This window comes from Mytilus edulis, chromosome 1 (genome assembly GCF_963676685.1).
Source record: "Mytilus edulis chromosome 1, xbMytEdul2.2, whole genome shotgun sequence".
NCBI classification, from domain to species: domain Eukaryota; kingdom Metazoa; phylum Mollusca; class Bivalvia; order Mytilida; family Mytilidae; genus Mytilus; species Mytilus edulis.
In genome coordinates this window covers 9,419,481-9,707,838 of record NC_092344.1, presented here as the reverse complement: position 1 = coordinate 9,707,838, position 288,358 = coordinate 9,419,481, and the positions used below count along the sequence as shown (strand labels likewise).

Sequence of the window (288,358 nt, the reverse complement as noted above, 5' to 3'; positions counted from 1 at the left end):
ACGTGAGTTTCATTTATAAGCTCATTTGAGGTGAATCTCATGTGAAAATCACGTGAGCACATTTTGCTTGATGTGTAATTAAGAAAATTGTCACGCACAATTCTATAAGCAACTGATTTGAAGGCAATAATTATGAATTGAATCCTGCGATTTAAAAATAAAAGGCATTTAGCATGCCTTCATATTTATATATTATATAGTTATACTAAGTATTCATATCTTTTGCTGCTAAATTCAAAACAAGGAGCGTTGTCTTTCTTTTTTGTTTTTCCTAACATTTTTTGCCATTCACTCACATTAACCTCAAACTGAACATTGCAGGTTCCGTTATACTTGATGATAGAATACTCCTAAAACAAAGGAAATGAATATTAATTTTCGATATGAGTAATTCTTTTTAAAATTATTTTTAAAGATATAAATGGAAGAAGACCAATAGCCATACAATTGACCAGACGCAGTTTTGCTGACAAATAAACAAACATTATACGTATATGTAACTACAATGTTCGCATATGTTTATTCGTGAAATTGAAATGATGAGTGATTATCAAGCATATTATAGTATGCATTTGAACCCTTTCGAACAATTCAAAATTAGATTTGTTTTTAATTATTTCGATACCATTTGTAGCTATACCGATCCAGTGATATCAAACTCAAACGTATAAGAATGCAATAACTCTGTATCAAACAAAACAATCGGACTACAGTTTTAACCAAAAGTATAAAAAAAAATTGGTTGAGAGACCTCAATATTGTACGTGTTGAGTTGCAGTGGTGATATGCAACGATCAAATTCACAGGTTAAAATGTATAAGACATTAATATAAAGGTAATTTTTCTATTATTAGGTTTTAGCGTTATACCATGTACAGTTTTTTTTCCAAAGAAAAGAATGAAAACTAATAAAATAAGAGAAGCTAGATTTTATAAAATATATTGCCTTAGCTGGATGTCTTAAGATTATATCTGCAGCCTAATATAGTTACCCTCATTTTTCCGTGTTGTAGTACCAGCCAATCAGATCCTTCTGGCTTTCATATTTTAAAAAAAATGCTGCAATGAATTTTTGTTCCTGATCAAATACTTAGAAAAAACTCAATACATTTCATATTTTCTTTACTTCAAAAATTATTAAATGGAGAAAAAAAAATGAAATATGGTTTAGATAAATCCAGGTTAAACGTAAACTCATTACTATACAGCATTTTGCAATAAAATTACATAGTCAATTACATAATAGTTATGCTCGACAAGTGACCATATAAATACATCACACACAAGAACGTTAACGCCTCTAATCTCTAAAAGATATGTATAAAGTTAAATAAAATAATTATCCAATTCAACGCTTCATTTGAGAGTTTAATTATGTTTGAAAATAGATTTGCATCAACATTTTTAAGAACATACGTTTATTTCTTCTATTTCTTCTATTTCTTATTATGTTGCCCTTCTTTCGACCAGTTGGACTATTATTTCAGAATGAAAAATGTAAACAAATTAGCAGCTTCATTTAACTCTCTTTTCCGGTATGTAGATGACATATCTATAAAAAAAACCAGTCAAATTTAACTATTATTCGATGTTCATCTTTTTTAAGCAAAAATTCCGCGGAATGATGTGCTCGTCTTTGACAACAATATAAAGGGACGTCAAACGGTACGGTATGTATTCGACAATGAGAAATTCAAAACTGCTTAGTCAGCTATAAAAGGCCCAAAATGAACAAGGAATCACAGGAATACTTATATATGTGCATTCGGTGTATAATGCAAACACCGGCCGATATCAATCTTCTTGTTCGACTCAGAATGTGATAACATTGGATAAAAAGAACATTTTTGGGGTAAAAGAGTGTGATTTTATTTTAAAATTATTATTGAATTAGATAGTATCTTAAAATATCTCACGTTTTTATTAAAACGAAACAGCTAAATGGCATCGTACGTACTGATTAAATTGCTGTACTTTTCCTACAATAATCAAAAATAACCCATGGCAGCCGTAGATTTGTTTTCATTTAGCAATGAATTAGACATTTATTATCGTATTTTAACCTTCGCTATCCCTTGTGATAAAAATGCCCAACCTATGGTTCAATGAATAAATGAATTGTTACAAGAACACCCTACAATACAAATGTACTTAGATCGAAAGGCCAGTTTTGATTTACGATATCTTCTACGTCATGGCATAAACATATGAAAGCTAGGTTAGAAATAAGGATAAAAATGAATTGCTTCATAATAAAAGTATTGGCATACAAATTGATAACAAATGTTCATTCTAAAATAATAGTCCAACTGGTCGAAAGAAGGGCATCATTAAAAGAGATAGAAGAAATAAACGGATGTTCTTAAAAATGTTGTTGCAAATCTATTTTCAAACATCATTTAACTCTCAAATGAAGCGTTGCATTGGATAATCATTTGATCTATACTTTTATATATATCTTTTAGAGATTAGAGGCGTTAACGTTCTTGTGTGTGATGTATTTACATGGTCACTTGTCGAGCATAACTATTATGTAATTGATTATGTAATTTATTGCTAAATACTGCATATTAATGAGTTTACGTTAAACCTGGATTTTATCTAAACCATATTTCATTTTTTTCCTCTCCATTTAATGATTTTTGTAGTACAGAAAATATGAAATGTATTAAATTTTTTCTAAGTATTGAATCAGGAACAAAACTTTATGGCAGCATGTCTTTAAAATATGAAAGCCAGAAGGATCTGATTGGCTGGTACTACAACACGGAAAAATGAGGGTAACTATTTTAGGCTGCAGATATAATCTTCAGATATCCAGCAAAGGCAATATATTTTATAAAATCTAGCTTCTCTTATTATATTAGTTTTCGTTCTTTTCTTTGGAAAAAACTGTACATGGTAACGCTCAAACCTAACAATAGAAAAATTACCTTTTTTTAATGACTTATACATTTTAACCTGTGAATTTGATCGTTGCATATCACCACTGCAACTCAACACGTACAATATTGAGGTCTCTTAAACAATTTATTTTATACTTTTGGTTAAAAGTAGTCCGATTTTTCTGTTTGTTACAGAGTTAATGCATTCTTATACGTTTGAATTCATGATTAATTTGTCATTACTTCATAAATTCCGTAGGGTAACATTATAAAGTCAAGTTTTCGTTTGCATTAGGAGGGTAAGCAAATGACCCTGAAAGGGTTTCAACGAAATTGTATCGGCTCAAAATTAAGCATTTTTAAGAGTTATTTTAGAATGTATTATTAAATATGATAATATTTTGAAATATCTAACGATAATTTTCTAAAACAGAACAGCAAAATAGCATTGTGCGTACAGTTGACTAAGTTGCTGTATTTTCTCCTATAATAATAATAAAAAAAAAAACCATGGCAGCCGTTTTTAACCTTCGCTATCCCTAAGGATACAAATGCCCAGCCTATGGTTCAATGAATGAATGAATGAATTGTTACAAGAACACCCTAAAATATAAATGTACTTACATCGAAAGACCAGTTTTGATATACGATTTCTTCTACGTCATGGCATAAGCATATGAAAGTTAGATTAGAAATAAGGATTTGCTTCATAATTAAAGTATCGGTATACAAATTGATAAACATGTTCATTTTTAAACCATAGTTCAACTGGTCGAGAGAAGGGCAAAACAAAAAGAAATAGAAGAAATAAACGTATGTTCTTAAAAATATTGACACAAATCTATTTTCAAACATAATTAAACAATCAAATAAAGCGTTGAATTAGAAAATCGTTTGATTTATAATCTTATAGATATCGTTAGAGACGAGAGGCGTTATCGTCTTTGTGTGTGATGTATTTACATGGTCCCTTGTCGAGCATTACTATTATGTAATTGACTATGAAATTTTATTGCAAAATACTGCATATTAATGAGTTGACGTTTTATCTGATTATTTATCTAAACCATGTTTCATTTTTTTCTCTCCCTTTAATGATTTCTGCAGTAAAGAAAAATATGGCATGCATTATTATTAATAAAATCTTTTCTAAGTATTGAATGAGGAACAAATTATGTTTGCGACATGTCTTCAAAATATAAAAGCCAGATAGATCTGATTGGCAGGTACTACAACAAGGAACATTTGCAGGTGACTATATTAGACTGCAGATATAATATTCAGAAATCCAGCAAAGACAAGAAGAGGTGTAATATATTAATATCAAATAGACTAATAATCTAAAAAAAATAGTCTTTTGTTCAGCGGTGTTTAAGTTCGATAATCATTATGATATTAAGATATGAAATACTCATTCTACTACTTACAACTAACAGTAAATTTGTATCGAGTTATATAATTGATATAACACAATTTAGAGAACAATTAATTTGAATTTGAATTTATAGAACTGAGAAATTACGTTAAATATATATTTTTTTATTTTTTTTAATCTTTTTTGCATTTGTATCTATTGTGTTAGAGTTTAATAGCAGTGCATCATAAGTCTTTGAAGGCTGGCTAATATGCAAATAATGTACTTAAAAATATGTTGAATTATTATGTAATATCAGGTTGCACTATAAAATAAAACACACATATATATATATATATATATATAACTGTACAGAAATTACGTTAAATATATAAATACATATATATATTTTTTAATCTTTTTTGCATTTGTATCTATTGTGTTAGAGTTTAATAACAGTGCATCATAAGTCTTTGAAGGCTGGCTGATATGTATCCAGTCTCCCATAAAACCAAGCAAAACAGTCCACAAGAGGGGTCATCAGATACGATTGAAACTTTGTGTGCTTGAACAACATTATGAAAGAAGTTCATATCAATAATATTTCATCTGGTTCCCATGTCTTTCAGCTTGGAGATGCTGTAATGTACCGGGAACCAGTTTTCCCCAGGTTTAAGGCAGCATTTTGCTATGAAATTGACCAATTTCAACACCCTGAAACTTATAAAAGCGAAAAATAACGCGTTAGAGAATGATGATTTATTGAATAAGCAAGTGTTAAAGCTTTAGAAACTCATCAGTACATACATTTTTCAAGAAACAGTTTGTTGATTATTACAAGGGAGATAATCCAGTAAAAAATATTTTCAGAAATCAAAAAAGTACATATTTTAAAAGCTATCCAGCCTTTGGTCCATTTAAAATATTAAGATAACTCACTTTGTTTTATCAATTGGAATACTTAATTAGACATTTTAGCTAATTAACTTGCTGGGGTCTCTTTCAAGTACATTGTAGAATTCTTCTAAAAAAATGCCTAAATTACATTTTCTCTCTATAAATCAATGAATTTAAACTAGTACTTTATGGATAATTTTGGGAATGTAAGTGTTTCCTTTTCAAAAGCAGTATAATAATTGACAAATTGATTCAAAGTAACAATGACCATAGTTCAATTACAATCTATGGTGCCATATATATTGAATTTATATGGTACAAAGGGAGATACTCCAGTAAAAATGATTTAAAAAAACCGTAAAATACCTTTTTTCAAACTTACCAATTCTCGGTACATTAAACATAAAAGTATATATCTATTTGGATATATTAGGAGACATAGTTGATAACGCATTTAAGCATATAAGATGGTGGGCTCTTGTTTAAGTACTTTCTAAAATTCTCCTTGAATAATATTCAAATTTGCCTTTTTCTGAAATCAACGAAATTAATATATCAATCCGTAGACAATTTTGTGAATGTATTTTTTTTTCTTTTCTTAACCATTATTATATCTAACAATGTTTTAAACCAACAATGGAGACAAAACAATCAAAATAAATAATGCCATAAATATTGATTATCTATCGTACAAAGGGAGGTAATTCTGAGAAAAAAATGCATTTTCAAAAATCTGAAGAAAAAAATCGATTTTTCTTCAAATTCAGTGTTTTGCTCTTGATAAATGTTAAGCGTTTCAATACTTCCGTTTTTTTCATAAAGATAAATATAAAACAAAGCCTACAAAGGTGTAATAAGAGAATGTTTAGACTAAAACAATCAGGATTTCTTGTACGATTCTGTTTAGAAATGTAAAAATTTACAGTTGTTAAATGATAACAAAAATTTATAGAATAACAATCTGTATATCCATATAGTTTCAAAGACTATTTTGTGAAGAAAAGAAAAATAATTTAACAAGGTGTAAATACTTAAAAAAAATAATCAAATTAACATTGATTTTTATATGACGAATTGGGTAATACAAAGAAATCCAAAATTATAAAAACAGACTTCTGAACTAATGGGTGCTGTCATATTTTTACTAGAGTTAACTCATCATTATAAAACCATCTCATGTATTTAAATGTTTTTTTTTATGAAATATTATAACTATAAAACACATTTTTCTTACTTTTTAAAGTTGACATCTTTAGATTGAAGTTTTCAAGATACTAGGCAAAAATTAAAAAAAAAGGTTAAAAATCTTCATTATAAGGCTATAAGTCGTCTGACGATTTGAGCCATGCAGACTTTTTTGTAGTCCTTTGATTTTTATCCCTATAGTTTCTATACACCTATATTTAAACAATGTTAAACTATCACAGTTTATCCCATTTCAAAATAATACGCAAACACGCAAATAAATGTTTAAAATCATCATTGAAGGACAATAACACCAATAGGAAGTAAACTGGCAAGTTTAACCATTGAATTGTTTTTACATCTTGTCATGCTGATAATTGATATTGATACCGTACTATTTATGTTGCAAACGTGAGACATAGCGATCCTATATTCTTTTGTTGGTTGCAGCGGCGTCAACATCTAGTTTTTAGACACCAATAAATTTGTCAAAACTAAGATTTTATGAAATTTGGACAGAGCTTGTTAATATTAATTTTTTTTATGGTTAAGAGTTTATGTCTGAAGCAAACTTTAGAAAATACTTTATAGATTTTTTATGTCAAAATTACACTTTTACACTGACACGGACAATCAAAGCCTTCATAACAAGGTCTTTTTCAGTTTTTTTCCCACTTTGTTAATTATAAAATGCTTCACTGAGCACAGCCTGATACGATCGCTGATGTCGAACATTGAACAGTTGGGGCAATTTGGACACAACACTCAAGCTTGATACTGTCTGAATTCGGATTGAAATCAAATTTTTGACATAATATAGGTTTCTGACACAAAATAAATGTGGTCAAAGATCTTACAATTCTATTGCACAATACTGTGAATTTACCTTTTTGAAACCCCAAAACACAATCCCAGCCTCTCCTTTGAATAAGATAATCGTGTAGTACTTTCCAGAGAGATCCATACACTTTAACAGAAGTTCTGTCTAGAAACCAGAAAAATGCTTGTTTTTTTGCTCTTTTAGCACCTAATTCCTCCATGTTTGGGTTATTAACCCCAATCTCAATCCTAGCCTTCCCTATGTTATACGGATCCTTGTGGTACAATTTCAGAGAGATATATACACTAACACACAAGTTATTGTCTGGCAACTAGAAAAATGCTTGTTTTTTGGTCCCTTTTTGGCCATTTATTCCTAAACTGTTGGCCCTATAACCCCTAAAATGAATCCCAACCTTCTTCTTGTGATATTCAACATTGTGGTACTGTACAATAGAAATACTACTACACAAGTAATTATCCTGAAACTAGAAACATGCTTGTTTTTGGACCCTTTGTGGCCCCTTATTCCTAAACCGTTGTGATCATCATCCCTAAAATACCTACCTTCCTTTTGTGGTATTGAACCTTTTTTTTTTAATTATAGAGATCCATTCACTCAAACCAATGTGTGTTCGGACGATGACACAGACGCAGACGACGACATCATACCATCATACGATCCCAAAAATTGTTTGCAGTCGTAAAACAAGCATACAATATAAAAGTAAGAAGATATGGTATTATAATAAGTTCTTTTTCATTTTTTCAAGAAATTTTACATTTTTCTTGGGTCTTTTAAAACACAGCCTTTATTTATTAAATCTTCATTGTTTTCTTAGTTTATATTTGGGAAATCTAACAAACTGACTATAGAGACCTTCTATAAATTCAAAAATAATTGCCATATGAATAAAACAACCGATTTTCAATGTTCGCCCAACTTCTAATTGTTTGAACTGGGCTCATCTTCAGCCATGACCATTTATCTTTAGAAAACAATGGCATAAATTTTATCAAAATTAGATAATTTTTTATACTAGATATTTTACAATACGAACCGACGGACAGACGAACGAACATCATTTATATATCCCCAGCTGCAATGTCATGCTGAGGTGGACAACAAGAATAAATATTGGGTATATGTCAAGGATACAACATTTCATCTGATCAGAAGTTAACCAGCCAAAAAAAAAAGTACACCCATAGGTCGCTACACGATCTGAAACAAACTGGGAAACCCGACACCATGTAGTTAGCTCTATATGGCCAAGGATGTAACATATAAAAAAGAAGATGTGGAATGATTGCCAATGAGACACAGACATTACCAGCTATAGGTCACCGTACGGCCTTCAACAATGAGCAAAGTCCATATCGCATAGTCAGCTATAAAAGGCAATGTAAAACAATTCAAACGAGAAAACTAACCGCCTTATTTATATAAACAAAATGAACGAAAAACAAATATGTAACACATAAACAAACGACAACCACTGAATTACAGGGTCCTGACTTGGGACAGACACATACTTAAATAATGTGGCGGGGTTAAACATGTTAGCGGGATCCCAACCTCCCCCTAACCTGGGACAGTGGTATAACAGTACAACATAAGAACGAACTATAAAAATCATTTGAATTTTTTTTTTTATATAGATTAGACCGTTGGTTTTCCCGTTTGAATGGTTTTACACTAGTAATTTGGGGGTCCTTTATAGCTTTTTGTTCGGTGTGAGCCAAGGCTCCGTGTTGAAGGCCGTACATTGACCTATAATGGTTTACTTTTATAAATTGTTATTTGGCTGGAGAGTTGTCTCATTGGCACTCACACCACATCTTCCTATATCTATTAACTCATCAGATGGACAAAAATACAAGTGGACGTGACCGGGTACTTGTACATCCTGACAACAAAAAGACACTAGAAACAGATCTGAGAGTACTCCCAGTTATCTGACAGCTAGTTGAAAGCCACTAACAACTAATAAGAAAACAATCATGCATCTAAGACTAAACTATCAATCCGTACACATCCAACCTCCAATTGATTTAGTGTAAAGACGTCATAAGCAGCCAGAGTACTTGTGCAATGTCAAGTTACAGGTATCGACAGATTGTAGATCCATAAATGTGTATATGTATAACATACTAGTAATATTCACTTTGCCTTTAATTTGCTAATAACAAAATCAATATTTATACCAATAAAACAATATTCAATGATCTTATTACAGTGTTGAATTGGTAACCTTTTAGAATAAATTTATTTAAAGGAGCGATAAGTTTACATGGATTATTTCTAAAATTTCGGGCACGGTTAACAACATTTCCTTTAAATAAGGATGTGCTATCCCGTTTGAAATAAGTTTTCTACAGATACAACCAAACTTCAAAACCAAATCTTTATATCTATGGAAAAATTTAGTAAAGGTTTTAAGTAATTTATGGTAACGATACATAACCAAAGTTGCATTTTCATTTTTGTACACTATTCTGTTACAGTATGATTTTTGATTGCTTTGATTAATCTCACATTTTTGACGGTCATCATGAATATGCAATTATAATATTATTACAAACATTAAGTTCTGAATTTGCAGTATTTCAAGTTTCTGCATTAAGCTAAAATTCTACGATTTAAAAAAAAAAATAACTTCAACTCGTTAAAACTGTTTTAGTGAATCAAAACTAATGTCTCCTCTATAGAAGCCACTCTTGTCAAAAAAAAGACTACAATTGCAATAAAAATATATGGTGGGTGAGTGGATATATGCACTGTTTCCAATAAATTTAACAATTTATGAATCGAGGGGTTAGGACATGAGGAACATAATTTATGGTACACTTAATTGGTCTAGTCATGATATATTCATTAACGTATATAGTTTATATGTAGGTATCTGAACAGTGTTTATAAGGGGCGCAAACTCCAGCAAAAACATCAATGGTGTACTCAAAGGTCTGATTAAATATATATATAATATATATAGCAAAAGTAAATAAACACGGTGTACAGAATGTATATAATAATATTTTTAAATTTGCAAACTACATTTCACTGATTTATCTCCCCTTACCGTTATTGTAACGTAATAAACGTAACCAACGACAGTGTCGTCAAGGACATTGTTAAAACGTCGCCTGAAGATTGCCAGAAGGCATGAAAGCGCTAGTGACAATATTTTAACGAACTGTTATTATTTGATGTGAAATGTAGTTTGCAAATTTAAAAATATTATTATATATATATATGATTTAAGGTAGGACTATGAACATATTTAACCATCAATGTATGTAGGGGCAGGGCATGACCCCCATGATGAAATAGAAAGGCAATTAAGATTAAATATGGGTTACGGATGGGTTTCTGAACGTTTTTCAAAACATGAATCTAAATAGCAACATCATTATATGAGGGAGTGGGACATGATCACAGGTAAAAACCATTAGCTGTACTGCAAAAGTCTTGGCCGTTCTGTGGCCTATGAAATAATATTGCTTACTACCCCTCCATTTTAACTGTGATGGAATGTTTTGTTTTAGGCTGACATATAGAATTACCTATTTGACCTTGAAGGTCCATGGTTCACAACATATCATATTTAAATGCTGACATTGTGTGTCAAGTATTTAAAAAATCTTCTAGGAAGAGAAAAATGTGTGCTCAAGTAAAAAAAACGGAAAACAAATCAAATATTTTGACCTTGAGGTCAAAGGTCAAGGTCAATTGGCAGATTTCATTTTATGGGATATACTGTATTATTGTAATACACCTTCATGCCAAATATCATGAGATAGTGTCAAAAGATAAATAAGTTTTCATTATTGAATACACATTTTTTGGGAAAAATTTATGAAAATAACCCAGTTTTATTCCGTTGCTATGGTAACGGTATAAGACACCCCAGCTCAAAAATCATAAAACTTGTAGTACACATATAAACCTTTTTAGAAATATTTAAACCATTTAAAAAATCAAAGTACTTTAAGAGATTTCATGTCCTTTTGTTGATCTTATAACCAAGTATCAAAAATATGCCCAAAATGCCCTTTTTGGACCCCTCAGCCCCAAAATTTAGCTATACTCAAGCTCTAACATTTTGTCAAGTTTAGAAGGACGAATGATGCTTGTTATAAAAGTTAGTTCAAATATCAGTTAAACATAACCTTAGCTACCATATTCAGAAAACAAAATTGTGATATTTTTGTAGATTTTTTTGGAAATTCAGGCATTATTAGTAGATGGCGCTGTAAAATCTAAAAATAGCTTAAAATTAAATTCTCTTGACTATCTTAACATGTGTGCACAATTTCGTTTGGTTGACATGTCATGTAGACCTACTTATAGGCATTTTGCATGGTTTTATCAAAGACTGGGTGTTAAATATGTTGAATTATTATGTAATATCAGGTTGCACTATAAATTAAAACATATATATATATATATATATATATAAAGAAAAGGAAATCTAATTCAAAAGTGTTTTACAAAATCAATCCTGGGTATCATAATGTATTTAGCTTTTGCTTTATATAAGTTATAAAAATACCATACAAAGATATATGCTTTTTGTTCCAAAGATTTCAATTAATACGTTAAAAGAGAAGAGAGGCGAGAGATATAAAGGGATATTCGAACTCATCAGTCGAAAAAAATCTGACATCGCCTTGGCTACAAAAGAAAAAGACCAACAGACTCACAGACAGATAACAGTGAACGCTCACATTTGATATTTAGCAGTATTTTTTTTTATCAATAAAAGTATTAGTATACAAATTTAAAAAAAGTAACACAATTAAATCATTAAAAAAATTAGAAGTCCCATTTATAATAAAGTAAAATGGAATCTATAAAGTGTTTACTGGAAAGTGTGATCGGTAACATGAAAAGTTCATTCGACTAAAAATCTAGGATCTTCTTTCGCTTGATCTTTTATCTTCGTCAAGGTGATACATGTTGTCTGGAAATAAAAGTTAAAAAGATGATGTAATTAAAAGCCATACCTCGCTGGAAAAAAACCCAAAGAACTCCACGAACGGATGACGTAAAAGAAAACTTCAACAACAACAACTGTAAAACTGAAAGCGGATAAAAAAAAATCGGGTCGTACCTGGTTAGAGATCTTAGTTCCAACGCAAAATCATATTTTTGGCGTGTTGTTCATTTTCTTAGGTTTCTACTAAGTATTTCAGTGGACTGTTTTTGTCTGTCCGTCTTTTGTCATTTTTGCAAGCGATTGCCAGGTTATCTTCGACATAATATTTTTGTCTTCTTACTCACTCCCCCTTGGTTATTACTACTCTCCCCTTTTTAACACCAATACTTATAACAATAACAAAACGGAGAACTTAATGAAAGAAAAATATTCAACGGGTGACAAAACAAAACATCAATTCACGAATGCAAACTTACCAATGATGTCTGTCTGTTTTATTAACACGCCTTTGTAAACATTATGAAAGTGGAAGCTACTGTCATACAAGTGAGAGGTTTAGTTACCTATTAAACCAGTTTTAATTCCCCTGTGTGCTACATAAGAAAATACCCGTACTAAGTCAGGAATATGACAGTTGTAACCCATACGTTTAATGTGTTCGAGCTTTTGCTATTTGGTTGGGAATTTTCGTAAAGTTGACCTGTTTGTTTTAGCTATTCATGTTTTGTCTCTTAGGATTTATCTTTCTTCCTGTATAGACATAAGTGACTTTAAAATGTTTGGTTTCCGGCGCTTTTCCAGTAGGGATAAACAAGAAAGAATTTTGACTTCACCTATCTGAACATAACATCCCTTAATGCATTGAAATATGAGAAATGCATATTTCAATTTCAATTCTTTCCATACATTGTTAACTCTTTGGGATTTTAATTAATAACAACCTTTTAAGGGAATGATTAATCCATATGCTTAAAATCACATTCACTGACCATTACTTGGTCATTTGACTGGACCCATATATAGAAAACCACATAATCAAAACTAAGCCTGACAAAATGCAAATAATCAAAATGAAGATCAAGATAATATTTTGGTTTTGTTTATTTTTTTATATTTATCTTTAAAAAAAGTGCGACTAACTTGACCTCTAGCTTTACTTTTTTAAAAACTTGAAGAAGAGCAAGGTTACATCTGTAAACAAATCATTATGTGTTTTATTAAATGGTTAGCACATTATTTTTTGGATTAATATTCTTTCAAGTTTCTTTCAAATGAATATATTTTTATAGAACATTCATCTGCAAAGTATGTTGTCACATCCAAACAAATGAATTATAACCCAAAAAGAGATACAAAAGAAGACGTGCATTTGCGATAAGTTTTTTTTAATAGCTGGAATCTTGAGAAACATGTGTTAATAAAATACATGATTTTTTTCATCTTTCACCCCTAGAAATGATATGATATTTACAAGAATGAATTAAGTGTATAATTTTTTATTGCTAACTCTTGGTTTAAATTTAAACGTATCTCATCAATTTACGAGGTTGACAATAATCGGTCCCATTAGGTCATTAGGACGACTTACGAACGTATGCCATTTTATAAGAGATGTCTTCTTAATATTTAACAATATCCAATATCCACAATCTTTGTAAAATAAAGACATGAGGTACTATTGGCATTGTGACAACTATTTATCAGAGATCTAATGGCTTAAATGTTAGCCTCCAAAATTCGCCATACAGCTTTTTTAAGGAAGTAAAACCAACCATTACATAAGCCTAGCAAATGAGAAAAAAAAATCAAAGAAAAAAATCAAAGAATACAAACATGAAAAAAATCTGATAAAAACCAGTGAATGACATGCTTAACAAGAATGATTTTTCTGAATTTCATGTTAAATAAAGTCTTAATAATAATCTAAAAATTAGTAAATCAGTGTTGAATGGAGATCAGGATCTCAAAATCTTATCAATTTTGATTTTACCAAAAAAAAACCTTCATTGACAAACATATTTTCAAAACATAAGGGCAGACAATATAAGTTCCATTGAAAGTTTGACTGTGCAAGTCTGCAATATATTAGAAGTAAAATATAACAAAAATACTGAACTCCGAGGAAAATTTAAAACGGAAAGGCCCTAATCAAATGGCAAAAACAAAAGCTCAAAGTCTTCAAACAAATGGATAACAACTGTCATATTCTTGGGACAGTCATTTTCTGATGAGATTGATTTATTCTTTATTTCAAATGAATAAATGTAAGATACAACTAAAGTTGAGGGATTTATTTAAAAATCATAGCAGCAATGATAACTCTTCTTGCAGTATAAGCTACATAGACAAACTGATGTATTAAAATTTTTCGTTTTTAAATGTAATCTTAAGCTATATCTTTAGCTAGTTTTATTATTATTATTTTAATTTTTTTTTGTCATTATCATAGTTTTTACATTTAAAAAACATATATATTTTACCCGAAAAATATCATTCATATTCATATGCATGTACATTTACAATGTACTTGAAACATTTCACCTGTTAGCTGTTTAATTTAATCATTTTTAAAAATGCAATGATGATTTCCATTTACCCTTGACTTATAATGAGTTATACCTTGTGTAGTAACCAAGACACATGGGCTTTAATGATTGAAATACAGGGTTATCATGGTGAACAAAGTTTGTATGGCCACTATTAAGCAGAACAGGTTTTACTGTACATGTGACATGTAATTCCCAAAATTCTACATCTTATCATTATACGTACGGCTTTTCACAAATATATGAATAACTTCTTGAACATTCAGTGTCGTCCCATCTATAACCATAGTGTGATGCCATACACGTACAATCCTGTTCGGGATCTCTACCATTGTTATTATTAGGTTCTCCCGGATACCAGTCAGGACTACTAATTGAGGTCTGGCTACTGGTCCATTTAAATGAACCTTCACTAAGGGTATCCGTGCCTCCAACCCAAAAATCTATTAATAACGAATTGAATAAGTACATAGATATTTAATTTCAGAAGCAAAAATTATGCAATAGCAAAATAACATGATACTTATAGTGGCAACAATGACAGTAAAAAGAACAATTATGATAAGATAAGTGATTTTTTATGTTCATGCCGCATTTAGAAATGTATACAATTTGGATAAAATTCTTTGAGCTATCTTACAAGCTTGCATTTAATTGGCCATTAACAATGATATTAAGGAAAACCTGCAGCTTACAAGTTTCAAAAGCAAGACGTACCAAAACAAAATTAAAGGAATGTTCAATAATAAAATGTAAAAATACGATGTATCATGAAAAATAGTAAAATCACAAAAATACTGAACTCTGAGAGGATAATTCAAAACGAAAAGTCCCTAATCAAATTGCAAAATCAGAGGATAGACACATCAAACGAATGGACAACAACTTTTATATTCCTGACTTGGTACAGGCATTTTCAAATGTAAAAAATTGTGGATTAAACCTGGTTTTATAGCGCTAAACCTCTCACTTGTACGACAGTCAAATCAAATTTGATAATATTGATAATAATGCATGAACAAAACAAACAGACATAATCGGTAAAAATGTCACAAATAAAGGTAAAAAGTCTAATTCGGTAGGTCAATTCGTGAGAAGGAATCGGGATTGTAGTTACGACATACAAAAGGGGGGGGGGAGTTTACTGTTTTCCAAATAAAATGTCGTGAAAAGAAAAGATTAAACAGTAACTTTCCGTTCAAAATTGTACCGATCAAAAATTTAAAGTCAATCTTAACCTTGCTCTTAAAAGACAGTCGTAAGATATCAGAGAGACATTTAAACTCATAGATCGTAACTAAACTGACAACGCCATGGCTCAAAAAGAAAAACACAATCAGACAAATATTAGTAAACAAGACACAACATACATAACTTCCTGACCGAGTACCAGGATGTCATACCAAAGAGTAGATAACTTGTAGACAAAAATTAAAACACCGAATGAAAAGTCGTTCATACGAAAAAAAATCTTTTCAAAAGAGGGATTTCCACAAATACTGATAAAAACGATAAAAAAAATTGAAAAACTTTAAAGCTAGTGCACATTTCCCATAACTCAAAAACTTCAAAAGAACTTGTTGTTTGTTGGAATTGTATAATCATACATATTTCGATGACAGTTTTCAATATTGTCATTGTAACACCTTGATTTATGTCATTTCTTTATTTGAAAAATAAAGAAAACAGTAGTACACCGATCATAAATCGATTAAGAAAAAAAAACAAATCCTGGCTACAAACTAAAACTGAGGGAAACACATCAGATATAAGAGGAGAACTACGACACAACAGAAACACAACACTAAGATTTAACACGCACAAAAATGAACTATACTATAACAATGGACATTTTCCTGACTTGGCAAAGGATTTTTTACGAAAAAATGTTGGGTTTAACATTGTTTTGTGGCTAGCTTAACCTCACACTTTTATGACAATGTTTAATATAACATTAAAATGACAACATTACATGACAGGGCTACAATACAAATGAAAGGGTCCTTCCAATTAGAATCTCCTTTATAGTTCGGTATTTTTTTGTTATTTTGCTTTATACATCGATTCTAAAGCCCCTTAAACAAATTAAAATTTGAAAATTTTAACTGAACGGATTGAAAGTTATTTTTCCGACTATATTTAATTGCTATTGTAATTCTATATAAACAGACATAATCATGACTAACATGCAGAAATTTACAGAATTATTTTGACAATAGGAAATAAGAATGACATAACAATAATAATCATGAACGACTTTTCTGCTGTTTCCAAGAAATATACGCAGTTGTTATAATATCCATTTTCTGTACGTTAGCTCAATAAGATAAAGAGAAAAAATTACTTACTACGCCCGAACCCAGTTGCCTTGTTTCTCAAAAACGATACATCAACACTAGTGTCGGGTTCAGCCAGCTTACCAAACCTATTGGTACAGTCAGTCAGAAAATAATAAATCAGTCAAATAAGTTTCATGATACTAGTATGAAATTTTTTCCCCAGCTTAGTATATTTCTAGGATTGTGATTGGTTAACGCACGTCGTTACAAAACCCATAGCCCCTGAGTGTTGCTAACCCATATCCCCGGACGTTGCTACCCATTACCTCGGGGGAATTCACGCGTGTCTTCCTTAGTTCCATGGTTGTTCCTTATGAAATATCGAATTCTGTAGATAATCCATGATGTCTGTATAATTAGATACTTAATCCACTAACGATTTTATCTTATTATGTCGATTATTTGCACTCATTTTAGTAAATGCATCACTATTCTGCCACATTGTCAATGAATGGGACTACTGACCTAGCTATGCAAATAACTAACGTTGAAGTCACACTGTCTGTGCTGTAACTCTCACAACTTTGAGCGCCAAATTCAACCCATTCCACTTTTTTTATGTCGTAGATTATGACCCCTACCGATGAAGAATCTACCGTTGCTTCATAAAATTAGACCCTATTATTCGAACGGCGGTGAGCCCCATTAAAATTATGTTTTAAAGCGAGAAGTTTAGCTAGCCACAATACTAGATCCAATCCACCATCTTTTTTTTAAATGTCCTGTACCAAATAAGGAATATGGCAGTTGTTATCTTAAAGTTGATACCTATGTATATTGCATTGTTTTGTTTGTACTTCTGTTTTCTGTTATTCCGTTGTTTTTCTCTTATTGTTGTATTTCTAAGTTTTAATTTATACATGTAACCAAGATTTGTTTAATCTCAATCGTTTTAACTTTTCAAAAACGGTTTACAAATGTTGCTTTTATTTTAATGCATGCTTTTATTGTAATTTAAATTTTAAAAAATCGCAATTCGCGAATGGATAAATATTGTACTACCCTTGATTTGGTGGTAGAATCTGTTTCTCGTAAGATTTTTACACGATATACAGACAATTTTAATTCTTCTTTACGAATGATTTGCAAAAAGATGTGTTCTTGCAATGTGACGTCAACAGGCATAGTCTAAATGCCTTTTAAAATCATGTACCGTGTTACAACTCTCGATATCCCAATAGCACGAGTTATTTATATATTAAAAAGATACAACGTAAAAGATTCTCCTACGAAAATGATATGGTATACTCTGACAACATTGAGGTATTATATCGATGTAAGACAAAATCATTAATGATTGATCGGTATTTGTTAAAAGAAAATTACTGAAAAAAGTAAATCTCAATATGCTGGAAATGGGTACAAATCTAAAAATGAGACCTTCAGATATTTTTTAAAAGGTTCTTTTACGTTCATTTAACTTGGCCCTATGCATACATAGATCTTGGGTTAATCATCTCAATTTCGAGATAAAAACCAAAAGAACGTTTTCATTCAAGCGTAAAGCTAAACGCAACCCTCTTACAATTAAATTGTCCTACAATATTTAAGCTATTTATGTAACAATGTAAAGATTTTTTCACGTTCCGTTTGATTTTTTCACCTTTTTATATATGGACTTTCCTTTTTGAATTTACATTACAGTTTTATAGCTTATTTTGCTAATGAAATGTTGATATATTTCGTTTTAAATAAATTCGATTATTAAATTTTGCAAACGATTGAACAATCGTGCATGCACATAACTTATAAGCAATATAAAAATGGTTTTCAGATTTCATTTTTAAAATAATTTTTATGAAGATAAATGAATTAACAATGCCTTTGATCAGTAACATGGAGATAAAAAGTATTAAAGTTCTGTTTTTTACACCCTTCGGTAAGATTTTTCAATGTCATAAATTTGTCAAATTGCTTATAAATAAAGGCAACAGTAGTATACCGCTGTTCAAAACTCATAAATCCATGGACAAAAAACAAAATTGGGGTAACAAACTAAAACCGAGGGAAACGCATTAAATATAAGAGGAGAACAACGACATAACACCGAAACGTAACACACACAGAAACGGACCAAGCATCAGACAAAACATCACGAGAATAACAAATATAGCATGAAAACCAAATACATGAATTTGGGATAGACAAGTACCGTGCCACGTCTTATCTCAATATCTAAAAAATAAGAGAAAACACAAACGACTCAACGTTAAAATGCAACACACACAGAAACGAACAATAATATAACAATGGCCATCTTCCTGACTTGGTACAGGACACTTTTAAAGGGGAATAAAAGTGGTGGGTTGAACCTGGTTTTGTGGCATACCAAACCTCGTACTTTAATGGCAAAGTTAAATATAACATTGAAATGACAACATAATATTACAGGACTACAATACAAATAAATAGGAGAACATATTAGACAGAGAAAAACATGATTAATAGATAACAAAAAGCATCAGGTTTAAAATACAATACGCCAAAAACGCGCCTTGTCCACACAGGACGCCCAGATATAAAAGATCGAAAGTGAAAAAAGTACAAAGTTGTACAGCACTGGAGATCAAAAGTTGAAAAGGTTTCGCCAAATACGGCATTGTTTTTATGCCCGGGATAAGAACATTCTTATTATATAGAATAATTCATGCTATTGCAAACAGTAAATTTTATCAAATGAATATGAAAGAGATATACATAAAGAAACTGAAGTATTAACTAATTACAGAAAACTAAATCCGAATACATAACGCCCAGATATAACCGTATCGAGTTTTATATATATCAAAGTCAATCTTGAATAGTTCTAACTCACTTCCCAATTCCCTTCCTCGATCCATCGAAACTAACCCGAAAATAAAACAAAGCAAAACAATATGCAGAATAGCTTATAGATGTGTTATAGTTTTTTTAGTGACCATGTTTAACTTTGTGGATTGATAGCGTACTTACATGTAAGAATCTAGCAGAAAAAGTAAATGCATTTTTTGTTCGAATAGATATCGATATTACCCGTGCATTTTGCCAATAAGCTGTGCCATCGCTGAACCAATAACACGTTCTCCCTTGGAGTATCCATCCAGATCCAGTACAAGAATATAAATATAGGATAAAAAATGTCATTTTTTGATAAAATTAATTTAGGAAAATTGGATTGGCCATAGATGTATTCTGAACATCAATAAAACCATTAACACATTGGAAAAGAACAATATTCCTTTACGTCTTGTCGTTGTTTTGTTTCATTCCTGTATTGACCTTTAGATACTAAATCATACTGAAACACCTACAAACCTCATTGCAAAAATGTTTTTGAGACCATCAAGTATGACATATACGGCGATGATACCAGAGGGTACATTCAAATTCATTAATCCAAAATAAACTGACAACGCCATGACTATGAAATAAAATGACATGCAAACAAACAATAGCACATAAAACATAACTAAAAAATAAAGACTTCGCAACACAAACTGGGGTTGATCGCAGGTGCTCCGGAAGTCTAAGCAGATCTACCTCCACTTGTGGTATCCGTCGTGTTGCTCATGTTAGTACAAACCCTTTAAAAAGTCTATTTCGATAGGTAACGGGATTGTTTGATTTAAAATCCTCCTTGTGAGCAGCAACCCTCTATCAAGGAAATGATGATCGGAAATACAGCCCAATGGAATATCGTATCAATTGGGGGTTATATACTCCAAAAGCAGGCGCCGCTAGAAGTGGCTGCATAGAAATGGAAAGTTCACAATTGGGAGCTGAAATCATCTCTTTTGTCATAATTTTTGTTTTCAAGTGACCCTTATTGTCGATTACAAGATAGAAGTGAAAATAAGTGGCAGACTTAACTGTATATCTTTTATATCCTTTATCTCTAGTTCGATGGCATAGATGCGTTCAATATTGTCACCATTTTTTTATTTATTTAGTGAGAGAACATCATCTTTATAGCGGAAAGTAAAGAAAAAGGATACTGCTAACTTCTGTTCTTTATTTTTTAATATTAAGTCAGCCTAATAAGAAGAAAGGAAAAAATATTTTCTATTCCTTTCGTTTTTTTTATATACATCCTCACGTTCAATTTTGTTAGGTTTTATGGACGGCATCAATTGTGAATTTACCTCGTTATAAAGTAAGTCAATATAAACAATATGTAGTACTGATACGTGGGATTCGTTTGGCTTATACACAATGCCTATTTACAAAATGAAAATAAATCAGAAGAGATTATTAATAATTTCAATTAAAATAGTATATGAATTCGCATAGTAAGTCAGGTAATTCCACGGATTGCAGACTAAAATCGTATCGTAAGAATATTGTTCTGAAGATAAATTTGGTAAGATGTTCGTATTTTCAATCATATATTGATTTGATGTTAATAATTACAAAAATGACAAAGTAAATTTCTCCTTTGCCCTTTTTTTCATCGGTTTGATGAATTTACAGTAACAACTGTTTATCCATTTCAATTCCTGGTTTTGTTTTGAATTATTATGGCAAAATGATTTATTCAGGGTTGAATGCATACCCTTTATGTTAGATTGTTCTGTATAATAACACATACTAAAGATGATCAAAGAATAAAATTTTTCAAAGACAAAGGTTGCTAAAAATTAGAAAATCTCGTTTTACCATATAGGAAGATAAGGTAAAACAATATTATCTTGGTAAAGAAGACGTTAAATATATTTACTTACATTGACAATTAACACCATAGTATCCTGTATCACATGTACATGTATAACCAATATCAGTTATAGTACAATATCCATACCTACAAGGATTAGGTGAACATGGTGTGACTGGAAATAAAACATACAAAATATGCAAATAATAATTTGATTCAAGAACAAAATAAATCATTACAAAGAAAGAAAGTGCTATAAAGATTATTATGGAACGAAACTACTACATGAGTGATGATGCAATATGTCTGTTATTACTGAACTAGTAAACATGTTTGTTTAGGGGCCAGCTGAAACACGGCTCCGGGTGCGGGATTTTTCTCGCTGTCTTGAAGACCCATTGGTGGCTATTGGCTGATTTTCTTCTTTGGTCGGGTTGTTGTCTCTTTGACACACTCCCCATTTCCATTTTCGATTTTATCATTTTTGTAAAGTGGGGATTTGTTCATCCAATTATATGAGCTTTAGAAAGCATATATTTATATAAACATATCGATGCAGTAGTTTTTATCGCCTCTGAAAAGAGTATAGACAGATACAAAAAAAAACGTAATGTTTAAAAAAAAAACAGCTTTCAATGAAAAGTAAAGTGATGCATATGTCATAATAAAAGACTCATTTTTAAAAGAAATGATAAAAATCATGAACATTTCTGACGAAAGACTATGTACAAATTTCAATGCAGATTTTAAATATATACATTGATGACAAAGAAAAAAAGAAATGTGGTATGAATACCAATGCGAGAGCCACCAATAAAGATCAAATCAAAAATGCGAACTAATAGTAATCATCTTCAACAATAAAAAAAATCTCATGACTTATAAAACACTTTAAAAAACAATAAACCCAATATCCTCATGTGTGCTGAAATATATATGATAGACATTAATCAGACTGAAATCATCAGATCGATATAACACATAAAAAAGACACAACTATTTTAATCTTTGATTGTTTGCAGGTAGTTAATTGCTAAAGGACCCATTTCAAGTGTGTAATGAACCAATAAGTGGCCCGACAAAATATTTTCCCATGTGAAAGTTCTAAATATAAATGAAATTTGTTGTAGGAAAAAACAAATACTACCACATATTGAGGCATTGTCTAACTATTTCAAAAATATCAATTTTACGAAAAATGGTTTAAGTTAGAAGAGAGTAATCTACCAATGTCAAGGTCTCTTTAATCGTTTAAGATATAAAATATCAAGGTAACAAAAATAACTCTAATATACCAAAAACGGTGTGCGTACAATTCCCCCTAAAAAAAGAGTGAGACCGGATTTGTTTGGTAGCATCCTTTTAATTTAGTTCCCTTGGGTATATGACATGAGTGTGAAACGGTCGTAAAAACTTAAAAAAAGAATCTTTTCTCGGCTGCATATCGTTCTTTTAAAGACATTTTTTGGAAGTTCTTGTATGATAGTGATACTGAAAAAAAACATGGACGGATTATCGATTTTTGTAAATCTCCTCTTTTTATGTAGGGTGTATATATGGGTATCATTGTGAATTGCTAATTCTTTGTTAGGAATTTCAAAATAATCATTTTGGTATATGAAAGTACACCACCTATCCATGGTCTTATTGGCTTTTATGTTAAATTTCTCAATTTCTAGGCAACACAGCTGTTTTGTTATAATGTTCAAATGAAGTGACAATTATTGAATGCCAAAGCAACACTTTATGGTGTCTTCTACTATAAAAATCAACATACCTTTAATGGCATTTAAGAAAGAACTGGTTCCCGGAACTTCGGATGTACCAAAAAAGGTACTTCAGATCTGTCAAACAGGCAAAAGGTACCTCCTTTTTAAATTTGTTGCAGTTTTGTTTTTATTTAAAATTATCAGGCAAAATGTGTTCTACAATGATCACCAGTCATGCATCTTTCATTTGATACCAAAAAAACAAAATGTTCTGCATATTTTGAAAGTAACACTCATGCGTTGGTACTATATTGTGTTAAATATGTAGTAATTTCTGGTATGTGCTTTCTGGCCTAGCCCCAATGAGTGTTGTTACACCAAATACATAATCACTGTTTGAGGCTTTGTCTGCTGACACTACAACATATTTATCACAAGACATTCACAGCCTTAGGACTTTTGAACAGGTCAGGAACACATGTGTTCATTGTAAGTTTACTACGTTGTTTTTATCTTTAAGACAGTATTTTAAGATAATACTATAGATACAGCTTTTAATGAAAAGTAAAATCATGCATATGTCATTTTTAAAAGAAATGACAAAAAGCATCATATTTTTCACGACAGACTATGCACAAATATCAATGCAGATTTTAAATATATACATTGATGACAAAGAAAAAAAGAAATGTGGTATGAATACCAATGCGACAGCCACCAATAAAGATCAAAGACAAAAATGCGAACTAATAGTAATCATCTTCAACAACAACAAAATCTCATGACGTATAAAACACTTTAAAAAACAATAAACCCAATATCCTCATGTGTGCTGAAATATATATGATAGACATCAATCAGACTGAAATCATCAGATCGATATAACACATAAAAAAGACACAACTATTTTAATCGTTGAGTGTTTGCAAGTAGTTAATTGCTTAAGGACCCATTTCAAGTGTGTAATGAATAAATAAGTGGCCCGACAAAATATTTTCCCATGTGAAAGTTCTAAATATAAATAAAATTTGTTGTAGGAAAAAAAAAAATAATACATGGATTGTAATACGTATTGAGGCATTGTTTAACTATTTCAAAAATATCAATTTTACGAAAAATGGTTTAATTTAGAAGAGAGTAATATACCAATGTCAAGGTCTCTTTAATCGTTTAAGATATAAAATATCAAGGTAACAAAAATAACTCTAATATACCAAGAAACGGTGTGCGTACAATTCCCCCTAAAAAAAGAGTGAGACAGAATTTGTTTGGTAGCATCCTTTTAATTTAGTTCCCTTGGGTATATGACATGTGTGTAAAACGGTCGTAAAAACTTAAAAAAGAATCTTTTCTCGGCTGCATATCGTTCTTTTAAAGGATTTATTTGGAAGTTCTTGTATGATAGTGATACTGAAAAAAACATGGACGGATTATCGATTTTTGTAAATCTTCTCTTTTTGTGTAGGGTGTATATATGGGTATCATTGTGAATTGCAAATTCTTTGTGTACACCACCTTTCCATGGTCCTATTGGATTTTATGTTAAATTTCTCAATTTCAAGGCGACACAGCTCTTTTGTTTTAATGTTAAAATGAAGTGACAATTATTGAATGCCAAAGCAACACTTTATGGTGTCTTTTACTATAAAAATCAACAAACCTTTAATGGCATTTAAGAAAGAACTGGTTCCCGGAACTTCGGATGTACCAAAAAAAGGTACTTCAGATCTGTCAAACAGGCAAAAGGTACCTCCTTTCTACAATGTGTTGCAGTTTTGTTTTATATTCAAAATTATCAGGCAAAAAGTGCTCTACAATGATCACCAGTCATGCAGCTTTCATTTGATACAAAAAAAAATGTTCTGCATATTTTGAAAGTAACACTCATGCGTTGGTACTATATTGTGTTAAATATGTAGTAATTTCTGGTATGTGCTTTCTGGCCTAGCCCCAATGAGTGTTGTTACACCAAATACATAATCACTGTTTGAGGTTTTGTCTGTTGACACTACATGTACAACATATTTATCACAAGACATTCACAGCCTTAGGACTTTGGAACTTATTGACCAAGTGAGGGATTTAGCTGGCTATTTAAATCACCATTTTCACAAAAGGAAATGCATGTACCAAGTCAGAATTATAGTAGTTGTCTTCCATTCGTTTGAAGTGTTTGAGTTTTTGATTTTGCCATTTGATAAAGGACTTTCCGCTTTGAATTTTCCTTCGAGTTCTGTATCTTTGTTATTTCACTCTTTTCCATACCACTGTTGGTGGACTATCAGTTTATTTACTTTATATTAGATTTTCCATTATCATTGTTTATGCTATTATGTTCGTTAATGTCATTTGATTTATCATGTGACTCGGAATCTATGAATCCAGTTATAGGACTTTGCATGTTTGTCCTGAGCTTCGATTCGGAAGCAATAGGCTACTACAGTGTTTAATTTTTCATCTGGTTTACCCTGTATTCATACCTTACTGAAATTGGACCTCGTCGAGGAATTGTTTACTTAATTTTGTATATACTATCAACTACAAAAACTTTATGCGGCGTCTTTGTTAAATCTAATATTAATTATAAAAACTGTTTTGTAGGCGTCTTGATCAAATTAACTTTCAACTAAAACTATTAACTTGTTTTGTTTTGGTTTTTGCGATGTGTAATTGTTTAAATGTCTTTGTCGGTAATGTTGTTTGTATTTGGTGAATGTTTAAACGTTTTCAATTTATTTCAATATAACAAAACTATGACACAAGTGAGCGGTTAGACTACCATTAAAACCAACTTAAACACTATTGTTTTCGGAACATGTCTGTACTACTATAAATATAAGGAGATGTGGTATGATTGCCAATTAGTCAACTGCCTACCAAATTTAAAAAGAAGTAAATATAAGCAATTATATGCAACCACACGATCATTATCAATGAGAAAAACCCATACTGTAAAGTAGGCCATAAAAGGCCGCGAAGTTCAAAATATGAATCAATAGACCACTTTCGAGTTTGTCCTTCACCGGCAAAAACTCGTCAACTATGCGCATCTTTTTGGCGCCATTTACTGGATAGAGGTCAAGTGTCTTAGTGATCGTCATTATGCAGGATAAACTAGAAACAATTTTTGTTCTGTAGGTACGTAATAGTCCGAGATTACTCTGACGTCCAACGGCTGTTTTGCCAGACAAGCTGGGGCCGTGAGACGTCAGAGCTCGTCCCATATCAAAAAGTGGATATTTGCCCACCCAAAATAGATGCGCTGCTTCGTCGCTTCTGGTGCTTCTGGAATTGTATAAATTGGGCATCAATCTGTTCATTTTTCATTTATCTCTTCATTTATGTAAGTTTCACCTACCTGTCAACCTTTATTTTTCCATATTTTAACAGTTTTCACAGAGACCCATCGATTTCTGCATTTTGACTTTCACTTTCAAATGGACGTCAAGTTACGAGAGAGTTCGTGGCATCGAGACTCAAATATGTAAATACTTATATTTTTTCACCTCCTTTATAGGAGATCGATGTTTAACATTTAGAAGCCAACCACGATTTGTTCACCTCCTTTACAGGAGATCGGTATTAAGCATTTAGTTCCGACCACGGTAACAATCGGAAGCTCTCGGACATTTAGATAACTTGCATCGTAAATGAACGAGGTGTTGCATTCTGGTCATTTGCAATGTTTTCTCGTGGTCACGTGATAATCTGTGAAACTGAAAGTCAAAATGCAGAAATCGATGGGTCTCTGTGAAAACTGTTAAAATATGGAAAAATAAAAGTTGACAGGTAGGTGCAACTTACATAAATGAAAAGATAAATGAAAAATGAACAGATTGATGCCCGATTTATATAATTCCAATGCCCTCAATCGGCACCAGAAACGACGAAGCAGCGCATCTATTTTGGGTGGGCAAATATCCACTTGTTGATATGGGACGAGCTCTGACGTCCTACGGCCCCAGCTTGTCTGGCAAAACAGCCGTTGGACGTCAGAGCAATCTCGGACTAGGTACTTAATCACAATTCTCTAATGACAGCAGTGCTGATTGTCAATAATAAGAATTCAATTTGCCGAAAAATTCGTGCAATATCATCATAGTTTTCCAACCACTCATTCAACATGGGAACGGAAGTGACGATTCCATTAACGCATCGAACTCGAAAGTTGTCTATTCAATTGAGAAAACTAACGGCCTAATTTATAACCAAAAAAAAATAATACGAAAATCAAATATGACAGACAAACCAAAGACAACCACTGAACTACAGGCTCCTGACTGGGACAGGCACATATAGAATGGTACAACGATGCAAATACATAACACAAGAGCAAACTATACACAACAATAAACTAAAAACAAATATTAAACACAAAAATACATTTGTAAACGACAAGCTCCCAATTATAGGTTCCTGACATTGTGCAGTTACACATGGATTGTGGCAGGGTTAAAAAGTTTATAGTCGTTAACCCTCCCCAAACCTGGAATAGTGGTGTATCAGTACAACATAAGATCAAAATATAAATATTCCAGAATATGACAGTTGTTTTCATTGGTTCCGCTGGTTGATAAAGTTGAATAACGTTTGATTTTTTCAGATTTTATGGATTTCCCCTTTTTGATTTTATCTTGGAGTACAGTATTATTATTATCCTTTTTGATTGACTTATCCAGAAACAATATTACTACATTCCCATTGGCTATTCGGGAAGTCATTGGTGACTTTCAAAGGTCGAAATTATGTACATTTTATCCATGGTAACGACGATATACGATTTCTATATTAATATATATATAACACAAACACATTTTACATACATATCTTATTTTAGCTAAATTTTGTTACCATTATTAAACGTTTTCAAATGTCTGAAGTTTAATGGCAGAATATATATAATTTTGTAGGTAATCTGCAATCAATTCCATCTTTATCCCCTAATATATCATGTACTGTGTTACAACTCTACATTCTACTTACGAGGAAAAGTAACACTAGGTCACCGAAAATTGAATAATTAGTTCAGCCTCGACGGCGAGTGGTCTAGAGCGTGGGACACAGTGCAGGCGTTGTTGTCTCGATGTCCCATGAGTTTAAATCACAGCGAAGGAAATAAAAAAAGTTGCTTCGGCAAATTTGCAGATTAAGCATATTGTAGTGCTTATATTCAGAGTAATATTTGGATAATATGCGTTTTCAGCCGTGTATCGCCTTCACTGGTGATCCAATGAATGGGTCTGTCGTAGAGTTATCACTTGTTTAGATATACCTTTATATGTAAACGCATAAAAAATGTACAGGACTACACCACTACTAAACAATTAGGAAACATTAAATGGTATTATCTAGAGATATTTCGGATAACAGATATCGTTCATCAGCATGAATATGATGTAAAATGAATTGTATCAATCTATTCTGATTTAACTATAACAATCTTGAAATTAATGCAAATAAAACCGAACAGGATCGTTCTAGTACATCATTATAGACATGATTTATTTTACATCATAATCATACTGATAAAGGATATCTGTTATAGATAATTCCTATTAATATTTAATTTTTAATAATGTAGTTGTTCAGTACACTTTTTATACGTTATACAATTTATTAATTGTAACGACCAAGTGTCCTAGTAAGACGTATCGTTGACTAATATTTAGACGTATTATATATACATATATAAGTCTAAGGATTTGCACAACGTTACTAGTTCAAGATTTTATTATGCGAAGATGATGTTATAAAATCGTGTTGACAAATATTTCGGCTTAACAAATAGCCTCCGTCAGTGTCAATAACTTTAACATATATATAAAGCATTAATTATACACTAATTTGTAAGATAAATTACATTAAAAATAAATGATTAAATAACAAGTGTCGAATCCAGATGGCGTTTGAAAACAAATAAACTAGAATATTTACTCACTCTAACATATATAAAATAAACTACATCATTACTACATGGATATTTAGTTTCTGGAATGCTAATTTTCTCTTATTTCAAAACAAGTACTAATAAATCTTAACATTGCAATATTAACATTTGCAGACTTACAGGACATCAACCAAATACATTGTTCATTCTTTGAAATATAGGGGAAGTTTGTACATTGAATGTATGCTTCATTAGGATTAAAATTCCTTTCTTTTTCGTATGCAGTGCATTCCATTAAAAAAAGAAACTAGTTTTCGACCTGCATATTTTTATACTGTTCACACAATCTTTAATCTTTATCAATTTTTTTATATCATTTTTCTCAATTGCTCTTATTTTAAATTCAATGAAGCTTTTTCGATACTGAAATTTTTCAACTTGACATAAATATGTTTCCTTTTTTCAAGATATCTTTTTTTAGATTTAAAATAAGTACGCAATTTAAATCCTTTTTTAACATTTGCATTAACGTCTATAGTATTTTCATAGAGTTAATCGTATATCTACTAATTAAAATATTTTTAACCTTTCCAATGTCAAAACTTTGTAAATCAACACCAATACAACTTAGAATATATACAATATTAGGGAACGAAATGGCGTATTACATTTGTGAGCATCCATACTCTTGACCAGGGCTTGTTTTAACAAAGGATCATCTTCTAAACCATTAATTATTTGTAAAAACTTAAGGAATATAACAAATAATGCCAATATGCAATGGAGTACGACCAAGCTCTCCCATAACAGCTAAATTACATGACTTTTTATTTACCCCGAGAATGTATTTGTTGAACTTTAAATTAAAGTTCTCGCAATCAAACTTACTAAAAAGTTTCTGAATTTCAAACAGAAAGTCTGTTTGTCATTTCGAATAATTAAAAGTACAAGTTCCACAATTTTCTTTGCCATATGTTAAAATCGTCTTTATTGTGTGATCAAAGATACAATTATCAGTTTTTGGTATGTTTTCACCGAAATATCTTCTTTAACTTGAAGAAAACTTTTAACCCCATTGATACAAATCATAAGTGAAACATGCAGAAGCAGAAAAAATAACACATAGATATTTATAATTTCTATTGTTTTGGTTGTTAGTGTATCATTTAATCTAACTGGTAATTTTTTTTTAGTATGCATATAAAAAAAGAAGATGTGGTATGATTGCCAATGAGACAACTGTCCACAAGAGACCAAAATAACACAGAAATTAACAACTATAGTTCACCGTACGGCCTTCAACAATGAGCAAAGCCCATACCGCATAGTCAGCTATAAAAGGCCCCGATATGACAATGTAAAACAATTCAAACGAGAAAACTAACGGCCTTATTTATATATACAAAAAATGAACGAAAAACAAATATGTAACACATAAACAAACGACAAACACTGAATTACATTAACAATATTGTCAAAAATATCCCCCAATTCAATGTTCTGGAGTTTCAACAACAAGGTATCGTGCACTACGAAATCAAAAGCTTCAAAAAATCTACAAAACATGTGTATAAGTAAGTTTTGTTTGCTATACACTTTTCAATTAGGGTCCTCAAAATGAACATATAATCTACGGTCCTTGATTTTTTTCTGAAAACTAATCTGGGATTCAAAAATTACATATAATTTAGTCAAATAGCTATCAAATCTATTGTTAAGAATTGAATTAAACAATTTTTCAATACAACTTATAATAGCAATACCTCTATTATAAGAAGGGTCATATTTTGAACCTAACTTAAATATTTGTATGACATACCCTGTTTTCCAATGTTTCGGATACAAAACAGTGAATAATATACTTCTAAACAGTTCTACATAACATGGGAGCAAACTGATATATTATCATAAAGTTGGACGAATAACATGAAAAGATTCATTCAACTAAAAAAGGACGCGTCTTCTGTACCTTGATCTGTTAATTCCATCAGGATAATTTTGCTCTGCAATAAAAGATAAACAAGAATTAGAATTCAAAGAAGCAACGAATAGCCATACATCGTTTAAAAACACAAAACAAAGGCAAAAGAGAGACGAGGGATACTAAAAGGAAATTCAAACTCATAAGTCGAAAATAAAATGTCGACGCCATAGCATAAATAAAAATAAAGGAAACAATTAAAACTGACCACAAATTAGGAAAAAATGGATGACCACAAAACCTTCACATAAAATTAAAAATTCAGTATCCCGAACTATTGCAAAAAATAGGGTCGTAATAATATGTACTGGAAAGTAAGCAAATCCGGATCAACCATTTTTTTTCTTTCTTGCGTGTGACTTAATCTTAAAGAACAGTTTCGTGTCATAGGGTATGTTTTTTGTCTGACCTTCCTTTTGTATTTTTGGCATGAAATTGCAAGATTTTCTTTGACATATGGATTTGTATATTCTACTTTTACCCTCTTTTACAACATAAAAATGTGTCATTAAACAGATAATCATCAGCAATTTGATAGACGATTTGGTATTGAAAAATTGTGGTACATAAAAGCACAAAGTACAAAAACAATGACTAAACTCTGCATACTTATAAGAGGGGCATAGAAAAGGAGGGTATCTGCACGAAAGACCGCGAAATAGAATTGCCATTTCACGATGGACGAACAATTAAGATTTTCTTGCATGTTGATCTTTTAAAAGATTTCACGAAACACGGTAAATAACGAATCTTTTTCACGGCTAAACGTGAAATAAACATTGCAAAACAAGTCGCACGAAAATAATCCTTTACCACCCTCTTATAAAATTATAACAATTATTCATCATTTTCACCTGTAAAATTAATGAACAACGTTAAATGAGGAACTTATAAGAGATCTAAAACTCATTCTCTGAATATTAAAATCAAACATTTAACACAGGTTACAAAACTTTGAATTTTCCGAAAAATTAAGGTTTTCTTATTACAGGCATTGATTACATAAGCCGTATTTGGCACAACTGTTTTTTGGAATTTTGGGTCCTCAATGCTCTTCAACTTTGGACTTGTTTGGATTCATACCTATTATGACCACTGATGAGTCTTACGTATACGAAACGCACGTCTGGTGTGTTTAATTATAATCCCGGAACCGGATAACTATTTATGCCTTATTCAGGAATATAGCTGAGAAGGTCTTATTTATGCAATTACGAAGCTTCCTTGTGTCAAATATTTCTTATATTTATTGATACATTTGTGGTTTTGTGCGTTTCAGATGAAACTAAAACCATCCAGGCGCTTCGAAAGTATCGCGTTAATAAAGTGTTTCTTTATTAATTACTAGCATTTGTTCGACAGTAATTTGTTCGACAACGTTGCTGGAGGATTGTTCGTCCAAGACGTAAAACATCAGCTCTGCAGTCAGTGATTTGTCTCTGATATAACTCACAACATACACTTTATCATCTTCCGTTGTTAGATTTAGAAATTATATAGAAATTAACCATGTTAACATTCAACTCCCACTCGTAAAATAGGTTATATATTTCTTCCAATATAGACAAATTTTAAGTGTTTTTGTTTTTGGCGTTCCTTGTGGAGAAAATTCAGAGAAATTTATAAAAAAAAAGGTATTTCAATTTTTAATGTGTTCGTCTTTCATAAGATTTATTTGACAATTAAATAGAGATTTCAATTCAAGTTAAATTACCCCCAGATTATCAACCTATCTGAACATAGTTTGGACTAACGCATTGAAGTATGACAGAGAAGAGCAGTGACATCATACAAATTGTTTGCTCATTTAATACACATATTTTGTTTGGATAGATTTTATCTAAACATAAATCCAAATGTTATTTCAAAACTTTACATATTGTGTTGTAACCTGTTGGATGATTTCATTAAAAATTAGTGTACATGAATAATTAAGCCATTTATTTGTAATTGAATGCATCGGTCATTAATTGGTCATTTGACTTGACTCATATATTGCGTCCTTTTCTATTTGTTTTATAACATCTCTGAATGACTCTGGTTAAGTGGCTCAGTAGAAATGAATAAGATGTGGTATGATTGCCGATAAGACAAATATCCACCATAAAACCCATACCGCATATATGCAATTTATCAAAGATTTCGATTTATTTTTTTTAATTTTTTTTTTATCTTCATTTGTCACTTCTTGTGACTGTATTATCTTATTCTTATCATCTTATTACTATACGTACGGCCTCTCACAAATATATCGATGCTTTGTAGCACAATCAGTGTCGTCCCATCTATAATTAAATGTCAATCCCATACACAAACAATCCTGTCCACCTTGATGATTGTCAGGTTGTCCTGTATCCCAGTCAGTAGTAGTAATAACTTTATTGCTACTTGCCCACATAAATGTACCTTCTGTAACGCTATCTGTACCTCCTAAACAAAAAGCTATAAATAAAACAAGTAGAACGGATGAATAAATATTTGATTGCAGAAACAAATAATAATGCTCAAATGCTGCAAAATAACATTAGACATATTATGACAATAAACAGTAAACAGAGAACAATATAATAAATCAAGCATACATATACAACTGTTATGCAATTAAGTTTAGTGATGTAAGCTTTCATGCCGCATTTTGTGAAATGTACACATTTGCTTTATTGAATGCTTTGAGCTAGCATGCAAAACAAATACAATCGTTCATTCATTTTGCAATGCACAACTATATTTTAGGTAAAAACGTAAGCATCAAATATTGAAAGCAGGACATACCGATACACAATGATCGTCATTCTAAGGATTCAAATCTAGAAAACCAATAAGAAATGGAGTAAAAATATGACGTTCATTTCGTCCGGTCTGTTTATATATATCAAATGATTAAGCCAACAAAGACCTATGATAATAAAGGAGAGTTTCATTGTTCACTACTCTAACAAAGCTATTGTATAATTGTATAATTTGAGGGAAATAAAACCTTAACTTTAATTGGAAGTAAGTTTACAACTTTAGTACATTTGATAACTTTTGACAAACTAGATCATATCTTCTGTTTGTTTTTGAAGATTATCAAAAGTTCCTTATATATTTGAAAAGAATAAAAATAAATAAAAAACTACCTACCTCCAAGGTAATTTAAAAGGGGGTAGTCAATACTAACTGACAAAATCAAATATATATAAACCACAGAAAGAGAGAACATTCGAAAAACCGATTTCATTCAATACATCAGATATAAATAGGCAAAGAAACTTTAAGATATTTCTCTTTTCCGTTACTCGATATCTTCAAAATAGCTTGTCGTTTATTTTCTACTTTTGAGTTTGAATGTTCCTCTGGTATCTTTTGTCTCTCTTTTACAGGGGAAAGTGTGAAAAAAATAACTTTCTCAAAATTTTCTGTATACAAGAGACACAACTTCCCTAAACATTCAAAACCAGAACATATATCAAACCTAATTTGTATCTTATCATGATGATGTGACAATTGACAAATATCTTTATATAGGCATTATTGAAAGCAGTGCAATGAATTATGACGGACGATCGGACTTACGTTATTTTTTTAACTTACTTACATTTCAAGTTCTGCGGTACACTGAGATGCTTGTGATGTATACAGTAGGATAAACAATTCAAGAATTACTTCTAACGTTTACAACTCAAAACTATAAATCTGCCATCAGTCAGATTAAAAAAAATGTATCAATTGTAGTGATGTTAATTTAATGTTGATTTTGGTAGTAAAGAAATGCACTCATTGCATTAAAATCGATTTTATATCAATTTTTTATTCTGATGATTCTACTGAATTGGAGACAAAGTGTCTTTTCGGACTATAATTACTGCTATTGTCAACGTTATATTAATAAAAATATCACGGAATTTCACGGAATTGCAGCACGAGACCACATAATTAGTTTGACGATAGCAAATGATTATAGCAGAAAAAGTATCATAAAACGACAGTTTTTATTCAGTTTTCAAGAAGTAAACCGCCATTTTATAGCATACGCTTTCTACAAAAAAAGAGTAAAAAGTACATACTACTTCCGATCTCAGTTGCTCTGCTTTTCAAAAATGATATCTCAACACTCGTGTCAGGTTCCGCCAGCTTACCAAACCCATTACAGTAAGACTAAAATAGTAAAGCATCGGTCAAATGTGTTGCATATAGCTGTAAACGTTTTGTAGAAAACGAATCTCATTTTGATTCTTTTAAACTTTCTAGTGCATCATATGGCAAAATCAAAGGTACTTAATTCAAATGACTTGCACCACGTGAATTTGTCCCCTTTTGATCAAATTACCTCCCTTAGCTTAAGATTGAAAATATAATTTATTTTAGATTTGCAGATAAGCACGTCCTTTTCCGTCATGTATCTAAAACTAATGTATCTCTATAAACTTCCTTTGGCGGATATTTACAAAAATGCTATGACATTCTAAGGGAAAATGCTTACAATTTGACTTTTTACGAAATGGGAAGGTTGAAATCATCATGTTTTTAAAAAGAACTTGGCCGAAAACTTAAGAAAGCAGGTACGTTAAAAGTTAATTAACTTTAAAATTCAACCTACGAGGTGCTTCCTTATATGCGAACAAATCATGAACAATATCTTCTTGCATATGTATTTCTGTTTTGAATCTTGCTATTTTACAATTTTCTGTCATTTTATGTGATCTTATATAGCAATTACACTATGACTACGCTTCCGATTTTCAAACAAAAAAGGCTAGACAATGTCTATTTGTACACGGACAGAAGCCTGAAAAACATGTACAATTCACCTATATGCGAACAAATTGTTCATTCGAGATAGGTATTGGCATATTGGCATTTTTATTTAAGGGGCTTATATAATCCTATTGTAATGGCTGCCGTCATGATAAGGCAAAATGGCCGCTATGAAAATTAGGAAATAACCCCAAATTTTGCCATATATGTTGTTTTACAAAACTATCAAAGAAAGATTTAATTTTAAGAAAAATTTCAAAACCTCAAAATGCACTGCAAAGACATTTGGACGGATTCTCCAACACAGGAATCAAAAAGCAGTTATATTTTTGAATACGAATTACCTCAGTAAAACATACTGCTTCATCTGTAAATGAGTTTGCGAATTAACTTGATATATAAAAGCAACAGCATTAAACCGCTGTTAATATAAGATAAGTAAAATTTCGTCAGTTAGTTTAGACACAGACACATCGTAAAGGTTAGCAAATTCGTGATGGTTTCATATTTTGTTTTAAACTTTAATCCTCAAAACTCTGTTAGAGCAGTTTCTGCGCAAGGAGCACACTCATGTAAATGAAGTCCGTATAGTGTGAGCATGCACGAGAATAACGTATACATTGATATATGTATAAACACCATTAGATGGGACAGAGGGTATGCTTCTCGTGAGAAATGGGAAATTGATAATTGGCCAGTTGAAATTATCCCGTTTATCCTAGATTAAAATTCAAGAATATCTCATGATGCTTTTTCTCTTTGTTTGTCAAAAGGTTCTGTTGTCTACCCCCTTAAATGTTTTGAGCTTGTTTTGTAGTTACTATGATACCATATTATTTTGTGTTTACTTATGTTTTAAAATTTCCTAATAATACACATTGCATGTATACTTAGATCGAGAAAACATAAAAAAATATCAAATAGAAAAGTTCAGCAAAAGTGATAGTAGGGTGCCCAATCAACGAATTTGATTAATTTGCCTTAACGGAATAACACACGGCTATATTTTATATCATTGGAAAGAGGAGAACAATCCTCATCGATATACCGTTGTCGTCGTCGGTTGCCGTGGTCACGGTTTTTTTTAAAAATTAGGTTTAAAGTTCAAAGCAAAAATTCAAGAAAAATGCACAGTCACATTTAGATAGCTTGTTTCTCCTACATATATGCGTTTGGAGCAAAATAAAAATTTTTTTTTTTATAGAAAACTGTCTTTTGTATCTACATTTTGAACTTATTTTTTATTTTTATCCCCAAAAATGACTTTAGATTGACTTTTTTTGCATATAGGGTTCAAATTTGAATTTTCCAAACAGCTGTTAAATAAGAGTGACCTTGACTTATTTCTATTTCTTAATTGGAAATTTTTGTATTCAATTCATTACAAGTAAGATCTTAAAATTGAGAAAGGAAATGGTGAATATGTCAAAGCGACAACCACCCGACCATAGAGCAAACAATAGCCGAAGGCAACCAATGCGTCTTCAATGTAGCGAGAATTCCCGCACCCGTAGGTGTCCTTCAGCTGGCCCCTAAAATATGCATAATAGTACAGTGATAATGGACGTCATACTAAACTCCGAATTATACACAAGAAACTAAAATTTAAAATCATACAAGACTAACAAAGGCCAGAGGCTCCTGACTTGGGACAGGCGCAAAATTGCGGCGGGGTTAAACATGTTTATGAGATCTCAACCCTCCCCCTATACCTCTAGCCAATGTAGAAAAGTAAAACAATAACAATACGCACATTAAAATTCAGTTCAAGAGAAGTCTTAATATGTTTTTTAGATCTAAACTTAAATAATTTGTCGAAAACAAAATGTGTTTTTCACGTCTTTTGTTTGGAAGGTGTTCGTCAATTTCTAGGTGAATATCAAATTTCTGTTATTGGGTGTGAAAGAGTACATATATAAATGATTTGTTTCAAAATTTGTGTTACATTAACGTCTAACTTGGTTGATTATAACGCTCTGTGAATAGTTTTGCTTTACAGAAGTAAACATTACTGCAAACGGCGAAAAAGGGGGGTTAAAGTTATGAAAACAAAACGTCTATTAGAAACAGGCAAAACACTCCATCCTACAAATACAGATGACTAAATGAGCAACAGTTGGCTATAATATTTACAAGTATTTCAAAGATATAATAAGTGAGAGGGTTATGTACAGCACCAATGAATTTTACAAACAACTGCAACCAAAAAAGGCGTGAGAATCCAAAGGGACATTTTCCTTATAAATTGAAGACAAGTTGACAACAGCATGGCAAAAATTCGAGAAAAAAAATGCAAATAGAAAATTATGATCGAAGCTAGTTTTCCCTACTACGTTCTATGGTCTTCTTTAGTTTAAGCCCACCAACCACATCAAGGCCAGAGACTTATGGCACGTTTTTTACATATTCTTTCCACACCAGATAGATTATTCTCACGATTTCAAAATTGAGTAGATATTTTATTTATTGTTTAGAAAATATTATGGACTGGTTAATTTTCCTTCGATTGCTAACAATGATTAATAAGGTACAAACAGAAAAATAAAATCTTGTACATCGTTCTCTTGGTCGTCATCAATGTTTCTAACTGCAAGCAGACAGTATTTACATTTTGACATATGTCATTTGCCTGACATGGGCCTAAATCTGTACATGATAGATTTTGCTCGAAGCAAATGCAACCCTCTGAAAACACAGATTTACCCTTACAAGTACAAACTAAATCTTGCAGAAATGCATATAACATCTGACCTTCGAGATAGACAGGAACAAGTCATGCTTCTTTTCCCATCCGAACTGAATAGGAGAATATAAGGGCAGTTTTGCTATATGGGAAGACATCAAATTCTTGTTTTGAAGCTTTTATTACATATTGTTAAAAATTAGATTCACAAGGAGGAAAAAGTAAAATCACAAAAATACTGAACTTAGAGGAAAATCAATTCGGAAAGTCCATAATCACATGACAAAATCAAATAACAAAACGCATCAAAAACGAATGGACAAGAACTGTCATATTCCTGACTTGCATTGGTACAGGCGTTTTCAAAAGTAGAAAATGGTGGATTAAACCTGGTTTATATTGTTAACCCTCTCACTTTGATGACAGTCTCATCAAATTCCGTTATATTTACATTGGTGCGTTAACTAAACAGACACAATAAATAAAATAGTCAAAATATGGGTACATCATTCATCATTGTATAACAATTTTAAAAGAACAATTTAACAGAACACAAAAACATCTATCTACAAACACATTCATTGATTTGTGTGTCTGACGTCAGAAAATGTTATACGTCACATAGATTTGTCGTTCAATGTGCATACACACAATTTTGAAATTTACATGGGCAATGTTAGCATATAGGGTTAAAAAATCAAAAGTATGTAAGAATAAATTTCAGAAATAGACCGAGATTTGAAATAGTCAAAAAGTTATATATAGAATTTATGAGAATCCACAAATTGTTAATTCCACTACGCGATTGAATGATTTCGACGTTTATGGTTCAACGTATTTTGTAATTCATAATAGAAATATATCATAATGACATAAAATAGAACAATATCATACTGACGGGATCTTTTAAAGTACAGAGTCACGTTATAAGAACCAAAGAAATACAAAAAATCGCATAAACAAAACACGCCACCAAAAAATGAAAGACAATACAAACACATTGACGAGATGTATAAGTACCGAGCCACGTCAAACGGATATCACATAAAACCATTTAACAGTAAAAGTATTATTAACAATAGAACGAAGACAAATGAAAGAACTATAAAACACGTTGTTAAGATGATAAACAACATCAGTACGCAGAATCTACTCAACATCAGTACGCAGCAGTTTAACAAGGGAGAAATTTTAAATTGTAGCCAATTTTACGTACAATTTGTTTAGGTCACTTTGATCTATTTTGAGATTTGACTTGATATCATTCAACCTAACAACAAGATTTCGAGCTGCATCTATATTAAATTCACCGATGTCACAATAAGAAAGGTTTGACAAATCGGGGTTGTCCTTCAAGACTAAAAATTAGTGCGCTTACCGATCCTAAACAAGGATGACGTTGTATCGCATCATGTTACAGCATGTGTGGCAGGTAGAATGTTACAAATGGCAAACCCGAGACTTTTACATATTTCGTAGACAGGTACATAGCGGCCTAAATCTGGTGTGCAAGTTATAGTTCAAGAATGGTGGTACAATATTTTGTAATTATCAGTACGAAGATTGTCTAGGTCTGAAGCATCATGCAATATACTAAATTATACATGATCTTTCCGTGCTCCCAAAGACTCGATAAAGCTTTTTTTGTGTTAATTTCTCGAATATAAATAAGCAATTGAGTAGAAGAACCCTGACATAACACACTTATCTCCTTGTCATTCATTATTTCTTGGTTTAGAACATGATAAGCATAGTTTAACAGGACTGTGAATGCGTGTCAAATTCCGGGTCTGAAACGTGATCGAAGGATTTGATTTGTATATTACAATTATAACAAAACTATCAATTCAAAAAAACAATTAAAGTTATAAAAACCAACAAAAAAAATATTTCCTAAAACAAAACAACGATCTTCTATCTAACTGCACTATTCAAAACATACAAATCGACCATGCAACAAGCAAAAGAAGAGAAATGAAGTTAGTGACAATTGTCCTAGTTAATGACCTAATAGTGTAAGCTACAAAACGATTTACGGCACAAGAAAAGGCGTGTTTGAATCAGGGCAGAATTATCACTAAATTTGTGTTTATTTTCTTCGCACCGATTAACATTACACAAAAGATATTAGGCAGACATATGAACCATGTCTATTTGATGTAATCAGAGTAAAAATCCAGTTAAAAAAACACGCAATCAATTTTCTTTCGTTCAAAATGTTTAAAATTTCAGCTAAAAAAATAGTCTTACTAAATTAATGAAATACTTATACTTAAATTATATAAATCTTTTCAGCTTTCGTTATATGATAAATTTAAATTGTAAGCTAAATGATAAGTATCATTTGAAAAAATAACTCAGAAAGCAATAGTTTTATTTTTCGTGTTGAAGATGGCCTGTATGATGAAGTATCTTTGGGTACCCTAAGAAACCTCAAAATATTGAAAAACGTGACAACGGGAGCTTACGACGAGATTCATGATTGGAAAATATAATGATTTTCCAATAGATTGCATACAAATATAGCCGTGTGTTATCCGTTAACTTACACTCGTTAACTAGACGTCTTTTTCGGTACTGCGCACCCTACTATAAAGAAGTAAAAACACGGAAAAAAGTTAAAATCAATGTTAGATATTGGTACAATTTAATCAATGGATTGCTCAGAGGGTTGTAAATGAAGGCAATAGTAGTATACTGCTGTTCAATAGTCATAAATTGATTTTACCGAATCAAATCCTGGTCACAAACTAAAACTGAAGGAAATAAATTAATTATAAGAGGGAAAAAAACGGAACAGAAACACTGAACTGCTATAAAAACAAACACCACCATACATAGACACTGACTATGTGATAACAACTACCATATTCCTGACTTGGTACAGGATCTGGAAATGTAAACGTTCATCTGGCTCGACAATCTTAATAATTGCAGCTTGGGTTTAACATCTCAAACACGAAAAAGTATTTATGCAACCACACACATTTACGCACTCACCACCCAGTTGCGCTACAATATGGAAGCTATTAATGTGCCCAAGTTACCAATAATTATTTAAGAACTTTATAACTTAATATTGGTAATACAAAGGCTGACATATCTCGTTTTGGATTAATTTGATAGCAGTACTGCTAAAAATTGAAAATGCATATTGTTTTTTAATGACTTCTTTTTTCGATTTTTAGCTATCCAAATATTACGTTCATTGAAAAAAAAAAGACACAATAACCATGATCAGTAAAATGAAGATAAAAGCAGAGTAAATTTTCCGCACCTGGGTCAGACGTTTCCATGACACAAGTTTGTCATTATCCACGGTTGGATAGAATATTTTAGAATGAAAAATTACTCTGTATGTTTTAATACCCCTGCACAACAAGTTAAACTGGATCAGAATTGATAGTTCACATTTAATTAACCAAACCAGTTGTTATATATCTAGTTATATAACTAGGACTTGATCAATCTAACAAGTGTTTCTTATTTTTTTTATTTGTGTTTAATACTGTAGTAAATAATTTCATATGTTTGATAATACAAAATTCAAAAAACAAATTCAAAAACAAAATATTTTTAAATAGATATTACCTGTCCAGTCTGCCAAGTGTATAGTTCATTGGTAAAGTAGTAACAAGTTCCGCCATTCAGTTTCCAATTAGAATCACACGAATCTAAAAATAAGTTAAAAAAAAGTGTCAGATTATTGCATTTTTAAATGGAAGAGGGACGAAAGATACCAGAGGGACAGTCAAACTCATAAATAGAAAATAAACTGACAACGCCGTGGCTAAAAATGAAAAAGACAAACAGACAAACAATAGTACACATAACACAACATAGAAAACTAAAGAATAAACAACACGAATCCCACCAAAAATTAGGGGGGATCTAAGGTGCTCCGGAAGGGTTAGCAGATCCTGCTTCATATGTGGCACCCGTCCTGTTGCTTCTTTGATAAACAATCCGGCAAATAGTCTAATTCGGTAGGTCACATTAATGAAAGGGACGTAAGGAACATATTCGATATCATTTGTGAAACGGTTATACCATAACGATCAACCAACTCGTGATGGTGTCCGTAAAATTTACGAAGTGATGATTTCAACTTCACTATTTGGAAGTCTTAATAGCTTCCTTGTGCATCAAGTAAAGTACGAAAACTACAGTGATGATATAACAAAAATAGACTTATAAACTAAATTTACTTCCGTCTTAGTCACATATAGTACATGACTGAATTCAATTTGCATAGATGGTTACTTTGAAACTTTTTATTCAATAGATATTCTGAATAGGTAGACACACTTATATATTGGGATTACTCACATTGACAATTTGACCCTCCGGTATTTGAAATGCATGCACATTTGTGGGTATTCCATCCACCATTAGTACAGGTACCACCATTTCTACACGGATTAGGCATACATGGATTGACTGAAAAATAAAAAGAATAAGACAATTTAAAAGAATGTTCGCTTCTCTTGTTTTTTATTTTTTGCCAGATGTTTGGAATCCTCTGGTTTTATCCATGTAGTGTCATTAGAAATTTTCCCTACTAACAACTACTTTTCTTTCAAATTTTATTACCTTTAGTTTTAAAAAAAATAGCCATATTTGAAAATCCGAAAAAAAATTAATTTTATTTATATATTATCAATTTATAACAGTCTTTAAAAAAGTTTGTTATTTTGAACTGAGTAGGAAACATCCTTAAAATAGTCAGCAAGTTGAATTTCCTACATAGTCTACATTCCCTTTTATTGTACAACAAATCAAGGCTATGTTTCATTTCTTATTTGAATTTTTTAATACTTTACTATAATTAATCGAAAACAATCTTGACTGTTGTAGTTTTTTCAAGACCATTTTGAATGACATGAAATTATAGTTATACATATTGCTACTATATCACAATCATTAGCACATAGACATCCATGCTGTTGTTTTGGGAAAAGAGTAATCCTTATGGCAGATACGTCCGATTTCAATGCATTGGAATATCAATTCAGAGGCTTAGTCCTGCGACAGTGCCACGCTGTCTACACGATACGCTATCAACACGCCATATTACCATTGTTATTTATTTTCAAAGAGTCTGTGTAAGAACTTTTACCAAGAGAAAATGTTATCAAATAAACATTGCATTACACATTTTTTTAATTTCTATTTGAAAGGATTCACGGACGAGAGATTTTGTACAGACTACTATTTTCATTTGTTTATTAAATATTTACATTTAGTAAACCCTCAATTAAAGCAACATGTTGATAAAAAAGCATATTTAAAATTTATGAGAAATAAGAATTAGGAATAATCCTGGAAAATTCGACAAATACCTGTTCTTAATATATATATAGATAATGCATTGATTATTGGGGATAAGTAAATTTTTACCTTGAAATAAAAAGTCTAGATCATTATCGTAATATATTGTTTCGTTTTCAAACAAAATTCTCTGACATGGGAGCTTTCCACTTATATGCAATATAGTGCCTGGTTTGATATATAAATAAAGGTAACAGAAGTATATCGCTGTTCGAAATTCATAAATCGATTGAGAAAAAAAACCCAAATGTGGGTAACAAACCAAATATGAGGGAAACACGTCAAATAAAAGAGGAGAACTACGACACAACAGAAACACAACATTAAAATGTAACAAACACAGAAACTAACTATAATATAACAATGGTCATTTTGCCTGACTTGGTAAAAGACATTTTAAGAAAAAAAGGTTGAACCTGGTTTTATGGCGAGCAAAACCTCCCGCTTTTATTGCAATATTAAATATAACATTAAAATGAATAATTTACATGACAGGACTACAATACAAATAAATAGAAGAACATATTGGACAGAGAAACACACGAATAATAGCTATCAAAAGGTACGAGGTTTATAATTTAATACACCAACGCGCGTTTCGTCCGCACGTGACTAACCAGTGATTCTCAGTTAAAAAGTTCGGAAGCCAAAACAAGTACAAAGTTGGAGAGCATTGAGGACCAAATTTTCCAAAAAGTTGTGCCTTATACGGCGAAGATTTACTGCCTTGGATAAGAACATCCTTATTATTTAAAATAATTCATACTTTTGCAAACAGTAAATTTATAAAAATGACTATATTTGACATACATGATAATACCAAAATGGTGACTAACTACAGATTAAAAACTGATACATAAAACAACCTAAACCAGCATATAACATGTCACGACAGAGTTAGCCGGAGAGATGACAGATTTGACCTCAAATTTCATCATTATCTCCTGATTTTCAATTTCAAGCTTATTTAAAATTTCTACTTGCAGAATATACCAATAAGATTAATTCAAATATATGTAAATATAAGTTGCAAAGTCTGTAAATTGATCGTTTCCGTAATCCAGTTTGCTCATATGTGTGACACATCAACAAACGACAGAATGTTCAATGGCTGTTAATAACATGTGAATATCATTATCCGAAAAGCTACTGGGCAGTATGAATTGACTGCAATCGAAAATTCCGAGCAGTATTGAATGTACTGCGGTAGATTAGTCTGATAATTGACTGAATGACTGAACGACACCTAAACATATATTATTCAGGCTTTTGAGAAGATGTTACGATCAAATGAGGGTTTAGGATTAAAATTAGTTTCGCCTTTGTCTTATTTATTTAACATATGTATCAGAATTTTGTATGTCGTATGGCTGTGATGTTTTTCAAAGTATTTTCACTGGTGGATCCAAATTATTCTCAAACTTACCAATTATGTCTGTTTGGTTTTATTATCCAGTTTTGTAAATATAACACATTCTTAGGAAAATGTCTGTAACAAGTCAGGAATATGACAGTTGTCTTCCTTTAGTTCAATTGTTTGATATTCTCTAACGTTTGATGTTGTCAAAGTTTAGAGAAAAAACATTTTTGAAGTTAGTGTCGTTTTTTTTTTAAATTTTATTAGTTTCAATTGTTCATTTTATTTGATTCTATTTGCTTTCGTTGATCTTGTTGATTGAGTATGTCAATATAAACAGTATGTAATATTGATACGTTGGAGTTTTTACTTATTTTCACAATTAACACCGGTGTATCCCGCATCACATGTACATGTATACCCAGCATTAGTTATATTACAATGTCCATGGATACAAGGACTAGCTGTACAAGGTGTGACTGAAAGTGAAACATTAAATTTCTTAAAAATAAGTATTTGAATTGTAAACAAAAACAAAATAATACAAAAGAAGCAAGAGATCAAAAGACAACTCGTTCAAGGATAATTGAACGGGTAAGGATAAAACGCTAGTGCACTTAGTATTTTGAATTTTTCTTTCAATCTAAACGAGGATTGTTTTCTTTTCTTTTGTTTTCTTTTGTTTTCATTTGTTTGTTTTTCTCAATATTGATTTTCTATTTTGTTAGATATTATTTTTCGTTTGTCTTGTTATATTTAATTGATCTTCTTTTCAAGCATTGTATCATGATATGCAATTATGGTGTTTTGAAACTTTGTGATATATATATATATATAAAGTGCCTAGAAAATTAACCTAACGATGTTAGAGTAGATTTGATTCGTAACTTCCTCCCCGGCGCCGGGGCTGGAACCTGTACTTTATTTTCTAACTTCTACGACAACACCGCAGAGCATTGCGCAGAGACCTTATCCCCTCCTCTAACTCTAGCTTATAAAAATAAGCTTTCGTTTCGGGAGGTGTTACCTTCTTGTAGGAATTAAACAAGGATCTCCGATACAGTACACGAAGTATTTATTTTTAATGTACAGAAATGATCATCTACTCATCTCTTCAGTATAATTGCAGGATGCTAATCTATTTTTAGAAGCATACAATCACTGTAAATAAATATATGTATATGTATGCCTGTGTGTAGTGACAACTGCAAATTATACCTTGTCCATCGGATTTCTTATGATTAAGAAATACCAGGCCTTAGAATATGTATAAAGTGCCTAGAAAATTAACCTAACGATGTTAGAGTAGATTTGATTCGTAACTTCCTCCCCGGCGCCGGGGCTGGAACCTAATAAACTTGACCAATTTCTAAATATATATATATATATGAATTTAGGAATCGACTAAAATCTATGGTTGGTTCCAAATCAATGGCAAATGCCTAATCTACGGCAAATGTGATGTCATGCCATCTCAAATCTTTGGCAGAGTTTTTACAATTCTTATTCAATTTTGTAATTTAATAATCTATGGCGGATTTTTGTTGTTTCCAAATCAATGGCAAATTTTGTGCAAGTGGAGTACAAGGCATTCCATACAAGATCAATAACTTGTCACAAGTTGAAATGCAATTGAAGGGGAGCATATCTATAAACATTTGTGAAATAAACATTCCATAAATCCCATAATGGTTAGCCATACATTTTCTAAAAGAGGGACGAAAGATACCAGAGGGACAGTCAAACTCATAAATTGAAAAAAAACTGACAACGCCATGGCTAAAAATGAAAAGGACAAACAGACACACAATAGTACACATGGAACAACATAGAAAACTAAAGAATAAACTACACGAACCCCACCAAAAACTATGGGTGATCTCAGGTGCTCCGGAAAGGTAGCAGATCCTACTCCACGTGTGGCACCAATCCGGTAAATAGTCTAATTCGGTATGTCACATTTATGAAAGGGATGGAGATTGTAGTTACAACGTAAGGAACATATCCGATATCATTTGTGAAACGGTTATTCGATAACGGTCAAGCAACTCGTGATGGCGTCCATAAAATTTACGAAGAGATGATTTTAACTTCCCTATTTGGAACTCGTGATTTAATAGCTTCCTTGTGAGCACGTACGGTCTGACTAATATTTAGAAATTGGTCAAGTTTATTAGATACAAATTCATATAAGAGATGAACATAACTTAACTCTTTAATTAATATAAAAAAGTTCAACTGTGATTGAAATAAAAACCTTATTTTTTAATTTAAAAAAAAATTCACGTGCATTAGCATGTCGACCAGTATTACATGAATTGAATTATGATCACTTAAAGGAGGATATTGGAAGTAAACATAATGTGGGAGGACAATTGTATGTGAATATTAAGCAACTTTACAAAAAAATACCAATGCAAAGTAACATGCATGTACACTGAACTGCATACATTTAAATGTATAAATTATTACGTGGTACATTGTACAAGTTTCAACTTGGGCGGAAGTACCAAAATATGATTCAGCTATACAATTAAACAAATATTTAATTTCAATTGTTCGTTTGTTCATTTTATCCATCTAATTGTAATAACAATTTGTAAAACTAAAAAATAAAAATTGTGATAAATGTTTGTTTAAATCTAACCCATATGATCCAATAACATGTATTGTCATCTCATAATGAACCATACGCGTATACTCATACGGTCCAACCGTACGCGTATGGTCGGACCGTACGAGTATACAAATACTCATATGGTCTGGAACACATATAAACAAGTCTAAATTAAAAACAACGTTAAAACCTATGATTGCACAATTTTTATACGTGTGCATGTAAAACAAATTTCGTTGTAGAGGGATCTAAAAACAGCACAAACAACATATTTCAAAAGAACAAAAAAGTGAAAAAAAGTATACTTTAACAAAACGCATATGACTAACAGGTAGAACAATTGATATTAATAAACCCTGCTGACTACCATTGGCAATAGACATATAAATTGATCACAACAGGTTAATGAATTTACAGGTGTACTTTTATCTGTGAAATAATCGAGTCTTGTTTTCAAACACATTGTAGATGTAAAACATTGCTAACGTTGATGGCATGTATTTGCAAATTTTTTTGAAAATGAACATGTTTGATCATCATAAAGATGGTATTTAAACAGATTACTAAGATACTTATTTCTCTGATGCGTCATTTTAACGTGAAACGCAATTTTTTGCGTACAATATTTACCCTGGTATCTGTTATGATTAAGTAAATTACTAATAACTTATTTACCAGGATGTGTTTTTGTACCATTTTTATCATTATCACCATTTTCTACATGAGAGAGTGCCTGTACAAAGTCAGTAATATGACAGTTTTATTCATTCGTTTGATGTGTTTGAGGTTTTGATTTTGACATTTGATTAGAGACTTCACTTTTTGAATTTTCCTGGGAGTCAAGTATTTTTTTGAGGTTTTTTTAAAACATTTGTAATTGATAAAACATACCATATGTTAAACATGCATGACCGTTCGAATGAGTTGGTAGGCATCTTGTATCTTCTTGGCAGGGATTTGTAGGCCAGCAGCTGTCTGTATCCTGAAAGTATAAGAAACATATATTATTTTGTAACTTTATTATAGTTAATTGATTTAATTGTTGCATAATTGTAAATTCAAAACAGTACGGATATCTTATATGAGGATCAGCTCACCCTTGCAGAACACATCAGTCCTTCCCCGGTATCCGGAGGGGTTTGAATTCCCCAGACTTTTTTCTTTGTTTCTTGTCTTTTGGTCATTTTTTTTTTCTTGCCATGGTATTCTAAGTTTAGATTCAACTTAATTATGAGTTGGAATATTCCTATTGTATCTTTCGCCTCTCTTTAATAAGTTGATACCTAAAACTTTATAGTATCAAAGTATCCAGAACTCGGCTTGGCTGATCCGAAAGAATTACTTTCTACTTACATTTATATGCGACAGCTATTTTTTGTTTTTATGATTATTGAAAACATGCAAGCAAGTACATTTACATCAAATAAAGAATTTCAGGATATTTGAACAATTACTGTTCTTATGCAGAATAATTTTATAAGTAACATGAATAATTTTGTTCTATAAACTATGAAACTGGTGTTTCATCCCAACTAAAAAAAAAAAAAAAAAAAAAAAACACTTCAAAATGTCCTTGCGTCCGACGTACTTTTCGGGATTTACGTGAAAAAGGAGCGCTGAAGGTTTTAAAATATCTGACTTATTAGATAGATGATAACTGTGGACAAACAACAAACGAGATCCGAGAGGTCATACACATTTTAAAGGGGTATTTTCAAAAGATGTATTGATTATTCTACTGTTAATAGAAATGCATTATTTACAGTCATGTGCAACATGATAAAGGAAGAAGTTTATCATTTACAGTCAACTGAAATGTGCTTTCTTTTTGCCAAATCAGCACAAAGTTCAACAATCTGACTTAATTTCAAGCATTGATCATGAAGACTACACATTGTATTAAGTACTTCATAACACTTAAGACTGCGAATTCACATTCGACATTCACTCTGCATTCTCCAATGCCACCATTCAGCTTCTTGCATTTTGAACGGTCTCCTTTGGCTTAGTATAAGGTGAAATTGGTGCTGTCATTATTGGATAACGGTTAGCATATATTTTAGCTGCTAATATAGAAAAAAGTTCTAACTGAAATCAAGTTGAATACCATATCCCGTTTTTAATATAGAGTTGATATGCTACTCATGATTTTGTTTGGAAAAATATACTGTAAATGAGATACGTCTTATCAGATATTTTTTTTTATTAGCCTCAACTCAATGTTGTTTCAGTTGTCGCTGTTATAAATTACGATAGCGCAACTGGAGATCAGAGTGCTGATAAAAATTAGTCCTCACAAGAGATTCAACTACCACTTCTTCATTTAGAAGTCGTCCGTCCACTTCTTCATTGATCAATCGACCATCCATTTTTTTACTTTTAGCTGACCATCGGAACAGTGCGACAGCAAAAAAAAGATGCAAAGGAAGAACAAGCAAGCACAATTGAACTTGTCCGGCAAAATCAGTTGACATATGAGAGAATAATAAGGACAAATATGCCAACAATTTGAAAGGCTCTTGGCCATGATGTAGATTCTAGTTAAAGTAGGCAGAATATACTAGTTTATGATTCATTTTCATTTGTATTTGTTGACATATCCCTATTTGATATAAAGAAAACTTATAAATACAGTTCAGACGTTTTAATACATGACAAGTAGTTTGAATGTTTTCTTTTATATGTTAACACAATCGTCTAGTGGGGAAAAAGTGCAGTTCTCTGGTCAAAGATAAGTGCAAATTTCTAATAATACTAAGAAACATCTATTGAACTACCTTTTTTGTTTTGTTTTGTATTGCCATACTCTTTTGTTTAGATTCTCAATAGTTTAAATACGTGAAACATTTCTTAAGTTTACATGAATTCATTTTGATTTGGATAATGAACCTAGCACATCATGGATGAATGCAATTGTAAAGCTGACTATGCGGTATGGGATTTGCTCATTGTTGAGGGCCAGACGGTGAACTATAGTTGTTAATTTCTGTGTCATTTGGTCTCGTGTTAAGAGCTATCTCATTGGCAATCATAGCGACTTTTTAAAATAAATCAACCCCTTCTGTATCGTATTTCAAACATAGTAAGATCAAAAGATCAACCCGATCCTCATGAGGTATCCCAACTTTAAAAACAAACCCGTACTAGTGAAATTGTTATCTGTAATACATGAAGGACGCGGATAACTGATTACACAACTGTTAAGTATTTAACTACACTGTGGTCAATATCTATGTTAAATATAATAAAATGTAAATTCTGAAAAAACGTGTCTTTGAAAATCTAAATGTTGATTCGAGCGTCTTATTGAGTCTTTTGTAGACGAAACGCGCGTCTGGCGCAAACATAAAATTTCAATCCTGGTATCTATGATGAGTTTATTTATATAAGTCGATTGAGTCAAGAAAAAAAGAAAAGGGTTGGCGTTAATATAAGCATTACGTTGTTAATTTGTTACAGCTGACAATCCTATAAATAATTAAAATATCAATCTATGTAAAAAAAGAGACACACCATTCTAAATTTCAAGCGTTAAAATATATGGAGATTAACCATTTCAATTTCAATGCAAAAGGATTAAATATTCAAATGTCATTACAATGCGTATTGTTATTTGAAAAATTGATCAAATTAGTAGGATTATGTAATATTTTATAATCAAACGCTTCACTGACACAATATTTACAGTTTTGCCATACACACGGTTCACCAAAGACCCTTTTCAGATTATCGGTTGACAAACAAGATGGATTTGTTTTATTTGTATTTTTTTTTTGGGGGGGGGGCTTCTTTCTAGGAGTAATGTGGAAACATTAAATGTGTTCATAATTTTAGCATTTTACATAATGTATTAAGTTCGGTACATTTTATGGAATTTATTAAGTCATTTAACGTCAATGTGTTTGGTCTATTTCTGTACTGAAATGCAATACATTGTTTTCTACAGTTGTCAGAAGCTGCACAATTAAAAATGTAATGGTATTCATCACCAATGGCATTTTAATTACATAATACACACCTTCTGTTTTCTCTTTCTGTATTTTACCATCTTCCAGGTTTTTTTGGAAATTTCATTTTCAAAGTTCGAAATTTAAGAAATAAGAACATCTGCCTGTCATCCAAACTATTTGAATATTTCCCAAACTCCAAAGTATCTTCGAAAAAACGATACTTTAATGCTTTTTGGTGATTCCTGTGCGCTTGCTAGCCATTTTTGTTTAAATTGATCTATTAAATTCTGTTTGGATCCGCCTCACTTATCATCAGCCAGACACTCGGATCGATCTTATAAGATGATTAACATCACTTTTGAACTAATGCTGTTTATGTAGAAGCGCCCAGGCTACTATCCATGGTGTATATAAGGGTAAAATGGATGATTGTCTTCATGATTAGAGTCAAATTTCAATGTGAATCTCGTATAAGATAGTTTTTACTGCATTTATATAGTAGTCAACAAAAGAAACGATACAAGGCAATGTATTTTCCATATACAATAACATTGTATACATTGTACTGAGGTCAATAATTGCCAAATTGGTCTAACATAAACAAAAACATTGCTTTAAGGCAAATACGCGATTTTTTTCAAAATATTTGTTATTTCACCAAAAAATCAAAATTCGATATAAGAACTTAAAACTTTAAACTTGTCTGCTTAAAATTGTGAATGCCTTAACATATATTTGAATACTTTTGTATCATTTGGTCAACTCGAAACTATTGTCTGATCGGTTGTCAGATCGAATATTCGAAAGTTGAATGTTTTAAAAAGAATTCTAATTACATATTTTGTGGAAGGGCAAACTAAAATGAATTAAAGGTTGAAGACATATCACCCTATATAACACATAGATGAATGCATTTTTCAGATCTACTAGAAAAGTTTGTTGTAAAGTTCTTTTGGTAAAATGTATTTGTATTCGAACACGCCTACTCTGATTTTATGACTCATTAGAAAGGTATTTCACTTGACCTATATATTTCTTCTTTTGGTATTGTGAAATTTTAATGTTTTTGCATCAACCTATAGCCCAAATATATATATATAAAATAGAATCTAAAGCGAAATGATCAAATATTTTTTTCTTTTATACGTTTTCAAGACAGAGGAGTCAACTCAAACACGCCTGAACATAAAAATGTGTACTCAACTTTTGATTTTCAATAAAAATATTCCCTTTTTTTGCGATTTTATCCCCATCACTTGTCACCAGGGGCAGAGATGCAAATTTATACTTTTATAAGATAAATCTATTATATGTGAAATTATTTTCGGCGGAATTTATGATTCTGCACAAAAAAGATCCACGATAATTTGCACCTACCACACTCGACTTTTTTTGTGAAAAAAATGTCTATAATTTATATGTTTACAACTATTACGGAGCTCAATTTAATAATTTAAGTTAAAAAAAAAAAACACAAATAAGATGGATAGAATCCTAACATAGGCACTTGCAATACACTTTTAAAGCCAATATAAACAGATGTAAACAATTCAAGTTTATTACTTTCGCCTTTTTTACCTTTTCTAACAAAGAGTTCCATTTTTTTGGTTAATTTCAACTGGGTTTCCACCTAGGTATATACCATAATACTACAGATTTCACTGATTAATAGGATGTAATCATCGAAAGAATCCAAACACACAATATACCGTTTATTAAATTTGCCATGCCTTACATAAACTGAAGTACATAAGATATAACATGTGTTGGACGTATTATCATTAACGAGCTTGCGAGTGAAATATATGTTCTACGAGGGACAATATTCCCCAATAATCATGCAATGACCCTTTTTTTGTATAGCAATACATTTTGGAAGTAAATAAAGGCAACAGTAGTATACCGCTGTTCAAAACTCGTAAATCGATGGACAAAAAACAAAATCGGGGTAACAAACTAAAACTGAGGGAATCGCATTAAATATAAGAGGACAACAACGACACAACATTAAAATGTAACAACACAGAAACGGACTAAGCATTAGACAAAATCCGATGAGAATAACAAAAATAACATCAAAACCAAATACATGAATTTGGGATAGAAAAGTACCGTTACACGTCTAATAATAATGTGAATTCACACTCAAATATAAGAGAAAACAAACGACACAATGGAAACACAACGTTAAAATGTAACACACACAGAAACGAACTATAATATAACAATGGCCATATTCCTGACTTGGTACAGAGCATTTTTAAATAGAAAAATGGTGGGTTGAACCTGGTTTTGTGGCATGCCAAACCTCGCGCTTTAATGGCAATGTTTAATATAACATTAAAATGACAACATAAAATTACAGGACAACAATACAAATAAATAGGAAAACATATAATACAAAGAAACACATGAATAATAGCTAACAAAAGCGTAAAGCAAACGTACAACATCGCACAGATTACGCTGAACAAAATCAAATCTAATAAATGAAGGCGGTGATCAATTTTCATTACCATAACACCTGAATATAATAGAAAAAACGGGTACGTTAACACATTTGACAAAATTTACGGAGTGTCAATTTTAATCTGTCCTCTTCATAACTTTCTTGGAGCAGTTTCTGCGTAAGGAGCACACACACTCCTGTATATGAAGTCCGTATAGTGTGAACAAGCACGAGAATAACGTATCGATTGAGATATGTAAACACCATACGAAGGGGCAGAGGGTATGTTACTGCTGAGAAATAAGAAATTGATAATTGGGAAGTTGAAATCGTCCCGTTTATCATAGATTTTCGTGTGAAGTCGTCCATCTACGTCAATATTGAGAAAAAGATCAAGGTATGAAGCAGTCCTTCTAGTATCAGTAGTATCCTTAATTTCAAGTTCACTGGGATATATGAGATGTACGTATTGGCTAAAAAAATGGGTTATTCAATGATAGAACATCATCAATATATCGGAAAGTAAAATTAAAGAATTTCGCAAGGTGCTTTTTCTTTTTGTCTTTTAGAAGGTTCTGAATAAATTCTGTGTCATACGAGTACAAAAACAAATCGGCCAGCAGGGATGCACAATAAGTACCAATTGGAATACCGACTGTCTGTTGAAATATAAATCCTCCAAACTCAACAAATATATTGTCGATCAAAAAGTCCAGCATTTTGATATTATCATCTTCAGTATATTTTCTGGAAGATTCAGTGTGATTCTTCACAAAGATGAACTAGTGTAACCCAAAACAAGAAATTTGTATATACGATTCCAATTTTTATAGAAAAAGCTCTTAGTTTACAAATTGTTTTAAACTAAGATTTTGTCGTTGATGACGTCATGAATTTTAAAGATCTATTGCACTAGTATAATATTGGAATTTATTGCACGCTAACTTTTGATTACTTTCTATGGGAAAAATTATAATGCTTATAGTATCAAGCAAATATTGATTCATAATGATAAAGGAATAAAACGGTTTCAACATTTTCACTCTGTATTTCTATAATAATATTGGAATGGGGGCAAATTTCAAATGTAATAAATGTTTACATAAGCCGTTACATTTGATTAATTAAGGTCAAAGTATTTCGATTGTACAATAAAATCTAGAATGGAAATGAGAAATGTGTCGAAGAGACAACAACCCGACCAAAGAGTGATACAACCGGCCGATGACCTACAATGGTTCTTCAACAAAGCGAGATAATCCCACACCTGGAGGCGGACTTCAACTGGCCCCTGAACAAGATTGTGTACTAGTTTAGTGAAAATGGACGTCATACTAAACTCAAAAGAATATAGATATATATGAAAAACTGTTTTTGAAATATTAATATATCTTTTCCATAATGCTCATTAAACTGGTAAAAATAAATGATACTTATCATTATCTCATTTTGTCATATAACCAAAAATATACGTTGAATCCACGATTAAATTTTTATCTTTAGAAGTTAAAGCCAGCAGCTGACATTTAAGTATTTGTGGAAGATAGTTCACAGCGTTACAGTCTTTGTAGCAGTGACAATGACATAAATACATTTTAGCCCCAATATAACTGAGAATATGGATAACATGTCCATTCATTCTTTTGTTTATCTGGTACGTCCACCAAGAAAAAAGTTCTGATGTACACTGAATAATAATTGCAACAAGCAATATAAGCCAATTAAATGTGCTCATGTTCTTCACATTTTGTAACATTGAGGTAGCTTATGTTTAAACACGTAGCATTTTAATAACCAAGTCTTGATACTAATGTCGCATATTACTGGAATAAAATTATTAAATAGATTTAAATGGTATTTTTTAAAACAATACTATCAAAAAGAAACGCATTACAAATGTCTCTAATGGATAAAAATGAATAATTAATACATTATTACGGAAAATTTTATCATTTTTTTCTTTTACAAATTAGATCTAGACCAAAACATTTGATAATTTGCAATTTGATTTGCGTTAAGTGTCCCTACGTGAATAAGTTTAAATTTGAATGCACTTGATGAGCCTTGTCAATTATAAAACTAAGCAACAATAGCGAATTTATAACGCGTTTCAAAAATTAATCTTAAACAGTCTTCTTATCAATAGGCACATTGAACAGCAAATATGAGAAATTACCGGGTTCGTATTGGTTACCTAAGCTTCACAAAATTCCGTGCAAACAATGGTACATTGCCAGCTCATTTGTATGTTGCAATTGTACAAAGGAATTTTCCATTAGAAAGACAAAACTCTTAAGATAATCTTCAGAGAAAAAAAACGTGAAACTGTCTTCCCCCTTAGTGGCATTAACCAAATGTGGATTATAAAAAGATCTAAACAACTTCCGGATTATTTAAAATATCGATCTTTGTCTGAAATCAATTCCATCAAACTCTTCGATTTTTAAACACTTTATACCCCCATTCCCCATGCAAAATTTAAAAAAAACAATTTTCCACAATGCTTTTCGATGTAAAAAAGGAAACATGCGATATAAATTTTTTTTTTTTTTTTGTAATATTTTGTTAAAAGTAAGCCAAATGGTAAACACCAAGGAATAAATGATCGGTACATGTATGCTGCAGTTTTTTATTGGTATATTTATTGAATTTGGAGGTAGACTATTTCAACAACATGTCGGCATTCATGTTGCAACGACCTATGCGTATCTCCTTGCTGACCTCTTTATATTTAAATATGAGTCTTAGTTCCTTCAGATGCTTATCAAAACAGCTAAATCAAAGAAGCCAGATAATTGACATTCACATTCAAATATACTAATGATGTTCTTTCCTTTAACGATCAAAACTATTCTGATGGATAAATCCTCCAGTACTAGAAATTAAACAATCAACACACACGGCATCACTCGCCTCATTTTTAGACTTATACCTCGAATGTTACATTAGCGGTCATCATAACAGATTGTTAAATTAATTTGCACATAAAAAATTGTTCTGGATGTATCTTTGTTTCAAATAAAGAGATACTTGGCATGAGTAATTTTTTTTCAGTTCAGTACTAAAGACAAAGTTTTACATGACATTTCATTGCAAATAAGAAAATAACCTTCCAAATAGAAGTTAACCATTCAACTTTTCACCCCTTTTTTTTCTCATTTTTCTTCTCATTTTAGATTGAAACCATAAAGCTCTCCATTCAAATATAAAATTCAAATTCAAAAGACAAAAATAGAAAAACATGAGAATTTAACATGACTTTTATTTGCATCAGATCAAAAAAAAAATATACTCAGACTCGTGTCTTTTCTCTTTTAAAATAAATAATTTAGGATTCTATCAGTTGGACAGCCTCGCCCTTCATTGCATGTTATTAGAAGTCTGTTAAACATAGTTATGCAAACAACTGCTGATGATGTAGGTATCAATCAATAATGTATTCAAATTTAGGGAGCGTAATAAGCTTGATACCGGAACTGATCTTTAAAGATCGCATTGAATTATCAAAGCAGGGTTTGCAGATAATGCTATTTATATGGAAGTGCCCAACTATTTGCCAGGATGTATATTAGGGTAAACTGGGTGGTCATGATAAGAGTCAATTTTTTATGTGAATCACGTATTATATAGCTTTTACTACCTTTGTTATATTAAAATTTTGTCTTTGTCAATTCACAATTTTACTATAACAACGCTGCTGAAAATATTAAGCTTAAACAAGCAAAAACGAAAGAACGATACGACAAAAATACCAAATTCCTAAATTTAGGCTTAGAGATAAAGTTTTACTTAAAGAACATGTAGTCCCTGTCGGTCGTTCACCAAAATTAGTCGATGAATTTAATGGTCCTTATTACATAACTGACTGTGGGCCGAATTTCACATATAAATTAAGACGCTGCAGTGACCAGAAGGAACATAAACCTATGGTCAATGCGAGCAATCGTAGGCAATATGTGGATCCCACTGATTTCCGTGATCCGCCACAGGCTCTCAGAACGTCCAGTTCCAGATAATCCACCCGATGCGCAAAATAACCAACCTGCAGATAATGATCAAGATGATCAAATTGCAGACAATGAGAGTACAGATTCAGATACTAACAGTGATAATGGAGATGAACCAAACAATGTTATAGATAATACGTTTCATGAGTTGAGAAACTACTAAATAACAGGAAAACAAGAGGCATACAGTATTTTCTTGTAAATGGAAAGATGGTCCCAAACCGACATGGAAACCAAAACAGAATATAGGAGAGGGCTTGATACAAGAATATTTTACAAGGAAAACTAGGAAAAGAAGGAGGAGAAAACAGAAAAAATATTTTACGAGGCCATAGGTGAAAACAAATTACTGTACAAATTTCACTGGAATAACACAGATAAAGCTTTAATGGCTAATAACTCACTTACATTCAAATAATCTGGATTGAACTCCAGTTTCGAATCTGCGCAGTGGACCATTCTTTATTTATTTGACCCTTTGATTAACATTTTTTCTAATTTCAGAAATTTGATAGGCAAATTATGATGTGAAGTCAAACCTAACAGAATGCATCAGTATTTTGTTGTCAGTAGTGCTAGAGTACGGCCGTGCTCATTCGACTAATCATCACTTTTTTTTTATTTTAGCAACTGAGTGTCCTGAGAAACTAGAATCCATTCCAATATTATAGTTATGTATGATGAAGTTAAGTGTTCAGTGAAATGTTACCGAGAGCCAGAGTGTAGGAGTTTAGAGCGTATTAATGTTCAGATTATTTCTTTTTTGTAGGATTTAGAACACAGATATATTAAACATTTTTCTAGAATATATTATGCCATGGAGATTGCAGAACATGCGCTTGCAAGAAGTGAGCATGTAAGGAATCGTTCATTTTCATGTTTTATATTTGAATTTTATATTGTTCATATTGTCAATTAATATGAAAATTTATTGGTACTTGACTTTTCTGTTGCACTAGCACCTTGTTTACTTGATTTTTCATTATTGGAAAACTGCATCAGTACTATTTTTAAAACACACATATTTTAGTGTGAAGTGTTAATATTCCTCCTCATATCCAAAATGATAATACTTATTAAAAATCATAAGTATTACAATGTCCAGGGGAGATAATTTGTAATTTTATTTGCCGGGAGAAATGTCTTTTGTTGAAAAAGCAATGATTATAGAGTTAAATCGAAAGCTAAATAACAAAGACATGAAACCTTATTTTCTACTTTATTATTCTGTAAGTTGTGTTATTATATTTTGTATATAGATTGTATATTAAGTTCATAAAATAGGTTATGGTAAGCGACACTTGTCCGCAGGATTTCAGTTTGTTTACAAAATTGTTTGAACATTTGAATTGACCGGCCTAAGAACTTATATTTAAACTGAATTTAGTTAATTCTATTATAATACACACATACACGGAACTCGTGACAGAAGTACATGTTTGTTGCTAAGCAACATTGGTATATTCTATATTTTAATATTTTGCAATAAGAGTAATTACTGTTTAAGAATTATGCAAAGTTATTTTACATACAAATTTATTCAGAATAAATTGTATTTGGTATTAGATTTTAAGCATTTAAATATTAAGATAGTATGGCAATGATTTTATTAATTTTAAAAGTTTATTGTTTCCATAGCAACAAATTATTATACAAAACATTTGAAATTAAATATCCTTTTTAGTTGAAATGATTCGGTTTATTTAACATATTGTATTATGCATTAACCTGTACGTAAAGTTTTGTAAAGCTGTTTCACTTGATAAAATAGAGTTTGGGCAAGTTTTATTTAATTAGTTAAAATTTGCATGTCCCTTAATTTAGTTCATTTATGAAAATCTAAATTTATTATCAAGTGAGACTTGCTATTTTATTGTGTAAAATCTGCAGCACTTTGATTACTGATTTCAAGAAATAAACATCTATATTTACTAGAACTTTCTCTTGTTTTACACCAGGCGCTAAAAGTCATCAGACGCAGCACAGAAAGTCAGTACGACACCTTTATAGTTATCAGAGTTGATTTTTTAAACTCTTAAAATACAAAATGATACTGGCTATATGCGTTGTGCCACTGGGTACTGAAATTCAGTTATACTCTTACTGAAATATCTAGGCAATTTCTATAGACAATTACATAGCAATGTCTTTGTACGAATGGAACAAACTTTAATCTTTGATATTTAATAATTCATTAATCTGATATAACTTTGTTCTTGTGCCATGCGATGTCCAAATAGTAAAATACACATTTTCGTGAAATGATTATTTACTATTACATGGTCAGGTTTATACAAGCTTCGATCTGACGAAACGACAACTATCTTTCATTTGGTCATTATGAACCAGACGAGCAAATTCACATAATCTCATATAAAAAGTGGCATATGAAGTAAAGCTACATAATTCAAAGATTAATAGATTGAAATCATCGAAACAATCCAAACACATAATATTACTTAAGATAAATTTGCCATGCTTTACATACACTGTGGTAGACTGTACAATATATATAAGAAGATATGGTATGAGAGCCAATGAGACAACCATCTATCCAAGTCACAATTTGTCAAATTGAATCATTATAGGTCAAAGTACGGCATTCAACAATGAACCTTGGTTCACAACGAACAGCAAACTATAAGATGCGCCAAAAATGAAAAATAAAACCAGGAAAACCAACGGTCTTATCTTTCAAAATACTAGAAACGAGCAACACTTAGTAACCACATCAACAAACGACAACCACGAACATCAGATTCCTGACTTATGACAGGTGCAAACAAATGCAGTGGGTTTTTTAACGCTTTTAAACGCTAACCTTTACCTCAAAAAAGAAACAATAGTGTAACATAACAACAAAGAAGGACACTAAAAACATATCAATTCAGATGACTTAACTCAATTGAATGACATATAAACATAAATATGTAAGCATACACTAAACAATTAAAGGAGTAGGTTCAGTAAGACCCCTTTTTGGCCCCAAAATATAGCAGTTTTACAAAATTGTTAAAATGTAAACCTTTAGTTATTTATTGGACAGTAGAATGCTTCTGCTACATAAATATGTTTTTGACAATACAATGCACATATATCCGGTACTAGCACCATTAAGTCATGCTAAATTACTGAAATCCTCATATTTCTAGCATTTTAGTTAAATTTTAGACGGTTTTCGTGTAGAACGAAAGTGGCCGCATTCGTGTTCATCCTTAATATTGAAATCTAAGTTGTATTTTATGATAATAGATAACATATATAAAGGTTGAGGATGAACACGGATGCGGCGACTTTCATTTTTACCAAAAACCATCTGAAAAGTGACATTTTCCGGCATATTATGTAGATTTTTCATATTTGAGCTTGAATCGGATCGTTTTTAATGACTCAATCTGTTAAAATCTTTCACTATACTAATTAATTCAAATAAAATAGACACTTAAGTGTTTAAAAAGTGATCAAAATCTTTCGTCATATGAACCTGAAATTTGAGGCCAAAATCGGTCCTTACCGGACCTACTCCTTTGATCTATGACGCAATGTACAATATATAAACAAAATTATTTAAAATAGAAGTAGGTGAGTTGTAAAACAATATCAGAAAGACAACCATAACCTTGGACAAAATGCCACCTAATAAAATAACGTACACAGATAAATGAAAATAATCTCGTTGGAAGGAATACGTGGAGTACGGAAATATTTTTTACAAAAAAAATAAAACTGATTTTGCATTCAATATTTATGTTCGCCATAATGGTAATTAAACTGGTAAAAAAAAATTACTAACCATATTCCAATTTGTTATATTACCAAACATATACTCTGAATCCACGATTAAATTTTCATCTCCAGCAGTCAGAGCCAGTAACTGACATTTAAGCATTTGTGGTAAATAGTTCACAGCGTTACAGTCTTTGTAGCGGTGACAATGACGTAAACACATTTTAGCCCCCATATCACTGAGAATGTGGATAACATGTCCATTCATTCTCTTGTTTATTTGGAACGTTCCATCGGATATAACTTCTGATGTACATTGAAGAATATTTACAACGAGCAATATAAGACAATTAAATGTTCTCATGCTCATCTATTTTTTTTAACACTGTGGTAGTTTATGTATAAACACGTAGCTAACTACAACAGCTTCATAATCGGAATTCTTGATACTAATGTGGCATATACCTGTAATAACATTCATACATTATTAAATAGATTTGCATGGTATCTTTTAAAACCATATTATTAAAAAGACAACGCTTGAAAAATAGTTGTAAGGAAGTTATATAAGATGAATAGTTAATATATCATACTCAAAATGTTATTCGTTTTTCCTTAAAAAGAATTATTTCTAGACGAAAAAAATGGAAAAAAGCAAAAATATCTTCCCACTGGTATTTACTTAAATTTGAATGCATTTGATAAGACGCTAACCATGAACCAGTCAATAATTGAAAATTGCAATACCTGTTTCAAATATTTATATAGAAACATTCTAATCATCACTGGATCGATAATACTTCTGTGAGACTATACGTTTTTTAAGGTATTATTAGTTCAGTTGTCAGTAATTCGGTACTGACATGATTTATAACAAACTTTTCCTAATTTTTCTATGATTAAATTAAGAAGTTACTAAGAAACTAAAGTCTAAATTCCTTTTGGCAAAGTTTGATTTTCATAAAAAAAATTCTTATTTGAAGGTTCAAATAGCTATTCAAATACGTCAGTTCTAATACATCCTTGGCTTACAAATATTCAGATTTGGATGTTCCGGGTGAAGAAAAAAATACAGAAAATATAAACTGAAGCATAACACTTATGAGGTATTGTTTTCATTCTATATTTGAATACTTTTTCTCAAGAGTTTCAGTTTCAAATAAGTCATCTTTTATTCCTGACATTCATGACATTCATGTCATTCATGTCTCTGCAGTCTGTCGATACCTGTATATTGGTATTACAAAAGGTCATGTTTTTATGACTGCCAATGACTTCTTAACACTTAATCCATTTGATGTTAAATTACTGATTGATATTTTGGTTTTAGATGCATGATATGTTTTTATGCCCTACCTACGATAGTGGAGGACCATTATGTTTTCTGGTCTGTGCGTCTGTTCTTTCGGTCGTCCGTCCGTTTTTCCGTCCGTCTCTCCCGCTTCTGGTTAAAATTTTGGTCGAGGCATTTTTTGATAAGGTTGAATTCCAATCAACTTGAAACTTAATACACATGATCCCTATGATCTGATCTTTCAAAGTTTTTACCCCAATTTTACGGTAAACTAGACATATAAAATCAAAGTGTGAGTTGGGCATCCGTGTACTATGGACACTATCTTGTTAAGTTATTATTTACTGTGTCAGTGTCAGATCTGTACTAAGTGTCTTTTGTTGTGGTGATATATAAGTTTTTTTATTAGATATTTTTCTGATCTGTTTCGACCTGACCAGTTAAGCCCTTTTCAAATGATATTAGAAGTGTCTTCTTATTTTGTTCTGTTACAACAATATCCAAGGTTCTTGATGTGCACATCCCAATTCAGGAGCCTGCAGTTTAGTGATTGTCGTAAGTTCATGTCTGTCATATTTATTTTTCGAAAATTGTTTTATCATAAATTAGGCCGTTAGTTTTCACAATTGAATGGTTTCATATTTTTTTATTTTGGGGCCATTTTAACCGACTTAATGGTATGTTTTTGTTTTCATTTATGAAGGCTGTACGGCTGCCTACAATTGTTGTCATCCATTTTGACTTGAACTTAGCCGGAAAGGTTTTTCAATGGCAAACATATTTTAAATCATTATTCTTATACATATATACATTAAGTTATGATATTTTACTATACCTATTGAATTTGAACTTGCTTTTAAATAACTGCTAGTACACTTAAATAGGTCTTAATGTTATTGTTTTATTATGATTCGTGCCGATTTGATAAGTCAATCAAATTGCCTGCTTTTTTTACAGTTGAACTTATGGTGTGCTGTACATGTTTTAATACAGTTCTAGATGAGGGGAGGATTACGTGCTGCCACATTCTATATGAGCAAGTCAGGAGCTTGCAATTCTGTGGTTGTTTTTTTGTTGCTGTCTATAGCTATCGTATTTGTCAATAATCCTGCCGTTCTTCTTTTTTCTTATAATTTATTTTACATGTTGTCATGTCAGACATCTAATGGATGACTACTAGTATCTGGTAAGGGGTTGTACATTGTTAGAAATCATTCGATGAACTTAAATAATTTTTAATCCACGCTATTTGTACTTTGTTGGATAGTTTTTTCATTGACAATAATGCCACACCTTTTTTATTTTTTTATTTTATATGTGATTGTCATACAAGTGAGACGTTTAGCTAGCTAAATTAGATAACTAAATTAGATATTTTGAATCCATCATTTACAAAACGGTAAATGCCTGTACCAAGTCAGATATTTGACCAAAAAATAAATCAGTTTTAAACCAGTGCCTGTCTTTGCTGTTACTTAAGCAAGTAAATATAAAGTCTATCCAAACTGATATTACAACGCATTTGGACAAAAAATTGTCTTAAAGTAAGGTAAAAGTTAGCTGAAAGTAGAATACCAATTCAAATCTCGTTAATCGACTAAAAAATGAAAAAAATCAGAATAATAAACATAAACGTGCATGAACCCTAAAAGGAATTTAACTAGACTTTTGGATCATCAAAATCGGAAAATAATTATCGTTAAAAAAAGAGCTCAATCAATGACAATACTTTATTTGTTGATTCGGGTACGAATAAATTTTATAACTTAGTTAACGTCGACAGGTTAAGCGTCTCTTGCAAACGTGTCGTTATAGATTATACCTGAAAATAAATTTCCTTGGTAGTCTCTGTATCAAGCTAAGTGTAAAAGGCAATGCCGTTTAATGGATTTACGTTGTATTTCATTGTTTGGGTTGTTAAGAATCAATGCTTTTTATACCTATAAATGAACTGCTTACACAACTTTGAATATTTTGAAATATAAGGATTTTCTACCCACTGAATGTATTACTGTGACTTAATTTAGCAAAACCTTTTTGGCCCTACGTGCTCTTCAAGTTTGTACTTTATTTTGCCTTTCAACTGTTCAGTGTCATTGACGAGTTTCTTGTAAACGAAATGTGCGTCTGGTGTTCACGCCTGGTATATTTGATAAGTTTTTTGAAGATATGTAAGACTCAGATAGACGTCCGGTCTCTAATCGACATCCGTTCTCCAAATCGACGTCCAAATCTAATATCATAATAAAATACCATCAAAGAGACGACAAAATGTTATGCCTATTATCTAATCGACGTCCAATTTTGGCTCCTCTAATCGTCTTCCAATTTTTAGCTTCTCAAATCATCGTCCCTTTTGGACACAAAATATGACTGAAACTGATATTAGCTGAAATCTTAAGACTTTCAAATGTGTGACACATAAAATCTATCTAAACAAATATAGTGTTTGAACGGGAATGTGAGTTTTGTTTTTAATTTGATCATTCGGAAGACTGCCAAGTGGGCTCCGACTTTCAAAAAATATGCCAGTTGCTAAATGGAAGTCCAATGTTACTATATTTTAACGTGTCTACTTATATGTTTGGTATCTAAACATTCCGTATGTAGAGACGAACCAATCAGATAATAAAAAATGATATATGCATCCAAACGTTTTCCTTAGAATGGTAGAGCTCCGAGTAAATCGATCAAAACTGTCACACAACAGCGATAAAAATGTCAAAAAACATTAAAAACCCAATTATTGCTACCAGAAAAATTTCACGTGTACCTTTTTGATATACAGTATTACCTGTCTGAAATTTATAAAGCCAGTGTCCTTGTAAAATCCAAATACACTTATCTCAATGCATGTCGAATATATTATTCACTGTACAAGCGCTTGCGAGTTTACTGTACAATCACTTGGACCTATCCTGTACAATCGCTTGGCCAGATTTTTGGTAAACACAAACTGAAAGGACGTATAAAAATTATCTAAGATCTTAGTTCATTTGTTTGACTCTAAGTTCAATAATTAGAAAGAATTTAAATATAAACATGCTCAACACTGATATTTTCGATTGCGGGTTACGTTTTATGACAAAAATTATACTACATTTTTTTCTCAAGACTGCTATTCAAATGGTAAAAAAAACATAAGGATTTGTGCATCAGATTGTATTCCACAAATCTTTAAGAGATGTCTCCTTATTTTCCAAAACAAGAACGATTACTCAAGTGCAAATACTTGATACAGAATGTGGCGCTCGTCTCATCCGATATAATTCTATATTTATTGCAACTCTTTTTCTGATAGAAGGTCACTGTGTGTGTGTAATAAGTATAGCTGTTTCAATAATTGGCATTGAAATCTTTCATACATATGTTATTTTTCGATATTTTATTCCGAAAAGATGCGTTGTGTACGGTGTTTAGCTTACCACATAATCCTTCTGTATGCTGTATAGTTCAGATGCTGTACACAGTACACAAAAACTTTATTTTCATACTCGTTTATTACGCCCAAAAATTCAAGGAATGAGTAATCACAAGTAGGTTCGTGATTGGTAACTATTAATTTTGCACTGTATTAGCTTCTTTCAGATAAAACATGTCAACTGTGTCGAAATTGAAAGTTGGTGTTGACATTCACAAATATTTGCGCATGTACAAGTTTATTGTTCTTATTAAAATATCAGGTTGTTTTATAAATAGGAAAAAATCGATGCGAAAATTATTTGGGAGCAGGATTTTCAAATGTTGAGAAATGTACATTGGATATTGATAAAGTAAAACAAAGATTTTCGTTACTATGTAAGGTCAAAACTGCTCACGCCCGCTTGGTTAGTAACTTTATCCGCTGTACTGATGATACACGGTGCATAAGTCGTAAATCAACTGACAACGCTATTGCTAAAGGAACAAAGACAAACATACAATCAACAGTATACAAACCACTACATAAAACCGAGACATTTTAATATGAATAGATATATAAGGTACAATGCTTAATATGATACGTCAGATGCGCGTTTTGTTTATATAAGACTCTCAAATGACGCTCAGATTAAAATAGCTAGAAACACATTTAAGTGTAAAGTTGAAGAGCATTGACGATCCGAAATTCAAAAATGTTATATCAATTACGGCTAAGATGATATACACAGATACTTTTGCATTAGTACTATTTCTGTATCAATAAGATGTAGTACTGAAGATCTACTTTCAATATTTAGTACTATTTTGTTACTCCAAAATCATTGTAATATTTAGGTAGTTGTATTTTATAGCACTTGAGTTGTACTTGAAATTAAAGTATATTGCCAGTACTGCAGATTATAAGTACACAAATATAACCTACGCAAAAGTAGCAGTGCATGCCTGGGATAAGAAAATCATTAGTATTTCCAGTTTATACTTTTGCAAACAGATCATTTTCATTTATAAATGAGAGATTGAAATTCTACTTCTGGCCAAATGTTAGGGAAATATGGCATATCTTTTTCCTGTTGTTTGCAATACTTTTTAACAAATTTATTCAGACTGTTGCCATGGTTACCCCAAATATAAATAATATTGTACTATTTGAATACTGGATATAAAATCTATAAAAGGTTCTGATTACTTTAATATCCACATATATGACTCAAACAGTAAGCTTAATTTGCAAGAAAGCAACGAAAAGGAGTTGAATTAAATATATGACTGAAAATTGTTCTATTTTCTCCTGCAAATGTAACTGTTTATTGTCATATGATGTTTAAGAGATTGCAGCTGCTTCTCAAACTTTATAAACGTCACTAATTTGTGAGCAGAAACATAATGAACCAGGTTTCTGTTACCCTTGTTTATTGTGCTTTAAAACGTTTTGCATTCATTCATTTTTGCTTGTATTTCTTTTATAGAGTATATTAATGTCGTTCTATAACTCTTTGTTGAAATATAATTTTAAAATCATCCCTTCGTAATTTTTATCACGAGTTGGTTGACCGTTATGGAATAAACGTTTCACAAATGATATCGGATATGTTTCTTACGTCGCAACTACAATCCCCTTCCATTTCATGAATGTGACCTACCGAATGAGACCATTTACCGGATTTGTTATCACATAAGCAACACGACGGGTGCCACATGTGATGCAGGATCTGCTTACCTTACCGGAGCACCTAAGTCACCCTAGTTTTTTGTGGTGTTCGTGTTGCTTATTCTTGAGTTTTCTATGTTGTGTAATGTGTACTATTGTTTGTCTGTTTGTCTTTTTATTTTTAGCCATGGCGTTTATTTTTGATTTATGAGTTTGACTGTCCCTCTGGTATCTTTCGTCCCTTTTTTTTTTAAAGTGATACATTTTAGAACACTATGCTGAAAGTTACTGCTGGACCCCATTTGTTTTACATTTTTACCTATTATGTCTGATTGATTTGGTCACACATTGCAATTACTATATAAAAAATTAATATTAACTAAACAGTGATATTAAAATGTACCTTGATTAATAAGTAAGTTTTATTATCGCTATTTTGTGCATTTTTCCTTTGATCTTTTTTTGTAAAGCACTTACTCCTATTAAAAAACGTTACTTTGCCTCTCAAAGATGATATCACTGCACTGCATTGAATAGCCTCTTACTTTAAAGATTTGTAATTGATTTTACTTTAATTGACTTGGCTGTGTTCAATTTGCATAGGTGATTACTTGTAAACTTTTAAACTTCAAACAACAAATATTTTTAATATGTAGCAACATGTTGATTACTTACATTCACATTTTGTACCTCCAGTATTTAAAATATAGTCACATCTATAAGTAAGTCCTTCACGAATGGTACAGGTGCCACCATTTTACACGAATTCGGCGTACATGGTCTGACTGAGAAAAATACCAAACATATATGAAAGTCAGCAAATTGTAAAATACATCAGCCTAGTTGAACTTACTACATAGTCTACATTCCCTATTGTGTTACAAAAAATAAAGGCTATGTTTTATTCCTGATTTGAACCTTTAAACTTGTAATCATATATAATCATAAAATAACTTGACTGCAAATTACAAAATCAATTTACGACCATCATGAATGACATGTATTTATAGTTACAGATATTGCTACTACCTCACAATCACCAACCCGCATCGCGACCCGTGATATTGTTTTGGGAAAAGAAAAATCCTTACCGGTGTGCAAGACATATCAATACGCAGGTACGTCCGATTTCGATGCATTGAAATCTAGAATCAAAGGCTTAGTTCTGAGAAAGTACCACTCTGTCATTTTGTTAAAGGTTTTATAGATTAGCCTATTTTGGAATTTACCTTGGACTTTAGGTACTTTTTTGATAGATATAAACTGAATATATTTGAATGCTTTCGTTAGATTTTGTTGATTAAGTATGTCAATCTGAACAGTATGTAATATATATAAGTTGAAATTGTGTACTAACAGTGACAATTATTACCGGAGTAACTCGCATCACATGTACATATATAACCCGCATTAGTTATGTTACAATATCCCTGGATACAAGGACGGGCTGTACATCGCGTGACTGAAAGTAAAAACATTAAACCAGCATTAGTCATATTACAATATCCATGTATACAAGGACGGGCTGTACATGGCGTGACTGAAAGTAAAACATTAAACCAGCATTAGTTATATAACAATATCCATGGATATAAGGACAGGCTGTACATGGCGTGACTGAAAGTAAAACATTAAACCAGCATTAGTTATATTACAATAGCCATGCATACAAGAACGGGCTGTGCATGGCGTGACTGAAAGTAAAACATTAAACCAGCATTAGTTATATTACAATATCCATGCATACAAGGACAAGCTGTACATTGCATGACTGAAAGTAAAACATTAAACCAGCATTAGTTATATTACCATACCCAGGCTTACAAGGACGGGCTGTACATGGCGTGACTGAAAGTAAAACATTAAACCATCATTGGTTATATTACAATATCTATGTATACAAGGATAAGCTGTACAAGGTGTGACTGAAAGTAAAAACATTCAAACCAATTGTTTTTGAATCAAGAACAAAATAATCATTACTAAAGTAGCAAGGCATAAAAAGGGTAAAGATGAATGCCATTTCCATTCTCAATTATATTGAGTAAGGATAAAATCATTCTTAAATTAGTGCTGTGAACCTTTTGGTTCAATCTAGTTTGGTTTAATTTAGTTCTTTGGTTTTGTTCTCTCAATATTAAATTACTATTTCGTTTCTAGCAAATGTTTATAACCATTTAATAAATATAAAAACGAAAATGTGGTATGATTGAGACAACTGTCCACAAGAGACCAAAATGACACAGAAATTAACAACTATAGGTCACCGTGCGGCCTTCAACAATGAGCAAAGCCCATACCGCATAGTCAGCTATAAAAGGCCCCGATAAGAAAATGTAAAACAATTCAAACGAGAAAAGTAACGGTTTTATTTATGTAAAAAAAAATGAACGAAAAACAAATATGTATCACATAAACAAACGACAACCACTGAATTACAGGCTCCTGACTTGGGACAGGCACATACTTAAATAATGTGGCGGGGTTAAATATGTTAGCGGGATCCCAACCCTCCCCTTAAAATGGGATAGTGGTATAACAGTACAACATAAGAACGAACTATAAAAATCAGTTGAAAAGGCTTAACTCATCAGATGAACAAAAATACAAGTGGACGTGGCCGGATACTTGTACATCCTGACAAAAAAAACACTAGGAACAGATCTGAGAGTACTCGCAGTTATCTGACTGCTAGTTCAAAGCCACTAACAACTAATAAAAAAATCATGCATCTAAGACTAAATTATCAATCCACTATCAAGCCGTACACATCCAACATCCAATGGATTTAGTGTAAAGACGTCATAAACAGCCAGAGAAAAACATGACCTTGTGCAATGCCAAGTCACAGGTTTCGACAGATTGTAGATCCATGAATATGTATATGTATATAACATACTAGTAATATTTAATTTGCTTTTTATTTACTGATAACAAAATCAATATTTATACCAATAAAAACATTTATTCATTGATCTTATTATAGTGTTGAATTGGTAACCTTTTAGAATAAGTTTATTTACAGGAGCGATAAGTTTACATAGATCATTTTGAAATTCCCGGGCACGGTTAACAACATTCCCGTAAAAATGAGGATGTACTATCCCGTTTGAATAAGTTTTCTGCAGGTACAATTAAACTAAATTAAACAAAATAAAGTTCACCTATAAAATCTCAAACGATAAAATATCGTTATTATATGTTGATATACAAAACGGTAAAAAATAAACAGGGCATTCTTTACCTTAAAATACGTTTTATAGAAACAAATTATATTTGCATTAAAATAACTGTCACTCACAACATGTTTTCCAAGTTTTTATTTAAAGGTGAATACGGCAAACTAGAAATACAAGTGACCATAACAAAGAACAATCCAACTTACTTAAAATTGAAATTATTAAAATGGGTTATGCTAACGACGAAATAATGATAATATTACTGGTGCTTTATCAATTGACCGCACTGAGTTATTAAAGCAAAACATATAGAAGGAAAAGGAAAATATTTCGTTAGATTTAATGAATAAATACAAAAAGTCAGGAATAGTATCACGAAAAACTGGCATCAGCAGCCTGTAATTAAGTGGTTGTCGTTTGTTTATGTGTTACATATTTGTTTTTCGTTCATTTTTTTTATATAAATGAGGCCGTTAGTTTTCTCGTTTGAATTGTTTAACATTGTCATTTCGGGGTCTTTTATAGCTGACTATGCGGTAAGGGCTTTTCTCATTGTTGAAGGCCTTGCGGTGACATATATCTGTTAGTTTCTGTCTCATTTGGTTGCCTGGGTGTTTTATAATATCAAAAAGCAATTCAAAAATATGAATTATAGGCTGCAGAATGTATAGTAAGGTTAGTACCTGTATAAAATTACATTTTAAGAAAAAATGCTTAACTTAATTAGTAATAACAAAATGTATGCAAGGACGGCTGTCATAATGCACATTATCCAAAATCGTTGTATGCATTGAGAACGATCATTATTCCCTGTTTGGTGGGATATTTTTTTTTTATGTATGTCCCGGTAGAAAAAGCATTAAACATTAATTCAAAAAAATACTTGATGGCTTTATTTATTTTTTTAAATTCCTCAAACTATGTGACTCAGTGACTCAATGGGTACATCATCAACACTTAAACTTTCTCACCGTTGTCTAACGTAAATGTGGGCGGATCTTTTTCAAGGTTTATATCATGCATAAATCCTGAAATTTTATAGACACGAAATGTGAGCTCAAAAAAAGCACATTTCTTAAAGAATCACCAAAAGTGAACTTAAAATTGTAACGTCGTACAAATAGAAATGCTAAAATATTAAATTTCCGATTCTACTATAAAAAAAAAAAACATGCAATGAATATAACATGCATCAAAATGCCGCACATTGAATGAGCAGTAAGTTTATCTATCAAAACGCAAATTTTCAAATAACGAAAATAATCATATGAAGAAAGACTTGAAATTAATACCAACGCCATTTAGCAAAAATGCAAAAAGGTGTACACTAAAAGACTACAATAAATTTGATAGATATCGATACTGACCTTCATTCATTTCGTAGCAATACAGGATATCACTCTTCTATTTGCCATAAGTTAAAAAATATATTGATTAACAAAGATTGAATCATCTTTTCTATCAATAGAACAAATCTAAAAATTCAGTCTTACACAGGTATGTCACAGATTTCCGATCTAGGAACTACACAATTTGCCGTACCTATTATGTGTTTATACATTTTCCCATCAAATTCGAATACATTGTTTTCTAAAATGTGTCCCTACAGATGTATTACTATACTGACCAGCCGAACCACCAAAAAAGTGTCGGGTACAAACTTGCATTATGGAATGCGTGGTTGCCTGGGTGTTTTATAATATCAAAAAGCAATTCCAAAATATGAATTATAGGCTGCAGAATGTATAGTAAGGTTAGTATCTGTATAAAATTACATTAAAAAAATGCTTTACTTAATTACTAAAAGAAATCAATGTTTGTAAGAATAATCATATTAGTGAAAAAATTAGTACATGATTGTCTCGTTCGTGGATTAAGGTAAATAGTCAAATCATAGTAACAAAAAATACAATAGAGCGGATTTACAATTTAACAATTTTCTAGAATATCTTTTGCGAAAGATGTATTGGTACATTGGGGTTACCACATTAGGCTGTTAGCTCCAAGTTTTTTTGGGATGCTTTTTGCTTTCATAGCAGTTTTGTTTTTGCGGCTTGTCTGCTGAAACTACAACATATTTGTCGTGAAAAAGAATAGAGCATCCAAATCATTTGCTTCTTGAAAGGGTTTTATAGTAATGTGCTTTGTTATTTAATGCAATATCAGTATTTAGTTCAAATATATAATCCTAAATTAATCCTAATTCTATCTTATTCATTCTTATGTGACGTCATTTTTCATTTTTTGATGCTCTGTTTTACTAATTCAAATGACGTCATTTTTTCGTCATTTTTCAGTTTCAAATAGGACGTCACTTGGCGTAGAGGTTTAAGCGTATTCGGATGTGTCTACTTTTGTGTTTCAAATGTCTGGTTATGTAAATGTATTTCAGTTGTTTCCTGTAATTAGTTAATACTTAAGCTTTATCATGTACATCTTTTGAATATTCATTTTATTAAATTTACTGTTTGCAAAAGTATAAATTACTCTAAATTATAGGGATTTTCTGGTAACTTAACAGAAAACCCTTGCCGTTTTTGGCACAACCTTTTTGATCTTTTGGTCCTCGATGCTGTTCAACTTTGTACTGGTTTCGGCTTTCAAACTTTTGTATCTGTGCGTCACACATAGGTTTTGTGTGGACAAAATACACTTCTGGCGTATTAAAATTTTGAACTTGTTGCCTTTTGTTGGCTGTTGTTCGTGTGATTCTTTGTCAATTGTGTTCTCCAATTTATTTATATTGTAGTCCTGTGTTGTCATTTTGATGTTATATTTCACATGGCCATAAAAGTGCGAGGTTTGGCATACCACAAAACCAGGTTCAACCCACCATTTTTTCCTTTAAAAATGCCCTGTACCAAGTCAGGAATATGGTCATTGTTATATTATAGTTCGTTTCTGTGTGTATTACATTATAACGTTGTGTCGTTTGTTTTCTCTAATTTTTTGTGTAAATTCACATTGCGATAAGACGTGTCACGGTACTTGTCTATCCAAAATTCATGTATTTGGGTTAGATGTTATATATATTATTCTCGTGGGATTTTGTCTATGTGTGTTACATTTTAGTGTTATGTCGTTGTTCTCCTCTTATATTTAATGCGTTTCCCTCGGTTTTAGTTTTTTATCCCGATTTTGTTTTTTGTCCATGGATTTATGAGTTTTGAACAGCGGTATACTACTGTTGCCTTTATTTAAGTCCGTATATATATAACCGTATAGTTTAAGTCAATTCAGATAAAATTACAGCGTTTGTTCAGTTTAGAACTTGCTTCATTATATTTTGTTGTTACATGGATATATATTTCAACTATGTGTTGTTGAATATATTATTGTCTACATTTGGATCACACCTTATTGTGATCTTTCCAATAAAATACTTTATTTCATTTATATCAATTATGGAGAGGCAAATACATTATTTGCATTCATGAGTAACATAAATTGCCTTTTCAAGAAAATATTGCATTCACCATGACCGATGTAGGTATATAAAATGACGTATTCTATAAGTAATAGAGTGAATACTGTATTTGTACACATTGAATATCGATATTATTGTTAGTACTGATGGCAAGTAAACATTATAAGCGGATTACTCAGGAATACATACGTTTTAAATGATCTCGAAGACGGCATTAAAGAGCTTACTACGATACTGATTGCTGTGAAGAGTCTTTTTTACGTTAAGGTGTAATACCACCAAATCATGGTACGTCACATCCGGTTGTATACGAAAGTAGGTCTAAAAAAATATTCCCTTGAATTTGACAGCTGTAGAAAATAAACCCTACATTTCAATGCACTTAAATTTTTCTGAGTCATAAACATGTATGTTGGGTGTCTGTAATCATCATTCTTTTTTTATTTGATGGTCTTATAAAATATTTTGGAAAGTTAAGGTTACATGGTTACCAAAGCAGGTAACCAGTAAATAACAGTGTAAAAATTGGGTTGTTTCCTTCCGATGATGGTTTCTTTCTTATATGCAATGAAATGTAGTGTGCAATTTTCACTGTAGCACTGGAAAGGATTACACTTTATTCATGCAAAGGATTTCTTTGGTTGAAATAAAGGTAAATACTGTACAATTTTTTTTAAAAGTGCCAATTTAACAAAGACTAATAGGGAAACATCAATGGTGGTATTACACCTTAAACGCTCGTCTAGCGTAAACATGTTTTAAGCCCGATTTAAGAATATTTATCTGAAAAACAAACGTTTTTTTATCAATCTAAACAGCGTACGACTTTATTTTTTTTTAAAGAATCAACCTGCATATTAAAACATACCAAATGTTGAACATACGTGACTGTTTGAATTAGTTGGTAGGAATCTTGAATCTTCTTTGCAAGGATTATTAGGCCAGCATCTGTCAACACTCTAAATGTATAACAATAATATAAGATTGTTTTACTGTACAATACATTTTAATTAATGGATTTATGGATTCCGTTTTGTATGTTTTAAAAAAATGTGAAAAAAATGTGTTTAATTGAAATTAAAAACATCAAGCTAAACTCTGTTATTTGCGCTGCAGATATCTGTAATATTTGACTTAAGACATGCAACAATAATGAGGAGTTTCAACACATAAAATGCGTCAAATGTATATTTTTACACAGGATGATATTTCTTATTTGTATATATAGTACTGTTGTTTAGAATAGAAAACTCATATTGAAAGAAGACCCCATATGACGGGACTTGGTAGTTAAATCGTACTGATTGTCTTTATAGAAATCATTTGTTAGTCGAAAATAATGAATCTTCTGTTAAAATTATGACTTTGCATAGTTCATGTGGTGATGTCATTCTATTGAAGTCTTTCTTGTGTCAGTTTAAATTTTTTTAAAAGACTAACTCCTTAGTATTAGACATCAATTAACATTTCTTATTTTTATAAGAAAATTGAAGGATTGGTTTTGACGGTTGAAAAATTTACATTGTTTATCAAAAGAATCGATAGTTTCTTGCAATACTTGATCGAACTCAAGTAATCTTATGAATATTATTGATGACTCAAAAATACTATTGCAGGCTGTGCTCATGAATAAATACGCCGGCTGTTATTGATGACAAGCTCGCAACTAGTACACATGAACCATTAAATCATTTCATTATTTAAGACAAATTGAATTATTGGTTTTGACAGTAAACATAGTAAAATACATAAAGCATGAAGTGTAAAAGTTTTAGGGAATCTTATGGTGGGATTTGTATTGCGTTGTCTTAAGTTTTCTATATGTGTCATGTGACTTTTTGTTTGTCTGTTTGTCTTTTTGTTTTTTAGCCATAGCGTTGCCAGTTCATTTTCGATTTGTGAGTTTGAGCGGTCCTCCTTTGTTATGAGTTTGACTGTCCCTTTGGTATCTTTCGTCCCTCTTTTATCTGTCACTCCTCTTTTATGCGATATTTCTGCGACCGTTATTATGGTTTTCTTATATTTTTAGATTGAAAGAAGATCAGTTAACCACTTTATTTTTTTCGATAGATATAATTATTAATTCAACGAGTAGACTTTTTTTTTTAAAGTATATGTGCTAATCACCAATTAATGTACACTATAAAATAAGAAATACTTTTCTAAGTGCGCCAGAAAATCAATTTAAATGCAAACTGAAAAAAACCAATAATAAATTTGTACGAAAATGTAGTTATTGTTGAAAAAGATTTTAATATATGTTTCAATGAATTCTTGATATACAAATTATCTTTACTTTCCGTTATAGAGATGGTTTCTCTCACTACCAAATTGAAAATTAGTTGACAGTGTTGAACGCATTTATCACATTTAACTTGAATAAAAGATACGACATACACAATAAAGACGACCTTATATATTGACTTACATCTAGAAATTGACGATGATGGTCGGTAAAAAACAAAACCTTAAAACAGAAGAGATTATTTCAATTTTGCTATTGTGAACTTTCTATTACTATGATCCTACATCCAAGCAGCGCATAGTTACCACAACTAACAACCAATAAATGTCTGAAACTCGACTGTTTTAATTGACCAGTCTTAATTGGTCTGAGTTTTTCTCGGAATTACTCAACCAAGTCTTAATCATATTCGGGGCTGTACTGGTATGACATGAATTATCACTTATGTGTTCATAATTATAAACTAACTGTTTACAAAACGTAGAATAATTAAATAATAAAGCTTTTCTTTCTCCGAAATAGATGACATAAGCTGAATTTGGAAATCTTTTGGGGACTTTGGATCCTAAACGCTCTTGAAAGAGGGACGAAAGATATCAGAGGGACAGTCAAACTCATAAATCGAAAATAAACTGACAACTCCATGGCTAAAAATTAAAAATACAAACAGACAAACAATAGTACACATGACACAACATAGAAAACTAAAGAATAAACAACACGAACCCCACCAAAAACTATGGGTGATCCCAGGTGCTCCAGAAGGGTAAGCAGATACTGCTCCACGTGTTGCACTCGTCGTGTTGCTTATGTTATAACAAAGCCGGTAAATAGTTTTATTCGGAAGGTCACATTCATGAAAGGGAAGGGGATTGTAGTTACCACGTAAACTTCTTACTTTTTTACCTTTTGAACTTTTTAATTCGAGTGTCACTTAAAAGTCTTTTGTACACAAAACGAGCGTCTGGTGCATGTACAAAATTTTAACTCTGGTTTCTCTGAGGAGTTTATTCCATTAGGTCAAATAAAAATCACCGACCTTATTTAACCTTGTATCAGACATAGATCTAATTCTTAAAATAATTTAGGATAGCTATAAAAGAGGGACGAAAGATACCAAAGGGACAGTCAAACTCATAAATCTAAAACAAACTGACAACGCCATGGCTAAAAATGAAAAAGACAAACAAACAACAGCACACACGACACAACATAGAAAACCAAAGTATAAACAACACGAACCCCACCCAAAAACTAGGGGTGATCTCAGGTGCTTCGAAAGAGTAAGCAGATCCTGCTCCACATGCGGCACCCGTCGTATTGCTTATGTGATAACAAATCCGGTAAATAGTCTAATTCGGTAGGTCACATAAATGATTAGAAGGGATAAAAAAATACATAAACGAATAAAATGTTTCTTCTGATTAGGATACTTTACAGTAATACATCCTGCTTGCAGCACACTGATTTAAATGATCACACCTGGTCACAAGAGGAATTTTAAATAACATCCATCGGATATTACAACATCCTGTAAAACGAAAACAATGCATTTAATTCACTAGATAAAAGAGAGACCAAAGTTACCAGAGGGACATCCAACCTCATAGATCGAAAATTCAGTGACAACACCAAGGTATAAAAAAAAGAAAGTACAAACAGACATACAGACAAATAACATTAAACAAGACACTACATTAAAAACTAAACTAAGCAACACGAACCTAACCGTAAACTGGTGATGATTATACTTGCTCTGGAAGGGTAAGCAGATCCTGCTTTACATGTGGCATCCGTCGTGTTTCTCATGATATCGAATCCAGTTAAATAGTCTTAAGCGGGAGATCATTATATACGAGTTTTAGATAAAAAAAAAAATAAAAAAATCTCCGTCACGCGTTGCTTGGCCGTTATAGAATATAAGTTTCACATATGCTCTTAATGTCGTAACTACAATCTTGTTTTTTTTTACGAATATGACCTATCAAATTGGACTTATTACTCGGAAAGTACTAACACGAGCAACACGATCAATGCAACATGTGGAGCAGTATATGCTTACCCTTCAAGACCACCTGATAGCACCCTAAGAATTCAGTGGGTCCAGTATTGCTTTGTTTTTGGTTTTCTCTGGTGTGTAATATGTACTATTGGTTTTTTTCAGCCATTGCGTTGTCAGTTATTGTTAGACTTATGAGTTTTGATATCCCTATGTTAATTACGCCTCTCTTTTAGGGATGCACACTTAAAATGAGCCAGACGTTTCTAGAATCTCTTTTTATATATCTTTCTGTCATACTTTACCTTAAAATTAAATTTAACCAATCTGTATGATTTTTACTTTTTTAAAAACACATACAGGTTAATGTTAATATTTAAGAGTTTTATAATTAGTTAAAGTCACCAGGATTATATTTCAATACGGCAAACGCGCGTTATTTGAAATGCTGTTGTTTTTGGGGCTAAACGGCTATACTCCAGCAATTACAGCCATTAATTGACATTTGAGTGCTTTTGGTATATAGTTCACAGTATTACAGTAGCGATGACATTGACGAAAACACATTTTAGCCCCCATGTTACTGAGAACTTGGAGTCTATGTCCAGTATGTCTTTTGCTTGTTTGGAAGGTTCTCCCAGAAATTAGTTCTGATGTACATTGTAGAATTTTTACACCAAGTAATATAAGCCAATCAAATGTGCTCATGATCATGATTTTTTTTAACAACATTGCAGTATGCGTTTAAAACGTAGCAATTTACAAGAGTTCCTTCATTATCCGATTTCGTGATGTTAATGTCGCCTAGCATTGTAGTAACATTTATTACGTATTCATAAGATGTGCATGATATCTTTTAAAACACATCAAAATAGATGTATGGAATCAAAATTAATTAAAATATTATATTGAAATTGTACTTTTTCCTTTTACAAAGTTTGACTTCTAACTGGATCTAGAGTGGGAAATTCCCTTTTTTTGTATACTCTGCCTAGATTAATTAAATCGAGAATCCTTGTTATGACCCGTTTATCATGTACTAGTCATCATGGTGAAATCCAGTCTTGGTTTTAAATATTGATATAGAAGCAAGCTTATGATCACTAGATCGATGCCTCCTTTGCTGAGTCTCTGGGAGTATCATGAGCTCAGTAGTCAGTACTTTGCATTTTAAGATACACTTACATACTGTCTCCAACTGAGGCAATACATAAAAATATGGTTTCCTGTTTAAAAGTGTAACATGCAGAGTAATGATTGTGTCTGTTAAAAAAATACCAAAGAACAAAAAAGACATCTCAATCAGAAAGATAGAAATTCAATTTAGATATAAAGTTTGTGAATGGCGTCCGCTGCAAATAAGTAGATGAATATTAAACACTTTTTGAACAAAATTCATTTATTTGACCAATATATAAAACTGAATGCACTACCGCCTTATCTGGAATCAAACATGATGAATCATGTATAATAAATTACATTTTCTGTAAAGATGCATTACTTATTACAAAGAATATTTCTAGATGAATTTTTCGATCTGGTTTTTATCTCAGACTGCGTAGCTCAAACAAAAGGTGTATTTTTTATACTGATTAGTCTTCGCCGAAAAATGTAGAAAATATTCAAAATCCACGTTTCAGTCTATGCTGTAAAGTTAAAATTGGCTGACTTGCTCAACAATATGCCATAACTTTTTGTAAGCTGTTGATCTTATAGGTAAGTAAATCAATCAAGAGATTTTATGTATTTTTCAATCCTTTTTTTTTTTGGTTCAAAATAAAGACAGTTGCTTTTAATATGATATACCAAATGCTACTAGTAGATATCTTACGCAGCATTGTTTCTTTTCAAGTGCAGACCTGTGAACAGTTTTTTCGTAACAAACAAAGTTTGGAATATGATGCGACTGTCATATAAGTGAGAGGTTTAACTAGCTATAAAACCAGGTAGGTTTAATACACCATATTCTACATAAAAAAATGCCTGTACCAAGTCCGGAATATGACAGTTTTATCTATTCATTTGATGTGTTTTAGCTAAAGTTTTGTCATTGGTTAGGGACATTCCGTTTTCAATTTTTCTCGGAAATTTTTGTGATATCATGTTTCGCAGATATTAATAAACCGCTCACTTAAGCTCCCATTGATTCCATCAACATATCACATCTTTTTTCTTATGTCTGAGTGAAATCCGACAACTGAAGCCTAGAAATTAAAGGCATTTTTTCTTTACTGCCTAATAATTTTTACTTATGTTTTAATGAAGATAGGGGAAAAGTCATATTCGCAATCTTTAATACCTCCTCCAAAAATCTAAAAAATCTCAATCCCACCTTTTTCCCCCTATTTTGTGCTATTTTCAAATTTCCCGAGCGGTGTGCAAAATATAGTTCTTATCACTAATGAAATATCGGTTTCTCAGCAAATGATCGATCGAAATTTAATGACGTCACATTTCTTTATTTCTTCTGTATTTCTTCTTGTGACGTCCTGGAAAGAGGCAACCGTGTATGATGTCGTCACATAAAAAGAACATAACTTTACTCATTTGGTTGAAAATGAAAGTTAAAAATCATTAGAGGAACAGATTCAACCACTCAAGATCATATCTGGATTTTTTTGCTAAAGAACGTCGAGTTCACAGCCTATTAAAGAACACGAAAGTGGACATTTTAGAATCTAAATATTAAAATCGATTATTGAATTTATCTTGACATCGTTTTAATACCAAAAAGGAGCCAAATAGAAATTTGTGGATGTTCTAAAATATCGACACGATATCGAATCATTATCATTGACCTTATTCAATAATATCACAAGAAAACTTCGATTTTGATATGACACATATGACAAACCGTATGTTAATATTGTCGATAACGACAAGACAATATCAACAATTTCAACTTGATGTCTACTATGACATAAACTAATGAAATGAAAATAAGACATAACCAGTCGATCAAATCAACACCAAATATAAAGATTGATATTGGTGACATTACTGCTGAATTGCAATCAAAGAGGAGGGCTTATAACCATTGTTTTGTTTCACAAAAGGACCCATTTCGAAAAACAAATGATGAAAGACTATAATTTAAAGAAAAAAATTAACTGTTTTGAATCCATATCGTAGGTTTTAAAAATCATGAAATTCTGAAAAAAAATAGTCAAATTAACTTCACAGAAAAGATAAAATTCAAATATGTAGAATATACCGGGTTTTTTTGTGTGAGGAGAAAAAACAAGAAATCCTAGGCCTCTGAGAAGGAAATGTCAAACCCATACAAAAGTCTGTTTGTTGTTGCTGTTGTAGTTTATACAACATATTCCCTAAAAGAATAGATTTAATTCATAGGGTCATTATGGATCATTTTGACAAATCATTTCATTAAGGAAAAATATAATGTTCTGATTATTGTGTGCGTTCCTATTCCTAAATGTAACTACACTATTGACTTATTTCCTATTCCTGTGTTTACATGTATTATATAGATATGTCTGCAGGGAACAATTGTCGTCAAACTGAAGTAGGTGCTTGTACAACAGAAATAGCACAAAACATGATCAGCCCAATTACTGTGTGTGCAATTTATCCATAACGAAAAAAGACCACAGCAAAACAAATTTAAAACAACAAAAATAATTTTACAAAACCTTAAATAAGAACGTTTATAGACACTAAAACATATACTATGTCAGATAATTATATTATTGAGGTTTCTATTGTGTAACCCCTGTTTTGTGTTATTATCTTGTTAGTTTTATTTTGACGTTGATATAATTACACACAAACACTTTTAACATACAGTTCAAATAGGACTTATAATGTGACATTTTAATCCATGGGAAGTAAACTGTTGTCTATTTCAAACAGAAAAAAAATATTAGGTTTGTAATAACATAAGCAACACGCCGGGTGCAACATTTGAAGCAAGATCGCTTCACAGAGCAATTGAGATCACCCCTAATTTTTAGTAGGTTACCTGTTGGTTAGTCTTAAGTTTTCTATATTGTGTCTTGTGTGCTGTTGTTTGTCATTTTGTCTTTTTCTTTTTCAACCATGGCATGCCAGTATGTTTTCGATCTGTGAGTTTGGGTGTCCCTCTGGTATCGTTCGCTCTTCTTCTATAAGAAGAAAACAACATGGCAAAAGAAACACTTAACTACAACAAAAACAAATGCTTACATATAGATACGAGGTATTATATAACAGCAGCCATATCCCTGACTTGGTACATTACCTATTTACAAAAATTGTTAACTTGAACCTGGTTTGATTGCTAGCCAAATCTTCCGCCAAAATTACATTTTTTTTTTAAATAGCGTGAAATAAAAACAGAACAAACACACTCAAGAATACCTAGGACATGAATAAATAATAAAATAGTACGTTACAATATGTAAGTCACAAAAAAACAAGGGATGTGGTGTCACAGCTGTCTAAGAAGGGAAACATTTGTATTATTAGGTTTTGAGTTCGTATTCCGGAGCAGGTGCACTTGCCTCCAATCTCAATTGACAAAGAATATTTGTTGTGCTACTGACGGTTGATGGTTCTCTACTGAAACTCCGTCATTCGCCATCTGTAAAAACTGACCACTAAAAATAGCAAAACAGTATTGAAGTAGTGTTAAACACTAATCTATCAATCTATCAAACCACACCTCCCATGAGTTTAAGACAGTACATCAGTACAACAAAACCGAAGTATAAACTGCGCGATGTATGAATGCGTTAACGACACACAACAAGACATAATGCAATATCGAACCAGGCTTACAAAAGAAACATCTTAACCAGATACTTGTATGTTGGATGAATAAACAATGAGACACGTAGTAAAGCAAGGCGAAATCACACTCAGTAAAATATTCATGTTCGAGAGTAGGTCACGTTCGGTACTAAGCAGACCAGACGAATTAGATGGTAAACCACACTTTTAAAAATTGGTTAATCAGTTAAGATACAGACAAATCGTGTACTGTGAAAGTATTTGTTTTCTTGGCTATCAAATTCGTAGTTTGAGCAAATTTTACATCGTCGTTGGTTCGTAAATTCGTGGATTGTAATTTTCTGAAGAAAATGAAAACCTCAGACACGAAGGATCTTGAAAATAATGATAAAATTGAGAATGGAAATGGGGAATGTGTCAAAGAGACAACAACCCGACCAAATAAAACACAACAGCAGAGGGTCACCAACAGGTCTTCAATTTAGCGAGAAATTCGACTAGTTGTTTTATATTGATTGTTGTCAAGTGTTTATTTTCAATCCCTTAGTCTTTCTTGAATGACAACAATCATTAAATTTTTAATAAATAAATGCTTTCGGAAATATGCTTTGCTTACGTCTCGATTGAGGGATATTGCAAAGTAAATATTTTAGTTTGTTCCACGTGAAATTAGAAGACAGTAAAACACCTGAGATTAAAAGATGATTAACTATCATCAAAGTGTTAATTGGGTCGTAAACATGTCACTTAAACAAAACCGTTAAACATACAACAAAAATATGCTCTAAATGTACTTCGAATTGCAAAATTTAATTCTTTTGAAATAGAAAATAGAAAGCCCAATTTCACTTTTTGTCGCTAAGAATTATGAGGAGATTATCATTTGATATTTATTATGAGGGCCTCATGGAACATAAGTAATTGTAACTAACTGTGTTTACCCTCTTTAAATAAAGAATTTATTATTAATATTATTATTATTATTATTATTATTATTATTTTTATTATTATTATTATTATTATTATTATTATTATTATTATTATTATTATTATTATTATTATTATTATTATTATTATTAAATATGGTAAAACTTTGATAATCTATGAGTTTGACTGTCCCTCTGGTAGCTTTCGCCCCTCTTTGGCAAAAGGAACTTAGAAACACCCCAGGAATTCAATTACAATCAATTATCAATAGTGCAATAATACGATTATTTGAAATGGTAGTAAGTACTAAACAGGACAAAAACGTATACTATGAAGCACATTGATGTAAATTTTATAATATGGTGTTTCCTTTTTGAAATAAACCAAAGGCTATTCAAACCAATATACATCTACATGAACTCATTTTACTCAATGTCACAGTACATCAAATAAAAAAAGATAAATTGTAAATTGCCCATTTACTTTCTAGATTTGAGTCAAAATTTTGTTGAAGAAGAAAGGAATACTATTAGTATCAGTATAATATTTTAATTATTTAATTTGGTTCTTAATAGCTATTTCGTCATGCGTTTGAAAAGATATCATGCAAATATATTGAATAAATTATGAAAGTTACTGCAATGCTAGTTGACATAAGTATAAAGAATTCAGCTGATTGTATTGCTTTAAATTGTTAAGTGTTTATACACAAACTACAATAATGTTAAAAACAACGATGAACATCAGAACATTGAAATGGCTTTTATTGTTCGATGTAAATATTATACAATGTACATTAGAATTTATTTCTGGGGGAACGTTTCAGATAAACAAGAGAACGAATGGACATATTATCCATATTCTTAGTAATATTGGGGCTAAAATGTGTGTACGTCATTGTAACCGCTACAAAGACTGTAATGCTGTAAACTATTCTCCACCATTACTTGAATGTCAGTTACTGGCTGTTACTGCTGATGGTGACAATTTAATCGTGGATTCAGAGTATATGTACGCTGATATGACAAATTGGAAAATGGTAAGTAAATGATGTTCGACAAGTTTATTGAGTATTTTGTAGAATACAAATCATCTAATTTAGGCTATGTAAAACCAGTAAAAAAATATTTTGGCCGTAATAAATCTAAACTAATATTTAATGGTACATGCTTATGTTTCATGTATTGCATATGTATTATTATGTAATCTGGTCCAACCCTAAAATATATATTAAAAAAAAACTTAAAATAACAATCATTCTTTAATCATTGTGTATCAATATTATCATCATTTTTAAATATACAGTTTATTATCATAATCGTTTAAATTATTATCAGTTGTTGTATTGAGAGTAGTGGTATCGATATATAAATCATAATTGTTGTTATTTTCATCGTCATTGTGAATTTCTGTATTTATTTCTGATAATTATTACTTAGATTAAAGGTATTTTATATATGATCGTCATGTAAAGGCATTTTTTCACCGATTGATTTACTAAAAGAAAGGGCACTAGTTTAGATTTCAATTGCTTGTTGTTCGTAAGGATGTTATCATCTGATGTTTAAGTCTCGTTGAAATTTGCTTGTGGAATTTTTTCGAAAATATGTTATACAAATGAAAAATTTCAAGGAATTTCAAAAGTACTATAATTAAACGAATCTCTGTCTTATACAAACTGTACTGACGTTAGGTACTTTAAGACTAAACATTTTGTTATAATCAATCAGGTCAGTGTCATCAACAAAATTGGGTTAGGGGTAAACAAAAATGTCTTTACCAAAAACTATGTATTATCTCATGTCATTTTTTCTTTCTTAAAGAGATTTTTAAATATGTATACTTTCAATCATTTACATAACTAAGAAGTTGACGCAATAGCCAATTTGCTTTGGAAAAAAAGTAATACATTTCTTGTTTGGCAAAAATATACTATTATAGATTATTTATTTTTAAATATTTGTAAAATTAGATATATGTTGCTAAATTATCTTACTCAGTATAGTATGAACTTCAAAAATATTATATTCATACCATTCATTGACATTGACACCATCGTGGGAAATTATTCGAAGAATTGAATTGGGTAATTTGCATTGACAAAAAAACTTTAAAAGTACATTTTCAGAATTGGAATCCATGTTTAGTACGATATGTTCGATTATATTTTAAGACTACTGTGTAATAAATAGCCTTAAATTGTTAAAATGTAAACTTTTAGTTATTTATTGGACAGTAAAATGCTTCTGCTACATAAATATGGGCTGTTTTTAACGATACAATGCACATATATTGGGTACTAGCACAGTTAAGTCATGCAAAATTGCTGAAATCTTCACAATTCTAGCATTAAAGTTAAATTTCAGACGGGTTGCATGTAAAGCTAAAGTGGCCGCATTCGTTTTCATCCTTAAAATTAAAATGTAAGTTGTATTTGTTGATTATAAATTACATATATAAAGGTTGAGGATTAACACGGATGTGGCCACTTTCATGTTTGACAAAAACAATCTGAAAAATGACATTTTTTTGGCATATTTGGTAGATTTTTTTATATTTGAGCTTGAATCGGATCGTTTTTATTGACTAAATCAGTTTAAATCTTTCACATTAACTAGTTGAATCAAATGAAATAGACAATTTTTCGTCAGGTGAACCTGAAATTTGAGTCTAAAATCAGCCCTTACCGGACCTAAATCATAGATTTACGATTTTTGAACAGTGATATACTACTGTTGCCTTTATTTATCTACTCCTTTTTAAAAAAAAAACATTGTATATGAATTCGATTTTCGGATTTCGGAAAGCAAAACGCAGACAATCAATATTAAATGATAACTGTTTTTTGTTCACGCATCGTTGTCATTATAATGGAATGTGATACGACTGTCGCACAAGTGAAAGGTTTCGCTATATAGAAAACTAGGTTCAATATTTTGGTGATTTTACTTTTCACCTCACTTTTATTCGTTCAAAGATAAACAAGCACTTGTTTAAAGGTAAAACAAATCATTTCGTTAAAGGCACGTATGCGTATTTCCAAAAGTTAAACAAAAGGAGGTACTTGAGAGCGATAGTATAAAGAATATTTGAAAATATTTAGTTAAGTTTAAAATTAAAATTAGTATAAAGAGCGATGTATCCATAACAGGAAAGGTTTTTACGTCTGAATACGATAATCGTACTGAGAAAATAAAATTAAAATGCCATGATGCACAGAATATAAGAACTTGCATTGATATATTTTAGTTTAATGGCTCTATGTTTTCAGGCAAGAAATGAATAAAAGTTTAAAACTTAATCTTAAGTCTGCCGAAAGATTCATGATTTCTAAACTAATTTGCGGTGGAGAATTGTCAGATTGACACTCATATTGAATGAACATTTTCACATCAATATGTCGATCAAAACATAAAAAGTCGTTTCCAATTAACTGTGTCCGACACATCCGCCATATCATTTTTGCAGAATATCTATTTGTTGTACACGGGCTTGAAACAAGAGTTTTCTGTTTCTTGTCATAATGAAAACCACTTACTTAAATGTACGATATAGTACCAAAAATATTATATTATTGTTTTACATTCAGAATACTGACAGTTGCTGGCCTAATAATCCTTGCAAAGAAGATACAAGATGCCTACCTACAGATTCAAACAGTCATGCATGTTTAACGTTTGGTATGTTCTAAAATGCAAGTTAATTCTTAAAATAAAAAAAGAATCGTTGTAAGCTTTAAAAACGGTCTTCCCTAAGTTTATTTTCAGAAAAATCTGCAAATGAGGGTTTAAGTGCCATCAATGTTAGCAATATGTCTATCTTCTATGTGTGCAAATCCAATATCCGATCACGTGTTAAAACTCCTTTTGTCTGTCCTTTTATATTTTTTTTTGTTTAGTCCATTTTTTACTACATAAATATATCTATAAAAAAAAAGAATTTGGTATGATTTTCAATAAGACAACTTTTCAACAAATTTCGAATAAAGTCGGTCCTAGCAAGAATATGCAACCATATGGCCTTCAACAATGAAATAACCATACAGTATTTTCGGCTTTAAAAGACCCTGACATGAAAAATATGAAACAAGTCAATTAAGAAAAGTAACGGCCTAATTTATACCAAAACATTTACGAAAAACAAATTTGACAGACATGAACCAACGACAACCACTGAAGAAGTATACTAATGAATTGGCTCAGTATATATATCCCTCGTAGTGTTATTTTGATATTGTTAATTTGAATTCTTGTCTTTCCATTTTGTTATTTCTTTTGGACACAGTTACTTCTTTACATAGTGATTAAGATTATATCGCAGTGTTGAATGCTGTATCCAATTGTTGCCGTTTTTACCAAACAGGTGTGTTCGTTATGCTTACACATTGCTATTAATTAGTGTAATTTAATGCGGCTGTCATTCAAGTGAGAGGTTAGCTAGTTTTAACGAGGTTTAATCTATCATTTTCTATATAAGAATGTCAAAGGTTTTTTATTCGTAAGTTGTGTTCGAGTCTCTGATGTTCCCATTTCAAGGAATTTCTGTTTTAAGTTTCATTCAGAATGTGGAATTTTTCTTATTTTAATTCACTTATCAGTTGAAACTACGATATTTAATATACAATCATCAAACCAAGTGAGTTCGACATTTTCTTGAAATGAACTTAAGGTTATTCATAGATGTTATTGAGATATATGCCTCTTGATAAAGAAAATGCTTATTTGAACCAAAACTGTTATTTATTATCTGAATTGACAAACAAATTACGTCTTTACATTTAGAATGCTTGTATAACCACCGATTTTATTACATCATATGGATTTCTGACCCTCATATGTGGACGAGGATAGGGTTTCTAAATCTAATCCTATGTTGTGTATTGTGTTCTATTATTATTATTTTCTAAATATGGTGATTTCAGTTTATTTTCTATATATGAGTTTGACTGTCTTTCTGGTATCTTTTACTTCTCTTTCACGCCACTCATGTTGCAGTTTTAGCAGACAAGCCGATAACAAATATTATGTGTACGCAAAAAATCTTACTTGGAAGGCACACAAAGAAAGGGGAGTAGATAGTCCAATTTGAAGTTTCCAGTGTACTGATACATCATTCACCAAAGAAGAGATTTCAAACCGTCCTTCTCGTCTTTGGTATTCATTCATATATGAATCAATATAAAAGACGATTTGTAGCCGGATCGTTACTTTGTTTGACTAAATATCTTTCTTAATGCTTTAATACAGTTCTATACCAGTAAAAGATGTTCTTCCAAAATTTTTTGATGCGGTAGATTCAACAAGCAGTGTTAATGTATTATGTCATCTTTCGTAGGAAAAGATGCTACGTAAGGGATTGTGCAATATTTATCTGAGGGTGGGACCGGTGTACAGCCAATATCAAAAAAAACCTTTACGCCCCGCCAATGTTTATTATAAAAAAAGTTCTTGCCCCGCTTTAATTAATGAAAAGAAGTCCTTGCACCGCTGGAAAAAAAATGAAACGCATATATGGAAACATTTTAATAATACGTGTATATCAGAGTTGATATTTCAACTCAAATGCATATAATTCAATATTTTAAAGATTTTATTTTATTTAAGGAAGTCAATTTAGGAGCGCTGTTATTGAATGTAAGGGTACAATATATTTTTGTGTATTTATCTATGAATTACTGTAGTGTGTATATTTACAATATAAATTTTGAAACCTATTGCAATATTTTCTAGAGAATTATTTGAAATGACTTCCAAAAATTCATAAATTTGGTGTAAAATGACAGTGGGCATCAGATTTCAACTCACAGGCGACATGTTTTCGCGGTCTTAGATCTTCAGATACTGGTATTGTCTCTATTACACATTTTTACCTGGTAGGGATTTGTATAAAAGATGATGCAGTTTTGTTTTTGTTACTATGATTCGAATCTTCTTAAATAATGAAGGAGACTTAAACATCGGTAAAAAGTTAAATCACAAAAATACTGAACTCAGAGGAAAATCTAATCAGAAAGTCTATAATCACATGGCAAAATCAAATGACAAAACACATCAAAAACGAATGATATAAAATACTTTCTTCTTGTTCGATGATTATTTTTAACATGGTTTTGCTTTTCTATTTCTAAGTATCTAAACTGTTATGGCTCTTCATCTTGTCGATATAATTATAATTCCAATGTGTTTAAGGTAGTGTTTTTAAAGACTATGTATGCTATTTTACTTGAGAGCGTCATTTAGATTAAACGAAAAAATCACAACACTAAGTTAAGGAGTATTTTCTCCTCGCTTGATCATTCATCCTTGATCTCTTGCTTCTTTTGCAATGTTTGATATGTTTTTTATTCAAACAAATATTTAAAGAAATAAAACGTTTTTATTTACAGCTAGTCCTTGTATGCATGGATATTGTACTATAATCCAACGTGAAAATGTCCTACGCCATAATTTCTCATTAAAAAACAGACCAATGTATTTCGATAATGATGTGGATTCTTTATTTCAGAAAAATGAGAAATTCATCATCATACATTTATTAAGAACAAGCATTTGTCGAAATCCTGGGATTATTCCAATGTTTTATGAATATCCGATACCCATTTTTGAGGCGTATTACGTTTCCGCAATTTTAGCAAAAACCCAGTTTCACGTTTCTTTTCCGCAAAAAAAAAAAATTACTACATTTTCACATTTTTACCTGTATTTTACCTGTAACAAATGGTAACAATGACGCACAAGACTTTATTTTATTATAAACAGTCCGCCGAAAGATTAGCACCACCTATTTTTATTGCATCGATTTTTTTTCAAATTGAAAAAATCAATTGTTCCTCAAAAAACAGAAAACAATCATATAGCAATTTTGCTAATGTATACCATAAATGAACCACAAATATGATTTTGATCACTTTATGAAGGTTCTATGCATGTAGGTTTTTCGTTCATAGAAAAAGGGGAAATTACAGAATTCAGAAACGGAATTTAAGTTTCACTGTGATTTAAGTTTTTTACAACAATTGATCACCCAACATCATTAACATTTTCTACACATAATCTTTGGTATGTTCGGCAAATTTGATGTCAATACTTGAGTCAATAGTGTGTGTAACAATCTCTCTTCCGGTACAGTTTCATAACACGACCTATCAGTCTCGGTACAAGCCTTCAAAACTTTAGTTGAGGAAATCTGTTGCATTAAACAACAAATGCCACTATTAAATCGACAAAATATTGTGAAAATGGATCTCTGCAGTTGCGATTTCTGCCAATGGTATCTCAGACATGTTCGATAGGGTTTATGTATGGAGACATGGAAGGCCAAAAACAGTTGCTCTTTGGACTAGGTTAAAATCCTTGTCCTTTGTGGTCTTGCGTTGTCGTCGATGTACAAGGGTCTTGACAATGTTGATGCAAGTGGGGGCTTATTAAAATGATGGACTACAATGTTTTAAGGCACCGAATCTCTGTATGTCTGTCCGTTTATGTTACCCTGCAGAATATTCATACCCATCTTATAACAGTATAAGAAGCTACCCCGTACTGGCACACCACCAGCACTGAATGCGGTCCTTGTGCAAACATTGTTTTGGCCATACGCCGTTTTTTTTCTCCACGAAATTCGTATTATGGCGTCTTCTGGCAGTAAAAGAAACTGACTCCAATCTGACCAATGAGTGTTTTGCCAGCTTCTTATGTTTAAGCATATATAGTCATTATACCATTGATACCTGATGGTAGAGTGCCTGCCTGTAAGTACAGGGTCCATACACCACGACTTGCTCTTCGGTTGCCTCTAAGAAGTCGACAGACCAATGTACGAACACTAACACGACCACCTTAAAAAACAGTGTATTAGTAAACGCCCAGATGACCATTGATAAAAGGTTGCTTGACTGCTGTATCGGAGTTTAAACTTTTTTGTCGTAATGAGTTTTCTTAGTGTATGTTAAATGTATTTCATAACACCAAACATTAATATTTTTCCCAATAGCTAAACAAATATTACTATAGTAGTTATATTCCGATGGTGCTTAACTTTTAGCGGACTGTTTAGGATTTTCTCTTGATTTATATTTTATTATGATAATATAATTCCTTCACCATTGAGATTATATTCAGAGTTAACATTGTGAGTACTTTTCAAAATTCACCATGTTGTATGTCACCCCATCTGCATTGAATTCTGTATTTGGTTATATCTTTTATATTCATTTGCATATGTTTTATTGGTTTTTCAGACACTCAATATTATGTCCTTATTTGGTTTCGGTCAGTATTACCATTGGCATATCATTGTTCTTCGAAAAGTTCACAGTGTTTAAACTTCTGGTATTTCATGTCGGCCCTTTTCTAGACGACTTTGCAGTATGGTTTTGTCATTGTTGAAGTCCTGAAGGTTGTCTTTGATTGCTTACATCAATTTCACCCTGATTTGAATTCCGGTGAAATATCTGGGCGTAAAAAATAGCAACAGAACAATCAATCAATCGACAATTCCAAAAAACGAATAAATAGGTATTAGCGACCTATTTAGAGGAATGTTAATGCCAGAATAACCCAATAGTGTTTTGAGTAGCGTTAAATATCAAACACTACTGAAAAACAAAACAAAAACTACCAGATTCACCTGGCAAACGGAAGAGGCATACATTAGGGAAAAAACATGCGGAAAAGAGTACTACAAAAATGCGGAAACGTAGGAATTTTAATGCGGAAACGTAGTGCCAAATTGCGGAAAAGTAAAACTCCGCTTTTTTCTAACGAGTTGTTTTTTTTAGGGTTTCCATTCATTAAACATATGATTAATATCAATTTGACTACTTCAATAAAACAAAAACAGTAGGACTATGTTTTATATACATCTGAGTCATTCTCAATTATTATCTACCATTGTTTAATGTTAAGTTCAGGCTATGGGTTCTTTTGTTTTTAATCGGGGGCCTTTTAAAGCTACTAAACATGAAGGAGACATATAGTATAAATATTTTTTTAGGGGCCAACTGAAGGGCGCTTACGGGTTCGGGAGTTATTCGCTACATTGAACACTCATTGGTGGCCTTCGGCTGTTGTCTGCTCTATGGTCGGGTTGTTGTCGCTTTTACATATTCCCCATTTCCTTTTTCAATTCTATGAAAGATTTTGTGTATTGTTGAAGGTCGTGCGATGACCTGTGATTCTCAAATATTTTCCTTCAATCTTTATTGTCGGGTTTTTCATTGGTAATTATCTCCTTTTTATAACTATATATGTATATTTATATTCAAAATATGAATTGATATTTGATTTAAAATACAGCGGATGGAATTACGTCGATTTTGGTCACTAAAAGGTGTTGTCATTAATTACCTGATTGTGTTTTAGCCAATACACATGTTGTCAACCTTTGGCACTTACTGCAGCATTAAACATAATTTCGCAAGTCATTTAAATCATATATATATCAAGACAATATTACATAGTAAAAATACTGAACTCCGAATAAATTCAAAACGGAAAGTCCATAATGAAATGGAAAATAAAAAGCTCAAACACATCAAACGAATGGATAAAAACTATCATGTTCGAGACTTTTGAATGGATTTGGGAATCAAATTACCAATATTCCTACAGCAATACAATACCATTTGATAAAAATTTCAAAACATAATGGATAACAACTTTAATAAAAAGTAAAATCACAAACATTCTGAACTCGCAGGAAAATTCAAATCGAAAAGTCCATAATTAAATGGCAAACGACTGTCATATACCTGACATGGTAAAGGTATTTTTCAAAAACAAATTGGGGTTAAACTTGGTTTTATAGCTTGAACTTGTGTTAACATCAACTGAAAAATAAAAGAACAGTAGTTTGTACTCACTAGTTTGTTAATCTTTGAAGTGTTGTTTTTTTTATCTCTTTCTTCTTTTTAAACGATTGTTTTTTCTTGATTTGAAAAAAGTAATTGAAGGATTTGAATGTATAAAACGAAAATGTGGTATGATTGACAATGAGACAACTATTTACAAAAGACCAAAATGACACAGAAATTAACAACTATAGGTCACCGTACGGCGTTCAACAATGAGCAAAGCCCATACCGCATAGTCAGCTATGTGTTTACTTTCAGTCACGTCTTGTACAACTAGTCCTTGTATCCATGGATATTGTTATATAAGTAATGCTGGTTTAATGTTTTACTTTCAGTCACACCTTGTACAGCTAATCCTTGTATCCATGGATATTGTAGTATAACTAATGCTGGTTATAACTGTACATGTGATGCGGGATACTCCGGTAATAATTGTGGTTGTAAGTAAAAATACCAAATTTATCATTATTGCATACTCATATATTAGTTTATTTCCTGTTTAAAATTATATTGATATACTTGATGAACTAGAAAATTAAACACACAAATTAAAAAATAAATACTAGTAAAAGAGGATCAAAAGATACCAGAGGGACAGTAAACATTTTAGTAAAAGAGGGTCAATAGATACCAGAAGGACAGTAAACATTTTAGTAAAAGAGGGTCAAAAGATACCAGAGGAACAGTAAACATTTTGAAAAAAAAACACCGAACACATAAGTTAATTCAAAAAGGGGATAGTCTTTAAAACCTGCCCAATCAAACGTTACACTAAGGAATTGAACTAATGGAAAACTTATGTCATATTCCTGCCTTGGTTTGGGCATTTTCTTAAATAGATGGAGGATTAAACCTGGTTACATATCTCCCACTTGTAGAACAATTGCTTATAGTTCCATTATATTTTTAAAAAAAACTAAACTAAATGATTAGTATGACATAAGGGGGATTATATAGCCAAAATAGTGTCTAAAAATACATCACATACAACACATACAACATAATTATAAAGTTTTTACAAACATATAAATTTTAAAAAGTGATAAAGATGGAATAAGTTTTTATCTTTAACGCTTGTTTGATCTTAACTTCATCTTAAAATTCGGTTATTTATTGGTGTTCAGTCTTCCGATAAATTGTCAGACTTATCTACCGCAGTAAATCTAGTATTGTATGGAATTATTGTTAGCAGTTAATTCTGTATGGCTTCGAAGTTTATTTAGACAATGGTATGCAAAGGAAATAAACGGCCACAAAACAGTCAGGACATAGACTTTACAGGTTTTAATTAATGCAATCAATATTATGAAGAGAAGTAAATATGATGCAATGCATATATCCTATGGTTAACTGAAAGAATTGAGCTGTTCAGAGCAAAATGGCCGTCGTATAGCATAAAAAATGGGTGAAAGATACCAGAGGGACAGTCAAACTTATAGATTGAATAATCTGACAACGCCATGGCTAAAAGAAAGAAAATGTCAAACAGACAAACAATTGTACACAAGCAGCAACGTAGAACACTGAAGGCTCAGCATCACTATAACCAAACCAAAAAGTGGTGGTGATCTTAAGTGCCCCTTCCCTATGCAGATACTGCTCCATATGTGGCACCTGTCGTGTTGCTGTTATAACAAACCTGTTAAATAGTCTTGATCGGTAGGTCACAATCGTAGAAAGAGAACGGAAATACGTTATCATTCCGAGATTCGAATACCATCTCTAAATAATTGCCTGCTTTAAGTCGAGAGATATCAATATCTGGCTGATATGGAAAGGTCACAAGATAAATTAGTATAGAAAAAACTATTATAGAAAACAATATCAATGCGGTAGTATACGAAACTCACTGGTAGTTCAAGCTCCACTTACTTTCAAACTTTGGTCAATGACAAAACATTTTCGAATACAAGTAATATAAAGCATTATATTTTAAATTATCTATATATATATTCCTTATAACGTAAACATAAATAGGCCGGACGTGTATCGTGTAGACAACGTGGCACTATCACTGGACTAAGACTCTGGCTTGCTATATCTCGTACATGTACTGCCGTAGCGAAAGTTTTTTTTCACGCAGGCTAGTGACTATGATGTAGAAACAATATATACCTCTAATTCCATGTCATTGATGATTTTCTTTTAAAAATGTATCAGTCAAGTTTGTATGATTAGGTAAGTAAGGTTAAAATCAGGAATGAAATATAACATTGATTTGTTGTTTAAAAAATATGTATATTCTACTACACTTTTGTATCGGAAAATTTGCTGACTATTTTATGTTTTATTCTTTTGAAGCTTCAGATAATCCATGTTTACCTGATCCGTGTGGAAGTGGTTATACCTGCATCGTGTGTAAAGGAGGAAATTCCCACAGATGTTCATTTTTTCCCAGAAGGACCTGTTGAAATATATTTAAATGAATTTCTGTAATGCAATGTTTACTTATTCTTTTGAAATATTTCGTCTTACTTTTTTATACAAATTATGCAGAGTTTTTGTATTGTGTCTGACGATAAATGTTTACTTCTGTTCACGTACTGTGAACAACAAATTAATTAGTTTTGTAAAATATGTTTTCGGTATTGACATGAATATCAATAATGTGGTCATTTTTTATAAATGTCCTGTTTACAAAACTTTGAATTTTCGAAAAACTAAGGATTTTCTTATCCCAGGCATAGATTACCTTAGCTGTATTTGGCACAACCTTTTGGAATTTTGGATCCTCAATGCTCTTCAACTTTGTATTTGTTTGGCTTTATAAATATTTTGATATGAGCGTCACTGATGAGTCTTATGTAGACGAACGCGCGTCTGGCGTAATAAATTATAATCCTGGTACCTTTGATAACTATTTCGTACTACTAATAACCAACACTATTATTATATTTAGATTTACCTGTGTACGTTATTTTATTTAACGCTATTCTGTTCCAGGTAAATGTTGTCATTTGGACAATCGGGGTCTTGTGATTAATACTGTACTTCAATTGTGTCATAGATCAAACATAATTGTTCAATCTGTGCTTACTTGTTTTTTGATCGAGTTTAGCCATTTGAATTGATATGTTGAAATATGTGTTTTGTTTTGTTGTGATGTTTCACTACTATCTCTGGTTAGAGTGACGCCTATATAGATAAGACCGTTGGTTTCCTTGTTGAGTTATTTTACACTAGTTATTTTTAGGACCTTTATAACTTGGTGTAGGCATGATCGAAAACTCCGTGTTGAATGCCATACTTTGACCTATAATTGTTTACTATTTTTAGTTTTGACTCGAATGCATGTTATGGACAACAATCTCATTTTTGCATTCGAACTTATTGCCTCAATTTGATATGCTCTATGAATTTCAGACTTCACCATGAAAATTTTAAACTATCACAAATAACAATTAAATTATTAAGAAACTGCTTTGGCCAACCCCTCAAAATCATTAATGCAAATATGAGAGCACTACTTGATATACCAGCACCACATGATACTTTACCAAGTTTGAGTTTTCACGATTTATTAGAAGCATACAAACGTAGACTGGACTACTGTTCGGGAAGTTACCGCCTTAAGTACGACAAGAACATTACATAAAATTTTGAGCAACAATTGGTATATGTTAACGTAACAGGTCAATAGATTTAGAGTCCGTAAACGGTTACTTTATATAAGTACAAATTCGAATAGGAAGAAACAACGAGAATATTGATTCGGAAATCACTGGTCAAACAAATGTATAGTGGTCATAAATCACGATGAAATAGTCGTTATTATCAAAGAAAGAGGTTATGCTTTAATTATTTGGGTACATACAATGTAGTCTATTGCAAATCCTAGAATACATATAAGTTTTGCAACCGCAATCATCAATCGTCACTATGCAAAAAACAATACATACTCAAATAAAAATCCAATTGAAGCAGAACAACCACAAACTAAAATAGACACATAGTCTTTGACGAGAAATTTCAGCGCTGATTTATAACCGAAGAACAGCAGCTAAATTAAAATTTAAAAAAGAAGGATCCTAAACCTTGAGTTTACATAAATTCGGAAGCATTACAAAAATAATGAGAAATCTTGAACAAAACAACAATTAAACTAATTTCTACACAAGAATAATTAAATTTATATGCCACATGTCTTCTGATTGGATGAAAAAGGTTTGTCGATTAGCTCCTAGACATGTCACAAAAGTTTGTTTTAAAACTTACTGCTTGAAAATAAAATTTAGAATTTAATGATAAGGAATAACTTGATACAGTTGAGTCTGCTTAATTTTGGCTTATAATTAAAAATGATGGTTGCTGCTTTTAAGGGAAATTTTGAACCAAGGATTCCATTAGTGAATTTGAAGTGAAATGATACATGCAAAATTTTACGACCGTTACCACGTTGATGATCGTTATGGATTACTTTAGCACATATGACCACTGGTTGGTTTAAGTTGTTGTTAAAATAATCTCTTTTTCCTTCCCTGATTTTAACTTCAGCAAATTGAACTTATCACCGGATGATTACTTGCATAAGCAACAGAACGCGTGTCATATGTGTATCATGAGCTGCCTTCCCCTTCTCAGCTCAGTTCAACTCAGACTTTTGTGGAGTTAGTATTGTTCTCTTTGTAGTGTGGTATGAAGTCATGTTTAGGTTTTTTCAATTGTTTGTATTTAATTTAATCGTGTTATGGCATTAGTAAGAACCCTGTATTAAACACCCACTTATTGTATCAATAGATAAATAATCCACTACAATCCTCCATGATAACAAAGGTATCTTACCAAAAATTAAATAAACGTTTCGTTAGAGGAAATATTAAGGTATGTGCACATTGACATGCATTATCTCATTTTAACATTATTATACTCATTTTAAAAGAGATGATTTCAGCTTTCCAATTGTGAACTTTCAATTTTTAAGTGGCAACATTCCAGCAGCACCTGCATACGGGGTATATTTCTCCCAATTGATACGATATTCCCGTGCTTGCATTTCCTATCATGATTTTCTTGATAGAGGGTTGCTGCTCACAAGGAAGTTATTAATCCAAGAGTTCCAAATGGTGAAGATGAAATCATCCCTTCGTAAATTTTACGTATGCCATCACGAGTTGGTTGACCATTATGGAATAACCGTTTCACAAATGAAATCGGATATGTTCCTTACGTCGTAACTACAATCCCCTTCCCTTTCATGAATGTGACCTACCGAATTAGACTATTTATCGGATTTGTTATCCCATAAGCAACACGACGGGTGCCACATTCGGAGCAGGATTTGCTTATCTTTCCGGGGCACCTGAGATCACCCCTAGTTTTATTGGTGGGGTTAGTGTTGTTTATTCTTTAGTTTTCTATATTGTGTCATGTGTGCTGTTGTTTGTTTGTCTTTTTCATTTTTAGCAATGGTGTTGTCAGTTTGTTTTAGATTTATGAGTTTGACTGTCCCTTTGGTATCTTTCGTTCCTCTTTTACTCTAACTGGATCTTCATATTTGATATGCTGCAGCGTCATTGTCGCCTCATGTTTTTATCCCTTCTGTGTTGTTGAAAGACTTATTAAATTGACTTTTGTCAAATGTCTGATGAGGAAAACATATTTCTAATATTATAGTTAAGAATTATCATATCAAAAACTTATTTGTCGCCGCTCTTAATGTTCATAATTAACAACATAAAATGCCTTTATTCTGTCATTTTTATTTCATAAAATACACCACGTGCACATTGTGTTTCAAAAAGTAAAGACGTCTAATTATGTAGCCGGTGGGTAGTTTCTGCCAGTGAACATACAATTCTTCTTTTCGTAGTCGTGAATAAGATCTTTTCAAACAGAGTCACACACAAGCAAGTTTCTGTTACCAGGAATATAAATAGTTAAACCATAACTTTCGTGAAAACATTATTTTTATTATGAATCAAAAACAACTTACACAACTTAAATTCAGTGTGAATAAATTGATTCATACCTCAAAAATGTTTTGATTGGATCTTGTCCATGTGTTAGGCAAAATTTGATACCATTTGTCAGGCTTACTATTTATGGAACTGGCATGTCAATAAACTTATATGACACACGTTGTGAAGCAGTATATAGTGTATTGTTGTGTGTCAAATAAGGTCCTTATCGTACTAATCCTTAAAATCATGGTAATAAATGTTAACATATTTGTTCTCTCATCATGAAACATCATCACCATTATTTCCTTCAAATGTTCTTTCTCATGTTTCTCGTGTATTAACTATGTACAAACAGTGAGCGACTAGATATTGCATGTGAAACAACCATGTACGTGTTTACAAAACTTCAGGAGACTCGACTATCAATAGATAAAAGTTACCTGTGTGTCAATATGGACGATTGATGACCAGGCAAAATCTTATTGTTGAATAGAGATTACAAATCCGATAATCTACGGGATTGAAATACATTTACTAGGTTTGGATTGTCCGAACCATACGAGACAATAACTACTTAGACCACCAATGGGCCTTCAAAAGAGCAAGAAAATCCCGCACCGAGAGGCGTGATACAGTTTGTAAAGCGATGCTGGTTGCTGTTAACGTATACCATGTATACTTGACAGTTTTACCTATTACTTTGTACTTCTGTTTGTTTTATTCACACATTGTTTTAACATAGACTAGACATCTACTGACTTTCCGTTATGAACCCTTTTTGATGCTTATATTTCGGCATTGCACAATGTGATGTTTTTTTCAGTCAATCTGTTCATGACGTCTTTATGATTAAACCGTTAAAATTGAATGATTATTAATCAAGTTTTGGGAAATATTATTTATTTTTTGTTGTTAACAACTTTGAACTAGGTTTCCGTCGCTGCAAGTACTAAGAGATCACTACAACGTGCTTTTAATTAGTTGTTTTGTGCTTCGTGTCTATGAGATGGCACAGTCTTTCCAATTGATTTTGACAGTTATTATATTTTATTAACACTGCTGTTCTAGGTTAGTTAGACAACTGAGTGTGTGAAACATTTTAATCCAACCAATTTTCATGAGTGTCTTTCCTCTAATGACTTTCTTTGTTCAGGAGCCTTTCATCAGTTTATCTACCATATTTGTTTATAAATTATTTTTCAGATAAAACAGGCCGTAGTTTTCCAATTTTGTTTTTTTACATACTATTATCATAAGACCTATCGTATCCTAACCACGTCATAAGTTTGTTTATTTGATGAAGGTTGAATAAAGGGAATTTTTTCATCATACAAAATTGTATCTAGCTACAATAAACCAATAAACACACAGGATAATTGATCTATTTTATTTGCTATTGTCAGAAGTGAACAAAAGTACTACCAACAATCATACATTACGTGTAATTACAATACACTACAAAACCTCTTCGAATAATTACAGTAAGTAAGATTTTGTTTTACTGTTTTTTCTTCTCAAAATATTTAGGCTCTATACTCTTCTGTTGTATTGGTATCTCTTTATCAAGATTGTAATGCTCAAAATACTCATCCTTGATTCTTCCCGTTTCATATGCTGTTGCCTTTTTATGTTTCAAGATTGCTACTGATAGACTTGCAAAATTGAATTTTAAAAAGATCTAATTTGGAAAATAAAATTTTTAATAAAAACAAAATCATCAAATACAATAAAGAAATGTCATATTTATAAACAATCAATATATATTGCTTTTATTCAGTCATTTTTATATAAATACACAATAATATGTGCAGTTTCTGTTTCTACATAGTAATGGAAGCTAGTTATGTAGACGGTGGGAAATCTGAGCCTTTGAATATACAATTTTTCTTTTCGTAGTCGTGAACAAGATCTTTCCATACTTGGTCACACACAAGCAAGTTTATGTTACCTGTAATAATAATAGTTATGCCATTACTTTTCTTTTAACACCATATATATCAGAAACAATGCTTATGTTAGGCTATATTATATTCTAGTTGATTCTAATCTTAAAACAAATATTACCGCAAACCTGACTGATGTTTTTAGAATTTTGTGCATATATTTTGAGCGAGAAAGACATGCATATATATTTTTCGTTTACATTATCCTTAGCATAGAAAAACACTCTGTTTGTTTGGGGTTTTGTTTTGCGCAAGTGTTACAAAAGTATGAATTGCTTCTAAATTTAAGCTAGATAATATCACCTAAATCCATATATTTGCAGAATAAAGTTTATTTTCAATCAACGTTAAGAAGGTTTCGAACTCCTAAAGAGACAAAATTTTAAAATCTGTAAATCTAAAAGCAGTCAAAAATCAATACCCAACGCTATTGATGGTATAGTACAGGTAAAAGAAATAAGAGATCAGTTTAAATTTCATATACCCTAAAAAATAGATGCGTGAAAAAGTATGAAATTAACGTAAAAAATCCTGACTGACTAAAACAACGTAGTATATCATCTTATATACTGACCAATAATAACAAGTCCTTTTCTAGCCCTCGTCAGTGCCACATTGATTTGGTTTTTGTCAGTAATGAATCCAAGATTCTGGAGGCACCATCCCCTTGTCGGTTGTTCTGGTATTCGATAGTTAGGTAAAGATCTTACCAAACTGAATATAACATAATCCCATTCTCCACCTATAATGCATTTCGAAGAACTATACTTTATTTTGACTCGATATTTAATATCAAACGTCAAGCGGGATGTTTTAAATATTTTATGACAATTTTATTCATTTATTTTGGTTACATTTTTGTACAAGTATATTATTGATTCTACATTTTTACATTATACATTGTTAAATACATTTTTATCTAATTTAGTTTAGAGATCAAAATCTGCAAAAAAATGTTTTCCGAAAAACTGAATCCTGTAAAACAGATAAACAATTGAATTTAAACGGCAACACACAGATTGAACATTTTTTTTTACATTCTTCGTACAAGAAACAGCTTAGAAAATGTACTAACAGATTTCAACCAGAAAAAATGATTTTTTATATTAATAGTTTCCTTTCCTTTTCAATTGAGTAACTATTCACTTATGACACGATATATAAAATGGGAGAGACAATAACAAAATTCGGCGAGTACCACACAGAACCATACATGTTTGAAAGGAAGGTACTTGTATACATAAAACAAGTTCAATAAAACAGTTAATGCTTCATAAGACGGTATGCTTAGGGACTAGATCTTTCATTAACGTTATTTAAAATTTACAAATGACATAAGCGTTACAAACGTTATTGCACCAGATGTTCATTCTGACAATTATTGTCTCTTCAGTGATGCTGGAGGCCAAACTATTCGAACATTCAAACCCATTCAAAAGGTGAAGAGCTAGCTAAAAAAAATCTTGAAAGGACAATATAACCCAAAGCCGAGCAAGGTTAATTAATAAATGAATTTGTATTCGAAGTTACTTTTTCAATTTGGAAATCAGTAATGAATTCTACTTTGAACTGACCACTAAGAAATTATTCACAAAAAAATTGACTTGAGAAACTATATCTTACAAAAACTAAAATTTAATATACAAATTCTTACCTAATCTAATACTAAGTCAGCAGCTGTACAGTACGCAATTCAAGTTTTTCGTTTAAACAAAATGTACAGGTCGGGTTACCAGACTTTTATTTTAACTTAGAAGGCAAACTAAACTATAGAATAATAAATCGTTTGGTACTGATAAAACATAATAACCTTGACTGGCCACTACAGTGGATACTATAGGGATTGTTATTCCAGTGTTTACAGATTCCTCTCTCAATGCTGTGCACTGGGCGTTATACTGAGATATGACATTGATGCTTGAAAGTGGAACATTCTCGTTTTCTACCATATGTTGAAAAACTTTCATCTTAAAAATATCTATATTCCATTAAAACCAGGTAAAACAAAGAAAAACAATCGATTTTACAAGTATTACAAGACTATATCTGAATAATAATTTTAACTGGAATGTTTGCTTCATATCTGGATCTTTTTTCTCGAAATTGATATAGATGGACAACTGCAATCTAGAATCTATAACAAACGCGATGAATTTTACTTCAAATTGTAAAATTCCAATTTCTATGAAGTAACATATTCTCTAGATTTTCTCAATTAACACGTTCTGCGCACGTGCATGCTCACACTTTAATAATGTCGTCTATGTCATGAGTGTCTTTGTTATTAAGAACAGGGATATTATGATTAAAAAAGTAATTCTTTAAAAAAAAATGGGGGGAATATGCTTGTATTATATAACAGTTTTTATTAACATAAAAGGTCATGTGGAAAATTGTCTTTTGTACTATGTGTAAAAGTTATTCATTTGCTCGATAAGTGTTTATTTGGGAAGCAGATTTTCGTTTTTATAGGTTGTGCGCAGTCTGCTTATAATAAGATTAGTCTCGATGTACAATATAAATATTTCAATTTAGAATGTGACAATCACTACATCCCAAACAAATGCAAATAGAAAACAGAGGATACAAAAAAATATTACTGCGGGCATATTTCAATGTCTACTAAATGTGAAGTACAGATTTTATAAGTAACAATATATAGCTGTGATTCAGATTTAAAAAAAAAAGAAATATATATTTGCCTTTTAAACCATTTGATATGGGGTCCCTTGCCTTACGGGATATGTTTTGTAGCAATAAAAAAATATGATGTGATTTAGGGTTAGCATGTCTTACCACTTGTTGAACTTCGGCATCATTGAACCTTGACTGTTCATTTCCAGCATCAGTTTTAACCGTTAATGTCTGTTCTTCTCCTTCTACATGACAAAACACGTGTGGATAATATCCATCCATCATACGTGGCCACATGCCCAATGGTTGAGGCGATATTCCAACATCAGGATGAGTTTTTAATTCACCATCATAAAAGTGTTTGGACGGGAATACGCATATTTTAGGATGCTGTAAAAAAAAAACCCAAGCGTTCAAATGTACCAGCTGAATATCTTAGACAGAATAAGAATATTGTTTTCATGTTTTCCTAGTACATTTAAGATGCATGAAAATAATTTTAAAGTTATTGAGGTATTTATTTATTAATAATATCATCAAAAGTACAACGAGATGTCAACATATGGCATTCAAAAATATGGAATGTCAATTAATATACAGCGTGCCATACTAAAATACTTAATTCACTTTGATTGTTAGATTCATTTAGTTTTTCTCTGAACTTTATATGCAAGTGAGTTTTAGAGGTTAGATGCTGTATAAATTTTAAATACTCTATATGTTTGGTTCGTATCGCTACATTTTAGATTTTTAGTAAAACTTTTCTTTTTCTATTTCTTTACTTGATGTTTTGTGTGTCTCTTATATTGTTGATTTTTTAGTCTCTTGGAATCTACGAATTTTCATAGTACACAAATGCGTTGTTGCAATTTAAGGAAATCTAAGTTCTGTACTAGAAAAAAATAAGGTACTTCACCGATGTTCCAATCTCATCAATCGTTTAAGAATAAGGAAAAAGTTAACAAACAAAAACTAAGGGAATCTATTGATGAATCATAAAAAGGAGCGACCCCTATGCGTTGCCACGATAAGCATCTCCTAAGTGTTTCGTAGACTGTTTTTTTTTTTTATCGTATTCGTTTTGTACGTTTCATTTCAACTAATAAAATTGAAGATATTTGGCATATTTCGACCCACTTCTACTATACATGATCATCCGCCATGCACATACACACTCAGTCATATTGTCGCTATCGACAGTATGATACTATTTGACGTTAAGACGTCATTTGAATGCTTGTTAATTTCACTTTTAATTGGAATACGATAAGAAAATTATGTTTTGAGAAGAATTTTAAAAAGGGAAGACAACAAGCTAGTTAAGTAAAGGTTGAAAATTAGATAAAAGAACAAATAGTAGATCCTGTTTGTCAAACGAACTCTCTCCAACATCTTGGATCAAGCTTTATGCTTATAACATACCATTCTATACTGTTCTTGTAGCATGGTTTTGTATTGGATATTTTCTGAATATCTTTCAAAAAGCGAGGTTTCTAGTCCTAATTTTGCTGCTTCTTTACATTTAATTATCGGACGCAATTGTTTATGGTCACCAATTAGAACAACCTGTTTCGCAGATGTTGCTATCATAGGAACTATTGTTGATGGTTCTGAACACATTCCACTCTCATCAATTATAAGCTGGTAAACTCTGTCTTTTGTAGCTTTTAGGACTTTTGGGTTTGCTACCAGTGAAGTTGTACAAAATATGACGTCACAGTGTGGAAGCTCCCCTTTTGTTGCCTTACTCTGGATACCTTTATATTCCTTTATGTCTGCAACTGTCGTTTTTAAAGGCTTCCTATTTCGCTCATCTGTTTCTTCTAGCATCCTGACATCATCGGAAAATTTTCTATCAATTTCCCGTAAGCGTGCGGCATATGGCTTTCCATCTTGACGAATTATGTGATGCAGAACAACTCCATGATCAACCAGGTAGGGATCTGTTTTGGCATCGGATATATTACGTCTGTTAACACTTGCCCTTCCAGGAATTGGAAAGCTTATTTGTTCAATAGCACTGCCATACATTCTAATAATACGAGGAGCTTTCGGTCCCAATTTCTCTAATACAAGGCCTATGCAATATACGATAAAACATTTTGTACAGTCTTCAAGACAAGTGCCGGAATAAATGTATTGTAGAAGATATACATTTGAATTAATCATTCGGATTATTTAAACAATTGCAAATTCATAATTAAAACGAATATATAAAAAAATAAAGCTATTACTGCAATTTGAATAAATATATAGAATTTCGTTACTTCAAAAGTATATATAAACAAGAAGATGACGTACGATTGCCAATAAGACAACTCTCTACAAGAGACCAAATGACACAGAAATTAACTACTACAGGTCACCATAAGGCCTTCGACAATGAGCTAAGCCCATACCGCATAGCCAGCTTTAAAAGTCCCCCAAATGATAATGTATAACAATTCAAACGAGAAAATTAACGGCCTTATTTATATACAAAAAAGAACGAAAAAACAAATATGTAACACATGAACAAACGACAGCCACTGAATTACAGGCTCCTGACTTTGGATAGCTCACCTCCATTTCAGTGTGCATTGTGCATTATGCTACTACCTTTAAAATGTGTAATAGTATTTATTAAAAGATCATTTTAGCGTATCTTCAAGTCAAAAGAATACTTTGTTGATAAGTAGGTCAATATCCAAATTTTAAAATAATGCTAATTATATTTCTATACACTTTAATATAATACTCACGTGCAACTAAATCGACAGATCTGTTTGAAGGTCCACAGAAAATTATCTGATTCTTAGTATCACCCGTCCTCTGTTGCATCAAGGTGTTAAATTTGTTGAAAAGATAAACAAGCTTAACACCAATGTAAGTTTTCCCTGTGCCTATGTAACGAAAAATAAAAGATAGATATTAAAAATGAATCGAGATTAAATAAAAGGTTTTCTGGATTTACATGTAGCATGGTCCCTCGTAGTCAAAACGTTTCTTTTCTTGCATCTAGTTACTTATAAAATTACTTTTTAGTAAGAATTTGTTAATGTACTATTAAGCAGCAATGCACTTGATACAAACATAATGTCATTGAAATACGTTTGACATTTATAACTTGATGAGTTCATCACAACTGTAGGAACGCAAATGATATCTTAAAAACTTTTTTGTATTGTATTTCAGGATAATAAACGGAGCTGGAAATAATTGATACTTACTCATACCTTAAAAGACTATTACAAATTGAAATTGTACGGTAGTTCCACAGTTAACAACATCATACAATTACTATCAAATAAATTATAAATGTTTTCACAAACTGAATAAAATTGAGAATGGAAATAGGGAATATGTCAAAGAGACAACAACCTGACCATAGAACAGACAACAGAAGAAGGTCACCAACAGGTCTTCAATGCAGTGAGAAATTTCAGCACCCGGAGGCGTCCTTCAGTTGTCCCCTAAACAAATATATATACTAGTTCAGTGATAATGAACGCCATACTAAACTCCAAATTGTACACAAGAAACTAAAATTAAAAATAAAACAAGACTAACAAAGGCCAGAGGCTCCAGACTTGGGACAGGCACAAAATGCGGCGGGGTTAAACATGTTTATGAGATCCCAACCCTCCCCTATATCTCTAGAAAATGTAGAAAAGTAAAGTTTCCTTATAAAACAGGGTAAATAATCATTAGTTTATACCATAAATAAAGGAATATAAAGAGAGTTAAAAGGCCGAATAAAATGTATGTTGAAGCACTTAAATAAAAAATTCTGAACAATTGTATCAAATTGCATTTCGGGATGAAAACACTGGGTTATTTGAATGCCATGAACCAGACTTAAAGATTTTCTTATTTTATTATTAGTTATTACCTATTTTGATCTGAGCGTCACTAATGAGTCTTGTGTAGACGAAACGCGTGTCTGGTGTATTAAATTATAATCCTGGTATCTTTGATAACTATCTTATGTATATAAGATGCTTAACATGGCATACCAGGAGGACCTTGGATGAGTTTAAATCTTTTTTTGAGAGATGTTTTAATAGCCCAGTGCTGTTGTGCATTATTTTCCCATATATCAACCTTCAGACCTTCTTGTATAATCTGTTCCGCAATTTCCAAATGTATTCGATCTATAAAAAAATATAATGAGAAGATAACATAAAGTTTTGCAATAAGATTAAAGTTCATGACAAATATATTGTAACTATCGAACGCTGGTTTTGATCTCTCGTCATACATTAAGTACACAAAAGTTGATGCAATAAAAGAAGAAAGAAAGACAGAAAAAATTGATTAACGTTTGCAAACAACAAAACAAATGTAATGACCTGTCATGTACAAACAGAAAACACAATAAGCAAATAAATAATACTAGTACTTGAATTAACAAAACAATTTCGACACACATGATTGAACTATTAATGAAAGTAAATAAAGGAAAAAGTCAACAGGAAATTGTTAATGACATAAGTATACGTACCTGGAATATTGATATCCTTTCCAACTGCTATATTTTTCGCTAAATCACTAGCTTGTCGTATTTTTTTCAGATGGGTTTCAAGGCGCCTGTTAATTTCAATACTACATATAACAAACAATTTTGATAAGAACTATAATGTCAGATATGATATTTCCTCATGTAACACAATAAATGCCACTGTTTCCTTAATTGATGGCCAGCAGTATATGTAAGTTAATAGTTATCAAAGGTGCTTATGAATTAATACGCCAATCGCGCGTTTCGTCTACATAAGACTCATCAGTGACGCGCGATCAAAATAGTAATATATAGCCAAACAAGTGTAAAGTTGAAGAGCACATTGGATACTTTAAATAAAACAAAATCATTCGTTGGAACTATACAAAATGTAAAACCCTCTGGTATTGGTTTCGGTCATCAAGTCAGCTTAAACATTTACAGCCTTATTTCCAAGTAATAATCATGCTATTAAGATTGTATTATCGTAAGCGTATAATTATATGGTGATATTGCAAATCTGAATTATGAAAAACGAATACGGTAAGCTTACTTCTATCTATAACAAAACAAACTAAGGTACACAGAATTTCCATGACTAGTCCAACATGTCCAAGGTCGAACCAACCAATTCTTGTCATAAAGTATTTTATTTTATTGAGATTATTCCTTTTCATCTCCGATCTCCAATATCATAATGGAGCATTAAGAAGTAAAATAAAAAAGAGGACACAATCTGATATGCATGGTTTTCTTCTGATAAAGACGAAAATATTATCTTAACATTGAAGAGCATTGAGGTTCCAAAATTCTAATAACTTGTGCCAAATACGGCTAAGTTAATCTATGTCTGGGATAAGAAAGTCCTTAGTTTTTCGAAAAATTCAAAGTTTTGTAAACAGGAAACTACTACAATCCCCTTCCCTTTCACGAATGTGACCTACCGAAATAGACTTTTTACCGGATTTGTTATCACATAAGCAACACGTACTATTGTTTGTCTGTTTGTCATTTTCATTTTTAGCCATGGCGTTGTCAGTTTATTTTCGATTTATGAGTTTGACTGTCCCTCTGGTATCTTTCGTCCCTCTTTTACAACAACGTACATTTTAAGTTCCAAAATCATTTATTGTATTTGCATATTTATGATTTTTTATAACCATTTTTTAGTATTATTATAATAATGGGTTATTATGCATTCTTACCTATCAACTGGCGATTTATAAATTACCTCCAGTCTACAGTCGTCTAACGTAGTAGCAGGTGGCTGAGAACTATTTTCGTGAAGTTGAAATGCTACTCGAACTTTTGTTGTTCTACGTTGGCCACCATTTCCTCCCCTTTCTAATTTTTCATATCTACATATTTTAGTAGTTTCTGCGTGTCCGTTCCATAAATATGTATCTTTATGTAGTACTTGATTGCCTATTTTCTGTGTGGTCTCCAAGTCGAGGTCTTGAGCTTGCATTATACAAAGAAAATTTCCACTCGGTAACGAAAAGTATGTTTTATTTTCATTTATCAATAATCCTGTTTCATCATTATCTACTTCAGGAATATATCCAAATTCTAAATCACGTTTGTCACAAAATTCTTGATCCAACTCAAAAAAGCCTTGGGTGTTTTTAAATTTAAGGGATAATTCATTGATTACGACTGATTCCTCGTTATCAACAGCATTAAAAGTTGATTCCATTTCAACAATAGGGAGCCAGATATTTTTGTAATCCTCTATGTTTTTGTAATATGGTAATGAACTTTTCTCGGCATATCTCAAGAAGGTTTTGATTGGATCTTGTACATGTGGTAGGCAAAATTTTATACCGTTTGTCAGGCTTATTATTTGTGGAACTGGTGTCAAAATTCCTGATAATTCTTTAGCTGATAATTGAACTGTAACAATTTGTCCATGACGAAATGATGTTTGAAACGGAACAAAGTGATCAATTATAACCTGGTCGGATACTTCAGAATTAACATCAGAGACACTGTTTGTATAACTATCTATGTGCCGCTTGTTTCTTTCAAGTGTTTGCATCATTTGTTCTATTTCTTTTTTTAACATTTCATGGAATAATTCATTATTTTGTTCTTTCAAGACAAGTCGCAGTATGGTTTTCCAAGATTTAAAGCTAACAAATTCAGCGTTCAGGTGAGGATATATCTTTGTGTACTTATCAGTTCTAGTTTGTACTCCATCGGCCATTGGTTGTGCAAATATCGTAGATTTAAAGCTATATAAACGTTTTCTCCATTTTACTGTTACTTTTAAACATGAGTCTTTGAATAAGAGCATATCGTTGTCCTCACTAATTTCAGGAATACTACATACACCTATTTCGCTGAATTTTACCGACAAATTTTTCATTGTGGTTTCATGAAGTCCTGGTATAAAAATGTCGTATTTTTCTTCTGATACATGAGAAATGAAACCCTGAAATATTGTTGGCTGTGTCTTTAGATAATTTGTCAGGACCAATTCTTTGTACTGCAAATTGAAATTTTTTCTTTCTTTCAATGTCGAATTCAAATACAAACAAATTGTTCGTAATTCAGAAAATTCATATGGAGTGACTGTCTCTTCCTCATCTAAATAGGCATTAATCAGTCGTTGGACAATGATGTCACAGTATCTACTAAGAGGGCATGTGAAATGAACAGACGGATTTTCTCTATGAAGTATAGACATTCTGTATTGAGGAATAGGTTCAAATGATTGCCAATCTTTCAAAGCTATACTCTGTTTAGGATGAATGTTATCAGAACAAATAAGTTCAACTGCTTTGTCAATATTTTCATTTGTTTGAACAAATTCTAAAATTTGTTCTAAAACATGTGACTGTATTGGAACAAAAAGTCTGTTCTCATTTTCAATATTTTCATATTCATTTTCACTCATACGGGAGTTGTCGGCTAACCTTCGATACAAATAAGTTGGTCCTGTTGGTGCATTATGAATTGATAACTTTCCTATTTTTTCTATGCTCTCTCCTTGTTTGCTGCACAAAAGATGAGCAAAATATTTGTGGAAGAAATACCAATCTATTGGTTTATTTCTGCTACCTTTGGCCAATTGTAATGGATGGAAAACAGGTACATCCATTGGAAAGTTTTGCATCAGAATGCTTCCTATTGTGTTGTTGGCAAGATTAAGGTACTCTTCAACTAAAGAATGTGCTTTTCTTGTTTTCATAATGTTATCTGCAGTTGTAAAATCTACAGTAACTAGGGTTGTAAAAGACTCCGTTCTAAGACGTTGGAATTTCAGTTTCTTTGACAATTGAAAAAGTAGCTGTATGTCGTCAGCAAAAATAGCATCTAGTATACCTCGATTGTTGAGAATGTCTTCAATTTCTGTGTAATTATAATGAGCAGATGAACTTATTATCGTTCTACAAATTTTTTTGACTTCGATACGTAGATTGCATTTGTCAGTTTGGTCTAATTCAACGAAAACTGATAATGCATATCTTCTACAACTTGGTTTTAGGCTGCACCGATTGTTGATATGATCAGGCAGCATAAGTGTATTCTGTGCTGGTTTTGTGCTTTGAAAAGAAAATCCGCGGGATTGCGCTTGGAAATCTATGACATCATCTTTGTGAACAATCCTGCTGACGTCAGTGACATGAATACCAACGCAAACTATGTTGTTCTTAACTCTCTTAATACTAAAACCGTGATTTATAAAATTTTCCTCCATTCTAGCTATTGTAAATATTTTTTCGGATCCGGTTTTGTCTTGTTTTTTGTTAGCTTCAATTTCATCTCTTAATTTTCCGATTTCATCGTCAGAAGGGTTATCAATCCATGACGGCAAATTGTTTTGGTGAGAAATCAATCCCGTCTCTATGTCTTTCGAACTATGTACTACACCTAAGGCTGCCCCGAGGGGATGAATATTAGTTGACTTCCATTTCAAAAGAACAACAGTAAACAGCCAGTTTTCTTTGTCACCTTCTGTAATGTTATGATACGTATGAAACTTAAGATCTTTCGTAACTGAATCATGTTTATGAATTTCAACTCTTGTTCTCGCACGTTCTGGATACTTCTTTGCGAGACGTCCGTGTAAGATATTTATTTTTGGAATAGTCTTGCAGATTGGAATCATCAGATGACTCTGCCGTCGATCAATGAGACAAACAAAAACAGGATGGGTCACATTTTTGAAGCGTTTTCTATCTATAAATGATACGACTTCGCCGTAGTATTTTCTATCTTTCTCGGGATCGCCCTCGTTAGATACTTTTACATACACTGTGTCTTCTGTATATGTTTGTCCACACTTTTCCCGCCCAGAAATAATTATTTCCATTTGTTTGTTATCTTCCGGAATACAAACGGCCTCTTCCATAGATAGGATGTTTATTATACATTTTTTATAAATTTTAGGTTGATTTGTGTATTTACTTTCATCAAATGGTGAAAATACGTTCCGATATAGAAAAGGGCTGAAAACAAATACTTTCTCTGACCTTATAAATTCGAATCGATTGATTTGCAAACCCTCGTGAAACCAGGACTCTGGTGTCTCATGTAATGACACTGTGTTTGTGTCCTGTTGTGAATTAATATCTTTTCGAAGATTCCTGCGTCGATTTGTGACTTCATCATACCAATCATCGTCAGAATCTGAATCCATATTTTACTCTTTAAACCAAGCTGATTATGTAATGTTATCCTGTAGTCTGTTTATGAAACGCCTTTAAAAAATCAAACTTTGAACATTGACGGTCCTTCATTCTGTTGTTATGAATATTTTTGCATTGTACTAAATCATTCTAAAGAACTTCTGGGTACTTTTAAATCTCGGTCTGTTTCCTGAAATTAATTCATACATAACTTTTTATTTTTTAACCCTGCACACCACTTATTCCCATGTGAAACTGTTTTTAATATACATTGAACGTCAAAATGTCTACCCGTGATATTTACATTTGCTGACGCCAAACACACGAAATCATTTGAATGTGTTTTTAAATTTGATAGATGCTTTTTGTACTGATGTAACCATATTTTGACTATTTTACCGGTTATATCTCTTCTGTTCACGCATAGTTGTAAAAATAACGGAATTTGATGCGCCTGACATACAATTGAGAGGTTTAGCGCTATAAAACCAGGTTCAATTTACCATTTTCTACATTTGGAAATGCCTGTACCAAGTCAGGAATATGACCGTTGTTGTCCATTCGCTTGATGTGTTTTATCATTTGATTATGCCATTTGTTTCGGGCCTTTCCGTTTTGAATTTTCCTAAGAGTTCATTATTTTCTTAAAATTTATATAATCGTTATGCTAAGCAATGTACTGATCGATATCTTAGTATTAAATACAGGAGATTCATCATTTCTTAATTTGCTTTGATACAGTTTTTGGTTACTTCGAGAAATCTCAGTTCAGCACTTTGTGTCTTTTTGTTTGTTGGTGTGTTATTAAATTTTGTTGTTGCTTAGTGTCAGTCTTATATCCTAAGCTGTGTTATTTGTGAGTATGAAGGGTTTGGCGCCCGCAGATATATTTATACCTGCCAAATCATTATGTGCTTGTCCAAGTCTGAACCTGGAATGTAGTGTCTTTGGTTTGTATATCATACAAGTAGTTGTTTCCTTGTATTATCTTATACATACATCAGACCGTTAGCCAGCGTTCCTCCTTGTAGTATCAAGAACATCTGGAACTTATTTTGTCGATATATGACAATTAAGAGATGTGGTATGATTGCAAATGAGACAATTATTTTCAAAAATAAAATGTATTGAAAATAGGCAATTATAGGCAATCGTACGGACTTCACCAAAGAGAAAAAGACCAAAACGTATAGTCGGCTAAAAAAATATGAAAGAATTCTATTGAAAAACTAACAGACTAAAATATAACAAAACCAATTATTTGTCTAGTATTGTTAATAAGTTTTTATATTAAAATTAAAGGAATCGACACTACTCATTTTTAATGTTGATAATAAATCAACTTCAATAAAGCTTGAACTTGACATGATGTATTCTTTTATTTGTAATTGTCTCATTAACAATTAACAATAAAACTAAAAGGATGTTAAACATTTAGTTCCTTCTGGGCATAAGAGGGAAGTCACGGTATATTTTAAGATGAAAATTCAACCCGCCAAAAATATAAACTGGTCCATTTCGGAACTACGAAACCAAAAGTTTTGCGACTATGCCAGCAATTTTAGTTAACATCAACATATGTTCTCGAACAGTGTAAAATGTGTAGATGTTTAGGTTGTTTGGTGTAAAATAAGGTGAACATCATTATAACATGATTAAATACATTATCTGAAGTTTTCGATATTTCATGAAATAATCTTCAATTTATACCTTGAGTCATTGCAATAAGATAAATATTCAAATCAGTGTAGTTACCTTTTCACGTGCAGCAAACAGCAACAAAAATAGGACTAGCTTCAATCCAAAGTCCAACTTAAAGTCATTGTTCCGTTTCGCTCAGAATAACACGGATTAAATTATCGCCTATAGGGTAGAAGATGTACAATTATGCAATAGTAATATGAAGGATAGCATATCGTTGGTGAGCTTCAAAAATGCAAGATGTATTTTAAATATAGTAAAACGTCCTCGAGATATAGTGATAGGACAATTTAATACAAATAATAACGTATTTTAAAGTTACAATTGTGTATTAAAGATTGAAAAAAAAACAAAAAGATTAAGATTTCTTTCAGTTCCTATTATTCAGACATTTAGCACCCTTTCAATGTTTTCAGAATCAATATGTAATTGCATGTGGAAACTAATAAAATAGGTACGTACCTGTTTTCTCTCCGTCAAAATAGAACTTCACAGATCAAAATTTATAAAGAACGACAATTGGCGTCGTGTTATCTGTACAGGTAAAGATTAGTGTTCACCTTCTTTGTTCTTGCAAATGATAAGTGAGAACAAATATTATAGTAATAATCACGTATAAAGTCTTTCCACTTCTTCATGGAAAGACGTTTTGATTTTGAGGGGAACTGATTCTTGTTCTTCCGACATTTTCTTTCTTTAGGTGTATAGTGGTTTTGAAATATCATTTTATATGTGTTTGAAAATTATATCGAACAGCTATTGCGCTTTTTCAATTCACCTTGTTAAGCCGGATCCGTTTTATTGCAAGATTTTTTTTCTCACCAAACACTGTTTCTTGTTAGTCAATTCATCCGTAACCAAAAAAAAAAATAACTACAACATTCTTTTATTTATTTGTTCGTTACTTCCTCACGACGTTTTGACTGAAGCGATCTAGTGACATCTGGTACCTTTGCCAATCACATTTGCAACATGTGGAGCAAAACCTGTTTACCCTACCTTGGGATCAGCCCCATTTTTTCGGTAATGTAAGAAAACAACCATCACTGGAAGTTAACCAATTAAACATTCACTTATTTTTCAGATCCATGGATCCTTACTTTTAAATGAGGTCATCGTCAAAGGTCAAGTTCATGTTCAAAAGAATTAAGACAATAGTTATCAAAGGTATATATACCAGGATTATAATTTAGTACGTCAGACGCGCGTTTCGTCTAAAAATGTATTTCGCGACATATCCATCTTATAACTGGAAGGTTTTAGTCAAAATGGTACGAGAAATTTTATTTTTGGGGAAGGAGTGGTCAATGCCCCTGGAATGTTACAATAATAATCAACAAAATACTTATAAACTTCCTATTTTGCTAGTGTTGTGATGTACATGTATCTTATCTCAATGAATTAACCGGGCAAGGTCTAAATTACATTCTATGAGTGTAGACTAGACATCAGTTTACCTGTAAATGAATAATAAAATATATCCCCTTTAGCACTATAAATGCACGTGCGGTCAACTTGACGTCCTGACCTGGGATTAAAAATAATAAAATCAATGGCAAAGAAATCGCGTGTAACCATACATGATATATACATGAATTGAATTACAAATTTGTGTTCACGTAACACCTGTTGTATTTACATTATCTGAGAAAAACAATCGAAATCCGTGTTGTTAAAATTCACACAAAAAGTCGATACAAAAAAGAATGCATTACACAAGGTCATGTTTTTTCTCTGACTGTTTATAACGTTTAAACACTAAATCTTTTGAATGTTAGATGTGTAGTGATTGATAATTTAGTCTTAGATGCATAATCTTTTTTTTTTTATTAGTTGTTAACTAGCTGTCAGTAACTGTGCGTACTCTGTGATAAATTCTTAGTGTCTTTTTTTGGGGGGGGGGGGGGGGGGGTATACAAGTATCAGGCCATGTCCATTTTTTTTTTTATTATTATTGGTATTTCTATTTGTATCCATCTGATGAGTTGAGCCTTTTTCAACTGATTTTTATAGTTCGTTCTGTTACACCACTGTCCAAGGTTATGGGAGGGTTGAATCCCACTAACATATTAACCCCGCCACATTCTATATGTATATGCCTGTCCTAACTCAGGAGCCTGTAATTCAGTTGTTGTCGTTTTTTGTTTTGAACCCTCTTTTTAAAAATGCCATTTGGTTTGTACATAACAAGATTATACGTGCCAATTTTCATGAAAACGTCAATAGTGGATTTTTTTTTTATTTTGAAAAAAATACAGCAAAAAATTATGTTTTATTTTACATTCATGAATATTTGACAAATATGAGTTATTTGAAAAAATAAAATGCACATTTGAAGGCTGACAGAAAATATATGTACTTCTGTTGAAAGGAAAATAACGTCCACGAATCTGAATTTTTAGCAAATATATAAAATTCGACCTCATTTTACTCAAAAAGTAGCACATGAAGGTATATTTTTTATTACATACATTGATTTAATCAGGCTTACAAAATAGCCTATATGCAAATTGTCAGCAAAATTCAGTCAATATGGGATCAAAACTGTATTGTATATGCCCTTAACGTACCAGAATGACACAAGGCTTGACATTGTTTTAATCATATAGTATTAAAATTGAGAATAGAAATAGGTAATGTGTCAAAGAGACAACAACCAGGCCCTAGGGAAGACATCAGCCGAAGGCCACCAATGAGCCTTCAATACATCGAGAAAATCCCGCACCCGGAGGTGTGCTTTAGCTGGCAACTTAACAAAAATGTATACTAGTTCATTGATAACGGACGTCTTACTAAACACAGAAACATATAAAAGAAACTAACATTAAAAGTCATACAAGACTAACAAAGGCCAGAGGCTCCAGACTTGGAACAGGCGCAAAAATGCGGCGGGGTGAAACATGTTTTTTTTAGATCTCAACTCTCCCCCTTTACATCTAGCCAATGTAGAAAACACAAACACACAACAATACGATCAGTTAAACTCAGAATAGGTAATAAAAGAAATTTAACAAAATGACAATAATGCATAAATTAACAAAGGACTACTAGAAGTTACTGACATGCGAGCTCCACAATTCAATTAAAATGCTTGTGGTAAAATAGTTTCATCGAGGTCCCATAGTTGGAAACTATTGACCGGTCCAATAGTTCAACGCTTGCAATTTGAAAAAAATAGTCAAATATTGTGTACTTATTTTATATAGAAAATTATAACTGAGGTATAATAAATGTGTTTATTTTTTATGATTTCCTATAAGTGAATCAATATTATAGCCAGAATAGGCAATAAGTAGAATCTACATTGTAATTTTTATTTGCTGGTAAAAACTTTCGTTGGTCACAATTTTGTATTTTATATATATATTAGATTGATCGACTAATTGTTAATGTATGTTTCACGCCACTTTTAGGCGCCACATTTAGGCTGTTTCATGGCGGCCAGTTTTTATTCAGAGAAAACTGACAATCCTAGTCAATTAAGATTGCTGTCGAGTGCACCCTCACAAGCGGGGTTCGAACTCACAACATCAGTGTTGACTAGCTAGAGATTACAGTAGTAGAACAAGTAATAGCTCGAAAAAAACTAGCCGTCTCTTAGCTGATAAAAGTGGAAAGCTGAGTAATCTCGCTTTGTAGATTAATGCATTCAGAATAGCCTTGTATATCAATCAACTTTTACCACACACGTTATGAAGCAGTATATCGTGTAATGTTGTGTGTCAAAAAAGGTCCTTATCGTACTAATCCTTAAAATCATGGTTGTAAATGTTAACATATTTGTCAAACAACTTGTTCCTTCAAGTTTTTTTTATGTTTTTGTGTATAAAATCTATAAACAGTGAGCAACTTGATTGCATGTGAAACAATCATGTGTGTGTTTACAAAACTTCAGGAGACTCGGCTATTTATAGATAAAAGTTACATGTGTATCAATATGCACGATTGATGACCAAGCAAAATCTAATTGCTAAAATAGAGATTAAAATCCGATACTCTACGGGATTGAAAGACATTTACTAGATTTTGATTGTCCCAACCAATCAACGAACTTTAATTACTCACGTCTCAGTAATATCTTTCAATCAAAAAGTAAGAATCATTCAGCCCGCAGACTTTCCACCGTTCAAGTTTATAATGCGATGCTGGTTGCTGTACACGTATACTTGACAGTTTTACCTATTACAATGCATTTCCTGTTTGTTTTATTCACACATTGTTCATTTGTTTTAACATAAAAAAAAACTAACTAGAAATCTACTGACTTGCCGTCATGAACCTTTGTCGATGCTTATATTTTGGCATTGCACAATGTCATGCTTTTTTTAGACAATCTGTTCATGGCGTCTTTATGATTAAACCGTTAAATGTAATGATTATTATTTTAGTTTTGGGAAATATTATTCATTGTTTGTCATTGAAAATAGGTTTTCGTAACTGCAAGTGCTCAGGGATTTCTACTACGTGTGTGTTTGTCCTTTTAACTAGTTGTTTTGTGCTTCGTGCCTATGAGATGAATCTATCTTTCCAATTGATTTTGACAGTTTTTGTGATGTTATTAACACTGCTGTCCTAGGTTAGTAAGGGAGACAACTGAGTGTGTGAATCATGTTTAACTGAACCACTTTTCATAAATGCCTTTCCTTATTCAGGAGCCTTTTCGTCAGTTTGTCTTCCAGATTTGTTTATAAATTATTTTATATGCCCCAATTTTGGGCATTATGTTTTCTGGTCTATGCGTCCGTCTGTTCCTTCGTCTGTTCGTTCGTTCGTCCGTCTGTCCCACTTCAGGTTAAAAGTTTTTGGTCGAGGTCAGGTAAAAGTTTTTGGTCCAGGTAGTTTTTGATGAAGTTGAAGTCCTGGACCAATTAACTTGAAACTTATTACACATGTTCCCTATGATATTATCTGTCCTGTCTAATGTTAAAGCCAAATTAGAGTTTTTACCCCATTTTCACGGTCCACTGAACATAGAAAATGATAGTGCGGATGGTGCATCCGTGTACTTAGGACACACTCTTGTTTATATATATATTATAGATTAAACAGGCCGTTGGTTTTCGCGTTTTGATTGTTTTACATATTGTAATCCTGAGACCTATCATATCTTATCCACGGCACAACTTTTGTATTGATGAAAGTTGAATGAAAGAAAGCTTTGCATCATAAAAAAATTGTATCTAGCTACAACAAAACAATAAACACACAGTATAATTGAATTGTTTTATTTGCTATTATCAGAATGAAACAAAACAGTACTAATGACATTTATACAATATGTGTAATTAAAAAACAACACTACATAACCTCTTCGAAAAATTACAGTTAGTTACATTTTGCGTTACTTTTTTTTCTCTCCAAAAATAATTAGGCTCTGTACTCCTTTTCATGCAGTGGTAACTTTTTATCATGATTGTAATGCTCAAATTACTCATGATTGATTCTTTTTATTTGTGCTGTTGCGTGAGCGTTGCCTTTTCCAGTTTCAAGAAGATTTGAAATTTATCCCTTCGTAGTTCAAACTTGTGAAATTTATTTTACAAAGACCTGATTTGAAAAAAAACATTGAATAAATAAAATCAACTAATGCATTAAAGAATTGTCATATCTACACAAAAAAATGAACAATAGAAATTGCTTTTATTCAGTCATTTTTTTATAAATGCACAATAATATGTGCAGTTTCTGTTTCTACATAGTAATGGAAGCTATTTATGTAGACGGTGGGAAGTCTGAGCCTTTGAATATACAATTTTTCTTTTCGTAGTCGTGAACAAGATCTTTCCATACTGGGTCACACACAAGCAAGTTTCTGTTACCTGTAATAACAATAGTTATACCATTACTTTCCTCTAAACACCATATATATCAGAAACTCTATTTATTGTACAGGTAAAAGAAATAAGATACAAGTTTATGTACCCTAAAAATAAAATAAGTGAAAACTTATGAAGTACTAGTAAACGTAAGAACTCCTGACTAACTAAAACAACGTAGTATATCATCTTATATACTGACCAATAATAACAAGCCCTTTTCTGGCCCTCGTCAATGCTACATTGATTTGGTTTTTGTCGGTAATAAATCCTAGATTTTGGAGGCACCATCCTCTTGTCGGCTGTGCTGGTATTAGATAGTTGGGAATAGATCTTACCAAACTGAATATAACGTAATCCCATTCACCACCTAAAACGAATTTCACAAGCATAACATTGTTATTCTGTCTAATCTTTTGATCTCTTAAAAACGTTTAACTAGAAGATAGTATTTTTTTACAATTCTTTTTTAATCATTTTTCACGGTTTTTTTGTTTTTATCTTGTTCCTTCCACATTCTCACCATATCGTACAATGTAAATTATCTGCAGATATTGCGTTGAAACATTTGATGCACTTGTTGTGTTATATTCATTTATATGTTTACGAAACTCGAAGTTATTTTTTCCATTAAAGACTTAAGCATATAACCCAAAATCTAAAATAAAAAAATAATAAACACGTAAAAATCAATTGGTTTATACTTCAAGCCCGCTATTTTTCTTTTGGGCCTGTTCAAAGCCAGAGCCGTATAGTTCAGTGATCGTCGTAAGTTTTTATCCATGCCGTTATTATCATGTTTCAATTGTTCACAAGTTTTCATGTCGGTGCCAAGTCAGGAATATGACAGTTGTTATCCATTCGTTTGATGTGTTTGAACTTTTCATTTTGCCATTTTATTGGGGACTTTCCTTTTTGAATTTTCCTTAGAGTTCAGTATTTTTGTGATTTTACTTTTTTTGAAGCTGAGAATTCTATATGAAATTATTCTCATTGTTAAAGACCGTATGTTTACCTATAGTTTCTTACAACCATGCAATTCGTTTTAACTTTATTTTAGAAAATTGTTCCATTGACAACCATTCCACATATATACATAATGTATGTTCATATACAAGAAAAAGAGAACCTTATAAAATATTAAGTAAATAAAACGAAAATTTTAATCTTCTCCCTTTCTTCATTATCAGAGTGATGATTCTCTGAGTACACAGAAAATGAAATGCATGGTGAAACTGTAAAAGATCTGTCGAGTATTCATGCAGCCTAAAGTTTGAAAGCAGAATACAATTGTGGCGAAAAACAGTTCTAATTTGTTTAAGGACAGATGTTAGAAGGACTACACATTTGAATTAAGTGATTTGAAACATACATAATTCATAAGCAAATTTGTTATCAATGTAATTTTTGTCAAATTTGAAACCAAGTGACGAAAAATTCAGGAACAGACAGGAAGAGTTAAGGTTTTAATAAAGGGACTACCTTAGATTTTGCATATATCATATTTTTACTTCCTAGTATATGACACATTTGACATCTAACAAAATATAATGTCTATCCAGGTGTGCATATAGCAGCTGCTACTTTTACAAGATACGAGTATCTGTACATTTTTAATACTTTCAAAACCAACGAGAATTATGCATTGACTTAAAGAGGGACAATAGAAATACAGTAGACATTATTATGAGTAATAATTAAAACATAATCACCTTGACTGGCCACTACAGTAGATACTATAGGCATTGTAAGTCCAGTGTTAACAGATTCTTCCCTCAATGCTGTACACTGGGCATTGTAATCAAATCATATATACCTTGATTGGCCACTACAGTAGATACTATAGGCATTGTAAGTCCAGTGTTAACAGATTCTGCCCTCAATGCTGTACACTGGGCATAGTACTTAGATAATACTTACCTTGATTGGACACTACAGTAGATACTATGGGCATTGTAAGTCCAGTGTTAACAGATTCTGCCCTCAATGCTGTACACTGAGCATTGTACTAGGATAATACTTACCTTGACTGGCTACTACAGTGGATACTATGGGTATTGTAAGTCCAGTGTTAAAAGATTCTGCTCCAATGCTGTACACTGGGCATTATACTGAGATCAAATATACCTTGACTGGCTACTACAGTGGATACTATGGGCATTGTAAGTCCAGTGTTAACAAATTCTGCCCTCAATGCTGTACACTGGGCGTTGTACTAAGATAATATTTACCTTGACTGGCCACTACAGTAGATACTATAGGCATTGTAAGCCCAGTGTTAACAGATTCTGCCCTCAATGCTGTACACTGGGCGTTGTACTGAGACATAACATTAATACTGGTAGGTAACACATCCTCTTCCTCTACCATATGTTGAAATACTTTTATCTGAAAACAAATCATGCTGTTGCAATACTTTTTTCTATGCATATCTACCTCTATTCACTCGAAAGAATGTAAAATGAATAAAAAGGTAATATCTATATAACTATGTGAACTATCTCGTGATCAGGTGATTTAAGCCTATACCGCATAGTCAGCTATAAAAGGCCCGAAATGACAAATGTAAAACAATTTAAACGAGAAAACTAACAGCATAATTTACGTATTTTGACTTGAAAAGGGCACACACATACAGAATGTGTCGGGGTTAAACGTGTAAGCAGGATCCCAACCCTCCGAAAACAGCAACAAAAAAATATTTACCAAACAACGACGGAAAACAGAAGATATACCTTTCTAAAATGATTTTTTTTTAATACTTGCAGTTGCTAAATATTAGTTCATAGCCATTTTAAGTTATAATACCGGCGTCACACATCAGCGTATAGCTCAGAAGTACGCGGGGCGTGATGAAAAAATCATGTACGCTGTCAACATGCTAGTAATTTTGCATTCAACCAGTCAATAATATCTGTATCGTTCGCAAAACGAGCTTTAAGTGTGAATTGGCCGTACGAGAAGAGTACCTTAGCATTTATCGGACGTTCAAGTAACGTATATTGGCGTATGCCTGGCGTTTGTCTAACGTATATGGAATGCACGCTACGAAGGAAAAAGGTCTCTTGAACATATTTGAGACGTGTCCCGGTCGTGTCTTGGACGTGCTATTATGGGGTGTTTGTTAACACACCTGATACGTTTTAATTAATAATAAAATTCCAACGACCTTGAAGCGTATACAACGAGCCCTAAACGTGTCTCAAACTTATCTGTAGCGTTTTCAACGCGCTTGTAGCGTATGTATTACGTGAGTGTAACGAACAGAAATATGCTAGACACACGCTTGAGATGGATGAAAATGTTTATGCTGCATAAAATTTTCTTTAGTTGTAGCATTCACCAAGCGTATACATTTGTATTTCGACGTACTTTAAACTTATTCAACGCGCGTCTAACGATTTCCTAAAGCGTTCCTCTGGCGTGCAACTAACGTTTACCGACTTTGTCAATTTTATCTGTACGTTTGGTGCCTGCTTGTCTATACGCCAATGTTTGACGCCGGCATGACAACAGTACAACATACTAATACACGATTGTTATTTAAAAACATGTTATCAAAATAGCAAAAACATATTTGATACAGAAATCTATGATATGAAATCATTAAAGGACATGAGAACGCTTTGTGATCAATCTTTCTAAAATTGGTTGTCTTTAGTGTGTGTTGTAGACTTGTGCGTCTCTTCGACGTTTTTAATATATTATTTCGTCAATGCTCTTCAACTTTGTACTTGTTTGGCTTGATAACTATTTTGATATGAGCGTCATATAACAATTTTGATATGAGCGTCACTGATGAGTATTATGAAGACGAAACGCGCGTGTAAGCGTATTAAATTATAATCCTGGTACTTATGATAACTAGTTATGGTGCTGTCAGGTTTTATTCATTTTTTTAGTTTCGAATATTACTATCGTATCTTACTACTCTTTTGTTTAATCAAAGTGTCAGTGGGTTAATTGCTTTTCCTCGTCGACTTTAGGCTTCACATGGAGCAAATATTTTCATCTCACTGCAATTTTAAGATGGGCCCTAACCTCTTGAGGTCTGGAATACTATTCTCTACGTCGCCCATGCACTTGTTCATTGAAGATTACAGATAACTTATATATATTTTTGTTTACTGTATTAACGAAAAGATCAATTCAAACAAACAAGTAACAGTACTTTTCGCAGGAATTGTATTATAGCGGGGACACTTGTACTATAATTCATTTATGGTTTATTTTAATAAAAAGACAACATTTACAATGTCAAAGGGTATCATGATATAAATTGATTTGAATATGTGATTATTTATTACTTACCACTTGTTTAACTTCAGCGTCGTTTAACCTTGACTGTTCGTTTCCTGCCTCGGTGTTAACTGTTAATGTCTGTTCATCTCCCTCAACGTGACAGAATACATGTGGGCACTGTCCGTCAATCGTACGTGGCCATAATTGCAACAGTGGTGATGTTCCAATGCCAGGTTGAGTTCTTAATTCACCATCGTAAAAGTGCTTTGACGGGAATTCGCATATTTTTGGATGCTATAAAACAAAAAAAATCTTCATTTAAATCTTAGATGAAAAATAGATTATAAATAAACTCATCGTATACACCAGGATTGAAATTTTGTATTTGTTCCAGACGTACGGTTCGTCTACTAAAGTCTCAGCTCGAATAAAAAGAAGTTATAAAGTATTCAAAGCCTCAATTTTCATGTAAACACAGAAGTGCTTACCAAAACGGATTAGGATCTAGGGGAAAAACATTGCAATGCATTCTCCGACTTCCTTATTGAATACAACGTATTGTGGATTCCATTATTTTCAAGGATACCAATGTTTGTTGATTGAGGAAAAGTTGTGTCGTCGTTGATTTTAATGGATTTGCCAGCGAAAAGAAACTTGGTACTTCGTTAAACATTTAAATACTTATTTATCTTTATCTATATATAAATTCCACGAAAAATGCTAGCAAAGAATAATAATGCTTCTATAGTATATTCATTTGGAAGATATCATGTACAGTTCAAGTGCACATTGTTTTTCTTTATAACGAAACAAAGGATATGGTTAAAATGTCAGCAAGGCAGGCAATAATTCATCCTCATTTTCACAAAACAAGCATATATGTTTCCGATGACTAACGGCTGACAAATATCCATATGCAAGAATATAAAGTATGTCAAGATCTTTAATTCCTCAATCTTAACATTTAACACAAATGTCTCTGATCTTTCAAATATCTTTTTTTCCTTATAACTACAAATGTAAGCTATCGAATTGTTGGTATGATTTGGATTTTCTTATTTTCAGAATGCATATTAGAAGCACTAACACTGACGTTTCGATGTTGATGTCAGATATTTTATTGTTTTAAAGAAATGCTTTATTTTACTTGATTCGGTTTGATTACATTGGGTTTTGTTGATTATTAATTGCGAGGCTTTAATGTTTCAATTGTGTTGCTTAGCCTTTAGACGTATGTGTAAATTCATTTTGCGAATTGTTGATTCTCTTTCAAGTTTTGTCCCGCCTCGATGAAGTCCGTGAGGTGATACTTATATTTGTTGTTTCAGGTAGAGGCCGTTAAGTCGAATAACTAATGGTAAGTCAATCATATTTGGCATCAAACTGTAAAAGAATTAGCACATCAAATTGTCATGGACATCATGTTGCCCTCCCTTTACATTCATCGTGGATTTGACTTTGAAACGTTTGCTATATTAATATGTTTCATTGTGTGATTGGGTCAGTTATGAAAAGACTTTAAATACATAGCTACGTACTGCCATTAGATGAAAATTCAATACACTTAGTGGCGTGAGTTTATTTTGCTTTTACAAATAGACTTTTAAGATGTACTCGAACACACATAATATTACTAATAACATACCATTCTGTACTGTTCTTTTAACATAGTTTTGTGCAAATGAACTTTTGAATATCTTTCAAACAGCGAGGTTCCCAGCCCAAGTCTTGCTGCTTCTTTACATTTAATTATCGGACGAAGTTGTTTATGGTCGCCAATTAGAATAACCTGTTTCGCATATGTTGCAATAATAGGAACTATTGTTGCTGGTTCTGAACACATTCCACTCTCGTCAATTATAAGCTGGTAAACTCTGTCTTTTGTAGCTTTTAGGACTTTTGGGTTTGCTACCAGTGAATTTGTACAAAATATGACGTCATAGTGTGGAAGCTCTTCTTTTGTTGCTTTACTCTGGATATCTTTATATTCCTTTATATCTTCAATAGTTGTTTTTAAAGGCCCCCTTCTGCTTTGGTCTATTTCTTCTATCAAACTTATATCGTCAGAAAATTGTTTGTCAAGTTCTTTTAAACGTGCAGCATATGGTTTTCCATCTTGACGAATTATATTATGCAGAACAACACCGTTTTCCACCAGGTGCGTGTCTGCTTTCGCATCTCGTATGTTGCGTCTTGAAACACTTGCCCTTCCAGGAATTAGAAATGTTAGTTGTTCAATTGCACTGCCATACATTCTAACAATTCGTGGCGCTTTGGATCCTAGCTTGTTTATTACAAGACCTGTTATGCGATGAAAAATTAAGTGAAGGTATTCAAATTAAGTGAAGGTATTCCAATTAAGTAGTAGATATGTATCAAATTAAGTAGTAGATATGTATCAAATTGTTGGAAGAAATTAAGAGTGCCACTCTACAAAAAACACTTACGATGAACAGCGGTAGTAATATTTATTAAATTATATAGAACTTGAAATATCTATAATAATCAACGTAAATTTTGGCAAGAAATTAAAGAAACGTCGATCGATTTGTATAAACTAACATTTCTTCACCTGACTTACTATTTTTTTTTATCAAAATCGCCCTGAGCACCTGACATCAACAAGGTTTTTGTTGAGTTTGTGTTTCCAGCATTCAGTTTATATTTTGTTGGGTTTGTGTTTCCAGCATTCAGTTTATATTTTGTTGGGTTTGTGTACTATTTGTCTTTTCGTCTTTAGTCTTGGCATTGTCAGTTTTTGTTCTACTTATGAGTTTAAATATCCCTTTAGACGATTTCGCCTTTTATTTTAGAACTCAGGATATTTATAAGTTTTTAGTTGAGTCATTGCTATCGATCAGTAAGTAAACAAAATATAATTCCGTGAATTTTTTCTTCAAAACGTCAATTTTCCTTGCGTTTTGTATTAGAATGTTATTTATTTTCATTACAGATTCAATGTTTCACTTTCAAAATATTCAAGGTTTTTACCTCTTTTCATAGTACACAGCACCTCGCGTTCTGAAGAAAATTAAGTTTGGAATTTAAAGTAGTAAATAAATATTAAGGGTTTCTAGGTCACCGAAATCTGTTAATTTATTTTCAAAAACACTGACCTTACTTTTACTTCTTTTTGAACGAGCTTGTAGTTTAAACATATTTTATTGTTCAAAATGACAAAAGGATCAGACACAAGTTTTACAATTTAGTAACGTCTTCTCCAAAACAAAAACAAAATATACACAATAATTAATGAACACATCAAATATTTCATACTAACAAATAGTTTAAGAATAAAGACATGAAAACAAAAGGAAACTTTGAAGCGAATCAATGGATTTTAATCGAGTGCATCTTTTTACTGTATAAATACGACACAAACACACCGAATAGTTAGTGGAATTACCTATGCGCAAATTTTGTTCTTGTGGACATAACTTAAATAAGTGTGTGTGTTTTTCTCATAATAAAGCGTGGGATCTTAACATATAATCCAAGTTTACGAAAAGGATGTATGCTGCACAATGGTAAGTATAGATTTGAAACTTATTCTTATATTCTTTCGTTAAAATCCATTGAATCGTTATTGATAACAAAACATAACAGTAAATATTCACCAAGATCATTCGATTATTGTCGTTACATGTATATAGAAATATCTTTAATCACATGTGTTGTAAACAGAATTAAGGTTGTCAATGCAGAGAAAAACGTTTGGTATTTTTTATATACCTTTGAACAGATAAAGAAATATTATCATTTTCTTCAGTACTTAAAGCATGATCACCAAATAATAATAAATCTATAGTAATATTTACATTTAAGACATTAATTTCGTTCAACATCAGATTTCTCTGAGCTGAAAAATTAATACAATATAATAGATAGTGTTCAACATTTTCATTAATAAAACCACATGCACAATATGCATTTTGTATCAAATTTGCTTTGAACAAGTCAGCACGCAGTGCGCTACATCTGTTACGCAGCCTTGTGTGTAAAACAGAATACAAACGATCTCCTAAAGAACCAAATCTCGGAGATTTATTATTTCTATAGTATAGTTTGTGCAAGTTTAATTTAAAAAAGGAAAATGTAGGAATATGTCTTATACTTAAGTCTAAAGAGTTCCACAGTGCAATAGATGACGGAAAATAAGACTGTTGATAAGCTGATAAACGATTTACGGGAATAGTAATATTTTGACTGTTACGCAAATTATAATTACAAATATCTGATACAAAATCCGGAACCAAATCGTGTAAATAATCTGGCGCTTGGTTATTTATAATCTTATAAAACATAGATAATTTTTTAACCTCCCGTCTGACGCTTAATTTTTCCCATCCCGTCTCCAAATAGATACTGTTCCGGCTAGCGTAACTTGTTAATCCCGTAACTATTCGAGCAGCCTCGATTTGGACATTTTCCAACCGATCAGAATTTGTTTGTCCACAGTTATCCCATACTTCTGACGAATACTCCAAAATAGGCCGAATAAAAGTCATATAAATTTTTTCCAAATATTCCCTCTTAAGTCTAAATTTTAGTTTTCGTAAAACATTAAGCTGCTTCGAAGTTTTTTCTATCAGCTTATCAACATGCTTACTCCATTTACAATCACTACTAAATATGACACCAAGATGTTTATGCGTATGAACTGGCTCTAATGTAGTGCCATCAAAATCAAAAGAAAAATTACTTTGTATAGTTTTCATACTGAATATCATAATATCTGTTTTATTTGGGTTAAACTTCACTAGCCATCTGTTTGACCATGCATTTAAATAAACTAGATCTGTGCTGATTAAATTTCTTAAGATGGATTCATTAGGAGCAGTATGACCTATTGAAGTGTCATCTGCAAAAAGCCTCCCAAATCCAGAAAAACCATCAGCTATATCATTAATATATATCAAAAACAATAACGGTCCTAATACCGAACCCTGAGGCACACCGGCGTTTAATTTTCCAAATTTTGAAAGTGAATCTTTTAAGACAACTTTCTGAGATCGGCTACATAGGTAGCTTTTTAACCAACACAGCAAGTCTCCCTTTATACCATATTTTTCAAGTTTGTATAGTAAAGCCTTAATCCAAACCGTATCAAAAGCTTTACTTATATCAGCAAATGTAATGCTAGTAACTAGCTTATCATTTAGCGCCAATAAAATTTTGTTGTAAAGTTCAATTAATTGGTGCGTAGTGGAATATCCTGGAATAAATCCAGATTGATACTTATACAACAGTTTATTTTCATGTAAATGGTTAAAAATATTTTTGAAAACAATTTTTTCTAATAATTTACTCACACATGACAATAAGGAGACAGGCCTGTAGTTAGAAGGTAGTGATTTGTCACCACTTTTGAATAAGGGAATAACATATGCAATTTTCCATTGATCGGGAAATACTCTCTCATGAAGTGATTTATTAAAAAGTAAACATAATGGTTTTGAAATTTCTTTTCTAACAGCAAGTAACATTCTGTTGCTAACAATATCTGGTCCTACCGCTTTATTTGGATCAAGCGTGGAAATAATATCAAGTACATCTTGTTCACTAACAATTATCTGCGAAAGAAAATCATGACAGCGATCATCAAATTCCGGTAAATCTTTATTAGCATCATTTATATTAGAAATAGAACAAAAATATTTATTTAAAATCTCAGACTTTTCTGTTCCTTCATACGCAAGGTTAAAGTTATGATCCGGGTCTCTTAGCGGAGGAATATCATGAGTTGGTCTGTCGCTTTTAATTAGCATATTGATGGTCTTCTAATACTGTTTACAGTTTGCAACTTTAAGTTCATCCAAATTCTCGTTTATAGTCGCATAAAAATGCTTTTTAGCTTGCTTTTTTAAATTATTAACTTTGTTCCTTTGTTGCTTATATTTATGTTCAGCAGATGTACTATGTGAACGCATAATTTTTTTTCGAAATCTGTCCCGTTTTCTCGTTTCCCGTCTCAAATTTGAATCAAACCAAACTTTATCATCACATCTTATAGTTACTTCCCTTGTAGGTATACACGCAGATGCTATATTAATAAAAGTGTTAGTGAAATTTGTAGCAGCAACATGAACATCACTTGCATCAGAAATCAAAATTTCCCAATTAGTATTAAGTACTTTTTGTTTCAAGTCATAATCCCCTCTTTTATAATCCCATATAGATCTAATATATGTTCGACTTTTACTAAAACCACAATCAACCAGACTCAAGCTGGCAGCCACTTTTATCGGCCAATCAAGATAGCAGCCACTTTTTTCCAGCAGCCAATTTTGAAGATATGTCTAAAAACCAAAAAACTGCATGAGACTCAAACGTTCCAAAATTCGCAAAATCTTAGTTAAATATTAAGGTGGTATGGGAGTCTAAAATAAAAATGATAGAATTTGTTCATACTTTGCCAAAACGTTGTATCTATTGATACATGTTGAAAAATATAATAAAAATAATAGGTCACCGCGCATTTTCTCAAGCTACAGGACGGGACAAAATGACACATTTTGTATGGATTATACAGGAAAAAACACCATTTCGTGATTAGAAACTAAACAAAATGATAGAATTGTTAAATACTTCAGGAAAAGATAGCTTTCAGACACTGCTTTGAGAATATCAAAAGAAAAGATAGGGTCACCGTACGTTTTTTCCGGCTAAAATACAAAATAGGAAAATTCCATACAGAATCCTTCAGAAAATGCACCTTTTTAGAATTACCTCCCCTTAAAATGCCAATTTAAAAAAAAATAAAAACAACCAAAAATAATTAACATTTGCAAAAATATCAATATTTAAAAGTTATATTCTTATAAATTGGTACTTTTAAATGAAAATGTACATTAAACATCAGCATTCCTGCATCAAATTTTGCTAACTTGATGGAAAATCTGGACCTTTGATTCTCTGTTTTTTACAATCCAAGATGGAGGAAGACACCCATACCACCTTAACAGCGGATTTCGACAATTTCGCGGCTTGTACTGATTTTAAAAGCATTTCATTACGTTTTAAATATGTATGTGAAGTTAGCTGCCGGTTTGTTATTCGATATTCGATGTTCAATATCCAACCGGTTGCTAGCAGTCGGTTCAATATTAAAATTTAGTTCAAAATCATTAAAAAGTATAATTTTCATAGTTAACAGGAGTGAAAAATTACGCCGCAAATAGTTTAATGACCCCTTCAAGCTGTCGTAAATTATCGTTGTCCTCGAATATAAACCCTTATATACATTGCCTATATTTGTCTTTATGTAATATAGATTTTTATCAATAAAACGACATCAAAGATTCATCAAAGATCTAATTTAATATATAATATATCAAACTAAAACTAAAGCCGGCCACTCTAAAAACATTCAGAACTATAAATAGAAATATCTATGGAAAGCCAAAAAAAAGAATAAATATATAGTCAACACTGTGCGGGACAAATTTGCCATTCCGGTATCGGCAAATCTGACTTTGTCGGTTTACAAGATATCAAAAAAAAAATTTGCCCAGTGATAGATTATTGAAAAATTAAAAAAATGCCATATGTCCCAACTTGTCACTGTTGTCACTCTTGTCACTGCAGCTGATTAAAAGTACATTTCCCATGGGAAATTTGATAATTCCCATGGGAATATTAGAATTTCCCATGGGAACATTGGAAGTTCCCATGGGAAAAATTACTTTTCCCATGGGAAGTTTAGAGTTCCCATGGGAACTTTAAAGTTCCCATGGGAAAAGATGAATACAAAAAGTTCCCATGGGAATTAATTCTTCCCATGGGAACAAATTTTCTTCCCATGGGAACAATTTTTCTTCCCATGGGAACAATATTTCTTCCCATGGGAAGACATCTTCTTCCCATGGGAACAATTTTTTTTCACATAGGAACAATTTTTCTTCCCATGGGAACATACTATATTACAATACAAACATTATTTTCCATTTGAATTTTTTTCTTCAGAAAAATTACAATTTGTTGCAAATACTGGATATATGAGAATAAAAGAGAATATACTTCTGCCTTAGCTGGATGGAAAGCTGTAGGGCATAACACATTTTTGGAACCTTGTAAAACATCTCAGAAAAGCAGATTTGTCTCCGGGACAAGTTTGCAATTCCGCTGAGTGCAAAAGTTGTTCACCTTAATTTTTGGAGTTAAGTCAAAATGAAGTTGATAACTTGGCTGGTATTGGTTCCCTGATATTTGTCCTAAAATTGTTTGGCTCTAGCACCACTGTTAAAAAAGTAATGCCCCTTTTTTCAACAATTTCCTTAGAGGAATAGTTGTTTTCCTCAAGGGAAATCAAATTTCCCTAAAGGAAAAAGATTTTTCCTCAAAGGGAAATTGTTTTTTCCTCAAGGGAAATTGTTTTTTCAAGGGAAAAAGATTTCCTTCAAGACAACAAATTTCCTCTAATGAAATCATTGTTCTTCAAATTTCCTCTAAAGAAATTTCTGAACATCAAATTTCCCTTATTTGTTCTTGTTAAACATTTCTTCGCTATACCATGTATACAAACAGTATGAATATATAATTATTACAAGACTGTATAGTTGATGCAAATGATATTCAAAACTTTCATAAATGTTTGACTCAACATTTTAATGACATTGAAAATTGATAAAGTCTGACTGTTTAGATCTAGGTATTGTTCATACTTTTTATAAAATTTAACTATGATTTATAAAAAAAATTTGTAGCAAATGATTCTGTTTTCTTTGTAATTGTTTCAATGCAATACATTAATAAGCAACCAATTTGAATGTCATACCATTTGTGGTGTTCTAAAGAATTTGTTTATATATTTGCAGATTAAATAATAAAATATACACTTTTCGTGTTATTTTAAATTAAAATTTTCTTCTGTTTCAGCTTGTGTACAGTTTTCAATCCACTACGTAAGAATTCAGTGAATACATTATTCCATTCACTTTATAACATTTTCCTTCAATTCTAAGAGAAAACATTTTTGCAAATTGTTCTTCAATGATCTTCTTCCGTATATTTGATATGAGGGAGCGATATAAATGAGTGGATAAAACTGGTGTTCCTTTGTTCTGCATTCTCCTTTCTTTCGAATAATATATATAATATGTTGTTGCTTTTATGCAATAGTGTTTTTGTGTATCTATGATAGAACTCCATTTTGTTTATTGGCATTATCATGTGATAATGATGAAATTTCCTGTTTCTTTTTTTCTGCAGGAAAGCACACATTCCAGTTCAAATTAATCCAATTATGCACTTTGTAAATAAATTTCAACTTTAAGTTTCCTCTTCAGTAATGACCTATTGATCATGAAAACCAAGATGTCTGATCACCTATAAATACACAAAATAAACAAATAAAATGTTATAAATGGAGAGAGAAACAGCAATAAATGTTTTTCATATGTATCTTTCTTTATTAAAATTCATTAAGTAAACTTGAACCTTGCGAAAAATAATTAGCTGTGATGTAAGACTAGAAAGTATAAAACGCAAAATAAAGTAGTCGCGAAAAATTAGTTGATTTACATTAGTCCAGTCTGTGTTTGCAGGAAATTAACATCATAGGTTGCCATATTCCTATTGTGCCTGTCCAAAGTTCAGAGCCTGTAGTTTTTGTAAGTTTAGTCTGACACTAAAATTTAGTGGTTGTTGTTGTTGTTGTTTCATACCGGTTATATTTATTTTTTGTAATTTATTTTGTAATAAACTAGGCAATTAGTTTTACAGTTTGGACATGTTGGATTGTTTCAATTTTTCATCTTTGGGTCTTTTATAGCTGCCTTCTTTGACTATAGGGTATGAATTTTCTCATTATTGAAGGTCGTCACAGGCCTACAATTGCTTTCTTAAAGCCATGATAGTTTTCATATTTGATATACCACATCTTTTAATTTTTATAGTAATCATGATTATCATCTTTCAAGTTCAACAACTTTAAAAAATAAATAAAAGTGGCCTTACCATTTAGGTTTAGTTTGCTTCTGCAAATTTTAAATTGCCTATCATTTCTGCTGTTTATAATTTCTCTGTATCTTCTATAGTTCTTGTCCTATACATAAAAGAGTAAAAGTTATTATTGAATGGCATCTTGCATCAATATTTTTTTTTGCTGTTTAATGTACATGATGTATATTAATGTGTGTTTAATAAGAAGAGTGCACACGCTGAAATGTCTCGCCTTCTTTTACTAATCATTGATAATATGTTGATAGTCCTAAGTATAAAGCTTTATCACAACTGTCACATAAACTTAACATTAACCAAGATAAATAAATAAAGACTAATGAACCATGAGAATGAGGTCAATGTCAGATGAACCATGCCAGGCAGACATATACAGCTAACAAGGCTTCAATGCAACAATTATAGTTGACCTATTACTTATAGTTTAAGAAAAATAGACCAAATCACAAAAACACTGATCAATGAACCGTGAAATGAGATCAAGGTCAAATAAAACCTGTGCCACTGACATATAGATCAAAAAATATTTCTATACACCAAATACAGTTGACCTATGGCTTATAGTATTTAATAGATAAAGACCAAAACTCAAAAATTTAATTTTGACCACTGAACCATGAAAATGAGGTCAAGGTCAGATGACATCATCCCACTAGACATGTACACCTTACAATCATTTCATACAACAAATATAGTAGACCTATTGCATAAAGTATGAGAAAAACAGACCAAAACACAAAAACTTAACTATAACCACTGAACCATAAAAATTGTCATAAATAGCATAGACACCTCTTAGTTTTGAGAACAACATGCGTTAATTGTGCAAGTATAATCATTGATAAATCATGCACAAGATTGACTTTTTTTAAAAAGCCTATATATATTGAAATTTTCTGAAAATATTGCATGCATTTATTAATATGACCAATTTCAAGAAATGCGCAAAGATGTGAGATGATTTATATAATTGTAATTTCAGGAATTTACAGTAAAGGCTTTCATCCCCACTGCATTTTGCACTTTTCCCACGTCAGGAGCCAGAAGTTATGGCCTTTGTGACCTTTGTATGATTTTTATTTTAGTTTCTTTTTTAATATCAAAGAGTTTAATATGACGTCCATTATCACTCAACTAGTATACATTTTTGTTTAATGGCAAGCTAAAGCATGCCTCACAGGCAGGGATCCAGGAGGGTCTGAGGGTTGGACATGTTGGAACCCCCCTTTCTACATTGTTCTTTATTGGACGATCAATGCATTTGAATTTTAAAATTAACACCATTCGAACGTAAATATATTTCAAAATTAAGATGCTGCAATGTACAATCCCAGTAGAGCTGGGAAGATGGTATAAGTCATTCCAAAAGAAGAAAGGACATGCAATCTGTGTTTAACTGCAATTGGCAATGAATTCCATTATTTATTTGAATGCAATTCTTTATTAGTCAAAAGATATCAGAAATCAGCATATTCCAGAGTACTATGTGAAATATCAGAATTAAGCAAAAATGAAAGGACTAACTGTCATTGACAAATATTAACTTATTATTTAAAAATGTGTCTATATTCATTTCAAAGTTAACTAAAATATTATAATGTTAAAATATTATAATATAAAGTAATTTTCCATATATTTTATTTCTAAGTTGTTTTATTTTTTTTAATTGTATGTGATTGTATTTTGTAATTTACCTCTTGTTTCACATGTCAATATCAATGTGACGGAGTGTTTTTCAAATAAAGCATATTGTATTGTATTGTATTGAATGGGGACATGTAGTTGGACCCCCCCCCCCCCATTTGTCTTTGGTTAGGAACCCCTCCTCGGGTTGTGGGATTTTCTCGTTGCATTGAAGACCCATTGGTGCCCTTTGGCTGCTATCTGCTCTTTGGTCTTTTGATACATTCCCCATTTACATTTCGATTTTATATTCAGTTCTATTATAAATGTTAGACTTCTTGTTGATTTGGTTTCATATTTCGGCTTCGTCAGAGGAAAGCGTTCCAGAAATAAAATAGCCTTGCAAGACGTCATAATTATTTGGACTAGATTTTCACCACCATCAACATTGTAAAGCTTGTCTCACTGTGGAAGAAATGAGTTTGGCGCGTTTACAAAAATATAATTGTCTGTGCTGACAGGGGAGTGTGTGTGCATACCATTATTTAAATTTTCTAAACCTTCTTTTTCAATATTTTGTGCATTTCTTGGTAATATACTGTCAGACCTCGAGTGCTGCTTTACAAAAACGATCAACTTACAAGTAATGTAGGGGAAGGAAACTAGCTAAAAAGACCAAAAATAAGCCACAACTAATGGGGTCTCATTGGGGGTTCTGTTCACGGATCTCGCTTTATAGTTACTATTTATTTTTTTTAGATTCCCGCATCCCTCTTACACTATGTAAGTAAACAATTCTAATATTTTTGTAATTTCCTATGTCCCGCTAAACTTCATTTCCAGTTTTCACGGCACAATAATTTGACTATTAGTGACACTAAGTACTGTGGTATTTTCAGTGGGTATTTTACCAATACGGCCATATATTTCGGTGTGTAGAAATACCGCAAAGGAATTCTTAATGGCGCTGACTAAGAAGAAAGTTTTTGCATTAAGGAGTCCTAAGGACACCAGAGACATATATACACATGTGTATATATGTCTCTGAGGACACTAAAACGATGTTTTAAGATCACAGAGAATATGGATACATAGGAGGATATGATTAAATACCTCATATCTGTAAAGTTAGGTATCAATAGATATTGTAATTTTGAAGTTAAATGACTTTTTAATCAACGCGTGCCACTCGGCACGTGAACAACGGCTTATTGCAAATTCACTAATCATCATGTTCAATCAACCTAATCCAATACACAATTGTATTTTTATCGTTACTTATTGATTAATTAATGGTTGTTGTTGAATAAACCTAACGGTTAAGCGTGGTAAAATTTCAAGTTTATGAAAGAAAAATAAAAAAAAATGAATTTTGTGTTTTAAAACTTTGTCTTTGTTATATTTTGTTTTTAAGGAAATTGCTATGCAAGCTTTTTTTTAAATTAAAGAACCCTATTTTGAGATACAAATTGAGACAAAAATGCTTTTGAGATTTCGTTTCCTTGTTAACAACACAAGAGTTTTAACTTTACATATATTATCATTATACCTTGAATGAGTGACATATGCATGAGAGTATGTGGTGTCCGTGGGGTTCTTCAAAATCCGATTACAGAAGTAATATAGAAAAACTCCAAGAGGTAAAATTATATTACGTTTTAAAAAGAGACTATAAATCATAACTGTCTCCTATGAACAATAACTTTAAAACTGATGTCAATGCTTTTTTTTTAACAATTCATCTTTATTTCAACAATTGAAGATGAATACCATTTTATTTTATAATGTAATAAGCATCGTAATGTAAGAAATATAATTCACAATGTGTAGGCGCGAATCTAGAGCTTGAAGCGGAGGTTTGGGGGAGGGGGTACGTGATAAATGTTTAGAATACTAGAGAAGTTTTCTTGTTATATAAAACCATATGTTTTTCAATAAATGGCAAACTTTTTGTTCATCCGGCATATGGTTACTCTAAATAAACTTTTGATTAGTTTAATTATTTGATTACAGATCGTATCTACCCGTTTTGCAATTGCTGTATCACCCTAAATGAGGCTAATAAAGATATGTATAATAAAATAGCAGTCTTGGATTGTCTTAATTAAATCCTTTGATCCTCTAATTATCAAGTTACCCTCTGGCCAATGTAATTATGACTTGTGTATATTTAAAGAAGTTACTATATATATCTTTATTCTCATAAAGCAAATGCATTACATCGGTACAGAGATAACAAATACAACAATAAATATTTACAACATGTACAAAACAAGCGAGAGATGTGACAAAAGTTACAAGCCAGGAGTACAAGCACGGGCCGACAAACACAAGTATTTATATTTTCTATAAAAAAAAACAAAGCTTCTTCAGAACTGGTTTTCTTGTACTTGACATAACTTCAGAGAATTTAACTGTATTTTGCCGTTTTGTAAAAGATGCAGTTAAAAACTCTTTTCGTTTTTGATTGAAAAATTTGCATTCAAATATAAAATGATATTCGTCACCTATTTGTCGATTGTTACATAGACTGCAAAAGCAATTTTCTCTGATTACGTTTTGCCATCTTCCTGTTTCAATCAGCAACTTAGTATTAGTCGTTTGAAACCGACAAAAAACAATAGCGTCTTTAAAGTCCAAAATATTAAAATATTCTTCAATTTCAAGTTTTTCTTAAAATTTTTGTAGTTTATACCTTTTGACGAATTTTGAATGAGGGAATTCCAGTTCTGAATATATTGATCTAGCAATCTCTGCTTTATGACAGTTTTTAACCATTCTTTATTAACAAAATTTTGTGACTCCCATATATATGTTTGAGAAACCACAATCTTGAAATATTTTTTGTATAAACAAGATCCATTTTATCTGGTTATTATGTAGCGACAACGTGTCACCCTATTCAATATATAGTAAAGATAACATTAAAAAATATTTTAAGATTTTCAAGTGGTGTGGTTGGGTGTCACGTTGACAGGGGGGGGGGGGGGGGGGCTGGGTTCACCTTAATTATGATTAAAACATGTTTTTTGTACTGCCTCTAATCAACAGAAACTAAAATCTCATTAAAAATGAAAAATCAGAATATATTTTAATATAAAATTTGTAGAACAGAAGTTAAGTATCCCATATAAAACATAATGAATCATTATACATGCAGAGACCAAAGCAGCAAAGATATAGTCAATAGAATCTATTTGCATTTGCCTATGTTCTCTCCTTATAAAACCTTGCTGTGAGGCATGGTCCCTGACATCAGAAAAATGAATGAAGTATTGGCAACTGGACGTTAAGCAACCAAATATAAATCCTCACTTTTCCGTGAAGTGTTCACAATTATTTGTCTTTTTAAAATTAAAAGGATTAAAAATTCCCAAACTGAAAAGAGTTGAAAATACTTTATTACTTTAGAAGTAAAAATTATAACAGACAGAATAAATACGGCAGAAACAAACAAATGGGAAAAAAATAGAGAACAATTTAAAATACCATATATACATGTTTAAACAGTATACTAGCAGATTATGAACGGATCAAGGTTGAGCGAACGTGAATTTCTACCTATTACACTAAAAAGGTGACAATCATTTTTTTTAGGCACGTGTCGAATACACATTCCATAACTTTCTAATTAAAAAAAGGTATAATTGTAAAATTTAAAATTATGAATTTTTAAAAAGTCTATTTTTATATGCCATGTCCTTTGTAACAGTTGTATCATTCCATCAGGTCCTTAGTGCACATTTTTGTTCTTAGTGCACTAAGGAGATCCTTTGCGGTATTACTATACGGACCCCATATATTTGAAGCTGTTCAAAATACTGTACATTATAGGTACGTGTATCAGATTGAACAATAATTGTCATATTTATAAAAAGAATAGGTAATCTGGTATGAAATATGTCCACTGGAACGACCGTGCAAGTGCGATATATATATTATAGCCGGTCGAGGTCGTTAAAAACTTCCATTTGTTGTTGTCCACTGAAAATAAGCTCTTGAATACACGAATCCCCGTTTTATTAATGCCAAATTTATTTGTTAGTATTTCTTATTCTTTTTCTTATGATTTTATCATATCTTTTTTGTGAAATTTTCTGTGTGGTTGAACATGAAATTGCCTCCGATGCTACAAAGAAAATTTGTTTAATGTCAAATGTTGCAATATATGCTAAGTATTACCAGAGACATATATACATATATATGTCTCTGGTATTACACGTGGACAGGATGTTCCCCAAAAAATAAGGGTGTCTTCCTCCTATTCCCACTTTTTAAAAATACTATTCCTTCTATTCCCACTTGCAAACAACAATAGATGTTTTGATAAATAATTTGTTTTTATAACAATCAGGGTTAATTAGAATTTCACCTAAGATTTACCTGTATTTTTTTTTTAAATACTTAGAAATAGAGAAAAATTATGATAAATAGATTGGAGTTAGATTTTTTTTAAACTTTTGAATTTGTACTTAAAAATAAATAAAAATTATGATAAATAGATTGGAGTCAGATTTATTTTTAAATTTTTGAATTTGTAACTTTAAAAAATTGTCTGCTTTACTAATAAATCATGATATAAATAATATTATAACCAAGTATAAATATATATATATATCTTTATTCTCACAAACCAAATTACAGAAAGGTATAGAGATAATTAAACATATTTTAATACAATTACATAAACAAATAATGTACGAAAGTAGATAGAGGCATTCACAGTTGTTCACCCAGAAAAGTTCAATTTGTTATTGATCTCCTTAATAAGTTTAAAAAGTTCCTTCAGTTCTGTACATTTTGGGGAATTCATTAAGTCATAAAACTTCAATGTGTTTGTTCTATTTCTATTGTAAAATGCAATACATTGTTTTCTACAATTATCGAAAGCTGAACAATTAAAAATGTAATGGTATTCATCACCAATGGCATCTGAATTACACAATACACATTTTCTGTTTTCTCTTTCTATGTTTTGTCATCTTCCAGTTTCTATTGGAGATTTCATGTTCATAGTTCCAAATTTAAGAAATAAGGATATCTGCCGGTCATCCAAAATAAATATTTCTCGACTCCAAAGTAACTTTAAATAAACGATTATTTAATGCTTTTGGTGATTCCTGTCGGCTTAAGATGTGGAATAAAAGTATACTTTAAAATATAATTACTTAGACCAATAATCAAAGATATAAAATAATGGGTGAAAACTGTTAACTTTACTTCATTATTTATTTTGTTTAAAAAAAAAACAGAATTCATACAGATGAAAAAAATAACTTATTACCTGTTCTAATAAAAAAAACACTGGTCAATTAACAGTTGATTAAAAAATGTTTGTTCAGTATAATCCTTTGTTTGCACAAGTTTTCCTTCTATTCCCACATGAAATTTTACCTTTTCTTACCAGATTTATAAAAAGTGGGAATAGAGGGAATGAACCAAAATAAGTTATACACACCCCAAGGGTACACGCTAGTGTCATATGGAAAATTACTGGGTCACCTGTAAGATGGTAAACAGCCATGCAACTAATCAGGTTACTTAACTGACCATGTCACTTCAATTTAAAGTTTATCGGTAGATCAAAATGATAAATTCGTTTTAATTAAACATTTCAGATCTAAAGGATTTATCATTATAATGAAGTGAAATAATTAAACCATATCGTATTATTTTCAAAAGATTATTTATTTTCATATTTTTTTTTATCTATGCCGGAAAAGAATTGAAAACTGTATTTATAATTTTTAAATTTATTTTATAAAAAATCCGTGTAGGTCTCATGAAATGGAACCCACGCATTCCTACTTAAGATTTATAAAGGAGTAGGTTCAGTAAGACCCCTTTTCGGCCCCAAAATATAGCAGTTTTACTAAATTGTATAGTACTAGAACCTAACACCTGTTTTGGGAGTTAATTTACCGTAAATAACTGCGAGAAAATGAATAATACACAAGTTGATAATTGTCTCTTCCCTGCTCATTAATTTGCATGCAATATTTTCTCTGATTTACTTGTGAGATCACCGACACTAATAATAATTACCTAAAAAAAATAGGTGCTCCGTACTGGGAAGATCATATCGGATCCTATCAATTTATTGGTTCCATTCCCCCAATTAAATGAGTCTACACGTCTCCTTAGAAAAAATGCCTTGCAATGCGTCTGAACTACTAAGTACTTCCATATAATTTCGAAAACAGATGATGATCTATTTCACTGGATGAGATTGGGCTGACGGATTTTTAAATGGAAATGTATTAATTTTTATTTATAGCACAAGTTTTACAAGGCAAGATTATTCACCCTGTTCGCCCTACAAATCAAATGGTTGCCTCCTTACACCTACACGAGCTAAAACATATACATATGAACATTTGATATCATTTATTTTGTGTGACAACTCTTCACCAATGACCTGAGTGAAAGGTTGACTAGGGCAGATCCAGAAATTTCCATTTTTTTAATTTTTTGTTGTTTTTTTTTTGGGGGGGGGGGGGGGGCAGAGGGGGATGCTTGCTCCAGTCATGCTTCAGTGATTCCCTATATAATCAACAAAATATTTCACACCAAAAAGGGGGGGGGGCGGGGCTTTCTCCTTAATAAGAAATCTCTGTTTTCAGGCATAGGCTCATATAAATTTGCCTTTTGAAGAACTGAAATAAATATGAAACGGCTATAAATGAGTTTTCAGATGCTTTACATTAAAATACATCATGTACATACATGTGACATACACAATTATATATAAATGTAGAATCAAATCTTGATAAATGTATGTAGTTGAAATTGTTAGCTTTAAACATTAAAAAATGAACTCCCAAAGTTTAAACACAATTAAGAATGACCATGTACATGATGTACATGTAGTCTGTAATGTATGCCATTGCCATGAAGCTAGATCATTGTAGGTAAACTGTCATCTATTCCCTTAAATCTTTGTCCCCAGTCACCCCAAGTTTGATTTAAATTAGGGAGCTTCCATTGATTTTTATGGGGGGGGGGGGGGGGCTAGGATGAAATTTGAAAAAAATAGGCAGAACAGGAGTTTTGAGAAGAAAAAAAAGGCAGGATGAGACACTAGCCATAAAAAAAGTCAGGACGACAATTTTGGTAAAAAAAGTCAGGATAAACTAAAAAAAGAAAGGCAGGAACGAACAGAGTGAAAAATAAAAAGGCAGGACAGAGATTACAGCTAAAAAAAAAATGCAGGATAAAATTTTTCATCCTAGCTCCCTCCTAGCCCCCCCCCCCCTAAAAATCAAATAATGGTAGCTCCCTTAGTCAAGTATATATCTACTCTATTAGGTCTCTAGTTTGGATAGTGTATAACTTGCAAATTAAAATCATACTCCTTCCAAATTTCTTTCTTTAAAATATTATGGATGAAATAGCAAGTAAAGAATGAAATTAAATTGGATGAAATGTGTCAATTTTTTTGGTAAAGTAGTATGTCTGAAGTTGTCAAACTTAATGATAGACCCTTCAGGGGCGGATCCAGTCATTTTAAAAAGGGGTTTCCTAACCCAGGACAAAAAGGGGGGGGGGGGGGTAATTACATGTCCCCATTCAAATGCATTGATAGTCCAAAAAAGGGGGGTCTTTGACGCATTCCCCATTCCCATTCTCAATTTTATCATGTAGTCGTCGTAGTCCGAAGACACTTAGTTTTCGCATAATTACTTTTAGTATAAGTTAACAGAAATCTATGAAACTCAAACACAGGGGTTTGTGACCAGAGTTTTTGTCCAGAGTTTAGAAATTACATGAATTAGGGGCCAAAAGGGGCCAATATTAAACTTCGTTTTATTTTATAGAAAATTGAATTATTGGGGTTCTTTGATATATATATTCCAAATCTAACCATGCTAACTGTGTATTTAGATTCCTAGTTTTTTGGTCTGTTTAAATTGGTCTATCTTAAGGTTCAAAGGGTCCAAAATTAAACTTATTTTGATTTTAATAATATTTAAATTCTTGGTGTTCTTTAATCATGTTAATATGCTGAATCTGAATATTTACTTAGATTTTTAGTATGGGCCCAAATTTCAAGTTGGTCCAAATTGGGGTCCAATATTTTACTTTGTTTGATTTCAAAAAAATTGAATATATATATATGGGGTTCTTTGATATGCTGAATCTAACCATTCATTTAGATTTTTGATATTTTGGCCCGTTAACAAATTGGTCCACATTGAGATTTAAAGGTCCAAAATTGAACTTTATTTGATTTCATCAAATAATGAATTATTTGGGTTCTTTGATCATGTTGATATGCTGCATCTAACCATGTATTAAGATTTTGAATATTGGACCATTTTAGAGGTTAATTGTCAATTTAAAATTTTTAAGTACTTGGACCACATTCATTCAATGTCAGAAACCTATGCTTGCATCAACTATTGAATCACAATCCAAATTTACAATTCAGAGTTGTATCCATAAAATTGAGAATGGAAATGGGGAATTTGTCAAAGAGACAACAACCCGACCAAATAAAAAAACAACAGCAGAAGGTCACCAACAGGTCTTCAATGTAGCGAGAAATTCCCGCACCCGGAAGCGTCCTTCAGCTGGCCCCTAAACAAATATATACTAGTTCAGTGATAATGAACGCCATACTAATTTCCAAGTGTACACAAGAAACTAAAATTAAAATAAAACAAGACTTACAAAGGCCAGAGGCTCCTGACTTGGGACAGGCGCAAAATGCGGCGGGGTTAAACATGTTTGTGAGATCTCAACCTCCCCCTATACCTCTAACAATGTAGAAAAGTTTGAATTGAATGTTGTGTCCATACTTGCTCCAACTGTTCAGGGTTTAAAGTGTACGTTTGTATCAAGCTGAGCCATGCATAGCATTCTTATTGGTTATAAATAATTTATATATTAATTTGAAATTTTGATGAGTTAGACACATGTATACAGATTATACTGTAAACAATATTTCAGAGTTTAACATAGTCAAGCAAAACAAATCATAGAAGAATAGTTGAATCATGTTTTTGTTGTCCAATGAAAAATTAGTACAAACACCAAGAAAAAGTATGGGAATGTTTGTTTTTTAAACTATTGACCAGGGTGAAAGTCTTTGAAAGTCATGACTGACCAAAAGTTTGTGAAATGAAATAGCACAAATATTCCATTCTTATTAAATATTATTGTATATAAAGAAAATACTGATGTTTAATAATAGTTTTTACCCTTTTTATGTTTTATAGGACAAGAAATATAGAAAAATAATGAAAAATATAAACAGTTTCAATAGAAATGAGCGACAAAACAAGATAAACAGAATACAACAAGGCCTAAATGGTAAGACCACTTCTATATACTGTAAATTCAGAAATTATTGCTTGCATTTATTATTTTTCAGGGAATGGACAACTTATTGTGATTACAAAAAAAATCTGCATCAATTATATATACATGATATATATATATGTTTCTGTTATCAAAATATGATTTCTTATTTTTGCGATACTCACCCAGTCACATTAATCTTTTAATTGCCTTTGAATGATGACTCTTATAAAAATAAGAAGATGTGGTATGGTAAATGAGTGACTTATCCACCAGAGTTCAAAGAAGTGGATGCAAGAAATTAAAGGCCAATGATGGGCTGGCCTTCAATAATGAGACAACACTTCCTTTATAGGTCAGCCAATAAAGATCCCAACATGAAAAGATTTAAACAATCCAATTTAGTTCGACATGTTCAAAAACAATAACAATTAATAAAAAATATCATGTCTGTGAGCACTCAACCTCTTACCTGACCATAATATAGGACAGTGGTTCAAATAACACAGCATATGAACATTCTATAACAACTTTTGCAAGTGGCTAAACTTTAAATATCACTGCAAGGCACTAAACAACGAATATTTAATCTTGGACACAAAGCACTGAAATAAGAGAACTCATATAAAGCATGACAAGTAAGAATATCAAATGAAAGTTTCTCAAATGTTAAAGTCATATGAAACGAGTGAGTGATGAAAAATAAAGTTTGTCCAACTTTTGAACCAATGCATGTATACATCATAAACTTAGTCCTCTGTGCACGATTTTATCATTATTTTCACAAGTATATCATATAAATCGTCAATTTTTTTTCTCTCTGTTTGTTATGATTTAACAAATAATGCTGCTCATTAAATGCCGTGTTTTGAAGCTGAGTTTTACCGATTGCCACCTTATAGTAAACAAATCACAAAAAGCATGGGTATTGAGCACGTGTTTAACATGTATAATCAGCTATTTGTTTATTTCAATGACTGATCCTTGCATATTGTGGTCACTGGATTTTTACGAGGAGGGTTACACTCGGGTCACTATGAATATGGAAAATATGTATCGGCGAATTGCTTCCTGGAAGCAAGCAATTAAAAATAAGTAAACTTCTTCTAAATGTGGACAAATTAAAGAATTTTCCTCAGAAAAAAGTATATGTACTTAAGTTGCATAATGAAAACTATCCATTTAGTTATAAAAAACATAATTATTATACATATTTTTTTTTAATTTGAGGTTTCTTATGACTTTAATTAAAACATGATAAAATAAGCCTATTTATATTGCTGTTTTTTTCTCCATTTATCATGTTTATAACTTCTTTTTTTTATTTTGTGTATTTATAGGTCAGATATCTTGGTTTTTATGATCATCGTCAGGTCCTGCAAGTCTATACTGAAGAGGAAACTTATTTGTTAATACTTTTCTACATAATGTGCTAATTGGATTAATTAATGTGAAATGAACTCAATTGTGTGTTTTTCTGGAAAAAGAAATAGAAAAAATTCTACAAAATTGCTATAAACAAAATGGAGTACTATCAAAGATGCACAAGGACACAATGGTGTAAAATGTAACAACCTACATATTCACTGATGGATTATGGAGAAATTAAGAAAAAAAATAGTATCTTTGTCATGTTTGTTGTCGAAATAAACACATGCGTTATCCATTCATGTACATAATATTATGTACATGGCTCTCCATCATATCAAATATACAGAGAAGATGTTTGAAGAACAAGTTGCCAAAATTTATTCAACCAATTGAAGGAAAGATGTCTTGTGAATGGAATTATTTATGCACTGAACTGTTATGTAGGGGGTAGAATAATTATACACCATGTACACAGCAGCTGAAACAGAAGACAAGTTAATTTGACATGAAAAAGTGTTTATTTTATATAATCTTTTGTATCAACATGATAAATAATTCAGTCTAGGAGAAAATATATTTATACTGTTTGTCAATGTTTGTACTGTTATGAAAATTTTATAGAGGAAAAACATTTCCTTAAGGGAAATTTGATGTTCAGAAATTTCCTTAGAGGAAATTTGAAGAACAATGATTTCCTTACAGGAAATTTCCTCAAAGGAAAATTTGAAGCGGCAAATTTCCTCAAAAGAAAAAGAATTTCCTCAAAGGAAATAATTATGCAGCAAATTCCCTAAGGGAAATCTTTTTCCCTTGAGCATGTTGAGGAAAACTCTTTTTCCTCTGAGGAAATTGTTGAAAAAAGGGGCATTACTTTTTCAACAGTGGTGCTAGAGCCAAACATATTTAGGACAAATATCAGAGAACCAATACCAATCAAGTTATCAACTTCATTTTGACTTAACTCCAAAAATTAAGGTGACCTTAGATATACAATGTATAATATTGCTGCATGTTTATGCTTATGACCTTAGATATATTATTGCTGTATGTTTATTGTCACTTGCTTATGACCTTAGATATATTATTCATGTTATTTGTGCAGGTTTATTGACACTTGCTTAAGCATGTTAAGTTATTTTATTGCTGTTTGTTTAATTTTCTGTTTTTGTTTCACACATTTTACTTGATGGTGTTATCTCAGTGAAAGATGAAATATTAAAACACAAGTGCCTTATTTGTTATACCAATTGTAATGTTTTGTCTTTTTGAAAATGATATTCTCAAATGTACATAACTTAAATTAAGAAGTGTTGAAATTAAGTAAGGATATGGTATGTGATTGCCAATGAGACAACTAAAAACCAGAGATAAAGGTATTTTCAGCCAGTGACTGAACAGCTGTCAACAATGAGCAAGACCTATCAACATTTAAATGTCTGCATGAAAGAAACACAAAAACATTCAAATGGATAAACATAAGACACTGTGTGCAATGGTGTGAAAGCTATATATGCAAAACTATATACTGAAAATTCAGAAATTATTGCTAGCAATTGTAAGTGCAATTTTTCTCAATTTCATCATTTTTTTGTGTGCAAAATTTAGGATAATCCTGTTTAGTTCATAAAAAATTTCAATATGCAAGTGTATATTATTGTGATTATAACCCTGTCACTATTTTCACAATAATAAAAACAGCAATAATTTCTGAATTTATAGTAGTTAAATTTTTGACACATAGTGATTTACTTTCAATTAAGCATGCCTAGACAAAAATCGTAGAACACACAATTATATATTTCTACAATTAAGATTCAAAGAAATACTTGTACCCATAATAACTTAGTCCGTTTTGTGAAATTGCTTCACTCATGCAATTAGAGGATTTTTTTATGTTTTCTTTTTAGTTATATCACTTCCCATGTGAACAATTATTGTTCCCATGGGAAAACATATTGTTCCCAAGGGAAAAATTATTGTTCCCAAGGGAAAAATTATTGTTCCCATGGGAAAAATTATTGTTCCTATGGGAAAAAATATTGTTCCCATGGGAATAAATATTGTTCCCATGGGAAAAGTATTTTCCCATTGGAAGAAAAGGAGTTCCCTTGGGAAGAAAAGTTCCCTTGGGAAATTTAAAGTTTCCCTTGGGAAATTTAGAACTTCCCATGGGAACAAACAATTTACTTATGTTCCCATGGGAACTTTAAAGTTCCTATGGGAACTTTCAATGTTCCCATGGGAAATTCTAATATTCCCATGGGAATTATCAAATTTCCCATGGGAAATGTACTTTTAATCAGCTGCAGTGACAAGAGTGACAACAGTGACAAGTTGGGACATATGGCATTTTTTACATTTTTCAATAATCTATCACTGGGCAAATTTTTTTTTTGATATCTTGTAAACCGACAAAGTCAGATTTGCCGATACCGGAATGGCAAATTTGTCCCGCACAGTGTTTTAAGTGAAAACCTACGGACGACCGCTCAGATGACGGTGAAACCCTGGTGTTTCAATATCCCAAAATTCAACGATATTATAGACTCTGTAGTATATAAAATTGGGTAGATATAAACGTGACTAAAAGGATCTTGTGTTATGGGTATTGAAAATACATAAATGGGCAACTTTGAACCTCTGTGGTGGTCAGACAGGCCCGGATCCCAGAAAAATATTTAAGTGGGGAATAGCCTGGGTCAACACCTTTGAAATGAGCTAGGTCCGGTTCGGAACTTTGCCGTAGGGATATGCCGAAGAGTACCGAATGTGTGGTTAATACGAAAAAAACCGTAAATGGGCAACTTTGAACCTCTGTGGTGGCCAGACGGGCCCGGATCCCAGAAAATAATTTAAGTGGGGAATAGCTTGGATCAATACCTTTAAAATGAGCTAGGTCCGGTTCGGAACTTTGCCGTAGGGATATGCCGAAGAGAATCGAATGTGTGGTTGATATGGAAAATACATAAATGGGCAACTTTGAACCTTTGTGGTGGCCAGACCGCCCCGGATCCCAGAAAAATATTTAAGTGGGGAATAGCCTGGGTCAACACCTTTGAAATGAGCTAGGTCCGGTTCGGAACTTTGCCGTAGGGATATGCCGAAGAGTACCGAATGTGTGGTTGATATGGAAAATACTTAAATGGGCAACTTTGAACCTTTGTGGTGGCCAGACGGGCCCGGATCCCAGAAAAATATTTAAGTGGGGAATAGCTTGGATCAATACCTTTAAAATGAGCTAGGTCCGGTTCGGAACTTTGCCGTAGGGATATGCCGAAGAGTACCGAATGTGTGGTTGATATGGAAAATACATAAATGGGCAACTTTGAACCTTTGTGGTGGCCAGACGGGCCCGGATCCCAGAAAAATATTTAAGTGGGGAATAGCTTGGATCAATACCTTTAAAATGAGCTAGGTCCGGTTCGGAACTTTGCCGTAGGGATATGCCGAAGAGTACCGAATGTGTGGTTGATATGAAAAAAACGTAAATGGGCAACTTTGAACCTCTGTGGTGGCCAGACGGGCCCGGATGCCAGAAAATAATTTAAGTAGGGAATAGCTTGGATCAATACCTTTGAAATGAACTAGGTCCGGTTCGGAACTTTGCCGTAGGGATGTGCCGAAGAGTACCGAATGTGTGGTTGATATGAAAAAAACGTAAATGGGCAACTTTGAACCTCTGTGGTGGCCAGACGGGCCCGGATGCCAGAAAATAATTTAAGTAGGGAATAGCTTGGATCAATACCTTTGAAATGAACTAGGTCCGGTTCGGAACTTTGCCGTAGGGATGTGCCGAAGAGTACCGAATGTGTGAGTGATATGGAAAATACATAAATGGGCAACTTTGAACCTCTGTGGTGGTCAGACGGGCCCGGATCCCAGAAAAATATTTAAGTGGGGAATAGCCTGGGTCAACACCTTAGAAATGAGCTAGGTCCGGTTCGGAACTTTGCCGTAGGGATATGCCGAAGAGTACCGAATGTGTGGTTAATATGAAAAAAAACGTAAATGGGCAACTTTGAACCTCTGTGGTGGCCAGACGGGCCCGGATCCCAGAAAATAATTTAAGTGGGGAATAGCTTGGATCAATACCTTTAAAATGAGCTAGGTCCGGTTCGGAACTTTGCCGTAGGGATATGCCGAAGAGTATCGAATGTGTGGTTGATATGGAAAATACATAAATGGGCAACTTTGAACCTTTGTGGTGGCCAGACGGGCCCGGATCCCAGAAAAATATTTAAGTGGGGAATAGCCTGGGTCAACACCTTTGAAATGAGCTAGGTCCGGTTCGGAACTTTGCCGTAGGGATATGCCGAAGAGTACCGAATGTGTGGTTGATATGAAAAAAACGTAAATGGGCAACTTTGAACCTCTGTGGTGGCCAGACGGGCCCGGATGCCAGAAAATAATTTAAGTAGGGAATAGCTTGGATCAATACCTTTGAAATGAACTAGGTCCGGTTCGGAACTTTGCCGTAGGGATGTGCCGAAGAGTACCGAATGTGTGAGTGATATGGAAAATACATAAATGGGCAACTTTGAACCTCTGTGGTGGTCAGACGGGCCCGGATCCCAGAAAAATATTTAAGTGGGGAATAGCCTGGGTCAACACCTTTGAAATGAGCTAGGTCCGGTTCGGAACTTTGCCGTAGGGATATGCCGAAGAGTACCGAATGTGTGGTTAATACGAAAAAAACCGTAAATGGGCAACTTTGAACCTCTGTGGTGGCCAGACGGGCCCGGATCCCAGAAAATAATTTAAGTGGGGAATAGCTTGGATCAATACCTTTAAAATGAGCTAGGTCCGGTTCGGAACTTTGCCGTAGGGATATGCCGAAGAGAATCGAATGCGTGGTTGATATGGAAAATACATAAATGGGCAACTTTGAACCTTTGTTGTGGCCAGACCGGCCCGGATCCCAGAAAAATATTTAAGTGGGGAATAGCCTGGGTCAACACCTTTGAAATGAGCTAGGTCCGGTTCGGAACTTTGCCGTAGGGATATGCCGAAGAGTACCGAATGTGTGGTTGATATGGAAAATACTTAAATGGGCAACTTTGAACCTTTGTGGTGGCCAGACGGGCCCGGATCCCAGAAAAATATTTAAGTGGGGAATAGCTTGGATCAATACCTTTAAATTGAGCTAGGTCCGGTTCGGAACTTTGCCGTAGGGATATGCCGAAGAGTACCGAATGTGTGGTTGATATGGAAAATACATAAATGGGCAACTTTGAACCTTTGTGGTGGCCAGACGGGCCCGGATCCCAGAAAAATATTTAAGTGGGGAATAGCTTGGATCAATACCTTTAAAATGAGCTAGGTCCGGTTCGGAACTTTGCCGTAGGGATATGCCGAAGAGTACCGAATGTGTGGTTGATATGAAAAAAACGTAAATGGGCAACTTTGAACCTCTGTGGTGGCCAGACGGGCCCGGATGCCAGAAAATAATTTAAGTAGGGAATAGCTTGGATCAATACCTTTGAAATGAACTAGGTCCGGTTCGGAACTTTGCCGTAGGGATGTGCCGAAGAGTACCGAATGTGTGAGTGATATGGAAAATACATAAATGGGCAACTTTGAACCTCTGTGGTGGTCAGACGGGCCCGGATCCCAGAAAAATATTTAAGTGGGGAATAGCCTGGGTCAACACCTTTGAAATGAGCTAGGTCCGGTTCGGAACTTTGCCGTAGGGATATGCCGAAGAGTACCGAATGTGTGGTTAATATGAAAAAAAACGTAAATGGGCAACTTTGAACCTCTGTGGTGGCCAGACGGGCCCGGATCCCAGAAAATAATTTAAGTGGGGAATAGCTTGGATCAATACCTTTAAAATGAGCTAGGTCCGGTTCGGAACTTTGCCGTAGGGATATGCCGAAGAGTATCGAATGTGTGGTTGATATGGAAAATACATAAATGGGCAACTTTGAACCTTTGTGGTGGCCAGACGGGCCCGGATCCCAGAAAAATATTTAAGTGGGGAATAGCCTTGGTCAACACCTTTGAAATGAGCTAGGTCCGGTTCGGAACTTTGCCGTAGGGATATGCCGAAGAGTACCGAATGTGTGGTTGATATGAAAAAAACGTAAATGGGCAACTTTGAACCTCTGTGGTGGCCAGACGGGCCCGGATGCCAGAAAATAATTTAAGTAGGGAATAGCTTGGATCAATACCTTTGAAATGAACTAGGTCCGGTTCGGAACTTTGCCGTAGGGATGTGCCGAAGAGTACCGAATGTGTGAGTGATATGGAAAATACATAAATGGGCAACTTTGAACCTCTGTGGTGGTCAGACGGGCCCGGATCCCAGAAAAATATTTAAGTGGGGAATAGCCTGGGTCAACACCTTTGAAATGAGCTAGGTCCGGTTCGGAACTTTGCCGTAGGGATATGCCGAAGAGTACCGAATGTGTGGTTAATATGAAAAAAAACGTAAATGGGCAACTTTGAACCTCTGTGGTGGCCAGACGGGCCCGGATCCCAGAAAATAATTTAAGTGGGGAATAGCTTGGATCAATACCTTTAAAATGAGCTAGGTCCGGTTCGGAACTTTGCCGTAGGGATATGCCGAAGAGTATCGAATGTGTGGTTGATATGGAAAATACTTAAATGGGCAACTTTGAACCTTTGTGGTGGCCAGACCGGCCCGGATCCCAGAAAAATATTTAAGTGGGGAATAGCCTGGGTCAACACCTTTGAAATGAGCTAGGTCCGGTTCGGAACTTTGCCGTAGGGATATGCCGAAGAGTACCGAATGTGTGGTTGATATGGAAAATACTTAAATGGGCAACTTTGAACCTTTGTGGTGGCCAGACGGGCCCGGATCCCAGAAAAATATTTAAGTGGGGAATAGCTTGGATCAATACCTTTAAAATGAGCTAGGTCCGGTTCGGAACTTTGCCGTAGGGATATGCCGAAGAGTACCGAATGTGTGGTTGATATGGAAAATACATAAATGGGCAACTTTGAACCTTTGTGGTGGCCAGACGGGCCCGGATCCCAGAAAAATATTTAAGTGGGGAATAGCTTGGATCAATACCTTTAAAATGAGCTAGGTCCGGTTCGGAACTTTGCCGTAGGGATATGCCGAAGAGTACCGAATGTGTGGTTGATATGAAAAAAACGTAAATGGGCAACTTTGAACCTCTGTGGTGGCCAGACGGGCCCGGATGCCAGAAAATAATTTAAGTAGGGAATAGCTTGGATCAATACCTTTGAAATGAACTAGGTCCGGTTCGGAACTTTGCCGTAGGGATGTGCCGAAGAGTACCGAATGTGTGAGTGATATGGAAAATACATAAATGGGCAACTTTGAACCTCTGTGGTGGTCAGACGGGCCCGGATCCCAGAAAAATATTTAAGTGGGGAATAGCCTGGGTCAACACCTTTGAAATGAGCTAGGTCCGGTTCGGAACTTTGCCGTAGGGATATGCCGAAGAGTACCGAATGTGTGGTTAATATGAAAAAAAACGTAAATGGGCAACTTTGAACCTCTGTGGTGGCCAGACGGGCCCGGATCCCAGAAAATAATTTAAGTGGGGAATAGCTTGGATCAATACCTTTAAAATGAGCTAGGTCCGGTTCGGAACTTTGCCGTAGGGATATGCCGAAGAGTACCGAATGTGTGGTTGATATGAAAAAAACGTAAATGGGCAACTTTGAACCTCTGTGGTGGCCAGACGGGCCCGGATGCCAGAAAATAATTTAAGTAGGGAATAGCTTGGATCAATACCTTTGAAATGAACTAGGTCCGGTTCGGAACTTTGCCGTAGGGATGTGCCGAAGAGTACCGAATGTGTGAGTGATATGGAAAATACATAAATGGGCAACTTTGAACCTCTGTGGTGGTCAGACGGGCCCGGATCCCAGAAAAATATTTAAGTGGGGAATAGCCTGGGTCAACACCTTTGAAATGAGCTAGGTCCGGTTCGGAACTTTGCCGTAGGGATATGCCGAAGAGTACCGAATGTGTGGTTAATATGAAAAAAAACGTAAATGGGCAACTTTGAACCTCTGTGGTGGCCAGACGGGCCCGGATCCCAGAAAATAATTTAAGTGGGGAATAGCTTGGATCAATACCTTTAAAATGAGCTAGGTCCGGTTCGGAACTTTGCCGTAGGGATATGCCGAAGAGTATCGAATGTGTGGTTGATATGGAAAATACTTAAATGGGCAACTTTGAACCTTTGTGGTGGCCAGACCGGCCCGGATCCCAGAAAAATATTTAAGTGGGGAATAGCCTGGGTCAACACCTTTGAAATGAGCTAGGTCCGGTTCGGAACTTTGCCGTAGGGATATGCCGAAGAGTACCGAATGTGTGGTTGATATGGAAAATACTTAAATGGGCAACTTTGAACCTTTGTGGTGGCCAGACGGGCCCGGATCCCAGAAAAATATTTAAGTGGGGAATAGCTTGGATCAATACCTTTAAAATGAGCTAGGTCCGGTTCGGAACTTTGCCGTAGGGATATGCCGAAGAGTACCGAATGTGTGGTTGATATGGAAAATACATAAATGGGCAACTTTGAACCTTTGTGGTGGCCAGACGGGCCCGGATCCCAGAAAAATATTTAAGTGGGGAATAGCTTGGATCAATACCTTTAAAATGAGCTAGGTCCGGTTCGGAACTTTGCCGTAGGGATATGCCGAAGAGTACCGAATGTGTGGTTGATATGAAAAAAACGTAAATGGGCAACTTTGAACCTCTGTGGTGGCCAGACGGGCCCGGATGCCAGAAAATAATTTAAGTAGGGAATAGCTTGGATCAATACCTTTGAAATGAACTAGGTCCGGTTCGGAACTTTGTCGTAGGGATGTGCCGAAGAGTACCGAATGTGTGAGTGATATGGAAAATACATAAATGGGCAACTTTGAACCTCTGTGGTGGTCAGACGGGCCCGGATCCCAGAAAAATATTTAAGTGGGGAATAGCCTGGGTCAACACCTTTGAAATGAGCTAGGTCCGGTTCGGAACTTTGCCGTAGGGATATGCCGAAGAGTACCGAATGTGTGGTTAATATGAAAAAAAACGTAAATGGGCAACTTTGAACCTCTGTGGTGGCCAGACGGGCCCGGATCCCAGAAAATAATTTAAGTGGGGAATAGCTTGGATCAATACCTTTAAAATGAGCTAGGTCCGGTTCGGAACTTTGCCGTAGGGATATGCCGAAGAGTATCGAATGTGTGGTTGATATGGAAAATACATAAATGGGCAACTTTGAACCTTTGTGGTGGCCAGACCGGCCCGGATCCCAGAAAAATATTTAAGTGGGGAATAGCCTGGGTCAACACCTTTGAAATGAGCTAGGTCCGGTTCGGAACTTTGCCGTAGGGATATGCCGAAGAGTACCGAATGTGTGGTTGATATGGAAAATACTTAAATGGGCAACTTTGAACCTTTGTGGTGGCCAGCCGGGCCCGGATCCCAGAAAAATATTTAAGTGGGGAATAGCTTGGATCAATACCTTTAAAATGAGCTAGGTCCGGTTCGGAACTTTGCCGTAGGGATATGCCGAAGAGTACCGAATGTGTGGTTGATATGGAAAATACATAAATGGGCAACTTTGAACCTTTGTGGTGGCCAGACGGGCCCGGATCCCAGAAAAATATTTAAGTGGGGAATAGCTTGGATCAATACCTTTAAAATGAGCTAGGTCCGGTTCGGAACTTTGCCGTAGGGATATGCCGAAGAGTACCGAATGTGTGGTTGATATGAAAAAAACGTAAATGGGCAACTTTGAACCTCTGTGGTGGCCAGACGGGCCCGGATGCCAGAAAATAATTTAAGTAGGGAATAGCTTGGATCAATACCTTTGAAATGAACTAGGTCCGGTTCGGAACTTTGCCGTAGGGATGTGCCGAAGAGTACCGAATGTGTGAGTGATATGGAAAATACATAAATGGGCAACTTTGAACCTCTGTGGTGGTCAGACGGGACCGGATCCCAGAAAAATATTTGAGTGGGGAATAGCCTGGGTCAACACCTTTGAAATGAGCTAGGTCCGGTTCGGAACTTTGCCGTAGGGATATGCCGAAGAGTACCGAATGTGTGGTTAATATGAAAAAAAACGTAAATGGGCAACTTTGAACCTCTGTGGTGGCCAGACGGGCCCGGATCCCAGAAAATAATTTAAGTGGGGAATAGCTTGGATCAATACCTTTAAAATGAGCTAGGTCCGGTTCGGAACTTTGCCGTAGGGATATGCCGAAGAGTATCGAATGTGTGGTTGATATGGAAAATACATAAATGGGCAACTTTGAACCTTTGTGGTGGCCAGACCGGCCCGGATCCCAGAAAAATATTTAAGTGGGGAATAGCCTGGGTCAACACCTTTGAAATGAGCTAGGTCCGGTTCGGAACTTTGCCGTAGGGATATGCCGAAGAGTACCGAATGTGTGGTTGATATGGAAAATACTTAAATGGGCAACTTTGAACCTTTGTGGTGGCCAGACGGGCCCGGATCCCAGAAAAATATTTAAGTGGGGAATAGCTTGGATCAATACCTTTAAAATGAGCTAGGTCCGGTTCGGAACTTTGCCGTAGGGATATGCCGAAGAGTACCGAATGTGTGGTTGATATGAAAAAAACGTAAATGGGCAACTTTGAACCTCTGTGGTGGCCAGACGGGCCCGGATGCCAGAAAATAATTTAAGTAGGGAATAGCTTGGATCAATACCTTTGAAATGAACTAGGTCCGGTTCGGAACTTTGCCGTAGGGATGTGCCGAAGAGTACCGAATGTGTGAGTGATATGGAAAATACATAAATGGGCAACTTTGAACCTCTGTGGTGGTCAGACGGGCCCGGATCCCAGAAAAATATTTAAGTGGGGAATAGCTTGGATCAATACCTTTAAAATAAGCTAGGTCCGGTTCGGAACTTTGCCGTAGGGATATGCCGAAGAGTACCGAATGTGTGGTTGATATGAAAAAAACGTAAATGGGCAACTTTGAACCTCTGTGGTGGCCAGACGGGCCCGGATGCCAGAAAATAATTTAAGTAGGGAATAGCTTGGATCAATACCTTTGAAATGAACTAGGTCCGGTTCGGAACTTTGCCGTAGGGATGTGCCGAAGAGTACCGAATGTGTGAGTGATATGGAAAATACATAAATGGGCAACTTTGAACCTCTGTGGTGGCCAGACGGGCCCGGATGCCAGAAAATAATTTAAGTAGGGAATAGCTTGGATCAATACCTTTGAAATGAACTAGGTCCGGTTCGGAACTTTGCCGTAGGGATGTGCCGAAGAGTACCGAATGTGTGGTTAATATGAAAAAAAACGTAAATGGGCAACTTTGAACCTCTGTGGTGGCCAGACGGGCCCGGATCCCAGAAAATAATTTAAGTGGGGAATAGCTTGGATCAATACCTTTAAAATGAGCTAGGTCCGGTTCGGAACTTTGCCGTAGGGATATGCCGAAGAGTATCGAATGTGTGGTTGATATGGAAAATACATAAATGGGCAACTTTGAACCTTTGTGGTGGCCAGACCGGCCCGGATCCCAGAAAAATATTTAAGTGGGGAATAGCCTTGGTTAACACCTTTGAAATGAGCTAGGTCCGGTTCGGAACTTTGCCGTAGGGATATGCCGAAGAGTACCGAATGTGTGGTTGATATGGAAAATACTTAAATGGGCAACTTTGAACCTTTGTGGTGGCCAGACGGGCCCGGATCCCAGAAAAATATTTAAGTGGGGAATAGCTTGGATCAATACCTTTAAAATGAGCTAGGTCCGGTTCGGAACTTTGCCGTAGGGATATGCCGAAGAGTACCGAATGTGTGGTTGATATGGAAAATACATAAATGGGCAACTTTGAACCTTTGTGGTGGCCAGACGGGCCCGGATCCCAGAAAAATATTTAAGTGGGGAATAGCTTGGATCAATACCTTTAAAATGAGCTAGGTCCGGTTCGGAACTTTGCCGTAGGGATATGCCGAAGAGTACCGAATGTGTGGTTGATATGAAAAAAACGTAAATGGGCAACTTTGAACCTCTGTGGTGGCCAGACGGGCCCGGATGCCAGAAAATAATTTAAGTAGGGAATAGCTTGGATCAATACCTTTGAAATGAACTAGGTCCGGTTCGGAACTTTGCCGTAGGGATGTGCCGAAGAGTACCGAATGTGTGAGTGATAAGGAAAATACATAAATGGGCAACTTTGAACCTCTGTGGTGGTCAGACGGGCCCGGATCCCAGAAAAATATTTAAGTGGGGAATAGCCTGGGTCAACACCTTTGAAATGAGCTAGGTCCGGTTCGGAACTTTGCCGTAGGGATATGCCGAAGAGTACCGAATGTGTGGTTAATATGAAAAAAAACGTAAATGGGCAACTTTGAACCTCTGTGGTGGCCAGACGGGCCCGGATCCCAGAAAATAATTTAAGTGGGGAATAGCTTGGATCAATACCTTTAAAATGAGCTAGGTCCGGTTCGGAACTTTGCCGTAGGGATATGCCGAAGAGTATCGAATGTGTGGTTGATATGGAAAATACATAAATGGGCAACTTTGAACCTTTGTGGTGGCCAGACCGGCCCGGATCCCAGAAAAATATTTAAGTGGAGAATAGCCTGGGTCAACACCTTTGAAATGAGCTAGGTCCGGTTCGGAACTTTGCCGTAGGGATATGCCGAAGAGTACCGAATGTGTGGTTGATATGGAAAATACTTAAATGGGCAACTTTGAACCTTTGTGGTGGCCAGACGGGCCCGGATCCCAGAAAAATATTTAAGTGGGGAATAGCTTGGATCAATACCTTTAAAATGAGCTAGGTCCGGTTCGGAACTTTGCCGTAGGGATATGCCGAAGAGTACCGAATGTGTGGTTGATATGGAAAATACTTAAATGGGCAACTTTGAACCTTTGTGGTGGCCAGACGGGCCCGGATCCCAGAAAAATATTTAAGTGGGGAATAGCTTGGATCAATACCTTTAAAATGAGCTAGGTCCGGTTCGGAACTTTGCCGTAGGGATATGCCGAAGAGTACCGAATGTGTGGTTGATATGGAAAATACATAAATGGGCAACTTTGAACCTTTGTGGTGGCCAGACGGGCCCGGATCCCAGAAAAATATTTAAGTGGGGAATAGCTTGGATCAATACCTTTAAAATGAGCTAGGTCCGGTTCGGAACTTTGCCGTAGGGATATGCCGAGGAGTACCGAATGTGTGGTTGATATGAAAAAAACGTAATTGGGCAACTTTGAACCTCTGTGGTGGCCAGACGGGCCCGGATGCCAGAAAATAATTTAAGTAGGGAATAGCTTGGATCAATACCTTTGAAATGAACTAGGTCCGGTTCGGAACTTTGCCGTAGGGATGTGCCGAAGAGTACCGATTGTGTGAGTGATATGGAAAATACATAAATGGGCAACTTTGAACCTCTGTGGTGGCCAGACGGGCCCGGATCCCAGAAAAATATTTGAGTCTGGTGTCCGAGTCCGAACCAGACTCAAGCTGGCAGCCACTTTCATCGGCCAATCAAGAAAGCAGCCACTTTTTTCCAGCAGCCAATTTTGACGATATGTCTAAAAACCAAAAAACTGCGTGAGGCTCAAACGTTCCAAAAATCGCTAAATCTTAGTAAAATGCAATCTAACAGCGGAAATCGACAATTTCACGGTTTCTGCTAATTTCTAAAGCATTTCATTCCGTTTTAAATATGTATGTAAGCGGTCTTTCCTTTATTTGACATTCGATAATTGATATTCAATATCCATCCGACTGCTAGCCGTCGGTTCAATATTTAAATTTAGTTGAAAATCATTATAAAGCCTGAGAGAAAAGATACCATTTTATGACCCCTTCAAGCTGTCATAAATTTTCGTTGTCCTCGAATATAAACCCTGATACAAGTTGTATATTTGTCTTTATGTTATATAGATTTTCATCAATAAAACATTACAGAGGATTCAACAAAGATGTAATTTAATATATAAAATATGAAACAAAATCAAATTACTCCAGAAACATATAGAAATATACATAGAAATACTTATGGAAAGCCAAAAAAGAAAAGAAATTAATAGTGAACACCTACCAAAGACTGCTTAAATGACGGTGACCACCCTAAGACGACTTTGGACCTCTGTGGTGGCCAGACGGGCCCGGATCCCAGAAAAATATTTAAGTGGGGAATAGCTTGGGTCAATACCTTTAAAATGAGCTAGGTCCGGTTCGGAACTTTGCCGTTGGTATATGCCGAAAAGTACCGAATGTGTGGTTGATATGGAAAATTACGTTAAGGGGCACCTTTGAACCTCTGTGGTGGCCAGACGGGCCCGGATCCCAGAAAAATATTTAAGTGGGGAATTGCTTGGGTCAATACCTTTAAAATGAGCTAAGTCCGGTTCGGAACTTTGCCGTTGGTATATGCCGAAAAGTAGCGAATGTGTGGTTGATATGGAAAATTACGTTAAGGGGCACTTTTGAACCTCTGTGGTGGCCAGACGGGCCCGGATCCCAGAAAAATATTTAAGTGGGGAATAGCTTGGGTCAATACCTTTAAAATGAGCTAGGTCCGGTTCGGAACTTTGCCGTTGGTATATGCCGAAAAGTACCGAATGTGTGGTTGATATGGAAAATTACGTTAAGGGGCACCTTTGAACCTCTGTGGTGGCCAGACGGGCCCGGATCCCAGAAAAATATTTAAGTGGGGAATTGCTTGGGTCAATACCTTTAAAATGAGCTAAGTCCGGTTCGGAACTTTGCCGTTGGTATATGCCGAAAAGTAGCGAATGTGTGGTTGATATGGAAAATTACGTTAAGGGGCACTTTTGAACCTCTGTGGTGGCCAGACGGGCCCGGATCCCAGAAAAATATTTAAGTGGGGAATAGCTTGGGTCAATACCTTTAAAATGAGCTAGGTCCGGTTCGGAACTTTGCCGTTGGTATATGCCGAAAAGTACCGAATGTGTGGTTGATATGGAAAATTACGTTAAGGGGCACCTTTGAACCTCTGTGGTGGCCAGACGGGCCCGGATCCCAGAAAAATATTTAAGTGGGGAATTGCTTGGGTCAATACCTTTAAAATGAGCTAAGTCCGGTTCGGAACTTTGCCGTTGGTATATGCCGAAAAGTAGCGAATGTGTGGTTGATATGGAAAATTACGTTAAGGGGCACTTTTGAACCTCTGTGGTGGCCAGACGGGCCCGGATCCCAGAAAAATATTTAAGTGGGGAATAGCTTGGGTCAATACCTTTAAAATGAGCTAGGTCCGGTTCGGAACTTTGCCGTTGGTATATGCCGAAAAGTACCGAATGTGTGGTTGATATGGAAAATTACGTTAAGGGGCACCTTTGAACCTCTGTGGTGGCCAGACGGGCCCGGATCCCAGAAAAATATTTAAGTGGGGAATTGCTTGGGTCAATACCTTTAAAATGAGCTAAGTCCGGTTCGGAACTTTGCCGTTGGTATATGCCGAAAAGTAGCGAATGTGTGGTTGATATGGAAAATTACGTTAAGGGGCACATTTGAACCTCTGTGGTGGCCAGACGGGCCCGGATCCCAGAAAAATATTTAAGTGGGGAATAGCTTGGGTCAATACCTTTAAAATGAGCTAGGTCCGGTTCGGAACTTTGCCGTTGGTATATGCCGAAAAGTACCGAATGTGTGGTTGATATGGAAAATTACGTTCAGGGGCACCTTTGAACCTCTGTGGTGGCCAGACGGGCCCGGATCCCAGAAAAATATTTAAGTGGGAATAGCTTGGGTCAATACCTTTAAAATGAGCTAGGTCCGGTTCGGAAATTTGCCGTTGGTATATGCCGAAAAGTACCGAATTTATGCATATGGTCAATACGGAAAATTACGTTTAGGGGCACCTTTGAACCTCTGTGGTGGCCAGACGGGCCCGGATCCCAGAAAAATATTTAAGTGGGAATAGCTTGGGTCAATACCTTTAAAATGAGCTAGATCCGGTTCGGAAATTTGCCGTTGGTATATGCCCAAAAGTACCGAATTTATGCATATGGTCAATACGGGAAATTACGTTAAGGGGCACCTTTGAACCTCTGTAGTGGCCAGACGGGCCCGGATCCCAGAAAAATATTTAAGTGGCAGATAGTTTGAATCCATACCTTTGAAATGAGCTAGGTCCGGTTCGAAACTTTGCCGTAGGGATATGTCGAGTAGTACCGAATGTGTGGTTGATATGGAAAATACGTAAATGGGCAACTTTGAACCTCTGTGGTGGCCAGACGGGCCCGGATCCCAGAAAAATATTTAATTGGCAAATAGCTTGAATCAATACCTTTGAAATGAGCTAGGTCCGGTTCGGAACTTTGCCGAAGGGATATGTCGAGGAGTACCGAATGTGTGGTTGATATGGAAAATACGTAAATGGGCAACTTTGAACCTCTGTGGTGGCCGGACGGGCCTGGATCCCAGAAAAATATTTAACTGGCAAATGGCTTGAATCAATACCTTTGAAATGAGCCTGGTCCGGTTTGGAACTTTCCCGCTGGTATATGCCGAAAAGTACCGAATGTATGCATATGGTTAATACGGAAAATTCCGTGAAGGGGCACCTTTGAACCTCTGTGGTGGCCAGACGGGCCCGGATCCCAGAAAAATATTTAAGTGGCAGATAGGTTGAATCAATACCTTTGAAATGAGCTAGGGCCGGTTCGGAACTTTGCCGAAAGGATATGTCGAGGAGTACCGAATGTGTGGTTGATATGGAAAATACGTAAATGGGCAACTTTGAACCTCTGTGGTGGCCAGACGGGCCCGGATCCCAGAAAAATATTTAACTGGCAAATGGCTTGGTCCTGATAAAACACATACCTTTGAAATGAGCCTGGTCCGGTTCGGAACTTTCCCGTTGGTATATGCCGAAAAGTACCGAATGTATGCATATGGTTAATACGGAAAATTCCGTGAAGGGGCACCTTTGAACCTCTGTGGTGGCCAGACGGGCCCGGATCCCAGAAAAATATTTAAGTGGCAGATAGGTTGAATCAATACCTTTGAAATGAGCTAGGTCCGGTTCGAAACTTTGCCGTAGGGATATGTCGAGTAGTACCGAATGTGTGGTTGATATGGAAAATACGTAAATGGGCAACTTTGAACCTCTGTGGTGGCCAGACGGGCCCGGATTCCAGAAAAATATTTAATTGGCAAATAGCTTGAATCAATACCTTTGAAATGAGCTAGGTCCGGTTCGGAACTTTGCCGAAGGGATATGTCGAGGAGTACCGAATGTGTGGTTGATATGGAAAATACGTAAATGGGCAACTTTGAACCTCTGTGGTGGCCAGACGGGCCCGGATCCCAGAAAAATATTTAACTGGCAAATGGCTTGGATCAATACCTTTGGAATGAGCCTGGTCCGGTTCGGAACTTTCCCGTTGGTATATGCCCAAAAGTACCGAATGTATGCATATGGTTAATACGGAAAATTCCGTGAAGGGGCACCTTTGAACCTCTGTGGTGGCCAGACGGGCCCGGATCCCAGAAAAATATTTAAGTAAGGAATAGCCTAGGTCAAAACCTTTGAAATGAGCTTGGAAAGGTTCGAAAATTACCGTAAAGATCTTCCTAGGAATTCCGAAGGTAAGATTGTTGAAGAATCTCAGTAAATGCGTTGTGTTTTCTATATACGTTTAAATGTAGTGATAGGTAATGAATAATACAATAACATCACTTACTATAGCGTTATAGTTACAACGTTACCATAGCATAATGTTTGTACCTTGCGTATTTTCCGAAGTATGTAACGAAAAATTGTAAGAAAATGTAAGTTCACAATATAAATAAAAGAAATTTAAATTTATGTCCATCTCAAATAAAATAATCTAGTTCCTAACCTTAACTGATCACAACTAAAGTTTATCTCATAGTCCATTCATGGATTTTTCTTCTGCCGCCTACTGTAGCATCACTCAGCGGTAATTTTCTTTATGCGTTGTAAGTTCATTTCTTGTATCTATTTGGCTTCTTGACTCTACCAGTTGAGTCTAGGTAGCAAGTTACTTTCCTTGAAATTTTCCTTAAGTGGGTTCATGTGCGATCTACTTTGTACGAGCCATTGTGATGTGTCTTCTGGTCTTCTTTTGGCAACGGTCGTGCCTGAAGGTATATCATCTGAACGGTCATGTTTCCATAGCAACTTTGCCGTGGACTTTCCTTTTTTGCTGTGTTCTTGTCTTCAATGACGTTTACCAGAGCTATAGATGTTGTCGGATGGTTGATGTTTCTATTGATTAGTCCTGATAAAACACATCCGAACTTTGACTGTACAACGATTGGTCCTTTTCCTCTTATAACTCTGTCCTCGATAATTTACCAGTAGTAGTCGGTGCCTATGAGTAAGTCCATTTCGAAACGTTCTGTACTTAAGTTTAAATGTGGAAAGTTCCTTGTAGTCTGTGAAATCTTGTTTTAAATCGGAACGGCAATCTCTGGAACAATGAGTGTGTCGATATGGACTTTTTCTCCTGTGTCGGTCTGTAACTGTATTGTTACAGTGTCTAAGTTGCGAACCTTCTGGGATAAATCTCAAATCACAGACGGATGAATGCTTACTTTTTCTGTAGGATTTATTTCTAATTTATCAGTTCATTTCTGAGTTATAAAATTGAAGAAGGCTGTGCTCCCTCGTCGAATAAGATGTTACTTTCTAGTTCTTGGTCGTTATTTACAACTGGTGCAGTTGTTGTTTTCAGGAGAATGTCTTGACTCTGATGTGATGGATACATTACTGTAGTCTCGTTTGGTGTTTCAACTACGTTGATTGCTGACTATTGTATTGTAGGCTGCGGTGTCATACCTGGAATTACCTCTTTTCCTTTACATATGCTAGTATGATGTATTCCGTTACTCTTTTTGCATCGTTCAGTAGAGTGGCATGCGGCTACTTAGTGTGACCCTTTACAGTTAAAGCATAACTGTTTCTGTTTTACAATTTGATTTCTTATGTTTACGTCTGTTACTTCAGGGCACTCCGCCGGATAGTGCTCAGCTAAACAAAATATACATGTATGTGTATTTACCATCTTACGTGTGTCTTTGAATTCGCTCTTGTATGAATGTGATTGCGTACCCATAAAAACGTGCAGTGGCGTACAATATGTCTGAATTCATGACTCCTTCGCCAGCTTTAAGTATTTCAATCTCTTTAGTTATTGCTATTCGTAGATTTTTCAATATCAAGTTATATCTCCCGCATTTTCTTGCAATAGATTTTCTCATGTCAATCGGTAACTTGTCCAAAACTAAAGCGAACCATACATCTCAGGTGTTTGACAAAGTGACTCTAATCCTCGCACATATGATTCAAGTTTGTCTCCGTAAGATCTCAAGCTAAATGCATCATTTGTCGGTGCGGGTAAGCTCATGAGTGATTTCATGTAAACATTAAAAAATTGTGTGAGTTTCCAAATCTCTCTCTTAGCAAACAAACGGCTGTCTCATAATTGGTGTGCGTAAGCGCAAATCCTGCTATGGTTTGGGCGGCGGTTCTTATAAGCTGGGCTTTCAGATAACTACATTTCTGTATTGGTGTAAGGCTACTATTTTAGTGTATGGTACATTCGTAAAAGTCCCAAAATGTGCTCAACTGCAAAACATACCCGTCACAATGTGGCTAATCTAATTAAAATAATCTATGTTTTACATTACTAAATACATTTGGTAGTTGGGCTGGTGGTTGTATATACGAACAATCTTCCTGAGTATTGTATGATTGTAAAATCGGACCAATAAAGTTGCTTGATTGATTTCCGGTAGGATTTTCCTCCGATGGAATTCGTTTTCTAGTGTTTAGCATGTAAACGGCTGATGTGTTTGTATAAATAGCGTTTGATGTAGGTATATAGCATTCAGTGTTAGCGTTCATTGTTTACTTTCTTTTAAATTAGAATTATTGTTGGGGGATTTGATTGTTTGCTTAAGTTTTCGTATTTGCTTTAGTTTACTGTCTAAATCAAACATATACTCATCCGAGTCTGTAATTTCTTGTTCAATGTGATCCTCGTGTTGGATTTCTTTCATCTTCTCGTTTTAATCATGAATAATCTTCTTTTTCTGGGTTACGGCATACTCTATGGCTTTGAATTCCTCCATTTTGACGTTTTCAGGATTTTCTTTCAGCTCCTCGAATTTGATCCATAGCTTCGTCACTGCTGTTCTGTTGCCGACACGTATTGCCTTTAACGTCCGTCATGGCACCATAAATGTTAAAAAATCTCAATAAATGCGTTGTGTGTTCTAAATACGTTTAATCGTCATGATAGCTAATGAATAATACAATAACGTCACTCACTATAGCGTTATGGTAACAACGTTACCATAGCATAATGTTTGTATTTGTGTATTTTCTGACATGATTATTATGAAAATATGTTAAGGCACAACTTTTAACCCCAATTGTGGTCAGGATTGCCATGATCCTAGAAAAATATTAAATCGGAACTTTGCCGTAAGGATATGCTAAGATGTTCCGAATATGTGGTTTGTAAGTTAAATACGTTATATGAATTTCGGAACCACTGTAATGCAGATGGCTCTGGATTATATAAAAAAAGTAGTGAATAGCCTGGGTTCATACCAGTGGTGTAGAATAGAGAATGCTGCAACACTTTCAATTTTAGTAATTAACAGTGAACGTGAAAGTAGGAAGGTGACAGTGAAAAAAGTGACGTCATATTAGTAAGTAAAAGCTATGACGTAACATTATACAGGTAAATAAGCATCATGGTGTAAAAGTTAAAGTAGTCTGATTTAAAACTGCTCATTAAGGTGTTTAAGGTTTTAGAGTAAGGTGTGTTAGGGTAAGGGGTGTTAGGGTTAGAATTTGAATAGGAGTACGGGGTGGTGTTTTCTAAATTGAAAAAAAAAACAGAATATAGGAATATTTTTATAAGTATTAGGATTATGAAGGCATCTTATAATCAATATTATTTCATTGATCTGAATACCTTTGACACAAAAGAAAAACAAAAATGGAAGGACCTGCCAACAAGTGAGGTGAACCAAATTATTGACACTACAAGTGGGGATGAAATAATTTGTGATACTTACCTACTAATCTTGAAGTCAACGAATTATTACGAAACAAGAACGTTGGAAGGACCGTTCATAGGCAAGTACGACTGCCTATATCCTTATAAGACAGAAAACCGCGTAGTAGTACGTGTCCTTATTTTTCTTTTCACATCTAGTAAACATTAGATTAAAAAAATTACAAGTGGTGGTTAGGGGTGTAAAATTGAAAAAAAAATAATCATAAAAGACATATGTGTGTAAGTATTAAATAAACAATGGCATTAACAAACAAAACATACCGGGTACGCCTAGATTGTCAGTTAATATACATGCTATACATAATAAAGAGGTTGCGCTAGGTTTATAAAGACAATACCAACGGGTCATTTACAAATAACTGTAAACTAATTACATCGAATGGCAAAGGATTTGGGGTTAAAAGGATATAGTATAAACCCAAAAGACGTGTTGGTAAAGCTAATTGAAGACAAAACGCATCAAGTGTTACCCCATACAGAAGTTTTCACTAAAAATGAATTAATACTAAAAGCAAAGAAACGTGGTATACCTTATATATAGATCAAGATAAAGGAAAAAGGACTGCAACAAGACATAGCTAAGAAACCTGTTATTAAGATGAAAGATGGTAGAAAAGAATTACAGTGTTTATTGAACCTTTTGTTAATTCATTTTAAGGCAAGTCGAAGTGCTTTACATACATTTGATTCGTAAAATGTCAGAAGACAACTTAAAGTAGGCATCGAAAGTGCTTCTAGTACAGTTGGTAAAAAAACCTTGCAACAGGTGACAGTGATTCCACTTTTAAGGTCAACTCAAGCATGGCAAGTTAGTATTACTGAATCAACCAACTAAGACACTGAACTAACAGTAATGATAGAAAAGGCAAAAGAAAGCATAGCAACTTGCATGCGTGATGGAAGTGAGTGAACGTTAGTCATATTGAAGAAGTACACCTTCATATGAATAAATTGTATCCCTGAAGTTTGAGTCTTACCTACGCCTTTCAGTAAAACTAGCACAGAAGAAGGCCATTATTAACGTGAGCTGTATTCTCACAATCACATCATGAATAGGTGGATCAGAAAAGTACATTTTACGAGTGAGTCAATACAAAAAATACAAAAAAGTACCCGTTAAAAATTCAAAAAACATCAGAAAGAATAGAACTTACACAAACACGTTGTATTTAACCAATGCTACTAAACATCATTACTGTTGGATAAAAAGTTTGTACTTGTTTGGCTTTATAAATATTTTGATATGGGCGTCACTGATGAGTCTTATGTAGACGAAACGCGCGTCTGGCGTACAAAATTATAATCCTGGTACTTTGATAACTATTTACACCACTGGGTCGATGCCACTACTGGTGGACGTTTCGTCCCCGAGGGTATTACCAGCCCAGTAGTCAACACTTCGGTGTTGACATGAATATCAATATTGTGGTCATTTTTATAAATTTCCCGTTTACAAAACTGAATTTTTCGAAAAACTAAGGATTTTCTTATCCCAGGAATAGATTACCTTAGCCGTATTTGGCACAACTTTTTGGAATTTTGGATCCTAAATGCTCTTCAACTCTGTTCTTGTTTGGCTTTATAAATATTTTGATATGAGCGTCACTGATGAGTCTTATGTAGACGAAACGCGCGTCTGGCGTACAAAATTATAATCCTGGTACTTTGATAACTATTTACACCACTGGGTCGATGCCACTACTGGTGGACGTTTCGTCCCCGAGGGTATTACCAGCCCAGTAGTCAACACTTCGGTGTTGACATGAATATCAATATTGTGGTCATTTTTATAAATTTCCCGTTTACAAAACTGAATTTTTCGAAAAACTAAGGATTTTCTTATCCCAGGAATAGATTACCTTAGCCGTATTTGGCACAACTTTTTGGAATTTTGGATCCTAAATGCTCTTAACTCTGTACTTGTTTGGCTTTATAAATATTTTGATATGAGCGTCACTGATGAGTCTTATGTAGACGAAACGCGCGTCTGGCGTTCAAAATTATAATCCTGGTACTTTGATAACTATTTACACCACTGGGTCGATGCCACTACTGGTGGACGTTTCGTCCCCGAGGGTATTACCAGCCCAGTAGTCAACAATTCGGTGTTGACATGAATATCAATATTCTGGTCATTTTTATAATCATCCCGTTTACAAAACTGAATTTTTCGAAAAACTAAGGATTTTCTTATCCCAGGATTAGATTACCTTAGCCGTATTTGGCACAACGTTTTGGAATTTCGGATCCTAAATATTCTTCAACTCTGTACTTGTTTGGCTTTATAAATATTTTGATATGAGCGTGACTGATGAGTCTTATGTAGACGAAACGCGCGTCTGGCGTACAAAATTATAATCTTGGTACTTTGATAACTATTATAATATTTGTTAAGTCCCCAAGTGTCATCCCATATTGGTAAAGTGTTTTTGTCGAAGATGTTTCAATCATTGTTAAAGTGAGGACTTTTTAGACGAACATTTAATGTATTGTGATAAGATGAATGGAGTGAAAATCGAAATTCCAGAAGAAGATACCATTACAATATCTTACAACATAGTACCAACGTAAAATGCGATTTCCTTATGTTATTTATGCTGACATTCAATGTAGCTCAGAACAGATAGACACTTGCCAACCTGACAAACTAAAAGCTTACACAGATGTTAACTAACAAAACACACCTTCTGGTTTTACTACCGTGTCCAGTATGCTCATAGGGAATATAAAGAAACAAAAGTGTACTCACTGGAAGACATTGTTCAGAGATTTGTGGCTTGTATGGAAGAGATAATGAAGGCGATTGCAGACATCTACATTGATAAAAGACCTGGTGATGACTGAAGAAGATCCCAATGTTTTACAGCGAGTTAAGATTGTCACATGTGCGATGATGAATTAGGTGAAGACAAAGTGCGTGATCACGAGCGTTCGACAGGTAAGTATCGTGGTGCAGCACATAAAAAAATGGAACTTAGACTGTCAATTACCGGTAAGAAATGCTTTTCATTGATTCGTGTAAGTTTATGTTAAATTCGTCCGACACCTTATATATTTAGCTTAGAATTTAAAGTTGAACCAATTTAAGGTATGAAAGTCGTGATTTAGGTAGAATAATGAATTTATGATAAATGATTAAAAATAAAATGTTTATCTTACGATTTCATGAAGGGTCATTACGACATGACAAAAACACAACTAATATCTGCTGACCGACTTAATAATAAACACATTAGTGTGGCTGACTATGTTCATGTACTACATGTGTTTACTATTATTTTTTTTAGAAATTTGAAACAGTGTTGTTTCCAATGGTTGGTATTAACCAAAGTGCATTGTGTGTCAAAACTTTAACAATCAATTTGGCTTAAAATTTTCATTGACCTGAACACTAACCGTAGAATCATAGCCAGCATCGTATCTGAAAAGTATTCCTTTAAACTGATGAACAACTCAATGTTTGAAAATACCATGGAAAACACACGTTAACGGGTGAATATAATATTAATGACTACTGATAAGCAACCGTTGAAACTAATATCTACACCCAACTGTGACCAATTCGTGGTGTATAACGAGTCCATGGTAGTAGTAAACATAAAGAAAACCAAACTAAAGTTTAACAAGCCTGTGTACTAAGGAGCAATTATCTTAGACATTTCAAAGATTTTAAATGTACGACATTCATTTGGACTTTGTGCGTAAACCAACGGGAACAAAGTTCGACAATTGTTTACCGACACTGATAGTTAAGCCTATTAAATTTAAACCGACGACTTTTACAAAGACATATCTCACATTCAAAACAAGATTGACACATCAAACTATAATGGACAACCCGTTTTCGAATTCCGACCAACGTCAACAAAAAAAAATGATTGGTATGCATGTGGTGGTCAAATGATGGCTAACTTTGTATGGATTCTTACAAGATGTGTTAATATCGAATGGGTGATGGTCAACACACCAGGAAAGCTAAAGGAACGAAGAAACAAGACAATTGACAGAACATTACATTTAACGATTGCAAGACGTGTTTGATAACCTTTTAACCCTTCCATTATGAGACCTTGAACCCATTGGACGTTTTAGTTTAAGACGACAACAAGCAAAGCGTATTTTGATTCTTACGGACTCTAATTCCTCCTTACGTAAAGGTAAATTACTTGAAACTTAAGATCTACTACATGCACTTCAGATAAGAGCACCAGTGGTCTGTGGACAGTTTTGTTTGTATTTGTCACAATTGTTGTCTGAAGGAAAACCTTGATGAAGTTGCGTTTCCAAGACAGACAAATTTGGACTTTATGGAAATCGAGAAATAAATAGGAGTCAATTGCTTGAAGAATTGAACATGAACAACAATCCTATCACTAACATTAAATCTTAGAATAATAATACGGATGCTGCAACAAAACGACAAGTCATGCGTCAATTGAAACACTATACGAAACCGTTAGAATTAAAATTACAATCCGCGTGTAACCAGATAAAGAGAGATATGAAACGACCAGAGAAAGGATAAGATACAGTCATCAAAGAACTCTAGAAAAAGGTAGATGAGTTTAAGACCACTCTGCAACAAGAACTCGAGGTAAATCAGATTAAAAACTCGACACATAAAACATTGATGAACTCTTGAAACTTTAATTGTCAATATAAGCTTAAGACCAAAACAAGGAAAATCTAGAGAGTCTGAGGATGTGTATTCTATCGAAACAAGCTGGTGGGAGATTAAAATCCGTTAGTGGTTTATTATTTGGTAAAGACGTAGTCCAGATGTTTAAGCCTTCACCACATTAATACTCGCATAACGAAAGTATCCTTTATAATCTTGGGCAAATTGTCATAGCCTATACTTGCTAAAAGGTTGGTACTGCAAATCTTATTGTTTGAATCAAGAGTTTAAGGACTTAGGTTACCCTTTTCATGGAACAAAGACCTCTTTCACCCACACCTGTTTTGTTTTCGCAAGACCTTTCCGATGCGGTTCAAATCCTGAACCGTCTTTTAAGTTAAGGTTCATAAAAAGAATTTTGTACTTTTTCGTCAGTATAATCCTTGATGCGATACCTTTGGGCTTAAGTGTTTAACACTTGGGACACCAGTTAAGACTTTTCTCGGCCCACCTTTTTAAACATTCTTTTCTTTAAAGTTTAAAACTGTGTCCGTCCCCTACTTTAAATTTAACCTGTTTCAATGAAAGAAGGTTACCAAACAAGTTCCATACACTTTATATTCGTGTTCGTTTTTACTAGCATTATAAGAAGCCATCTTAATTTATCTATATTTGGAGGTGTTGTACTAATGAAAGATATTGGAAATTATAGGGATTCAAAGGTGTGCCTTAACGTACTTTTCATATTAACCTCACATGCTTTCGGAAATCCTAGGCTTATCTCTACGGCAAAGTTCCGAACCAGACCTATCTCATTTTAAAGGTATTGACCACTTCAAAATTTTTCTGGGAACCGGCACTGTCTGGCCACCACAGAGGTTCAAAATTGTCCATTTACGTACATGTATTTTTTATATCAACAATACATTCTGTATTCCTCGACATATTCCTACGGCAAAGTTCCGAACCGGACCTGGCTGATTTTAAAGGTATTGATCCAAGCTATTTTCCACTTAAATATTTTTCTGGGATCCGGGCCCGTCTGGCCACCACAGAGGTTCAAAGGTGCCCCTTAACGTAATTTTCCATATCAACCACACATTCGGTACTTTTCGGCATATACCAACGGCAAAATTCCGAACCGGACCTAGCTCATTTTAAAGGTATTGACCCAAGCTATACCCCACTTAAATATTTTTCTGGGATCCGGGCCCGTCTGGCCACCACAGAGGTTCAAAGGTACCCCTTAACGTAATTTTCCATATCAACCACACATTCGGTACTTTTCGGCATATACCAACGGCAAAGTTCCGAACCGGACTTAGCTCATTTTAAAGGTATTGACCCAGGCAATTCCTCACTTAAATATTTTTCTGGGATCCGGGCCCGTCTGGCCACCACAGAGGTTCAAAGGTGCCCCTTAACGTAATTTTCCATATCAACCACACATTCGGTACTTTTCGGCATATACCAACGGCAAAGTTCCGAACCGGACCTAGATCATTTTAAAGGTATTGACCCAAGCTATTCCCCACTTAAATATTTTTCTGGGATCCGGGCCCGTCTGGCCACCACAGAGGTTCAAAGGTGCCCCTTAACGTAATTTTCCATATCAACCACACATTCGGTACTTTTCGGCATATACCAACGGCAAAGTTCCGAACCGGACCTAGCTCATTTTAAAAGTATTGACCCAAGCTATTCCCCACTTAAATATTTTTCTGGGATCCGGGCCCGTCTTGCCACCACAGAGGTTCAAATGTGCCCCTTAACGTAATTTTCCATATCAACCACACATTCGGTACTTTTCGGCATATACCAACGGCAAAGTTCCGAACCGGACCTAGCTCATTTTAAAGGTATTGACCCAAGCTATTCCCCACTTAAATCTTTTTCTGGGATCCGGGCCCGTCTGGCCACCACAGAGGTTCAAATGTGCCCCTTAACGTAATTTTCCATATCAACCACACATTCGCTACTTTTCGGCATATACCAACGGCAAAGTTCCGAACCGGACTTAGCTCATTTTAAAGGTATTGACCCAGGCAATTCCCCACTTAAATATTTGTTTTGGATCCGGGCCTGTCTGGCCACCACAGAGGTTCAAAGGTGCCCCTTAACGTAATTTTCCATATCAACCACACATTCGGTACTTTTCGGCATATACCAACGGCAAAGTTCCGAACCGGACCTAGCTCATTTTAAAGGTATTGACCCAAGCTATTCCCCACTTAAATATTTTTCTGGGATCCGGGCCCGTCTGGCCACCACAGAGGTTCAAAAGTGCCCCTTAACGTAATTTTCCATATCAACCACACATTCGCTACTTTTCGGCATATACCAACGGCAAAGTTCCGAACCGGACTTAGCTCATTTTAAAGGTATTGACCCAAGCAATTCCCCACTTAAATATTTTTCTGGGATCCGGGCCCGTCTGGCCACCACAGAGGTTCAAAGGTGCCCCTTAACGTAATTTTCCATATCAACCACACATTCGGTACTTTTCGGCATATACCAACGGCAAAGTTCCGAACCGGACCTAGCTCATTTTAAAGGTATTGACCCAAGCTATTCCCCACCACTTAAATATTTTTCTGGGATCCGGGCCCGTCTGGCCACCACAGAGGTTCAAAAGTGCCCCTTAACGTAATTTTCCATATCAACCACACATTCGCTACTTTTCGGCATATACCAACGGCAAAGTTCCGAACCGGACTTAGCTCATTTTAAAGGTATTGACCCAAGCAATTCCCCACTTAAATATTTTTCTGGGATCCGGGCCCGTCTGGCCACCACAGAGGTTCAAAGGTGCCCCTTAACGTAATTTTCCATATCAACCACACATTCGGTACTTTTCGGCATATACCAACGGCAAAGTTCCGAACCGGACCTAGCTCATTTTAAAGGTATTGACCCAAGCTATTCCCCACTTAAATATTTTTCTGGGATCCGGGCCCGTCTGGCCACCACAGAGGTTCAAAAGTGCCCCTTAACGTAATTTTCCATATCAACCACACATTCGCTACTTTTCGGCATATACCAACGGCAAAGTTCCGAACCGGACTTAGCTCATTTTAAAGGTATTGACCCAAGCAATTCCCCACTTAAATATTTTTCTGGGATCCGGGCCCGTCTGGCCACCACAGAGGTTCAAAGGTGCCCCTTAACGTAATTTTCCATATCAACCACACATTCGGTACTTTTCGGCATATACCAACGGCAAAGTTCCGAACCGGACCTAGCTCATTTTAAAGGTATTGACCCAAGCTATTCCCCACTTAAATATTTTTCTGGGATCCGGGCCCGTCTGGCCACCACAGAGGTTCAAAAGTGCCCCTTAACGTAATTTTCCATATCAACCACACATTCGCTACTTTTCGGCATATACCAACGGCAAAGTTCCGAACCGGACTTAGCTCATTTTAAAGGTATTGACCCAAGCAATTCCCCACTTAAATATTTTTCTGGGATCCGGGCCCGTCTGGCCACCACAGAGGTTCAAAGGTGCCCCTTAACGTAATTTTCCATATCAACCACACATTCGGTACTTTTCGGCATATACCAACGGCAAAGTTCCGAACCGGACCTAGCTCATTTTAAAGGTATTGACCCAAGCTATTCCCCACTTAAATATTTTTCTGGGATCCGGGCCCGTCTGGCCACCACAGAGGTTCAAAAGTGCCCCTTAACGTAATTTTCCATATCAACCACACATTCGCTACTTTTCGGCATATACCAACGGCAAAGTTCCGAACCGGACCTAGCTCATTTTAAAGGTATTGACCCAAGCTATTCCCCACTTAAATATTTTTCTGGGATCCGGGCCCGTCTGGCCACCACAGAGGTTCAAAGGTGCCCCTTAACGTAATTTTCCATATCAACCACACATTCGGTACTTTTCGGCATATACCAACGGCAAAGTTCCGAACCGGACCTAGCTCATTTTAAAGGTATTGACCCAAGCTATTCCCCACTTAAATATTTTTCTGGGATCCGGGCCCGTCTGGCCACCACAGAGGTTCAAAAGTGCCCCTTAACGTAATTTTCCATATCAACCACACATTCGCTACTTTTCGGCATATACCAACGGCAAAGTTCCGAACCGGACTTAGCTCATTTTAAAGGTATTGACCCAAGCAATTCCCCACTTAAATATTTTTCTGGGATCCGGGCCCGTCTGGCCACCACAGAGGTTCAAAGGTGCCCCTTAACGTAATTTTCCATATCAACCACACATTCGGTACTTTTCGGCATATACCAACGGCAAAGTTCCGAACCGGACCTAGCTCATTTTAAAGGTATTGACCCAAGCTATTCCCCACTTAAATATTTTTCTGGGATCCGGGCCCGTCTGGCCACCACAGAGGTTCAAAAGTGCCCCTTAACGTAATTTTCCATATCAACCACACATTCGCTACTTTTCGGCATATACCAACGGCAAAGTTCCGAACCGGACTTAGCTCATTTTAAAGGTATTGACCCAAGCAATTCCCCACTTAAATATTTTTCTGGGATCCGGGCCCGTCTGGCCACCACAGAGGTTCAAAGGTGCCCCTTAACGTAATTTTCCATATCAACCACACATTCGGTACTTTTCGGCATATACCAACGGCAAAGTTCCGAACCGGACCTAGCTCATTTTAAAGGTATTGACCCAAGCTATTCCCCACTTAAATATTTTTCTGGGATCCGGGCCCGTCTGGCCACCACAGAGGTTCAAAAGTGCCCCTTAACGTAATTTTCCATATCAACCACACATTCGCTACTTTTCGGCATATACCAACGGCAAAGTTCCGAACCGGACTTAGCTCATTTTAAAGGTATTGACCCAAGCAATTCCCCACTTAAATATTTTTCTGGGATCCGGGCCCGTCTGGCCACCACAGAGGTTCAAAGGTGCCCCTTAACGTAATTTTCCATATCAACCACACATTCGGTACTTTTCGGCATATACCAACGGCAAAGTTCCGAACCGGACCTAGCTCATTTTAAAGGTATTGACCCAAGCTATTCCCCACTTAAATATTTTTCTGGGATCCGGGCCCGTCTGGCCACCACAGAGGTTCAAAAGTGCCCCTTAACGTAATTTTCCATATCAACCACACATTCGCTACTTTTCGGCATATACCAACGGCAAAGTTCCGAACCGGACTTAGCTCATTTTAAAGGTATTGACCCAAGCAATTCCCCACTTAAATATTTTTCTGGGATCCGGGCCCGTCTGGCCACCACAGAGGTTCAAAGGTGCCCCTTAACGTAATTTTCCATATCAACCACACATTCGGTACTTTTCGGCATATACCAACGGCAAAGTTCCGAACCGGACCTAGCTCATTTTAAAGGTATTGACCCAAGCTATTCCCCACTGAAATATTTTTCTGGGATCCGGGCCCGTCTGGCCACCACAGAGGTTCAAAAGTGCCCCTTAACGTAATTTTCCATATCAACCACACATTCGCTACTTTTCGGCATATACCAACGGCAAAGTTCCGAACCGGACTTAGCTCATTTTAAAGGTATTGACCCAAGCAATTCCCCACTTAAATATTTTTCTGGGATCCGGGCCCGTCTGGCCACCACAGAGGTTCAAAGGTGCCCCTTAACGTAATTTTCCATATCAACCACACATTCGGTACTTTTCGGCATATACCAACGGCAAAGTTCCGAACCGAACCTAGCTCATTTTAAAGGTATTGACCCAAGCTATTCCCCACTTAAATATTTTTCTGGGATCCGGGCCCGTCTGGCCACCACAGAGGTTCAAAAGTGCCCCTTAACGTAATTTTCCATATCAACCACACATTCGCTACTTTTCGGCATATACCAACGGCAAAGTTCCGAACCGGACTTAGCTCATTTTAAAGGTATTGACCCAAGCAATTCCCCACTTAAATATTTTTCTGGGATCCGGGCCCGTCTGGCCACCACAGAGGTTCAAAGGTGCCCCTTAACGTAATTTTCCATATCAACCACACATTCGGTACTTTTCGGCATATACCAACGGCAAAGTTCCGAACCGGACCTAGCTCATTTTAAAGGTATTGACCCAAGCTATTCCCCACTTAAATATTTTTCTGGGATCCGGGCCCGTCTGGCCACCACAGAGGTTCAAAAGTTCCCCTTAACGTAATTTTCCATATCAACCACACATTCGCTACTTTTCGGCATATACCAACGGCAAAGTTCCGAACCGGACTTAGCTCATTTTAAAGGTATTGACCCAAGCAATTCCCCACTTAAATATTTTTCTGGGATCCGGGCCCGTCTGGCCACCACAGAGGTTCAAAGGTGCCCCTTAACGTAATTTTCCATATCAACCACACATTCGGTACTTTTCGGCATATACCAACGGCAAAGTTCCGAACCGGACCTAGCTCATTTTAAAGGTATTGACCCAAGCTATTCCCCACTTAAATATTTTTCTGGGATCCGGGCCCGTCTGGCCACCACAGAGGTTCAAAAGTGCCCCTTAACGTAATTTTCCATATCAACCACACATTCGCTACTTTTCGGCATATACCAACGGCAAAGTTCCGAACCGGACTTAGCTCATTTTAAAGGTATTGACCCAAGCAATTCCCCACTTAAATATTTTTCTGGGATCCGGGCCCGTCTGGCCACCACAGAGGTTCAAAGGTGCCCCTTAACGTAATTTTCCATATCAACCACACATTCGGTACTTTTCGGCATATACCAACGGCAAAGTTCCGAACCGGACCTAGCTCATTTTAAAGGTATTGACCCAAGCTATTCCCCACTGAAATATTTTTCTGGGATCCGGGCCCGTCTGGCCACCACAGAGGTTCAAAAGTGCCCCTTAACGTAATTTTCCATATCAACCACACATTCGCTACTTTTCGGCATATACCAACGGCAAAGTTCCGAACCGGACTTAGCTCATTTTAAAGGTATTGACCCAAGCAATTCCCCACTTAAATATTTTTCTGGGATCCGGGCCCGTCTGGCCACCACAGAGGTTCAAAGGTGCCCCTTAACGTAATTTTCCATATCAACCACACATTCGGTACTTTTCGGCATATACCAACGGCAAAGTTCCGAACCGGACCTAGCTCATTTTAAAGGTATTGACCCAAGCTATTCCCCACTGAAATATTTTTCTGGGATCCGGGCCCGTCTGGCCACCACAGAGGTTCAAAAGTGCCCCTTAACGTAATTTTCCATATCAACCACACATTCGCTACTTTTCGGCATATACCAACGGCAAAGTTCCGAACCGGACTTAGCTCATTTTAAAGGTATTGACCCAAGCAATTCCCCACTTAAATATTTTTCTGGGATCCGGGCCCGTCTGGCCACCACAGAGGTTCAAAGGTGCCCCTTAACGTAATTTTCCATATCAACCACACATTCGGTACTTTTCGGCATATACCAACGGCAAAGTTCCGAACCGGACCTAGCTCATTTTAAAGGTATTGACCCAAGCTATTCCCCACTGAAATATTTTTCTGGGATCCGGGCCCGTCTGGCCACCACAGAGGTTCAAAAGTGCCCCTTAACGTAATTTTCCATATCAACCACACATTCGCTACTTTTCGGCATATACCAACGGCAAAGTTCCGAACCGGACTTAGCTCATTTTAAAGGTATTGACCCAAGCAATTCCCCACTTAAATATTTTTCTGGGATCCGGGCCCGTCTGGCCACCACAGAGGTTCAAAGGTGCCCCTTAACGTAATTTTCCATATCAACCACACATTCGGTACTTTTCGGCATATACCAACGGCAAAGTTCCGAACCGGACCTAGCTCATTTTAAAGGTATTGACCCAAGCTATTCCCCACTTAAATATTTTTCTGGGATCCGGGCCCGTCTGGCCACCACAGAGGTTCAAAAGTGCCCCTTAACGTAATTTTCCATATCAACCACACATTCGCTACTTTTCGGCATATACCAACGGCAAAGTTCCGAACCGGACTTAGCTCATTTTAAAGGTATTGACCCAAGCAATTCCCCACTTAAATATTTTTCTGGGATCCGGGCCCGTCTGGCCACCACAGAGGTTCAAAGGTGCCCCTTAACGTAATTTTCCATATCAACCACACATTCGGTACTTTTCGGCATATACCAACGGCAAAGTTCCGAACCGGACCTAGCTCATTTTAAAGGTATTGACCCAAGCTATTCCCCACTTAAATATTTTTCTGGGATCCGGGCCCGTCTGGCCACCACAGAGGTTCAAAAGTGCCCCTTAACGTAATTTTCCATATCAACCACACATTCGCTACTTTTCGGCATATACCAACGGCAAAGTTCCGAACCGGACCTAGCTCATTTTAAAGGTATTGACCCAAGCTATTCCCCACTTAAATATTTTTCTGGGATCCGGGCCCGTCTGGCCACCACAGAGGTTCAAAGGTGCCCCTTAACGTAATTTTCCATATCAACCACACATTCGGTACTTTTCGGCATATACCAACGGCAAAGTTCCGAACCGGACCTAGCTCATTTTAAAGGTATTGACCCAAGCTATTCCCCACTTAAATATTTTTCTGGGATCCGGGCCCGTCTGGCCACCACAGAGGTTCAAAAGTGCCCCTTAACGTAATTTTCCATATCAACCACACATTCGCTACTTTTCGGCATATACCAACGGCAAAGTTCCGAACCGGACTTAGCTCATTTTAAAGGTATTGACCCAAGCAATTCCCCACTTAAATATTTTTCTGGGATCCGGGCCCGTCTGGCCACCACAGAGGTTCAAAGGTGCCCCTTAACGTAATTTTCCATATCAACCACACATTCGGTACTTTTCGGCATATACCAACGGCAAAGTTCCGAACCGGACCTAGCTCATTTTAAAGGTATTGACCCAAGCTATTCCCCACTTAAATATTTTTCTGGGATCCGGGCCCGTCTGGCCACCACAGAGGTTCAAAAGTGCCCCTTAACGTAATTTTCCATATCAACCACACATTCGCTACTTTTCGGCATATACCAACGGCAAAGTTCCGAACCGGACTTAGCTCATTTTAAAGGTATTGACCCAAGCAATTCCCCACTTAAATATTTTTCTGGGATCCGGGCCCGTCTGGCCACCACAGAGGTTCAAAGGTGCCCCTTAACGTAATTTTCCATATCAACCACACATTCGGTACTTTTCGGCATATACCAACGGCAAAGTTCCGAACCGGACCTAGCTCATTTTAAAGGTATTGACCCAAGCTATTCCCCACTTAAATATTTTTCTGGGATCCGGGCCCGTCTGGCCACCACAGAGGTTCAAAAGTGCCCCTTAACGTAATTTTCCATATCAACCACACATTCGCTACTTTTCGGCATATACCAACGGCAAAGTTCCGAACCGGACTTAGCTCATTTTAAAGGTATTGACCCAAGCAATTCCCCACTTAAATATTTTTCTGGGATCCGGGCCCGTCTGGCCACCACAGAGGTTCAAAGGTGCCCCTTAACGTAATTTTCCATATCAACCACACATTCGGTACTTTTCGGCATATACCAACGGCAAAGTTCCGAACCGGACCTAGCTCATTTTAAAGGTATTGACCCAAGCTATTCCCCACTTAAATATTTTTCTGGGATCCGGGCCCGTCTGGCCACCACAGAGGTTCAAAAGTGCCCCTTAACGTAATTTTCCATATCAACCACACATTCGCTACTTTTCGGCATATACCAACGGCAAAGTTCCGAACCGGACTTAGCTCATTTTAAAGGTATTGACCCAAGCAATTCCCCACTTAAATATTTTTCTGGGATCCGGGCCCGTCTGGCCACCACAGAGGTTCAAAGGTGCCCCTTAACGTAATTTTCCATATCAACCACACATTCGGTACTTTTCGGCATATACCAACGGCAAAGTTCCGAACCGGACCTAGCTCATTTTAAAGGTATTGACCCAAGCTATTCCCCACTTAAATATTTTTCTGGGATCCGGGCCCGTCTGGCCACCACAGAGGTTCAAAAGTGCCCCTTAACGTAATTTTCCATATCAACCACACATTCGCTACTTTTCGGCATATACCAACGGCAAAGTTCCGAACCGGACTTAGCTCATTTTAAAGGTATTGACCCAAGCAATTCCCCACTTAAATATTTTTCTGGGATCCGGGCCCGTCTGGCCACCACAGAGGTTCAAAGGTGCCCCTTAACGTAATTTTCCATATCAACCACACATTCGGTACTTTTCGGCATATACCAACGGCAAAGTTCCGAACCGGACCTAGCTCATTTTAAAGGTATTGACCCAAGCTATTCCCCACTTAAATATTTTTCTGGGATCCGGGCCCGTCTGGCCACCACAGAGGTTCAAAAGTGCCCCTTAACGTAATTTTCCATATCAACCACACATTCGCTACTTTTCGGCATATACCAACGGCAAAGTTCCGAACCGGACTTAGCTCATTTTAAAGGTATTGACCCAAGCAATTCCCCACTTAAATATTTTTCTGGGATCCGGGCCCGTCTGGCCACCACAGAGGTTCAAAGGTGCCCCTTAACGTAATTTTCCATATCAACCACACATTCGGTACTTTTCGGCATATACCAACGGCAAAGTTCCGAACCGGACCTAGCTCATTTTAAAGGTATTGACCCAAGCTATTCCCCACTTAAATATTTTTCTGGGATCCGGGCCCGTCTGGCCACCACAGAGGTTCAAAAGTGCCCCTTAACGTAATTTTCCATATCAACCACACATTCGCTACTTTTCGGCATATACCAACGGCAAAGTTCCGAACCGGACTTAGCTCATTTTAAAGGTATTGACCCAAGCAATTCCCCACTTAAATATTTTTCTGGGATCCGGGCCCGTCTGGCCACCACAGAGGTTCAAAGGTGCCCCTTAACGTAATTTTCCATATCAACCACACATTCGGTACTTTTCGGCATATACCAACGGCAAAGTTCCGAACCGGACCTAGCTCATTTTAAAGGTATTGACCCAAGCTATTCCCCACTTAAATATTTTTCTGGGATCCGGGCCCGTCTGGCCACCACAGAGGTTCAAAAGTGCCCCTTAACGTAATTTTCCATATCAACCACACATTCGCTACTTTTCGGCATATACCAACGGCAAAGTTCCGAACCGGACTTAGCTCATTTTAAAGGTATTGACCCAAGCAATTCCCCACTTAAATATTTTTCTGGGATCCGGGCCCGTCTGGCCACCACAGAGGTTCAAAGGTGCCCCTTAACGTAATTTTCCATATCAACCACACATTCGGTACTTTTCGGCATATACCAACGGCAAAGTTCCGAACCGGACCTAGCTCATTTTAAAGGTATTGACCCAAGCTATTCCCCACTGAAATATTTTTCTGGGATCCGGGCCCGTCTGGCCACCACAGAGGTTCAAAAGTGCCCCTTAACGTAATTTTCCATATCAACCACACATTCGCTACTTTTCGGCATATACCAACGGCAAAGTTCCGAACCGGACTTAGCTCATTTTAAAGGTATTGACCCAAGCAATTCCCCACTTAAATATTTTTCTGGGATCCGGGCCCGTCTGGCCACCACAGAGGTTCAAAGGTGCCCCTTAACGTAATTTTCCATATCAACCACACATTCGGTACTTTTCGGCATATACCAACGGCAAAGTTCCGAACCGGACCTAGCTCATTTTAAAGGTATTGACCCAAGCTATTCCCCACTGAAATATTTTTCTGGGATCCGGGCCCGTCTGGCCACCACAGAGGTTCAAAAGTGCCCCTTAACGTAATTTTCCATATCAACCACACATTCGCTACTTTTCGGCATATACCAACGGCAAAGTTCCGAACCGGACTTAGCTCATTTTAAAGGTATTGACCCAAGCAATTCCCCACTTAAATATTTTTCTGGGATCCGGGCCCGTCTGGCCACCACAGAGGTTCAAAGGTGCCCCTTAACGTAATTTTCCATATCAACCACACATTCGGTACTTTTCGGCATATACCAACGGCAAAGTTCCGAACCGAACCTAGCTCATTTTAAAGGTATTGACCCAAGCTATTCCCCACTTAAATATTTTTCTGGGATCCGGGCCCGTCTGGCCACCACAGAGGTTCAAAAGTGCCCCTTAACGTAATTTTCCATATCAACCACACATTCGCTACTTTTCGGCATATACCAACGGCAAAGTTCCGAACCGGACCTAGCTCATTTTAAAGGTATTGACCCAAGCAATTCCCCACTTAAATATTTTTCTGGGATCCGGGCCCGTCTGGCCACCACAGAGGTTCAAAGGTGCCCCTTAACGTAATTTTCCATATCAACCACACATTCGGTACTTTTCGGCATATACCAACGGCAAAGTTCCGAACCGGACCTAGCTCATTTTAAAGGTATTGACCCAAGCTATTCCCCACTTAAATATTTTTCTGGGATCCGGGCCCGTCTGGCCACCACAGAGGTTCAAAAGTGCCCCTTAACGTAATTTTCCATATCAACCACACATTCGCTACTTTTCGGCATATACCAACGGCAAAGTTCCGAACCGGACTTAGCTCATTTTAAAGGTATTGACCCAAGCAATTCCCCACTTAAATATTTTTCTGGGATCCGGGCCCGTCTGGCCACCACAGAGGTTCAAAGGTGCCCCTTAACGTAATTTTCCATATCAACCACACATTCGGTACTTTTCGGCATATACCAACGGCAAAGTTCCGAACCGGACCTAGCTCATTTTAAAGGTATTGACCCAAGCTATTCCCCACTTAAATATTTTTCTGGGATCCGGGCCCGTCTGGCCACCACAGAGGTTCAAAAGTGCCCCTTAACGTAATTTTCCATATCAACCATACATTCGCTACTTTTCGGCATATACCAACGGCAAAGTTCCGAACCGGACTTAGCTCATTTTAAAGGTATTGACCCAAGCAATTCCCCACTTAAATATTTTTCTGGGATCCGGGCCCGTCTGGCCACCACAGAGGTTCAAAGGTGCCCCTTAACGTAATTTTCCATATCAACCACACATTCGGTACTTTTCGGCATATACCAACGGCAAAGTTCCGAACCGGACCTAGCTCATTTTAAAGGTATTGACCCAAGCTATTCCCCACTGAAATATTTTTCTGGGATCCGGGCCCGTCTGGCCACCACAGAGGTTCAAAAGTGCCCCTTAACGTAATTTTCCATATCAACCACACATTCGCTACTTTTCGGCATATACCAACGGCAAAGTTCCGAACCGGACTTAGCTCATTTTAAAGGTATTGACCCAAGCAATTCCCCACTTAAATATTTTTCTGGGATCCGGGCCCGTCTGGCCACCACAGAGGTTCAAAGGTGCCCCTTAACGTAATTTTCCATATCAACCACACATTCGGTACTTTTCGGCATATACCAACGGCAAAGTTCCGAACCGGACCTAGCTCATTTTAAAGGTATTGACCCAAGCTATTCCCCACTGAAATATTTTTCTGGGATCCGGGCCCGTCTGGCCACCACAGAGGTTCAAAAGTGCCCCTTAACGTAATTTTCCATATCAACCACACATTCGCTACTTTTCGGCATATACCAACGGCAAAGTTCCGAACCGGACTTAGCTCATTTTAAAGGTATTGACCCAAGCAATTCCCCACTTAAATATTTTTCTGGGATCCGGGCCCGTCTGGCCACCACAGAGGTTCAAAGGTGCCCCTTAACGTAATTTTCCATATCAACCACACATTCGGTACTTTTCGGCATATACCAACGGCAAAGTTCCGAACCGGACCTAGCTCATTTTAAAGGTATTGACCCAAGCTATTCCCCACTGAAATATTTTTCTGGGATCCGGGCCCGTCTGGCCACCACAGAGGTTCAAAAGTGCCCCTTAACGTAATTTTCCATATCAACCACACATTCGCTACTTTTCGGCATATACCAACGGCAAAGTTCCGAACCGGACTTAGCTCATTTTAAAGGTATTGACCCAAGCAATTCCCCACTTAAATATTTTTCTGGGATCCGGGCCCGTCTGGCCACCACAGAGGTTCAAAGGTGCCCCTTAACGTAATTTTCCATATCAACCACACATTCGGTACTTTTCGGCATATACCAACGGCAAAGTTCCGAACCGGACCTAGCTCATTTTAAAGGTATTGACCCAAGCTATTCCCCACTGAAATATTTTTCTGGGATCCGGGCCCGTCTGGCCACCACAGAGGTTCAAAAGTGCCCCTTAACGTAATTTTCCATATCAACCACACATTCGCTACTTTTCGGCATATACCAACGGCAAAGTTCCGAACCGGACTTAGCTCATTTTAAAGGTATTGACCCAAGCAATTCCCCACTTAAATATTTTTCTGGGATCCGGGCCCGTCTGGCCACCACAGAGGTTCAAAGGTGCCCCTTAACGTAATTTTCCATATCAACCACACATTCGGTACTTTTCGGCATATACCAACGGCAAAGTTCCGAACCGGACCTAGCTCATTTTAAAGGTATTGACCCAAGCTATTCCCCACTGAAATATTTTTCTGGGATCCGGGCCCGTCTGGCCACCACAGAGGTTCAAAAGTGCCCCTTAACGTAATTTTCCATATCAACCACACATTCGCTACTTTTCGGCATATACCAACGGCAAAGTTCCGAACCGGACTTAGCTCATTTTAAAGGTATTGACCCAAGCAATTCCCCACTTAAATATTTTTCTGGGATCCGGGCCCGTCTGGCCACCACAGAGGTTCAAAGGTGCCCCTTAACGTAATTTTCCATATCAACCACACATTCGGTACTTTTCGGCATATACCAACGGCAAAGTTCCGAACCGGACCTAGCTCATTTTAAAGGTATTGACCCAAGCTATTCCCCACTGAAATATTTTTCTGGGATCCGGGCCCGTCTGGCCACCACAGAGGTTCAAAAGTGCCCCTTAACGTAATTTTCCATATCAACCACACATTCGCTACTTTTCGGCATATACCAACGGCAAAGTTCCGAACCGGACTTAGCTCATTTTAAAGGTATTGACCCAAGCAATTCCCCACTTAAATATTTTTCTGGGATCCGGGCCCGTCTGGCCACCACAGAGGTTCAAAGGTGCCCCTTAACGTAATTTTCCATATCAACCACACATTCGGTACTTTTCGGCATATACCAACGGCAAAGTTCCGAACCGGACCTAGCTCATTTTAAAGGTATTGACCCAAGCTATTCCCCACTTAAATATTTTTCTGGGATCCGGGCCCGTCTGGCCACCACAGAGGTCCAAAGTCGTCTTAGGGTGGTCACCGTCATTTAAGCAGTCTTTGGTAGGTGTTCACTATTAATTTCTTTTCTTTTTTGGCTTTCCATAAGTATTTCTATGTATATTTCTATATGTTTCTGGAGTAATTTGATTTTGTTTCATATTTTATATATTAAATTACATCTTTGTTGAATCCTCTGTAATGTTTTATTGATGAAAATCTATATAACATAAAGACAAATATACAACTTGTATCAGGGTTTATATTCGAGGACAACGAAAATTTATGACAGCTTGAAGGGGTCATAAAATGGTATCTTTTCTCTCAGGCTTTATAATGATTTTCAACTAAATTTAAATATTGAACCGACGGCTAGCAGTCGGATGGATATTGAATATCAATTATCGAATGTCAAATAAAGGAAAGACCGCTTACATACATATTTAAAACGGAATGAAATGCTTTAGAAATTAGCAGAAACCGTGAAATTGTCGATTTCCGCTGTTAGATTGCATTTTACTAAGATTTAGCGATTTTTGGAACGTTTGAGCCTCACGCAGTTTTTTGGTTTTTAGACATATCGTCAAAATTGGCTGCTGGAAAAAAGTGGCTGCTATCTTGATTGGCCGATGAAAGTGGCTGCCAGCTTGAGTCTGGTCCACAATCAATTGTGACATATGTTCCATCATGGTCACTTATACCTCTATCAATAGGTATTGTGTCTTTATCTAAAACTGGTATAGAGTCTGTAACTAAAATAGGGTCAAGTAGTGACGAGCTACTTGTTCGTGTGTCAAAGTGCGTGGCTTTGTCAATTATGTTAATCAGGCCATTAATAAAAATAATATCTCTAATATTTGACGGTAGATCAGACATAAAATTTTTATTCAGATCACCTAAGCAAATTATACAATTATTTTCATCAAGGGCGTTTTTCAACATTTGATCAAAGTATTGCCAGAAATAAACTGTTGATTGCCTTTCCGACCTATAATTTATATTAATCAAAATAGATCGAAGTTTGGTCTTTAACTCAAACCACATGCTCTCAATTTCATCATGCTCTAAATCTTGTCGACGGATTATGTGAACGTAATTTTTAAAATACATGATAATACCACCACCATGTGAATTTCTGTCTTTTCGAACTGGGGCGTGTTTTATTGGTCTCTTCTGTACATCTCCAGAATGTCTTCTGGTGAAGAGTTCAAAAAAATGAATCTGGACCTCTTCTGGAGATATTCTACGGAAGATCAATAAAATAAAAAAATTTAATTGCCGTCGAATACAGCAGGTTCTTGTTATGTTGGATGAATTAAATTAAGTTTACGATTTTTTTAAGAAAATTAAGATACGTCCAGTAGACATGACTGTAAAATTGTGCTCTGTTCGTTACAATTTTCTTTATGCTTTTCTTCAATTCAATGTTGCTAAACAAATCAGGCTTTATCCCCCACTATTTGATTTTTAAGAACAATCTTATCCTGCACAAGAATTCGTTAATATTTGTCTGGAATATGACTCGGATCAATTTACAAAAAGGACATCTTAGTCTATCTATTTATTTTTTAAAGTAACCGAACTGGATTATTTTTGTATAAAGCAAAGCTTTCAGGAAGTTCTCAAAATCATTTTTTTTCTGGTGGTCCTTGAAGAAAATCTCCTCAGGTCCTAACTATTATTTCTAATGCAAAATTTCGATGGTCAAAACCTTCGGACTACCACTTTTCAAATGCTTTCATTATATATCGATCCATATGTTAGTATGCAACGTAAACCAGACGTTTCCTATACTTTTCTTTTTAATAAATTTTAACAGTTGGTTGTGTACTGATTGATACTTCAGTCTGGGAGAACAAGATTTATTTCAGAACTAGTTGCAACTAGCTTTGAACAAACTTCCAGTAATTGCAAATACTCTTTGTTCGATGTTTGAGTCTATAGTCTTAATGTTAGTTGGCCGGTTTCTTTTGAGTATCTCGTACCGATCTTTTCAGTTAATCAAATTGCAACTGATTTGCACAGGTTGTTCTTATATTGTACTGCTACACTACTGTTTCAGCTTCGAGGAGGATCGAGCGCTCATAAACTAGTTGTTGTACTGTTAAATCACTGTCCCTGGATAGGAAATGGTTGGGATCCCGCTACTATGTTTAATCCCGCCACATTCTGTATGTATGTGCCTGTCCCAAGTCAGTAGCCTGTAAGTCAGTGACTTACAGGCTACTGACTTGGGACAGGAACTCGGTGGTTGCCGTTTGTTGCTGTGTTACTTCTTTGTTTTTCGTTCACTTTATTTTATACATTAATTAGGCCGTTAGTTTTCTCCTTTGAATTGTTTTACATTTGTGATTTCGGGGCCTTTTATAGCTGACTATGTGGTATTGGCTTTGCTTATTGTTAAAAGCCGTATGGTCAGGTGACCTATGGCTGTTAATTTTTGTATCATTTGGTCTCTTGTGAAGAGTTGTCTCATTGGCAAGCATACCACATCTTCGTTTTTATATAATCAACTTCTGCCATATTCTTTATGAACCTGTCCCAAGTCAGGAGCATGTAGTTTAGTGTTTGTCGTTGGTTCATGTCTCAACTCATATTTGGTATTTTTCAAATTGTTTTGTTTTGTATAATTAGGCCGTATTAGTTTTATCGTTTGAATTGTTTCACACTTTCATGGCGTTTTATAAACGGCTTTACATTATCGGTTTTTTTTTATTGTTGAAGTCCTTACGGTTTCCTATTATTGCTTTCATCCACTTCTTCATATTATGATAGTTGCGTCATCAGCAATCAGATCACATCTCTTCGTTTTTATATTATATACCCGACTTTTTCTCTCGTGTTTTCCTGAACATGCATGAAATATTTGTCACTGGGCGTTAAAAATTAGCATCAATTTTGTGTTAAATAAGAAAAAACCATCTGATATTTATTTATTTGTTGGGATGGGGGACAGGAGATTTTCGTTTATGAATATGGTTGCCTGGTAAGAGCAAAACAAAAACAGGCATGATTAGCGACAAATTAAAATGAATAATGATGTCCTCTTTCCTTCTTCATTCCTCATCTATTGATTTAAACTGACTACTAGCCCAATCATGAGTATTGAAATTAGCGTTAATCACTAATGAAAATATAATAAAGAAAATGTAAAAAATTAAAAGTTCAATAAAATTGTAAAGTTTAATAAATAAAAGAAAAATTGAAATGAACTAGCAACCTCAATCAGGCATGCGCCGGAAAGTAATCTTCAAAATGTTGATGGTTTTCTGTACCTAAAGAAGAATCAAAATCCCGTCTCTAGAATTTCAAAGAGTTGTCCCTTAACTGTTACTGTCCGTGTAGTTCTTATATTCATCCAGCTTATCGTCCTACAGATATGTCCTACAAAGGCTGTCATACCATAAAAACGTTTATAACAAAGCTCACATTCTAGTATATCTTCATTAATTAATTTATGAATGTCATTTAGACTAAACGACGCCATGTTTGTTTTGTGCCTCTGCTGTCTAAACCACCTATTTAAAAAGAAGAGGTGGAAGAGAGCCAGAAGATCTTCCCAATGCAAAAAAATAGAAATGGACCTCTTCTGGCTCACTACCGAAGAACAAAAAAACACGCCCCTGGTGTTTCAAACCCCATAATAGATATATCGTAATCAGTAATATTAGAGTCTAAATGTGTTTCTGTGAAAAATACAACATCATAATCCTCAATAATATCGGCAATATAGTTCAGTTTATTTCTAAGGCTTCTAATGTTGCAATGGAAAATTGACAATGTTTTCTCGGAATACTCGTGTGCGCGCTCAGGACCCGGGTTCGGTTCAATGTCACCACATATTAATAATAAACATAAAAGCAATATATAAAAAGCAATCAAATTACTACAAGTTCTATATAAATTGCGTGTACTTAGTTTAAATCTTGATATCATCTTTATTAATTCTGCCAGCATATCATTTAAGGAAAAACAATACCGGTAAACTGTTTTTCTCAAACAACCCAAACTAGTCTTGTGATAAAACAGTCCTATTGTTATCCTGTACGATACAATATCATTACCCATTGTCAAATACAATACAATAGAAAAGGATAACAATATAGGACTGCATTGTAAAACATGATACATAGCATGGACAATTATAATTCGAATGACCCTTCATGAATTTTAGAAAAATAAAAAGTAAAGAAAAAAAGAAAAATATGTACATGTACAAAAAGCAATATTTCAACATCGTAAATATTCGATGTTGATATTGCAAATATCAGAGAGCTGAATTTTTAACAAAGATTAATGATACTTTAATAACATACTAAGATGAAATAATCCCAATTAAGTGACCAATTTTTATGCGCCTCTCTGAATTATATCGAAAGTGGTAATAAACTGATTTGCATATAAATTGTTGTCAAATAAGGTAAGGTATACTATAAATTTAGCTTGGACATAATAACCGTAACGATTGTCACGTGGTACAATGTTTTTTAAAGGACACTTCGTTGATTATCACTCATGTGATATAAGAGTAGAATTTAAACCTATTGACATTGCCAAAGATGTATTATTTTAGTGTATGTAAACACTACCACGTGTTTCTAAACACGTGTATTATACAACAGTTACTATTAAAAATTAAGTAAACACGCATAGTCCTTACTAGTTTTCTTGAAAAAGTATATTGACAAATTACATATTGTACATAGTATTAAACTAGATCAATACAGTTCCGAGTAAATTTGTGAATTTGTGAATTTGTAAACTTGTAAACGAGCTTGTACGGCTTATGAAACAGGATAAAAGACCTCAACTACATTTTAATATACTTGTTTTGTTTTGTTGTAAAAGAGGGGCATAAGATACCAGAGGGACAGTCACACGCATAGAACGAAAATAAACTGACATCGCCATGGCTAAAAAATGAAAACACAAACAAACAACATAGAAAACTAAAGACTAATCAACACGAACCCCACTACAAACTAGGGGTGATATCATGTGCTCCGGAATGGTTAGCACATGTGGCACCCGTCGTGTTGCTCATGTTATTGCACACCCGGTAAATAGTCTATATCTCGCTGCATTGAAGACCCATTAGAGGAATTCGGCTGTTGTCTGCTCTATGGTCGGGTTGTTGTCTCTTTGACACATTCCCCATTTCCATTCTCAATTTTAATTTGGTAGTTCATATTCGTGAAAAGGGAGGTAAATTGTAGTTAAGACATAAGGAACATATCCGATATCATCTGTGAAACGGTTATTCCATAACGGTCAACCAACTCGTGATGGCGTCCGTAAAATTTACAAAGGGATGACTTCAACTTCACCATTTGGAATTCTAGGTTCAATAGCTTCCTATATAGGACAGTCTGTACTACAAGTGCATTATCACATGTTTGTCTTTTAGAAAATAGGTTTTTAGAATAAGTAAGCCAATGTACTGATTTTTCAAGCGAGGGTATATATTTGTCCTTGTCCTTGAGTCAAATTGAATACTCACGTGCTACTAAATCAACAGATCTGTTTGAGGGTCCACAGAAAATTATCTGATTCTTCTTGGAATCACCCGTCCTCTGCTGCATGATAGTGTTAAATTTGTCGAAGAGGTATACAAGTTTAACGCCGATATAAGTTTTCCCAGTTCCTAAGTTATAAAAATAAAGAAATTATATAAAGCTTTTGTCATTCAAAAATGAAATCAACAATGAACAATTTTCGCTAAATTTTGAAATATTTTCAGTTTTGAAAGCTTTTGTATTGATATTTAAAAAAAAACTGTCCGTCTTAAATTATTTTATTATCATGGATTAGGAAGTGACAACATTGACATCGAATAAACTTGAGCGTTTATTTACTATGAGTTAATCTGTTGTAATGAAAATAAAATGATTTGACGGTGAGTGAACTACAGGTCAAATTTACTCTAAAATGACTTAAATACACAACAATAAAACGTACATGTAGTCCTAAATCAGAAGTTCAGATTTAAATGAAAATCCGACCCATTTAGTTACCTTACAATAACACGAGCCCTGCTGAGGAATTTTGAAAATCAAAAATTACAAGTCTCGAAGAGGTAAATATAACAATAGTAAAACTGGAATGTTTTATATGACAGAAATCTCAATCACGATACTGGATGATAAATTCAAATGCTCAAATGTGTTAACATATTCATCATTGCTCCAATAGTGGCACACGGCGAATGCGCCGTTATTATTTATTTTGAAACAATACGAATTTGTATAAAGTTATCAAAGGTACCAGGATTAGAATTAAGTACGCCAGTCGCACGTTTCGTCTATATAAGACTCTTCAGTGACGCTCATATCAAAATAGTTATATAGCCAAACAAGTACAAAGTTGAAGAGCATTGAGGATCCGAAATTCCAAAAAGTTGTGCCAAATACGGCTAAGATTATCTATTTCTGCGATAAGAAAATCCTTAGTTTTTCGATAAATTTTTATAAAAAATGACCACATAATTGATATTCATGTCAACACCGAAGTACTGACTACTATACGCCTCGATCTTGTTGATGAAGTAAATGGCGTATATCAAAACGAGTGTGGATACTATATTGAGCAGAACTGAGTGATGTCACAATCGTTAAATGCAAGGATTTAAATGGTTATGAAAGTTTGTCTAAATTAACCAATTTAACTCCACACAGACGTCGAAACTTCATACAATTCACACTAAAAATATGACCGTTGTACCGTCGTCTAAAAAAGGATGGATTTTATTTAACAAAAAAAAAGTAAAATCACAAAATTACTGAACTCAGAGGAAAATCTAATCGGATAGTCCATAATCACATGGCAAAATCAAATGACAAAACCCATCAATAGTTATCAAAGGTACCAGGATTATAATTTAGTACGCCAGACGCGCGTTTCGTCTTCATAAGACTCATCAGTGACGCTCATATCAAAATAGTTATAAAGCCAAACAGGTACAAAGTTGAAGAGCATTGAGGATCCAAAATTCCAAAAAGTTGTGCCAAATACGGCTAAGGTAATCTATTCCTGGGATAAGAAAATCATTAGTTTTACGATAAATTCAAAGTCTTGTATACAGGAAATTTATAAAAATGACCACATAATTGATATTCATGTCAACACCGAAAGTGCTGACTACTGGGCTGGTGATACCCGCGGGAACGAAACGTCCACCAGCAGTGGCATCGACCCAGTGGTGTAAATAGTTATCAAAGGTACCAGGATTATAATTTAGTACGCCAGACGCGCGTTTCGTTTACATAAGACTCATCAGTGACGCTCATATCAAAATAGTTATAAAGCCAAACAGGTACAAAGTTGAAGAGCATTGAGGATCCAAAATTCCAAAAAGTTGTGCCAAATACGGCTAAGGTAATCTATTCCTGGGATAAGAAAATCCTTAGTTTTACGATAAATTCAAAGTTTTGTATACAGGAAATTTATAAAAATGACCAAATAATTGATATTCATGTCAACACCGAAGTGCTGACTACTGGGCTGGTGATACCCTCGGGGACGAAACGTCCACCAGCAGTGGCATCGACCCAGTGGTGTAAATAGTTATCAAAGGTACCAGGATTATAATTTAGTACGCCAGACGCGCGTTTCGTCTACATAAGGCTCATCAGTGACGCTCATATCAAAATAGTTATTAAGCCAAACAGGTACAAAGTTGAAGAGCATTGAGGATCCAAAATTCCAAAAAGTTGTGCCAAATACGGCTAAGATAATCTATTCCTTGGATAAGAAAATCCTTAGTTTTACGATAAATTCGAAGTTTTGTATACAGGAAATTTATAAAAAATGACCACATAATTGATATTCATGTCAACACCGAAGTGCTGACTACTGGGCTGGTGATACCCTCGGGGACGAACGTCCACCAGCAGGGGCATCGACCCAGTGGTGTAAATAGTTATCAAAGGTACCAGGATTACAATTTTGTACGCCAGACGCGCGTTTCGTCTACATAAGACTCATCAGTGACGCTCATATCAAAATAGTTATAAAGCCAAACAGGTACAAAGTTGGAGAGCATTGAGGATCCAAAATTCAAAAAAGTTGTGCCAAATACGGCTAAGGTAATTTATTCCTGGGATAAGAAAATCCTTAGTTTTACGATAAATTCGAAGTTTTGTATACAGGAAATTTATAAAAATGACCACATAATTGATATTCATGTCAACACCGAAGTGCTGACTACTGGGCTTGTGATACCCTCGGGGACGAACGTCCACCAGCAGGGGCATCGACCCAGTGGTGTAAATAGTTATCAAAGGTACCAGGATTATAATTTAGTACGCCAGACGCGCGTTTCGTCTACATAAGACTCATCAGTGACGCTCATATCAAAATAGTTATAAAGCCAAACAGGTACAAAATTGAAGAGCATTGAGGATCCAAAATTCCAAAAAGTTGTGCCAAATACGGCTAAGGTAATCTATTCTTGGGATAAAAAATTCTTAGTTTTACGATAAATTCAAAGTTTTGTGAAGTGCTGACTACTGGGCTGGTGATACCCTCGGGGACGAAACGTCCACCAGCAGTGCCATCGACCCAGTGGTGTAAATAGTTATCAAAGGTACAATGAATGGACAATAACTGTCATATTCCTGACTTGGTACAGGCAGGATTTTCAAATGTAGAAAATGGTGGATAAAACCTGGTTTTATAGCGCTAAACCTCTCACGTTGTTAACAGTCTCATCAAATTCCGTTATATTTACAATGATGCGTGAACTAAACAGACATAATAAATAAAACAGTCATAATACGGGTACAGTAGTCATCATCGTGTCACATTTTCAAAGGGAACAATTTAACAGAACACAAAAACATATATCTACAAACACATTCATTGATTCGCGTGTCCGACGTTAGAAAATTTTATACGTCACATATTTTTGTCGTTCAATGTTTATACAACTAATTTTAAAATTTCGCATGGGAAATGTTAGCATACAGGGTTAAATAATCAAAAGTATGAAAGAATTAATTTCAGAAATAGACCGAGATTAAAAATAGTCCAAAAGTTCTATAGAATTTATAAGAATCCACAAATAGTTAATTCCACTACGCGATTGAATAATTTTGACGTTTGTGGTTCAACGTATTTTCTAATTTATAATAGAAATATATCATTATAGAACAATAACATACTGGCGGGATCTTTTAAAGTACAGAGTCACGTTATAAGAACCAAAGAAACACAAAAAGTCGCATATACAAAACACACCAGCAAAAAATGAAAGATAATACAAACACATTGACGGGAAGTTTAAGTACCGAGCCACGTTAAATGGAAATTAACTTTTAAATATCCAATTTGAAAGATACTTTTGTTAAATAGAATAATAAATATATGATGATATACATACCAGGTGGACCTTGAATCAGTTTAAATCTTCTCTGCAGAGCTGTCTTAATAGCCCAGTGTTGATTAAGATTATTTTCCCACATATCGACATCGAGACCTTCTTCTATAATGTCGTTAGCTATTTCCGTATGCATTCGATCTATAAAAACAGGATGGTTTGAGGTAAAGAAACTTTTTTTCTCATTGACAAATTTATCTTTTTAGGAACCCATCTACTAGTATATAACCCCTTCTTTCGGGCACCAGAAGGCATTTTGTTTTCCTTCATCGGTAACACTAAATTATGTTAGTTAAATCGATGTATGACCATTGAACAGCAGTACAACTATTGCCTGTATGTATATACCCCCACCCCAAAAAAAAAGCTAAGGAAGTATAATTGTAAAATGCCTCAATACGTGAAGAGCTTAAAGATTAAAATGAAAACGAAAAGCATACACAATTCATTAAAAGTCAACTTTGAATTGCCTCTTAAAAATAAACCTTGTACTTTCGCTTCGAAAGCAGATATACCACCACACAGAAAAGACATTATAATATACTGCTTAAATCCTCGTTCATTGCACTCATACCATATCATCTTAATTTTATCTTTCATAAAGGCAACAGCAGTATACCGCTTTTTAAAAGCCATAATATGATTAAGAGAAAACAAATCGGGGTCACAAACTGAAACTGATGGAAACACATCAACTATAAGAGAAAAAAAACGGTACAACAGAAACACTGACCTGCAACAAAAACAAACGCCAACATACATAGAAACGAACTATTTGGTTATAATTGCCATATCCTTGACTTGTTTCATTACAATTTAAGCAAACATGGTGGGGTGAACCTAGTTTTATTGCTTGCAAAACCTCCCGCTGATATGACAATTTAAAAAATTACAACTAAAATGACAAATTTACGTAACAAGAATAGTACCAAATAAAGAGACCAATCAGGACAGAAAAATAAATAGATATTAAAACAATTATCCATATTGTTTCAAAACTTGCATTGGCAAATTTCAAGAAAATTATACTTACATGTAGATTTAAAATTAAATTTAGAATTTTCTTGTGTAGACTTTTGTGTTTATCTTAATTGTTTTTGTTGTATAAATACCACTACAGTACTTTTGCGACATTATTAGTTCGTGGCTGATTTAATTTAATAAGTTTTTTTTCTATTTCCTTAAAGTCATTTTGATGAATGTTTGCCATTTGTTAATCCCTTATTTTCCTAAGATAGTACTGAGATATAAAAATGTCTGTCAGTAATTAATAATTACGTGTTCATTTTATTGCCCCTTCATTATATATAAAAGAGGGGCGAAAGATACCAGAGGGACAGTCAAACTCAGAGATCGAAAATAAACTGACAACGCCATGGCTAAAAAATAAAGACAAACAGATAAATAATAGAACAGAAGATACAACATAGAAAACTAAAGACTAAGCAACACAAATCGCACCAAAACCTGGGATGATCCCAGGTGCTCCGGTATGGTAAGAAGATCCTGCTCCACACAGGCATCCGTTTTAAAATAGTTATACAAAATATGGAAATAAGTTTGACGCAAACATTTTTATTTTTTATGTTGATACACAGCATACAACAAAAAGATAAAGTTACAAGATAATTGATCTCCAAGGAAAATTCAAAACGGAACCTCCCTAATCAAATGGCAAAATCAAAAGATCAAACATCAAACGAATGGATAAAAACCGTCATATTTCTAACTTTGTACAACTGATTAACATATGCAGACATTTTTGTTTTTGAGTTCATCTCTCAGGAGTGTACCTGACAAAAAGACAAAAAAGAAACAAACAAACAAATAAAAAAGAAAGAAACAAACAAACAAACAAACAAACAAAGAATAGAGAAAGGTCAATAACAAAAGTGTTTCAACAATTGAAATAACAAAGACCGTCTCATAATATGCTGAATAAGAAACTTATCTTGATTTTATAGAAAAATAAAACGTAAAGTTGATCGAAGGATTGTCATTATTAATGTTCAACCTCAATGTTCAGGCCCCGGCGCCATAAAACTATTTGAGTAAAGTTTTTTTACTCAGCCTGAGAATTTTCTCATTTTTTTCATTCTCAGCAAAATGCACCGCCATAAAAAAATTCTCAAATATTTTCTTACTCAAAGTTAAGAATATTCTTAAATATTTGAGTATAGCCAAAACCATACTTAAGTATATACAAAAATCTTAAATGTTTTTTTTTAAGGTAATTTGATATAAAATTACAAATGTTGATAGTGTTTTTGTTAAAATTTGCAATGAAGAACTTCACTTATCACCTCAAATCAAATTATATCCAAAGAAACATACACATCTTTATTCCTTAACATATTTTTTTCATACATTTTTTAGGATGAATACTCAAAATCAATGTTGCCTAAAAAAGCTGATTAATAGGGTGCTTAAATGTGCATTTTTTTACATAAAAAATAAGAGTAAGATAAAACCACTGAAATATGTCTCATAATTCTGTAAAAGCATATGAAAATTAAAAATGTAAGTTGATAACCCCATCTTTGTTAGTTGGTTGTACCATATTAATCTTACCAAATTTTAAAAGATACTACAAAAAAAAGCAATTTAACAGCTTCTCATTGTAGATACTTCTTCACTTTTAACATATCCCGCTTCACACTTGCATCTCTGAACTTTCTTAGAAATTACCCAAATAAACGAGACGATTAACAGAAAAGAAAATACCCCCCCCCCCCCCCCAAAAAAAAGAAGAAAAATGTGCAAAAAAACTATAAATAAACTGAAAAAAGACTGAAAATTGGGGTGCTAAATTGTACAATTTTCTTATATAAAAATTAAGAATAAGGTCAAACGAGTGAAATATTGAACTGGTCGTAATCGGAATTGGTCAATTGACGTACGTAAGCATTGCAATTTCTGTACATCCATAACCATCAGTATTTTGCTCAAAAATCACGATCTTGCATCAGCAGTTAACAAATCATGACGTTTTATTTCGTCCACTATTACAGACAAAGTCAACCTATCATCCTTCTCCTGCATTGTGTCAGAAATTACACAAACCTTACACCATAATAAAACAGTTCGTGTCAGAGATCAGATCAATATGATAATTGACAAAAACGCTGCAATAGTGGAAAACAAATTGAAAACAACAAATCAGAAATATGGCAAAGAGATGAAGGTCAACTTTGTCCGAGTTGAATTATCAGTTTCTTTAGATTTTTCAAAATTTATAAATAAACAACTAACGGTAATAAAAGTCATAAGAAACATCAAATTAAAAAAAAATAATGCATATGTTTTTTATAACTCAATGGATAGTTTTCATTATAAAACTTATGTACATAAACTTTTTTTCTGAAGAAAATTCTTTTAATTTGTACATATTAAGAAGAAGTTTACATTATTCTAATTGTTTCCTTCCAGGAAGCAATTCCCCGACATATTTTCCGTATGCAAAGTGACCTCCGTGTGACACATCTCGTAAAAATCTGGTGATCGCAATACGCATGGATGTCCTTAAAATAAACTTTTATCTGATTGTACATGTTAAACACGTGCTCAATATCCATGCTTTTTGGTGGATTGTTGACAAACAGGTGACAATCGTTAAACTTCAGCAAAACACAAACTTTAATTACCTGCCTTATTTTCACAACACTGACCGATTGAAAAAAAAATGACGTTTATACAAAATTTATGCAAAAAAAAATGATAAAATCGCGCAGAGAGACTTAGTTTATGATGTTTGTATGCATTGGTTCAAGAATTGGAATAACATTATATTTCACCGGTCACCTGTTTATTATGACTTTGAAATAGAATTAAAGAATCAAAAAAGTTTGATCTCAAGTTCGCCAGCATGCTTACTACGTCTTATGTTCCAGTTTTGTAAGATCCATAATTCATTGCAATTTAATACAATATTTTTTGGTGAGGGCTATTTGACTGATACTCGAGGACCGATAATTACATTGTTTTCGATTTTTTTTTTTTTTTTTTTTTTTTTTGTTCACTTCCAATAAATTTTTAAAAATATATGCTCCAAAATAGATGAATTTTAGGCAATTTTTTATATTTTGTTGGACAGTTGGGCCTATCAATGTCTTTTCTCTCTTAAATCTATTTTTACAATTTACTACTGGTACATCATTTAGATTACAGTACCGGTACCTCATATCTACTAAACCAAATACATGTATAAATCAAATATACCCACATGTTATGTCATCCTATCTACTATTTATTATCTTAGATATCAAAAGTTTTACAAAGAAATAAAATAAAATCCCCCTCCCTGTTTGGTTTTAAACAGATATCAGTTAAAATCTTGATATTCAGGAATGTATCATTTGTGCAATACAGTAGTACAGTGACAGATTCGGGGGGGGGGGGTATTGTTGTCATACATATGTCGTTGATCCAGACAAATCATTTATCATGTCAAAATCATGATACAGAAGGAAATTTCCATATATTTCTTACTGAATAGAGAAAAAAAAAGAACATCTTTCGATCCCCTACTCCCCTTTTCATGACCCTCATACATTGGATAGTTTTGTTTGTTTTATTAAACGGTTTTATTTTCGAAAATAATATTTGTACAAGGTGTTGTTAATAACTGTAATGGACATTAAATATATACGCCATACCTTCTCACACGACGTCGTACTTTTATTTTCTCTTCTTGTGCAATATGATATTAAACTCATTATGCAGAGCAATTTTTATGACTACTTGCATAATTTTTAAATCGTTTTAAACATGTTAAATTCTGTATTAGATTTATATTAATATTAAAGTTACATATATCTTGATTATTGAAAACGGATTAAAATTATTTACTGGCTTTCGTATTGATTTAAAAATATTTGGTTTGTCGTTTTTTGTTTGTTTGTTTTTTTCCATTGTAGATGTGAGAAAAAAGCAGCTCTGTTTCTCTAAAAATTGTCACATGGTGTCTTATGTCGTCTGAATACATAATGTATGTTATTGATCCGTAATAATTATCTTTTCAAAATGTTTATTTGGCACGCCATACTCGATAGAAGTGCGGACGTGAAAGAAAGCACTCTACATGTAAACGTCAACGAAGATTGCATTGTATCTTTTAAAATAATTCATATAGATATAAATAATGAAATATAAAAAATATATATATACATATTTATAAGGAGCTACGGGTAAATAACTCAAGTTTTTCAAGATCTTTCTCTTATAATATCTATTAGGTTCTATATTTCTTATAACGCCGTGAAATTATTTGCCGACTTTATATTCTGTGACTTTTTGTCAGGACTGTGGTTACAGATGCTTACTAAATGCTACTTGTCATCTTATCTATCATAGATTCTTTTTATGTTTTACATTATTTCTTAAGAGATAAAACTGCGTTTTAGAGAAATTTGGTATACGTTTTAGTTTTCAAACAACTATTTTACCACTTACATCACTGAGAAAAAAATACTCAGCTGAGAAAAAAAATTCTCAGCTGAGAATATTCTCAACGTTGAGAATATTTTTTTATGGCGGATAAAAAAGTTCTCATTCTTAGCTGAGTAAAATAATTCATTCTGAGAATATTTTTTTACTCAGCAAAAAAAAGTTTTATGGCGCCGGGGCCAGGACCTTTATGATTTACTTTACCATTAATATATATCTGTTTCTCAAATGACGTCGGATATGTTCAACTGCTCATTGTTACAATCCCGTCTCTTGTTTACAAAATAATCTAATACGCGTATTAATGAATTCCAGCTTGAAAAGAGCGACACGGTGTGTGCAACAAGTATAACAGAAACTACTTACTCTACCCCAGGTTTTTTTTTATAAAGATAATGTTTAAGTTTTCGTCTTCCAATGTGTTGTTTGATTCTCATTGACTTATGATTTTTTAGCTGATTTATTATTGAAATTTCTTTTTCGTTAAAAATACAAACGATAAAACGGAATCGAGATAATGCTAAATAAAGTAGTAGACAGTGAATAAATAAGACAAGAAGGCGGTGACAGAGCATGTGTATACTTACCTGCGATAGGAATGTCCTTCCCAACTGCTATCTTTTTTGCTAAATCGCTCGCTTGGTGTATATTTTTCAGATGGATTTCAATGCGTCTGTTTGTTATGAAAAAAAATAACAAAACAATTACTTTATGGAGGAGAAGAAAGAGTCAACAAGATGATGAAATATATACTAGTATTGCATACTAGTATAAGATAATATATTGGTGCTAGAAAGCAATTATAGTACTTTTACATTGCTTTACTTCAGAGATACTAGTGACTTTTTACCTGATCAATAAAAAAATTGTTAGAATTTGACAATGAGTTAATAATAATAATACAAATGAAATTGGAATCAAATATATTTTTGAAAGACCAGGAACATTGTCGTGTAAAATGTGATGGTTCATTTAAGAATTGAATGCTTTTTTTTGTAACTTCATTGGGATGTAAAAGCGCTGACCGAAGTTCATTCTCAAAATGTGCGTCTGGTCGACGCTTTTACAACCCTATGAAGTTACAAAAAGAAGCATTCAATACTTATGATTACATTTTTTAGCTAGGATCATAAAAAAAAACGAATTTGTCATTTTTTTTTTCCAACTCACCTGTACACTTTATTGTGGGACCTCGTGTTTTATTGTGTAATGCATTGTTTAAGGAACAACACGTGATGTGTAGTTAGCCAATCAGAATAACGTATTATAATGAAACATACATCTAATGTAATTATTTATCTTTTAAATCTTTTAAACCTGTAATTTCATTTTAACAGGTAATAACATTATTGTTATTACCTGTCAACTGACGACTTGTAAATGACCTCTAGTCTACAGTCATCCAAAGTAGTTGCAAGTGGCGGAGAACTGTTTTCGTGAAGTTGAAATGCTACTCGAATTTTGGTTGTTCTACGTTGACCTCCATTTTTTTTCTGTTCTAACTTTTGATATTTACATATTTTAGTAGTCTCTGCATGCCCACTCCATAAGTATGTATCTTTGTGCAGAACTTGATTGCCTATTTTCTGTTTTGTTTCGCCGTCTAAAGTTTGCGCTTTCATTATGCAAAGAAAATTACCACTTTGTAATGGAAAGTATTCTTTATTCTGGTTAATCAATAAACCCGTTCCATTGCCATCTTCTTCAGGAATATATCCAAAATGCAAATCACGTTTGTCACAAAATTCTTCATCCAACTCAAAAATGCCCTGACATTTCTTAAATCTAATGGATAATTCGTTGATTGTTGCTGAATCATCGCTTTGCACAGCATTATATGTAGATTCCATTTCAACAATTGGAAGCCAGATATTCCTATAGGCCGCTATAGTCTTGTACTTTGTTAACGAACTTTTTTTGGCATATCTCAAGAATGTTTTGATTGGATCTTGAACATGTGGTAGGCAAAATTTGATATTGTCTGTTAATATAACAATTTGTGGAACTGGAGCTAGAATTCCTAGTGATTCTTGTGATGAGAGTTGCACGCTAACAATTTGTCCATGTCCAAATGATGTTTGAAAAGGAACAAAGTGGTTGATTATTAACGGGTCAGATACCTCTGACGTAACTTCAGTAACACTGTTTTTAACACTATCAATATGCCGCTTATTCCTTTCAAATTCTTGCATCATTTGATCTAAGTTTTTTTCAGCCAGTTTGTTGAATATTACGTTATCTTTTCCTTCGAAGACATGTTTTAGTATGTTTTTCCAAAACCCATAGCTTACAAATGAAGTGTTCACGTGAGGATTTATCTTTTGATATGTGTCGGGTCTAGTTTGTGCGTCATTTTGTGGTGGTAATTTAGTTTTAAAGCTATATAAACGTTTCCTCCATTTCACCGTTACTTTTTGATGTGCAAATGTTTCATTTCCATTTTCTTGTGCGGTCTCTGAATCATTTCTTGTACCTTTATTTTCATTCAATGTAGACATATCATTATCATCCGTGCTTTCAGGAACATTACAAACATCTATGTCGCTGAATTTTACGGACATTGTTTTTGTTATTGTATCCTGAAGACCTGGTATAAAAATATCGATTTTTTCGCTTGATACATTTGAAATAAAACTGTGAAAAATAACTGGTTGTGTCTTAAGATGATTAGCAAAGACTAATTCCTTACACTGCACATGGAAATCATCTCTCTTTTTCTTTAACTTATTCAAATTCGCACATAGTGTATGTAAGTCTGAAAATTCATAAGGAGTAGGCTTTTGATCTATATAAGCATGAATCAGTCGTTGGATGATTATATCACAATATCTACTAAGAGGGCACGTAAACTGAACAGATTGATTCTCTTTAATGAAAATAGACATCTTGTATTGGTGAACTGGTTCAAACATCCTCAATTCTATCAAAGCCAAAGCCTGTTTTGGATGAATAAAGTCGGAGCAAATAAGGTCGACTGCTTCTTCACAATTCCTTCCAATTCCAGCATGATTTAAAATTGTATGCAATACGTGTGATTGTAGTGGCACATAAACTGACTTCCCATTTTCGGTGATTACATCTCCATTTATAGTATTATTGTCATCTGACATAAGTATTGATTGATTTCTTTCCAAGGGTGCATTCTCTATAGATAATTTCCCTACTTCTTCTAAATACTCTTCTTGTTTTCCACATAGTAGATGTGCGTAATACTCGTTAAAAGAATACCATTCGTTTTGTTTAATCATGTTGTCTCTGATCAAGTATGTTGGATTGAAAACGGGTATATTCATGGAGAATTTTTCAATCAGACTGCTACCTACTAAATGACTAGCGAGTGAAAGGTATTCTTCAACTAAGGTATGTGCTTTTTTTGTTTTCATAATGCTGTCACTTGCTGTAAAATCTACGACTACTTGGGATGTAAAAGATTCCATTCTTAGACGTTTTAATTTCAATTTCTTTGATAGGCGGAAAAGCAGTTGTATGTCTTTTGCGAAAATATCATTAATATTTCCATGATTGCCGAGGATGTTTTCAATTTCTAAGTAATTGTAATGAGCAGATGATTTTATAATAGTTCTAAGAATCGTTTTGTCTGATACACATATATGTTTTGGGTCTGTTTGATCCATTTCAAAGTATACTGAAATTGCATATCTTCTTCGACTTAGTTCTAGACTACAAAGATGGTTAACATGATCAGGCAGCATATGCTTATTATGTGCCGTATTTGTACTGTGGAAAGAAAATCCACGGGATCGCGCTTCTATATCTATTGCGTCATCTTTCTGAATAATTTTGCCTACGTCAGTGATATGAACTCCAACTTTATATATGTTCTTTTTTATTTTTCTAATGCTAAAACCATGATTTATAACACTTTCTTCCATTTCAGCTATTGTAAATATCTTATCAGATTTTGTTAAATCTTTATAACCGGATGCGTTTAAGTCAACTTTCAAATCACGAATTTCTTCTATAGAAGGGTAATCCAACCATAAATGCAACCTGTTTTGCAACGCAATTAGCGTTAATCCCTCCTCTATATCTTTAGAACTATGAACAACACCTATGACTGCGCCAAGGGGGTTCATATTGGTTATTTTCCATTTTAAAAGAACTACAAAAAACAACCAGTTTTCTTTGTCGCCATCTGTGATATTATGATACTTATGGAACTTAAGATCGTTCGTAGTTGAATCATGCTTATGAATTTCAACACTTGTTTTTAAACTCTCTGGATACCACGTTGCAAGACGTCCATGTAAAATACAAATTTTAGGAACAGTCTTACAAATTGGAATCATCAAATGACTTTGTCTTCGGTCGATGAGACAAACAAAAACAGGATGAGACACATTTTTGAAACGTTTTCTGTCAACAAATGAAACGACTTCACCATAGTATTGTTTATCTCTTTCAGGTTTACCTCTATTTGATATTTGAACATACACTGTGTCTTCTGTATATGTTTGTCCACAATTTGCCCGCCCAGCAATGTTTATTTTCAAATTTTTTTCTTCCTCTGGAACACAAATGGCTTCTTCGCTGGACAGGATTTTCATCGTACATTTTTTATATATTTCAGGTTGTGCTATATACTTAGTTTCATCAAATGACAAAAATACGTTTGGATAGAGAAAAGGCTTTGAATCAGATACTTTCTCTGTCCTGATGTATTCATATCTATTGATTTCCAAACCCTCTTGAAACCAGGACGACTCGTGTTTTTCAAATAGTGAGTCTGTGCTTCTATTTTGTTGTTTCTCGTCATTTTTTATACGATTTCTGCGTCGATTTGTTTCTTCATCGTACCAATCGTTGTCCGAATCTGAATCCATATTAGACATGTATTATACAGCTAATTATTGACCTCCATCCTGTTAAAACATGCAATTTGATTAAAACTTCAAATGAATAGTTAATTAAACAAAAAAAGACAGGCAGATATATTAGATTGACAATAAGTGCAGGCGAGATGAATGAATTGTGATTTCAGATTTTTAACTTCTTGCGATTGACCATTAGCAGTTCAAGAAGGACGAAACATACCAGAGGGACAGCCAAACTCATAATATTTAATAATCATAATCATAATAGTAATATTTGCACTTGATTTGTGCGAAAAACGCTTTAAAAGTCATGCTTTATATTATTTTGGAAGATAATATTGAACAGTTTGTATATTTGGGCATGAAAATGAATCAGTTGCCTTGTATCTCGAAAATAAAATCGCACCCAATCGCATGTTATTATACAAAGGTGCTCTATATCGGGTTGTTGTCTCTTTGACACATTCCTCATTTCCATTCTCAATCTTATTTGAGAAGACCTGTCTAAACTGCAGTTTTCCTCGATTTGACAAATTTCATGAATTAAATTTTTCATTTTTAACTTACCATTTCTCAGCAGTAACATGCCCAACTCAATGGTCATTAACTTCGTTTTTTGTCTAGCCTTTCAACATTTTGTATTTTAAACGTCATTGACGAGCCTTCAGTCGACGAAATGTGTTTTTGGCGTACAAAATAATAAGCGTGGTATCTTACACAATTTACTTTTTTTCATATTTAGGCAAGTATTGTAGTAGTCTACAAACGTCATTTATATCTAACCATTTTTATATTTATTCCATTTTCCAAAAAATGTTTTAAATTTAAATAGATATAACTTGATAGTATGGTTATTCACTATTGCTAGTTAACCAATTCATTAGAATAACACGTAGTTACACTTTATGAACCGCAAAATTATAAAAGACGAAACGGAGGGCTCAATTCTCATTGAATTACAAATGATTGAAAAATTGATATGAATATAGGCTTTTGTCCTACAGTTTAGACTTACAAGTACAATAAAGAAAGACTATTTAATTTAATTTACAAATTTTAAAACGATACAAGAATATTTCAATATTTCACTAATACAGTTAAACATTTAAATAGCATTGCAAATCAAGTTCTCCATTTACACTTTAGAAATGCTTGGAGTCAAATGAATACATAAGCTTTATTTAGAGTATGCATAGTATAAAGACAAGGACATAAAATAAACTAGTATTTTAACATGTTTAACCGACATACATGATGTAACAATACAACACATAATACACATGCAATAAGTTACATAACACAAAATGAAGCACTGTTATCAAGCATGGTGGTGATATGCAGATTATAAGCATGATAAGCTAGGTATCAAAGCTAATAATTATGAGTCGTTAACTAAGCATGATTAGAAAGTTGGTAAAAGGTAAAATATTTAAAATAGGATATAATCTGAATTGTAAAGGTTTTACATTATATATTAATTAATAATCTGAACAGACTGTGCACTAACAGTCATATTCATTCCATTACTTCAAAATATTTTTAAACTGACAGGAAATAACATTTTTTCTAAAAATCATCAGATAGATCATTCCATAAAAAAGCAGCTGTATATTGAAAAGAGTTCTCACCATAAGTTGTTAGTCGAACCCTAGGTATATCTTCAATATAAGAATATTTAAAATCATATTTAAAATCTTTCAATTCAACTTTATCATGTTAACATGGTGGTAACATTTTATATAACGTTTTAAAAAATGCAATAGCCATGTTACGCATACGTCGTATTTACCTCCATGAGCTTTTCCAATCCACATGGGTCTGTTTGGAAATTAACTTGACTTTATTGTAATATCTATAAGTGTTGTTATATGCTTGTAAAGTACTGGTTCACTAACTCGCAACAGCTTGAATGCTATATGATATACTTTTGTAGCTCTTTTTATAGTCTGTTTCACCAGTTTGTCTACAGTGTCAACATGTAAAGGTTTAAAATTATGTTGTATGTTAGTTGTAATTTTCAAAATACTGGAATGAGTTTGTTTCAAAAAGTATTAAAGTTGTCACAAAAAATTGTTGGTGTTGTTAAACATTTTTTTCTTCCACTAATTCATTTTTTCTTGTTGGCTGCAAGCAGACTTTTTAGAGAGAAATCGGTGAACTCTTCCATAAAAGTGTTTTTATTTTTGTTCTTCAGCACATCTTTCTGAAAACCTTTTATAAAGATTTACTATCATATGATGACATTATCTACACAAGTTGTGTAAGACCTTTTATAATATTTTATTATCATATGAGGGCAATCATTTAAACCAGTGTTAAAAAATTAGTGTTTTGAAACCAAGAAATGTATTTATAGCATCTACAAGTGATGGTTCATACCCTTTTATATAACATGAAGGTTTTTTCAGTATATTTGACAGATTAAAAACATTACATATATCCGCCGACACGTGATTTGTTATCATAAAAACATAATTAAGATCACCAATAACCATATAAATGTATAGAAATGTAGAGTCTTTATCTTAAAACGTATTTATTGAGTCATAAAACATATTATTCGTCATGATGGTGGACGATAAAAGGCATACATTAACCTTTAAGTTTTATCAAGAGTAGTCTCAAAAACAAAGTTGAAGAGCATTGAGGACCAATGACCTAGAAAAATGAATTTCAAATATGATTTGTGTTTTTTTTTAACAAAAAAAACGTAACAAGAATTTGCAGTGCATCTTTTCTTTTCATTCCTCCAGAAGGTACCAACATAAACTAAGTTGGGAAAGAGGTTTGAGAACTTTCCCAAAGGTAATAAATGAAATGAGCTGGATTGATTGACATTGACAATTGAGTGACAAAAGATACCTGACAATAATTGGTGATTTAAACTGTATACCTGAGTGTAGCATATCAAGTGAAACTCAATTGGTAATTAATTTCATGTAGATGAAACACGCGTCTGGCGTATTGAATTATAAGCATGGTACCTTTGATAACTATTAGCATGTCGAAATGTGTTATTGTATTGTTTATTTGTGATTTTTTTTTCCTGAATGTTCTTGCTATTATTTGAACTGAAATCATGTAGTGTAATGTTGTCCTTTTAGTGTTATATTTAACATTGTCATAAAAGCACGTGGTTTGGCTAGCCACGAAACCAAGTTCAAACCACCATATTTTTTCTTGAAATGACCTGTTCTAAGTCAGAACAATGGCAGTTGTATGGTTCTTTTGTGTTACATTGTCGTTTGGTTTTTTGTTTCGTTGTTAACCTCTTGTAGTTGATGTGTTTCCCTCGGTTTTGGTTTGTGGCCCGGATTTGAAAAAAGTGCCCTGCAAAATCCAGTTATCTTTTTAAATTTCAAAACATCCAATGCATTTGATTGTTTTAGATCTCAGATTGTCTGAACTCGAGTAATTTTGAGGCCAAAATGCAGCCATTATAGTCAAAGAGTCCCATGAACTTTAGTTAAAAAATCATTTGAAAACAATATTGAGTTTAATAGTTGTTAAATCAGAAACATCAATTGACTTATCATAATTGATATGAGAAGATGTGGTTAAAGTGCTAATAAGATAACTCTCCACCCAAGTCACAATGTGTCAAATTAAACCATTATAGGTCATATTACGGTTTTCAACACGGAACCTTTAAAAGATGTCTCACCCCGAACTGCAAGTTATTAAGTGCCCCAAAATAACTTGTAAAACAATTCAAACGGGAAAACAAACGGTCTAATCTATGTAAAAAAAACGAGAAACGACATTCACTGAACATCATGTAGAATATTGATCAACATGTAGGTCCTTTAATGTTGAAGGAACCCCTCGCTAAAGCTCTCACATGTATGACGGTTGCATCAAATCATATTATAAGGACAACGATGTGTGAACATAAAAAACAGACAGACATTTTAGATTAAAATCTCATATACAGTGGCACAGTAGTCAACATTATGTTATAATCTTAATCACCATAAATCAAATAATATGTAACAGGGAATGTTCTGCTACATGTAAATAACTATTGAAGAGCAAAACATATTCATAATCGTTCATTATCACTTAAAACTTTTAAAATATTTATAGATAAATGATGTTCTTAAGCTTTTGAGCACCTATTGTTGGTGAAAGTCAATGTCTTCAAGAAATAAAATACCATATGCAAAACGAAATAACAGGTACATATTAATAAAAAAAATCTGATATTATGTTTAACCAGGAACAAATATATTGAGATATACTGTTCCAAGGTTTACCTTTAAAACTTTTAAATATAACAGGAAATTAAAAAAAATATGAATACCTGGCTAATAAAACTCATCGAATGTTTGAGCGCACTACCGCGAATCTCTCGGCGAACAGGGCATCGAAGTCAATGTCTGCAAGAAATAAAATACCATATGCAAAACGAAATTACAGGTACAAATTAATAAAAAAAAAAACATGTGATATTATTTTTAACCAGGAACATATGTATTGAGATATACTGTCCCAGGTTTAAGTAAAAACTTTGAAACGAATAACATGTGATAAAAAATTTGATTACCTGGCTAATGAAACTCATCGAATGTTCTAGCGCACTATCGTGGGTCTCTCCGCAAACAGGGCAGAAAACACATCCCATCGGAAAAAAATCGCGAGGGTGAATAATTTAGATGAATTCCACGAAAAGAACGTTTACTTTTTGGGTCGATGTTAATACCAAATTGAAATGTGACTAAATACCAAAGACCTTACCAACTTATCAAGTGATTTATATATAGTCATACCTAAGGCACCGATCAATCAGCTTATGTTTGCGTGTTGACTGGGGTGGATGGTCAAAAAAAATCTGATATTCAGGAGAAATTAAATTGTTGAAATAACCTGACCGTTTAAGTAAAGCAATGGTGTACTTAAAGCTGACCTTTGGTCAAATGACCATGTAAGTATTATAGGAGTGACCTGAGGTAACCTGACCATGCATCATAATGCAATGCTGACCTGAGGTAACCTGAACATATTCAAATTGTGTTTTGTAAAGTTGACTTCGGGTATTATGACTATGAGCAGTATTACAGTGGTGACCTGATGTGACCTTATCGTGCACAGTGATCCATTGGTTACCTGAGGCAACTTTAAAATACTTGTGTTTTGTAAAGCTGACCTTGGGTAACATGACTATGTACAGTAATACAATGTTGACCTGAGGTAACCTGATCATGTACAGTATACAGTGGTGAACAGAGATAATCTGACCGTGTACAGTAATACAGTGGTGACCTGAGGTAACCTGACCATGTTAAGTAATACAGTGGTGACCTGAGGTAACCTGACCATGTACAATAATGCAGTGGTGACCTGAGGTAACCTGGCCATGTACACTAATACGATGGTGACCTGAGGTAATCTGACCATTCACCATATTTCAATGCTGACCTGAGGTAACCTGAACATATTTTGTAATTAAAGCTGTCTAGTGACCTCGGATCACATGACCATGTAAGTAGTATAGTGATGACCTGTGGTAACCTGACCATGCGCCATATTACAGGGTTGGCAAAGTGTCACCCGCCCGAGAAAACCCAGGTGCGAAAATCCGGGTTTTCCCGGCTGGACAGTACTCCTAGAAAGGGGTAATACTGGGCAATACTGGGCAAAATGATTTTTTAAGCTTATTTTACACGACTTGTTGTAGTTTCATCGTATTATAGCTAAATGTATACTTTCTATACAGATAACCATTTTAATTTCCAAGCATTGTTTCAATAAATGATTTATCCAGACTTGATTGCAGTGTTTTAGTGAATTGGTAATTATAATTGTTATGCCTAAGGGGTCATGTCATTTAACACTTATAGAATTGAAAAGGCTGATAATTGTTACATAAACAAATAGGTGTCCTCATCTGAATAATTACTTATTAATAATAGTGATGTACATATACATCATTTTAAAGTAATTTTTCCTATATGTTATTGTTAAGTCTAATTACAATGTATTAATTGTTTCATATTTTGATAAAAATATGAATTCTTTTGCTAAGACGTATAACTAACAATCTAATATATTCTAAAATATTTTAACAGTTCGACCAATCTAGACAATTCAAAGCTAGGTATGTTTATAAATGTCTTAAATATATGGCATTTATGTTTGAACACTAATTCTCTCTTAAATTTATGCCAATATTTTATATTACCCAGTATTGCCCAGTAAAACCCTGTAAAACCCGAGTTTCACCAGTTGTTTACACTGGGCTGGGCAATACTCATAAAACCCGGGTTTTTAATAACCCTGCCATATAGCAATGCTGACCTGAGGTAACCTGCACATTTTCTGCGTTTAAAGCTGGTTTAGGGTCACATGACCATGTAAGTAGTATAGTGGTGACCTAAGGTAACCTGACCATGCACCATGGTGCATTGCTGACCTGAGATAACATGAACATACTCTGTGTTTAAAGCTCACCAGGGGTCACATGACCATGTAAGTATTCTAGGGGTGACCTGAGGTTACATGAAAATGTAAAGTAATGCAAGGGTAACCTGAGGTAACCTAGAAATATTTATGTGTTGTAAAGCTGACCTGGGGCAAGAATTTGTATAGTCACTTTGAACACTTCAATGTTTGTATTTATGTGTATTGAACAATATAAATGGTTCATGTCAAGATGGAAGGACCCGGTTGTGTCAAGGTTGTTCACTACATAATCGGTTATGTCTTTGTATAGGACCCGTTTTTGTTTCTGTTTTAAAATTACTATCTATGAAAAGCAACATTGTCCATCGGAAAAAAATCAATGTCTATGTAACTGTAGAACAAACCCGTCGTGCTTAAACTTATTTTAAACAGATACTTTTCGAAATAGGGAGTAACACATTTTCCAAAGCAAAACGTATATCTTATTGCACTTTTCTTCGAACTATATAGTTAAGATGGAATATAAATACTGTAAAGCATGCACTTGCATTTATTATTTTAAAACATCATGGTTTTTGTCTATTTACTAAACTTATTTGTATTGATGTAAAAAAAAAACTGGTATGGTTGTGTCAACATATATATATCCAACCCATCATTTGTTCGTTCATGTACCCCTACTTTTGACATTTTATTCATCATTTCAGTTTATTGTGTTCACAGATGGTTGTCAATATGATAGAATTTAGGTGACTATCATATAAGTGAGAGGTTTAGCTTACTATAAAACAAGGTTTAATCCACCGTTTTTATATAAATAAATGCATGTAACAAGTCAGGAATATGACTTTTGTTTTCCATTCTTTGATGTGTTGGAGCTTTCAATTTTGCCATCTTATGAGCGACTTTCCATTTCCTTGGAAATTAAGGACTTTTAGTATCTTACTTTTACAATATCTAAGACTTTTAGAACATTCTCAGAAGTGGCCATTTACCCTGTAAATATTGTAAATGACACAACTTGCTAGAAGAAACCAAATAACGTCAAAGTGATCAGATATAGGTCAGAGTATTGCATTCAACAATAAGAAACACCCTTACCACATAGTCAGCTATAAAGGGAAAGGAAATGACAAACGTGAAAAAATTAACAAAAAAAATAACAGCCTATATTTTATATCCAAAACAAAAAACGAAAAACAAATATGGTATTATGTGACAAAAAAAAACACACTGAACTAACTTTTACTTGATTAGGAAACTATCACATACAGAATGATGGGGTTAAAAGTTTTGGCGCCTGGTACTCCAAGCCCCAACATTGTCGCAACATGACAACATAAGATAAAACTATAAAAATCAGTTGAAGAGGACTTAAGTCATCTGATTACAGAACCTTATAGTAAATGCGCGAATAGCGCAAAAAATGTATCTTTGTTATGAATACCTCTTTCTATAATATATACATGTATGTAAGGTAAGAATGTTTGGATTTCAATGATTTATAAGGGGATTTTCTTATATCCACTTGGTTATAATATAACGATTCCTCAAGAAAGTAAGAATTTATCAAATTGTCTAACATTTTTATTACTTCAGCTAACAGACAACGTGACTATTAAGGGAGCAGATGAGTCACTTGATGGGCTTATTCGCGCATATGAAACACATCTGCAGGTATAAAAAGAATTTTTACGCACGATTATTGTGATCTTCTGCCCCGCATGAAAGTTCATTTTCATGTGTCATTCTACATGAATATGCCGTGATATTTTTCGTATTCGCTTGCTTTAGAAATTATATATATTTTTAAATGATCATAGGAAAATTGCATTCTGGGTAATGCTTTGGCAAAATTAATTACGAAACCGGGTCGTACACATTGACAAAACCGTGTCCTTTAATTTTAACATGACAGATTACTTTGAAATTCGTATTTTGCACAGAATTTTAAGTATTGAGGTTATCAAAGTTTTTGCAATCTGCATTTAAATATCTTTCTTTCCGTACTTCTCTTCCAATACAATGTGTACAATTAAAACGAGAAATCAAACAAACTGGCGGCAAATTTCACTCAATTCGTCATTTTGACGTACTTACTTCTTTTAAATAATTATCCGTTGAAGATAGAACGGTTGTAGATAGAATTACATCTATCAATCGAAAATAGTTATAGATATTCTTCAAAACCATAAAACTAAGAAATAAATAAACAGATACCATACCTTTTCACTGGTTATTTTATGGTCTGTGACCATCACAGGTGTCAGACCACTAATCAAAAATCCATATCTGTTATACCAAATATTGCAATTATAACAGCTTTCTAAATATTCTGTCTTTAGTTTCACTTCATTGAAACCAGGTTTATCCTGAATTGAACATTCAACCAACCTTTAAAGTCATATAAGAAAAATCTGACCTTCGGAACTCAGGTGACTCAAAAATGACCCCTGGTTTTCTGAAAATCTTAAATAAGTACATGTATACTATGGGGCGCCTAATTGTTAAGAAAAATTCTGCAAACCTATTTACTTTTGGCTCAAATGGGCTTAATTTATTTCTCTTTCGCCAAAAGATTTATTTCAGCACATTTGTTGCTTAGTTTAAGTAAACAATGCCATCAAAAACACTGTTTTGTGTCAGAGTAGAGCTACTTTTACAAACGTTCTGGAATGAAAGTTTTTTTTCCGAGGTACTTCAGACATTGTTAAACAGTAATGTTCGGAAGCTTTATGTGTGCCTCTGGTGTTTGAATAACAGAAAAATCGACCAGGTTTCCAATCATTAAAGAATTAAATATTTTGCAGTTTTGTTGTGTATTTAAGAATAAGCAAATGAACTACGTATAGCTGCAGTTAGTTTAGATACCATGTATATTTTCTCCGAACCATATAACTAATTAAATCGTTACCTACCTTTCCCGATTGTGTCCAAATAAAATTTAACATCATAAACATTGATAAAGAAGTATTAATGTAATCCTTTTATCTAAGTATTTAAATAAAAACGTTGCACCTTGTACTTGTAAAGAAAATCGAGAGCAAATATTGATGAAATCTGAATATCTAACGAACATGTGGGCCAGAGTATTTCTGCTGAACACTTTAAAATATTGAAAGTTGATGTTTCATGGAGGATGGATGGTGTACTAATAAGATCCATAACTAGATGTCAAACTTGTGAGAAATGACTTAAATACGTTAATACTACAACACATTTTGACCCCGTTATAATTGCTATAAGAGCTTTGATAATGTCATCATAGATACCAGGATTAAAATTTTATATATACGTCAGACGCGCGTTTCGTCTACAAAACGCTCATCAGTGGCGCTCGAATAAAAAAAATATTTAAAAGGCCAAATAAAGTACGAAGCTGAAGTGCTTTGAGGACCAAAAATTCCAAAACGTTTTGCCAAATACAGCTAAGGTAATATATTCCTGAGGTAAAAAAAAACAACATTAGTATTTCAAAAATTCAAAGATTTAGTTTTAGAGATATAAGCCAGAAACTGCTATTTACCGCGATGTTCAATTTTTAGCCATGGTGGTCATCGTCGTAGGAGGACATTTTTTTTAAACAAAATACCCGAAAAATGATTGAGTATGGTTTAACTTTGCTCAGTTTTTTCAGATTCTTGTTAGATTTCAAAAAAATACAAAAAATTGTAAAATATTCACCTTATAAGGCAATAACTCCTTATTGACAATTTTGATCATGTTATTTATTTGTAGATCTTCATTTGCTTGACATTTCTGCCGTTTACAGTGTATCTCTATCTAATATATTGTTCAAGATAAGAACAATAAGGTACCATAAGGATGCTTTAGGCCAACTTGGCCCAGTGTTTCAGAGGAGATCTTTTTTGTAAAAAGTTAACATTGACGACGACATCGACGACAGACGCCCAAAAGGATAAATGATAAAAGCTATCTTGACCCCTTGAGTCAGGTGAGATAAAAAGGTCAGTGGTCCTTTGGTTATTGTATATCAACCAAACATAAATCAAACTATCCACAACATATCAGTTTTAAAGAAAACATCAGCTGTCGGACGTTAAAATTTTAGGTCAGAAAGCGGCCGTTCTTAGTGTTTTTTACTCTGAAACTTTTCAGATCGACATCTTAAGATAAAATCTTCTCGGCCGCGTGCAAGCCTGAAATTAAACGTTCGAAAACGTTTCGCAAAAATAAGAGTTCGCATTTAAAACTTTCAAAGTGTTGCGCGTATTCAGTTTTTTTCCTGAATTACCATTAATGTATCATGTGTAAAAGTACAAACATACTTGGATTTACAGTATTTTAGTTTCAGAAAGAAGTTCTTTCCCATCAAGACCTCAAAACTTTGCAATTTTATATGTCTTGAATCTTAAAGTCGCGAAATAATGTCTCTATAGATACTGCTTCAGTTGAAGCGTAGACTGTCGAGTATTTGCCAAATATTATGTTTATATAAATATATATGCTTTAACATTGTATTCAAACAATATGACGGAAAACCCGTCGTAAAGACCAGGATTACGCCACCATTCCTTGTACAAACTTTTTTTTACTACATTTTTTGCATCTGTTTATTCTCTTTCACTTTTCAGCTCATGAAAAACTTTATCTGATATACTCGAAAGATTAAATTTCAGATGTTTACCCCTAGTAAAATGAAGCCTTAGTTCACACCGAACAGCAAACATCATTATGGTCCAAACATTTACTAGTGTAAAACAATTCAAACAGAAAAAAGTAACCGTCTACTCTATATGTAAAACGAGAAAAACAGATACACTAATAAACCACATCAACAAACGACAACAACTAAACAACAGGTTCCTGGCTATATTTCTGCAGCTACCTTTAGCATAATAATAGCACACGAAACCGGTGGGGTAGTTTCAACTTTCCTTTTCCGTGCTATACTAATTTTCGAATATTCAGTTGTAATTCAGTCCCGTCCTTCGAAACTAATTTGCCTCCAACTGTCTAGTGAAAATTTCCGTCGCGGTCGTTTTGATAAAGATTTATCTTGTTTGCCATGTTTAAATCCTCCATTTAGTTATGCATTCGCTTGTCTGTATAATAAAGAGGGGGAAACTTCAACCCGCTTAAGCACTTGGGGTTAAAAGGCTTTTTTCAAATGTAATAGACATATAGAGAAAAAAAATGTCATGTTCCAACATGATGACAAACTTTATCACGCCCACAGATCTGTTCATAATGAATTCAATATTCGTATGACATTAATAACACCTTGCATAAGCATATTAAAAATAAATATACCCTATTTGATAGTTTAAATATTTGTGTGTATGTCGATAAACGAAGGAATGAGTGTGTTGTTAAATTTCACATTTAATCTATTAGAATGTATTGATTTGAATAGTTTATTGTCTAAAAAAAATCTTGATTTCTTAAAAATCAGATAGAAATCTTTCAATATTTCAATATTGCATAGAACAAAAAATTAGACACCTTTTTATTAAAATGTTAAAGATACAGTTTCAATTAGATTTGATAAATTGAAAAGGTTATCCTTTCGATGCACTGATTTTCCTAGACATATTTATATGTCCTTTTTTCTGTTATGTTTTGCTATTGGATTTTCATTATTGGTTTCTGATATCTCTGACGACATGTTAGAAATGTTTAATTTGGTACATCAAATACTAGTAGATATCTAGAAAATAGAAAATTTCCAATGAAAGGACCGATATTCATTGTTAGTGGTAGAACTTTCCCATCAAATATCTGCTATTTTGTGATCTTCAATGTGTCTATGAATTGAGAAATATATATGTTTTGAATCAAAGAGATTAAAGTAATAATATCTATTATTCCATATTACTAAAACTTGAGTAGGTTTTTCTATACGAATGGGATTTCGAATAAATCAGCATATTCACCTGCGAAAAAAGTATATTCACTGCGCAAAACGTCGCGTGCTTTAACGTGTATAATTTTGGTAAAAAACGTTTGATGTATAATTTGTTTTGGTAAGTAATTGCCATTACAAACATTTTTCTCGGAATATGTAATAAAGCAATTACTGCCTTTTGTTTCGGTAAATATTTGTTTTCATTGACTTTTGAAAAACTGATATTCACCGTTGGCCTCAGTGAATATCAAGGTTTTTTTAAGAGTCAATGAACCTTATCAAAAGATTTCATTGTCACTGAACATTTTTGTTTAGGAGCCAGCTGAAGCGGGAGTTTCTAGTTGCATTGACGACCCATTGGGGGCATTTGGCTGTTATCTGCTCTTTAGTTGGGTTATCGTCTCTTTCACACATTCCCCATTTTCATTCTGAATTTTATTTGAAGTGAATGGCAATGGCGAAAATCTATTCTGGTTATGATTGAACGAACAAGTAATATTAATCAAAATGTTAATTTAAAGTGCAATGCAAAAACAAACTTGGCAAGTTTTATTGAGTTGTCTGTCGTAAATGATGTTGACATCATATGTTATCAGCTAGGTTTACACCACTGATCAGACCAACTTGATCAAACACGATCAAGACAAATTAATCGATCGTAAGACTGTTCTGTCTCAATCGTCAAGAATGTTCGGGGTGGTCTACCTTGGTCGTCATCGATCTGACTTTCTACCCGAGAGTTTTTGACATGTCAAAAACATTCAAGTAAGGGTCGAGAAGCCAGTCACTCGAGAAGAGATCGAGAATTCGTCGAGTAGCGGTCAAATTGATCGGGAAAGGATCGTGTAGAGATCGGGGTTGGTCGGAATACAAGTAGTTTACCGATCAGTACTCGACCATTTCGATTTTTGCTCGGCTCATATCCGACCATTTCCCGATCAACGCCAACCTGTACGATATGTGGTCAAGATTAACTCGACCAATGTCCGATCGCTTCATGATCACTGCGACTTCTTTATGTTTTTCATTTCTGACCAACTTGACCATTACCCGATCTCTATGCGACAATTTCCGACCACTCTTCGATCTCTAATCGGCTATACACGAGTATACATGATTGTTTTTAGCCATGGCATTGTCAATTTATTTTCGATTTATGAGTTGGACTGTCCCTCTGGTATATTTCGTCCCTTTTTTACACGATTCTCTTAAAATGTGTGCAACTCTGATTAACCCTCACTCTGTAAAACTATATTGTCACTATTTATTTTTAACTGTACACAAATTCCTCCATGTACAGTACGCGTCTGTACTTTTGCAAGGAGGTGTAAAACAAACAGAGGTCTACAAAACACAACATTATAAAAACTAAAAACTTAGCCACACGAAACCCAATAAAACCTGGGTTGATCGCAGGTGTTACGGAAGGGAAGTAGATTCTGCATTTTGGGCCCAGAGGATTTTTCAATGTATCAAATACGAAAGTAATTGTGCATTAAATTAATTATTTTAAAAACAGCTGATGGCTAATGTAACATTCAAAGTTATTTTTTATAAACATCAATATCACATTTTAGCTGTTTAATGGGCTATTTTTGTTTGATCCTTCGTATTTTCCGGAAATTTTGTATCGTAAAAAATAAGAAGATGTTGCATAGTTGCCAATGAGACAACTCTCCACATGACACCAACTGACACAGAAATGAACAACTATATGTCAGCGTACGGTCGATTGTCAACATACGCTTTTTGATACAATTTTATGGAAAAAAATGAGATTAAAGACAAATGTTTTTTATTTATATTCGTGATAGATATCTGTAATGCCCGCGTCACACTCGATTTTTACGCCGATGGCAACACGATTATGGAAATTTTCAAAATCGGGACTGATCGTATCCAGATCGGACTATTCGTAGTGCCATCTTTAACCATCGTAGAACCATCGGCCACTTTTTCTAGCCTTCGGGGACAACTTCGGGAAGGGTTCTAAATTTTTTAACATGTTAAAAAATCCCCGAAGGTGCGTCCGATGTTGAGGGTTCGTATTGAGTTCGTATCACCATCCTCACCATCGTAATGTCACCGGGAATGCATCTTTGAACACCGTATTGCATTCGTGTTTCCATCGTTTCCATCGGGCAGTTTAGACATTACGATGTCTACACGAATGAATCACGAAGCTACCCGAAGGTCTTACGATGGCAACACGCTTCTGAAGACCTCGTAATCCCGTCGTGATGCCACCGAATAAAAGTACGAAGGTAACAAGATGGAACTACGACGGCAATTAATCCAGCTAAATATAAGTTAATTTTCGTGCTTAAATACATTTAAAGTGCCATGCGCGATATGCGATATGCGATATAAGAAAGACTTTCACAAAACATGGAGCTCATTTCATATGATTCTATGAGAACAAGAAAGGCGACAGCGTTGTTTCGATTAATTCAAATGGAACAAGAAGAGCAGGTATTACAGGCTCAGGATTTACTTTTACAAATAAAATATTATTTTTTGTCAATTTTTTTATATCAAATAACATGATAAAAATCATAAACGCGCCTCGTATACCAACACTGCAGGTACACGTATATAGGGAAACCAACTTTTTCTTCATTATTCTGATTTTTTATGTATCGTCTGAGTGGTTGTCACACGAATGTTTACTCCATAAACATTTTGTTCTCTATATGTCATATTTTGCCGCATTTGTTGCTTTCCCCATATCCTTCCTTTGGTCTATATTATATTTAGTCTAGCAACATTCCAGCAGCACCTGCATACGGGGTATATATCTCCCAATTGATACGATATTCCCGTGCTTGCATTTCCTATCATGATTTTCTTGATAGAGGGTTACTGCTCACAAGGAAGCTATTAAACCAAGAGTTCCAAATGGTGAAGTTGAAATCATCCCTTCGTAAATGTTACGGACGCCATCACGAGTTGGTTGACCGTTATGGAATAACCGTTTCACAAATATATCGGATATGTTCCTTACGTAGTAACTACAATCCCCTTCCCTTTCATGAATGTGACCAGCCGAATTAGACTATTTACCGGATTTGTAATCACATAAGCAACACGACGGGTGACACATGTGGAGCAGGATCTGTAACCTTCCGGAGCACCTGAGATCACCCCTAGTTTTTGGTGGGGTTCGTGTTGCTTATGCTGCAGTTTTCTATGTTGATTTATGTGCACTATGATTTGTTTGTTTGTTTTCTATGTTGTGTCATGTGTACTATTGTTTTTCTGTTTGTCTTTTTCATTTTTAGCCATGGCGTTGTCAGTTTGTTTTAGATTTATGAGTTTGACTGTCCCTTTGGTATCTTTCGTCCCTCTTTTATTATGATATTCTCCTGGAAAGAGCTCTTTTTGAATAAAAGTGATCAACGAACCCATTAACGTACCTTTAAGATAGATCAGTACACATGGGCATAATTATGGGTGATTATTCAGACTAGTGCAAACATTAAACAGTTCATACAAGGAAATGCCGAGCGTGGCATCCCCTCGTATGTAACATATTGGGGACAAATATGGACACTATATTTGTATATGACACACGCAGAAAATGGTAAATACGCATATTTGATACATAAACTATTTTTTTAGAAATCAACCAAATTAGTCAGTAACTGGAAATACCCACGGTCTTCCGTCTTATGATTAAACCAAAAATTAAATGTACAATATAATGTATATTCAATATTGATCAAACAATTTAAAACGCGTGATGCCTTCGGCATATAATTTAAATGCATCGTAAGCTGTACACGACGTCTTTTAGACATCGTATGGCCATCGCGCCATCATCGTAAACCATCGTGTAGCCTTCGTGATCCATCTTGTAGGCTTCGGCTGAAATATGAAGCTTAGATACCGTCTTCGGTTAACCTTCGTATGTCCATCTTTTGCTATCATATATACTTTCGGCACCCTCGTATAGACTTCGTTATTCATCGTACTTGCTTCGGTCACTTTTGGGTATTTTAACGAGATCGGGACCAACTTCGTACGAACTTACAATTTTCGCATTCGGGTGTCCATCGTATATAAAAATCGGGACAGTGTGACGCGGGCATAAACAGTTTCACAAAATGTATCCTCAAGGGGATTGAAATTCTAGATCTATTTTTGGCCAAATTTTGGGAAAATATGCGACATCTTTACCCACTTTGTGCAATATTATTAGTAAAAAAAAAGGCAGGTTATTGCCATGATACACCAAAAATAAATATCTTGAACCATTCAACTACTGGGTATCAGATCTATGGAAAATACTGATAACATGTACATACATATACACGTATATGAAAGCAAGGAAAAGGGGATGGTAATATTTATGCATATTGCTATCTAACATCAGTACTAATCTACGGACAAATCTCATTTTGAAGGAAAAAGAGCAGTAACGTCCATAACAAATCAGCGTCCTACTTTACTTTCAGGAAGTTTTTATAACCATTGAGGTCCACTTTTTTCACCTCCTGAAAGTCTCTCATACTTTTGATTTTGCCATTTGATAAGGGACTTTCCAATTAAATTTTCCTTGGAGTTCAGTATTTTTGTGATTACTATTTATACTGCCCACACAGATGTCGCCTTTTAGCCACTGCCTTATCTAGATTTTTCGGCACCCTTTGCTGTCTACCCCTTTTTGTTTGTTTTCTTAGCTCTCTTCAAGCTCTGTCACAGCTATCAACCTTTCTATCTAAGCTCTTACCACCTTGCCAAACAATCTAACTGCTTTATTTCCATGTAGATATCTTAAATATATATTTTACTCAGACCTTCTGTTAACTACTGAATCTAACCAAACAAACGGGGAACGTGACCATTGGATCGACACCGATAATGCCATAGCTTGCATATAACGCTATAAAGAGTCATTACTCAAGAACGGTAAAAGTGACACTACCCAAATTCGCACGTGATCTGTGTTTTTGGTATTGCGATTCATAAAATTTGGTTGAGGCAAAATATAATCAGAGAACGGAAACTAATTGTTGGGACGTACGTATACGTACCCTCGGACGGACAAAGGTTCTTGAATGCCTCCTCCGCTGCAGCGGGTTATCTTTAAAAAAAATCAGATGTTTTATACAGAAATTGTACAAACCCGACTAATGCCCGACTATCCCAACGACTCCTTTCCGATCAAGTCGACCTTGTCTAGCAAAGATCAGCCTGAGATCGAGTATAGTTTATTTGGTCCAGCCAGTCGAGCAAAAATCGTGTAGAGATCGTCAATTGGTCGGAATTATCGAATAAGTATTCACTTAATGGTCGGGTTTGAGTCGTGATGGAGTGTGAATGGTCGGGTTACGGTTTTGTACAGTCGGACAGCAGTCGGGTAAAAGTCGTAAACAGGCTCGATCATGAATTTGGTCACGCTTGGTCGTGGAAATATGGACAATTGAGATCATCCAGTGGATCTGATCGACTGTGTGAACCTAGCTTAACTATGAATTGCACATGACAAGTCACAATGTGTACGTGTGAAAGAAGGGGGCTAGAGGTTTTATCAATTCATTTGGTTCTTTTCAGTTTCTTAGCTTTGTATGATAGTGTGATAGTATTAAATTTAATTCAACAAATAGGTTATCCTTATTTTTGTAAGTGCAAACGGTTAAACTTTTTTTTTCTATTAGGCTGTTTTTTTCCCAGTGAACAACTAACATCGTATAATAACCATAACACCATAAAGAATACACTGCACCATACAGAATACAAAATAATAACAGAAAAAAATGCAGTACCACGGTCAGACATAAGAATATAGAAGAAGGAAAACATTATCTTCATTTCCATTATAATGTACAATAATGTACAATACTTTATAAATCATTTTAAAGTCACAAATTGTAGCCATAATAGATCAATCTAAAAGTTCAGTCAGTCCTTGTAAAACACATTAAAATGTTGAAGTTTAATTTTATGTAACGTTACTCTTGTGATAAAGGAAAAACAATATTGATAAAATAGGAGAGACAGGGACGTGGCCCACGTTAGCATTCCAATTTGCTATGGTGCTCATCTAACTTTTTTTTAACATTACCTTTTTCCCTTTTTTTTTAGCTTGAGATGTTGAAGATGCAGCTTCAAATTTGCAACTTTTTCAACTGGTGAGTCCAAAATATGTTCAGCCAAGTTATCATGCTATCACTACAGTATTGTAAATAAAGTACGTATATAAGTTTCTATTCCTTACCAAGAAACTTAAATGGTGAATTCATGTTACAATTTCTTAATATCTGTTTGACTTGCTATCTTGTTTAATGTTAGTTTAATCTTGTTTCATAAGAAATAACATAAATTGCCTTTATTTTGTCATTTTTATTTTAGATTATACACCACATTGTGTTTCAAAAAGAAAATGAGGCTTATTATGTAGCCGGTGGGAAGGCTGTGCCAATGAACATACAATTTTTCTTTTCGTAGTCGTGAATAAGATCTTTCCAAACTGGGTCACACACAAGCAAGTTTCTGTTACCTGGAATACCAATAGTTAAACCATAACTTTAGTGAAAACAATACTTGTATTATGAATCAAATACATCTAACTCAAAATAAGCTCACATTGAGAACAATTGTTTCAAGAAAAAGTAACAAGTGCTCTTACAAATCTATGTCTCATAACACTATAGATAAAAAGAAAAACATGTTTGCGTTTTGTTCAGATTCTATTCTTTTCAAATGTTATCTTAAAAATAATTCTAAAATCTTAAATGTGTAAACATAACAGTAAGTTTAGAATTTTTTAGTGTCCGTTGGTACCATTCGGTTATCTTTTGGTAAATTTGCCGTCATACAAAAGCATTCACCTTATTATTAGCCAAACGCTCTTTGTCGTTTTTAGGCGCAAATTTACTTGTAATTATTTACTTTTATTTCAAACTTAATATTAGTAGCTAACATAATCGTTGTGTTATGCTATGACATTAAATTTACAATATATAGTTTTCCGATCGAGGTTGGGCATTCAAAATAAAGCAATTTATTGCACGCAATAAAACTAACAGCAATCTAAAACAAATGCCAAAAACTATAAATTGTATACATAAGTTGCCCGACTGAATTAATTCTGAATGTACATTCAATTTACAAAATATATCGCCCGAGAAAGTATCAAGTTTCCGTTATAAGCCATGATAAATATATTAGCCTATTCAGCGTAGAATATCATGTAAGATACTGACCTATTATAACCAGCCCTTTTTTGGCTCTTGTCAGTGCTACATTGATTTGGTTTTTGTCTGTAATGAATCCTAGATTCTGAAAGCACCATCCTCTGGTAGGTTGGTTCGGTATTCGATAACTAGGTATAGATCTTACCAAACTGAATATAACGTAATCCCATTCTCCTCCTAAAAATAATTTCAGAAATATAAAGGTCTTATATGTTTCTTTTCGTTTAGCTCTGTTCTTACTTACAATCTTCATCGGATGAAAGTTAATATTTGTTTCCGTAATTTTTTATCAAATCTACTAGTAATGTGTATTTTGGTGAAAATACATTTTCACTTTAAGTATACAATGTTAACACATTTCTATTTCGTTCAGATAGGAGTTAGATTATACTCATTTATGTGATAAAAATACTTTTATATGTGTTTGAAAACTGTTAGAAACACTAAAATTGAATCATGAAATATTAATTATTTATGAGTGTTTATTTACCAACTACACGTTAGATGATATGGAATGGATACTAAAAAAATCCTTCTTGGATCCTTGGATACTAGAGCTTTGAAAAACTTTTGAACACGTTTAGTTTCCATTTGCAAATACAACTCTTTAAAAGAGCGGCGAAAGATACCAAAAGGACGCTCAAACTCATAAGTCTTAAAACTGAAAAGGCCATGCCTTATAAAAATACACAGATAAACAACAGTACACAAAGAAAATTAAAGACTGAGCGTAACGAACATCACCAAAATGACGGTGATCTCAGTTTTTGAAAAGTAAGCAGATCCCGCTCCACATATGGCACCGGTCGTGTTGCTCATGTAAATACAAACCCAGTGATAAGTCTGTAAATAACTATACAAAGCCGTAATTCATTAGAATATTGACTTTAACAAGGAATATCTTATGAAAACACATGTGAAAGGTTTAATTGCTATAAAACAGGTTAAACATTTTCTTTGGAATAAATGAACTCATCATAGATACCAGGATTAATTTGGTATTTACGCCATACGCGCGTTTCGTCTACAAAAGTCTCATCCGTGAAGTGCATGTACTAATTCGGGATATTCTACTGTTTTGAATTCCTTCCCTTGATAAATTCAAAAGTTCGAGTTTTTCAGTTTTATGGACTTCCTGTTTTTGAATAAACTATAAAATTATTATTCGTTTTTTGTGCTACTTTTAAATATTGTTAATACTAACACGTATTTGAGGTATTTTGACAATCTACAAAATCTCATCAAAGATACTAGGCTTATAAGTATCTACACTTTTTAACAAAGTGTGAAGATCAGCTTCCAAAAAGTTTGTCGATTTAAACAGTTAAGTAAGAATATATAATTGACATCGTTTGGTAAAGACATACTCACCTTGACTGGCCACTACAGTAGATACTATGGGCATTGTAAGACCAGTGTTAACAGATTCTGCCCTCAATGCTGTACACTGAGCATTGTACTGAGACATGACATTAATGCTTGAAGGTGGCACATTTTCGTTTTCTACCATATGTTGAAAAACTTTCATCTGAAACGTATAATTGTTCATTCAATTGCTAATGTTTCATCTATCATAATCAGATAACTGTTTAAGTTGGTTTCCTCTGGCTATATCAGCATAGATAAAGACACAAATAAACCCCGTAGATATGAGAAGCGTATATCTAAACCCTTGTATTTTCAAAATAAACCACCCTTTGGTCCTTAAACATTTGACTTTACCATTTTTACAATAGAACTAACCTTAGAGCAATTCTTTAAAGGTCAAATTAATGTTTAAACTAATGTGCTTAAAAATTTAACATGACAGAAAAATCAACCAAAACACATTCTTTAAATTTATCGGGGATAGTCGAATATAACTAAAGTAACAGTAGTTTACCTCCATTCAAATGTCACAGTTCTATTAAGAAAATAAACTCATCATAGATACCAAGATCAAAATTTTATATAGACGCCAGACGCGCGTTTCGTCTAAAAAAGACTCATCAGTGACGTTCGAATCAAAAAATGTTTAAAAGGCCAAATAGAGTACAAATTTAAAGAGCATTGAACACCAAATATTCCTAAAAGTTTTGCCAAATACATCTAAGGTAATCTATTCCTGAGGTAGAAAAGCCTTATTTTTTCAAGAACACATCCAAGATTACAAACATAAACTGTAAGAATCGCTACAATCCCTGAGGAACATGCTTCACAAATACCTTTTAAGATTTTCTTTAGCTCAAAGGAATACATTTATTCTTACAAATATACTACAGTTAACTCTCGTTGTCTCAAACTCTGTTGACTTGTAATAAGTATGAGCAAAGAACTTCTTGTTTTTTTAAATATGTTTGAAAAGTTTCATGAAATTTTGAAAGTCAAATGTAAAATTTTAATATGTTTTGTATACTTTAATAATCTATTTTTACTATATATTTATGAAAGCAGAGAGCATGAATATTTGGGTAGCACATATCCTCACTGTCGTGCTATTGATTCATTTTCTTCCCGTGAACTAATTCTCTAATATACCTAGTATGCAGTGACACTACTACGTATACTAATATCTCGTTAAAACTTCGCTCATCGCACAATGCAAGTGCAAGGGAAAACCGTGATAAAATTACCGGCAAAAAACATTTAACATGTAAAGGAAAGGTTGAATAAACAAACAGAAACGCATTGAAAATATACAAAAAAGATCATGGCTCTGTCCATTCATTTATTTGTCACGTGGTCTGCGTGCTTCTTGTTGATTAATTTCAATGTCACAATCAGGTAAACTTCGACAAAAACTAGAAAGTTATCAAAGAGGGACGAAAGATACCAGAGGGATAGTCAAACTCATAAATCGAAAATAAACTGACAACGCAATGGCTGAAAATGAAAAAGACAAACAAACAAATCATAGTACACATAAATCAACATAGAAAACTACAGCATAAGCAACACGAGCCTCACCAAAACCTAGGGGTGATCTCAGGTGCTCCGGAAGGTTAAGCAGATCCTACTCTACATGTGGCACCCGTCGTGTTGCTTATTTGATAACAAGTCCGATAAAAAGTCTAATTCGGTTGGTCACATTCATAAAAGGGAAGGGGATTGTACTTACGACGTAAGGAACATATCCGATATCATTTGTGAAACGGTTATTCCATAACGGCCAACCAACTCGTGATGGCGTCCGTAACATTTACGAAAAGATTATTTCAACTTCACCATTTGCAACTCTTGGTTTAATAGCTTCCTTGTGAGCAGCAACACTCTATCAAGAAAATCATGATAGAAAATGCAAGCACGGGAATATCGCATCAATTGGGAGATATATACCCTGTATGCAATTGCTGCTGGAATGTTGCTACTTAGAAATGGACAGTTTACAATTAGAAAGCTGAAATTATCTCTTTTGTCGTAAAGTTTCGTTTTCAACAGACCCTCATTGTCAATTTCTAGATGTAAGTCAAGATAAGAGGCCGACTTAACTATATCAACAATCACAAATCAAATATTATAGTTTTAGATTCGTAGAAAAATATAAAAACGTGCATATATGACTTAGTATATTGTATATGCATACCTTGGTTCAATAATTTCAATAACATTAAAATTAGAAGAAAACCGTTGCATATGACTTCAATATTTATAATCAGAATCAGAACCTTTTACAATTACAATGTATCTTCTATATTATCTGAAAATTAAACACTGACTAAAAGTCACCTGCTATAATCACATAGTGTTGTCAAATATTTAACATACTGAAAAAAATAAACATTAGTTTGAAGATACGACTATTCAATTCAAGAAAAAATGAAATAAGACTAGAAATATAAAACCAGAAGTGGACATAATAATTATGAAAAGTACCAGGATTATAAATTATTACGCCAGACGCGCGTTTCGTCTACGTAAGACTCATCAGTGAGGCTTAAATCAAAAAAGTTATAAAGCCAAACAGAGCATTGAGGATCCAAAATTCCTAAAAGTCGTGCCAAATACGGCTTATGTAATTTATGTCTGGAATAAGAAAATCCTTAGTCTTTCGAAAAATTCTAAGTTTTGTAAACAGGCAATTAATAAAAATGACCACATAATTGATATTCATGTCAACACCGAAGTGCTGACTACTGGGCTAGTGATACCCACGGGACGAAACGTCAAGTTATGGCATCGACCCATTAGGTATTCAAAGTCTTTTATAGCTCAGTATTTACAAACTAACACAATTTAGTGAAAGTGCAAATGTGACTGTCCCTAAAAGACACTTACTCGTCAGTCTCATTATGTTCCATTATTATTCATTAATATATTGTCATATCAAAACAGACGGCATATGATGTATCATATCATTGCACAAAATTAGAACATGTAAAAACATTCAAAAAATTTTAATTGTTGTTTGTCAGAGTTACATTGATGCCTGCAATTTGGATCAAAAACTCTCAAAACACTGCAAATCTAGACAACGGCAACCTCAAATTGGAGTGAAATACTTGTATAGATGCCGTCCATATTGAATGTGATATTTTAAGATTGTAATTTGTAATGGGGCATATATCTCTTACCACTTGTTTAACTTCGGAATCGTTAAATCTTGACTGTTCATTTCCTGCCTCGGTTTTAACCGTTAACATCTCTTCATCTCCTTCAACGTGACAAAACACATGTGGCCAATGTCCATCCCTCGTACGTGGCCACATAGGCAATGGTTGATGCGATGTTCCGACACCCGGATGGGTTTTTAATGCACCATCATAAAAGTGCTTTGACGGAAATTCACATATGTTTGGATGCTGTGAAAAAAAAACCATTCAAATATGAAAACTGCATATAGCTTTATCGCATACAGTTATCATAAATGATTTTGATTTATATATCTATACATCGTAGATATCTAGTATATTTAAAGTGCAGAATTGTCGTTACAAATAAGATTAATCCATAAATAAATCAGCCATAAATTCTTAAACTCATTCACTTAAAGGATTGAAGGCTGTATCAATTAATCGAAAGGTTATTCTGGGTTCATGTCGTTAAATCTTTAGATTTTGGTGCAAAGTTTGTCAACTTCTTTTTAATAGTTTTGTATACTTATATGTTGTTTGATTCTACGATTCCGCATGGTATACAATTGCTTGCTTGCTCATATTGACTTTACATGCATCTAATTGTAGTTGAGATTTATAACACGATAGCAATCAAATTTTAAAAAATCGGTTTACATATATAAAAAAAAAAATACCAGTGTAAATATAAAAGGTAGCACAATGTCGATGTTAAAATCTCATAAATCAATTAAGAAAACAATCAAAGTAAAAAAACTAAACGCATGGACTTCAAAAGAAGTGAGACCAACTCTACTAAATGTGTCTTGTGTGTTTTTAATTTATCAATTTCTTTTTTGTTTACGACATTGTTAGTTTGTTTTTGATTTATGAGTTAGGATATTCTTTCGGTGTATTCCGTTCCTCTTTTATTATGCATGTAAGACATTCCGGTACTCTTTTATTGTGCATGTATGCCATTAAATCCACACTCAGCTAAATTTTCACAATAGTAAATGTGACATAATTTGACGTTAACACGCCATGTCAACATTTGTTGAAATGTTGACTTTTCTTGAATCGGCAAACAAGATAGATGTTTTGAGGATAAATGACTTTTTGTCAAAATGTAAAGAACAGAAACGAAGTTTAAGTTTAAAAAAACTAAAATATTTTATCTTTTTTATCGGGAGTGTAGATTTGTTTTATAAAAACGCTCCTTAATATCTAAGATCAACATTTATACAAACAAAATACCATTCTATACTGTTCCTGTAACATGGTTGTGTATAACATATTCCCCGAATATCTTTCAAAAAGAGAGGTTTCTAGTCCTAGTTTTGCTGCTTCTTTACATTTCATTATCGGACGCAATTGTTTATGGTCGCCAATTAGAATTACTTGTTTCGCATATGTTGCAATAATTGGAACTATTGTTGATGGTTCTGAACACATTCCACTCTCGTCAATTATAAGCTGGTAAACTCTGTCTTTTGTAGCTTTTAGGACTTTTGGGTTTGCTACCAGGGAATTTGTACAAAATATGACGTCATATTTTGGAAGCTCTTCTTTTGTTGCTTTACTCTGGATATCTTTATATTCTTTTATCTCCGCAATGGTTGTTCTTAAGGGTGTCCTATTTCGTTCATCCATTTCTTCTAACATATTGACATCGTCAGAAAATTGATTATCTAGTTCCGTAATACGTGCGGCATATGGTTTTCCCTCTTGACGAATCAAATAATGCAGAACAACACCATGTTCAACTAGGAAGGGATCTGCTTTAGCATCGGATATGTTGCGGCTGGTTATACTTGCTCTTCCAGGAATTGGAAAGCTTAATTGTTCAATTGCACCACCATATATTCTAACAATACGTGGGGCTTTTGGTCCTAATTTCTCTATTACAAGACCTGAATTCGTATATACGAAGAAAATTTTAATGACGTTATTGAAGTCAACATATGTTGAATATATATCATAGTAGATACATTGTGTGTTAATCGTGTGAAGATATGAAGTTTCTACATTATACTGAATTACCACAATATAAGTTTAATGACATCTTATTAAACTTTATTTAAAATATAAACTTAGCAGACTGAATATAGTGTAAACATATAGATCATTTTTATATAAGTTACTAGTATATTTGAAAATGAATAATGGAAAAGAAGCGTATTACTTGGATTATTGTAGGTTTTTTTTCCCTATAACAATAGTTATCAATAGTTGTGTCGTACTACTTCTCTTATATAAGATGTTTTCCCATAGCTTTAGTTTTTAACCCGGGTTTGTTTTTGTCTCAATCGAATTATGAATTTCGAACAGCGGTATACTTCTGTTGTCTTTTCTATGGTCGGGTTGTTGTCTCTTTGACATATTCCCCATTTCAATTCTCAAGTTTATTCTGTTGCATTTATTTATCAAAGGTACCAGGCTTATAATTTAATACGCTAGACGCACGTTTCGTCTACTTAAGAATAATCAGTGACGCTCAGATCAAAATAGTTATAAAGCCAAACAAGTACAAAATAGTAAACATGGTGTTAATTGCCAAATAGTAATGTGTGCAACACAACATCAATACTCACGTGCTACTAAATCGACAGATCTGTTGGAAGGTCCACAGAAAATTATCTGTTTCTTAGTATCACCCGTCCTCTGTTGCATTAAGGTATTGAATTTGTTGAAAAGGTAAACAAGCTTCACACCAATATAAGTTTTGCCGGTTCCTACGCAATGAAAAACTAAGAAATAATTGATGTAATCTAATTGAAATGGGTTGAAGTTTTTTGCTGACTTAAAACAAATCGTTTCGGAATTTAAACGTTGCATGTCTACTTTCGATTTCGTTTTGTGTATATTTTGTTATTATTATTTGCGTTCATGTGCGAACAGCAAGCAAAAATGTTAACACAATAAAATTTGCTACTTAAAGATTAATATTCTTTGAGGAATGAAGCAAACAGTCTAACAAAGTAGGGTTCCTTATTTTTCTTTTCTTTATTATAAGCAATCACTGATAGGTTTTGATAGTCGTAAGATGTAATAGATTGATTTCTTGAAAATAAACAATATAGATGCTGTTTTTTCACAGATTTCTAAGTATGAAATTTATACTAAAGAAATGATATTGAAGTGGTGTACATGAAAACAAATAATAACAGTTGTAAAATATACTGTTTGTTCATCATTAATGTAATACTGATATTCAGTGGCCAGAAACTATCTTAGAATTGCCTTAAATTATATTGTTTAAACGAGTATAAGATACCAAAACTCAAAAAAATGGCAGCAAATATTTTTGTTGGTACTTACATGCACTCTAGGATATATGTATTCCTTTTTTGGCGTGTAGACAAGGTTTATAAATAAACTTATAAAATTATTTATTTAAGGAATGACTGTAATATTATTAATGAGTAAATTTGGGGGGAAATGGTAACGTCAGGGTCACATGACAAAATAATGACTATGATCAGCTGATAAACAAACACTTTCAGTCAATCAGAAAACGTGTTACATGCAAAATTAAATTATTGGCACATGATGATCTATCTGTATTTATTTTATTCAAGCTTTGGTAATATACGCATGATTATCTACAATTTGAATCAGAATTTCATATTTCATATAATTTTGTTACCACATTTCAACTTAGGAACCATGAACAAATCTGAGGAATTGTAAGAAAATTTCCGAAAACATAATTAACAGTAGATAATACCATGATAAGAAAAACAGAAAAAAATATAGTCGCGGCAAAATACTTCACAGGAACAAACAAAAGGAGCAATATTAAATTCAACAAAATATTGAGTGAAATTATTGTTCCAAAAATTACGTAAGTCTCTGCTCCGCAGGTGAGTGAAAAGCTCTCAATGTACTGTCATTAGACATATTGTACGAACAGAATATTAACATAACACTGGTACCAGCAGCAGAAAATGGCACCATAATTTAATTGAAAACAAATGTCATATAGAAACACGAACCCCACCAAAAAGCAGGGATAGCCTCTATTGCTCTAGAAAGGTAAGCACAAAATTTAAATCTGTTTTTGACATACGGAAAACCTTTTCAAGCGAAAACAATATATAAAATTTGTCATGTTCCTTTACAAAACTTCGAAAGCAATCATAGTCGTAGTCTCTTGAATCAATTACGATTTAAGGCTGAGTCATTAACATTTTTTCGAAACGTTTTGAAATTGACCTGCATTGACAAAAGTTACCGAACTTAAATACAACGTAAACAACAACCCCTCCCCCTGTTTATAACCACACAATACGATCCTTGTATAACCAAAAACGACATTCTTAGAATAACTATTTTGTTATAATTTGATAACTTCATACCTGGTGGGCCTTGAATCAGTTTAAATCTTCTTTTCAGAGAGGTTTTAATAGCCCAGTGCTGCTTTTCATTATTTGGCCACATATCAACATCTAGACCTTCTGTTTCAACCTGTTCAGCTACTTCAAAATGTATTCGATCTAAAATATAATAAGTTTTAAGAAGAAATTAGTTCTGCCATTTCATAAACTCGAGTCAAGATTACCAATCGATGATGTGCTACATTGACTTGATTACATTAAGGTACCATCGAAAACAAAATATACACAGAAATGTCGAAATATTAAAAAAATCCCTTAAACAGAATGATCATGAAATTGAATAGTTTTATACATAAGAAGTAAATATATTACGTTGTTACAATCACAAATTTCTGTTTTAATGGTTTATAAATAACGTATAATAATTCATACAAGAGAACGGGAATTTTGCTTTTCCGACTTGAAATAATAATTGCTTTTCTTGTCAAGAAATGATAAAGTGAAATGAAACAAATTATTCAGCGTCGATTCTCATTAGTTTATAGGATATATTACTACTTTGGTTCTGTTAAGGTAGCACAATACAAATTTTTTTTTACTTCCAATCACTAACCTTTGAAATACTGTAACTTTCTTATGAATGCATAAAAAATAATAAAAGAGGTATATATAGATAGACAAAAGATTAATCTTTTAAATGAATGTAATATTTTTATTATGCAATCATTATGTAATCAATTATTATGTAATTAGTGGCAAAATCATGGTAAGTTCACTTGAATGAATTTAGCTCTATCATCTCTTTAACTATACAGAAAATTTTAACGGAATCTTAATCAACACAGCATAGGCTTAAAAAGGGTGTCTCAGATTGTCTCTGTGGTGTTTCATTCTCTCATAAATCTCTTATTAGTATAAACATCCTAACCACGTAAAAGAAGATAATGTTCAATTAGGTGTAAAATTTGTTCTATACATTCTATCTGAAATCTGAGACACCCTTTTGTCGATAATGGCCCTAGAAACAACATATAATAAAAGCAACCCTCTAGGGATACCTATGCAGAAGCTAATTTCATTTGAAAGTGGAAATTTGGTGAACAATATTTTAGACACAGTTAACATTATAATTGGTTACATATTTGTTGCATAATACTAACATTGCATTTATTTGAAAGAGTAATCTGTTAGCTATCCAAAACTACCACTTTTATAAATTTTTAAGCATTATTAAGAAAGTTACAGCATTTTAAAACTTGGGAGTTGGAGTTATAAAAGCTTTGTATTGTGCTACCTTAAAAAAACTGATTTATTTTTTTCTTCTTATTTTCATGATCTTATTATTCAGAAAACAATCAGTCACGGAAGATACCAAGGGGGCATTTAAAACTCGAAAAAGATCCAACAACGACAAGGTTGTAAAACAAAAAACGACGGAAAGACAAACAAAGGTCAACGAAACACTACAACGTTAACTAAAGACTGAGAAACACGAGTCCCACTGAAACTTAGGGTAATTTCAGGTGATCCAGATTGGTTGAGAGGTTCCTTTTCGTATGTGGCATCGGTCGTACTATTCCTTTAAAAAAAGGGAGAAAGATACAGGGAGACATTCAAACGAAAATATCGAAAACTGACAACGCTATGGCAAAAAAGAAAACAGGACAAACAGACGAACAACAGTACACAAGACACATCATAGAACACGAACCCCTTCAAAAACTTAGATTGATCTCATGTACTCTGGAAGGGTAAGCATATCCTGCTCCACATGTAGCATCCGTCGTGTTCCTCATTTTATTACAAACCCGGTAAAAAATTTGGTAGGTCACATTGTAAAAAGGGAACGGGATTGTAGTTACGTCATTATGAACATATCCTTTATTATCTGTGAAACGGGTATGTCATAACGGTTAACCAACTCTTAATGTGGTCTGTTAAATATACGAAGGGATGATTACATCTTTACTATTTGGAACTCTTGATTTAGCTTCCTTAAAATAAGCTAATATATCAATTAGATACAACTAGAATCAAACTGTTCATCTGAAAGAGCGCCATCATTGTGCATATCTGAAAGCCAAAATACCCGGAACAGGAAGTCAAAACTTAAACGAAAATCCCATCAGAACCTACATATAGTAAGATTTTATACTTTCAGTGAAGTGAGATTTTTTTTAAAGTAATAGGCCTCATCGTGACCTGAAATGAAGAACAATTATAAAAGCGCTGTCCCATTCTTTTTGTGTTGTTGGTTATTCTTTTATTGCTGTTGTACATATACGAATTTTGTCATGCATGTACATGAATACAAACCTGGCAAATTGATATCATTTCCAATCGCTATATTTTTTGCTAAATCGCTCGCTTGATGAATCTTTTTCAGATGTGTTTCAATACGCCTGTTAAGATAAAATAATACAAAACAGCATTAATAGTAGTAGTTGTACTGTTTTTTTATTGTTCCGAATAATAGATATAGAATAAAATATCAAACTCAGTAACTTAAAAATTAATATATATATGACTTTATATAGGTGCTTCTTGGGAAATATATATATATATTTAAAGCTTGCATTGTTCTTTAACTTCACTTTAGCTATAAAATGTTGTCATCACGCTAAATAATTCAACATATCTAAAGACGTTAGACATACTTAATTTCGAATTATAGTTATAGGTTGCACTTTGTAAATACAACATAAACCATTTAATATTCATAGATATGTTAATTTGTTAAGGTCCTGTTTCCATTTATGATCTCTGTTTTTTTTTTCTTCTCATGACACATCACTTGGTAATTTAACAACGAAAGAAAAACATGGTAGTGCCTAAATCTTAACTCTTAGGAAGTCAACAAATGGAGGTAAGGGTAGTATACGTCTAAACGCTTAGAAGGTCATGCAGCACAGCCCTATATTCTGATCTTTGAATAAAATGGTAGTGCATATCAACTTTCCGTTCTGTTATATTACTTTACTCGAAACTTCATAGTAAAAGTGTCACAGTTTTAGCCACATAGAGAGTTTCGGTGAGAAATTGCATTGTCTATATTTACAGAATTGCAACCTATAGAATAAAATATCAAAATTAGTAGCTAAAAAACTTCATACATATGACTTCATATATAGGTGTTTCTTGGGAAATATATTTGTTTTTTAAAGCTAGCATTATCCTTAAACTTCACCTTCCACTATACAATATTGTCCTCTCGCTTAATAATTTAACGTATCTTCCCCATTGAACTTGTTATGCAGGATGCAACATATACATTTGAGTGTGCCTTATTTCTTGACTTACATCTAAAAACTGACCATTAGTGTCGATTGAGGACAACACTTTAGATAAAAGAGATAATTTCAGTTTCAGAAAGTGAACTTTCCTTTTCTATGCAGCAACATTACAACAGAGTCTGCATATGGAGTTTATATCTCCAAGCTGGTACGATATATCAGCGCTTGCGTTTCCTCTCATTATTTCAATGGTTGCCCACAAGATTTAAAACTATTAGATTCTGCTTTCTTTCCTGCAAAACCTGAGATCATTCAAGGTTTTTGTTTTTGTTGCTCAGTATTTAGTTTTCTGTGTTGTGATTTGGCAACTGTTGTTTGTCTTTCCGTATTTTTTGTATTTTTTTGCCATGGCGTTGTTAGTTTATTTTCGATTGATAAATCTGAAAGTCGCTGTATATATTTCCTTAGTCGGGTTTTCGTAAAGCTGTTCAGTTTATTTATGTACATATTACTCTAATTTTCAGAATTGTTTACATTCTCATTATTAAGATTAATTACCTGTCAACTGGTGATTTGTAAATGATCTCGAGTCTGCAATCGTTTAAGAAAGGAGATGGTGGCGGAGAACTGTTTTCGTGAAGTTGAAATATAACTCGAATTTTGGTTGTCCTATGTTGACGTCCATCACTTCTTTGTTCCATCTTCTGATATTTACATATTTTTGTTGTCTCTGCATGACCACTCCATAAATATGTATCTTTATATAGAACCTTATTTCCTATTTTCTGTTTTGTTTCCCAGTCAAGGATTTGGTCTTTCATTATGCAAAGAAAATTTCCACTCGGTAGCCCAAAATATGTTTTATTCGCATTTGTTAATAACCCCGTTTCATTGTCATCCACCTCTGGAATATATCCAAAATCCAAATCACGTTTGTCGCAAAATTCTTGATCCAGCTCAAACATCCCTTGGTTATTTTTGAATTTAAGGGGTATTTCGTTTATAATGACTGATTCTTCACTATGCACGGCATTATAAGTAGATTCCATTTCAACAATGGGGAGCCAGATATTCTTGTAGTCCAGAACGTATCTGTACTTGGGTAACGAACTTGATTTTGCATATCTCAGAAACGTTTTGATTGGATCTTGTACATGTGGCAGACAAAATTTGATACCGTTTGTCAGGATAACTATTTGTGGAATTGGTGTCAAAATTCCTGATAATTCTTGAGCTGAAATTTGAATTGTAACAATTTGGCCGGGTCGAAATGATGTTTGGAATGGAACAAAGTGGTCAATTATTACCTGGTCGGATACTTCAGAATTGACGTCAGTGACACTATTTTTAAAACTATCTATGTGTTGCTTATTTCTATCAAGTTCTTGCGTAATTTCTTCTCTTGCATTTATAGACAGTCTATGCTTTAGTGCATTATCATTCCCTTCGAAGACATGTTGAAGTATACTTTTCCAGAATCTAAAGCTAACAAATGCAGTGTTCAGATGAGGATATATCTTTACATACCTGTCAGGTCTTGTTTGTGCTTCATCATCATCAATTATTGGTTTCGCCAAAACAGTAGTTTTAAAGCTATATAAACGCCTTCTCCATTTCACTGTTACTTTTGAACGTGCATTTTCTGTGCTTTCTGGATCATCACGTCTGTTTTCTCCATCATTTAATGATGTCATATCAGTGTCCTCAGATATTTCAGGAATACAACAAACATCTATCTCGCTAAATTTTATAGACAAAGATTTTGTCATAGTTTCATGAAAACCAGGTATGAAAATGTCATATTTTTCGCGTGACATGCGAGAAACAAAACCTTGCAAAATAATTGGCTGTGTTTTAAGATAATTTGAAAGAAGTAGTTCTTTATACTGCAAAGTAAAATCGTTTCTTTTTTTCAACAACGTGTTTAAATATTCACATATGGTTCTTAATTCGGCAAATGCATAGGGGGTATCGTGTTCATCTAAATGAGCATGAATCAGTCGATGGACGATAATGTCACAATATCTACTGAGAGGGAACGTGAACTGAACAGCCGGATTTTCTCTATGGAGTACAGACATTCTGTATTGGGGAATAGGTTCAAATGGTTGCCATTCTTTCAAAGCTATGCCCTGTTTAGGATGAATGTAATCAGAACAAATAAGTTCAACTGCTTCGTCAATGTTTCTATTTACTTGAACAAATCTCATAATTTGATCTAAAACATGTGACTGTATTGGAACAAAACGCCTGTTTTCATTTTCACTATTTACTTCTTCATTTTCACTCGTAGGGAAGTCGTCGGCTAACCTTCGATACAAATAAGTTGGTCCTGTTGGTGCATTATCAATTGAAAGCGTCCCTATTTCGTCAATTATCTCTTCTTGTTTGCTACACAAAAGATGAGTAATATATGTGTGCAACGAATACCATTCTTTTTGTTTATTTCTGACATCTCTGGCCAGTTGTAATGCATGAAAAACTGGTACATTCATATGAAATGATTGTGTTAGTATGCTCCCTACTGTATTGTTTGCAAGAACAATGTATTCTTCAACTAAAGAATGTGCTTTTTTCGTTTTCATGATGCCGTCTGTACTTGTAAAATCTACTGATACTGGTGATGTAAAGGACTCCATTCTTAGACGTTGGAATTTCAATTTCTTTGACAGTCGAAAAAGAATCTGTATGTCCTCAGCGAAAAAATCATCAATAATACCTTGATTGTTGATAATATTCTCAATTTCTATGTAATTATAATGAGCAGATGATTTTATTATCGTTCTGCAAATCCTTTTGTCTGTTATACGTATATTGCATTTGTCAGTTTGGTCTATTTCAAAGAAAACTGAAATCGCATATCTGCTACGATTTTGTTCCAGGCTACAAAGATGGTTGATATGATCAGGTAGCATAAAATTAGTCTGTGCCGAAGTTGTACTAGGAAATGAAAAACCACGGTATTGTGCTTGCGCATCTATTTCATCATCTTTGTGAACAATCCTGCTGACGTCAGTAACATGAACACCAACTCTAAATATGTTCTGTTTAACTACCTTAATGCTAAAACCGTGATTTACAAAACTTTCCTCCATTCCAGCTATTGTAAATATCTTTTCGGACACGGTAATATCTTGATAACCGTGGGCTTTCAAGTCAACTTTTAATTCACGAATTTCTTCGACAGAAGTGTAATCAAACCATAAAGGCAAACTGTTTTGCAAAGAAATCAGTGTCAATCCCTCCTCTATGTCTTTCGAGCTATGCACTACACCTATGACTGCGCCCAGAGGATGAATATTAGTTAACTTCCATTTTAAAAGGACTACAATAAAAAGCCAGTTCTCTTTGTCAGCTTCTGTGATGTCATGATATTTGTGAAATTTTAGATCATTTGTAGCTGAATCATGTTTATGAATTTCAACTCTTGTTCTCAAACGCTCTGGATACTTCTTTGCAAGACGTCCGTGTAAGATATTTATTTTAGGAATAGTCTTGCAAATTGGAATCATAAGATGACTCTGTCGTCGATCTATGAGACAAACAAAAACAGGATGTGATATGTTTTTGAAGCGTTTTCTATCTTCGAATGATACGACTTCACCGTAGAATTTTTTATCTTTCTCGAGCTCGCCTTCGTTAGATACTTTTACATACACTGTGTCGTCTGTATATGTTTGTCCACACTTTTCCCGCCCAGAAATGTTTATTTTCATATGTTTGTTGTCTTCTGGAACACAAATGGCCTCTTCCATAGATAGAATTTTTATTATACATTTTTTATATATTTTAGGTTGATTTGTGTATTTACGTTCATCAAATGGTGAAAAAACATTCCTGTATAGAAAAGGGCTTAATACAAATACATTTTCTGTCCTGATGAATTCGAATCGATTGATTTCCAAACCCTCGTGAAACAAGGATTCCGGTGTTTCTTGTAATGACTCTGTATTATTACCTTGTTGCGATTGTATATTTCTTAAAAGATTCCTGCGTCGGTTTGTGTCTTCATCATACCAATCGTCGTCGGAATCTGATTCCATTTTAGGATGAGATATCAAGCTGATTATGGAATTTGATCCTGCAATTTTAATGAAACTCTTTAATAAAAACATAAAATATGAACAATCATATCTATATACTGTCGATAAATATATTTTGGCATGGCACGAGATCATGATTTTCTTCAAAGTTAATGATGTATTTACACTAAATCTACTGGAGCTGTATTGGTAAATATTCTAGAATTAAATGCACAATTTTGCAAGAATTTTTATTTGTTTTGAAATAGCTTTTACAAACTTTGAGTACTCTCAGGTCGGTTATTTGTGTCTTACGACTTTAAAAAACTCGGTTTGATGTGAAGTTTTGTTGCTGCTTCGTATTGATCTGATTATTCAAAACTTTGCAGTCCAGATTTGAGTTAGTGGAAGGCACCCTCAAGCATGTGTATACCTTCCAATTAGGTGTGTGTCTGTCCAAAATAAAGGCAACAGTAATATACTGATGTCCTAAAATTCAGTGTATGTTGCTTGTTGATGTATATCATAGGTGTTTCCATTTTTTTTTTCGGTTACATAAATCAGAACTTCAGGGCATACGATACAGTCACAGGGGAGCTTATCACGTTTCTAACGTAAACTGATAGGATGTCAAATTGTAACATATCGGGAAAAGATGCAGTTTTCGTCTGTTTGTTATCATTCAAACTGATTTATCTTGAAAACGAGTTCATTGACCTCTCTTTTTTCAAAATGACATTTGGTTTGAAAATTTATGAGGGATTATGTGTACCAATTTTCATGAAAAAGACAATGATGCGGGGTTTTTTTTTAAATTTGATAAGCAAACAAAATGACGTTTTCTTCTAAATTCTTGAACATTTGGTACTTATGAGTAATTAATTTTTTTTTTTTTAAATAAAGAGCGCAAATTTATAGGACATTCATTTAAAACAGGATTTACAAATAATTTACCAAAAAACAGCTTGTGTTTATCTTTCAAAACAAAAACAAATGCGTATGTCTGTCAAAGGAAATCAATAAATCCGAATTTTTAGCATATATCTGAAATTTCGACTTCAATTTACTAAAAAGTAGAGAATGAAGGTATATTTTTTTATTACATATTTGATTAAATCAAGTAAACCAATAGTTTATTTGCAAATGTCATCAAAATTTATTATGGGGTCAATACTGCATGGTATGTACTTAACCTAGCGTTACTTGTGGTAGTATCAAGCACATTTTAAAACTGTTTTATGACATATCTAATTCGGCGAGACAGTTTGAATTCAAAGTACTGGAATCAACATCAGTCATTTTTTTTAATATTTATTAAACAAACACAACCTCAATTAAACTTACATTTGACATATTTCTAATGTTCTACTTGTCTCAATAACAATAAAACAAAGGAAAAAGGAAAATAAACATTGTGTTTACTGAACATTAGGGGAAATTTAGGAATGATTCATGAAGAATATTTGAAATGCCTGACGACACACAAAACTCTTCCTTTAAGGGTGTATATTTTCATTTAGTTCGTATTGTTCGGTGTGAAATAAGCTGAACATAATTTGCTTGATGATATGTATTCTAGCTTTATGCTTTCAATAGTTGAAATAATCTTTTGTGTGTACCCGAGTCGTTATCGCAACCAGATGTTAATCAATAGTGTAGTTACCTTTTTCTTGTGCAGCAGAGCGATATAACTTGAACTAGCTCCCATCCAAAGTCTAACTTAAAGTCATTGTTCTGTTCGTTTAGAATATCACGGATCTAATATGTTTTCCATTAAAAGATATGCAATTATACAATATAAATATCAATGATATTGAACGAAGATTCAAGTATGTATTTTGTGTTAGCATTATAGTACAACGTCCTCACTATGTATCGATCGGATAACATTGTAAAGATAATTACGTATTTTAAAGTTAAATTGTGTATTAAAGATTTTTAGATAGATATATATTTTGAGTTCTTTCAGATTTTAAACATTTGACACCGTGTAATCGTCTGAGGAAAAAATATGTGTTCGTATGTCGTAACGCCTAAAATGTGAACGTACCTGTTTCTTTTTCGTCAAAGTGTAATTTCACAAGATAAAAACGATAATAAAAGTAGAACAATGGTCGTTGTTTAATCAGTTCAAGACTGATAAGCATAAAACTACTTAAGTTATATAATATAATATACAATTGTAGTAGTTACTTATCGTAGGACATTAAGTAGAAAAATCCGTCCATTCGGAACAAATATAAACCTAAGTGATAGCTTTATGAATACGGCCCCAGGAAAAGATAATCGCTGCACTTGCCCTATACTAGCTTGTAAAGGAGAAACGAGAGCAAATAAATCAGTATCGATCACTTATTACACTTATTACAATGTTGTTTCTCTTTGTAGTAAATATCTGATTGAATTTTATCGTTTCATGTTTCCATATATACTGTGTAACCAAAATTTTAATAGAAACCTTAGTTTTGATTGGAACAAATTTCTGACTACGCTATATAGCTAGGTACATTGTATTGATTATTCATCTGGTTCAATACAAACAAATACATCAACATATGTTACAACAGTATCACGTGATCAGTAAGTATATACTTACACAGTAACAACTGTTCACTTCAAAGTGTTTAACTTTTTCGTTGCAAGTTTTGCCTTTCTGCAGTTTGCTTTATCATTTCTGAGTTTTCTTATTTTTGAGACACATTCGTCCATACTTTATTTTCATCAACATCGCAACGGTTGCGAAACCTTTTTGTAAGGTTTCAAATTAAATAGTTTTTTGGTGAAAAAAAAATACGTTTAGACATCAAACATAAAACTAAAGATACAAATATTAGCCATGGCTTAAAAGAAAAAGACTAACATACAAACAATAGTACACATGACAAAACATAGAAAACTAAAGACTAAGCAACACGAACCCCACCAAAAACTAGGGGTGATCACAGGTGCTCCGAAAGGGTAGGCAGAATCTGCTCTAGGAAAACGTAAAGTTGAAGAAACTAGCGATGGGTGAACTCGTGATGACAAAAATAGCTTAGTTATTAAACGCGACGAGTTTTCTCCAACATTTAGGCATAATAAGTAATATGTAACTCTACCTTTAACTATTTTTTACGTGTTTCTATTTAGCAGGACAAGGACGAATCGATCAGATGTGCTCTCGTAGTAAAATTTGAACGGCATTTGAAAGACACCCAAGATTATATATTTACAGACTGTTATAAATGCTGTGAATTTTCAAAAACGATGAGGCATTTGTAAACAACAAAATAAGTCGGAAAATAAATTGCTAGTAAATGCAACGAAAATGTATGACAGTAGTGTATACAATATCATCAAACAAAATAAAGTCGGGATCAAAAACTTAACGATGATACAGAAAAGCTTGAAGATGTAACAGAAGATCCATGCACTTTTAACAATGGCAAAGAAAAAAGTTGAATCATACACCTACAAATTCAAACAACGAAAACAGTTATAAAAATTGCAGACATAACTCGCGAAGCCTGGTATACTGTTATCCAGAACGAATTAAATTCCATAGCTAGTGTTAAAGTAGATAATTCTAAAACTATGAGAGCCAAAAAAAAAGCTTTTCAAAAGCCAGTACGCTGGAAAATCTCAATAGAGACTATTTTTCAATTGTGGATTGATAACTTGTGATACAAGTAAGTCAGATAATATGCCAACACATAAAGGCAACAGTAGTATAAAATGCAATTTGATTGAGAGAAAAACAAATCTTGATTTCAAACTAAAACTGAGGGAAACACATCAAATATAAGAGTAGAACTACGACACAACAGAAACACAACACTAAAATGTAACACACACAGAAACAAACTATAATATAACAATAGCCATGTTCCTGACTGGTACATGACATTTAAAGATAAAATGGTGGGTTGAACCTGGTTTTGTGGCTAGCCAAACCTCCCGCTTTTATGGCAATTTTAAATAAAAACATTAAACTTACAACATTATATGACAGGACTACAATACAAATAATGGGAGAACCCAACACAACCTTCTTTTCATGATCATTTCGAATAACGATTTAATTGTGTTTATAGTTAAAGTAAAATAATATTCAAAATTATATTTTTTTTCGGATGCTTATTATTCTATTTGCACTCAACGGAGATGGTTTAAAGATACATCTTGTTTACATTTAACCATCTACTAAAGTATTATCATTATACAATTATTGACTTTTGGTGAGATTGATAATAAAATGATTTTTATCAACCCAAGAGATGTAATAATCACTGATGTCAACAGCCGAGGGCGAGTGTCATATCTCTGGGGTAGATAAATCATTATAACAACTGGAATCAAGAATCAACAAATGTTTTATTATAATTTTTTATGAATGTTTTTCCTCCTCCAATTTTCTAGTATTTTCTCAATATACTTCTTACTAGCTTTTAAGTATTCTGATTTTGTAGATATAGCTATTTTAGTATTTTAGATCTATTTCACAGAGTATAATATACCAGTGCAACACTAACCCTATTGTTGTTATGCTTCTTATTATATCATTTTAAGTTAACTGAAAGAAAAAGCTGATACATGTATTTGATTTTAAAGCTATAAGTAACAATTTATGGAAAAAGGGTGTTACATTGTAGTTTACGAGAATGACTGAAACGTTATACTGGTATCAGGTTTTTTTTCTATATTTGACGTTCATTCGGCTTTTCATCATGTTGAAATATTAGACCATATAGTGAGTTTTTTTAAACATCTGGGGCGTCTGGAATTTCAACGTCAGAGCTAAATAACGACATAAATATCCTGGAAATTTTTCGTGGAATGGGCCACTCCGATTTCGTTTGCGTGAACCATTGAGCTGTCTCAATGGAATTTGATTACATACTAAATACTGTGCCCCCCCCCCCCCCCCCCAACCAATAAACTTTCTTGTTCACTTTTCCTTTATTCGTATGAGGCAGACTCTGTGCTTTCAATTCCGATTCCGCTTTATGGACGATGTCCTTGCACGGAATAAGTCAAAGTTTGGATATTATATTGATCATATCTCTACCTTTGAACTTGTGATAAAGGATACGAGTGTAACTTGTTGAGTCTGTTCATATCTTAACTTACAACTAAAGTAGTTCGGTGTGAGCCAAAGCTCCGTGTTGAAGGCCGTACCTTGACCTATAATTGTTTACTTTTATAAATTGAGACTCCGATAGAGAGTTGTCTCATTGGGACTCATACCACATATTTCTATATCTATTTGCATATAAAGAAAAGATGGAAAGTAATTTTGCCTTCAACCTTAACGTGGAAAAAAAATAATTTCACTAACAATACTGGTTCAGCTAGTAGTCGATATTGCTGCCTACTATAATATGCCTATACGTTTTATTTAAAAAAAGCATATTCCCATACTTTCACAAATTTTACCCGTTTCACATGCAAGTGTTTTTAAAAACAGATACTATACTTTTTATTTCAAGATTATGTCCCCCTTTGGATATTTTCTATTTTACATGTTCACAGAGATTAATAGTTGGTCGTATAATATCTTTGACATTTGAATTGTCAGCTTGACAGGAGAAAATGTTAAACATTAGAATACATCATTTTAATCCACCAGATGTACCCTACCGCAATATATCTTGTATTTCGTTTGAGTTTTATTGGTGCTACCTAGCTATCTTTGACATAACGCAGCACATGAAACAATGAAGATATAGTTTAAAATACGGCTACCGTCGTATACCATTCCCCATTTCATATACCGGTTATTCAGTTGCAATTTAGTCTCGTCTTTCGTTTATTATATTGCCTCCAAAATCTGTAATGCAGCATTCCGTTATGTTAAAATTGACAATAATGTATGAGATAGTATAATAGTATCTTGTTGTAAATGTCATACAATACCCACTATGAATATTATATATAAAAAATGTATTTTGTCGAGGCGAATGTTGACACTGCATTTTGTAAACTTGTGCCTATCATTTTCAATATTAAAAGCTTTAAAAATTGTATCATTGTCTATTTTAATTATTTCATGTCTTTGTCGTCTATCATGCTTATTTGTATGACTAGTAGTATCTTTGGTTTGATTAATATGTCCTACCAGTGTCGTTTTGGTTTTCTGATCGTCTTAATAATATAACCATTATATCAGGAGTGTGTCCTTTCTGTTAGTTTTTATTTCATTTGAACGTTGATTTTCTTTCAGAAGTTTAACCAGTTAAAAGTCTTCAGTACTAAGTATTTTGATTTATTATTATTCAAATTCTCTTGTCTGTAAAATGAGGAAAAAATTACTTTTTTTTATATGCTTAGGTTTTGAAAGATATTTTTGTTCTACATTTCGGGGAAATGTCTTTTGATGACAAAATTTATTACGCTTTATTGGGTAGATTTATTTATAGTGGGTGTTGTGTGACATTTACAACACCCTACTTATATGTCAACATGTTATAAATAAACATATATGCAATGTATACCCTTTATCTGATAGCCTAAACATATTTGGTTATGTCAATGAAGGAAGGAATGTGTAGTGGAATATCACTTTTAATCTATTAGAATGTATTGATTTACACAATTCATTTTCTAAAAAAATACTTGACTTTTTAAAAATTGAATAAAAAGATCGGATTGTACGTATATTTCAATCATGCATAAAACGAATGAACAATAACTGATTGTGTGTATATATCTAGTTTTGTAATATGTTACATGTATATGAATAAAAAAAAATGTATTTTAATTGGATTTGATAAAATTGAATGATTTCGATCCGATGCACTGGGTTTCCTGGAGAGATTGATTCGTCTTTTTTTCCGTTATGCTAAGGTTTTTGTTCACTATAGGATTTTCATTATTTGTTTCTGATATCCTTGACGAGAAGTTATTTTTAGAATTGTTTAATATGGTACATCAAATACTATGATTTGGATATCTAGAAAATTGAAAATTTCCAATGAAAGGATCGATTTTTTTTAGTGGAGGCAGCACTTTACAATCACATTTGCTAATGTTTCAATTTGTTTGTGATATTGACTGTGCTTGTGATTTGTGAAATTTATATTTTTTAATCAAAGAGATCAAAGTTACAATATCTATAAATTAATTAATAACGTTCACCTTTACTCGTTTATTTTTAAACATAAAAACAGCTTAGTTAATTACAAGGCTTATCAGTCTTAAAATACAGGAATGTGATATATAAATACAAATGAAGCAATAAATTAACCACCAAAGAAAGCATTGTATAGGTCACCATACAGTCTTCAACAATAGCAACGCCCATATACTGTAAAAGAAGCTATATACAATATGACAAAATGAGGAACAATTCAAATGAGAAAACAAAATGTCTGATTAATGCTGTTACAAAATGTTAGAGATTATTATAAATTAAGGACTGTATCTCCCTCATGCAAATAAACTCATCATAGATATCAGGACTAAATTTTGTATATACGCCAGACGCGCGTTTCGTCTACAAAAGACTCATCAGTGACGCTCGAATCCAAAAAAGTTTAAAAGGCCAAAATAAAGTACGAAGTTGAAGAGCATTGAAGACCAAAATTCAAGCTCTCAGTGATTCCTTTCACGGATTTGGCTATTCTTTTTTGGACCTTTTGGATTATAGCTTATCACCTTTTATATACGCTTTCGTTTTCAAATATTTTGGCTACGAGCATCACTGAAGAGACATGTATTGTCGAATTGCGCATCTGGTGCAGGAAAATTGGTACCGTTAATGTTATTATGAACAATAACTAACGGAAAATGAAATACGACAGACAACAACCAACATCAACTACTGTATTGAAGTCTTCTTGTTAAGGAATATACTTGTATTCCATTCTTATATTTCTGAATGACAGTTTATGTATTTAATGTAGAAGTCTGATACTATCAGCTTTGCAACTCATTTTGTGTAATTATAAAAAAGGAAGGTGTGATACGATTGTCAATGAGACAACTATCCATTAGTTAATTATTATACTGCGTTCCATGTTTACTAGTATTTATTTACTCATTGTTTTTAGCCTAAACTAATTGCTTTCTTGTTTAGCGTTTATTTCAAATTTCTTTTACTGCTGCTGTCTCGCTGTCAGGTGACCCACAAAGGCGCTTGCCACATGCTGGTTGTGTTGTGACTCGCTGTCAGGTGACCCACAAAGGCGCTTGCCACATGGTAGTTGTATTGTTACTCGCCGGCTGTCAGGTGACCCACAAAGACGCTTGCCACATGATGTTTGTGTTGTGACTCGCTGTCAAGTCACCCACAAAGGCGCTTGTCACATATATAATGGTTGTGTTGTGACTCGCCAGATGTCAGGTGACCCACAAAGGCGCTTGCCATGTGATGGTTGTGTTGTGACTCGCTGTCAGGTGACCCACTAAGGCGCTTGTCACATGTTGGTTGTGTTGTGACTCACTGTCAGGTGACCCACAAAGGCGCTTGCCACATAATGGTTGTGTTAAATTGTGACTCGCTGTCAGGTGACCCACAAAGGCGCTTAATTGCCACATATGGTGGCTGTGTTGTGACTTGCTGTCAGATGACCCACAAAGGTGCTTGCCACATAATGGTTGTATTGTAACTCGCGGTCAGGTGACCGGCGCTTGCCACATTGTGGTTGTGTTGTGACTCGCCGGCTGTCAGGTGACCCACAAAGGCGCTTGCCACATGATGGTTGTGTTGTGACTCGCTGTCTGGTGATCCACAAAGATGCATTCCATATGATGGTTGTGTTGTCAAATTTTGATATAAGATTGCTAAAAAGCTGAAAAATCTGTTTGATGGTTGGCTTTATTTTGTTGTAGGTTTTATTTGTGCATGATGCTTTGTTTTATATGTTTTTAAATTCGGTAAAAGGCTAACCATTGTTATGTTATGGTTCGTTTCTGTGTCACGTGTAACTACATTTTAATGTTGTGTTTCTGTGGTGTCGTAGTTCTCCTCTTACATTTGATGTGTTTCCCTCAGTTTTAGTTTGTAATACGGATTTGTTTTTTCTCAATCGATTTATGAATTTCGAACAGCGGTATACTACTGTTGCCTTTATTATTCAGCAGTGCTTATATGTTTTATACTTTGCCGAAGTTTTCTAATAAGTCGAGCTCTTAAATGAAAGTATATCATAAAAACTAAACGTAAGAAAAAAATAGTTTAATACAATGTCTACCAACACTGCAAGCTACTGTGTATTCGGTTATATAGATAAGGGAAGATGTGGTATGAGTGCCAATGCGACAACTCTCCATCTAAATGACAATTTATAAAAGTAAACCATTATAGGTCAATGTACGGCCTTTAACACAGAGCATTGGTTCACACCGAACAACAAGCTATAAAGGGCCCCAAAATTACTAGTGTTAAACCATTCAAACGGGAAAACCAACGGTCTAATCTATATACATAAAAAAACGAGAAACGAGAAACACGTATAAATTACATAAACAAACGACAACTATACTGTACATCAGTCTGACATAGGACAGGTGCAAACATTTGCAGCGGGATTAAACGGTTTAATGGTACCAAACCTTTTCCCTTTTTCTGAAAAAATAGTATAACATCACAACATAGAAAACACACGATAAAAATATCAATTGGACTCAATCAAAAAACATATGTACATGTATCATGTGTATATTAATTCAGTTTGTTTGCCGAAATGAAACAAGATATATAAGTGCATTGGTCCAAATGATTGAGGCTCTTCGTAAAAAGCAGTACAATTTACATACATTGACATTGATGGTACAGGCAGGAACCCCAAGTTAGCTCTGACATTATTTAAACCATAGGATTTTTTTTCTTATTTATAAGAATATTGCTCTTAGTCTGATTTGTTTCTCCCCTCCCTTAATCATTTTGTTAATTAATACGGTTTTAATATTATAAAAAAAATTGTTAGCTAGAATAATTTCTTAAAATAAATGAAAGTATCTGTAACACAGAAAAAAATAATCCAAGGGATCGAGGATGGTCGAGGATTTGTATATCATATCATCATATATATGTTCATTATTACACAATAAAACTTCAGCGATGGTAATTTAACCATCTTATTATATGATTCGTTATGATTGTGGATTAGGAAATTATGAACCCCTCCTCTTAAATGTAAAATAGTAACGTGCAAAATAAAGTTTTTAAAAAAAATATTGATTGGTTAAATAATTTCTGGAAAATCTAACAACAAAGAACTATAAATAGCTTTAAAAAATTTCCATATTATCAGCATATATATAAATACTCTATACGAAATAACATTCAGTAGTAAACATACGTCAACAAGTATACAGGTATGTCACTTTTTCACCTCAAGTTTTTATTTGTTTATCTTTTCGTTATTATTATGATTTAGATTTATAGATGATATATGAAAAGAGCATATTGGTTCCTACGTATGAAACGATATTTAATGAAATGAAAATGAAGTATATAGTTATATATATATATATAGTGATAAAGCAACAAGATTTACCGTGATGTTTGGTGTGCTTTTCAACGGTTGAATTTTATTGATGTCTATATACGTCGTTCATTGTGTACCGATTTCTGCTTATTAAAATGATTGATTTGTCTTGATCAATCACAAACTTAAAACAAAATAATTTTGCATTATGATACAGAAACTTCTAAAAATACAGAGCCAATATTTAACAAGGAAGTGTACAGGTTTGTGGTATCTACATGTAAACAGTATAGTACATATCATATTAATAGTATACGTGATTTGATGACTTATATTTTGCAACTAGATGTACCTCTTTCCTTGAGACCTATTTTAGCGGAATAGGTTTGCTTTAATTTTGCGTATAAAAATAACCACAACACCCGTTATCAACTTCCCCCTTTCTTTGTTAGCAACTAGAGCGAGCTATTTGTAGGTACGAGGACTATGTATCGTCCCAGTGAACCTGTAAATTATGACTGAGACAACTATATATAGAATATTTAAGATTTGGAATATAGAACTGTACAGTACTTTATCATATGTAGTTTCAGATCATGAGTGAACAATATGAAATAAATCATTTTATCTAAACATATATGCGTCTTATATATAGATATTGTGTCGGCAGATAAGAATAATTTATGTCAAATGAACTAAATTCATCACGGTCGTTCCGCCCATTAAAGCCAGATTTATTTTGTGGTGAAAGCGCAAAGTGAAAGTAGAAGTTGGATTTCCTGAATTAACTTTCGGAATATCATACTCCGAAAGGCATAGAAATTTTAAATAATCAAAACGAAATTGAAAATGAAAAGAGAAAATTGATTGGTAAAATATATTATTAAAATATTCGGAACATCGTTTGGATTATGTAATACGCAGTTGATGATATCTTGCAGCGTGTGTTTGAAAGGTAAATATTATTCATTTTGGTGTGACGTTTTATTTCTATTAATAGAAACAAAAACAATGCCAATGGCAATGATGTCATTTTGGTGGGATTTTTCTGGTCAGAATATAAAGCTTCGGACGTATATCTATTAACATGTTTCATGTTAGTATTAGACATTTTCAGTGTTCAATTTTATCTAAAATTTAGTCCACTGTGACAGTTCTGGTGATGATCTAGGACATAAACGATTGTTAAAAATATAAATTTGGCTTCGTGAGACACAGCCCTTGTGCTTTGGAACGCATTTATGCATGTAGATGTTGCAAATTAGATCTTTGACAATTATTTATATAAATATTTTATGCATAAAACCTTTATGATATTGAAATTGATTTTCTTTCATATGTACAACAAAAAACTGTTTTGATGGAAATGTGTTATATGCCCAGCGACAAGTATTACATACATATCAGGATGTGATGTCAGATGAATACAAACCCTTCTTTGTGAATGATCAATATGTAAAGCTGAGCTATTCTATAGATTATTCAAATGCTCAGCTAGGTTCACAATTACTGTAAACCTCATACATTATACATGTATATATTTAATATTACACTGCATGTTGCCTTTATTAAACCTGCACACACACATTATCAAGTTCTTACTTGGAGCTATTTAACCCTTTTATGCTCTTTCTCGTACCAGGGTTATAATTTAATACGCCAGACGCGCGTTTCATCTATAGAAGACTCATCAGTGACGCTCAGATGAAAATAGTTATAAAGCCAAACAAGTACAAAGTTAAAGAGCATTGAGGACCCAAAGTTCCAAAAAGAGCTAACCAGTATATGCTCCTACTCATAAATTCTGCAAGCTTCATGGAAAATTAACAAATACACACCATACATTGCAGGTTCAAACTTAAAATCCTCTTTGTTCATTATGATAATAAAGTTCTGTAAAGCCAGTAATAGCATGCTAACAGAGGCAGATGCAGATTGGGAGGAAGAGGTAGGTCCACAGGCACTCGTCTCAGAATTTATTTCCCCTATATACCTTTATATAACGTTATATTAAGGTATATAGGATTTTGTTTTCTGAGACAAGTGCCTGTGGGTAGGTCCACCTTTTGGAGCTCCAAATAAGATATTTTCAGGATCCACACCTGGTATTATTCTATTGCTTTGAAGAAAGAACCATATATGATCTGATGATTACTTTAATGTTAATGGAATCTTGCCAATAAATGCCAGAAATTTCCACTTTTTTCAAACGTAATTTCATAATTTTCTGTTTTGTACCATAAAGAAAAGGAGTTTGGTCAAAAAGCCACCTTCATATCCCATAAAAAGTTGTTGCAAGAGTTCTGAACAGCTAGGTAAGAACATATCACTTTCTTGACACAAAGCATCAGATTCAATGTCCACATTGTCCACAGCAAAACAGATGCTTGAAACTTGAGCAAGGGTTTTACTGCCATTGGTAATACATTTAAGAAGACCGAAGTGAACATAAATTATCTCTATTCCCCAGTCACCATTGGATTAAGGATAATCCCATATTCATAATATTGTATAAAAAAATATGTTTTTTTTGTAAAAACTACTAGCTATATATATAGTATATGGAAAACTGATGATTCATAAGAAGATTTAGTACAAATATTGTAGACATGCTTATGGTGCAAATGATTAGAATGTCTCTGCCCTAAAGCATGTCAATGCTTTTATTGAACACTTATATACATGTATATATGAGGCTGGTAATGGGGGTACCTTCGTGATGAATAACATTAAAAAAAAAAAATAGCAAAAAGAACATGATGAAGTAAACGTAATTTTAGGTGCATGAAGATAAAATCTGAACTTTTTTACGATAAAAAAAATCGACTGATTTTGACAAATCACATTGATATTTTTCCAAAAATAATGGTAAAGATAATTATTTAAGACCTATGACATGTAAGATCGACAATTGAATACTTTGAAGAAATACGTCAAAATTTAAACAATTTGACGCCAACACTAAACAGTAGACGAAAATGACTGTTTGACACCTGACTGAAAATGGCAATTACTACCCTCATGTTTGTAGATAGTTCTAAAAGTTAAAATACATATTGGTCTATAATCCCTGATTTTTTTTTTATATTTAGACTTTTAAACCTATTTATTTTTCTTTCAGTTATTAAAAAACGTTGGTAAGAAGATAGTCAATTATTGGACACAACAGCCAATTTCAGATATGGAGGACACAGATAACAATGCAGTCACCATGTTAGACGGGAATGGAAAAACCGATTCTATGTCTGACATAGATCCATATTATAGTGATGATTCAATGATGTCAGGTAACCATAGTGTCATGTCCGCTGAGGACAACATTGCTGAAATGGACAGCTTACCTATTGCAAAAAAACAATCACTACTTTACCAAAAAGTCCCTGATTGTGTTAATAGAGAAATTGGGTCGTACACATTTTCTACAGTATATGATCAGAGGGTTCCAGATGATATAATGGACATGGAGATGTCTCCATCGAAGGCATATTTGAATGCAGCCATTCTTTGTCTTGATCAAACTTGGGAATACCTGGAGATGAACGATCTAGGTGAAGCCAGAAAGCACTGTATAAAAGTTTATGACATTTTACAAGACATACATGATCCAGCACTTGATTCAGACAAGATTACAGCATACAACACTTGTTGTTGTATCTTTCAACAGGTTAAGATTTACATATTTATTGTGTATGCATGTGATGCATGGGTGTTGGTGTATTATATTTTTTTATGCATGAAATCATTTTTCCTATTTAGCAAAGAAGAGCTATGAAAGGCCCATCAGAACATCTGTTGTTATATTGGGTTTCATCCTATATTAAACAAGAGGCTCTCAAGAGCCTGAATCGCTCACCTTAATTCTTTTGGTTAAATCTCTCATCAATGATTATTTTGGCTTTTCAATTTATTTAAATGTTTTTTGGATCGTCCTATTTTCTTCAAAAGCCAAAAAAAATAATCATTTTCTCCTATGTTCTATTTTAGCCATAGGAGCTATGTTTCTTGACATACAAGGAAATAAAATATAAAATTTATACTAGATACTCTGAAACTCATTTAGCCTAAGTTTGGCTGAAATTGATACAGCAGTTTCAAAGGAGAAGATTTTTTAAAGTAAGTCAACATGATGAACAAATTGTGAAAAAAGTCTTTAAAAGGCAATAACTCCTTAAGGGGTCAATTGACAATTTTGGTCAAATTGACTTAATTGAAGATCTTACTTTGCTGAACATTATTGCTGTTTACAGTTTATTTCTATCTATAATTATATTCAAGATAATAAACAAAAACAGCAAAATTTCCTTAAAATTATCAATTCAGGGGCAGCAACCCAACAACAGGTTGTCTGATTCATCTGAAAATTTCAGGGCAGATAGATCTTGACCTGATAAACAATATTACCCAACATCAGATTTGCTCTAAATGCTTTGGTTTTTGAGTTATAAGCCAAAAACTGCATTTGACCCCTATGTTCTATTTTTAGCAATGGCGACCATGTTTGTTGATAGATCATAACTTCGGATACAATTTACAAACTAGATACCCTAAGGAACATTCAGTTAAAGTTTGGAAGTATTTTGCCCAGTAGTTTCAGAGGAGAAGATTTTTGTAAAAGATTACTAAGATTTACGAAAAATGGTTAAAAATTGACTATAAAGGGCAATAACTCCTAAAGGGGTCAACTGACCATTTCCGTCATGTTGACTTATTTGTAAATCTTACTTTGCTGAACATTATTGTTGTTTACAGTTTATCTCTATCTATAATAATATTCAAGATAATAACCAAAAACAGCAAAATTTCTTTAAAATTACCAATTCAGGGGCAGTAACCCAACAACAGGTTGTCTGATTCATCTGAAAATTTCAGGGCAGATAGATCTTGACCTGATAAACATTATTATCCCATGTCAGATTTGCTCTAAATGCTTTGGTTTTTGAGTTATAAGCCAAAAACTGCATTTGACCCCTATGTTCTATTTTTAGCAATGGCGACCATGTTTGTTGATAGATCACAACTTCGGATACAATTTACAAACTAGATACCCTAAGGAACATTCAGTCAAAGTTTGGAAGAATTTGGCCCAGTAGTTTCAGAGGAGAAGATTTTTGTAAAAGATTACTAAGATTTACGAAAAATGGTTAAAAATTGACTATAAAGGGCAATAACTCCTGAAGGGGTCAACTGACCATTTCCGTCATGTTGACTTATTTGTAAATCTTACTTTGCTGAACATTATTCCTGTTTACAGTTTATCTCTATCTATAATAATATTCAAGATAATAACCAAAAACAGCCAAATTTCCTTAAAATTACCAATTCAGGGGCAGCAACCCAACAACAGGTTGTCTGATTCATCTGAAAATTTCAGGGCAGATAGATCTTGACCTGATAAACAATATTATCTCATGTCAGATTTGCTCTAAATGCTTTGGTTTTAGAGTTATAAGCCAAAAACTGCATTTGACCCCTATGTTCTATTTTTAGCAATGGCGACCATGTTTGTTGATAGATCATAACTTCGGATACAATTTACAAACTAGATACCCTAAGTAACATTCAATTAAAGTTTGGAAGTATTTGGCCCAGTAGTTTCAGAGGAGAAGATTTTTGTAAAAGATTACTAAGATTTACGAAAAATGGTTAAAAATTGACTATAAAGGGCAATAACTCCTAAAGGGGTCAACTGACCATTTCTGTCATGTTGACTTATTTGTAAATCTTACTTTGCTGAACATTTTCCTGTTTACAGTTTATCTCTATCTATAATAATATTCAAGATAATAACCAAAAACAGCAAAATTTCCTTAAAATTACCAATTCAGGGGCAGCAACCCAACAACGGGTTGTCTGATTCATCTGAAAATTTCAGGGCAGTTAGATCTTGACCTGATAAACAACATTACCCCATGTCAGATTTGCTCTAAATGCTTTGGTTTTTGAGTTATAAGCCAAAAACTGCATTTGACCCCTATGTTCTATTTTTAGCAATGGCGACCATGTTTGTTGATAGATCAAAACTTCGGATACAATTTATAAATTAGATACCCTAAGGAACATTCAGTTAAAGTTTGAAAGTATTTGGCCCAGTAGTTTCAGAGGAGAAGATTCTTGAAATAGTTTACAGACGACGACGACAGACGACGACGACAGACGACGGACGACGACTGACGCCAAGTGATGGCATAAGCTCACTTGTCCCTTCGGGACAGGTGAGCTAAAAAGGGAGGTTAGAACGTTCCTTGTTATGGGATTTTTTTTCTCTCTGTCCCTTATTTTTTGTTGTACATTTGTTCAACCCTTTTATGTCTACAAAATTCATGTTATCTGTGTATTATACAGCAGTATTCTGCAGCAACTAACTTGAACCAGTTAGATATAAGACTTTACATGAAATATCTGGCCTAAATTATTAGTTTAATATCTCATTCATGTCATTTCTTGGCCTTTGAAGTTAATTTTGTCATTCTGTATGTTTTCTCTGGATATTAACTCACTTAAGTTCTCTTGATTTTAATGCACAATTAAAAATCTATTGAAGCAAACTAGAATCAAACCATGAGACAAAATTAGTCATTTATAATTATTTTTTTTTGGTTGATTGATTTCTACATGCATTTTACATGAACCTTTTGAGTTAAAGTTAATAAAAACATACTTGAGAAAGAGAAAGAAAATAATGTCTTTGATACATTGAAAATTTCAACTTAAAACATTCAATCAATTATTTCTGTTCATTTTAGAATGCACATACGTCATGTACACCATTGATAATTTCTTTGAACTGATAAAGCGTTTCTTAAAATTCTGTAGTTTTATATAGTACAATGCAATTTTGATCTTTGCATAGAATGATTGTTAAGTTTAAATATACATTAAAATATCTTTTGTTGTTTGTTATTGATCTCGTGTTGAGTTATTTTATAATATATAATTTCTTTTAAAAATGGTTTCAAAATGATGGCATAATAACTCCACTACTCAGCACTCTTGATTTTTATTTCTTGTACGTGACTACATACATGGCTTTAGAATTATGATGTAAAAAACCAGTATGTACAATATTGATTAAATTTTTGACTGGTAATATATTGATATATTTCAGTATTTAAACAAACCGGTAAATTAAATAGGCTGATTGTGATATCTTTGATTAGTTTCCACCAGTATAATTTGTTGATTTAAACCAATGTATGACCTGTGCTCAAATGCACCGCTTAGTATTCTGCTGAAAGAATATGACTTTGAGATGAAGAACGGGAATAAAAGCACTTTTCCATTACTTTTTGGTTTGTCAAGTACATGCAGGGATGCTATGTCATGAACCAAAACATAATACATTACATCCCATCTTTATTAAAAAGTCTGTAATTTTGGTATTGCAATTGACTTTTATTGACTTGTTGCCATCTTAAATTGAATATTAATGCTATTTCACGGCATTGAAATACATTTATTAATCAAAACTACTTGATTTATGTAAAAAGTTTAACTTTATGTCAGATAGTTGTAAATATACTGATTTAAAAGATTCATTTATTTATGAAGTTAAATGAAAACTGTTACCTTCAGTTCAGGGTACGTAATATGTACCTATTCTCCTGGTTTATCCAAATTTCCCCTATCAAAGCAACTATCATGACTATAACTATGAAATGTATTTGGATTTTAAAATTTGCATACATGTATAAGTTAATGTAAACCATTCTTTTCATATAAGTTTAGTGGTTCATTTAACTAAATGTTATGTTTGTAGTCTTTACTTTCTGATGGGATCTTCTGCTTTTAAGATGTTCAAATCAGTAAGTAGCATGCATTTCTAAATGTAACATTTCTTTGTGTTATATCTAAGACACCTGTTTTATATTTTTCATGGATCATATTACATGTATTAAAATCAATTACAACTAATTTATAATTTATATATATCTTTTCAGTGTGGAGATCATGAATATGCATTAGAATGCTATTATAAAGGTACAGTATTATTAATAATAATAAATTTGTTTATTAAAGTGTCAAATATTGATTGCCATAAAACATATACAACAATTATAATATTTACACGCAAAAACAATCAATATCCAGCCACAAATACCGACTTATGAGACACATTATTTTTTTTGATTGACACAAAATTACTGATGTGAAAACATAGTACATGTTGACTATAGTCCAGTGGCGGATCCAGAGGGGGGGTTCCGGGGGTGCGCACCCCCCCCTTTATTTTGGCCGATCAATGCATTTGAATCGGGACATATGTTTTGCACCCCCCCTTTGCCCTGGGCTAGCACCCCCCCTTTCGAAAATTCCTGCATCCGCCACTGTAGTCTGTTTAAATAAAAAATGAAAAAACAAAATACAAATTTCTTATTGGTTATAAACATAATTAGAATACAAAAAAAAAAAGATCATGGATTCTAATTTTACATTGATTGATTAATTTTTTATTGTTCTACACTGCATCAGCAAAAAAGGCTATAGCTATATAGCTATAAGAAGATGTGGTATGAGTGCAAATGAGGCAACTCTCCATCAAGAGAATTTTCTTGATGGATTTAGTTGGAAATAAATTATTCGCATACATTGTTATGTTAAGAAATCTGTCAGATGCAACTATTAACATTGTTTTTTTTTCCAGGGTTTTGGATCAGAAAACTAGACGTTTATCCTTTACATGCCAGTGAAGCACTAACATACTGGATTCCATTGATTGAAGGACTTAATCTCATAGTAAGAGTCTAATAAAACATACTAATGCATATACATGAAGAACAGCAATTAACATGCTATATATATCTTTGTATATGGTTTGTTATGTGTTAGAAGGGATTTTGTGTCATAGTCAATCCCTTCATTTCCATTATACAGTTTGTTCAAAATGCTTTAGTGACATTTGAGTGGCAAAATTAACTTTGGAATAAACTGAAAGGGGTTGTACTTGACCTATGTACATTTCAGTCACAACTTTTTTACCTAAAATTGTCTCCCCCTGTTTCAAATATTTTTGAATTTTAATTGGCACCAAAGTCATGTTTGATCATTTTTGCTACATAGTATATATGATAAATATATTATCTACAGAAATACTAAGATGATAAGATTTCATAATCTTAAATTTAGGAAATGCTGAGAGCAATAATTTTTTTTTAATTTACCTTGCAACTGTACTTTTTTGTAAGTTGTGATAATTTTTTAGTTGAGTGTACGTATATCATCTTTATCATCTTTATAGAAACTGATATCCTTAATAAGGACTCTGAGAGCAGAGACAGACAAACTGTTTGCCAGCAACCCAACAGGAAACTGTGAGAAAGCATTGTACATATACCTGGATCTTAACATATCTCTGAGGAGTGTACAAGGAGACGTCCAGTTAGCCAAGGCTGTGATTGAAGATGTGAGATGTATCCTGATACAGATAACTAAATGTTTCCTTCTTAAGGTAATTAGTCATAGCTATAAATAGACATATAAATTAGGGGTTGACCTTTGTTGCTGTATCTGATATTTGTTTTTAGTTTCCTCGTTTGAATTGTTTTACATTCCTCATTTCAGTACCTTCAATAACTTACTTTGGGACATAAGATTTGCTCATTCTTGAAGGCTGTTTGGTGACCTATGTTTGCTAACTTCTATATCATTTAGTCTCTGGATGATGGTTTTCTCATTGGCAATTATACCCTAACTCCTTATTTATTTGTATATATCTTATCCTTTGATGACCTGTTATGTTCCTACCCACCTACCTTTTTTTCAAGGGGAGACACATTTTGTAGCAATTCATCCCAATTGACCAGTGGTCACTTTGAAGAACTTAACATTTTGTGTACTGTTAAATTTGTTCTTGTCCTGAATATCAATAACAAAAATATTTGCAACTGTGCATTAAACAAAAAACAATCAATCAATTAATCAAATTGTACTTTGAGTTAAGATTTTTATATATTAAAAAATGTATAGAAATAAAAAAGTAGTACTTTTGTTAAACAATAATAAAATTGAGAAAGGAAATGGGGAATCTGTCAAAGCAACATCAACCCAACCATAGAGCAGACAACAGCTGAAGGCCACCAATGGGTCTTCAATGTAGCGAGAAACTCCTGCACCCGTAGGCGTCCTTCAGCTGGCACCTTAAAAAATATGTATACTAGTACAGTGATAATGGACGTCATACTAAACTCCGAATTATACACAAGAAATTAAAATTAAAAATCATACAAGACTAACAAAGGCCAAAGGCTCCTGATTTGGGACAGGCGCAAAATTGTGGCGGGGTTAAATTTGTTTATGAGATCTCAACCCTCCCCTATACCTCTAGCCAATGTAGAAATGTAAACGCATAACAATACACACATTAAAATTCAGTTCAAGAGAAGGTCAAGTCCCATGTCAGAAGATGTAACAAAAGAAAATAAATAAAATGACAATAATACATAAATAACAACAGACTACTAGCAGTTAACTGACATGCCAGCTCCAGACCTCAATCAAACTGATTGGAAAATTATGTCTTCATCATATGAATATAAAAGTTTGAATTTTATTTTTCAGGGAAATAATGAACAAGTCTGTAAAATCTGTAAAGACAGTAAGTAGATTTGTAATAAATTTAAACTCTATTATGTCTGATGGGAAAGCAAAGAACTAAATTTCAAAAGAAGAATAAGATTTATGAAATCACTGTTTTTTTGTTATATTCTATTTTTAGCTCAACTGGCCCACAGGGCCAAGTGAGCTTTTTTCATCACTTGGCGTTCATTGTAGACAGTCGTCATTAACTTAGTAAGATCAACAAATGAGTTAACATGACCAAATTGGTCAGTTGACCCCTTAAGGAGTTATTGCCCTTTATAATCATTTTTTACCAATTTTTCGTAAATCTTTTACAAAAATCTTCTCTTCTGAAAGAACTGGGCCAAATTTAACCAAACTTAGCCACTATTATAATTAGGGTATTTAGTTTTATAAAAGTGCGGTGACCCAGCCAACTAACCAAGATGGCCACCATGGCTAAAAATAGAACAATGGGGTGAAATGTAGATTATGGCTTATAACTCTGAAACCAAAGCATTTAGGGCAAATCTGACTGGGTTTAAATTGTTTATCAAGTCAAAATCTATCTTCCCTGAAATTTTCAGGTGATTTGGACAACTGGTTGTTAGGTTGCTGCCCCCCATTGGTAATTTTTAAAGAAATTTAGCCGTTTTTGGTTATTATCTTGAATACTATTGTAGATAGAGATAAACTGTAAACAGCAATAATCTTCAACAAAGTAAGATCTACAAAGAAGTCAACATGACCAACATGGTCAGCTGACCCCGTAAGGAGTTATTGCCTTTTATAGTCAATTTTTAACAATTTTCATTAATTTGGTGAATTTTTGTTAATTTTTCCAAAATATTTTCCTCTGTATTTAGTAACTAAAGAGCCAAGTTTATTATAGATAGAGAAAATTGTAAGTAGCAAGAATGTTCAGTAAAGTAAGATCTACAAATACATCACCATCACCAAAACACAATTTTGTCATGAATCCATTAGTGTAATTTGTTTAATGTGCACATAGACCAAGGTGAGCGACACAGGCTCTTAAGAGCCTCTAGTTATAGAGTATTTAAAATAGATTTTTGTCTGAAGTGCAAGTAAACCTTCTAATAACATCCACCTTTATGAAGTGGGTGATATACTACATTCACTTTGTCAGTCTCATTGGCAATTATACCACATCCCATATTTTTATATAGACTGTATAGATTATAGAATGCCCTTCCTTTTTCTATGCATTATTACAATTTTCAGAAAATTTTGAATGTCTGTTAGTTTTAATTGAACCCAATGTGATTCAAATGGGAGAGATCCGTTTGCGCCAAAAATGCGTCCTTTTGCGCCACAACTTTTTTTCTCCAAAGCTACGTTTGCGCCACCTGTTTTAAAATTACATGGTATCATTTGCGCCAAAAATAAATCATACGATTGCGCCAATGGGTACTTCCTAATTTAATGTATGTAGTAGCTTGTAACTTCACTTCATTGTCCAAAAAGACAAACATTGAAGGATGAAATACATAAAACAGTTCACATTAATTCCCCGTGGAATGTTTCTGCTCCATTACTAGTACGTCTTGCGGTAGATGGAGTTTCCGCCCATACGGATGGTGGGAGCAAAGCAAAACATAATCAGCAAAAGCTTCTATTTTCTTCTTGTTTGGCATATCTTGTATTAAATATTCAACAAAGCAATACGTTTTCTTCTCTCTCTGTACATGGACTGTCTACTGCATTTCAAGTCATTTCTCTCCAGATGCTCATCTTCATGGTGAAATATCTCCGATCATATGATACTTTTTAAGCCAAAAATAAGAACAACTATTAATCATTAATATATTTATGATTGATGTGTGTACAGGTAAATTGGCGCAAATGATACTTTTTGAAAATAAAATTTTGCGCAAATGATATCCCTGAAAAACAGTAATTGGTGCAAAAGGACTGCTGCCATTCAAATACAGATCTTGTGTGGGGGTTTAGCTTACAAGAATCTGACAGCATGCCATTTTACTTTATGTTCTGGTCATTAATACTTTTACCAATGAAGTTCCTACCTAAATATTTGAAGGTGTGTATTATAAGGACAAAACCAGTGGATCCTGAAAGGTTATTGAAACAGATAGTAGAATGAAGTGTCTTCACATGATCTGTAAACAAGGAATTATTTGAATCTGGATTATTTTTGAATTTGAATTCTGGAAAATTGATTAGAAATGTATGATGAAAAGTAACCTATCTAAATAGATGGCTAAGGTTAATTTTACTTTCAATATCATTTCAGTATGAACAAACTAACCCCTGTTAGCCATGCGCACATGGCTAACCCTATTTAGTTGGGTTTAAGTTTTCATCATAAATTTCTCATAAATTTTCCAGAATTCAAAATTATTCCAGATTCAAAGAATTCCATGTTTGTATTTTAATCAGATTAAAGTGAACCCTATTGCTTCTTGTAAGCTTTCATACCAAAAATAAAAGATTACAATTGACTTTTTTTTATCACAGTTGACCAAAAATTTCCTGTTACAAGAGGAAGTACAATGATGGGTGATTTTTTCCAGACCTGGGGTAAAGCTCTTGCAAATCTAGGGAAGTTTGATGTAGCAAGGAAAAAAGTTCAAGAAGGCTTAGAGATGGTTTTTACTAAGGTAATTAACACAAATATAGATTATTTTAATGATATTGTTAAATTTCTATTTTGATTATAGATTTTAGTTTCAGAAGTGTAATCTGTTTATTTTTACTTGTGTAAATTTTATGCAGGGTATATGTTTGTATTAAATATTCTGGACCTTGTAAAGGAAATTATCCATTTTAAATATGCTTTGAATTAAGAAATTGTCAGACAATTTCAATAATGACAACTTAAATATGCTGCATAAACATATCAAAAAACAATATTACATACTCAATTCTACAATCACATTATCTTTGTGCTGGTCCAAATACTATGTACACATGTACAGTAAAATTTGTAAAATTATAGGAAGATAAAGATGCTGGTAGATGCTTGCTGTCACAGATTTCTCTGATGGAGGATGAGAGTAGAGAACCTGCCAATGATACTGTAGATAGTGATGATGAATATGTTAGAGGGTCTAATTATAGCACCCTTGAACAGGTAAATTTATGTATAAAATTATTTATGTAAAAATTAGTTTAAGAATTAGAAATTATAAGCAAAGGCTAATTAGCACACTTAGTTATCATAGCTAACTTCAGGGACCCAGGAAATGAAAGTTATTGTACACCTGTTGATTGTCAACAGCTTTGCCTAACTTTTTAGTACTTATAACTATAAAAAGACAACAACATCCTGGATTAATGCAAAGAAATGCTTTATTCTGGTCTATATGTTTCGCCTCTTACAATGGAGTCTTCAGGACAATTTAATGATGTAAAACAAGTGTAGAAGAACATAAAACGCAGGTCATATGGGGTGGTTACAAAAAGGTTAACAAGACGTAACGTCATGACAACGATAAAAGAAAAGTGAAAGTAAAAATTAATAATGAATTGTCAGTATCTTTTCTAAAATTTTGATAGCTATTGTGTCTCCACTAAATCTGGTTTCTTAATTGTTCAAATCCCTTAACCAGAAAATTAAAACTTGATAACCTACCTTGATTTCTAGTCAGTATGAACAAATGCTAATTTCGAACAGTGAGGTTGTAGAAGGTATACATGATTTTTATAAACTTGAATATACTATGTGGTTGCAATTCCAATTCTACATATGGGAGACTATAACTATATTTTACAGCAAAGGCAACAGGCAGAAGAAGCAAGAGCCAAGCACCATAAGAGAACAGCACGTCACCGGCGTAAGTATGAATCTATTATCAACAATATTACAAAGATAAAGAAAAAATATTACAGTAATCATATTCTATGTGACATAATATATTTTCTTAATTTTAGAATTGAAATAAAAGGATACAAAATCTTAAAACAAACTTACTTCTGGTGTATTTAGTTGCAATTTAAAACAGATGTTTTGATAGATACATTGCTCATGTTAACAATTGCCTCTTAAAAGTTAAAATGTTAAGATAAATCTGTAACTTACGGCCTAAAGAGATAATTGTGATTAGTTATTTTCATAACTTTCAGTGTATAATTTAAAAGGGTTATATTATAAGAACTTTACACGGAAATTAAAGTAATGGAAATACAAATTAATGCACAATTCTCATTGAGATGTACATATTGTAAATTCAGAAATTAATGCCATTTTTTTATTATAAGTTATTGCTATATAAGGAAAATCTGCATACAGATATAAGTATAAAATATCAGATTACGACTTATTATTGCGTCATCTGTGTTGGATATTGAAATAAGTTAAGAACTTTAGATTAAGCTGTGCATATAATGTTTGAATAAAATATATTAATTCATTATTCAATTTCTTTTCAGCAAAAAGAAATTCTGAGAGTCAAGACTATATGAATACTACTTGGACAGAGCTTCCAAAGAAGCGGCGAGCTAGGAAACGTCACCTAACGGCATCTTCAACAGGGAGCCAAGCATCAGAAGATTCAGAACAACTACCATTACCAGAGGCCCATGCAAACTCAGACATTGAATCAGATGAAGAATTTGACACAATGTCAAGGTCAGATTGGTTTGGTCCACCTGATCCATCAAGTGATGATGAATCTGATCAGGAGGATTTCTCTAATGTGGACCAATTTGAGAAAAGTTCACGAAAGTTTGATAATGGCTCTGATGAAATAGATGAACAAGGTCTTTTATTAGACGGAATCAGTCTGTGTGATAAATTTCTTGAAGAAAACAGAAAGCCATCCCATAATAAAAGTCACTTTACTTACCCAGAATTCTACAGTGAAGAAAAGAATGCAGAACTCTGCAGGCGTAATCCTCTGAAGTTCAAGAAGTGTAAAGTGAGGATAGAATCAGCACACGGAGCCGTATGTACCAACTTGGACCATTCTGATGACATACAAGAAATAGAAATATCTGGCAGGTCTAAAATTGGAAAAGTTTTTAATGAGGACGAGGTATACGTTGAAGTGCTTCAGGATGAAAGGGATGCATACAAAAACAAAAACTATATCCCACGTTTACAGAAAACCCTAGATTTATCCAAAATGAGCTTGAAAGTTTTTGGTCAGATCCGAGGAGTTAAACAGCGTCATCACTATCCTGATATAGATCATCCTGTCTTTGTGTGTGTATTGGACGAAACAGAATTTCATCTCATGCTACCAATCTCCAAAACTGTCCCAAAACTCCACATCCTGAACAGAAAATGTGAGAACAAATACCAAGTTAATGTATACAGATATGTTGAAGAGAAAGGTTATCTGGTTCATAAAGAGCTCTTTGATATAAAACCAGGAGAAATTAAGAACTATATTTTCTTAGTTGCAATGATATGTTGGGATAATTTGTACCCACTAGGAGCTGTTATCAAGGTTATCAATGCCAAAGATGGATTGAACTCTGGGATGGAGATATTGAGATTGCATCACCAAGTGCCAACTGGTTACAAGTTTGAAACTGTAGAAACTGTCAGAACATTAACAGAACAACATGGTAAGTTGGTGAAAAAAGACAAAAGAGAAGATTTGACTGACCTTGAGGTTTTCACCATAGATCCGACAGATTCTAGAGACTTAGATGATGCCTTAAGCATAGAAGAGACCTCTGAAGGAAACTACAAAATTGGGGTTCATATAGCTGATGTGACAGCTGTCATTAAAAAAGGGGACTACATAGATTGTGAAGCTTATGATAGAGCCACTACTTTCTATCCAGGCCAAGGTCGTAACCCTTACCACATGTTACCAGAGCCTTTGAGTACCAATCTTTGCAGCCTGATACCTGAACAGCCTCGTCCTGTCATCTCTATATTTTTCACATGTGACAAAGAAGGAAAACCACTGGAAAAGCATGAGATCAAGAAGACTGTGATCAGAAGCAGACAAAAATTGACCTATCGCGAAGCTCAAGATGTACTTTTGAACATTGGAAGAAATGTCCCGGACAGTATTTGCAAACAAATAAAATGTCTTTTCAACATTGCTAAAATAAGAAGAACAAGACGATTGGGTGGTGCCATGTATCATGTTCCCATAGAAACAGATGATGATGATTTTATGGAGACAAAGGAAGCCCACTTTCTAGTTGAAGAGTTTATGATTCAAGCAAATCATACAATAGGTACATACCTTTTCCGCAAATTTAAAAACTGTGTCCCTTTGAGAATACAGCAACCACCAGAACCAGAATGTGTCCAGCAGTGGTTAAAGTCAAATGAATTATTTGCTGATTTGATTCTTAAACTGCAAGAAGTGCGTCCACTTCCAGTCATTGAAAGCGAAAGGAAATTGTCAGTTAATAATGCTAGAACTGGAAGATACAATAAAGTACTGATGTTTCAGCAGCATGTTTGGAACAAACTCAATAATGCATTTCATAAAAAAGATTTTCCAACTGTTATGCAGATACTTGGGTGTGACGAAATTCATCCCTTTGCTTGCTTAGGTCTAGAGGAATGGTATGACTTTCAAGAAACAGCTGAATATAAATGTTCTGGAGATATACAATCAAAGGGAGCAACCAAGAAAGATGGCTCTCATTTCAGTCTTGGAATGTTTCCATACATTCATTTCACCTCACCAATAAGGAGATATGTTGATATCATCTCTCATCGACTGCTGCACTGTGCCCTGGATGAGAAAAAGCCTTGTTATTCCCCTGAGGAAATATCAGAGATGTGCCATCATATAAATGAAGTTACACGTCGTGCTAAAACTTACCAAAAAAAGTGCAGAGCTTTAAATTGGGGTTACAAGTTAAGAAAAGAATCAACTGTTTTCCATGGTTTTGTGAAAACTGTGTCTGAAAAAGAGGTCACAGTGGTAATACCAGGTCATAGAAATTTACCAAAAGAGTCTTGTACTTTGCAGTTAAACTCCCTTGGGTCTACCAAAAAACCAGTCTTCAAAAAAGATATCAACAATGGAAGGGACATACTTGAGTTACAATGGAAGAAAAGGTTATACTCATACAATGGATTTGCACCAATAAAACGACAAGGAGAAGATAGAATTTACAGAGTTAATCCACACAACAGGTCTTTTTTCCAACAGCAGAACAAATGGAAACAACTGCTTCAGGCAGTTATTGATGAAAAAACTCCCCAGGGAAAACTAAAAAAGCTGGAAAAAATCTTTTTCAATGGTGATCTTGGGCACCCTGAAACTAATTTGGAAGACTATAATCCAGCATGTGTCAAGACTGAAAGAGATGTAAGTTCAGAGGTCAGAAAGGGTACAATAACTTTACAGAGTTGTGAATATAGTATGACTTTTAACCAGGGTCAGGTGTTGGCACTGCAGATGTCAGCTGAATCTGTGAAAGGTGTTCTTATTCCCCAGATAGAGATTTTTGACATGACAAAAAATGTTAGATATTGTCTTCTACATGTGAAAGATCCTATCAAGTACCTTGAGAAGTATTCAACAGACTCCACCAAGGACTTTTATCACAGACCAGCAGACTACATCAGAACATGGAAACCATTGGTTGAAATGGAAGCAGCAACCAACGCTATTAATGTTGGCACTGCTACCATAAACGATGTCCCAGTCAAGTTTTTATCACAAAGAGAGGGGAAATTTTCACTTCGAAAGGCTTTCTTGGAACAGAGAAATATAGAGATCAACAAAGTTCCATTAGAAGTTTATTTGAATCCAGGAAAAGAGCACAAAGAAGGAGATGAAGAAGAAGGGATTCGTGAAATAGCAAGTCCAGATTACCTGTGCATTAAAAGTGTGGAATACTTAGGTGATGGGGAAGTCCCGGGTAAAGAGTTTGGCCATACACATGGTTGTGCACCACAAGATTACAGGATATGGCATGGACATGCCAAGATAGAACGAGTAAATGTGAAGGGAGAAAAAGGGAAAATTGATTTTATCTTCAAGCTTCACAAAAATAGTCAGCCAGTTCCATCTGCCTTCAGGAAAGATGATGTTAAACCTAGATGTGGAATTGAAGTTCTTTTCAAGTCTAGTGCTGATTGGTAAGTTTATCAAGCTGTTACATTTTCAAAATTTGATACATTGAAAGATTAATTGGTTAATTGTTGGTTGCTTTACTTCCTGTAGACCAAAGGTTGAATGGGATTTAGAAACATGGACAGCCCTGGACCATCTGAATGGCAGTAAAAGCCTTGTTTATTAGGGTTATTATTTGGGCCTTTTTAGCTCTGAGGGACTTAAAAATATGACTGCCATCCCTGGTGGGAATCTGGACTTAAAATTCAATGCCTAATGTAGAATAAGTATTGTGCTGTCTACTCATTAAGAACCCTAGCAACAACAGTCTCTATCGAAGTGACTTGTAGCTAGGCAAAAATCATACCCAGCCAGTCCCTTTTTCTTTAATATTTCAATTTCAATAAAAAAAAAAGAAATCTATGTGAACACTGTATGCTTTACTTATAATGACTAATATATAAGAAGCATTTGCAATTAGACAGCAATCCAACAATTAAATGAACCAGAAAGTGCATAGATTCATATACAAAGTTTGCTGATAAATTAATGAATATGCCTATCTGAATTTTATTTAATAACTTTTAATACTTGTTTGAACTTTTTACATATTATACTAGGATCATAAGGAATTCCTAAGCAAAAAATTGATCATTGTAAATATATAACAATTAATTTCAAGAAATCAAACACAAGTGGAAGGAATGTACAATTGTTTTAAAATGCATAATTGGATACTGAAGACTGAAGTATAGTAATGATTTGAAAATAGTACACTAATCCCTCTGATAGAAAGATTTATTTCAAATCCTCATCACTATTTAAGATTTTCTATGTAAACAAATATCTAAGAAAAGTAAATTTAATGTTTGCAACAAAGGAAAGTTACTCTAATTTTGAACTCTGATTTAGTGTAATTTTTTATACATTTTTTTCTAATTTTCTAGTCGAATTGATGGCCTCCTGCAGTGTTTGGACAAAGCTAATCCTCTTCCAAAGGCAATAGCATTGGGAACCAAAATTCCTAAGCTTGGTAAGTAATGAAAATAGTTCAAGGTCACAATTTCTTAAGACCTTGTATATATACTGTGTAAAATTGTGGGTTATCTTATTTAATTCTATTTTTTATGTCCTACCTATGCAGAAGGGAGTATTATATTTTATGGTTTGTGTGTCTGTCTGCTTGTCCACCCATCTTACTGTCTGATATCTGATTAATGTTTTTGGCTTAGGCATAGTTTACCATGAGTTATAGTTACATCAGCTTGAAATAGTATAATACACATATTCTTGTAATTAAAAAAATCATATACTAAATTACAGTTTCAACCCCAATTTCAAGGTTCACTGAACATAGAAATGTGATAGTGTGAAATTCGCTTAATTTCAGGCTATAGTTTTGTGTTTAGGTAGTTAACCACAAAGTTTAATTTTGTCATATAACCATGAAACATAGTCAACATGTTTATTGTGAGGCAAACTTTTAAAATTTTAATGCCAATTACTTACAATTGATTACTAATATTAACCCGGATTTTATGGTTCAATGAACAGGGATTCATCACAGTGCAAGTGAGACAAAGTTTCCTATGGTCCAAATATATTCTTTTAAACTGAGTTTGACTGTGCCTATTGTTGTGTGTTTGTTTGACATTGGCTTGAGGCATAGGGGGGATGTTGGAGATCTAAAAAAAAATGTTTTTAACCCTGCTTCATTTTTGCACCTGTTCCAAGGCAGGAGCCTCTTGCCTTTGTTTGTCTTGTATGATTTTTAATTTTAGTTTCTTTTATATACATCTGAGTTTAGTATGAAGTCCATTATCACTGAACTAGTACATATTTTTGTTTAGGGGCCAGCTGAAGCAAACCTATGGGTGTGGGATTTTCTCGCTGTATTAAACATTTTGTTTATTTTATATATAGATATGTTTATTTCTAAATGAAATGCAGTATTAACCTTTTAGGGATATGATATTCAGTCTTAAGAGTATGACTCAATTGCCTCAGTGTAATGCAGTTGTTTCATTTATTTTCTTGGGTTCCAAGTTTTCATGGATTGAGGAGAACTTGTATTTTCAAGGATATATTATTTGGTGGTTTTGCCCAAGTGTAAACAGGCATATAGGTATCCCACTATTAATAATGAATCCACAAAAAGGGAAACTAAAAACTCATAAATCTTATTTATCAACTATGTAAAAATAAGGAAATTTGGAATGAAACAACTACCCACCATAGACCAAAGGATTGGATGTAGCAAAGTAGGGCCTTCAAAAATGAGCAAAAATCATACTGTATAGAAAGCTGTACAGTATTCATAAAAGACATGATGGGTGTTCTTTATGCCTCATACAGCCAAAATACCAAATAAAAAAATAAACATTTTTTGTACTATGAAGCCTATTTTCTGAACAGTATTTTTTTTACCTTACAGATAAAGGACACTTTGAAATTGGAAGAAAGATGCAACCAGATTTAATGAACATAGATGGTATAGTGAGGAATAACCCTAAACAATACCAGGCTATCCAAAAAGCATTGGAATCATCATTTAGTCTGATACAAGGACCACCAGGTATGGTTCAATAAACAACCATGAATATAAAGATCACTTATGATTTACAGACAATTTCATTGAGTGTGTAGGTAAAGTAAATATCTTTGGTCAGCTTGCTTGCTAGCTGAATCATGAAGTCATTATTAGTTAATGTATACTACCTCCTTTCGAGTAGCCTAGTACTATAAACAGACAGATTGGTTATCTGCCTGACAAGCCTACTCTTAAAGGAGGGTAGTCTACCTAACCTAATAATAACTTCACAGTTCAGCTAGCAAGCAGCAAGCAAGCTAACCAAAGATATAACCTATACCTACATGCTCAATGGAATTGGCTGTATTTGTTAACATTCATCAACAAATATTTTGGGGTATTAATTTTTAAAGGACATTAACAAATAAGTAATTGAAGTTGGTATATTTATTGTGCAGGTACCATCCTTTGTTCACATTAATTAATTATATAAAACTGCAAGGGTAGTTTCAAGATATTTGTATGAAATCTTGATTGATAATTTGATGTAATTAAGTTCGTTTTATTTTTTAACTTCCAAAATATGATAAACTGTAAACTTGCTGGAATGCATCTTACAAAATGTTTTTCACTTTAAGGTACTGGAAAGACGTATACAGGTATCAAGTTAGTTTACCTGTTCAACCAGATCAACCTGAAATGGCAGGAAATGGGCAATGAGAAGAAACAGATTATTTTCTGTGGCCCATCCAATAAATCTGTGGATTTAGTTGCAAGTAAGTAAACTATGGGGGAAAAAAGTAAAGATTGTTAACAAGTATAAGAACCTTTGAATCCAAGGTCTGTCTTCATCGTCTGTTAACTTTTGAATAGCATAAAGGATCAAGACAGGCTCTATGAATAAGTCAACATTGCAGAAATACCATTTAACTTCATGTTAATTGGCCTAATGCCTTTTGATAAAGATTTTCAATCATTTTTGGGGGGAAATTTTGTCTATTATCTTGAAAACTTTAATAGATAAATAGAAACATAAATCATCAGCAAGAGATGATATTCATATAAATCAACATGGGGATTACTTATTTATGTTATTGCCATTATATGACGTGATTAATAATATTTTTGCATTTAGTTTTGACCAGTAGCTTGAAAACTGAAATAGATGAATAGAAACTTCATATTTAAAAAATGATCTACAAATATTCAAATATGACTGAAATTGTCAGTCTGCTCCTTATAGTAGTGAGTGCTTTTTAATAACAATTTTTACAAATATTTTTTTCCTTATTTTGGTTATTATCTTGAAAACTTCAAAAGCAGCTTGCAAATATGTTTGTTCTGTTTATAGAATGGATGAAAAGAAAGTTAGGAGAACATTGCCCAAAGATGGTCAGATGGTATGGAAGTTCTATAGAAGATCAAGAATTCCCTATTCCAGGCAAAACACCGACACTTGGGCGTGGAGAGAGAGCAGTGGCTGATGAACAATTGAGGGAGTATTCAATGCATATACAAATTCGTCAACTAGGAAAACCATACATGGAAGAAATAACTGCTTTTGACAGACAATTTAGACAACATCAAGATGGTGTCGACTACAAAGATGTGAATAAATACAGAAAGCTTATACACAAGGCTGTTATTGAAGAAGTTGCACATTATGATGTTATATTCTGCACAACTGCTATGGCAACCAACCTTAGAATAATGGCTGGTACAAAAGGTCGTATTTTCCAGATCATTGTCGATGAATGTGGAATGTGTACAGAGCCTGAAAGTATGGCTGCCATTATAGCAACCAGAGCTCAGCAGGTGGTTCTGATTGGAGATCACAAACAGCTTAGACCAATCGTGATGAGTAGCAATGCTGCCAAACTTGGATTAGAGACGTCTCTGTTTGAAAGATATGCTGAAAAGGGAAAGATGCTGACCATGTTGACATCACAGTACAGAATGGTAAGTTTTCCTATACATTTCTAGGCATATGTTTGGTTAAAAGTAACTAAGTGGAGATTTCATATTAGATAAGTAGGTGGGGCTTATTTCGATACACTGTTAGAAGGGATGTTATGTCCCTTTATAAAAACAACACAGTGTTGAGGAAAAAGCTGAAAGGTTTCAACAGATGATGAAATTGATGATGAATGATTGAAATAAATTCATAAAACATAAAATGTTTGGTAAACATCAGTCAAAGTGGTGTTCTAAGTGAAAAATATCACAAAATTTTGAAAAAAGTGTAACATTGTTGCATTGTTTAGCCATAAAAGGCAAAACTATAGGTAGCACTGCATATTGCTCTAATAGTTTTATATATTTATTTTTTTTCAATGTGTTATCTTAATTTATCATATATTTACAGCATCCAGAGATTTGTGCCTTTCCATCAAAGCAATTTTACAAAAACAGACTTGAGACCATGCCATCATATACATGGCGTACAGATTCACCTCTTAAGTCATGGCTTAAACAGAATACACCGGTCATATTTTGTCACGTAGAAGGAACAGAGGAATATCTCCCCTTCAACACAGAAGAAGGAAATGAACAGTCATGTTCAAATAAACAAGAAGTGGACCAAGTGGTAAGCTTTATAACATATATTGATTTCCCTTGTTTAGATGGCTAACATTGATTCAAAGTAGTGTCTTCAAGTTTTGCAATATTGGTATCTCTTAAATAACAAATTTGTGGCATACAATTTATCTGAGATGACCTGATACATGATATTTTTAAACACCTATTTTTGAATTCAGATATAATTGACCACTTGGATGATGATCTAAATCAGGGTTTTATAACAACATTGTAGGTTCATAGCAAACGAAGAAATGCTGAACCTCAGTGTTTTAATTCTTTAGAATACTGATACATAAAATATTTCAAGTAATGTATTGTTGTTTTTGCATTGTATGATACATACACTTCAACTCAAAGACATCAAAAGTTCAACACATTGTTATTTCCAGGTTGTTTAATAAGAGTTGGATATGTTTATATGTTTTTTCCAGAAAAAATACAATTCTTAAATATCAATATTCCTTTTTCAGGTAAAAGTATTCAAGCACTTGGTAGAAGATGAATTGATAGACCCCCACTATATCAACATTATGAGTCAATACAATTCACAGTGTCACAGTATCAGACAGGAGCTAAAGAAAGACAAGTTTATACAATTCAATGTCAACACTGTTGTGGCTAGTCAAGGTTAGATTTTACTTCTTAAAAGTTTATTGTTAATCAGTTTCTAAAAATTGTAAAAACATCTTTGGATTCTGAGGCTGAAGTACCATGATATTAGATTTAAAATCAGAAAAAGTTAAATTTTAAGTTTTAAAACATACCATTTCTAAAGGACACATCTTCCAGGGTCTTTTATGATCAGCTCATATTGAGTTGTACTTTTAAGAACTTTGTCAAGGATAGTTTAAAGGGTTGCTGCTCACAAGGAAACTATTAAACCAAGAGTTCCAAATGGTGAAGTTGAGATCATCTCTTCGTAAATTTTACAGATGCCATCACGAGTTGGTTGACCATTATGGAATAACCATTTCACAAATGATATAGGATATGTTCCTAACGTCGTAACTACAATCCCCTTCCCTTTCATGAATGTGACCTACCGAATTAGACTATTTACCGGATTTGTTATCAATAAGCAACACGACGGGTGCCACATGTGGAACAGGATCTGCTTACCCCTTTAGGAGCACCTGAGATCACCTCTAGTTTTTGGTGGGGTTTGTGGGGTTTATTCTTTAGTTTTCTATGTTGTGTCATGTGTACTATTGTTTGTCTGTTTGTCTTTTTCATTTTTAGCCATGGCATTGACAGTTTATTTTCAATTTATGAGTTTGACTGTCCCTCTGGTATCTTTCATCCCTCTTTTAAACATTATTTTTTTATAGTGTCTAAAATGTTCAGAATCAATTATCATGTGTCTGATAACCTTAATTAGAAATGTTGATACATTTTTTGAGCTTACATTATCTACAGAAGTCAGTACTTCATTAATTTAGTAGAATTTAGAAAGATGCTAAACCTTTTAAAAAACATTACCATGTTTTGAATTTCAGGAGGTGAATGGGACTATGTAGTAATAAGTCTGGTTAGATCCCTATCAGATTACAGAATAGAACCAAAGCCAACACTGGGCTGGTGTAAACAGAATCTAGGTTTCATTACTGATGAACATCAGACAAACGTGGCCTTGACTAGAGCACGTAAAGGACTTATCGTCATTGGTGAGTTTACAAAAAGTTATTGAAAGATCATTGAAAGCCTTTAAAATTATTAAAAAAAAGTCATGTATCTTCAGACTATTTCTTCTTGCGACTTTCTCCACATGATTGATATTGATTTAGTGATCAATCTTAAAATTTGGGTTTCTCTGTGATGCAGATTAATCATTTCAAAAAATTTAATTGTTTGATATCTGATTTATATTGTTCTTTTTTAAAGATGTTTTTCTTTTATTTTAGGTAATCAGAAGTTACTTAAATGTAACGATGTATGGGCAAACTTTCTTAACCATTATGGCCAGAAAGGTTGTGTGGTTGATTGCGATAAGTTCCCACCACCGCCACAGAGAATTCAAGAGAGAAAGCAAAAAAAGAAAAAGTCCCGCCGTGTACAGGAAATGGATGAAGAGTTTTACAGCCGTACAGAAGAGGATCCAAACCAGGAAGAAGAAAGTCGTCCAGAATAAGCTTAGTCATTATTTCTTGCTGTATCTTTTGTCTAGTGTATAATGTGAAATTTGAATTAATATTTTAATACTTATCTTTTTTTCATCATTTTGAAAAATTTTTGAGTTTGGCTTAATGTTTAGTAAAACTTCAATGCTTAGCACAATATTTTGTAAAAATTAGGAAAATATGAATCTCTAGCTCAATTTTTGGTAAATGTATAATTTTTTCAACTCACTAGTTGGCTATTGCAATGATGCTTCATGAAAATGCCATATCAAAAGCAGTTTCTATTCAATACTTGTCAATCTCTAATGACAGCAAGCTGGAATCCAATGCCTAATGATAATATACTAACCTACTGTTTTATTATTGAATAATGTATGTACAGTTAAATATTGCTAGGAGCATATCTAAGTGGAAAGTTGAAATGTGCCATATTTATTGATAGATTGTATATTGTTTTAAAGGCTAAAGGTTAAAGTGCAATTTGTACTTTGGTGTTGAAATAATTGGCTATATTGATGTTGTACGTTTGGCAGTTTTGTAATTTAAATTTGCGTAAGAATTGACTCTTCTTTGTATATATATATATCCTCTTAGTTATAATTTTGTTATTGGTTGTTACTTGGTGTTATGTTGTGCTTTGTAATGATAGATATCACAGTTGACTATGAAACTATGCTTTTTATGGTTTCTAAAATATAAATAGTTGAATATTTCTTGAAACATTCTAATGTATCTTTTTGATAAATAAACCTTAAATAAATAGAACATATTGTAGTTATGAAATGTTTATTATAAAGCATGAAATTGACATTTTGATTATTCTGCTGAAAATAAAACACTTGACATTTTTGACATTTTTGATATTTTGAACTATGCAAGCATTATTTTGTATTCTAAGGCATAGACAACATCTAATATGCATATTTTAATTTAGTTCGTAAATTTTCTATGCATATAAAAATGGGGAAAAAAATTATTGTAAATGTGCCATTATATTATTAGTTAGTGTGTAATATATGTATATGTTGTACTTAAATATTGTAATATATCCGTCCAATAAATTTGGAACAAAATGTTTTTATCCATTGCTGTCATGAGAACAAAATCATTATAAAGTGTTCCCCTACTGACTCCCTAAAATTACAGAGTTTTTTATAGGGTGTTCAGGTAGTGTTGGGGTTTGCTTTGAAATTTTGAAATAATTTTTCCTCAACCCATCTGACTTTAAATAGCAAACCTAATTTTGTTAAAGCCTTATTATAAATAGAAAAATAAGTACTTAAATTTAATCATTTGTTTTTTAAAGTTCAATTTATTAAAAGATTTGAAATCTCTTTACAATGATTTTATTTTTATTTTGTGATTGTAAGATAAAAAAAAAAATTGTGATATTCATTGCAGATAAAACAGGGTCCATTTTTTTCTGTGAGCCATTTCCATTTTTGTATGTTTGTTGATATGTACATAAAATTTTATTGTTTAATATGTATGTTCCAGGCTGTATAACTATATATGCAATGTTACTTTTTTCATTTATTTATAAAGATAAACAAGAAAAAAATCTGTAAAAGTATTTCCATGATTTAGTTGAAAAATCTTTTATCCATTTTCATTAACAGATGACTATTTCAGTTGTAAATTTGTTACATAAAAAAAATGTAAAAAATGATAAATTATACCAAAAGAATATTTTCAGATTTTCTGAAATGTCGAGATGTGTTAACTGAAATATTTCATTGCATTTACACACAAGCAAATATCTTTCTTGCACATAAATGTGTATTAAAATTTACTTTAATCTTTATTATTTTGGATAATATTCTTGTATGTTGGGTTTTCATTTCATTTTTATGAGCCTTTCTGTATGGTGAATGTCATATCTAGTACTAGTTGAACTGATACACTGTACATTTTGCTTCTTCTATGTCAGATGACAAGACTATTTTACTATACCTTCAGCAGGACCATAGTATATCATATGCCAGGACTATATATGTACAGTCCCAAACGATCATGTCTGGAGTATATGGTATTATTTTTTGTATAAAGTTTAGACAGGGTGTTTTTGTAGCTTATTTCACATATTTTTTTCTTATTTTTTATTTTTACATACCGGTGATGTATTACCAACACAATGTGCCATATAAAATATTTTCTTTAATGTGCTTATATTAATTTGTCTTTTGTTTTCCAAATGATATGAGGCACCAGCATACATAAAAAGGTTTTTACTTTTCAACTTCCCTTTATGCTTCATAGTTTCAAGTTTTCAATTTTAACATTTATCTCTTTGCATAAGATGCCTTTGCAATTTGATAATAATTGTTGTACAATTTACTGAATTCCTAATTACAGTTGATAAAATAGACATCTTAGAACTCATTTATTACAAAGTTGATAGTCCCTTAATGTTTGTTTTTTGTGAATATTATAAGAATGTATATTGATCAGCTGACTTATTAGGAATTTTTGAAGATAGTTTGTGTTAAGATCAAAATGGAATATAGACTTGAGATTATAAATACATAAATTATAAAGAAATAATGTGTTATATCTATGATTAATGATGTCATTAGTTAATTCTTATCTGTTTGAGAGATTTGATACATGTTAACATAGAAAGCATATATACATACTTTATTCTTATGGTGTCAAGAAAGTTAAGATTTTACATTTGACAAAATAGTAAAATTCATCTATTTTAAGACATCAGTTCAAAATATCTCACTTTTTAATTTGACTCACATTTGATTTCCTGCTATTTGATAAATAGAACAAAGCCCTGTAGATGAATCTGGAATTTACTTGAAACTTTTGATTTTTATTTCGTTTCTTAAAATTCAAAGTAGCTTAGGTGATTCCAGTGAAATTTATATATATAAGTCATTAAACAATTTTTGGGATACGATTGCTTTTAAGCAATCTGTAGACTTCTACCGTTGACTCGGGGGCTCATTCCCTCACGTCAACCGTTTTATTCTAAACATTCAGCAACATCTCAGATTCTTATGATTGTCTTGCTTTAAAAGGTAAAAACAAGCAAAAGGATTGAACATAAACAACTTTCCTGTAATGTTCTTCTCATAATCTTCATGTTTGATTTTTCCGTTGACTTATATGCGTGTTTTTAACAACACGGAAAATCAGAATTAAGCAGTATTTATATTTAGTGTTTTTATAAATTTAGAAACACGTCAGAGGGAATTCCCCAGTTTTGATAAATGCGAGAGTTCTTTGAATTTCGATAATTCTATTTCTGTCATATAAGAACTGAAGTGGAGTTTTCTATATTTTACCGTTATGAAACTGATACTGTACTCTCATATAGAAATTGAGACTCATTCATCATATCATAAATTAAATAAACGTTCTTGTTCCAAATCGCAAATCGCGGGTTTGTTTATGTATTAATGCGCATGCGTATAGTTTTCTTGATTTCAAGGGGTATCAGATTGAGTGGTTGTTCTGGATTCCCCGCTTATTAATTAATTTGAAACTCATTCTATGTCTTCTATGTCTGCCTGCTACTGAGGGTTTAATATTGTTGTTGCATAATTTAAAATCATATGCATCATTTAAATTAAAATCAATGAAGTTTTACCTATAACACCCCTTTAGCCGAAATGGAGTCTTCCATATTATCGTTTCGAGTTGTCTCCCTTTCAGAAGTATTTCCCGTCAAAATCGTCTCAATTTAAACAGAGGAGTGTACGGAAGGATTCATGCCCACTGACCAAAAGGAAATTAATAATTAAAGAGTTAGAAATGGGGTTCCTCCTAGAATTAACGGTGATAAGATACGAAGTAATAGTCCGAGATTACTGGGTACAAGTCAAATCGGCACCTGGTCAAATCGGCACCCATAGAAAAAGTCAAATCGGCACCTATTTACATGTAAAAGTCAATTCGGCATCCAATAATATTTGATATAATATATGGGACTGGGAAATGGGGTTCCTCTTAGAATTAACGGTGATAAGATACGAAGTGAATAGTCCCGAGATTACTGGGTACAAGTCAAATCGGCACCCATAGAAAAAGTCAAATCGGCACCTGGTTAAATCGGCATCTAGTCAAATCGGCACCTATTTAAAATTCAATTCGGCATCCAATAATACTTCAGTCTTGATATAATATATGGGACTGGGACTATTTAAGTTTGTAATTTAAGTATACTAGCATAAAAGTCCCCCATGGTCCCAGCTTGTCTGGCAAATCAGCCGTTAGACATCAGAGTAATCTCGAACTATGAAGTGAAATACCTTCTCTCTCTCTCAGTGACTGCTGTGGAAAGTAAACTTGGAATTGATAGCACACAAATAAAACACAATAAGTACATAATTTGCTCCTACACTTGTATCCGGGATTAGCTATTTTTAAAGTTGAGTGACTATTCAGATTTATATTACCTTTGCATGTGCAGTTGAATTAGTTTTGAAAATAATACTATCCAGCTGTACCAGGCCTTGCGGTCATAAAACTTTCGAGTCAGTTTTTTTGTACTCATACTAAAAAGTCAACCAATGAAATTGCTTGATTTCTTGTTTCGAGCATTATTTTTGTGCTCCAAGCACTGAGCAAAGTTTTATGCCTTCAAGGCCATAGTCCAAATAATTATGACGTCTTGGAAGGCTATCATATTTTTTTTTCTTTGACGCCTTACTTTGACGTCGAAATAAAGCGTCAAAGAAAAAAATATAATAGCCTTTCAAGACGTCATAATTATTTGGACTATCAAGGCCAGGGCTGCCAAAAATGCGTGAGACTCACGCATGTTCATGCTTTTTTGCAGCAGTATCCTTGGATCAATTTTTTCCTCTTTTTGGCCAAATCTCACGAATTTGCTTAATGAAAAGTTGGCAGAACTGCTATATATGTGTCAATGAAACTATATGGCAATCGTATCCCTCAGAGCATTCTGCTCTTTGATTAGTTTTATACTGTTGCATTCCATAAATTGTTCGAAAGAAGTTTCATGATATGAATTCAAAGAAATGGTCAATACTCCTTGATACTGTGGAGGATGGATTTGACAGTTTGAAAACATTACCCTTTCAAGTAATTTAAAAATGAATGAAATTGTGTGATCGAATTTCTGGGTTCTTAATTCAGGTATACATAATTTTTTACAACTCAAATTTAATTTTTGCAAATGCTTTTCAGAACATAATCTTTATCCACCAAAATCTTGTTAAAGTAAATCAACACAAATTACAAACACTATTTGACATTGTACAAAAATATGTGTAGTTTGTAAAATCTTGTGAACTGAATGCTTTTATTGTTGCTCATTTTGATTGTAATAAATAATTTGAGCTTTGCTACCTTTTTCATGTTTCATAAATTTATACCTGCTTATAACAGAAATTTAAATTAAGGACAGATTCAAAGTTAGGACAGAGTATAATGACCACCTGTATTATTTACATGAAGAAATTACAGATATTGCTTTTTATCTCAAATCAAATAAATATTGTTTTCTACAAATAGTGATATCCCATTGTACTTACTTTTATAGATTATATTTTTTAGGAAGAAAATGGAACTTTTCTTGCCAGCACTGAAATTCATGTATGATTCACTGTTATTTTTTTGTGTAATATTTGAGTTTTGTCTTTCATTTAATGCAATCAATACTTGTCTTTCATTTTCAGTATTATCATATTTTAGTTATAAGGACCAAACTTGCTCGTTTTAATATTTGTATGCTTTTTTTTTATTAAAATAATGTTTTGATTTCTGAAAATAAATGTTACATAAAGAAACAAGACTTGTTGTTATACATGAGTAATCTTCTCTTAGTCATCTTTGTTTTTCCCTGATAAAAGTCTCAAACTTTTCCATAGTTGTTAAATGCATAAGATAACATTTCAGGGTCACTTGTTGATTTTGGTTTCTGTTTGTTGTCTTGATTTGTCTTGTCTTGACCGATTTGAACATCACCAAACTACGTTCTCCTTAATCTGGTCATGAAAAATCTTCATCTGTGAGAGAATGGCACTGATTCCAAAGTCAAATACAATGTTTCCAAATACTTGATTTTATGATTGATAACATGCTTATTGAGTTGGATAGATTTATATTTCAACAGACAGCCAGTATTCTACTGGACACTAGTTGTATACATATACTGGCCATTTTTGTTGATCTAGTTCGTGATAATTTCAACTTTCCATTTCTCAGCAGTACAAGAGAGGTGGAAGATATTGATATACAAGGATATGTAAACTCATGAGCCTTAGACAAACAATGCCAAGGCAAAGACTAATACCTCTGCCCTGTCATATGGAGATACTATTTCTGAAAAAATACCAACTAACTTAACAGGAGTTTGCATATTACTCAAAACTGCGCCAACAGAGGGTGGGCTCGGTATTTATACATCCCATCATTGTTTGTGCTTTGCTGTGGACTTTTTTATATTCGTATCTTTCATTTTTGCTTGTGTTCGTTGTCTTTAGAGTGTCTGTTTGCCATTTTTGTTTCTTTGTTGACACTATTAACAAAGAAACAAAAAATGGCAATCACCACGAAATGAATAACTGATACGATATGTCTGTATCTCAACTCACAAGCTACATGTTTTCGCAGACTTAGATCTTTAGATTAAAGAACAGTATTATCTGTGATGTTACCGAACTCACATGACGGTTGGTAATTCATTTTATGTTGGTATGATACTAAACCACTAACGGGAGGGGTTGTACTTGATTTTCATACGATAAAAACATGATCTTTCATGTTTAATTGAGGTCTGGAGTTGGCATGTCAGTAACTGTTATAAGTCCTTTGTGAATTTATGTATCATTGTCATTTTGCTTAGTTTCTTTTATTACCTAATGTTTCTTTATTCTACATTGGCTAGAGGTAAAATTGCTATGTGTTTCTTTATTCTACATTGGCTAGAGGTAAAATTGCTATGTGTTTCTTTATTCTACATTGGCTAGAGGTAAAATTGCTATGTGTTTCTTTATTCTACATTGGCTAGAGGTAAAATTGCTATGTTTCTTTATTTACATTGGCTAGAAGTAAAAGGGGAGGGTTGAGATCTCACAAAACATGTTTAACCCCGCTGCATTTTTGCGCCTGTCAGGAGCCTCTGGCCTTTATTAGTCCATGATTTTTAATTTTAGATCATTTATATGTTTTGGAGTTACGTATGACGTCCATTTTCACTAAACTAGTACACAATTTTATATAGGGATCAGATGAGAACACACCCGAGTGCGGGATTTTCTCGCTGCTTTGAAGACCAATTTTTGGTCTTCGGCTGTTGTCTGCTCTTTGGTCGGGTTGTTGTCTCTTTGAAATATTCCCCATTTCCATTCTCAATTTTATAACAGGATACGCTTGCCCAGTTGCAACAATCGATAGGGTTCTTTTACAGTTCATTTGATTGCCACATTTTTATTGTTGCATTGATTTGTTGTACAGTACCATTTTTTAAATGTCCTGTACCTAGTCAGGAAAATGGCAGTTATTATCTTATAGTTCGTTACTGTGTTTGCTGCATTGTCGTTTGTTTTATGGAGCACTTCAATCTTTCTGTTGTTTCGTTGTTTTATTTTTGTAGTAGATGTGTTTCCCTCGGTTAAGTTTGTAACACGGATTTGTTTTCTCTCAATCGATTAATGACTTTTGAACAGCGGTATACTACTGTTTCTTTTATTTGTTGTGCATATCAGCGTAGAGTATCTTAACAAAGTTCTGACGAAAAACAAACAAAACACATTGTTCCTGCTCTCTAAACAGA

General features: G+C 33.5%; 5 protein-coding genes and 2 long non-coding RNA genes across 11 annotated transcripts; 2 read left to right on the top strand and 5 right to left on the bottom strand.

Annotated features, from left to right (window-relative positions):
* Positions 1-33,399: 33,399 nt before the first annotated feature.
* On the bottom strand, positions 33,400-50,269 carry LOC139507003 (perlucin-like). The gene is made up of 6 exons (XM_071295597.1): positions 50,198-50,269; positions 48,792-48,882; positions 42,925-43,035; positions 42,187-42,269; positions 35,222-35,312; positions 33,400-33,617 (listed from the first exon to the last, which is right to left on the bottom strand). Exons 1-6 carry the CDS (start codon positions 50,267-50,269, stop codon positions 33,400-33,402), a joined length of 666 nt encoding a protein of 221 aa, XP_071151698.1.
* A 51,758-nt stretch (positions 50,270-102,027) lies between these two features.
* LOC139523501 (3'-5' exoribonuclease HELZ2-like) lies at positions 102,028-117,598 on the bottom strand. Of its 2 annotated transcripts, XM_071317571.1 has the most exons (11): positions 117,505-117,598; positions 116,102-116,209; positions 110,918-114,418; positions 109,716-109,801; positions 109,228-109,365; positions 107,974-108,114; positions 106,655-107,310; positions 105,395-105,622; positions 104,409-104,565; positions 103,173-103,340; positions 102,028-102,603 (listed from the first exon to the last, which is right to left on the bottom strand). In XM_071317571.1, the coding sequence occupies exons 3-11, from the start codon at positions 114,355-114,357 to the stop codon at positions 102,497-102,499; spliced, it is 5,121 nt and encodes a 1,706-aa protein (XP_071173672.1). In that variant the 5' UTR covers positions 114,358-114,418; positions 116,102-116,209; positions 117,505-117,598; the 3' UTR covers positions 102,028-102,496. The 2 variants fall into 2 exon arrangements, with proteins under 2 accessions (XP_071173672.1, XP_071173663.1); XM_071317562.1 differs by lacking the exon at positions 117,505-117,598 and having other exon boundaries at positions 116,102-116,225.
* A 3,703-nt stretch (positions 117,599-121,301) lies between these two features.
* On the bottom strand, positions 121,302-210,445 carry LOC139523478 (3'-5' exoribonuclease HELZ2-like). Its single transcript, XM_071317543.1, has 10 exons — positions 210,420-210,445; positions 205,316-208,790; positions 204,544-204,629; positions 198,515-198,652; positions 194,636-194,779; positions 127,751-128,406; positions 126,175-126,399; positions 124,095-124,251; positions 122,066-122,233; positions 121,302-121,866 (listed from the first exon to the last, which is right to left on the bottom strand). The coding sequence occupies exons 2-10, from the start codon at positions 208,522-208,524 to the stop codon at positions 121,760-121,762; spliced, it is 4,890 nt and encodes a 1,629-aa protein (XP_071173644.1). The 5' UTR covers positions 208,525-208,790; positions 210,420-210,445; the 3' UTR covers positions 121,302-121,759.
* LOC139523486 (uncharacterized) lies at positions 134,663-138,456 on the bottom strand. The gene is made up of 3 exons (XR_011664628.1): positions 138,228-138,456; positions 136,063-136,150; positions 134,663-135,432 (listed from the first exon to the last, which is right to left on the bottom strand). It is a non-coding gene; the product is annotated as an uncharacterized lncRNA (long non-coding RNA).
* LOC139523493 (uncharacterized) lies at positions 143,688-148,463 on the top strand. Its single transcript, XR_011664630.1, has 3 exons — positions 143,688-143,945; positions 146,910-147,003; positions 148,332-148,463. It is a non-coding gene; the product is annotated as an uncharacterized lncRNA (long non-coding RNA).
* Positions 210,446-227,392: 16,947 nt separating the features above from the next.
* On the bottom strand, positions 227,393-246,427 carry LOC139523463 (3'-5' exoribonuclease HELZ2-like). 2 transcript variants are annotated; one of them, XM_071317527.1, is made up of 10 exons: positions 246,049-246,427; positions 240,922-244,444; positions 239,447-239,532; positions 237,152-237,289; positions 235,385-235,525; positions 234,048-234,703; positions 232,812-233,039; positions 229,633-229,789; positions 228,271-228,438; positions 227,393-227,564 (listed from the first exon to the last, which is right to left on the bottom strand). In XM_071317527.1, the coding sequence occupies exons 2-10, from the start codon at positions 244,404-244,406 to the stop codon at positions 227,458-227,460; spliced, it is 5,166 nt and encodes a 1,721-aa protein (XP_071173628.1). In that variant the 5' UTR covers positions 244,407-244,444; positions 246,049-246,427; the 3' UTR covers positions 227,393-227,457. The 2 variants fall into 2 exon arrangements, with proteins under 2 accessions (XP_071173628.1, XP_071173634.1); XM_071317533.1 differs by having other exon boundaries at positions 246,005-246,315.
* An 8,180-nt stretch (positions 246,428-254,607) lies between these two features.
* LOC139523446 (3'-5' exoribonuclease HELZ2-like) lies at positions 254,608-282,278 on the top strand. Of its 3 annotated transcripts, none has more exons than XM_071317504.1 (18): positions 254,608-254,684; positions 257,919-258,461; positions 262,735-262,774; positions 263,439-263,530; positions 264,033-264,242; positions 265,352-265,388; positions 267,851-267,993; positions 268,332-268,466; positions 269,109-269,169; positions 269,765-273,401; positions 274,323-274,408; positions 275,810-275,950; positions 276,544-276,681; positions 277,257-277,864; positions 278,271-278,492; positions 278,959-279,115; positions 279,985-280,152; positions 280,390-282,278. In XM_071317504.1, the coding sequence occupies exons 2-18, from the start codon at positions 257,979-257,981 to the stop codon at positions 280,614-280,616; spliced, it is 6,585 nt and encodes a 2,194-aa protein (XP_071173605.1). In that variant the 5' UTR covers positions 254,608-254,684; positions 257,919-257,978; the 3' UTR covers positions 280,617-282,278. The 3 variants fall into 3 exon arrangements, with proteins under 3 accessions (XP_071173605.1, XP_071173613.1, XP_071173598.1); XM_071317512.1 differs by having other exon boundaries at positions 254,655-255,752; XM_071317497.1 differs by lacking the exon at positions 254,608-254,684 and adding an exon at positions 255,790-255,893.
* Positions 282,279-288,358: the final 6,080 nt, after the last annotated feature.

Bases quoted from the DNA above. Each gene is read 5' to 3' on its own strand.
- LOC139507003 (XM_071295597.1), bottom strand. From the start codon at position 50,269: ATGGATGGTCGATTGATCAATGAAGAAGTGGACGGACGACTTCTAAAT. The intron at 42,270-42,924 runs GTGAGTAATCCC...ACTTATTTTTAG, and splicing joins CGGAGGGTCAAATTGTCAAT to ATTCGTGTGATTCTAATTGG. The intron at 33,618-35,221 runs GTATGTACTTTT...TTTTATTTATAG, and splicing joins AGCAACTGAGATCGGAAGTA to CTTTTTGTTTAGGAGGTACA.
- LOC139523501 (XM_071317571.1), bottom strand. From the start codon at position 114,357: ATGGATTCAGATTCTGACGATGATTGGTATGATGAAGTCACAAATCGA. The intron at 108,115-109,227 runs GTATGCCATGTT...TTCGTTACATAG, and splicing joins ACTCATCCAAGGTCCTCCTG to GCACAGGGAAAACTTACATT. The intron at 102,604-103,172 runs GTCAGTATATAA...TTATTATTACAG, and splicing joins AAAAGGACTTGTTATTATTG to GTAACATAAACTTGCTTGTG.
- LOC139523478 (XM_071317543.1), bottom strand. From the start codon at position 208,524: ATGAAAATCCTGTCCAGCGAAGAAGCCATTTGTGTTCCAGAGGAAGAA. The intron at 194,780-198,514 runs GTATGTATATCA...TTTATAACTTAG, and splicing joins ACTGATTCAAGGTCCACCTG to GAACTGGGAAAACTTATATC. The intron at 128,407-194,635 runs GTGAGTATTCAA...ATCGCATAACAG, and splicing joins ATCTGTTGATTTAGTAGCAC to GTCTTGTAATAAACAAGCTA.
- LOC139523463 (XM_071317527.1), bottom strand. From the start codon at position 244,406: ATGGAATCAGATTCCGACGACGATTGGTATGATGAAGACACAAACCGA. The intron at 239,533-240,921 runs GTAATTAATCTT...TTATCTTAACAG, and splicing joins TACAAATCACCAGTTGACAG to GCGTATTGAAACACATCTGA. The intron at 237,290-239,446 runs GTTTGTATTCAT...ATTATATTTTAG, and splicing joins AAATGATATCAATTTGCCAG to ATCGAATACATTTTGAAGTA.
- LOC139523446 (XM_071317497.1), top strand. The intron at 269,170-269,764 runs GTAAGTATGAAT...ATTTCTTTTCAG, and splicing joins GAGAACAGCACGTCACCGGC to CAAAAAGAAATTCTGAGAGT. The intron at 273,402-274,322 runs GTAAGTTTATCA...CTAATTTTCTAG, and splicing joins TTCAAGTCTAGTGCTGATTG to TCGAATTGATGGCCTCCTGC.